The 285,953-nt window shown below is 46.6% G+C and overlaps 5 protein-coding genes, 2 long non-coding RNA genes, 1 other non-coding gene and 1 pseudogene across 16 annotated transcripts; 5 read left to right on the plus strand and 4 right to left on the minus strand.

Annotated features, from left to right (window-relative positions):
* Positions 1-3,620: 3,620 nt before the first annotated feature.
* Positions 3,621-48,482, minus strand: Tmem154 (transmembrane protein 154). Of its 3 annotated transcripts, none has more exons than XM_048424488.3 (9): positions 48,332-48,479; positions 44,808-44,940; positions 44,152-44,356; positions 27,522-27,773; positions 27,395-27,433; positions 19,285-19,312; positions 18,315-18,400; positions 16,625-16,682; positions 3,621-6,370 (listed from the first exon to the last, which is right to left on the minus strand). In XM_048424488.3, exons 3-9 carry the CDS (start codon positions 44,246-44,248, stop codon positions 6,355-6,357), a joined length of 576 nt encoding a protein of 191 aa, XP_048280445.3. In that variant the 5' UTR covers positions 44,249-44,356; positions 44,808-44,940; positions 48,332-48,479; the 3' UTR covers positions 3,621-6,354. The 3 variants fall into 3 exon arrangements, with proteins under 3 accessions (XP_048280445.3, XP_048280441.3, XP_048280443.3); XM_048424484.3 differs by lacking the exon at positions 3,621-6,370 and adding an exon at positions 6,509-7,202 and having other exon boundaries at positions 48,332-48,482; XM_048424486.3 differs by lacking the exons at positions 3,621-6,370; positions 44,152-44,356; positions 44,808-44,940; positions 48,332-48,479 and adding exons at positions 6,509-7,202; positions 42,854-44,118.
* Positions 48,483-66,327: 17,845 nt separating this feature from the next.
* Positions 66,328-68,955, plus strand: LOC146890113 (uncharacterized). Its single transcript, XR_014999389.2, has 3 exons — positions 66,328-67,532; positions 67,931-68,062; positions 68,474-68,955. It is a non-coding gene; the product is annotated as an uncharacterized LOC146890113 (long non-coding RNA).
* A 26,023-nt stretch (positions 68,956-94,978) lies between these two features.
* On the minus strand, positions 94,979-100,577 carry LOC125394106 (uncharacterized). The gene is made up of 4 exons (XR_015735746.1): positions 99,284-100,577; positions 98,974-99,070; positions 98,833-98,888; positions 94,979-98,031 (listed from the first exon to the last, which is right to left on the minus strand). It is a non-coding gene; the product is annotated as an uncharacterized LOC125394106 (transcript).
* Positions 100,578-100,916: 339 nt separating this feature from the next.
* On the minus strand, positions 100,917-105,443 carry Tigd4 (tigger transposable element derived 4). Its single transcript, XM_087899433.1, has one exon. It carries the CDS (start codon positions 104,105-104,107, stop codon positions 102,563-102,565), a length of 1,545 nt encoding a protein of 514 aa, XP_087755559.1. The 5' UTR covers positions 104,108-105,443; the 3' UTR covers positions 100,917-102,562.
* An 817-nt stretch (positions 105,444-106,260) lies between these two features.
* Positions 106,261-114,552, minus strand: LOC146890112 (uncharacterized). The gene is made up of 3 exons (XM_085682299.1): positions 114,391-114,552; positions 110,996-112,378; positions 106,261-109,810 (listed from the first exon to the last, which is right to left on the minus strand). Exons 1-2 carry the CDS (start codon positions 114,550-114,552, stop codon positions 111,602-111,604), a joined length of 939 nt encoding a protein of 312 aa, XP_085538425.1. The 3' UTR covers positions 106,261-109,810; positions 110,996-111,601.
* Arfip1 (ARF interacting protein 1) lies at positions 111,736-180,865 on the plus strand. Of its 3 annotated transcripts, none has more exons than XM_048424522.3 (9): positions 111,736-111,868; positions 125,646-125,747; positions 137,296-137,404; positions 144,471-144,566; positions 145,812-145,924; positions 151,103-151,324; positions 154,984-155,141; positions 160,074-160,248; positions 179,079-180,865. In XM_048424522.3, exons 2-9 carry the CDS (start codon positions 125,655-125,657, stop codon positions 179,232-179,234), a joined length of 1,122 nt encoding a protein of 373 aa, XP_048280479.2. In that variant the 5' UTR covers positions 111,736-111,868; positions 125,646-125,654; the 3' UTR covers positions 179,235-180,865. The 3 variants fall into 3 exon arrangements, with proteins under 3 accessions (XP_048280479.2, XP_048280478.2, XP_048280480.2); XM_048424521.3 differs by lacking the exon at positions 111,736-111,868 and adding an exon at positions 111,875-112,008; XM_048424523.3 differs by lacking the exons at positions 111,736-111,868; positions 144,471-144,566 and adding an exon at positions 111,875-112,008.
* A 143-nt stretch (positions 180,866-181,008) lies between these two features.
* Positions 181,009-182,415, plus strand: LOC125393874 (large ribosomal subunit protein eL39 pseudogene; annotated as a pseudogene).
* Positions 182,416-192,208: 9,793 nt separating this feature from the next.
* Positions 192,209-232,819, plus strand: Fhdc1 (FH2 domain containing 1). 3 transcript variants are annotated; one of them, XM_085682527.2, is made up of 13 exons: positions 192,209-192,627; positions 193,663-193,773; positions 200,479-201,116; positions 209,896-209,957; positions 210,768-210,870; positions 218,170-218,255; positions 218,355-218,455; positions 220,832-220,902; positions 220,995-221,102; positions 222,309-222,379; positions 224,399-224,516; positions 227,840-228,004; positions 230,352-232,819. In XM_085682527.2, exons 3-13 carry the CDS (start codon positions 200,616-200,618, stop codon positions 232,413-232,415), a joined length of 3,450 nt encoding a protein of 1,149 aa, XP_085538653.2. In that variant the 5' UTR covers positions 192,209-192,627; positions 193,663-193,773; positions 200,479-200,615; the 3' UTR covers positions 232,416-232,819. The 3 variants fall into 3 exon arrangements, with proteins under 3 accessions (XP_085538653.2, XP_085538652.2, XP_048280496.3); XM_085682526.2 differs by lacking the exons at positions 192,209-192,627; positions 193,663-193,773 and adding an exon at positions 194,892-195,002; XM_048424539.3 differs by lacking the exons at positions 192,209-192,627; positions 193,663-193,773 and adding an exon at positions 195,867-196,019.
* Positions 232,820-244,059: 11,240 nt separating this feature from the next.
* Positions 244,060-252,957, plus strand: LOC125394127 (uncharacterized). Of its 3 annotated transcripts, none has more exons than XR_014999387.2 (6): positions 244,060-244,422; positions 245,649-246,215; positions 247,052-247,206; positions 247,535-251,461; positions 251,825-252,046; positions 252,517-252,957. It is a non-coding gene; the product is annotated as an uncharacterized LOC125394127 (long non-coding RNA). The 3 variants fall into 3 exon arrangements; XR_007230108.3 differs by having other exon boundaries at positions 244,065-244,422; positions 247,535-247,658; positions 249,871-252,046; XR_014999386.2 differs by having other exon boundaries at positions 247,535-252,046.
* Positions 252,958-285,953: the final 32,996 nt, after the last annotated feature.

Raw genomic sequence — 285,953 nt, forward strand, 5'->3', positions numbered from 1 at the left:
TGTCTTCATCTCATCTACGCCTTATGAGTCTGTCAATTCAGTCACGCTCAGTTACGACATCAAGGTGTGGAAGGCGGAGTTGGGACAAAGCCATGAAGAAGAGTTAATCATTAAGAAAGAGAGAGGTTTGATCTCTAGTATTCTTTTCATTTTTACTAAAAATAATTTAAATTACATTTCCATACACAGAGTTCATTCTTTCATACAAAGATGTTCGGAAAGGAAGAATAAAGACAAGAATAATATTATCTTACAGAGATGTAGAAAACCGAGTTTGGGAGCTAGATGACTTTGGATAAAGCAGTTTCGGTTCTGAAAGAATGCTTGGGACTGGGATTGTCTCATTTATTAAAGAGGTGCGTGGATCAAAGCAGTGCGATCCTGAGGGTAATCGTTTCATTTACAGCGCAGGATCATATGAATTTTCCTTAGCAAGATGCACAATGAGCCCTTTACCTCTTGTAAGCAGCACATTTTGTAAACACGGTGTTAGCCCGTATGTTGATACCCATCAGCAGGCGTGGAAGCAAAACCATGACAAGCAACCCTCTCCTATTTCATAGTTCTTCATGTTTAAATTAATTTAGAAATCCTTTTCAACCTATCACTGCTGAGTGAGCAACTTAGCATACAAATCCATGTGCTCTTATTTACTTTAAATAAAAAAAACATTAAATGCCCCTGAAGGTGGCTGGAGAGATGGCTCAGGGCTTAAGAATGCTGGGTGCCTTTCAAGAGGACCCAGGCTTGATTCCCAGAACCAACATGGGAGCTTTCAACTCTGTCTGTGATTCTGGTGTCAGAGGACCTCATGCCCACTTCTGGTGTCTGTGGTCACCTCACTCTTGATGCACAGACAAACGTGTCGGCAAGACCCTCATACGCATAAAATCAAAATCAACTAAAAAATAAAGTTTTAAAAATGAATGTGAGAAGAGAATAATTCCTACACACACACACACACAGACACACACACACACGTGTATACCAGACACTGATAAAGCCTCAATCACGAAAAGTGTTACTATGCATTATTCTGACATGGAAGACAAGAGAAGACCTAATTTCAATTCATCTTAAAACTTTGATGAATTTAAGAATCAGTTCTAACCAGTAGTCATGGGGCAATTTTTCTGTCCTTGCTGTCATTTTCGGGCAGTGCTGGGATGGATCCTCTGGCTTTGCTCACGCCAGGATTTGTCACTGACCCTTGTCTCCAAGTGGGCAATCCTTTAAACAAAAGCCTTTCTTATTTACATGCGAATGTGTGTGTGTGTGTGTGTGTGTGTGTGTGTGTGTGCACGTGTGTGCAAGCTCCATGGTACACATGTGGAAGTCAGAGAACAACTTTCAGGACTCAATTCTGTACCTTGTCCCACATGTGGGTCCCAGGAACTGAACTCAGATTGTCAGAGCTGGTGTCAAGGGCCTTGACCCTCCTCCCAGCCACCCCACCGGCACTGGACAGATCTTATGTAAGGGGCCACAGCCTAGAATATGTGCATTGCTAGGACAGAGGCAGGTGAGGCTCTTCTCTAACTCACGGCCATCTGACCTAACTGACCTCCTAAAGAACCGGTCTAGCTGCTTGTAAAATAAAGGAGCTGAACACAGCCCTTTTTAGTGAACCTTAAGTCCGAGATGTACGAGGATATGCACTGATGGGTTAAATTACCACTGATGCACTGCATTGTTACTATTATTATTATTATTATTATTATTATTATTGAATGACTACAATCCCGGTGATTTCAAAAGCCGGCCTTTTAATCATGCACCCTTCAGGCTTCTGATACTGTTTTATAATTTCAGCGATTTCATCTGAGAATAACACAATGATTACTTTCCACTGAAATAGATGCTTATTTCGTGGTAGCTGCACGTCGCCCATTCTTCACATGCAAACCCAAAAAGGGAAACAGAAGAATGTGTGCTGGTGGCATTCATGTATCCACTTACAGAGAACTGAAGGGCGAGGAAAACATTGAGATGGATGGGCTTAGCAGGGCGAGCTTGCCTGCATCTGCTCACCAATCCAAGTTCAATCATAAAGAAGCAAACACACTCCACCTTCGGCTGTGTTCAACAGTTCTAAATCATCCTTCTGATCTCAGACAATATCAAGCACTTTGGTTTAGGTGTTTAATTTCTCAACATACTTCAGAGTTTAGAGCATGCACAGAGGTCATGGTTTTGTCCAGTTATATTGATTACTACCTCCCGAGAACGGCGTGTTGTTGAGAAAAGGTAACAGGATTAACAGCATCCTGAAATGAAACTCCAGGAACCTAGAAGCAGTACGTCTCAAGAGGAGGGAAGTCAGATTTCAGCATCAGACAATACAGAGCCATAGCAACGTCAAGGGGAACCTGAAAAGACCAATGGCTCGGGCAGCTGATTGTCTGGGTTTTGCACCTGCCGGCAGGTTACACTGATGCCGGTCCTCAGTAGGCTACGGGCGTTCCTCTGACCATTGTGGTTGTAGCAGAGTGTCTGTAAGGGGAGCTGCTCCTAGCTGCTTACTGTAGCTATTAAAAGAAAACCCCAGCATGCTCCCTGAGTGTCTTCAGAATGTGAAAAGTCATGTGTGCTAATTGAATTCAGTATAAAATGTCAATGTTTTCCCCACAACATGACTTCAGCATTGTCTTCCCAGTGGGAAATCGTGTCTTATCACCACAAGGCTTAGAGTTTGCACTTATTCTGACAGAAGACAAAACTAGCACCCACAATTTGTTTACTCAACATAAGGCCTTTTTCCAGAGATGGTGCCAATGGTTGTTTTTTATAACCCAATTGCAAGATCACACTGAAAGTTTTTTGTTTAACTTTCCCAGCTGTATTGGTATTATTCCCACTGCCAGAGCTCTGTAAGTCAACGAAAGTACATGCCACCCGTGGAGGCCAAGGTTGATCCGGACTATGTCCATGCACGTGGGTAGTAATGCCCGTCCTAGAGAGGAGTCCCGGCATTGAGAGCTGCAGATGGCCTGGTTAGGGTGGATCACTCAACGGCCACTTATTCTCAGCACCGTGAGCAGCTGTGGGTCTCTGCATTCAGGGCCAGCCACTGCTGAGAGAAGCCTCTCTGATTAAGGGAGTAACATTTGTTTTTGCAGATACTCCAGGTCAGACACCGCCCCCTTTTCCTGTAGAGGAAAGAATTCTTGGGGGAGAGGGGGCAGAAAAATTGTAAGAGCCAGAAGGCGGGGAGAGGGTTGTGAAATCCTATCTTTTTTGACTTGGCACAGCAGTACAGCCATGACCTCACAGTGCCTATGACTGCCTACACAAGACAGCCAATTAACAGTCAATCAGAGACTGAAGAACTATTGACTACCTAGGAATCCTTGGGGACAGTCATTGTTTTTAATTATATGCCCACTTAAGAACCCACTTGTTCCAAACCCTGGGTCCCACAGACAATCCTGGTTAAACTCAAGGTATCTCAAAACAAATAAAACAGCATGTGTGGGCAGGAGACTTGGGGAGAGTGATGGGGGGGGGAGGATTAGAGAGGGTGAAGGTCACAGTAATCAGATGCACTTCTTTATATAGGAACCTGTCAAAGAACAAATTCAATACACTTATTTTTTTTTAAAAAAAAAGAGTCACAAATGGAAATTTTTATGTATTTATTGAAACAAGTTTCCAAAGAAATTCTCCCAGGCAATGTTATCAACCTACTTTGCTTTTAAAATACACACACACACACACACACACACACACACACACACACACACACCAAAGCATGTGTCTTTAAAATGGTTCTTTGTTTTTGGTTTTTGGGGCTTTGTTTTTTTTTTTTTTTTTTTGAGTAAGATCTTACACAGTCCAAGCTGACCACAAACTCCCTCTACGGTGGAGAATGACCTTGAACTTGTAGTAATGATCTTCCTGCAGCCACACTGAGTTTATGCTAAGACCTGAACCCAGGGCTCTGTGTGGGTGAGGAAAACAACCCCCAACTGGGATATATTCCCTGCCCATCTTTATTTTAAAATCTGATTTGTTCTGATTGGCTATCCAGCTTGGACAAACTGATGAGACTTTTTTTTCTATTAATAATGTAAAAGATAAATATTTTGTTTTAAGAATTCTTGGAGGGCTGGAAAGAGTGGGTAAGGGCACTGGCTATCCTTCCCGAGGTCCTGAGTTCAAGTTCCAACAACCATGTAGTGGCCCACAATCATCCATAATGAGATCTGATGCCCTCTTCTGTCATGTGGGCACACAAGCAAATGGAACAGTTGTATACATAGGTAAATAAGTTTTTAAAAAAAGAATTCTTGGAATTGTCATATACATATGCTGTGCTCTGATTCTCTAATAATAAAAAGATTCAGGATCCTAGGGTTTACTTGACCACTTGACCCATGCTAACATCATGAGTCTTGCCAGAGCAAACTAGCTTTGTAGAAAATTCCTATGGCACTGTGCATCTAGAGAAGCCAGCACAGTTCTCAGATGTAAACCCAACGTCTTGCAGGTCAATTGGTTTCTTTGGGAGTTTGAGGTTCTTTAGCAGATTGGATGAGAATTTCATTATCATCTCACAAAACATTGCTTTATCCAGAGTAACAGTCCAAGACCTCGGACCCTTCTGAGGACTTCCGAAGTTTGATATTGAACAGACCAAAGGCTTGGGTAGTCAGCGAGGATCTTGGACAGCCCGAGAAAGAGGGAACCAGACTTTTCAGAGAAAGACGAGCAAATTTCAAGGAACGGTCATGAGCAGAAGACAATACGAGCAAAGATAACTCAGAAGGTAGCATTTGCTGGCTGAATGTCTGAGGATCAGAGCAGGTTACAAATTGATTGTGAATGTCCAAGGGCAGGGACAGAGCCATGTCAGAACGCTGAGGATGTGACAGACCAATCTGTTGAGGATGCACTGTTGAACACTGTCCTTTGTCAGAGCACAAGTCCCAGAGCTAAGTCCCAGGACAGCGGGAGAGCCAGGATCTGACGCAACCAGACTTGTCTTTCACTGTCTAGAGAGACCACCCTAGCCTGAAGTTCTGCCTATAAAATTATCTGCATAACTCAGAAGGCAAGAGCTCGATGAAGGGGCCTCAAGGAGGCAGAAGGCACTCTGTGGCGCATGAAGGTAGCCTTTCAAACACAGACTCCAAATTCAGCAGCAAAAAGTTCAGTTAGCTTCATCTCCCTTCGGTTTATATGTGGCTAGCAGAATAAAATTCTCATTCTTTGTTTCTTTCCTGGAATAAAATACCAAGCATCCCAGGAGAGCTAAGGACTCAATTTGCTAGATGGCCTTTCAAAGGTCAGAGCTAGAAAGCTAAGGATTTAAATCTGGTGGGCTTGATGGAGGAGAAGATATTAGTGGACCCTTCTGCATTTCGCGACAGTTTTTAGCACATGGATGTCCAGGAATCTCGAGCAGAACACCTTCTGTGACGGCCTGATAGCCACCTCCCGGAGTGCTGTGTTGAGGGCTGGGGACTCTTCGCAGCCCAACAGGAAGGGCCATAGGGTGCAGGAGAGACTGCAGAGCACGGCGAGCCGCAGCTGCCACAGGTACAGATCTATCTTGTTCACCCTTGAGAATCTCCACGATGATCTCAGCCTGCATGCATTCCATGCCGCGTGCCCGTACAGGACAGGCCCGTGGGATGAGACAAGATCAAAACAACAGCTTTGAGATGTTGCAAGGTGATCTTGGTGGAGAGGAAAAAGGTTGTTTCTCTCTTTAACGATGGCTATTTCTTCTCCACCATTTTCAAAGGTGACTGAGATGTGGCTGGGTGCAAGTCTACGAGCCACTCAGGGATCTCCCATGGGGGCTGTGCCCTTCCTTGCTTTATGTCCTTAGCAGGTGAGAAACAAGCCCAACAGCCCCCTGGGATGGTGTGGATATGAAACACTTGCTTTGTTTGGTGTCTTCGCTGTGACGTGGTATGACGTGAGGAAAGTCCCAGAAGACGAGAGTTGACCTGTCAGAGGACATTAATAACGAGACAGTGTCATCCAAAGCCGGGAGGTAGTGAGGTGACCCGGAAGAAGACCAGCTTCCTTATTCGAATCCTCAGGAGTGAAGCAGACCAGTGATGGCGACTTAAAGGTGATCAGAGTGAGTGAGGAGAGGACGCCCACTGACCAGAAGAGCTCCTTCTGCACCCTGAGTTCCTCTGATGGGCAGCCAGGCCTTTCCTAGGACTAGTCCATGGGATGTCATCGTCCGAAGAGGGGGTGGTGGAAGAAACAGTAAAACGGTCTTGTGTCTACGCTGATTTGAAACGAATGGAACTTGTCTCCTCTTCATCTTCCCGAGGCAGGCACAGCAGGTGCCCTCAGGGAGCGTGCTCTTGGAGAACACCAACACAGCTCAGATTAGGACTCACTGTCGCTGGAAGAGAGAGAAACACAGAACAGAACAATAGCACATCTCCAAGAAGCCAGGGAAAGGCGATCCCTCTATCGCAGAGGTGACTCAGGAGTCTAAACGATCAGAAAGCCAGCACTTTTCACCTTACAACTTCCCAAATAAGGGGCAGTTTGAATTTTATATTTGATTCTTAAAGGAGAAATTCTTGTGCACCAATAGACAAACCCTAGCTCTCCCAAATCCTTCCCCAGTGATGGGGGAACCAGATGGAGTTGGGGGTTCTCTCGTTTAATTAAATCTAATCCCATTCCCTATGAATAGATGCCAAATGTCTTTTCAAAAACAAACAAACAGACAAACAAATAAAACACACATGTGCTGTTTCCCTTCAGAGTTTGTGGTCCTGGCTTGTATTCAACACTGTGTCTTGTTCAAGCCCGCAGAGGGGCTGGTGCATGCTCTCTGCACCATGCAGAAATCCATCATAGGTCTCTTGGGGTGTGAATGGTTGTAAGCTATGAACCTGGTCATTGAACATAACCATGCTGTTGGCTAACTTATGCTTCTTTGGTTTGTTGGTTTCTAGTTTGGCTATCTTTGTCCAATATCTGACTTCACAGCTTTTCCCCAGTATGGCAGGAAGCCACTTGATTATCCTGGAGAGCAGGCAGAGCCCCACTTCTTGCTTCCTGCTTCTCCTCTGGGTTTGGTGTCCTCTCTACTACATTCCAGTGCATCTCTAGGTTGGCCAACTCTACTTCCAAGGAAAAGTATGAATGACCACAGTGGGCAGTTGTGCTTGCTCTCCTTGGCTGTCAGGTGTATGCAGTCTACTGCAGTCTTCCAACTCGGTCTACGGAGGTACAGCAAAACATTGTGTATTAGCTAGGGTTTACACCTGTAGTCACCAATTACAGCCTGGGAAACAGTGGGAACTGTCTCGGAAAAACAAACAAAACAACCACAATAGATGATAGATCAGTCAATAGATAGATGTGTCCTTGACAGGGGAGAGAGACACAGCTCTCTCTCTCTCTCTCTCTCTCTCTCTCTCTCTCTCTCTGTGTGTGTGTGTGTGTGTGTGTGTGTGTGTGTGTGTGTGTGTGTGTGTGTGTTAATTGTGGGAACAAGGGAAGCATGGGAGAAGGGGGCAGAACTGTATCCGATACACTGATGCAGGAGAATAAACAAAAGAATGATCTCTAGAACAAAACTTATTAAATGTGGACAATGAATGGAATTCCTCTCCTCTGGGGTATAACTCAGTGCCAGAACGCATGCGGACTCTCAAGTCTATAACTTGGCTTTGATCACCAACATCCCCTACACACTAAAGGAGTAATATTCTCCAAGAGTTAGGTACTAACAAACCTTTAATCACATCATTCTGAAAACCTCAAAGGAAGTGAGTGAAGGTTCCATTTCTTGGAAACAGGGTGGTAAGAAGACAGCATTGCTCAGGGAAGAAGGCCATCTCTGTGGATCAGAAGTCCCCAGACTATGTTCTCCTTTTTATGACCTTATCTAGCAAGACCCTCTTACCTGTAACACTGAGCTCTGCCCAATGGTTTTAACAGAAATGGTTTTCAAAATTATTGTAAAACCAGTCCATGTTCGTTTTTTTTAATTGGAAAACACAGGGTTGGGGATGTATCCAGACAGTGGTAGAATGCTTGGCTACCAGAGGCAAGTCCTAGGTTCTATCTCCAGCAATCCTAACTCCCAAAACAGAATAAAAACACCAGAACCTTCACTATAGCTGGTACTGCAGCGTGTATGCTCCCGAACATTTTTCTATTCTAAAGATATTTTATTCTTTGATCAAAAATAGGATCTTGATATGCACATTGTTTTGGGGTATGGCTCTTCCTAGCACACTTACAGCTCAATCCCAGCACCGCAACCCACAGAGTAAAATCTCCCCCATTTTTCCCATCTCCACCTTCCTTTTGAGTAGCTACACAGAGACCTATTAACCCATTAAATAAATTTTTAAAATGAGACTTAAGAATTCAGTACAATAGTAGGGTGTTTGCATATGCTGAAGCTTTAAATTCAATCCCCAGTACTAAAGAAAGAAATGAAGGAGGGAGGAGGGAAGAAGGAAAGACGACTAGAAAAAGATTCGTAAAACAACAATAATATCCATCTCTAACCAATATTTATAACTTCTTATAACATATATTATAACTAACTCTTTAGGCTACTTCTAATTTTTAACTTTTATGAACACTTCTAATTCCCTTTGTATATGTCTCTACAAGAGGAATTTTTAGGAAAAAAAGGAATTTTGGGTGCTTTCAGGCCCATTGTTAAAGGTTCCTTTTTTTTTTCTTTGAAGACAAGGTCCTCTGTGTAACAGCCCTGATTATCCTGGAACTCACTTTTATAGACCAGGCTGGCCTTGAACTCACAGGGATCCATCTACCTCTGCCTCCTGAGTGCTGGGATTAAAGGTGTGCGACACCACCAGCTGGCTAAATGGTCCTTCTTCTAAGTGAAAAAGCTATTATATTTACTTTACCTGTACTTTTGCTTAGCTTTTTGTTTTTGTTTACTTTTTATTACGAAGAAGAATATACTTTTTTCAAACATTGATTGGTAATTTCAATGTTGCTAACTTAATTATTGATAAACTTTGCTCATATAAACTAGGTCAATTATCTTTTTACTGGTTTAGGTAGGAAGAATAATTTGGTTCATTATCTATCCTTCAAATCATCTCCAGCTTTTTAATTTTTGTTCTAATTTCTTGTTTTGTCTTCTTGGAGGTGGGGTCTCATTTGTGGCTGCTGTTCAGTGGTTTCTTCTGAAAGGAAAACCTTCCGTCTTGGAGGAAAGTCGTTAAGGCCCACAATGTTAAGTGGGAGAGAAGACAGTAGGCTAAAGTGAGGTGAAACATCCCATCCTGCAGGGAAGTTTACAAAGGCTTCAGGAAGTTCCCAAAACTGACCAGATTCAGTGAGCCCCTCCCTCTCAAGCATGTGAAAGCAGAAAGGACACTGGAAGACACTCAGACCAGCTGCACCACAACCTGTAAAGCTGCCCACAGGCTGTGCCCTACCCTCCAGGTCCCCAGCTTTGTGAGCTGTCACCCATGCTGGGGTGGGCTTTGGTGATGCAGCTGTCTCTGAGTCATTCTGCTTCTGTAAATAACCCTAGGAAAACTCCTGGGACCACCAGTTTGGACTTCTGTGGTATCCTCGCTCTGGTCAGTCATCAGTTCCCTATCTGGAGCAGGTAGATGCTCGCTGTTCATCCCTCCTGAGTACAGTCACACACACCAGTAGCCCAGGCTGCTCCAGAACTCACTCTGTAGACCAGGTTAACCTGAAACCAGTGTGATTCTCCTGCCTCCGCCTCCTGGGTGTTAGGATTGCAGGCATGTACCACCATGCCACCATGCCAGGCGATTTATTTTGTTTTGCTTCTTTTTCAAACAGGGTCTTACTCTGCAGGCCAGATTATCCCTGAACTGACAGTGATCCTCCTGCTTCAGCTGCCTGAGTGCTGATTGCAGGTGTGAGCTATCACGTTCAGCTCTCCATTAATGACTCCCACCTGGTGCCAGGGGAAATCATGTTTAATCTCTAGAGAGTGCCCCATGAGTCTTCTGACATCCGACCCCAGCTCACATCCGGCCTAATCTGTGCATGGTCACTTTTCCAAACAAAATGTACATTGGGACTTACTTGCAAGAGATCTGGTTGAATTTGAAATGATAACTTCACATTATTGTTGAAAGGAAAAGCATCATCTCAGGACCCCCAAGGCCAAGTTCTCAGCACAAAGGAGATTTATTTGCCCCAGAGGGACAGAGGGCAGGGCTAAGAGACACAGACAGGAGATAGGGGAGGAGGGAGCAGGGGAAGGGAACAAGGGAAAGTGGGCAGAGATATTTGTCTGAGAGAACAAAGGACTCCCCTGGATAGAGAGGAGACAGATGTGGCACATGGGAAAATGGCAGTTTATAAAGGTAAAAACCTGTGTTAGGATGAGGTGTCTGATTTTAATTGGGCATGTTAATTCGGCAATCCAAAGGGGGCTCTTGGTTGGTGGGCTTCAATACTTTGATTTCTGGACCTTAGTAGTCAGCCTCGGGAGAAGGAAGTGGCCAAATATGAGAACAGACCCTGGGGTCTAGCTTTAGGAATGTAATCTAACAGTTTTTAGCAAGGTAGAGAGAATCAGAGAGATGGGCAAGGCCTGCCAGAGCTGTGCTTGCCAGACCTGGGCTGGTTAGGGTCCCTTCATTTGTCTTTGATTTCGCAGCGCACCACGATGGCTTTCCTTTGTTCAAACCTTTTACATCCCTTGGTAAAAAAGACTGAAGGTTTGGATCAGTGGTAAAGCTTGTGCTTCGCTTGTGAGAGTTTCTGAGTTCAATCCCCAGCATCAAATAATAAATGAATCAAATAAGTAAATAAATTTGTGTGTGTGTGTGGGGGGGGAACATGTGTGTATGCGTGTGTGTTCATGTTCATGGATGCTTAGGGCGTGTAAGCTGGAAGAGGGTATCTGGTGTCCGGCTCCGCCACTCCCTGCTTCACTCTCTTAAGACTGAGTCTTTCCAGGAGCGTGGAGCTAAGCTGTCGGCTAGCAGCCCCATCCCAAGTCTCCTGCTTCTGCCTCCACAGGTTAAAGGTTGAACCTCTGCCACCCACCATACCCTCCCCCCACACACTGTACCGTCCCCCACCCACCATACCCTCACCCACCCACTGTACCCTCTTCCATCCACCGTACCCTCCCCTACCCACTGTACCCTCCCCCACCCACCGTAACCTCCCCCACCCACTGTACCCTCGCTTACTCACTGTACCCTTCCCCACCCACTGTACCCTCCCCCACTCACCATACCCTCCCCCACCCACTGTACCCTCTCCCATTCCAGTACATAAATATTCCAACCTTAGATATGATTATTCTGTTCCTCTTGTTGTGGGTATTAGTGCTGGGTAGTTCCCATTTTTTGGTGGCTTTTACGATAGTTACAGTCTGGGATACACTACCAAGTGGATTCTCAGCATAGGAAGAACACTCAATCTGACTGGAGTTTGAATCAGGGCTCAGTTACGTCCTTGCTGTGTGACCATGGGCAAGTTAACCTTTCTTAGCTCTAATTCCCTTGTCTGCTCTCATCTGTGAAACACGCCTAATAATTACATAGCTTATAGGGCTGTTGTAAAGAATAAATGAGGGGCTGAGATGTAGCCCAGAGGTAAAGTGTGAGAGAGGCTCTGGCCTCAGTCCTGAGCACCACACACTTAAAGAAAAAAAAGTGAGAGAAAATGCAGGTAAACCCCATGCTACAGGCCTGGCATTTAGATCCATGCCTACTGCTAATGCTTATTCTGCAGACTGAGCACTGGCTCACTAGTTATCTGGAACATTGCCACAAAGTCTCAAAGGCTTTAAAATGTCTGTGGAAGCGCACTTTGAATTTCTAAGGAGGAGCATTTTGTTTAGCAGTAGCGTTTACTTAACTCCTCAAAAGCAAAGTACTCATGACCTCTGGAACATCATAGAGGGCTGACAGAGTCCCGGCATAGACACAAGCTGCTTCTGCTTTGATGAGACATCAGGCCGTTCCCAGAGAGCAGCTGCCCTCCTGGCGTTCTGTGTGGTGCGATGTCCACCAGTTCAGTGAGTTAGTCAGAAACTTCCTCCCCACAGCCCCACCACCCCACAGCCCCCACAGCCCTCCTCACCCCCACACCCCCACACTCCCACAGTCCCCCACATCCCCACAGTCTCCCACACCCCCACAGCCCCCCACAACTCCCCACACCCCCACAGCCCCCCACAACTCCCCACAGCCCCACAGCCCCCCACAACTTCCCACAGTCCCACAGCCCCTCACAGCCCCCACAGGCCCCCACAGCCCCACACTCCACACCCCCACAGTCCCCCACAACTCTCCACAGCCCCTCCAGCCCCTCACAGCCCCAGCACCGTGGCCCAGGGCATCCCCCACTGCAGGCTCAGTCTTTTATTTAGTTCCATGCTCGCTGCTGCCTCTGGTTGTTCGTCATCGCTGGGAAACGATCAAATAAGCCATGCGTGTTTTAACTCTAGCAAACCCTGGAGTTCCCTGTTAAAAATACCTTGGCGAGCTGCCACGGAGCCGCGGCAAACACAATAGCGGCTCCGCGCTCTGCCGTCCCTGCTTGCCGTCATGCGCACACGCGCAGTTTGAGCAACTTATTTCTGACAGCGACATTAACGAGCAATTTGTCTAGAAGTGTTGCGTAAACATGGGAAGAACACGGAACACCTTTCCACAGCACACACAGGAACAGAAGGACAGACTGTCAAACAGTCTTCAAGAAGGCACTTGACGGGCATGCTGCCAGCAGAATTGGGGCAGATTCAGCTCGAGTACCTCACTTCGGAGCCGCGACTCTGTTAGTCCAGACTGGACAGCCATCCTGTCCCCCTGCCCATCTATCGTGCAGCAGTCCTGAGCTATGGCCGCAGCTAATGCAGCTGTCTCTGAAGATGGCAATACGCCATCACTAAGCCCTTTGGAGGCCTGGACGCTCTGACTCAGTTTCAGGGAGTGCAGTGATCAGTTTGGCACGAAGTCATTTAACAATTAGATCGAGTTCCTTTCTCATCAATACAAAGTCCCTTCTTCCCGACAGAGGCCTGGCCTGGGTGGAGTTACTAGCAATGAGGCTAGCAATCAGCCCAAGACACAGAGATCGTGCCTGCTGTGGAGACATAATCTTGTGTACACACACACACACACACACACACGCACACGCACACATGCACACACACTCTTTCACTCCTGTCTTTAACATTGTCCTATCTGTCTGGAGGGCACAAACTATTATTTTGTATCCCTCGTGATACTAGATCTAGATTTGAGCTAAACAAGTTCAATGTATATATTGAGAGAGGGCTTCTCTGTGTAGCCTTGGCTGTCCTGGAACTTGCTCTGTAGACCAGGCTCGACTTGACCTCAAAGATCTCCCTGCCTCTGCCTCTCGAGTGTGTGTGCAACTACACCTGGCTAGTTCGCTCTTCATGTTTGTGCACTTGAAGGATGCTGTTACTGGTTTTTTAAGGGACTAGATGGGGTGAAAGGGAAGAAACTACCAAAGCAACATTGGAAGTGACCACAGACATCTCCTAACACCTTACTGTCTCTGCACTGTGGCACAAAATAAACTCCACCTATGGACAGAGATGCGGAGCAGACAATGGGCACTTGGTTACATGTGCACCTCCCTGTCTGTGTTCACGCCATCCCAGCAGACAGAAGCACTGTCTGCCTAGTGACTCAGGAGAAAGGAGCATGCTGTGAGTCTGGATAAGCCAGAACCAGGCAGACTCTGTCAGGGTTGGACCACTGTCTCGTGGCATTTGGGAGATGGGTGTTGTACGGGTGGGGCCAGACAATGGAGGAGTATGCCTTCCCTAGAGACCGGAACTGTAAGACCCACCAAATGGATCTGTTCTTATCATCGTGTGCTGACAGAACCCAACAATGTTGGCGAGGAAATTCTTTCCCCTCTGGGCTACCCCTGTCCCTCTTCTAGACTCTGAATACCACAGAAAAGACTTCTTTGTCTGGTGCAAGTCACATAACAGGGGATTATGGGGAAAAACCACTTTCCACTAAGGTGGGAAATTAAGAATAGAGATCCCCCAACTCCTTTGCTTTCTTTTCCTATCATTATTTTGTTTTTGTTTTGGCCATGACAACCTCGCTGCAAAGGTCTTGATGTGTTTTGCGTAGATCTGGTCCTTGCTAAAATCCTATTTGGGGGCTCCCATGTACACTGTAGCAGAACACTGGCCCGGCAGGTACAAGGTCCGGGGTTCCATTCCTAGACCAGAAACTAGACTCCATAGTTCAAGAAAAATGTCCACTCTCAGGTAAAAGGCTAAGAGATGGTTAATGGGGGATTTGATCAAAGTAAACTAGAGGGATATATAAAAATATAATGACATCTATTATTCTGTGACATTAATGTACCCTAAAAAATAGCAAATGTATACACTTAAAATGTCAATCTGTGTCAATACTTCTATCATCCCAATATTCAGAAAGCTGAAGAAGGAAGATTATGAGTCCAAGGCCAGCCTGGGCTACATAATAAGATCCCAACTCAAGACAGAGGCAGAGATGGGGGGGTTACAGGGCAAGAGAAATGAAGGGAGAAAAAATGGAGAGAAGGGGGGAGCATGAAAGGGGAGCAGGAAAGTATAGTCAGCGAGAACAGGGAAGTGAAAGTCAAGGGCTGGGAAGGGCTCTGTCAGAGCTGCCTTTCCCAGAAGCCCAGAGGACATCTGACAGACCCTGCAAACGGGTTCCAGAAGCCTTCTTTCATCAGGAGGATGGGCATTAAATCCACCCCTTATCTGCTGCCCCTCCCCTGCTTTCTGAAGCTTTAAGGTCACCTGATGGGGAGGGTGTCTCAGGGCTCAATGCCAACAGCTACTTGATGTATCAATTGTATCAGTGTATCAGTTGTATCAATTGTAACCAGTGTGTCCCCTGTGGGGAGGTGGTGGTGCTGAGCTGGGCTGTGCATGACTGACAGTTCCTGTAAACTCATTCCACTTTCAATATCATCTGCCGGTGGAAGTCACCAGAAGGGATGTGGTCAAGGGCTGAGATTGGCCTGCTAGAACTCCAGGACCGGCTTCCCAGACACGGAATGGGGGAAGCCCTGGCGGTGTCCTGCGAGTCAAAGCCAGACGGTTCCAGACCCATGGAGGACTTCAGATACTCACTTGAAAAATGATCGGTTCACATAGAACAACTCTCCAAACAGTTAAGGGCTGTTTTGTCCTACAGGCAGCTTATCTCAAGACCAACCTCTCTATGGTTTAAAAAGAAAACCAATCCTGTAAGAGGAGGTCTCTTCAGCGACGGCAGTGATCGCGAAGAGTGAGATCCAGGTGCATACAACTACTGACATTTCTCAACACTGAGGGGGCAACGATAATGTTAATAGTTCGAGGGTGATCGGTACTGACTTAGCGTCTCGTTAGGAGGGGAAGGTTAAGATACGTGGAAAAGATATTCCTCTGGGATGTCCCTTGTCGTACAACAGTGGCATTATTTTCCTTTCTTTGGCCCTCTTGTTACTATCTGGAATCTCATTTAAGTGAGAGAGAGAGTACTTCTGAACAAGAGATGAATTGCAACATATAAACACCCCAAGAGGTAACACGGACTTGATCTCTCAGAGTGGCCTTCGGGTTGAGGTTGGCCTGGATAGAACTGTGGAGAGGGATGCAGGCTGGTGAACTACTAGGCAGCACCCTGGGATTCTAGGGAATAGCTGCAGAGAGACAAAGACCCCAAAGGAAACCCTCCTAACATCTTTCCGTGCAGTACTGTGGCCTTGGGAACGGCCTGCTCACAGGTGACTGCATTCCGGAAGCATCTATGACAAGTACACTGATAACTCGTGTATTCACAGCCGTTCACCACTCTCTCAAGCTTCACTCTGTGCTCTGACCCAAGCGCTCTGTCCGTCACTGTGACTGCTAGGTTCTGCTGTCTGTCCGTCTTCCTGTCACCCAGCAGATAAAGTGGTGACCCCCCCCAAACCATAGCCATGCTCTGAAAAGCATGCCCCCTCCTTAATCCCTTCTAGCTTTCTCCACCTACTGAGCAAACAGCTCTCTAATTGCAAATCACCCAAACTCACTAATTTCCCTCCTCACAAAAATGGTATCATTTAAATGATACCATCCAGGGCTAATAAATTACACCTGGCCCCAAGGCACTAAAATCTTCTATCAAGCAGAGCCACCTAGTGGCAGAACTGAATACATTTTTAATTTTCATTGAATTTCTCTCTGAAAGTAATCCAGACTGGGTGGGTTAGGGTCCTTTGTTTGTTGGCTTGCTTTTTGAAATGTTCCTCCTAATCACGATTATTTAAAGCCACCTTCTTTGGGCCTGTTCTCTCCACCTGTTTCCTTACCAAACATCTATCCATCCAAGGCAATTAACCTCACAGTTCAATTTGCTATAAACAACAAATTTTAGGGCTAAAACGGAAACCGGCTCAATAGTGTCTCTTTGAAACATCAAGGACACATCAATACCAATTTATATCTAAGGACAAAGAGCTACTGGGACACTTTTGTAGTTTCCAAAACACGCTTCCTGACCGCACAGCCCTCCATGTAAACTGACAAATTAAATTGCCAGGCATAGGGAAGGTGAACAAAACACCATACTGTGGTTGTGGCCCACTTCCACCCTCCATGACCCCTGAGAGAAAGCAGATGTAGACATACCTTGGGCTGAGGTTTGGCTCCTTTTCTTCCTTCAAAGTAGGTAAACATTCATAGTCAGCTAAGTTGGCAGAAAAACAAGGCCATTGTTAGTCACCAGAACTGCCTTTTCTGTCCACAAAACTGACACCGTCGGGCTTGGACTACACCCTCTATGAGACCACTCGTGAAGAAACAGCCCCGCTAGAGAATTCTAGAGGTTCAAAGATTAATGATGCCGAGACTCTTGAAATGATAAGCGCCCCAGTCACACAGACACGAAGCCGGGATGTTCTGTGTCCCTGTTGAAAAGGGCATAATCCATCACGGCTTGCTTAGTTGGTCCCCTGAAGCCCACTGTGTTCTGAAAGTCAGAACATGCCTCTTGGAAGCCAGATACGGGAATAAGACTGCTGTGCCTCAGATCCTGAAGTGTCTGCAGAACGACTTTACGGCAGGAGCATCAGGAAGGTGGGGAGTGGCCACCTTCCCTCAGGGAGCTTCTTTCTTCTCTAACACTCACACGTACATGCACACACACACGCACACACACATGCACACACGCACACACACATGCACACACGCACACACACATGCAACACGCACGCACACAGTGGCGTGGTGTATCATATGCATACCCATGTATGCCCATGTGGAGGCCAGAGTTTGGCACTGGGTGCCCTCACTTATGGCTCTTCACCTTATTTTTTGAGGTAGGGTTTCTCACTGAATACACAATACCCTCTTCTGGGCATCATGCATGTGCATAAATGCTCCTACTTGCACATAGATGTTGACATACATACATACACATAAATAAGGTAGTAGCTAACTAGATAGACCTATTTTAAAACATACAAATGAGTGAACTGAAGAGATCATCCAGTGAGCAAAAATGTCTCCTTAGTGCACAAGCATCGAGTACTTGAGTTCAAATCCCCAGCACCCATGCCAAAACCTCGGTGTGGCTATACATACCCATAAGTGCACTCACAGTGTGTGTGTGTGCGTATTCATGCACATGTGTGTATGTGGGGGGAACACATGGGCAGAGACATCTTGCTGTCTGGACTGTCTAACCAAAAAGCAACAAGTTCCAGGTTCAGTGAAAAATTCTCAAAGGAATATGAATGGACTGTGTTAGAGGGCAGTTTCCTCTTCACACAAACCACACACACACACCACACGCACCACATACACACATACACACACACACACACCACAAGTACACCACACATATACCACACACACCACACATATACACACACATTCACACACACCACAACTACACCAAACATACACCACACACATACACACACATACACACACCACATACACCACACACACATACCACACATACACCACACACACACCACACATACACCACACACACACATGAACATCATACACACAAACATCACACACACATTCACACATGAACATCACACACACACGCACACACAGGCACAAACTCAGAAAGAAACAAATAACTGCGCCATCTCCCTTCGAAAAGTCCCATTTCCACTTGTACACAATTAGAAACAAGTGCTAACCACAGATGCAATGGTGATGATTAAGCTGGACACTTCAGGACCATTCAGACCTGTGCCCGATGGAGCGTGGCTTCAGAATTCCTGAGCTGCTGCCGAAGCCGAGGCAGCCTGCTAACCTTCCATCACCAGAGGGGCAAACAGACACTCCGGCCTCCACATACCATTTCTATTCATGCTGCTCATCCACCTGTCCAGCTCCTCCATCTCTATTTCCATCACGGAGGGTGTGTCCTCTTCAAAAATAGGGCTAGACGGAGGGCAGAAACGCACGTTTTAAAAAAGAACAAGCCCCGCCGACTGAATTTCATCGGGGGAAGAGTCTAGAACGTTGCCTAGATAGAAACAACCTGATTCCGTGTGTGATGCCCCAGTCCGGCCCCAGGTCTGTCCTCATCAAAGAAGCATCAGACTAACAGCAAGAAAGGCAAAATCTGCAAGAAACCCTCATCTGTCATTCAGGCCAAACCGGATGGCATAGAGGCCGGGGGTAACTCAAAGAGAAACTGCTCCCTGGAGACCAAAGCCACGGTTGCCAGGGTGCTCAGAGGCTGCCTAGGGACACTTCTCTTTTCTTGGAATTTTGATCAACGACCCAGATCAAGAGCGGTCGTCCGGCTACTTTTATCTGATCTCCTTCTAGGTCCAGGCTCTCTAACTAGGAGCAATGGAACTGCCGCTCTCAGAAGTGCCCTGGCCCCATGGCCCAGGTTTCGAGGGTATGAATAGGGGCAAAAGCTCTGGTCGGGACGGATGGAGCCAGGGAGGAAAGACTGCAGCTCTGAATGCATTGCAGGTGTTGTGCCTGCTCCAGGAAAGACGATGGGAGGGGCAGGAGAGGCGTCGCCCCATGCTTTTGGGGTTCACTCAGGACCAGAATATTTACTGCTATGAATCTGGCACTGGTAGCACCCAGACAAAAATTCCTTTCTGGCAAGTGACAACAGCCAAGACCACTGGGCAAGGTTTGGAGACTAAGACGCATCTCCCATGTGACTGTGGGTGCTGCCAGAGTGCAGGGGTACTGGCCCACAAGAGAAGCCACCCAGATGGTTAACGGCTCTGTCCTCTCTTCTCCCCGACTATTGTCCACACAGCAGGGGAACCGAGGACCGGTGGGGAGGACTCACTCACACTTTCAGGTTTTCGCCAATGGGCTCGTCTGAAAGAGAACACACATAGGAATCACGTCAGCGCTGACCATCTGCAGGGATTACAGCAACAACCCTGAGTCTCCTTTACGATGGAAGGAGATAGTGGCGAGTGAATTGTCTTTTTAAAAAACTTGCTTTTACTGTATTTATTCTGTGCATGGGGACCCATAGCATTTAAGCGAAGACAAGGGGACAGTCTGAGGTAGGAGGTTCTCTTCTTCTACCACGTGAGTTTCAGGGATCAAATCCAAAGCCTTTACCCACTGAGGCACCTTGAGGTCCGTGGGTCACATTTCTAAAGCAGCCGCCATTAGCCTCCAAGGCACACAGTGCAGATTGCTGTGGTGAAACCAGGTCCCAATCCCCCACAGAACCTGGGCTCTGCCTTCTTTAGAGATGAGTGCTCCCTGAGAGTGCTCACCTTCATTATTATTTTTGTATCCATGCGAAGAAGAAAAGCATGGTCAGGAAAGAAAGGAAGTGTTAAAAACAAACAAACAAACAAACAAGCAAAACCAGGGGTTGATTCCTGACCTGCCTTCAACAAAACAACGTTCCAGATCATTTCCTTACGACACATCATTCTAAACCTATGCCACATGGGCGACCCCATCAAGGGATGCCTTTAAAAGTCCCCTTCACCCTGCTCTTCGAACATCTAGATCCCTCCACCTCTCAGGCAGTCATCCCCACCTCTATTCAGGGAAGTCCATCTGTGCCACAGGTCCCTGGCTCTGCGTTTTGCTTGCTTCCTTCACAGTACTGGCCAGTTTCTCACCTGTTGGACCATCTGTTTGAGTCTGTTTCGTCTGTCCTTCCCACTAGAGGATAGTTCCCAAAGGGCCAGGAGAGCATCTTTCTGCCTTGTTCACCGTGACATGCCCCAGCCCCCATCCTGCTAACGCAGTATCCAGACAACACCTAGCAAATATCCACTGGGCAGATGAATAGGTTTCAATCTCAGTTGTCTATGATGGAGTTAAATTCACGTCTGATCTCTTGGACCTATCATTATTATAATAGCGGGACTTCCAGCCAGCTTGCCTCTGATGGCTGCTGATTGGGGTGAGAGTCAGGTGAAATTTGACAAAACAGCTCTAACGCGGATAAGGCTCCGGATGAGCAGGTGCAAGAACCATAGCCTGGCCCAAGCAAACTCTGTTTAGTTTGGCAGGGAGACCAACATCCCCCGGGAAGGGAATCAAGGATGACAAGTGGGCACACTGGGAGCAAGACAGATGCTCTGGAAAGCAAACCTTTGCCAAGGTCCCCGGAGAGGCAGATGCTCCTGACCCCTGGCATCAGAGGCCACCTGGTGTCTAGCCTGCTGAAGTACAGTTATCAGCAAGGAAACACAGCAGCGGGCACCTGGAACTGAGCTCAGGGCAGCTCAGGCTGCCACATCCTGCCTGTTGGCAAGCTTCAGGGGCACGGCTAGTCCAGGAGAGCTGGCACAGATGCAGGATTCATGCCGTCCCTGCTTGCCTTGAAGGCACTGTGGGTCCTGCCTTCCACCCCTGAATAGGGTCTGAAGCCTCTGCTTGCACCAGCATTATAAGCATGCAGCCCCCCACACACACACACACGTATTTCTGCAGTGCTTGGTGACTGAACCCTGTAGAGAACCCCCTGCCCCATCACCCTGCACTTCTGAACAATCCCACTTCCCCTGCATACGAACTTCCCTGCTAATTTCTCAGGGAGCAAATGACCCCAGCGCCCTTCTCTAATCTTCCCCTCATTTGGTCTCCCACAGGCTTGGAGGTGAGAATGAGCTGACCTGCATGCAGATGATGGGAAAGTTTTAAAAAATCCATTATCGAAGTGCTCCAGATACACCAAATGAGAGGCTCTGTAATCAGTATTTTAAAAGAGCAAAAAGCCTTCCATGGCCTCATCTTCCCTGCACCAGGGCCATTACCTCTGCCCCAGCCGCCATGGCAACAGAAACACACCTGAGAGAGAGTGCTGGAGCTGAGCATTAAACCGGGGGGTGTGGGGGGGACCAATTACTTGTCCTCAGCAATCTGATCCTGCCTGCTCCACTCCACAAGGCCTACATCTCTTTACTAACAGCCACCAATTCAACGCAGCTGCCCCCACTGGGTTCCATTCCATCCCTTTCTGTCCCGCCATGTCATAGCCTCCCCCACCTTACTCTTCTCCTTCACAACCATGTATCTTGATGAGACCCTCCCAGCACCTCTTATCTCTGGGCCCTGGGCAGTGAGATTGTTGGCGCAGTGGCCGAGGGAAGGAGCCACAGAGGGCTCTGGCCACCCGATTTCCTGACTGAGGCCGAGACTCACTGAGCAGAGCCAGGCATCAGGTAGCCACAGCCCGTTCTAAGTGAAGACTTCTTGCCCAAGCCGCACAGCGGTTCTTTGAGAGACACCCAGCGCATCAGTCCGATGCTGAGAAAGGCGTGCCCTGCCCTAATTCGGTGAGAGAGAATTTTTTTTCCGGGCTGTCTTTCCCTCAGAGATTCCATTTCGCAAGTAGAATTGGCCCGTGTTTCGAGGCGGAGAATGACTGTGGCCTGGGTAGCCCTGGGAATGACATCACCTGTCAGAACTACCCATAAGGCACACAGGGATAAAGAAGTTACTAAGGGTAGAAAGGGTAACACTGTGTACACTTATCAAAGCAGGCTGAGATTGTAGCTGCCCTTGGGTCCATTAAGTCACATCAGGAACACTGGGCCCCAGAAGTCACCTGACACACTAGGCTGAAGAAATGGTAGAAGTCGCTCATCTGAGCTACAAAGACTGGATGGCGGGCACCGTGATGGTAACAACCCGACCCAACTGTCAGCTGACCACCGTGTGTGTGTGTGTGTGTGTGTGTGTGAGAGAGAGAGAGAGAGAGAGAGAGAGAGAGAGAGAGAGAGGAGGAGAGAGAGAGGGAGAGAGAGAGAGAGAAAAGAGAGAAAGAGGAGAGAGAGAAAGAGAGAGAGGAGAGAGAGAGGAGAGAAGAGAGAGAGAGAAAGAGAGAGAGAGAGGAGAGAGAGGAAGAGAGAGAGAAGAGAGAGAGGAGAGAGAGAGAGAAGAGAGAGAGGAGAAAGAGAAAGAGAGAGGAGAGAGAGAATGAGAGAGAAGTGAGAGAGAGAAGAGAGAGAGGAGAGAGAAAGAGAGAGAAGAGAGAGAAAGAGAGAGAGGAGAGAGAGAGAAAGAGAGAGAGAAAGAGAGAGGAGAGAGAGAAAGAGAGAGAGAGAGAAAGAGAGAGAGGAGAGAGAAGAGAGAGAGAGGAGAGAGGAGAGAGAGAGAGGAGAGAGAGAAAGAGAGAGAAGAGAGAGAGGAGAGAGAGAGGAGAGAAGAGAGAGAGATAGGAGAGAGAGAGCGAGAGTGAGAGAGAGAGGAGAGAAGAGAGAGAGAGGAGAGAGAGAGGAGAGAAGAGAGAGAGAAGAGAGAGAGATAGGAGAGAGAGAGAGCGAGAGTGAGAGAGAGAGGAGAGAAAAGAGAGAGAAAGAGAGAGGAGAGAGAGAAAGAGAGAAGAGAGAGAGAAGAGAGAGAAGAGAAAGAGAGAGGAGAGAGAGAGAAAAGAGAGAGAATTGAGAGAGAGAAGAGAAAGAGAGAGAGGAGAGAGGGAGAGAGACAGATGGCGTTAATAGGCAGAGAACTCCAGATAGACCCTACTAGCATTGCTGTCCATCTATCCATCCTAGACCCTGCCCTACCCTTGACCCTTGCAGTCTCCCCTGCACTGTACTTGGGCAGCTTGGCTCTGGCCCTGCAGCCCGACTCTGTGGCAGTATCTCCTGCAGAGCTCCGGCCTGCATCTGTCATTTCAGCCAGCAGAAACCGGTGCAGACCAGCTGGGTTCCCAGCTGTGGTGTCTCAGTCCTCTTAGGAACACCTAGAGCTCTGCTAGCAACTATGGCCTCTCAGACCCCACCCCCCATAGCCATTCAGTGACCTGGAAGGATGGATGGATGGATAGGTAGACAGACAGACAGACAGACAGATAGATAGATTTACTGTATGACATATATGATTGAAAGTTAATATTATAGTAAGAGTTAGAATATAAAAACTGTGTCTGCTTTAATTGACTATCAAGAAAAGCAGGATCAATTGGAAAACTGTTGTCAAACAAACTACCCCCTTGTGAATTTATTATTATTCGGGAAATTCTGATGCTGGGAAAAGGATGCAAATGTTTAGCTACATCTGTGATACATAGGCATTCACGCCACTTTACAGTTATTAAATAGCAACTTCAGATGTAACACTGGAGGTCTAGGACAGAGGAGAGCAGGCTATCCCACTACACAGTGTGACACTGAAGGTCTAGGGTAGAGGAGAGCAGGCTATCCCACTACACAGTGTAACACTGGGGGTCTGGGGTAGAGGAAAACAGGCTATCCCACTACACAGTGGGATACTGAAGGTCTAGGGTAGAGGAAAACAGGCTATCCCACTATGCAGTTTCCCCCTTTTCTGGGTTTGAGACTGAGGAAGGTGATTTAGGGGCTGGGATGTACCTCAGTGGTGCAATGCACACCCAGTGCAATCAAGGCCCTGCATTTCTTCCAAGCGCACACCAATAGACTAATTTCCAGGCAACGGAGGGGCTATGTAAACCATGTGGATCAAGTCCTCCCTGGATGTGGAGGGAGGGTCCAGGCTCCATCACACAGGAAGGAAACGGTATGTACATTTCTACTTCCTGGGGTTATCCTGTGCATAGGTGTCCACCTGTTCCGCAAAGCAAGCCTGCCTGTCGGACTTAGAGCGATGGCTTTATTTTTCCTGAAAACCCATGTATTTAAATGGAATTTTGTTTATTTAAATATCCTGTGAACTGAAATTGTGCTAAGTGCAAATGAGTAGACTTCATGAGAGGCATTTAACCTGTCAGCCTTTAGTTTAAGAAAAGGGAATTTGTATTTATATAAAAGTAGTGGTTAGTATAGAAAAGAAATGAAAGGCCTCTATCGAAAGCTTTTCTGGGGCAGAGGAGACGGCTCAGTCAGTCAGGCACCTGTCTCACAGACACGAGAACTTGAGTTCAATCCCCAGGACCACGGCAAAGTTCTGGGAAAGGGGCCCACGCTTGCAATCCTGGCCCTGGAGAGATGAGGACGAGAAGATCCCGGGTGGGGGTGGTCTGCTGGCCGCCCAGTTAACCCTATAGCCACTGCAGGGCACCGTGTTTCTGAAGCAGACGCTCCAGCTTGCCCTCCGACCTCCACATACATGTGGTCATGCATGCACATGAAGCAGCACATACGTGGACATGCACCCGCGCATATCCGTATGCGTGTTGAAAAAGACTTTGAAAACTATTGCCTCAGAATTCTAAGTTTTCTATGTCGTGTTTTCTTAAAGCGGGGCATATTTAAACTAAGACAACGCGCCAATCTGTGGTGGGGATAATGTGTAAATCCAGCCTTTGTTGTTGAGATGAGTCTTGTTTTGTAGTCCAGGCTACCCTGAAACTCGGCCTCTTCCTGCCTCCATTCCTAAATGCTGGGATGGCAGGCTTGTCACGCCATGCAGGCTTGCAATTTTGCTTTTAACTGAAAGTGTGAAGCTTTCTTTAAAACGGATCTTGGCATTCATTCATTCAATCACACCTTCAACACGTATCAAGCAGCAAACATACTATAGACTGAAGATCACGTTAGGCAAACATATAATAATAGTAAGTGAAGGGGATGGAAGGACGACTCAGTGGTTAAGGGCAATTATCTCTCCTGTAGAAGATCAGGGTTCGACACCCACAAGATGGCTCACAACAGTCTGTAATTCCAACTCCGGGGGATTTGATGGCCTCTTTGCGCCTCTGAGACTCCAGTGTAAACCCACACAGGTGTAGATTGTGAGCATTTAATAATCTAGGCATGTTTAAAGACACAGCTTCATTTAATTTCACAGCTCTATGAGGGTGTCGAATTCACCGACGGGCACGACAGCTGAGTCGGAGGACTCCATTGAGCTAAGGCAAAGCAGTGTGTTTCATTGTCCCTCTCACCTCGATGAGAGGTCACGACATCTCACCGTGCCCAGCAAACAGGAGGGTAAAGACAAGTTCTTGGTCCTTTTGACCTTCAAGCAGAGTCTGATGTGGCCGGCCAAAACAAAACAGGAAACAACCTACGAGTGCCCTTAGGAGGCTCTCGTGAACCCTGTGAATGGTGAGTGTGAGCGTGGATGCAGAGACAGCAGGAGGGGGGCGGCGATGGACTCAGCCCAAGGAGGGATTGCTCAAACTTCATGAAACCTCAGAGCTGGGCGCTGAAGGAAGGGGTGGCAGTTTGCCAAGCGGACAAGAAGAAAGTCCAGACAGAAGGAGTTCTGTAGTCACCAGGCCTCTGGCCTCCCTGATGTCAGGTCAGGCTCTGGACCAGCAGAGGCTTGGACAGTGGCTGAATGTGGGATGCTCTGAGGATGCTGGGACCCAGACGGAGGGCGGGGCTGCTCCTCGCATGAGGACTCTAAAGGCTAAGCAAGAGCTTTCCGTGAGACGCCCTGGACTCCCCTGGGTACTGAGGTTTCACAGGGAACTCCTACTTCCTCTGAGGTTAGAAGAGGAGGAGAGGAGAGAGCCAGGTGCGGTGTTACATGCCTGTAGCCCAAAGCTACTTTAGAGACTGATGCAGGAGAACTACTTTGAGGAAGGTGCTCAAGTCTGGCCTGGGCAAAGGGGGCCGGGGGTTGGGCGTGGTCCAGGCAACAGTGGGGAGTGGTCTGGGCAGCTCCACTGGGCCTTGCTTTAACCACAGATTACGGAGGAGTTCCCTCGAGACCACTGTTGCTAGGTTACTCTAAAATATCAAGCGGTAGAGAATAGATTTCCTCTTCCTCTTCTATTTTACCAGTTCCTTCTATGAGAGAAGAGGTTAGCGCTTGCTCGCCAGCTCCATTTACCTCCTCTGTTGGCTGTGCATAGTTAAGACAGCACCTGCTCGGAGCTCAATGACTGTCCTGGAACTAGACAGAGAGCAAGGAAATCAAGGCGCCCTGTTGGCAGGCCTGGAGGACACAGAATGGATTTTCCATGGAAGCCTGACCACGCATCTCACTATCCCTGAAGTGAAGTTTGAAATGACTTTTAAAAGCTTCAATTTAAAAACTGAAGCCTGGGTCAGTCAGCTGGCTCAGCAGGTAAAGATGCCCCTGCCAAGCTTGAGAACCAGGTTTGATCTCTAAGACCCGCGTGGTGGAAGGAGAGAACTGAGAAGACAGAGAAGCTGTCCTCCGACTTTCACACATGCACCAGGGTGTGTGCATGTTTGCGCGCGCGCGCACACACACACACAAACACACAACACATACAAATATAATTTAAAACAAAACAAAACAAAACCTGGAGCCAGTCATAGTTTACTAGTTCGGGACCCAGAGCACCCTGAATTCTAGTTTCTGCTCATTCTTTACTATACTTTAAGAGCGCACCTGTGGCCAGGCAGTGGTGGCGCACACCTTTAAACCCAGCACTCGGGAGGCAGAGGCAGAGGCAGGGGGATCTCTGTGAGTTCAAGATCAACCCGGTCTACAAGAGCTAGCTCCAGGACAGGCTCCAAAAGCTACAGAGAAACCTTGTCTTGAAAAACAACAACGGCACACCTGTGACCGGGAGTTTCCTACCCCGGTTCCAGTCAGCCATCTTTAGTCAGTTAACAATTTCCATACGGACGGCAGCTTCAGTGGGAACAAGAGGAATGTTTCTCTCTGCCCTTCTCAAGGTCAAACTGAGGTGTGGGGTGGGACAAGTGATATCTATCATAGAAGCGTGGACCGAAGACCCCCCATCATGGGAGAGTGAAGAACTCTTCAAACCTTTATCCTTAACACCAATCTGACTCACACCTCGCCTGCCTGACCCCTTCCTCCCACAAAGTGAAATGTCACATTGCTCTAATGGGCAAGGTTCTCCAAGACCCTGGTCTCAAACATGCTCCAATAACAGCAGGATATTACAATTTCAATGTAGACTGAAAACTTTTTTTAAAACACACACACACACACACACACACACACACACACACACACACACAGAAGATGGCATTATTAACTTCTGAAAGCTTCAGTGGGATATAGCACTCATCAGTTATACTTTACCCCCGGCACCAAGCGGATACTCACATGTCTGGAAGACACTCTGAGATCCTTGGCTAGGAGGCTCTGCATAAAAGGAAAAAGCATGTTGTTTCTGGCAGCTCATTGAGGTGTAAAGTCATCATCCCAACACGGAAATGCAGGAGTTACCTACCTTGCTTGTGTCTCCTGCTTTTAAGGTAGACCACAAGAAGAACCACAGATAAAAGAATGACCAGCGCCGCCAGTGGGACCGCCACCATTAGCACGAACTCCTGCAGGCCTGGGGACTCATTGGTGTGTGTAGAATTCGTATCTGCAGTTAACACTTCTGTGCTCACCAGAGCCAAAGCGCTGGTTGTCTCTACATTCGTCGTTTCTTCTTCTGTGGTGCTGTATCCTGAGTGCTCTAACTCGTCCTCGGTGCCTGAACACAAACAAGATCAAGAATGCCATGGTCTGAGACAGGCCGACATGTCACGGTTCCCGTGAGTTTTAACTATATCCTAGATGTGTTCGGTGGTGAATGTGATCCACTGGTCTTGGCTTTCCCGTTCAGTGCGACATGGAGTATTGGTTAGACCTCAATGAAGCTCAAGCTGGGAGTGTACTGAACATGGAGTCAACGCTGGAGGTAACCCTTCCACAAACGCAGGCGGTTCAGCCTGAACCAGGTTCTTCGACAAAACTTACAGGGCATTAGAGGCTTTGTCACTTCATGAACTATTTCCCAAGCCATAGGGCATCAGGATATTGTCATACGGTTTCTGAGTAAATTCAAACATACGCTTATAGGACATGCCATAAAGAAAACATCTAGATGTAAATAAATGGGCCTGGAGGTATAACTTGGTGTAAGAAGGGTACATCCTTCCCAACGTAAGGCCTGGGTTCAGTTTCTAGCACCACAAAAGGATGGATGGATGGACAGATGAATGGATGGATGGACAGATTGATGGACGGACAGACGAACGGATGGATAGATGGATGGACGGACGGATGGATGGATGGATGGATGGATGGACAGACAGACAAAGAGTAGACAGCTAGAGATAGGAATGCATTCTGCAGTAATTTTTTTTAATAAAGGGCACTTATCCATCGAAAGGAATTCTTTGATGTTGAGATGACTTGGGTTTTGGTGCTGTGTTTTACATTTTGCCCAGCACCCAGTCTGCCCTTGAGAGGGTCTGACATATCCTCCTGAATTTTAAATAAGGACATGATGTATATCTCATTTGTGAAGTAAGACTCTCAAGGCAGTCTCCTGGAGAGTAAGAAAACCCACCGTGTATAGCTGTTTGGGGAAATGCATGGGTGGGGGTGTCACAGTTAGCATCGATTGTCAAGGTGACAGGATCTGGAATCATGCGGAAGGCAAACCCTGGATGGGTCTGTGAGTTTCTAGACGAGGTTCATCGAGGTGGGAACGCCCACCCTCACTGTGCTGGGGTCCAGGTGAGTAAAAAGGTGACTACCCCTCTCCGTTCTGACTGTGCACCCAACATCACAGGCTGCCTCCCTCTCCTGTCACGATGCCTCATCTGCCCTGATGGACTGAATCCTCGACCTGGGACCCCAGATAAACTCTCCTCTTCTGAAGTTATTTTTGTCAAAGCAACAAGAAGAATTTTTGCTGCTGTCGAGCTTTCCCTGCTTCAAGGCCTAAGAAAGATGACCCTGTCTGACCTTGCGTGCCATCTAAAGACCCTTCACAGAATGGGAAGGGACCTTACCTGGACCTAGTGTTGAAGATGTGGGTGGAGAGATATGGTTGTTATTATAGTTGTTATTTTTACTCTTTGCTCTTCAAGGGCACACCACTCAGCTCCCAAATAAAATTAAGGAGACTTATTCTTACTTAGGAATGCCCAGCCTTAGCCTGGCTTGTTTCTAGTCAGCTTTTCTTAAATTATCCCATCTACCTTTTCCCTCTGGGCTTTTACCTTCTCTATTTCTGTTTATTTTTTTCCTTCTTACTCTCTGTCTGGCTGTGTGGCTGGGTGGCTGGGTGGCTGGCCCCTGGCAATCTCATCTCTTTTTCTCCCCACTCCCTCTTTATCTTCTCCTTCTCTGCTGTTAATCCTCTCTTCCTCTCCCGCCTGGCTGTTGGCCATTCAGCTCTTTGTTAGACCAACCAGGTGTTTCAGGCAGGCAAAGTAACACAGCTTCGCAGAGTTAAACAAATGCAACCTAAAAGAATGTAGCACATCTTTGCATCATTAAACAAATATTCCACAGTGTAAACAAATGTAGCACATCTTAAATTAATATTCCATGACAGGGGGACTTTGTCCTGTCGTGGTGTGGGGCTCTCTCATACTCATCCTGGTCCAACAGAGGAGGACACATCAGTAAGTGAGAGTGTCTAAGGAGAAAGCTGTGATGCCCAGGGAGAGGCAAGTGGCTTAAGCTGCAGTCTGGCTAGGCCACGCCTCCACAGGATGACCAGTGGGCAGCGCAGAGCCATTCAATAGCTTGTCTTTCTTTGTAATTGCATGACAGGGACTTCCCTGATCCACATTACAAAAAAAAGAACGGTTTGCTTACAGTTATGAACTGCTTGTGGATCCCCTTCCAATTCCCGAATTGATCCCTAGTCTCCCATGTGAGGTATTAGGAGATGGGGCCCCACACTCAGCATGCATGTGCAAAGCGTGTGCTCTACACTGAGCTATGTTTTCCTTCCTCCTGCCTACCCCTCCTGTCACTATAGGCGCCATCACCTTTTTTCAGGCTATTTTTTCTGATTTATATATTCATTCATTCATTTATAGAAGGTCTTGCTAAGTAGCCCACACCTGCCTCCAATTCAGGATCCCCTTGCCTCAGCTTCCAGAGTATTGGGGTTGCAGGTGTGTGTCACTACACTCCCACTTCCTGGGAATTTATTAAGAGCCACGCCTTTCCCAGTGGTGGTGGTGCACACATTTAATCCCAGTGCTCAGGAGACAGAGATAGGCGGATCTCTGTGAGTTCGAGGCCAAGGGGAGTGGGGAGAGGGAGGGAGACAGAGACAGAGAGAGAGAGAGAGAGAGAGAGAGAGAGAGAGAGAGAGAGAGAGCCTTTCACCAGGATCATCCCATTTTATAGCCAAGGGACCTGGAAAGAGTTTTCTCCATTTTAGAACCTGCTCCCTGAAAGTACCCACAAAAGGCCTTCTCACCTGTCCTTCTCATAGCATCAAAGGCAGGCGTGAAATGTAAGTGCGATGTACAAACACTAAGTGCTTTCTGGGCCCTGGAGTACACACACACCAGGGTGGCACAGTTGAGACTGCCTTCGTCCCCTACCCATCTTCTTTCCTTGTTTGCTTTTAGCTGCCCCCCTCAGGGGTCCCCCTTGTCTGCTGTCACTTCCTCATTTATAGTCTAACGCTGGATATCGTTCAGGACGTGAGTGATGGGGATAAAGCTGGTGAAGCTGGGGGTGCGGTGAGTACTGAGTGGGTGTGGGGAGGAGGGGTGTCAGTAAGCACACGGCAGAAGAAATCCTGAAGGCAACGTGTGCCGTGCAGAAGGCCCTGTGGAGATCACCCGTGCCTGCCACCTGACTGCGGGTCTATCAAGAGCTTTCTGAGGTGACCTAGTCGCGGTCACCTCAAGTGGACCCCGTCACAAACCTCCCAGGGCCTTTCCATTTCATCCTTTCTCTGTCTTCGCTCACTGAAAGGGGGCAGGAGCCGTCACTTGACGAGAGAGTGAAGCTGCATTTCTTCATCTGACTGTTGAGCCCCAAATCGCCAGGCTCACTTATGAAGGTCCGTTGACTGTATCCATGCCAACAAACATCTGGGGCTCACAGCACAGACATCTGGCGAGAACCCTGGGGGAAATCTTCATGAGTGGGGGACGAAATGAGATGAGATCTAGAAGCTCCAGCAACTGAGCCGTATGTGTGCCTTGTGCCTTCGTCACCATGTTGAGGATGGCCACTGAGTGGAAATGACTTTGCTTCTTGATGGAGCAAGCCAGTTAACTTCTCGTTTTTGAAAGTGGAACAAATGTGTAATCGAGATCTAGGTTTTGCGGTTCTGCTGTGCTGTCTAGTTGGTACTGAGAGCTGGGGAATGAAGACCGTTTGGCTCTGTCGTGCTGGGGAGCTTGTGCATGTGAGCATATGCTCTACTGCTTTACTGAGTTACACCCCAATCCCCCTTGGTTTTGAAATGGGGGTGTATTTTATACCAACTGACAGAATACCACACTGCTGAGGTCCTGTGAAATAAAGCACTGATAAGAGAATGTTTCCTAACTCGGGATGGCATGAGATGCTGTCAGCCTGACCCCTGTTCTGGCCTTTGTTGACTGGGCAGAGGGTGTGGCCACATGATTTAGGTACTTAGAACACGGACAATGAAACGGAACAATGTACATCCAGCACCCCATGCTTTCTCCTGCTCTGGAGTAACTGACCATCTATGTGACTTGAGGACGCTCAAAGAAACTAAATGCAAGACTCCCACCCACGTCACCCTGACATCTGCATAGATCAAAGAGCAAAGAGGGAAAAGCCCAGTTTGTGTTACAAGTAGAAAAGGAAAAGGAACAGGAAACTGAGGGGGCAGAGCATGACGCCCTGGGTGCAACTTCAGCTGGAGAAGCTGTGTGTGTCTACAGTTCCAGCTCTTTGGAGGCAGAGGCAGGAGCATCACAAATTCAAGGTCATCCCTGGCTACGTGAGATTCTATTTCGAACAACAAACTTTAAAATCTAAGGGTACCTCTGGCAGTTCTGCCTCAGCTGTACATCCCTCCTGTGGTTGCCTGAAGTTCAGAGAATAGAACAGCTGCACTGGTCAGCCTTACAAACCAGGCAGTGGTGACTCACACCTGTAATCCCAGTAGCCACACTAGTTTGTCATAGAAACTTCAATCCCAGAACCAGAGAGAATTATAAAACAGAAGGCGACCACTCTCAGACATAGCCTCACTCTGAGATTCCTGGAGGCAGGATCGCCATTTTGACTTGAGGTAGAGGGAAGAGCCAGTGGCTGGCTGTTTTGCTCTCTGAAGTTCACAAAAGCTTTAGTTATTAAAATACAAATGAAATATCACTACATCTCCCCCCGCTGGGGCACTTAAAAGCCTGATGCTCTGATCTCACCCCTACCTGTGGTATCTATATCAGATGCTGGGGCGAAGGCTTTGGTGCTCAGGGGACTCCAGGGCACAGCCAAGGCTGAGACAGCCTCTAAGGTCTCTCACTTCTAACCCGCCCTTGGGCGACCTCAACTTGCTCTTGTTCCACTGTTTGTTCTGGAAACTTGACAAGAATCAAAACTCGGGTCCTGGGAGCCTAGTACCCAACCATGAGCAAAGGACAATGATTAAAGGTCTTCATTGAAGGCTGAGCCCCGGGAGACGCTGGCCAGGATATGTTAGGGGAGAAACATGGCAAGCACAGAGCACTGCCCTTGCTAATTAAGTCTGAGAGGCATGTGCTTGGCTTTAGAACCTGCACCTCCCAAAGAGGTCTGCAGACAGCATGGCATGGTGGCTCGAGCCTATAGTGGCTGTAGCTAGATGGGAAGGTTCATAAAGCATAGATTGCTGGGTACTTCTCACGGTGTTCCGATGTAGTGCTCCCAGCATTCCCATGTAGTGCTCCTAGCATTCCCATGCAGTGTTCCCAGCATTACCATGCAGTGTTCCCAGTGTTACCATGCAGTGTTTCCAGCATTACCATGTAGTGCTCCTACTGTTCGGACGTAGTGCTCCCAGCATTACCGTGCAATGTTCCCACTGTTCCAATGTAGTGCTCCCAGTGTTACCATGTAGCACTCTACCATGTAGTGCACCCTGTGTTACCATGTAGTAGGCTTCAGTTAGTTCCCAAGACAGCAATCTGAAATGCAGGTTGTGGCCTGAATAATTCCGTGCTGTGGTTTATAATGATCAGCTGTCCCCAACTGTCACTGTCCCTCAGCTTAACAGGTTATTTGATGCTATCTAGAGATGTAGCCTGGATAGCAGGGCGTGTGTTTCGGAGTCAACCCGAGGGCCTTGCTTCTGCAGCACACACACTCAACTGCCGAGTGACAGCCCTTGCCCCAACTGTAGTTCTTAAAATCTTCCTAGTTGCTCTGGTAAATATGCTTGCTGGGCTGAGACCTACTGAGCTAAATCATAAGCAAGTGGACAGAGTGTTAATTTTCCATTACTCCTGATGACAGACTTATTGACCATATACAGAAAGGAGCCTTAGGAACGAAGTGAACAGATATATACACCATTAAGCGGTTGAGGTTTTTCTAGCGGTCACTTTTAAAAAAAAATTAATTGTTCAGTATTTGTGCAACCTGATGGTAGGGTGGCCAGAAACAAAATTGGGCCAATGGCCATACCAGATGTCCTGGGTACCAGCCTGGTGGTAAAGGGGTGGACTGTGTGTGATACATAGAGGTTCTAGTGCCAAGCAGGACACCACCACTGGGCAGCTTTGCTCAGGGACCTCAGATGGTGCCCAATGCCCTGCCCTTTCCTAGTTCTCTACCCACAAAGCAGCGCCAGGTTATTATTATCCATGCCAGGTGGTGGTGATGTACACCTCTAATCCCAGCATTCAGGAGGCAGAGGCAGGAGGATCTCTGAGTTCGAGGCCAGGCTCATCTAGAGAGTGAGTTTTGGAACAGCCAGTGCTACCCAGAGAAGCCCCTATCTTAAAGGGGAAAAAACAATTATTATCACCTGGAATTATTCCCACCATGAATTTCTCTATGGTCTGCTCTTGGGTTGTTCGGTGCTCTCCTGGCCCCTGGGAGTCTGGTATAAACAGCTGTTTACAGACCGAATGACTGACAGAAATGTCAAATAGACCCATGGGGCTGGGACTGCTACTCCGCGGGAAAGCACACGGGAGGCACTGGGTTCCACGGCGGGCAGGTGGGTCTGGGGTGGCACTGTCAGTCACCCGTTTCCTGGCTACCAGGTTGGGTACCCTCCCATCTAAAGTTTTCCTCCTGGGACCATGTGGTGTGGCCCTCGTCACAGGATCAGAGCCCGAGGGTGGGTTCCTTTCCAAAGCTACTTGGACTGAGAAAAGAAAAGATGGGGCCACAAACCCTTAATGCAAAGCTGTAAGCCCCCTGTGATAAAAGACTGTTCATGGCTCTTGTGCCCCAGGGGTGACCATTCACATGTGAAGACCACACAGCTCCTCCCCAAATCTGCAATTTGGGCTACCTGGCCACTTTTTATACACTGAAATGCCATTCTAGCCTATAACACTTGCCAAGTCTTTAATAGATTAACATTACATAGAACAGAATAAGAAATTCTTACTTGGACACGGAGGCACATGTCTGCAACCCTAGCACTCAGGAAGCTGAGGCAGGAAAATCACAAGTTTGACCCCAATCGAGTCTGTGCACTAAGCTCTGGCTCTGCTGTCTGAGATCCGTGTAATTGGTTCTCTCGCATTTTTATTTTCTAAATCTGGCTATGTTAATCATAAATGAATAAACGAACAAACACAATTTTTTAGAAAGGGTAAGCTAACTTTTAAGTAAATCAGCCAGTGGTATCCTGGCACAAAAACAACCCATAGGCAAACCGCAGCAACCACTGGGATCTGGTTTCTGGAAATCACAACTGGGTGAGGAAGCAGGAAAAAGGAAGATGAGGCTAATTCACATAAAACAGAGACATTCCTGAACCAAGAGAAATCAATTGCATCTGATTCAAGGAAAAGAAACAGAGTCTCACTGGAGATGAAGCTTGGTAGGACACTTTCCCAGCGCGAAGGAAGGAAGCCCTGGATCTAGCCTCGGCACTGAGTAAACCAGGACACGCTGCGGCCTGCCTGTAAACCCAGCACTCAGAAGGCAGGGGCTGGAGAACTGAGAGCTCAAAGTCATCCTTGACTACAAAAGGAGCTGGAGACCAGCGTGGGGTACAAGAGAGCCTATCTCAAAAAGCCAATGAGACAAAAGACAGAGGCCAGCCCTGAAAGGCCCTTCTCTTCCTCAGCCTTCCGTCATTTCCCAGGCTCTCTGTCTGTGTGGTCCTCACCAACCGAGGCAGAGTCTCTCATTCTTTTTATGTTCCATACACCTTTTTTCAAGTTTTCAAAACCATTTTTACTAGATTGAAAGCAAATGTCCCTGGAACTTACACGCAGTGTGGTCCTCACCGGACTTCCCCCTAAAAGGTGGGTAACCACTGTCCTTTCTAAAAATGTTCAATGCAAATTTTATGGATCTGAAGCTGCTACCACTTTAAGAAGAAGGTGAGTACAGAGGCTTGTTCTCTCCAGTTCATGGTAGAGGAGGCAAGGACTGTTCCGAGTTGAAGATGCAGAAGGGAAACTCTCACACCTTAGAGGAGTTGAGACTGTTGTGTGGTATGTGCACACATGTTGTAAGCATGTGCATGCGCTCACCCACGCATAAGTGTTTGAAGGCCAGAGGTCAACACTGGGCATTTTTATCTACTATTTTCACCTCATCTTTTGAGACAGGATCTCCAACTGAACCTGGAGCTTGTCATTTTGGCTAGGCCGGCTCACCATCAAGTTCCTGGGGTTCACCTGTGTCCACCCTCACAACGCTGAGGTTACAGACTTAATGCCTCCATACCAGGCTTCTTATTGGCTGCTGGGTATCCAGCCCAGGTCTTCACACTCGCACAGCAAACCGTTCACCACTGAGCCCTGGCACTGGTCCTGGGACTGCTGTTTCAGTGTTAGCTATCTCATTGAGACAAGAGCTGGCTGGGTAGCCAAGGTTGGCCTCAAACCAACAATCCTCCTGCCTCAAAGTCCCAATTGTTGAGTTTATAGGGACGGGCCAGGATTTAGGCTAGTTAACATTTTGGAATGGAGTTATGAAACTGGATAAACTCAAAATGACATGGAGCCAAGTATTACTAGCATAGAAGCTGATTATAGCAAGTCTTGGCTGTAAGGTGAATTTCATGTCATTCTTTCACTCGGCCAGCCAGCACCACATTTACTGCTAGACCGGTGCCAAGCACTAAACTAAACCTTAGGTACTGGAGTAAATGAACCCAGGCCAGGCCCTGGCCTCCCAGGGAAAAAGACCAAGTCAAAACAATAACATCCAAACCTGGATTTATAATATCAATGACTAAAAACTGGACTGTGTTCATGTACAGAGACTCATGAGGATATGGACGGCAAAGAGATTTGTTCCATCTGGGGCTGCACTCAGGACATCTTCACAAATGATGGGGTCTCAGCAGCCCCTTGAACAAAGACAGCAGGAAAAGGTGTCAGAGTTGAGGACTGGGCACACAGGAAAGCCCAGTATTCTCACACTACTTGACACCTTTACGTGGTTGTGATGAGATGTGGGGAGGGCCAAGTGAGGAAAGAATTCAGGCCCCATTCACACTGATGTTTTATCAGACATCAGAGCATGGAGAGTCTAGCGCAGGAGAAACGCATGGAGGGGTGAGTGCAGGACAGTACTTTTGTGCTGCAAAACCATCGCACTGGATTTAGGTGAGACAGGGTGGAAACGAAGCTAGAAGCTAGTGGTAACGAGGCTGCTTAAGATGTGAACAGGGTGTCCAAGATAAGATGCAGGCCGGGTGCAAGCCACCAGGAAGCACAGAATGAGTTCTGTTCCAAACATGCTGAGCTAGCAGCACCCATGATGTACCCAAGGGGAATTGACATCAGGTTTACAGCTGGATGGAGGTGCCTGGGTAGAGGCTCCCAGACTACTTGGGAGCAACCTCAGAGCAGGATGGAAGTCACAGGTGAGATGACGGCCCAGGAATACGGATCAAGGAGAAAGAAAGGCAGAAGTGAGAAAGTGGAAAAGAAAGATCTGTAATCCCAAACTGAAAAGGATATCTACAAAAAAAAAAAAATAATAATGTCCTAAGACCCAAGGAATAGGGCTGATTTCGGTAATATAGCATTTAAAAGTATAAAGACCACTTGAGGCTCCATGGCCAGGGAAAAATACAGGGGTGGGGGAAGAGTGGATCCCAAATAGCCTATTGCTCAGATTGTGTTAGGTCCTGGATTATCATCTTTAAATGTTTCTTTTCCTTTCTTTTTAACTTTGTGTGTGTGTGTGTGTGTGTGTGTGTGTGTGTGTGTTTGTTGTGTTGTATTGTGTTTGCCTGGGTTCCCACACAGACCAGAAGATGACATTAGATCCCCTGGAGTTGGAGTCACAGGTAAATGTGAGTCACCTGATTTGAGGGCTGGGCTCCAAACTCCAGTCCTCTGCAAGAACAACAAGAGTTCTAGTGGAGTTTAGTGGCAGATGCCCTTCATCCCAGCAGTCAGGAGGCAGAGGCAGGTAGATCTCTGAGTTCAAGGCGAGCCTAATCTACAGAGGGAGTTCCGGGATAGCCAAGGCTACAGAGAGAAATCTGTCTCAAAAAAAAAAACCAAACAACCAAACAAACAAAGAGCTCATATCTTGACCCTCTCTCCAGCCCTATTGTTATAGGATGGCTTTAAAATGTCTCCCCAAATCCCATATATTGAAGGCTTGGTTGCCAGGTTGTAGCACCATTGCCTGATAATGGAATCCTTATTAGGACACTGGAGGCAGGGCCGGAAGGAGCTACTGGGTCCCAGTTTCCTCCCTGTTTCCCAGCTGCCCCACGGTGAGCAGTTTTCTCCACCACAGACCCCCCTGCCATCATGTACCTCCTCACCGAGGCTCACTGACCCTGGACTCAAACCATGACCTACAATAAACCTTTCTTCCTTAGACATTCATTTCTTCAGATATTTTACTTTGGCTTTGTTCATTTGTTTGTTTCTGTGTCTTTTTGTTTATTGGTCGGCTGGTTGGTTGGTACTGGGGTTCGAACCTAGGGCCTCACATATCCTAGACAACTCTGCCACAAAGCTATGTCCCTAACCTTGCTTGTATATTTATTACAGCAATAGAAAGCTCAGTAAGACAGACACGGTCATACTTGCTATAACTTCTATCCCTTACTCCCAAAGGTCAGCACTTTAGCTAGTGTGTATCCATACTTTCAAACACATTTATGACTCTATCTACACCGTGCATAGCATAGTTTTGAGCAGTTTAAAAACTTGAGATAAACACAACTATTCTTTGAATAATAATATTGAATTAAGGGTCTGTTGCCCAGGCTGGTCCCAGATTCCACAGTGCAAGCAATCCTCCTGCTTCAGTTCCCAAGCTTCTGGAACTGTTGACCGTGTGCATATTAATTTTTTAAATAATTTTTTGCATATTAATTTTTGAATCTTGTTTCTGACCAGCATTACTTTGAGACTGGTCCAGTTTGATACCCATAGCTCAGCTTCAACAAGATCACTCCTTGGCACTCATTCTAAAACTGCCATGTTCTATCCCCTTCTACTGTGGGTGGACATTAGGTTTCCTTTCTTCCCCTAGTTTTACAAAGGCCACAGTTAACATTGTGAGCCTGGTCTCTTGGCTGCACACTTCCGAGTGACCTGAAATAACCCCTTGGGATGGTAGGGTCAGAACATTTCCAAGCCAACCCTCTAGGATGGCTGTACCGAAAAGGTCCCCTCTTCAGCAGCCCGATCCACTTAAGAAAATGTTTCCGGGGGGTGACAACTGGAAATACTGGATGAAGTTAGAGAAGCAGCCTTTAAATGCATAAAGAAATCTCAAGAAAGCAAGGGTGTCATGTCTGGAGGGGCAGAGGTCACTGGTAATTCCAGCACTAAGAAAGTCGAGGTAGAAGGACTGTGGGTTTGAGCAAGTCTGAGCTACAGAGGTAGACCCTATTTCCAAAAACAAAACAAAACAACAATTACAAACAAACCCTGAACAAACAAGATTACGGTGGAAATGAAAACACAGAGTCTACCTGGTCAAGGAGATTGCCTCAGATAGATTTGGGGTCTGGGGACTTAAAAGAGCATGCAATGCTTTTAAGGAACAGCTATCCAGCAGCTGTGTCAAAAGTTAAAGCTAAGCCGGGCTGTGGTAAGCACCACTTTAATTCTAGCACTTGGGAGGTAGAGTCAGGTAGATCTCTGTGAGCTTGAGGCCAGCCTGGACTACAAGAGCTAGTTCCAGGACAGGCCCCAAAGCTACAGAGAAACCCTGTTTCGAAAACAAAAACAAAACAAAACAAACAGACAAACAAAAGTTAAAGCTATACCCACCAGGCCATGACCTAAAGGGTCATGTCAGGATGGATAATAATATTCAACACTCAGTGTCAGCTGGGACAGCCCCAACCCTGTGGAAGCCAGGCCTCTTCAGACCTTCAGTAAGGTTTAGTTGTCTTTACCTTTCTCTCTGGCTACCTCCCTGCCTCTATAGTTACTCCCTGTTATATAGTGGCCCCATTTTTGGTTCTGTTTTGACAGTTTACATCTCTCCAGAGGTGTTACACCCTCCTCGTGCAGCTCTCAGAGACTGAGTCCCACTGTCTGCCTGTCCCACGGCTGAGGTGAAGCCCAACGTCCAGTAATAGACTCCTCGAAGCGCAACACAGCCACGACTTCATTCCCAGTGTGTGGTAAAGAGGAGGCTGCTGCACTTTCCAGGAGTTAGGGGTTGGTAGAGAGAATCTGGAGTTCAGTTAACCAGGCAAGTCATTCCCTGCATGCCAGGCTCCACCCTCAGGGCACTCAACACTTTCCTCATGATTGGGAAGTCGAACATCCAGCAAGCAGCAAAATTCAGTCTATGTAAATGGTAGAAGGAAACCATCCAATGGATAACAGCAGACACAAGGTGAATAGAAGGGGCAAATAGCCAAGCTTAAGTAAAAGCCAAGGAATACATACATATGTCAGACTTTCTAGAAATGCAAATAATGATCACTAAAATCAAAAGCTCAGTGGGCGGGTTAAGCTGCAGATAGCCCTGCAAAGTTCCTGTTTCTCCACGTCGTGGGCTGTACTTGAGCGAGGGTGGTGCAAACAGTAACAGCCAGTTACAGGGCACGCTTTCTTCCCAGAACATGCATCCTGAAGGCCCTCCTTCTTCGTTTCCTGGAATCTGGACCTGCAGACACTTTTAAGCCCCATCCTCTGTTTGGTTTGGTTTGCTTTGCTGTTGTTTTGGTTGCTATTATTGTTGAGACTCTATGACCCAGTTAAGCACTGACCTTAGTCCTTCTGAGTTCCCACCCCACCCCCGTGCTGGGATCACAGGCATCAATATCAGTATGTGTCTTTTTCCCTCTATTCTCTTTCTTTCTTTCTTTCTTTCTTTCTTTCTTTCTTTCTTTCTTTCTTTCTTTCTTTCTTTCTTTGTCTTCTCCCTCTTCTCTCCTCTCTTTCCTCTCTTTTCCTTTGTTGTAGCTTTATATCCCTAAGGGTGTTGTGACCCTGGAGTCAGTTCTGAGCTGTGCACGGGCCATTCTTTCTCTCCTGGTTCCCAAACCCCAAAGCCTCTCACCTAGTGACTCTAGCATCCTGGTCTTTTTCTTGCTCTTAACTCACAAGCTAGTCTCCCGCGTCTCTGCTCACCCTGCCTCTACTCTAGCTCCTGCTTCCCCCCCCTTACAGCAGCCCACAGTAAACTCAGCTCTCAACATTGCTCTTCCTGTGGACAAGCAAACAAATCCAGTTCTGATACTAATATTCAGAGACCACAGAGATGGGTCTTCCTCTATACAGACCTCAATTCCAGCTTTCGGAAGATCCTGCACTGGCTGAGATGTGTTGTAGAGACTTCTTTTCTACTGTGATCATTGATTTGGACAAAATCCAAGGAAAGCTATCTTTCTTCTTCCCTCCTGTTCGTTTCTCAGGGGATAATTTCACTTGAGATGGTTCTCAATTCTGAACCAGGCTGTCCTTCAGAAGGCAGGCTGACCCACAGGGAATGAGGCCAGCCTCCTGCAACTGTACCATGTCATCTTGCTTGTTTGTTGCTGGAAAGGTTTTGTTTGGGAGTAGACCTCAGCAGATGCTTGCAATAAAGAGAGTGGTACTGTCCAGGAGATTGGATTTTTCTACTAAACATCCACAGACACTCTATTTTTTTAATGACTGAAGGTGTAAAATAAAACTAATCTAACTCATATTCTTAAGCACCACTGGCTCAAAAGGATATGCATAGATTACTTTAAAATCTAAGCTTTAATGTGGAATAGCCTTTCCCTGGACTGATGTCCTAGTACGCAGCCTTTATCATCTAGCTTTCTGCGAGTGGTATTTTTGCATCTGTTAGACACTGGGGACACAGGCAGGGTCCAAGCAGCACGCTTAGAGATGGTCTCTGCACAGTACTGCAACCACACTTTCAGCTCTGACTTCTGGCTTTCCTCTGTGTCACCTGCTCTCAGGGCTCTGTGGTTCCTGAAGATCAGCCTCATAGGCATTCCAGGGATGGCTTTGGTAATTCAGTAATTAGCAATTTAACAATTACTGAGTTCCTAGTGTATGCTAAGCTCTGACAGAGTTTAGGAAAATCAAAGACAAATAAAAGACAGTTTTTCCTGCAGTCCTCAAGGCTCCTTTTCGGCTTCCTCCCAGCTCTAAAGCACAGGGCACAAAACAAGTATGGACTTCCCGTCTCACTTTGAAAGTAACACACACACCCCTCCCGTCCTACTTCAGACCCCAGGGCACACCACCTAAAGAGTGTCCCACAAGGGAGGCTGGGAGGCTGGGAGAGGCGTACCCACCCACCTCTACAGAGCTGCATCTCTGTGACACCAATACCTGATGACACCATCCAATCTAAATAACAACAGCACATTTTCCTTCTGCTTTAGACACAGCCCTTCCCTAGAAGCAGGCGTTTTTTTTTTTCCACCCATCCCCAGAAACCATGGGCTGCACGTGTATTTATTTGCAAAGGGAAAGTCAACACAAGCAATTGAGAGAGCTTGTTGTAGCAACTGCCAAGAGATCCGGTCAACGGCTGCTCAGCCTGGAGAGTTGAGGTACAGCACTGTCTCTCCTGGTCATCACATCAGCCTTTAAAAGCAAATATTCGTGAGTAACAATGGGTGCGAAGGAAACATCCCCTATGGAACCAAGATCAAAGAAAACCAGATCAAAGAATTACCTGGTAACTCTGAACAACTCTCTGAATTACCTGGTAACTCTTCTGGTAACAAAGAACGGGCGCCTGGTAACTCCTTTCCCATTTACATCTTTTTCCCACATCCTCGCCAAGAGTAAAGTTCCATACCCGAGTTGCTCCCCTCCCTCCCACAAAGAGGTTTTTGGAACCAGAAGAGCTCTTAGCTATTAAAGCGAAATCATTACTTCTGTCTTTTAGCAGACTGGAACATTCTTTTCCACGAACTGCCAAAAAGTTTATGGTTTTCTTAATATGCCCTGTAAAGCTGATTAATTACAGGAATCATAAAAGGCAAAGATAGCCAGGGGTTTGGAAGAAGCGAGAGGGCGCGATGAACGCAAGATCCGCCCTCCAGTCTTGCCCTCCCAAACACACTTCTAATTTTCTTCGCTGTTAAGTTTCACCGAAAGGATTAAGCTTTCTGGGTGGGACCCTCCCGACCCTCCCCGAAAGAGTTCCGTAGCTGTTGGCACCCACAGGCTTCCTTATCCTCGTTCCCAGCTGGAGGTCGCTTACCCTGGTCGGAGTGACCGAGCGCCAGTCCTAGGGCCGAGACCAGGGCAATGCACAGCGCCGTCATGTCAGCTGGCTCGCCTGCGCTCAGGATGCTGCGGAGCCCCGGCCGCCCTCCGACGCGCACATTTCCTGTTTCCTGCTCCTTTGGGTCGGTGCTCACTTGAAGGAGAGGTGTTTGCCTGATTTTTAGGAAGTGATGTAACTCTGCAGGAGCCTGTCAGACTGGCAAGGGTTGCAACAGACGAGCTGCTCGCCCAGCACTGATTCAGTTAGCACCTCCCTAGCCTTCGGGAGTCTGGGCCTCCACCTTTCTGCCCCTGAGAACCGAGTCCGTTGCTCAGGTGTCATTCAGCATCGGGAGGGCGCCTGACCACAAAGGCATTCTTACTTGGCAAGTTTGCATATCTCTCTGGCGGATCTCTGGAACTGTCCAGAGCCTTGGATAGCGCTGACCTGAACTCAGTGCTGATGGCGTTGTCTGAAGTCAGCGCTGTCTGGTAATAGCCATCAGCCACATCGTGTACTATGCACCGGACTGAGCCTCGTGCGAAGTGAACTTTTACATGAAGTAAACTTAATTTTCCATTTAAACAACTTCACACACTTAGTTGCTGTTGGGATGGACAGCACGGGCTGTCCAGACAGCAGAAAACAGCCAGTCCGTTGCTCTGCAGCAAGCCAGGCTCATACCTCTGCCCCCACCCTTCAATGCCTGCTTCCCACACCGGTCCCATTTGGACCTACGGACAATACTGCGCCTGCTTCCCTGGGAGAAATATCTTTGCAAGGAAGACTCTGCACACGCTGTCCAGGGCCTGACCTTTCTTTAACATGACAATGCATTTTTCTACGGGGCTGTTAACCAGCAAAACAGGATTGGATAGGATTAGGATAAAGCTAGAAACCCTACCCAATGGAAACAGTGTAGAAGGAGGGAGGGTCTTTTGCATACTGGGGCGGCTTGGAGGCTTTGGAGCCCTTCCCTCCGGTGGATTAGCACCTACGCACACCACTGATTATGGCATTTGTTGTGATGCCTAGAGAAAGGGAAGCCAAGAGGCAAGCGTCAGATTCCTCTAAGGCCCAGTGTCATCCTCCTTCCCATCCTGTCCCAGGGGAGCTGCAGGGCAATTGGGGCTGGGGTTCCTCAGTCACTGACACAGCCCTGAACTTGCTCTTTGGCCCACAGTTTTCTGTGTCTACCTCAGTTCTCATTCACACGACAACCAATGTGTTCATGGACTTACAGCATGCATTTTGATGCCTTAAAGTGATGATTAAAGCCCCTCTTGACATACCACACTTTTGCACTTCGGAAACAACGCAAAGGAAAATAGATGTGTTCGAGATGAACCGGGTGAGCGGTTTGACAGCAGCAGAGAAGGAACCACTCATTGCAGCCTCACTGAGAGTCAGTAGGGCCCTGGCTCCAGACACTGCGGTGTAGGGTTTGGGTGGCAATTATTCCAGTGGAGTGAGCTTTTCTTCAGCTGTGACACACGCCTGCAAAAGAGAAGACCCGGAACTGGGTGTTCCGCGCTGTATTTTGCCGCTGCCGTCCTCTCAAACACAGCTTTGGCTCTTGCGCTGACGCACACATTGGACAAGGGCAAGGCTGCCTGTCCGATTCCTTCCAGCCTGGGGTGGACACACAGCTTAGCTCCCACGCACAGACTAGGCGTCATTTCTGGGTAGCGTGAGAGTTACTCTGTTAGAATGACGGGCCACCTGAAGCCAGACTGCAGAGAAACCCTCCACAGCATGTCGTTTTCAGCTTCTGACCTCTGTGCTCTCCAAGACCCTCAGTCTGAGGCAGTGGATCTCAAGGGGGAGAAATACCATCATTGATCGGAAAGTGGGAACACCCCCGAGATCCACCCACTGCAGCTAAAATCGCCAGGGACTGTGTGGCAGAAAGGGGCTATTTGCCTTTATTGGTTCTCATTTCACCAACCATTAATTTTGGAAAGCGACTGCCACGGTCTCAGATTAACTTCTGGTACACACTCAGCAGGAAGCCAGGGCCTCAGTCTTCACCCCAGGTGCTGATCTTTGTGACTGGCAGGTCCGCGGGTGCCTGAAGACGGCTGTGGAAGAACAAGAAGCCAAGGGTCATGGTGTCTAGGAGATTCCCGAGGCCTCACCAGGCTCAAGGGGTCCCAGAGGTGAGCCAACTTCTAGCTTTTGTTCTAAGGTTGCTGACTCCCTTCCCCAGAGAGTGACTTTTCCTGCCATCTGTTCAATCTACAGAAGAGAGTCCTTGCCCCTGCCATTGCTTTCTGTGTGTGTCCATGGACCACAAAGAATGAGGGAGCCCAAGGACTCTGTTGAGAAGCATAAAGCTATCGCTGTGAATGCCAGCCAGCTTTCTGTCCACAGTCCCCTTCTGCCCAAATTGTGTTCTTGCCAACATACCCAGGTATGTGCACACACACAAACACACACACACACACACACACACACATGTGCCATGTAGTGTTACACATACGCAACGCCACCTCACACACTCATGTGCAAACACAGTGGTACACACACCACACACAGGTGTACACATGCTTGTGCACACCCCCCCCCATGTCCTCATAAATGCACTCAAAGCTCCCCCTCCCCACACATTCCTACACACCATGGAATGGAGCAAACAAGAACAAACAGTAGCCAATTAATTCCAAGCTCGTTCTAGCATGGGAGCTGGCTACTATCTTTGGTAGAAACTTTTAGACAGGCCAGGGCTGGGAAAACTTCCCAGCATATCAAATAGAAGGCAGCATGCAGGCAGACTCTGTGGAAGGTTGTTGGCCAGAGAAACTACACCAAGTTCAGGCTGTTGTCTTCAGCAACTGGTGAACAGTCTGCCCTTGGCTTCTTCAGGATCAGACTGCGGGATAAAACTCAAGGTCTCTGTCAGATGGTGACCTTCCTGCAACTTTGCTTTGTAGCAGGCGGCCTTCTGATTTGACTGCTGGAGACAGGAGGGAGGTTTCCCGGGATGTCACAAGTCCAGAGTCTGAGTGCTTTTGCTTATGATCTGGTATTGCCATCTGCATGTTCGGCCTTCTATGATCACTCCGTGTCTACACTCACATACGTCTACAGTGTTCTCATGCTCCCAAACACCCACACCCACACCCACACAGGTGTACACATGCTTTGCTTTCCGGACCATTTTTCTGTCTCCAGAAAAGGGGCAGGCAGCTCCTTGGTACTTACTAATCAGGAGCAGGCCCTCAGACAAGGTTACTGATGGCAGCAGAGGCTGTAAATCCTCTCAAAGGCAGCTTGAAAGGAGAGGGGGAAACCAAGGAAGGCCCCAGAACCAAAGGCATGCCAGAGAGAGCAGGTGGGAGTAAAGACTGGAGCAAGAAGAGAAGAATAAACCCCAGCGTGTGCAGAAAGCTTCAGTGTGTGGTGAGTGGAGTAGCAGGTAGGAAATGAGACTGACTTGCTCCCTGCCTTTGGAGGGGCAGCACCTGACCCTGCATGGCCAGCTTCCTCCTGTCAAGTCTAGCTGCACTATGGAGTCTCTGTCTACTGCCAGCCCTTGTCCTGTGCTTTTTGCTGGTCATCTAGGGAGCTGATTCCTTGTGAGACAGATGTGGGGGACTAACCTCTCCCTGGGCTCTGGGCATGTGTTAGGTATTATTTATTTTAACAACCGTTCGAACTCCTGTTTCTTGCTGCCAACAAACACTGCTTCCAATGCTCATTTTCTATAAGGAAGCAAAGATGCAACGGAACAATTTGATACTCTAATTAGCAAGTACCGAACCCTTTCTTGCTGGCTAAGCCGCCCTGAGCGAAAAGACTATAGCTTTTATAGCCCGCTGGGCCATCCTTATGCTAGCACCAGTGATCTGAACATTTCACAGAGGACTAAGCCTCCTGGATCATTTCCACCTTGACCAGAGGGGGATCTCTTCCCCTGGCAGAGGGACTATTATGATTTGGAGGTGGGGGGGACAAGACCGTGTCCTATCCAAAACACAAGCCCCCGCAACTGTGATTGGTTCTAAGCCAACATCTGTGACTGGCTGAACAAATGGGTGTGATGAGTGTGAACACTCCCTCTCCCTCTCATCGTCTGTGACCACAACAGCAGGCTGCTTAGGCTCAGTCGGGGAGTCTGCAGCCAAGGCTTTCCTAGGCTGCCCCCCAGCACTGCAACATTGGGGTCTGGAGGGATCTTGCCGTCCCTGCTTTCCATGGTGTTAGAGAAGACAGGCAATGCACCTTTACAGCTAAACAAGCATCCACCAAAGATGCAGTGATTCTGGCTTGGTTCTGTAGGCACGATGGACCCTTTGTGTGTGCATGTGCACAGCTTGTTCCCATTGGACAGCTAAAGATCTTGAAGACACCACACGGGAATCCAGCACACTGTGCTGCGTGGTGCGTGACTGTTCTCCCACGGCTAGAAGTAGAGAGCTGACAGGAGAGAGAAGACCGCTTATAAAAGGATAAGGGGCTGTCAGGGGCCAGAGAAGAGAATGCACAGGCCCTGGTCTCCGAGACGATTCCAGGGAGATAGATGTCATATCTTCAGAATCGGAAGGATCTCCGGCCCAGGACTAAGAGTGGTAACTCTGCTGTCACCAAGGGCCAAGAGTTCCAATACCCAAGACCACAAAGGAACAAGGGAGGGCGCCACTCAATGTTGCTCCCACCTGCTTGCTGCTGCTGCTCATGGCTGCTCAACACTGAGAAGAAAGGAAGCTTGTGATAGTATTTCTTAACAGTGGGCTTTTCTAGAATGGACACCTACATTAGAGCTATTTTGAGTAACTTAGCAGGGTTCAGTCCTGGGCTACACCCTAGAAGTACTGAGTGACAGTCTCCGCGGCGGCAGTCCAGAACTAGGCATGTGCAATGATGTTGAGGGGGTTTTTAGACAGTAAAAATAAAGCTGAGAAACCTGCTCTAGAGTTTCATTATTAGTTCCTGGGGACAAAAAATAATGTGTTCCTTTTCTCAACAAGCAGGGACTAAACAGCACCGTTTTTTCCTTCTTTGCCTCCGCTGAAGGGGGCTTGGAACTAAAAGCAAAGCTTCCTTCGTGTGCCCGGGTTTCTTTACTGGATAAGCTTTCAAGACTTTCAGATAAGTGCTTCCCCAGCTCCTCTCCCCAATCTCTCCCCCAGCTCCCCTCCAGAAACCCCTCCACAATTCCCCTCCCCAAACCCCCAATTCTCCTTCCACAACCCCCTCCCCAACTCCCTTCTACAACCCCCTCCCCAACTCCTCTTCCAACCCCCAAGCTGGCCCCCAAGACATCCCCCCATGAGACCCATCAGAATACAGCAAGAAGCTCTATCTGATTGTACCTCTAACACCACCCCCAACAGTCTTAGTCATCCGTGACCTCCCACGCCTCTCAGAGGGAATTAAGCCTCCCTTCCACTTCAGTTTCCCTTTTGATTGCATCTTCCTGTCTTTCCCACAACTCCCATGTCTTAAAACGTTCTTGCAAGTGAGGCATACCTAGTATTGATGCAGAGGTCTATTCTAGACCATGCATGCTGATCTAGGATCTCAGTGTCGTCTTCTTCTCTTTTCAGTGCTAGTTTTGTGTGTAGTAGGAGGGATGGACCCCAGCACCGTGTGCACACTTGGTAAGAGTTCCCCCCAGTTCCTTTTTTCTGTTTCATTGCGCCGTCCACCTTTCAAATAGCACATGGTACCCCAGCCAGCTAAATCCTCAACACCAACAAAACCCAAAAATATAAACACACCAAGGTTTGGGGATACAGCAACGGTCAAAGAATGGAAGAAGCTGTTACAAGGAACAACTCAAATACCAGAGCACTTGTGTGGGCAGTGCCTCCAATAAACCACACTTCAGAGGATGTTGTACCCACAGAGAGAGGAGTGGAAAGCAATGAATGGGTAATGTTTCTTTTACCGAAATATTCCAGGGAGTGCGGCACAGCGGCAGAACATTCGCTTAGCGTGCAAAAGGTTCCATCTCCAGCACTGCAGAAGAAATGAAAGAATCTCTTTCTCCCTTAAAGAAATACAAGATGTATCTGCAACAAAATGATAAGAATGCATACATTCCAAGTTAAACTCACTCTTTGTTAACTCTTTGTGTCTGGGCTGGAGAGATGGCTCAGAGGTTAAGAGCACTGGTTACTCTTCCAGAGGTCCTGAGTTCAATTCGCAGCAATCACATGGTGGTGGCTCACAACCATCTGTAATGAGGTCTAATGCCCTCTTCTGGCCTGCAGGCAGGCAGACAGGTCACTGTATACATAATAAATAACTCTCTCTCTCTCTCTCTCTCTCTCTCTCTGTGTGTGTGTGTGTGTGTGTGTGTGTGTGTGTGTGTCTGTGTGTGTGTCTGTGTGAATGTGTGTGTGTCTGTGTGTTGTCTGTGTATCTGTCTGTGGGGGGAGAGTACACACTATAGCCCACCCATACAGGAGTTCAGAGGACACCTTGGAGTCATTCTCTTCTACCATACGGGTCTCAGGACCATATGGGTCTCAGGGATCTGATTCACACCGGCAGGCTTTGCAGCAAGCCCCTTCACAAGCTCAGCCATCTTAACGGCCCCAACCAGGTTCTTGAGCCTGCCCAGCATCACCAAGATCTATAGATAAAAGGGACACAGCGGCCCCCACACCGAAGTGAAAGAGCGAGAAAGGAGGAAGCAAAGCAGCCTTAGACGGTAAGCATGGTGGGTCAGAGACTCTCACAGTTGTGAAACTGAGGGAAGAGGAAGGAACCGAGAGCAGAAGGGGCCGTGAGGTGAGTCCTTTCCGGTCTGCCGAACAACAGGTGCAGAGCTTATCTGAAACTAAGAACAGAAGTTTTCAGCTTGGGCAGTGCGATCATTTCCATTAATAGCCACACAGGATGCCCAGCTCTGGTGGCAATCGTGAGCTTCAGCACCCAAAGGTCAACAACAACTCTCCCGAGTGGCAAGGAGGCATGGGCTTATATATCTCATGATATGTACTCTCTCTGTAAAAACTGGTGCCCCTTTCAGGGTACGAATTGGTGCTCCCTTTTCAAATGACCACTGTCTGTGCATACCCTCGTGGGGCCTTAACTCTTCCAGGCCCCGGCTTCTTCAGGTTGGGCCAGGCTGCTGAAGGCTTGCTCTCCTCACCGAACTGTGAGTGGAAGAGACAGTATGGCAGGTGTGGACAAAAGTCCGTGAGACTCCTCCCAACTGTGTACCCGTGACCTTGTACTTTCGGGAACTGCCAACTCGAGCCCCAGAATGTGATACTGACTTCAACGAGACCAGAAATCTGGAATCCAACTTGGGGCAGCCTGGCTCAGCTGACCGTGAGCCTGAAGATAGCTGCTGTTGATGAGGAACTACGAAGGCCTTTAGCTTATATTTTGTACGGACTTAGAGCAGCCACAGCCCTGGGAAAGAAGGTTGTTCAGCTCAACAATGTCACCTCCATCCCTCCTCCTTTGGGGGCCCCTCCTTAACTCAGAGCCAGCTGCTTCAAACCATGGACAGTTGCAGGAGACCCACGTTCCCAGAGGCAATGACTGGAGACGACGTTTGCACTGAGCTGGTGACCTTGGTCTCATACTCTGGTTGTGTAACCTAGACAACCTCCGCACCCACGTGCTTCAGGAAGTGGGACCTTGTCTGGATTAACTGGATCACTTCCTTCTCCTCAAGGCCCACAGCAGGGCCTGCAGTTAACCAGGACACAAAGAAAGAGCGAGACGGGAGGGGCTGGGTGCAGATCTGGGTTAGAGGTCTTGCCTAGCATGAACCGGGGTCTGGGTTTAGGCCCTCAGTGCCTCAACAAGAAATAATAAAGAAAAATTAAAGATTCTAAAACTGGCTTTTATTCACATGCCTCTCTCTCTCTCTTTCGTATGTGTGTGTGTGCGCGTACACTTGTGTGTGTGATCCTTTCTTTGTGTTTGCACACCTGAATTTATAAATGCACTGAAACCAAAGCTTCTCGCCATCCTCCTCCTGCCGGGAGTTTAATTCCTGAGCCCTTGTACGGGAGGCATTCAGCAGAATGAGCTCTACTGCACAGCCAGCCTATGTCTTGCTTTGTTTCCCCCCTGGGAGAAGAGCTGCTTGTTTCTACTGCATAAGCCCGTTAGTCTTCTCTCCTCAGGGTCCTTGACAGAACACCTCCTTGCCTCTTGCTGAAAATAAGCTGACAAAATAGGATGGAGGCTTCACGGCTTCGGGTTTTGTCTAGGAATATACCTGGAGGAGTTCGGTCTGCCGAGAGTGGAGGTCAGGCCCAGTACTTGCAGCTGCTAGGGGGCCAGGACCTGTTTTAGATGCTCAGGGAACACTAAGTGCTCTTCTTTGACCACCTGTGGGTTTAGCGTTCTGCCTGGGGGTGGAATAGAAGGAAAGCACTGTCTCTGCCTATCAGTGTTAGCGTAAAAAAGCAATGGGAAAAAAAATGCTTGCCAAAGCAAAGAAAACTGGCAAGATAGCACCCACCAGGATAGACAGTATCTCTGTGTAGGGAAATGGAACATTGGGTGGGAGGGGCAGAAGAAGAAAGAGAAGTAGGAAACAGTGTCCTCAGAACTCTTCTGTGCTATACAAAAATATAACAACAATACCAGGTAGTGTTTGTGTAAGTGTGTGCGAGTGTGTGTGTGTGTGTGTGTGTCTGTGTGTGTGTGGTGGTAGTGGTAGTGCTGTGTATGTGCAGGTATGTGTGTGTGTGTGTGTGTGTGTGTGTGTGTGTGCTGTGTATGTGCAAGTGTGTGTGTGAATGTGTGTGTGTGTGTGGTGCTGTGTGTGCAGGTGTGTGTGTGGTCTGTGTATGTGCAGGTGTGTGTGCATGTGTGTGGTGCTGTGTGTATATGCAAGTGTGTGAGGGGTGCTGTGTGTGTGTATGTGCAGGTGTGTGTGTGTGTGTGCTGTGTATGTGCAAGTGTGTGTGTGAATGTGTGTGTGTGTGGTGCTGTGTGTGCAGGTGTGTGTGTGGTCTGTGTATGTGCAGGTGTGTGTGCATGTGTGTGGTGCTGTGTGTATATGCAAGTGTGTGAGGGGTGCTGTGTGTGTGTATGTGCAGGTGTGTGTGTGTGTGTGCTGTGTATGTGCAAGTGTGTGTGTGAATGTGTGTGTGTGTGTGGTGCTGTGTGTGCAGGTTTGTGTGTGGTCTGTGTATGTGCAGGTGTGTGTGCATGTGTGTGGTGCTGTGTGTATATGCAAGTGTGTGAGGGGTGCTGTGTGTGTGTATGTACAGGTGTGTGTGTGTGTGTGTGTGTGTGGTCTGTGTATGTGTAGGAGTCTGTGCTATTGCTCCCACACAGAGGTCAGAGGACAACCCTGGATATTGGCCCCTGCCCTCCACCCAGTTTGCAGCTTCACACATCAGATTAGCTGACCCACTGACTTTCCGTGGTTCTTCTGTCTCTGCCGGCCTCCTGGGAGGGAGGCTCTGCGGTTACAGACACTTGTACTGCCTTGTGCTGCCTGGCTTCTTTAAAATGTCAGTCTGCAGACCTAAGCTCAGGTTCTCAGGCTTACAGGCAAGTGCTCCCCCAGTCCGAGGAGTCGCTGTTTAATTCAGTAGCAGGAAATGAAGTTTTGCTGCAGAAGATCCTGTAGAAAGAACCCAGAGAAGCTACTGTGCCTGTGTGTGGACAGCTACAAACACCTCATTATAAAGCATTGGCCAGTACAGGAAGCATGCTGACGTGGACAAAAACAAGCCTCATTTGTTGGTTGGCCAGAAAAGACCATGATTGGGGTAGTAGGGGTGAGCGGCTGTGTGCGCCAGAACGAAGTCAGTGAGTCTCAGGTAGGGCAGTTACCTCCAGAGGCGTCTGGCATATTTCTGGTTGCCAGAACTTAGTGATGTCACTGGCATTTAGTGGGAGGCATTCCACAACACCTAGTCCAGCCCCCTACAACAAAGGGTCATCCAGCTTGAATTGCCAATAGTGCCGAGGTGGAGAACCCTGTGGTGGCTGATTGGAATGGTGAGATGCATCTTTACATCCATTTGCTCCTTGCCACAAGTCATGCAGTGGGCGGGGCAGGCCGTGGGCAGAGCAGGCCGTGGGAGCTCCAGGACTAAGGGAGGGCGCAACAGCTGCAACCCAGATCTCGGGCCCCAGTTCCACCATCTGCTACCTCTCCTGAGGGACCCCAGCCCCTCAGTAACAGAACTATGCTGTGCTCCCCTCCTTGGGTTCTTTGTCTCCTTGATAAAAGGCTTTAGAAATGGATTCAGAAGAGGCTTGAGGACAATGTTATTAGCGTTGAAAGGAAAGCATCAGGGCAGGCAAGCTGTGGATTTTGGCAGCCACCAGGAGGAGCAGGGCGGAGAAGAGGAGTCAGGAAGGAGACACAGGGCAGCGTGTTTGCAGCGGTGATCTGTATGGAGAGTCATGGCAGCAGGCAGTTACATGGTAAAAGCAATGCCACGCGAGAGAAAGCCCAAAGTGACAGAGAGAACATCCATTACCCAAGAGAAAGAGGTAGAAAAGGGAAAGGGGGGAATATTAAGAGAGAGAGAGAGAGAGTAGACCTATCAAAGCTGCAAGGCCAATTGTCACTTAAGCAACTGCATTAATGGTGAAAGTTCTAGGGAAGGAAAAGGACGATGAGGGTATAATTATTCCTCCCACCCCTTTAGCATGGCTTTAATGAATCAGCCTTCGTGTGGGGTGATCTCTTGGCCGGGTGATTGATGGGAGCTGCTGTCACACCTCTGTGTGACTGTATATATATAATCTTCCAGGCAGAAACTAGGAGAGAAAGTACAAAGAACAAAGCTCTCTCCCAGCACTGCTGGGCTCTGGCACGGACAGAACCAAGGACGTTTTCAGCTTTCAGCCAAAGGAAGAGCGGTTTACTTTGGGGATCCTCGGCCCTGAACGTTCTAGCTGCCTCCCCCATCCCGTCCTCATCACAGCCGCTGTTTGAACTGCATGGTTGGGTGAAGATATACTGAACTCCAGGCCATGCACAGGGAAAGAGGCAGTGTAGGAGCAAAAGCAGAAAAGTCACAATCCAGGGCACAGTCGCTGGGAGAAACCGATGAAAAGTGAATGAAATATCAGTAATATTAGCATCCAGACACACCTGCCCCTGCCCCTTGGGACTGGACAGAGTATGTCACCCCTGCACCCACGGCAAGCAGTGTCCTGGCTCTGTATGCAGGCGTAAAGGTCCCTCTAAGTAACAAGTTCCACCCACTCCTGTTCTTTTTTCTGATGCTCTTCTGAAGAGGCAGGCTGGTCTTTGCCTCTATCTATCCATCCATCCATCCATCCATGCATCTATCTATCAATCATCTATCTATCTATCTATCTATCTATCTATTTATCTATGTATGTATCTATCATCTATCTATCTATCTGTCTTTGTCTATCTATGTATCTATCTGTTTGTCTGTCTGTCTATCTATATCTCTCTGTGTTCTATCTGTCTCTGTCTCTCTCTTCCTTTCCTTTCCCCATTCCCTTCCCAATAAAACTTCCCACATAAACTCTGTCTGCATGTCGTGTCTGTCTCTCACCCACCACAGTGCCCATCGGCCCGCCAAAGCCCCTCTCCCACTGTATCTTAACAAGTAAGATGGCGAATCTTTTCTCTGGTAGTGGCTGGGGTCACGTTTTGTCACACACCCACAGGAGGACTTTTGGGTAAACACAGATCTGAAAAGTGCCTGCGTTGCTTGGAAAGGGACAATCTCAGGTAGTTTGTGGAAAGACATGTAGGCACCAGGCTTGGAAAGGAATGCTGGGGCAAGCTGCTGGCCGTGGGACTTGATCGTGGGGCAAGAGTCTGGGGTGTCCGCTCCACGCACCACATTCTCCTTCAGGAAACACTCCCCATCCATGTGATAAGCTAGGCTGCTTTTAATAGCAGCGTCTGTGGTGCTGGAGGGTTTTCACTGAAGGCGGAGGGTTTTCACTGAAGGCGGAGTATTCTGCTACCATTTGGATGGCACAGCCGCCTGAGAAACTGGGAGCCGGTGAAAATAGCAGCTTGCACAGGCTGTTCTCTGGGTGCCTATTTAAGTGCTCAGTGAAGTCACAGCACAAATATTCGTGTGAGTAGCTGTCATTTGACACGGACCCAAATAGGTTTATTACTACAACTCCACTCTCAAACAGATCAAAATAGGCTGCAGTGTCTGCACGGGGGCCTCAGAGTCACGTTTGCCTGTGCTGGAACCCACACCATCACCCTAGAAGTCACGCGAAAGGAAAGCAACTAATGATTCACAGTGCCACACTGGCAACTAGTGAGAGGAACTACCCCTTCCCTGTTAGGAACTGAAAATTCATATATCCGTGTGTGTGTGTGTGTGTGTGTGTGTGTGTGTGTGTGTATGTGTGTGTGTGTGTGCACATGCGTCTATGACTACAGTCTACTGTACACAGGGTGACTACAGTCTACCGTACACAGGGTGACTATAGTCTACCGTACACAGGGTGACTATAGTCTGCTGTACACCTGAGTGACTAACAGTAAATAACAATTAGAGTCTTTAAAAGTGCTTTGCGAAAGCAGAAAGCTAGAAAAATCGCACGGAGTAAAAGCATCAGAATTAAAGATGCTTGAGAAAAATCTAGATAAAATAGAGACTAAGAAAACATTTTGGTGCTGAATAACATAATGAACAGAGGAAAAGGAAGACCCCACTGAAACATGAAATGCAGAAAAACAAGACAGATAATGAGATAGGCAGGGACCAAGCAGCAGATAAACTCTGGGCCATGAACCTTACCCCTTAAAAGCATGCCTTCAACAGCTCAACACCAGATTAGGCCACTAATTAGGATATTGGCAGACTGGGAGCCCAGCAGTACTAAACCAAACTAGAACTAGCAGTGTTCATGATGACCACACAAATGGTAAGCATAGGGGGACTCTTACCAAAACAAGCATACAAGCCAACCCTGCACAGGCCTCTGGCTTCAGTCACTCTGATCCCCTTTAAACACACTAATTTTGCAGGTTGCACAGGTAAGCAATGAGTTGTGAGTCTCCCAGTAGATCTGAGCTAATGGCTCCTTTGGCATAGCATTGCAGCTGCCAAGCTTAACCTCGGCAGAAATCTGAAGACCTTGCTTGCTGAAAATACTGATGTGGTAGGAGACTGCTCATTTGTTTCCAGCCGTGCACACCTAAACAATCACAAGGAGACTATATTAATTACAACACTCTTTGGTCTATTAACTCAGCGTTCTGTTAATCTATGTATCACCACGAGACTGAGGTCTGTCAGTAAGGCTCCAGCATTCTTCAGCAGCTACATGGTGTCTCCTTGACTCTACCTACTCTCTCTATATCTCTGTTTGGATTTCCTGCCTGTTTTTACTCTGTTAAACCATTGGCCCAGATTTAGTCATCAACCAATAAAAGCAGCATACATAATCCAGACTCTCTGTGTATATTCTATCTTTAGATGGCTTGTTTTCTTTACACTATTATTTTTAATATTTATTTTATTTTCTTTACCCCATTAATCTATGACTATCTGTCTTTTTTATAATTGTCTATAGTCTTTCTTCCCTCTCCCAAGCCTATGTACATATTTTTTGAACACACACTGTCTCATTTAGAGGTCTTTTATCTCAGACAATGTAAACCTATTGTTTATCTGAAATTCTTTTCTGACCAAGAGCATTTTTTAAATGGCTGCTCTGCCTTTGGTCTCCACCCAGTCCAACATGGCTCTGCCAGCCAGACTCCCCACCCCAGTTCCAGGGACGCAGAAGGTCTACGTTGCCATTAAGCAACTTGCAGCACTCTGGTCACAAACCCCATTCAAGTGCTCGGCCTCCTGAAAAAGTCAGAGCTGATTATTCTGCCAGCACGAACCAGGAAGCGGTCTCTCTAAGAAGCTGTGCAGTTTTTGCTGCTAATGCTCAGTCAGGAAGCCTTCTCTCAAAGGAGCTGCACCGCTGCTCACAGCCAGCAAACAGAGCCTATCTGAAAAAAAAAAATGTGGCTACCAAGAAACTGTGCTTGGCTCCTGTGTTTGTGGGTCTAGAAGCCCTCCTTTTTTCTTCTTAAGCTTTCTTAGGTCTTGTGTGGATCCATGCCCCGGATGGTGAGTGCCATTTTGTAGCTGGAGACTGTTCTTTCGTTTCCCGGCCGCCCAGGCCTGAAAAATCACACAGAACCTATATTAATTACAACACTGCTTGGCCTACTAGCTCAGGATTCTTATTAGCTAACTCTTACATCTGAAATTAACCCATTTCTAGTCATCTGTGTATTGCCACGAGACCGTGGCCTACAGGTAAGATTCCAGCATTCTTCTCAGGGAGCTATGTGGCTCCTCCTTGACCCTGCCTACTCTCTCTATGTCCCTGTTTGGTGCACTGACCCCTGGAGCATGCTCTACCCTGACCCTCTACTTCCTCAGTACTGAGCGCCTATAGTCCCCCAGCCTCACTGTAAGACCCAGATCAAACCATGAAGCCAGAACAGTTACACAAGATGATGGTACCTGTAACGCAGAAGTCGTTGAATAAACTTGATAGCCTGTTAAACACTCTCTACATACACACACACACACACACACACACACACACACACACACACACAAACACACACACTGCCAGGGTGTTGGTATACAAGAGAAAGAAATCTTCAAAAACCACACCCCATGATTAATGGGCAAGTATCAAATTTTAGGTCCCCTGGAAAATCAAAACTTGCTCTCTGCTTTGCTGAAACAAGCACACTGGTCATCTGTGTTCACTGTTAGCGCCACCCGGCTTGGGTTTAGCGGCTCCCTTGAAGGTTCCAATACAGAAGGTTCCCTGCTGGTCTGGAGGAGTTTGTGGCCTGGTCTCATTTTTACCACTTCCATGGTATGTCCTTCTTCTGTCTAGAATCAAGGGGATCAAAAAAAAGCTGAGATTGGTAGTTCTGAAAGAATGGTTGCTGGGATAGCGGCTGCTGCTGCCACCCGAGGAATGGCTAGAAATCTGGGAACCAGGGCAGCTGAACCAGCAACCTGGGGGTATGGCCAGTGATCTGCCTTGATGAATTCTCCCAGAGACTACAGTGTCACTGGGAATTTGAGAGTCTGAAAGTGAAAAATGAATATTTAAAAACATTACAAATCGTAAAATTTGAAGTTAATAGGCATAACAAGGTTCCGGGGAGGCTACTCCCAAGTCGGGAAAACTAGGTCTGATGTCAGGAGGCGTTCCTAGTGCCTCTCAGCTTCTCAGCTGCTCCACTAAAGCTGAAACCTTATGCTTGCTACACTTTAGAGCCGCAGACCCTGTCAACAAGAAAGAATCTCTGAGCTTGAGGAACTGGCATCATGAGGTGATCCCAACATATAGCTGTGATTTTGAACCATTGTTCTAGATGGAACCCCTGGACTGATAGGTGCAGCCACAGCCTTGACCCCCATAAGAGGGCAGAGCTTTGCTGGGGAAGTACAGTGGGGAAGGGTACTAGGCCATGACGTCATCCTTTCGGAATCCCTTCTGATCTCTGATGGACACTAGGGTTCTGTATACAGCCCTGAGTTCCAAAAGTGAGGTCCAAGTGCCAACAGGGACCGTGTCTGAAGGATCTGGAGGGAGTTCAGAGAGGAGAAACAGAGATGACTAAAGAAAGGGACAACGGGAGCTTTAGGGGATGCGAAAGGAATGGTTCAGCCTGGAAGGCTGAGAGATAGCCACAGCGCTCCTGCAGATGGTGCCTCTGTGTGCGCGTGCGCGTTGCTGATCTGCCCGTCTCCATTTCACTAAGGATGAAACAGGAGAACCAATAAATGTCGCCCCACCTGTGTAAGTCCTTTCCACTTTACTAGAAATCTTTACCCCTCAGATGCACCCACCCTGTGTACACTAAATACTGAGTGAGGTAGTGGTTGGGGTAAACTGAGAAAATGCCTGAAGCTTCTAGAGCAGCGAATCAGAGACGCTTCTTTTAACGCCCGGTAAGAACAGAACCACTCTTCTCTCACAGAAGGCTTTCTTTGTTTCCCACGTGGCTTTTAGGATTGTGTGATTAAAGGCCTGGCCAAATGGCTCATGAAGGAAAAGCTCTTGCCTCTGACCCCAATGACCTGAGGTAGCGCTCCAGACCCCACACGGTGGGAGGAGAGAAATGATTCATTCCTGTTGACTGTTTTCTAACCTGGCAAGTGAGCTGTGGCATGGACTCACCCACATAAACACACACACACACACACGGGCACGGACACGGACACACACACAGACACACACTCACAGACACACATACAGACCCACACACAGACACACATACTCACACACCACAAATAAACACACACAGAATTATATATTTTTGTGATATCAAAGTTAAAAACACACAAACACAAGATTTATATATTTTTGTTATGTCATAGTTAAACTATTTTAAACACTGATTTCCATTATACCTAAATTTTGTTGGGCTGCTTATTATTTACTAATGCAAGGAATAATAAGGATATTCTACATTACATAATTTCTTATCTGACTACCTTTCACTTTGGTGAAGGTGTTTGGTCTATGAAACAATCGTCGGAGGTCACAGGAAGACATCATCTTTCCATTTTCTCGATAAGAAAATGGAGCCCCAGAAAAGGAGAGCAACTTCGTTCTAGTCTACAGTAAGCTGCAGATTTGGAGCGTCCTCCAGGCTGAGTAATTCTTGTTCCAGACCCTTGGCCATACTAGCACACACTTCTTTAGCATGTACCAGAGTCTTGTTGCAACACAGATGACTGGATCCACCCCAGAGTCCTGACTCAGCAGGTCTTGGGTGGGGTCTGAGAATTTGCGTATGTAGTAAGTTACCAGAATAGTTGGCCCTGAGAGCCGCTGGCTCACGCTGTTCATTTTACACGAGTTTCTGGGCTCTACCCTCCTCGTTCAGTGGTTAGCTCTCTGTTCTCCAAGAGTTCCTTGAAGCAGGAAGGTAAAGGAGCCTCCCTCTGACATCCAAGGAGAAGTAAAGCTGGCTGCCTCCCCTGGGGCTCGCATTTCGTATGCTTGCTGAGAACCCCATTCAAGGACACCTAAGCACTGAGTGTTCCTAATGATTTCTTCGGGATCCTTGTGCTCTGCAGGGTAGCAGGGAATGGAATACACGGACTCGTAAATCTAAATGATTCATAACAACAGCATACACAGCATAACAAATGCTTCAAGAAATCAATGAGCAAAACTTCTCTGTTGCAGCAACACCTGAACACACTCAAAAATTAATAGCTGGAGTTTGGAGGCCACAGTAGAGTAGTAAATTGTCAGGAAAGCTGTACCTGGGCAAATCTGTAGGAAACCCTGGTACAGTGGAGGCCCCGAGCTGGGGGCTTGTAGGAGGAGCACTCTGCAGAGCCAAGTCAGGGTCTCTCTGGGATCAAGGCTCAGATCCACTCTCTAGTGAAAGATCAACCACACGGGTGCCCAGTCCCAGTGAACCTGCCCAGCCACACCCAATGTTCTTTGTCAAAGCCTGCACCCAGTTTAAGGGAGTGGTTTTTTTTCCCTGTATTCTCAACAATGGAAACACCTGTGACCTTTAAGGTTGTTGGGGTGGGAAAGGGGAGGAACACTTTTGTTGATGTGTGGGAAGGGTGGGGGAAGGGAATTTCTAAGGAGGCAGTGAGGAAAAAAAGAAATATTTGAAACCTGAAGACCTCCAAGCCAGCAGGTAACATTCCAAAAGTCTCTAGAACAGGACCAGGGACGTGAAAGCCATTCCCAGCTCAGGCAGGGCTCACCCTGGAAGTGCTCCACCCAGGAAAACAAAAAGGTCACTCCTTGTGGAGCCCACCGTGGTTGGCCTGAAGCTGATTAGTGGCTTAACAGCATCCATTTTCAAACAAACCCTCAGGAAAGTCATAGAAATAAAACCATTTGGGGTTCCCTCTCAGGGAGAGAGCCCATTCTGGGCTCTTCTAAGCCTTGATCTGTCTCAGTCAGAAAATCCTATGGAGTGGAATAAAAAAGAAAACCTGATTCCCAGTGCCTACCCTGCAGGTTCAGGGGCTCCAGGTGCACTGTGTCTGGGCTCCTGTTGTCAAGGCCTCGGTCGGTCCGCTTCACCTTGTGTGGTGGAAACAAACCTCTTCTGCACTCTGCCTCGAGCCTGTGGCTGAGCTGACCTCTCCAGTCTTGCTTACTCCTGAGACAAACTGTTTTGTTTATGAGACAGCCTTTCTCCCTGTAGCCCTGGCTGCCCTGGAACTCGATTTGTAGATCAGGCTGTCCTTGAACTCAGAGATCTGCCTGTCTCTGCCTCATTGGCGTTGGGATTAAAAGTATGTGCCACCATTGCCCGGTGTTTAAGGCAAACTTCAAGCATGTGTGTGCGTGTGTGTGTGTGTGTGTGTGTGTGTGTGTGTGTGTGCGTGCATGTGTGCCTAGCCTCCGCCTTGTCCCTATCCTGCTTTCCTATTAGGACTTAAATTCATATTTAGGTTCAAGTCTTTGGCAGCAGGCTAGGTGTTCCATACTATAATGTAAATATTTATTTATTTTTCTGTATATTCTGGTGTTTTGACATCTTAATTTTTTCTGGCCAGAGAGATATCCCCCCTAAAAAAGAGAGCAGTTGATTCTCAGAGATAGCAAGGACCTCTTGGTGGGAGGGTGCATATCCTTCAGAGACAAATAGACCAAAAGAAAAAGAGAAAGTCTAGCATGAGGGAAGAAGTGCAGTATTTTCTCTTTCTTGGCCACTCATTAGCCTCTCATTTTCCTCCCCCTTTACACCCCTCTTCCCATGCATTCTCCCTTCTACTTTTATGCCCCTGGTATATACATACATAAATGTATTCATACATAAGTCTAAATTCTGCATATGAGAGAAAAGATGTTTGTCTTGCTGAGACTGGCTTATTCCACTGAACACCATGATCTCCAGTTTTATTTGTTTTCCTGTAAGCGGCATAATTTGATTTTCTTATGACTGAATACAATGCCATCATGTGTCTATTCAGCCAGGCCTGGTGGCACACACTTTCATTCCTAGCATTTGGGAGGCACAAGCAGGTGGGTCTCTATGAGTTCGAGACTAGCCTACGCTGCAAGCTGAGTTCTAGAACAGCCAGAGCTATGTAGTGAGACTCTGCTTTAAAAAAGAAAGAAAGAAAGAAAGAAAGAAAGAAAGAAAGAAAGAAAGAAAGGAAGGAAGAAAGAAAGAAAGGAAAGTAAAAGAGCCATCAGGAGATTTCTTTGGGAAAACCACGCCTACAGTGAGTGTGATGTTGCATGCATTAACGATTCGCTCCATTTTCTTGTTGTGTGCTGTGTGTCACAGGACTGCTCCACGAAATGCTGATCAGCTCATCACTGGTGGAACTACAGTTCTGTGATGGGGGCAGCCTGCTCTTCAGCCAACCAGGGCTGTGTCCTGGGAAGACAGCAGCACTGCTTTCTGCCCGGGCTGTGAGGGCTCCTGTCACAGCCGGCAGGGGTCCGTGTGAGAGGAGCCTTCATCTTCACAGAGCCCCTCTACTCCTTCATCCCTCATTTCACCCCCTCCTCTGAGCGTCGTCTCCAGTGTCTTCTCAGATCACAGCCGCCCCTAGGAAGAGAGGGAACCAGAGGAGGCCTGTGAGGTGGAAGGCTTCTGAGGGAACTGTATGGCTTTGAGACAAGAGTCCCCGCAGAGCAGAGGACACCTGGTAGCTCTCTTTGTGGCGCTGGCTCTCGGAATCTGTTTTTAAGAGGCTTTAACCTTAATCTTTGGCATAGATACAAATCACTAGAGGATCTTGTAGAAGGAAGATTTCCGTTCTCTAGGCTTCGACGGGGATTCGAACCTGACCAAACCCAGACAGGTCCAGGAGGATTGGGGCTTTACTCAGCTTCAGGCCATGCTCTCTGCAGGGCCAGTCACAGCTGCTTAATTAATGATTACTTTTGAACAAACCTTTAATTGCTGCTTATAAAACTCAGCTGAGTGCAGGCTAACACAGGCTTTCCTCTCTCGGAGATGCCCTGTAGCTACTGCTAACACCCAGGGCCCCAGGGCACCCCAAAACACCCCTGAAGCTGGAAGATTCCTGCACACAAAATCACACTGCTTCTCTTGTTTTTCTACCTTGCATTTGGTCCCTGGAAAAGACGGCATGAGGCTGAGGTTCTGCAGGCACGTGTTTCAGATAGGCCTAGTGAGAAAGGGAAGCCAGGAGACTGGCAATTAGGAGGAATTCTTAGTTATCTTCCCAATTTTGATCACGTAGGAGCCCAAGAACTGAATGGTGAACATGAGATAAACTCTGGGTTTTTTGTTTGTTTGTTTGTTTGTTTGTTTTGGTTTTTTCGAGACAGGGTTTCTCTGTAGCTTTGGTGCCTGTCCTGGAGCTAGCTCTTGTAGACCAGGCTGGCCTCGAACTCACAAAGATCCGCCCGCCTCTGCCTCCCGAGTGCTGGGATTAAAGGCGTAAACTCTGGGTTTAAAATCTGAACCCAAGGAAGGTGGACCAAAGGCCTTGCAAGGCCCGCTGAGGCAGTTAAGTGTTAAATGCTCCAGGCTGACTCTTAAGGGAATCTTTCTCCACAAGGACCCGCTACCAGCGACCTTTCCAGGCAGGAAATGAGCTGATTATGGGACCCACGGAAATCAAGGATGCCCGGGCACAAGGCTTTGATAAGGTGATTCATTTATAATCATGCAAATGATTGTTTATCTCCTGTAATTTGCTAGGCACCCTGGATACAGCCCCTTCTCTCCAGGGAGAGCCAGAGGAGTGTGTGTGTGTGTGTGTGTGTGTGTGTGTGTGTTCATTCCTATCCTGGAGGAACAATCTGGATGTGTTAGGGACAGGGACGGCAGGAAGCCTGCAGCTCAAGGTGCTTAGGACACCGGAATGACAGATTTTTGGGAGCATGTCAGGGAGGACAATCGCAGTGCAAGCAAATGGGGAGGGGACACCCACTGTGCCTTTGGGGAAAGGAACTTGTTCATGCCTCTCTGGAGGAAGAGAACTGGAAAGAGGGAGGGCTAAGTGAAGGCCAGCCTCAGTCCTGACACTCCTTAAGCTATGTTCACTACAATCGTAGCCTGTTGGAGGCACAAATTGTTGCTTCAAGGCTGACTCAAGTGCTGGGAAGGAGGAGATGGAGGCGTGTCCAACCTTCTGACATTGCGAAACAGCTCTGTCGTCTACAAGTTCGTGCTCAGTAACCCATGAAACGAGTTACGAAAAAATCTGATAGAGAAAAAAAAAATCTCAAAACGTTTTGAGTCCTTTTTTTTTACTTTGTGTTGGGCCACATTCAGAGCTGTCCTCAACCACGTGAGACTCGATGTGGTCGTTCCTTGGCCACAGCTAGAAAACAACGGCTAGCTAGGTGTGGAAGCCTGAGAGCAGGAGTGTGCAGCAGGGATTGGGTGCCCGTGCTGGCAACCAAGGGAGAACTGTGACTGGGCTGCCGCTGAAACTTCCCGGGAGAGCGGCCGCTCCTAGCTGTGAATCTGGGATACGTTATAAACTGAGCCACTTGGATGACGTTGTCCCATAGGGGCTTGGGTCTGTAGCATTGGAAACAAGTGCTTCTTGCAGACAGACATGGAGGGACCCATAGGGTACCTCTGTATCTGTTACACAGACGAGCAAGCAGAAACAAGGGGCGGGGGCGCTCATACTTCATACTGTCCTTCCTGCCTGTTGGGGCCATGCAGGGGCAGGGCCGGGGGCAGGGTCGCTTTCTGCTGCGTTCTCGCGTTGCTGAAGGTCACCCCTTCCCTGTGTCAGTAGAGATGGCGGCCTGCTGGTAAAGGAAAGACCTCCTCCGGTTGCAGGCTGGAGCAACTGATCAGTAGGTTAAGCGTACTTACTGTTCTGGCAAAGATTCCAAGTTCGGTTCCCAGTACCCACATAAGCCTCCTGATTCAGAAGACATGACGCAGCCTCTTCTGGCCTTCAAGGGCATGCACACAGAGACAGACAGAGATGAGAGAGAGAGAGAGAGAGAGAGAGAGAGAGAGAGAGAGAGAGAGACTGAGAGAGCATACAGAGGGAGGTGGAGGAAGAAAGGAGGAAGTTTCCAGGGACGGATGGCAGGAGCGTGAGCTGCCCTGGAGATGGCTTTGACATCAGTGCCATGTGTTGTCAGATGTCAAGAAGGTGACAACAGGTAGAGGGACAGATTTGGTAACGGAGACCAAACAGATTTGGTAACTTACCCTGAAGTTTAGAGAAATTTATTTGAAACAATCCAGTCAAGAAGTGTCAGAGAAAGGGGAAAGGAACATGGCTATGAGGACAGGGTGGGGTCTATATGAGGATGGGTGGGGTCTATATGAGGATGGGGTGGGGTCTATTGGGGATGGATGGGGTCTGTATGGGTATGGGTGGGGTCTGTATGAGGATGGGTGTGGTCTGTATGAGGATGGGGTGGGGTCTATTGGGGATGGGTGGGGTCTATATGGGTATGGGTGGGGTCTATATGAGGATGGGTGGGGTCTGTATGAGGATGGGGTGGGGTCTATATGAGGATGGGGTGGGGTCTGTATGAGGATGGGGTGGGATCTATATGAGGATGGGGTGGGGTCTATATGAAGATGGGTGTGGTCTATATGAGGATGGGTGGGGTCTATATGAGAATGGGGTGGGGTCTATATGGGATAGGGTGGGGCCTACGATGACAGGGTGGGGTCTATATAAGAATGGGTGGGGTCTATATGGGGGCAGAGTGGGTGGCCTCAGTGAACCCTATCATCCTGCTCTTTTGACCAGCTTTTACTGGACATCTCTGTATTAGTCAAGATTTTCTAGAGTCATAGAACGTGTGGAATAAACTTCTCTCTCTACGTGTGTGTCTGTGTGTGTGTGTGTGTGTGTGTGTGTGTGTGTGTGCGCGCGCGCGCACGCATGCTGAGGGCTCCAGAAGAGGGTGTCTGGCCTTTTTCCTTAGAACTGGAGTCACAGGTTTTGTGAGTCACCTAATGTAGTACTAGGATCTGAATTTGAGTCCTCATGATTGAACAGCGAGCCCTCTTAACATCTGAGCCTTCTTTCAAGACACGATTTAGAGTGTTTTTAAAGAGCCTACTGGCATGGGGGTATTTAGGGGAAGCAGGAAGCAACGAAGTGGGCTGATGAGAGATTGATACAGAAAGGCTGGGGTACACACTTGCCTACCAAGCCCCGTGCTTCTTTCTCAGCAACAGGTAGGGGAACACGTGGAGGCAGTTAGAAGAATAGAAACAGCAGGAGAATGTCAAGGACCATGTGCCTGGAGGTACACACCTGTAATCCTAGCTCTGGGAGGCTGGTGAGAGAGCATCATGAGTCAGAAGCCAGCCCTTGGAGCGCTCCTGTGTGGGAAGTCGGTCAGTAGCCCTGGTCAGAACATCAGGCCCCGGAAGGGAGGACTTGGTGGCCAAACGACCAGCTTCTGTGCCATACTTTGGTTTGCAATGCACTCAGCCAAACCCAAGATCTCCAGAAACTGGTTTTTCTAGTCTAGAATACCAACCTTCCCCAGAGCAAAGAACACACACACACACACACACACACACACACACACACACGACACACTCTCTCTTTCTCTCTCTTTCTCTCTCTCTCTCTCTCTCTCTCTCTCACACACACACACACACACACACACACACACACACACACACGGCTGACACACATAGGGCTGACTGCTACCAGACCCCACTCTATGCCCACACTCTAGATAGAGGATTTGCTTGGAAATTTTTACTAGTTTTCCGTTTTCCTTCTCCTGTGTGACTCTATTTGGAAAACACCCCTGTAACCCACGCCTTTTACGAAAGAAAATGTAGTCTGGGTTGTTTGCACCCGAGAGCTTCGTCTGGCCTGAGCTTCGGGGCTGGGAGAGGAGGGGTTGAGATGAAGAGCCTGGGCAAGTGGGCACCTTCTCCCTGGCAAGGATAGACGAGGGAGTTCAGGCAGGTCAACCTTGACCTCCAGATTCTCCACAGTCCTCTCTCTCTCTCTCTCCACTCATTAACTCGTCATTCACTGATGTGTCCATCACATCTACAGCAGCAAGAGATGAAGACAGAAATCTGCAGGAGAGACTGAAACCACATCACGGTGACTCAGGCAGAGGCAACGCCTGGATGTGCTCTGCTTTCAGCCAAAGAGAGAGAGAAAGACCCGTTCCAGCAGCTTAGCTCACTGCCTGTCTTCTGCGGACCTCTTCAACCTCGGGCCTCTCCGCCCTCCAGCGCTCTCTCTCCCTCCATACCTCCCTCCTTCCCTCCCTCCTCCTCCTCCTCCTCCTCCTCCTCCTCCTCCTCCTCCTCCTCCTCCTCCTCTCTCTCTCTCTCTCTCTCTCTCTCTCTCTCTCTCTCTCTCTCTCTCTCTCTCTCCTAGAAGGAGCTAGAAGTCAAGTTGTTACGGGATTTGGTGAAGTGTCAAGTGTTCTGCCGTATTACTCTACGTCTCGTTCTTTCTTGGTATTTCAACGTGGCCGGCACCTTTCTAGAAGCCAACAAACTGGGTTCCCGGTTTCTGATCCCCACAGCGCTGGCTGCGGTAAGAGACTCAGGCAAGGATAACACAGCCACGCCCAGCTATTTACGTAAGCGCTGGGCTCCAAACTCAGTCCTGCCGATGCAGCAAGCGCTCTTACCCCCAACTCCACCCCAGGAATGTTGGTCACCTTAGGAAAAACGAGTTGAAGATGAGAAGACTCTGCGTGTCTCCCCATGATTCCACTGCCCTGCACAGGGCTGTCACAGGACCCGGGATTCCACCAGCTTCACCTGCTCCACCAGGCCACGGAGAGGGAGGGCAAGGTATGACATAAGGGTAAAACGGAGGGGACACATGAACAGAAGAGCAGGGTAAGTGTCCCCACCCTCACCCTGCCACCGTTGGGCAGAGAACCCTGCAGCAGGCCCACAACCAAGGTACAGGCATTTCAGAATAGATTCATATTTTTTTTAATTCCTAATTAAGAGCAAGATTATAGTTATGTTTGAAATCTGTGAGATATTAAAAACAAGAAGATATAGAAGTCTCTCCCCAAAACTCCACCATTCAGATCTGAATACTTAACCTCTGGTCCCTTGCCAGTCTTGTTAATTTGCCTGTATTTTATGTATTGACTGAACTGTCATTATTACAGCTCCTCTTCTGTAACTTCCTCTTTTATTTCATCTAATATATGACGCTTATTTCTCCGTGTTTTTAGAGCTTCTCGTACAAGACATTTTCTGGCCATGGCCTAGGCCCAGAAAGGATCATAACAGATGAATTCTTAAAAGATAGCAGGCAATTCTCACAAGCAGTTCGTTCCTCACGACAGCTTAGTGAGGGAGATGGTGTAAGTTATCTTCATTTTACAGAGGAGGAAACGAGGGGAGCACTGGGGACGACCCCCCCCCCTCCACCCCATCCCCCCCACCCCCCCACCCCGCTCTCAGGCGGGGCCTCGGGCTCAGAACTCCGCCCCTGAGAGCCCACGCTCTTAGCCCATTTTCCGGGATGCAATTCGCCTGCCCAACCAGTCACGGTCTACCGTGGAATATCTACCTTGACTCAACTTTACGTTATCACAAGCAACGCTAAGCTGGGGATCCTCCAGTACAAACTTGAAAGCATGTATTCGATGATTTGTTTGGGATGCCAGACTGAAGGTTTTTGGCACATAGTGACAAATTTCAGAAACCTATCAAATAATATTCAGTATATATAGAAGTAATACTTTTTAATGAGCTTTTTCCATTTGTGGTAGATTTGGAGTCAACAAGGAGACACTTCAGGTGGCTTAAACTAGGAGGGAAGACAAAGGTCCCTTCCACCAAGGAGAGCAGCTCTGCGCCACTACCGGGGCCTGGAGTCCTAGACCACAGCAAAGGGGAGAGGAAGCCGCGCACCAGCACCGTCTCTGTCTGCTTCCTGGCTGTAGATGCCATGTGACCAGCTTCCCCTGCCCCGTACCCGAGCTCTCCCTGCCATGCTTTTCCCATGATGCTTTTCCCACATTCTTACAAACTATGAGCCAAAAAGGAGCCTTCCTTCCTAAGCTGCTTTCGTCAGCTTTTCGCCTGAGAATGAGTAGGTGTATGAGAAGAGTAACTAGCATAATGTTATTGGGTGTAGTTTTCTCTGTGTCTATTTTATGGCCAAAACAGTCCCTGGGGATTCCATATGCATAGCCATGTTTACTATTTTAACATAATTATTTTTTTTAAAAAAAAACACTGGCTATTTTCATCTTTCTTTTTATGTTTGTTTGGTTGGTTGGCTGGTTGGTTGGTTGGCTTGGTTTGTTTTGGCTTGTTTTTTTCTAATCAGGGTTTCTCTGTGCAGTCCTGGCTGTCCTGGAACTCTTTCTGTAAACCAGGCTGGCCTCGAACTTAGAGATCTTCTTGCCTCTGCCTCCTGAGTGCTAGACTTAAAGGCATGCGCACTACACCCAGCTCTTTATTTTTTAATTAAGATTTTAGGTGGAAAGTGGTGGCAAGGACTTTCTCATGTGTGCGTGCGTGTGTGTGTGTGTGTGTGTGTGTGTGTGTGCGTGTGTGTGTGTGAAGTACATGTGACTGAGTACAATATGACGTGCATGTGGAAGTCAGAGGTCAAGCTATCAGAATCATTCGCTTTTTTCAGCACACGGGCCCCAGGGATCAAACTCAGGCTTTAGGCGTGGCAGCAAGCACCTAGCTCTGCCTCCTGTCCCTCTGACTCCTGCTGTTCTCTTTTCAACACCACCAGCTTACAAAGCCCCGCCCTACCCCACAGCGGGTCATACCCACTCCGATTTCTTTGACTTGTTTCAAGCAATGAGGTTAATGACGTCCTGATCAAGTGGGGAAAGACTGCAAAAAACTGAAGCCACTAAATCCCACAGTTTGATTGATTACCTCATTCAGTATTTACTTTAGAGGCAGTTTTTAAAAAATGCATTCTGGGGGTGGAGGGGAGATACAGTCCTTTGGTGGATCCCCTGGGGGAGCAGGTTACTGCAGCCCAGGGACTTTCATTTCCACATGCTTGAGGCACTCTTTCCCACCTCAGAGTCTGTCTGTTCCAGGCGGTCCCTGTAGAGGCACCGCGCATGGGAGCCACCTTCTCCATGGCCATTGAGGTCCTAAGGGAGTTATCTTTCAAGCCCTATGGGATTCTTGCAGGATGATGAGAAGTCACTGGCCGACAGCTGGCACAGCCACCCGGCTCAGGAGATCTCTCTCAGGGGAAGCTGGAACTGGAAATGGCTTCAGGGTGGATGAGTAAGCAGCAAAGTTGGAGTCTGTTAAGTAAAGAAAAGTCCACAACGTAAGAGACAGACTCAAGTACGGGTGTAAAAAGATGTGCTAGCGAGGTGTGTGGCCACACCTGTAACCCTAGAATCTGAGAGGCTGAGCTAAGGGGATTGCCTGAACTTGAGGTCAGCCTGGGCTATACAGCTAGTTGCAAAAACCTTTAAAGGGAGAAGGGAAGGAGGTGGGGGAAGAGATGCGCTTAAATATTCTAGCAATAACCAAACGTGACTCTTGTGGCCTTTATAAAAAATAAGGGGGGTATAACTCACAATCATCTCAAAGTTAAAAAATTAGGTAAGAAAATATAAATTGGTATAATGAAAAATAAAATGAGAAAATTTTTAGGAAAATGGAAGGAAATGGAAATTAAGAAAATGAGTCAGACACAGAAAGACAATTATTACTTTTAGAAGCTAGATTTAAACCTGTGTGGGTTTGTGTGTGTCTGTGTCTGAGTATGTGCCTCTGTGTATGCATGTATCTGTGTGTGTCTGTGTGTGTATCTGTATGTTTGTCTGTCTGTCTGTGTCTCTGCGTGTGTCTGTATCAGTGTGTATGTCTATCTGTGTGTCTGTGTGTGTCTCTATCTTTGTGTGTCTGTGTATCTCTGTGTGTGTGTCTGTGTCTGTGTGTGTGTCTGTATCTGTGTCTGTGTGTGTGTTTGTGCATGTATTTATGTGTGCTGTGTGTGTGTGTTCTATGATTGTTGAGAAAGAGATATTGAAAAAGAGGAGAAGGAAAACAAAGAGTAATCCATTACTGTTACCTGAGAGCAGAAGAGAAAACTGTTAGGGAAATAGAAGGGAAAAGAAGGATTAGGAGGGAACGAGATGACAGTGAAGGAGGAAATGGGGAGGATAAAGTACGCTGACATACATGTAGGGAGATGTTAGAGTACACTGACATACATGTAGGCAGATATTAGAGTACACTGACATACGTGTAGGCAGATATTAGAGTACACTGACATACGTGTAGGCAGATATTAGAGTACACTGACATACATGTAGGGAGATATTAGAGTACACTGACATACATGTAGGCAGATATTAGAGTATGCTGACATACATGTAGGGAGATGTTAGAGTACGCTGACATACATGTAGGGAGATATTAGAGTACACTGACATACATGTAGGGAGATGTTAGAGTACGCTGACATACATGTAGGGAGATATTAGAGTACACTGACATACATGTAGGGAGATATTAGAGTACACTGACATACATGTAGGGAGATATTAGAGTACACTGACATACATGTAGGGAGATATTAGAGTATGCTGACATACATGTAGGGAGATGTTAGAGTACGCTGACATACATGTAGGGAGATATTAGAGTACACTGACATACATGAATTAGGGTACACTGACATACATGTAGGGAGATATTAGAGTACACTGACATACATGAATTAGGGTACACTGACATACATGTAGGGAGATATTAGAGTACACTGACATACATGAATTAGGGTACACTGACATACATGTAGGGAGATATTAGGGTACACTGACATACATGTAGGGAGGTGTTAGAGTACACTGACATACATGTAGGGAGATGTTAGAGTACGCTGACATGCATGTAGGGGAGATATTAGAGTACACTGACATATATGAATTAGAATACACTGACATACATGTAGGCAGATATTAGGGTACACTGACATACATGTAGGGAGGTATTAGAGTACACTGACATGTAGGCAGATATTAGAGTACGCTGACATATATGAAGGGAGCCTATTAAAGAAATATTATTTTATATGCTAAATTTAAAAATTAATACAAATAAAAACTCAAACATTTAAGAAAAAAAGAAGCTTGCTTTCTTATTTCTCTTATCCTGAGGAACTTCCTTCTGTAAATGTGCTAAGGCGTTCAGGTTGACCGGTGAGGAAGTGTTGGTAAGGTTAAACTTAAGGTCGCAGGCTGTAAGACACACCACCTGGCCTTTGGCATAGCTCACTGACCGTTCCAATCTCCTAGTCTGAGCAGTCACTCAAATGGCAGTCCCTGCTCAGAAGGTTCTTGCAGCAGCTTCTCAGTTGTGTAGGAATTCCTGACGCTCAGCAGTGGGAATCCCAGGGCCTCAGGGCTCCTTTCCCTTCCCCATCTTTCCTGGCTTCTGTTTGGCCTCAGCTACTGGAGCAAGGGCCTAAGAAGGGGATCCAGGACTTTGTCATGCTCAGCAATGCTGTCCCACAGAGCTACATTCTCTTTAGACCTTGGTTTTGAGACAGGGTCTTGCTAAATTCTCCAGGCTGGCCTTGTAATTGAGGTCCTCCCACCTCTGCCTGTAGGGTTTGCAGTCTTCATTCGTTTAAAAAAACCAAGCATTTGTTTCATATGCATGTGTGTAAACCTGGCTGTTTTGTGTCTGCACTGCACATACACAGATGCCTTTGGAGGTCAGAAGAGGGCGTTGGATGCCTTGGAACTGGAATTACAGGCAGTTGTGCACCTCTGAAATAGACACTGGGAATAAACCTCAGGTCCTCATGTCCTCTTAACCACAAAGCCCTCTCTCCAGCCCTCAACAGCAACAAAGAATGAGAACCAAAATTATTAGCAAGGTCTTTCTAGATCAGTGGCCCTCAACCTTCCTAATGCTGCGACCCTTTAATACGGTTCCTCACGCTGTAGTGAGCCCTAGTCATAAAATTATTTTCCTTGCTGCTTCATGGCTGTAATTTTTTACTGTTATGAATCGTAATGTAAATGGCTGTGTTTTCTGACGGTCTTAGGCGACCCCCGTGAAAGGTTGTTTGCCCCCCTCCAAAGAGGCCAAGACCCACAGTTGAGAAACATTGTTCTAGAGTGTTCTAGGAGAATATCTCCTTTTGATCATGAAGGAGATGTGTTGAAATCTTAGAAAACAAGCATGTGCCAGTAAGAATTTTCTTCCTCTCGACCCCCGCTGAAGCCCACAGTTAGGAAGAGGCGAGCAGCTACTTTATCCGTTCCTCTGAGGAGGAAACCACCATGAACGTCAGCTTTGCAGTTTTCTGCCTGCTGCTCCCACACAGAGGGCTTCAGCGCAGAGTCAGGAATGAGCACAGGATCAGCTTTGAGCTCTCTAATCTTCCTAATCTTCATCATGAGGTGTCCTTATCAGTCATTAGCTAAGGAACTGCCTGTGGGGGCAGAGTCGCTAGGGGAAAAAGAGCGTCAGATTCATCTGACCTTGTGCTGACGGTTTTCCTTTTTTAAAATTCATTTTCCATTTAAGACACTTAGATTTGCAGAATTAGCGAGAAATGGCAGAGTTCTCATTCACGCGGCTCTTGTTTGTTTGTTTGTTTGTTTACTGTGCTGAGGGTGGAACCCAGGACTCCTGTACCCTAGGGAGTATTTACCCACTGAGCTACATTGCCAGGACTGTCTCCTGTTACTGATATCTTCCTTTAATGGGTTATTTTTATACTTAAAGAATAGTCCACTGGGCGGGTAGTGGCGCACACCCCTAATCCCAGCACTTAGGAGGCAAAGGCAAGTGGATCTCTGTGAGTTCAAGCCTGGTCTACAGAGCGAGTTTCAAGAGTTTCAGTATAGGCTCCAAAGCTACACAGAGAAACCCTGTCTTGAACTCCCCCTTCCCCCACTTAAAAAAAATCAGTAGTCACTGAGAATGGGTATTATTGAAATACACTGTATGTACACATAAAATTCTGAAAAAAATATTGCATATACACTTTTTTTTTTTGGTTTTTTGAGTCAGGGTTTCTCTGCAGCTTTGAAGCTTGTCCTGGAACTAGCTCTTGTAGACCAGGCTGGCCTCGAACTCACAAAGATCCGCCTGCTTCTGCCTCCCGAGTGCTGGGATTAAAGGCATGTGCCACCACCGCCCAGCTACTTTTAAAGCATATTTGGGGCAAACTGCTGGCTGCTTGTAACAGTTTGCTCTGAGATGGAAACCTTCCCATCTTGGAGTAGAGCTTGCTGAGACCTGAGATGATAAAGAGGAGGGAGAAGACCTGAATGATCTAAGCAGAGTAGGTAATCTCAGGAAGTCAACAACTCACTAGTCTCAGAAAAATCCCTGAAACTGACCAGATTCACCTAGCCCCTCCCTCAAGTATACATAAGTTGAAAGGACAGCCGAGAGACACTTTCAGACATGCAGAGCTGCAAGAAAGAAGCAGAGAGCAGCCAAGCAGCCTGGAAGCAACTCAGACCAACTGAGCTGCTTTCCGATCTACTGAGCTGTCTACAGGCTGTGCAAGGCTCGCCAGGACTCTACCTTTGGAGTGGGCTTTGGTGACGTAATTGTCTTCGAGTCATTTCTGCTCCTATAAGTAATCCCTCACCCATATTTCTGCAAGTAGCCCCAATAAAACTCATAGGTCGCCAAGCTGGACCAGGTGACAACCATACTTTGGTCTTTTCCGTAGATACTGTTCTCTCCGGAGTAGAGTCATGTAGCAATGGCTCAGCTCATCCTGCAAGGCTAGTGACCTGATCCTCAGAACCCATCTAACAGTGGAAGGAGAGAATCCACTTCTACAGGTTATATCCCCTCACCTCCACACATCTGCTGCAATACAAAAAAAGCAATTCAAAAGGCACTTTAGGTTATGATATAATTACATCATTTCCCCCTTTCATTTCCTCTCCCCAAACTTAAAAGAAGATTCATACATTATGATTAACTGAAGCTGGTACATGGGTCACGTTTTTCGGGTTTTATGTACCATACATTTTCTGTTTCAGGGTCTCGCCCAGGATGCATTTATTTGCTTTGTTTCCGGAGACTCCCGTGTGCTGTGACAGCTTCTCAGACAGTTCATATTTTTTGACGACCGTGACAGCCCTGGAGAGGCTCGTCCAGGCATTTTATACAATGTGCTTCCATTTCAGTTTGTCTGATATTTTCCCCCAAGGTCAGACAGAACCGGTGTGTTTTCTGGGATGTATCAAGGGCACATGCTGTCAATACAAGCTGTTGACCTTCTCCGTGACCGTGCAGCTCTGGATGCGCATCATCTCCCTCTTCGTCTCTGCTTTTCCACCGCATTCTGGAAGGAAACCGCTCTGTGGAGCCTGCTTTTGGGAAGTGGAGGTCCTTGTTCTTCCTTCTGATGGGCCACGCCAACGCTGGCTGTACAGAGTTACGCAATGAAGCTTTGTCTCCTCCTTTCTCATTTGTTCATAGCCCTGTTGACTGGGGCGTATTTATTGTGTCCCTTGGGTTATGATCCCATGCTGCTTTAACTGATGGTTTCATAAACTTCATTATGAAGGATTTTGAACTTATACAAAAATAGAAAAAGCTGTTTAATAAGCTCTCCTGTGCCAGCCCCGCAGCAAATTGGCTCTCCAAACCCTGTCATTGCGTCTGCAAATATTCCTGTATGTATCTAAAAGACACGAGCATTAAGAACATAACCATAACCAAATGACCAAAAATAACAGTTGAATCAGTGACAAGAACGATCACTCCCATCTCTTCTCAGAAGCCAGACCCTGGGGCTGATGCTCAGCACACAAATAAGGTAGACACACGCATGCAGACCACATATTGAAATAACTCTCATATCATCATATTGAGAGTTAACAACTGCTATACTGGGAAATGATGCAGGAGTCGGGGGCAGGGTTCTCTGGTGCGGGGGAAGTCACTCTATTAAGGGGAGTTATTGGGAATCTGGGGGGAGAATGTTTCACTGCTGAATCCATTAGAACAAGACTTTGACCACTGTGTATCAGCCTGGCATCTGGTGAAGGCAAAGTCTAAACGCAACTTGGAGTTCAAAACCAGACAAGCATCTCTTTTAAAGGCAACTTTATTTCCCTACCTGCTCATCAATCTAATACTTGCCCTGCACTGTGCCTATGTGTCTCCCCACTAGGATTCTGGTCCTACGGAGGAGAAGCCTTGTCTTTTCTTTCTCCACATCCCCCTCACCCCACCCCCTCCCTTCTTGTCAGAGGTAGGCAAGCCCTCTACCACTTTTGTGATTTCAGCCCCTTTTGTTCTTGCCGTTTGAATAGTCAATATACTGCAAGGAGAAACACAGGCATGGCAGGAACAGAGTTGCTGGCTCCCTCTTTCTGGTTTTGATTCTGAGACAGCTCAGAATATTTACAACTGCCACAGAGCCTCCTTCGCAGCATTGAATTTAGGCTTCTTCTGCCTCCGTCTCCTGAGTAGCTGGGATTTCCAGTCCCATTCCGTCACGCCCCATTGAGTGCTGCTTTCTTTTGTAGTTAGAACCACTGTGGCCCAGGGCTTGGAAGAACTCCGGCAGCAGTCAGAGCTTCGAGCGAGAGCCTGTGGCGGCAGGGTGGGTGGCAATGGAGAAGTAATCATTTAGCTCAACCGCCCTCTGGGATCTGTTTCTCTCTTTCTCTTGTACACTGATGGCTCAAAGGGAAAAAATGGAGCTGGGATGCCAGCCCCACAGATCGATAATCTTCACAGGAGGTGAGATGCTTCAAATAAGGTAGAGGGTGCTATGTATCACCCTCCGGTAAGTACCTGGGGAGATGCAAGGGAGTAGGCAGACGAGGAGGGAAACAGAGGGCTCACTTTTCTCCTTTTCAAATCACATGGCAAAAACGGTTTTGATGGGACCGGCCCCCTCCTTTGCTTTCCCCGTGGCCCCTCTTACAGATATGTATGAAGGTGGAGGTGGTGTTGGCACGGGCAAGATTTATTCTTAGCCAGCTGTTGTTTCTCAGCAGCAGCAGGGATTCAATAGAGCCAGAGTTAAAATGCCACGCAAACCCCTCACCAGTTGCCCCAGCGGGTGCCCCGACCGTCCGAGTTGGTCCCTAAAAGCTCAGGTCTAAGCTGCCTGCTGATTTTATTGTTATTAGTTTTCTATCTGGAATGGCGGGCCTACTTTAAAGGAAGATTTACACCGACCCGCATGGAATGTTGATTGGGTGGAACACACTGAAATCCAGGGCTATCCTTTTTTTTCATTATTTTTAGCAGACAGCCAATTCTGCTGCCAAGTAAAATGAAAAAGAGAAGCAAATGAGAGAGAAAACAGTTGGGTGGAAGGTCAGCTGGAATGATGCTCACAGACGGTAAACCCCAGAGCTGAGTGTGTGCCGGAGGGGCCAGGCATGCTTGCTAAACAGCGGGCTTCCTAAGCACCTCACCACACATGGTGCTGGCAGATCCTCTCCTCAAGCTGGGTTCCCAGTCTTGTGGAAATGTGTGTTTACTCATCCCCAAACACCCTGAGATTGTCAGGAAAATGACTTGCTGTGTCCCAGAAGCAGGATTTGTACACCAGACACTGGCCCGGATGCCAGGAGCAGACCCAGCAAATATCTGAGGAGCCAGACGCCTAAAAGCTTTAAGCTTTTTATATTATTCTCCAAAGCCAGGAAAACACAATAAAAACATGTCAACTCATTCCAAGGTTCCTCCTTTTGCTAGTAAGCTAAAATAATAAAAAAAAATAATAAAGGAAAAATTCCACCTGTTTAAGCAAAAGAACACAAGTACTTTGACCTTAGCAGAGGTTGTGTGTGTGTGTTTGTGTGTGTGTGTTTGTGTGTGTGTGTGTGTGTGTGTGTGTGTACCTATTTAGAGAGAGAGAGAGAGAGTCTCATGTAGTCTAGGCTGGTCTCAAACCCAGGTCAATGATGACCTTGAATCCCTGACCCTCTGCTCCCCTGCCCAAGTGCTGGGAATACAGTCTGCGCCACCATACCCTGCTTACAGAAGTAAAAATTCTGAAGTGATGTGGCTCCTGGCTTCAGATCAAAGCTAGACTCACTCCAGCGACAGAATTATGAAAGACGGCTGTGGCCCTCCAGGTCAGACATCGGTCTGGCCATGTGGCAAAGGCACAGAAGAGAACCTCGGCTATTGTCAGCAATTGGAAACCGAGGCAACAGCACAGAACTTAAGAAAACATAGAGTGCTTGCCGAGAGCTGGGGTTCAGTTCCCAGACCTCCGGGAGCTCCATCTCCTTCTAGTCTCCTTGCCTGCAGATGGTACGTGTAAACTCAAGCAGGCACTCCTGCATGCTCACACACGCATGCACATACACATACACACACACGCACGCACACACACACACACACACACCACACACCTCATGACATGTCTTCCTCAATTATGTGGCCATGCTATCTCTTCACCTCAATGGAAACCCTAACTAAGACAGAAGTATGAATGTATAAAGGCCGGAAGCTTGCAGAGGCAGTAGGGAGAGAGATGCCCCGCAGGGGAGGAGAGCCTCCCTGGAGAGAGTGTGGAGGGCGACAGGGAGCTGAGCAGGTGCAGGAGTGGGCAGGGCGTTCTTGGCAGCAGGGACACGGTGCTGTGAAAGGGTGGTATCCTGGGGTTTGAGTGTATAAAGGGAGTGGGGGGCTGAGGCGTGGGGACGTGAGTCACTCTGTCACACGAATGCTGTGGCTTCATCTGATAGCAGTGACGACGTACGGAAGGGCGGGCTGGGTCTACAGGAGCAAAATCTGACAGGAAGACGACGTTTTAGATTACTGAGATGGCCCAAGGATGAGAGGATGAGAACCCACAGTGAGGAAGCTGCCGTTGGGATGGACTCTGTGTGTGTGTGTGTGTGTGTGTGTGTGTGTGTGTGTGTGTGTGTGTACATGTTTGTGTGTGTGTGCATGCGGGTGCATGTGTTTGTGTGTGTGTGCGCATGTGTGTGCATGTGTGTGTGTCTGTGTGTGTGTGCATGTGGGTGCATGTGTTTGTGTGTGTGCGCATGTGTGTGCGTGTGTGTGTGTCTGTGTGTGTGTGTGTGCGTCCAGGAGTGACAGGAATTAGAGCAGTAAAAAAATAACCAGTTACATACTCAGATCGTTCCCTAGCTCAGTTGTTGTCAGAGAGGCTTCACCCAGCAGCTGATGGAAATAGATAAAATATTAGGCCGAGCTCAGGGAACCCATGGAAGAGCAGGAGGAAAGACTGTGGGAGTCAGAGTCCAAGAACACCGTGGTTCATAGGACTCACAGAGGCTGAACCAACAACCAGGGATCCTGCATGGGACTGACATAGGCTCTCTGCACAGATGTTACAGTTTCTTGTGGGGCTCCTAACAGAGACAGCAGGGGCTGTCTCGGACTTTGTTATCTGTTTTGGGGACCCTCTCCTGCTATTGGATCACCTCATCCAGCCTTAATAGGAGAGGGGGTGTTTGTCTTACTGCAGCTTGACATGCCATGGCTCCTTGACATCCATGGGAAGCCTGCCCTTTCCTGAAGAGAAAGGAGGAGGAGTGGGGGGGGAGGTTGTGGGGAAGGGACTAGGAGGAGAGGAGGGAGGGAGGGAGGGAAAATTTGGATCTGGCTAGGAAAAAAGCAAGTAAGCAATTAATCAATTAATAAAAATTACCAGCTAAAATTAATCAAAATATTATAATTTGAAGACAGGGTCAATCTCATTTGCTGATAGACCATATACAGTGCAAGAGAGAGAGAGAGAGAGAGAGAGAGAGAGAGAGAGAGAGAGAGAAGAGTAAGCGTGAAAGAAGCAGGGGAGGGAGAAGAAAGGAGGGAGGCACAGTCTGAAGCTTCAGGTGGGAGCCGAGTAGATGGAAGACGGGGTTCCTTTTAACTGAGATGGGAAGGAAGAAACAGAGGAGCAGGTTGCAGCTTAGGAGGGGGGGGGAATTCGACCGAGGACCTATTAGGGTGATGCATCCACTTGTCATTTGGTGTTTTGGCCTGGACTTGGCAGGGGAGGTCAGCAGTGGAGATAAAAATGCAGAAATGGCCAACATCTGGAGAGGGCTAAAGCCCCAAGCCCAAGCGAGTTCAACTAGGGCACAGGCGAACACAGAAAACAGGCTAAGCTTCTGTCTGGGTGATCCAACCTTCAGCAGTTGCAGGGTCAGCAAAGAGAAAAATGACAGGAGACAAGTCAGGAAGTCCTGGGGCCGGAGAGGCTGAGAGAAGGCGAATTTGACAGTGACTGAGATGCCCTGGAGGTCACAGCTGAGGGGGACAGAGACTCCTCCCCTTGGCGCTGTGGCGACCCCTGACTCCAAGTGGGGGTTCAAGAGGTGACGGGGGACGACTTGTTTTTCTGTCGTCACAAACTTCATTTTAAGAAGTTGGATGATGAGGGCTGGAGAGATGGCTCAGCGGTTAAGAGCATTGGTTACTGTTCCAGAGGTCCTGAGTTCAATTCCCAGCAACCACATTTACAACCGTCTGTAATGAGATCTGGTGCCCTCTTCTGGTGTGCATGAAAACAAGTCACTCGCATACAAAAAAATAAATAAATTAAAAAAAAAAAAGTTGGGGTGCATCAGGGAGCAGATAGAGAACCAGAGCAAGGAGAGGTTTTGCTAAGATGGGCGATGGGATGACTCAGGGAAAAGGTACTGCTGTATGGGCCTGATGATCTGATTTCAGATACGGAGGCAAAAGCTGGACACTGCAAACAATCCCAGCACCCCTGGGAGAAACAGCAGAATCTCCAGAAGCCTGCAAATCAGGTCGTCTAACTTAGGTATGGGTGAGGAGACTATCAGAAACAAGGTGGAGAGGTGAGGACCACTGTCCAAGGGCTGTCCTCAGACTTCCCCACCAACACTCCACAGATGCACACCACACACACACATCACACCCATCACACACACCACATATACAAACACCACACACAAACACCATACACATTCATACACACATATACATACATATACACCACATACACACACACACAGATACACCACATATACCATACACACACACACCACACACACCATACCACATACACACAGAGATATACCATACACATCACATACACACATGCCACACACACACATACACACCACATACACACATACCACCACACAAACCCACATACCACATACACACACATACCACACATACCATACCACATACACACAGATACACCATACACACACACACCACATGCACATGCCATGTACACACACAGACACACACACACACCATACACACAGACACACACACACACACAGGGGTAGTAGGGAAACAGAAAGGAGGAGGTTGATGGAAATGACCTTGTAGAGACAGAAACTGAAGGAAGAGAATTTCTTTGTGAAGCAGTGTGGTGAGCGAACGCTGGCTAGGTCTGCATCAATAGAAATGAGACAGAACAAGAATGCAAACGGATTGGAGCTCTACGCTGTGTGAGTTAAACATTAAATAGAGTTTACAGCTCAGCCACCCACTGACGCTGGTCACATGTGCAGTGCTCTGCAGCTCCTGAGGCTCTGGCTGGGTATCAAGCATTTGCTCACTCAGGAGGCTCCTCAAGACTGCCCAGGCTGTGACAGGGTCGCTAGAGCGGAGGCTGAGGCATCGAGAGGGCCATTTGTGCATCACCTGGAATTGACAAAACTCATGGACAGGCTAATAGTAGAGAGATGGGGGGGGGGGAATGGGTATTAAAATAATCAAAAAGTGCCGGCAGGTGGTGGCACACGCCTTTAATTCCAGCAGAGGCAGAGGCAGGTGAATCTCTGTGAGTTAGAGGCCAGCCTGGTTCCAGGGCAGCTGCACAGAGAAACCCTGTCTCAAAGAACAAAACAAAACAAACGAATATGACTTTGAAAAACTGCGTGGCTAAGAGATACAGGTGAGCAAGATGCGGGTGTGTGGTCTAATCCCCGAAGCCCTGTGAAGTGAGACCTCTCATCCAACTTTATGGCAGAAGATGGATTAAAAAATAATAGAAAGTAAACCCAACAGGGCTTGGTGAATGAAGGCCTCAAGGTTTCAGGTCATCCCCAGGAAGAAAGAGGAAGAGCAGAAGGGTCTGAGGTGTGAACGTGGAGGGGGGAGGAGTCTGAGTGAACCGGACTCAGGAACCCAGCAGTGGGCCTGGCGTGGGAGTTTGGACTCAGGCGTCCAGGCCAGAGCCAGCTTTTGAACTCTGGATCTTCTCAGGCAGAGGTCTCACCCACTCAGGGTGAACGGAATTGTTTTCTAGAGCTGAGATACAAGAAGAGATTAGAAGTGGACTTCAGCGTAGGTGCTTGATAAACCCCCAGCTGTTGTCCTCAGACTCCATGAGTAATGTCTGTGCTCTGAAGGACTTTCTCAAATTTATGGCTGGAAAAGCGGCCAGCTTTTGAAATACTGCTTTAACAGTGACCCCTAGTGTTAGGGAGAGGAAGCAGCACCTGAATCGTCGCAGAGCTGATGTTGCCAGCGGGCCTTAATGCACTCTTCAGCCGTCCTGCCTTTGGGAGGACAATTCCAGGTCACCTTCCTTCCAGGAAGATGTAATGGAGATGATCTCCGAGAAGGGCAGCCAGCATAAACACGGTGGGGGCGGGGAGATTGAAGAGAGGAAGACAAGGAGAAAGGACAGACTAGGAAGCTGACGAATAAAATACCAAAATAACAACAAAAGCATCTGAGTGACAGCTCTTCTTCCCTGTCTGCTGCCGTGATAAAACACTGTAATAAAAAGGCAACTTAGGAGAAAAAAGCATTTATTTCCGCTTACAGGTTACAGTTCATCCTTCAAGGGCTCTCAGGGCAAAAACTCTTGCAGGAATGAGATGCAAAAGCCACAGCACTTGCTGCTGACTGGCTCCCTCACAGGCTTCTTATCTAACTGTCTTATTCAGCCTAGGAACACTGGCCTTGGGAATGGTGCTGCCCACAGCAGGGCTGGGGCTTCGACACCAGTTAGTGACTGAGACAACTCCCAGCCCCAGGCACGTCCGCCACCTATCTGATCCAGGTGATTTCTCAGTTGTCTCCACAGCTGCCTCAGAGGGCTCCCAGCTGTGTTAAGTTGTCAATTAAAGCCAACTAGAACACACACCAATCTGAAAGCCTGAGAGGTTCCTTCAATATGAACAAATAGTTACCTTTCAAGCACTTGTATAGTACCAGGCCAACTTACTACCTCTTTATCCCAAAGGGAAGAACAACTATCATCTCTATTGCATTGATAAAGAGGCAATAAATTATCCAAGTTGACAACAGCTGAGGCAAAACACAGCAGGGACCCAGGCTTCGTGACGGCTAAGTCTGTGTTTCTAGTCTTAGTGCCGCAGTCTTTTAAAGATGGGTAAGCTGGGGCTGGGGAGATGGGTCAGCAGTTAAGAGCACTTGATCCCATGGCAGAGGGTTAGGATTCAGCTACAGAATCCACACTGAAGTTCACAACTGTCTGTATGTAGTTCCAGGTCCCAGGGATCCAATTCTCTTTTCTGGTTTCAGGCACTGCATGTAGTGCATATATATATATATATATATTCAGATAAACACTTTTTTTTAAAAAAAGCAAATACTAAATAAATACGGTAAGTCAGAATCTAGAATGTACCCAGCTCATTAAATTCGCAAAGGCTAAAAACTGGTTCAAGAGAAGCGGCAGTCCTGGCATCTGGGATGACTGCCCCTATGTGCTCATTCACATGTGGTCACTATTTAGTAAATCGATGGACCGTTCGGAGGAGGAGCCTCTGGGCTGCACTGCACATTTAAAAATGTTTACTGGAGGCTGGGGGTATGGTGCAATGGTAGATGCCAGAGACGACACAGCATGGGCCCCTCTGCCAGAACAAAAAGATAAACAAATAAATGGCATTCTCAGCAGACAGTGTCTTCACGGAGGGTTAAAAGAAAGTGTTTTTTTAAAAAAAATGACAAGAAATGAAGGCACAAGGTGTTTGATGACTCAGAATGTCAGAAGTTTTTAGAAGGCATTAACAGTAAAAATGTGATGATTCATTTTGCTTTTCTGGTTGTTTTTGGTTTTGTTTTTCTGGTTGTTTCAGAGCTTTCAGTATCTGAAGTAGTAAATATCTACAAAAAACAAAAACAACCCCCAAACCACAAAACAACTATGGCCTCCTCTCCAGGTACCCTCGAGCCCCACATTTTCATTAACGCCCCAAGCTTTGCCTTCACCTCTTTGGAACTAGCACCTGCTTACTTATTCTGAACACCGCCCCCCCCCCCTTTAGGCCGGTGGTTCTCAACCTTCCTAATGCTGCAACCTCTAATTAATACAGTTCCTTATGTGTGGTGACCCCAACCGTAAAATTATTTTTGTTGCTACTTCATAACTGTAATTTTTCTACTGTTAGGAATCACAATACAAATATCTAACATGCACATGGTCTTAGGCGACCCCTGTGAAAGGGTCATCTGATCCCCAAAGGGGTTGTGACCCACGGGCTGCAGGAGATGGCCCAACTGTGACTCTGCAGGAGGAAACTGTTACAGGTTAATTCATTTGCCCGGTGTCTGATGGTGAAGAGAAAGCTTAACCAAAGCCATTTTAAATGATTATGGAGTGGACAGTCATTATGAGACATTATAATGCAGCAAGGTAGACAGGACAAACGGAATTATTTCAGTGTTTGCCGGTGGCAGCTGGGTGTCTGGAGGCCAGGTCGCTGGGGCTGTTCACGCAGTGATGGGAGCTGGCAGACACTACTTGGCATTCATCTGCATTGTGTACCAGCTGTTCAAATGTCAAGCGTTTCTGTAGGAGCCAGCAGGTCCTACCTGCTGCACACCCCCTGTATCACCCTTAGCTGGGCTGCTCCAGAGGTCCTGCTCCAGCGATGTTTGCAGACTCCAGCAGGTTCCCCTTGGGAACTGTAGTGGAGGAGGAATGGGAGGAGTATCAGGGTGGAACAGGGCACCTGGGGAGAGAGAAGAGCTTATGACAGCAGGCTTCGTCCTTCCCTTCTGCATTGCTACCTGGAAGGCAATAGCTTGGGAAGGGCTAGAGGACAGGGTTTTTTGTCTGTTTTTACATTAGGTGGAGGATCTCCAGGTATCTGAGCAAATTGTTTAGTTTGACAATTCCATTTCTCCAAAGAGTGCACAGGGAGACAACTGAGTCATGAAAAGCAAAACGTGTGTGTGAACTTCCCAGGGAAGCCAAAGCGTGGTGACTTAAGACGGCAAACATTTTTGTTACTGGGTTCCAGAGACAACCAGACTAGAATCAAGGTGTCTACACAGTCACACACCCCACAGCCACAAGGGATCTCAGGGAGGGACCTTCCTGGCTTGGATTGACTGCCTCTGGTGGCTCCTGACCCTCCTTGGCTGTGGCGGCACCGCAGAAGTCTCTCCTCTAGGCTTGGTTTGTGGTTCTGGGTTATTCTGAGACAAGGTTCTCACCTTATGGTGTAGTCTGGCTTAAACTCAAGATCCTCCTGCCTCAGTTTCCCATGTTCTGGGCTTACAAGCATAGGCTATCACTCCTAGCCATCTCCTCTTTTATGAGGATACCAAGCACTGGATATACGGCCTGTTTTAAGTCTAGGATTCTTTTATGTTGACATCCTTAACTGATTTCCAATCAATTACATCTACAGAGACTCTATTTCCAAATAAGGTCATATTTGGAGGTATTATGTAGACATGAAATTTGGGGAAGTCTTCTTATTGAATGTGACCCATTGCATAGAATGGACAAAAGCGGTGTCTTAGTTACTGTTCTATTGGCAAGTCTTATAAAAGAAAGCGTTTCATTGAGGGCTTGCTCACAGTTCCAGAGGGTGAGTCTGTGAGTCTGTCAGCAGCATGGCAGGAGGCATGGTGGCAAGCATGGCCCCGGAACAGCAGTTGAGAGCTATATCCTGATCTTCAGACAGAGAGAGAGAGAGAGAGAGAGAGAGAGAGAGAGAGAGAGAGAGAGCGCAAAAGTACTGGGCCTGGCATGGACTTTTGAAACCTCAAAGTCCATCCCCAGGGATACACTTCACTTCCTCCAACAAGGCCACACCCCCACCAACAAGGCCACACCCACTCCCACAAGGCCACACCTCCTAATTCTTTCCAAAAATCCACTCCCTGGTGACTAAGCATTCAAATATATGAGCTTATGGGAGCCATTCTCATACAACCAGCCCAGCAAGAGATTATGCAATTATAACCCGTTATCGATTGACTTTGTATGAGATAAACAATGAATGGCAACGGCCCAAAGCAATGGAGGTGGGGAGTGTGAGCGCCATGGAATATCAGGTGCCCTGCATCATGCTCAGAAAAGCAAACGTGATCTTTAGATCCCAAGGGACTCTGGCTCCCGGGTGCTGGGACAGACTGAGAAATCTTCCTCCATAAACACCGTGTGCTCGGTACTATAAGCCCCGGAGCCTTTAACTTCCCCTCACCAGCTTCACCGGGCCACAGAGCAGCAAGGATGGCATCAGAGCCGCGGGGGATTCACCAAGGTTTCTGCCCAGAATGTGATCTATAAAGGAAGTGCTACCACGCTCCTGTGTGTGTTCACCTTTATAAGGACCAAAGGCAGGGCCGCCCACTACCACTGCTCCACCCCCAGCCTCTCCTTTTGGTTCTGTTAACTAACCTATAAGAAACTGAATTTAGAAACAGATGATAAATAAATGTAAGAATAAATTAATTTGTTTTGTGTTGAATATATAGCCACAAGCTGAAACATGTCCATCAAACTACCAATGATATACAATTCAATACGCTTTAAAAAAAATTATATAGTAATTTCTACACACAAACATTGTACATATTTATAAAAATATACTTCACTGTATTTGTTACCAAATTATCAATTGCACCCACTCTCTTCTCTTCTTCCTCTCTCTTCTTCCTTCTTTCCAGTACATCTGTATCCATTTATTATATATCTATGTATAATATGGATAATATTCATCTATATAGAAAATAGATATAAATACAGATATATGATATATATAGAGAGATAGATGTGGGTTCACTAATTTGCCCAGGCTGGTCTCAACTCAAGACCCTCAAACCTCAGCCTTTTGAATAGTTGAAATTAGAAGCATGTCCCATGGCACCTGACCCTTTTAATTTTTTGCACACCAAGTATTTTCTTATGTAATAAAAATAATAGTAGATATAGCAAAATAATAGTAAGAATAGATTCCCACCTAGCAAATTATGAAGGCAACTTTCAGTTGCTTTCTTAAAAAGTTTAATATATATAGTTACAACTATATATTTAGTTATGTAAATACACACACACACACACATACATGGAGAGAGAGGGGTGTCTCACTATGTAGTCCTGGCTAGCTTAGAACTCACTGCATAAACCAGGCTGGCCTCTTAGTCAGAGGTCATTTTGCCTCCTCCTCCGGAATGCTGGTATTACCACTCCTGGCCTGTGTATGTTTTGAATTTCCGTGACTTATTGTGTATTGCTGTGGGGTGCAGAAGGACTACAGAAATGAACTACTGCTATTTTACCACCTGCCACTTAAAAATCAAACTTGAAAAATAGATTGTTTAAAATGTGATCATATCACTTCGCTTTAAAAAGGCAAAGTTTGCACTTTAGAGAAAGCACACTGTAGATTTCCTTTACCCAGGCAATTCCTACAGAGCATTGATACGATGCCTTTTGACTTCTAAATCCAGCATTTCCAGAATGCACAGACACACTTTAAATCATGTTTCTACTCTTTCTCCTTTTGTCTGAAGAAGCTGTCGGTAAGCAAGACAGTCTCAGAAGTCTCTCCTACACATCCCGCCCATCCGCCACTCTGCATCTCCCTCAGGCTCCGGAGACCAGGCTGGTGGTAGGGCCACAACTGGACACAGTGCCCAGACTGGACAGGGCTGTTCTGCCCAGCGTTGGCTCATTCATTTCTCTCTCTGAACCAGATTATCATTTGACAAAGTCTGGTCACTGGATGTCACTGCTGTCCCTTCCAGATGGCAAAAGCAGATGCCCCCGCCCCTTTCCCTTCTCACTCAGGTGATCCAGGACCTGTTCTGCCATGTTTTTATTATGTTTACATTAAAAAAATTATTTTGTGTGGTGAGCATTTTTTGATGCATGCATATTTTTTGATGCGTGCATGCCGTGTGTGAGTGTGTGAGGGTGTGTGTGTGTGTGTGTGTGTGTGTGTGTCAGAGGATAACTCGCAGGAGTCAGCTTTCCTCTTCCACCACATGGGACTCAGAAATTGGGTTCAGATTATTAGACCTAGCAGCAAATGCCTTTACGCACTAAGTCATCTCACCAACCCACCTCTTTGATATTGTGGCTTTACTATAGAGCTCAGGCTGCTCCAGGACCTTCCTGCCTCCTGCAGGAACTGTAGGCACACACCATCCTTGGTGTTTCTTTGTGCAATGGCTTCTGTGTTTTTTGCCCCCTGTATGTTTAAAGGGGAAAGACAAAAGTTTCAGGCGCCTTTAATAGAGATTATATTGTTAACTGATTATAACTGGGGAAAGTTCTTAAGCCTGCTAGACATTCTGCAGAAACCAACATCTTTAGGATTTATTTTTGCATTTTAAATGTTCACATTACAACCAGAAGCCTTATTGCTGATATCCAGAGCAGGAATGCACATATCACCACTGACTTACTCTCTACACAACTCGCAGGAGAAACTTAACCACATGCCTCATGCGTATGAACGCAGGAATATGCACATCTGGGTGACTCCAAAGGAAACCTCTGTCTGCACTGGGCAGACACCTAGCCAACACTGTCCAAATGCATCAGCCCTTCTTCCCAGGGAAGGAACTGCTGAGGGCACCAGGGTAGCAAGAATCTTGAGAAGATGAAGAAAATGCTGTTTCTTCTTGGTCCTCCTTCTGCTTCTGAAACTCATATGGAAGTGGCCTTTGTATCCTCTGGCCCCCTCAATCTTGTCAGAGCCTTATATCTCACAGTGTAAGCCAGATATAGGGATCCTTCTGGACTGGGCTGGCTACTAAATTAACTTATGCTAAGCGGCTGTCTGCCCATGACTGTCAATTTTATCTTCCTTGTCTGTGTCCCCTTTCCTTTCCCAGATGTCCCATTTCATTGCTGGTGACAGTCCATTTCATTCTCAATGCCATTTTGTCTCCTTGCAATGTCTGAAAATTTTTTCAATGAACAGGATGCTCCCTAACCTTTCTGAGACCGACAAGGATATTTGTGTGCCCGGAGCAAGTTCAATAATACAACCCAGCTGGGCTTCCCATCCAGACTCTTCCAAGCTATACTTCAGAGGCTCGATTACAAAGAGAGATCATCAATCTGTCACACCAACACTCAAATCCCCAAACTGAATTCCAGCTTATTACAGACACATACGGTCAAGGACAGTCAGATACATGAAGGCCCTTGAGGGATGTGGGCAAAGACATCTAGGACTCAGGCACCGACAGTTTTCTGACCGTTCGTGGGTGACTTTGAGTGCTTGCCTGCTCCCAAGGTCAGCTCAGGAACACACATTCAGAATGGCAGAGCAGAGTTCTCTGCTAACAACAAGAGATACACAGTCTTAGCTGAATAAGCTCTGAAGCACTCTACACATGTACTAGAGTTACACGCTCTCCCTGCCTCTTTAGCTCAGGTGCAACATCAATTTTTCCCAACAAGTATTGATTGAAGTCTGACTAGGCACCAGCGTGTCAACTGCCAAAGAAGTCAGGCTGAAAACGTTAAGGGTGGCCTTGTTTCTTCCAGCTAATGGCTGGTTGAAGATCTAGAACAATCAATCAAAATAGATCCAAAGGGTTGTGGATATAGCTCAATGGTAGAGCTCTTGCCTAGTACGTGTGGGGCTATGGGTTCAATTCCCAGCACTGAAAATTAAGAGTGGAAGATGGGAGGATAAGAGTACCGTGGAGCCACACGGAGGAACCCTGTATGTGATGCGAGGCTTCAGGTCACCAAGTAAGCCAACACCACACTGAGACCAGATGGGTGAGGACCCAAATTCCACTCCTGGGCTAAACCTTTGCCAAGTTATAGTATCAACCCCCATCCCATCCTAAGCTGTGGTGATGTATTCATATTTCACACTCTTCCAAACCTGAGACAGGGTTTCTAGCTCTCTGTCTTCACTCCCACAGCTCAGGCTTGTCTGTGTCACCTCCAGTAAACACAGATCAACGATTCCAGAAAGGAAACGCCAAACTCTTTGGCGGACTGACAATTTGTTACCATCATACAATGATAATGATGAACATTGTTGCCATTTCTAAAGCTCTGGCCTGCGATTCATTTGATTCCTGCAGCTTATGAAGTTTTCTTGTTCTCTTAGCAGATAACAGATACAGAAATGGAAACACACAGAAGTTATCAAATTTACCTTATCACCCAAGTCACAAGTGGCCAATAAAGACTCAGTCTGAGACCTATGAAGGACATTTGTAAAATGTTTTAAAAGGTATCTGACACATAGTAGTTAATATACGGGTATTGATTTAAAAAGTAATTAAAAGTGTTAATGAAACAGACTGTCCATATAAAAAAAACCAAGAGTCTTTCCTTCCACCACAATGGCTCCGCTTATGTCCTGTGAAGCAGCAGAGATCTTTGGCTTCAGGGATGCTCACCTCAGAGAAAGTAGAGCTCAAGGTCCATCTGGCTTCCTGCCTCCCACCCCATCCAGAGTGTCTCTCCAAATAGCTCCCACGCTGCAAGAGTCCGGGTGCAGGGGAGCAACCCCTTCAGTGACATAGTGCACTTAGATTCCACAATACCATCTAGAAATGATGGTGATGTGATGTGGGAGGTCCTTCTGTATATGCTTTTATTGGTTGATGACTAAAACTGTTTCAGCCAATGGCTTAGCAGAGTAAAGCCAAGCAGGAAATTTGAACAGAGATATATACAGAGAGTAGGCAGGTGGCATCGAGGAGATGCCATGTAGCTGCTGAAGGAGAAAGATGCCAGAACATTATCGTTAAGCCACAGCCTTGTGGTGATATATGGATTAATAGAAATGGGTTAATTTAAAGTGTACGAGCTGGTTAGGAATATGCCTGGGCCATTGGCCAATCTGTGTTGTAATTAATGTAGTTTCTGTGTGATTATTTGGGTCTGGGCAACTGGGAAATGAGAGTGTGGTCTCTGTTTACAGTGAAGCTGATGGGAAAGGCTAACAACAGGGCAGGTGAGGTTGATCAGAAGAAAAAGGTGCCCTGCACTATGCCCAGTGACCTATGTCTTAGATTTCTATGGCTGTGAAAACACCACAAGCAAAGCAGCTTGGGGAGGAAAGGGTTTACTTGACTTACATTGAAGAAAACCAGGAAAGAGCTCAGGCAGGAACCTGGAGGCAGGAATGGAAGCAGAGACCATGGCGGAGTGCTGCTTACAGGTTTGCCTTCTGAGGCTTGCTCAACCCAGGACTACCTGCCCAAGGTTGGTATCACTCACCACAAGTTTGGTCCCTGATATATCAGTCATTAACAAAATGTCAGACTTGTCTAAAGGCCAATCAGATGGAGACATTCTCTCAATTGAGGTTCCCTCTTCCCAGCTATGTCTAGGTTTGTATCAAGTCGAAAAAAAAAAAAGCCAACCAGCTAGTTAGGAATACGCCAGAGTCATTGGCCTAAAAGTGTTGTAATTAATAAAGTTTCTGTGTGATTATTTGGGTCTGGGTGCCCAGAAAACAAACAAACAGTCTCTGTCAACAAATCCAGGCTTCAACTTCACAGCTTCATGTAGTAGCCTCTCTGGTCCTCATGTAGGGACACCCCTGCCATATGCCTAGCTTCAGTGTCTTTCCTTAGTTATAGAGAAAGGTTCCATAAAGCCTTTCTTGTATGTTTGACTCTAAAGTCAGAACAACATGGCTGAAATTGTGAAGTTCTGCTGCATGCTGGGGCAGAACATGGCCCCCTCATTCAAATACATTTTCACAAGCTTTCTGGTTTTGATGGTTTCCTTCACTGCTGAAAGTTGGCTGTCCTGGAATAACCAACTGTACCTGTAGACCAGGCTGACCTTGAACTCAGAGATCCACCTGATTCTGCATCCTGAGTGCTGAGACTTGTTTAGGAAGCCAGCTGTTTCTGTCATTTCTTACGTTTCTTCAGAAGTTGTTTGCTTTCATTTCCTGCTTACGCCATTAATATTATTTCCTTTTTGGGTCTCTGAGGGAGTTGAAGACTAGATAGTTATATTTATAGTTTCCTTGTTTACCAAATTCAGAAAGCAAATTATGATAGAAAATAAGTTAGGTACAAGACTTGCGACTCATCAAAATAAGATAAATAATAAAATATTTTCTCTAAATTTGTCAAATGCAAATGGACTAGAAATTGTTGATGTATTTATTACTTGTATATATTGCATATAATTTTTGTACTTATTGTATATGGTTTTTCTAATATTCACTATAACATTCTTTTTTATTTTAGACAAAAAAGGGGAAATATAGTGGTATATTATTTGTGTTTTAAAAATAAAGCTTGCCTGAAGATCAGAGAGTAAAGCAGCCTAGTCAGTCATACAGGCCAGAGGTTGCTGGCTCACACCTTTAATTCCAGGACTCGGGAGACAGAGGCAGAGGGATCTCTGTGGGTCCAAAGCTACCCTGGGCTACACAAGATAGATCCAGAAACAGATGCAGGGGGTAGTGATTCACACCTTTATTCCCAGTATTTGGGAGTCACACACTTTTAATCCCAGCACTAGGGAGGTGAAGCTAGGAGAAATATGGCTGGGCAGAGAGAGGAATTTAAAGAGGAAAAGATAGGAACTCAGTGGAGTATGGAATCTGAGGATTCGTGGAGACAGGATATCAAACTTTTCCATCCGAAGATTTGGAAGAGATAAAAGGTCTCTCTAGTGGTTGGCTGCTTTGCTTCTCTGATCTTTAGGTTGAGCCCCAGTATGTGTCTCTGGGTTCTTATTAATCATGCAACAGGTATGCCCTCCATTTCTGGATGGTAGTTCATTGCAGATGTACTCAAATTGACAACCAAGAATAGTCCTCACAGTTGTCCTCCTCCGAATCCATACATGCATGTGTGCGTACACACACATGTGCATACACACACGTGATACATTTTTTTTTTAAAATTGTGACACCTTCCTAATTTCCAAATGTACTGAATGGTTATATTAAGTATATCCCAAGCAGAAATAGCGTTATATTCTCCAAGCAGGAAGATCTGAAATTTTAACTTCATAAGATTAATATCTGAACCCCAATCTTTAGCTGGTGATCTGTGTGAACCTCAGGGTTGTGTGTGTGTGTGTATGTGTGTGTGTGATCTGTGTGGTCCTCAGGGTTGTGTGTGTGTGTGTATGTGTGTGTGTGATTTGTGTGGTACTCAGGGTTGTGTGTGGGGGGGTTATGTGTGTGTGATCTGTGTGATCCTCAGGTGTGTGTGTGTGTGTGTGTGTGTGTGTGTGTGTGTGTGGTATGCATGTATGCTGAAACTGTCCACCTTGTATTTTGAAGCTGTGTGTCTCATTGGGACCTAGGGTCACTGGTTAGGCTAGGATCTGCTTTTCCAGTGAGTGCTGGATGTGGAATGTAGGTCCTTGACTTTACCTGGAAAGCCCTTCCTCTGAGCCATCTCTCCAGTGAACCTCTTCTCATCTGCAATACCAGTGCCGATGAAGCCCTTTCCAGGATTGAGAAGAAGAACTATCTTGTTTACTGCTCGATCCTCAATGCCTACGTCGGCATCCAGCACACGGTAGGCGTTCACTGGCCAATTGTGACCTGTATGAATGAAATATAGCTATGGAAGTGGCTGTGATGCTTAGATATACGTCAAGTTGCCAGAGCGCAGACTCTCCTGGGAAGTCATAGTGAAGAATTATTTAGATCAGATTGGCCTGTGGCATGTTCATGTGTTCATGGCGGGCTGCCTTGCATGTAAGCCAGGTTCAAAGATCCACCTTGAATGTTGGCAGCATCTTTTCCTGGGTTGGGCCCCAGAAGTTTGTAAGAGTGGAGAACATTAGTTGAGCATATGCAGCAACCAGCAAGGGCGCATTTACAATCTCTGCTCCTGACTGTGAGGCGCTGGGACCAGTTGCTTGAGTTACTTCCCATCAGTGATGGGCCTGGAGTCGTAAACCAGATCGTCTTTTCTTTCCTTGGTTGCTATGAGACTAGGCCACAGATAAAGCCTTCTCCTGCTCATGACGGTGCTTCATTTGTTTCCTGGGATGAGAGATCTGCTAAGTGGATTCAAGAACGTTTTTGGAGGAGGAGCCGGCATTAACTCCTTAGTTAATCCTCAGATCCGTGCTTTACCAACCTAAGCAAGGCCCTAACCTTCCCCTGGGAAGTTTACTGAACCCATTTTGGTCATTTGTACTATGTGCATTTGTACTATGGAAATAACGACAGCGCGGCTCTCAGAGCCTTAGAGAACGAGACTGGTTGGTGCAGATATCGGTCTTAGAAAAAGACAGTGTCGAGAAACACTCATGCTGTCAAAGCCCCACCAGCCCACACATTATGAACGCAGTGCCCTTCTGAGTTCCATAAGCGAATGACCTCAGATCAGCTTGTGCAGGAGAAACCCCTTCTATGCAATCTGTGTTTAGGATGAACCTCCTTCATTCCCTTTGCATGGGCAGAGGAAAGAAAGAAAGGCACCCGGAGGAGGGAGGGTAGAGCGAGGATGGCTTTGAATACAACTCTAAAGTTGGGCTTAGTGGTACATTTGGGAGCCTGAGGCAGGGGTATCACCTCTTGTTCAAAGGCAGCCTGGGGTATATAATGAGTTCAAGGCCAAACTGGACTACATAGTGAGATTCCATAGCTGGAGAAGAGAAGAGAGAAGAGGAGAGGAAAGGAGAGGAGAGGAGAGGAGAGGAGAGGAGAGGAGAGGAGAGGAGAGGAGAGGAGGGGGGAGGGGAGGGGAGGGGAGCGGAGAAGAGAGGAGAGGAGAGGAGAGGGAAGGAGAGGGGAGGGGAGGAGGGGATGGGAGGAGAGGAGAGAAGAGGGAAAGGGGGAGGGGGAGGAAAAGAGAGGGAAGGGAAGGGGAGGGGAGGGGAGGGCAGGGGAGGGGAGAGGAGGGCAGGGGAGGGGAGAGGAGAGGAGAGGAGAGGAGAGGAGAGGAGAGGAGAGGAGAGGAGAGGAGAGGAGAGGAAAAGAAAGGAAAAGGGTCTGTCTGATTCTGGCTAGAACATGTACTAGTTTTTCTACCTGAAAAATCAAGACAGCACCTGTCTTAATTAATCACTATATATTATATATAATATATATATTATATGTTAATATATTCATCAGATAAACATGTACAACAATATGCATTACTTATAAATTTAAGAAACACCGCACACACTTTGTAAAAAGCTAGTGTTATGATTAGGATGTTGCATGCCTTAATTTACATAAAATGTTAAAGCTCACTGCCAGGCACCCTGCAAGCACCAACACAGGTACTTCCTTATCGTGAACACACGTGCATCCCACTGGTCCTGCTCCGCAGGAGAAGCCTGACTAACACCCCTGGAAGCTCCTTTATGCTTATGGTTAAGTTAATACTAAAATCACGGTGAGACTGAATTACCGGGAAGCAAAGCTGAGTGAGGGAATCTGCCTGCCTCGGTCTCTTTCCCACAGAGGTTGTTGCTTTGAAGGAAGCTTGCTGCTGCTCAGACAAGGAGCAAGATGCGACATGAGCCATCTTGCCTTCCAGCGACTCCTTAAAATGCTTGATATAAATTTCCAGCGCTCCAAAACAACTCTCTTGACCTCGGTGCTTTTTTGGACTCTGTTATTTCCAACTTAATCCTTTCATCCCACCCCACCCTGGATATATTTATAAGGCCTGAACTCAAGCCTGGCTTTCCTTTCTCGTCTGTCTGTGTATCTTAGTGACGGTCACATGCTCACTTGGAATGGGTGTCCTTCCCCACCTCCCTTTATCAGTACTTCATGAAATCAAGGGTAGAGTGTAAGCAATTTGTCTACAATACACACAAGCCCAAGGTGAAGCCAGGAACTTCCTTCCTATGATCTACACTTGGACATTTTAAAGGGAACATATGCTCCGCTTGTTCTGTATGACACAGAAAATATAAAACGGAACCCTGCAGAAATCCTTACGAAGCACCTTGACCGTCCCTGCCCGCATGGGGCCTTTGCCTGGCTTTAGTGTCCTGCACCCCTCTTGGCCCGGCCTGACCCTTTACCGGAAGCTTTCCCACCGTGGGAGCTCACAGTAAAGTCTACTTACTACACACAAATGGACTCTGCCTGCCACACGGCCTCCAAACCACTTAAGAAGTGCGGTTTTTATCATCTGGAGGGTTTACCCTGCATTCCCAATTAGACGGTAAAACAAGATGGACACATGTCTGTCTTCTCTGTAAACTGTGACGGTGCACACCAGCAGAGGTGGCCCCCAAAAAGGTCTGTGCATGAATGGCAACCGTCTCTATCCTGGAGTGGCTACTAATACTGACGCTGTGGTTGAATTGTGTTCTCTCTCAAGCACAGAAGGCATGCTCTTCCTTGAAGGGACGTGGTCCATACCTGGGACTTGCCAGTTGTATTGTTTTATCTCCGAGGCTTCTCTGAAAGACAGCACCAGGGAGTGATGTGTGAGCAAGTCCTTATTATGGAGATTTAGCCTGGTGCTAAACCCCAGACTCTCTCTGTTCAGCTTCCAGGGAGCACCAAGCCTCAGACAGTTCTTTTAATTGCATCTGGCAAAAGGAGTCCTCATAAAAATATACTAGCAAGCTATTAAAAATAACATCAAAATAGCAGGCAAAGGAGAAAGGAAAAAGGAGTGCCCCGAAGAAGGCTTAGCTCAAATACCAGTATGGAAAAGGAAGTCTATTCCGTTTTCTCCAAGCTTCTGTTAGTAACACTGGGGCCTTTAAAGACCGAGAGGTGGGAGGCGGAATGGCGGCTCAGGCCTGGCAGCTACGTTTATGTTTTCATACGTTTGAACGTTCTGAGCAATTTTTACAAGTTTGTGAATCGCCAGAATATGAGTATTTTTCTCTTCCCTTTATTATTTTTCTGTTTATTTATGTATCTATTTATTGTGCTGGGGATGGAACTCGGTGCTCTGTGGACATTAGGCAAGCATTCTTACCCCTACCCAGATGAGGTAATGTCTTAATGGTGACTCCTTGGGCCTGGGCTGGAACTCTGTTCTGTCATGTTTGCCTAACACACCTGGGGTCTGTATTCAATCCGCAGCACTGAGAGGAAAAAAAATAATTGAGTCTTCTCTGAATTTACCTTTCTATACATCTTTCTTTGGGGGAAAACCCGAAGCTTTCCCTGTATTCTCCACAGCGTAAGACAGGACTTCCCACCTGCTCATCGAGTTTAGCAGGTGAGATTAGAACACCCCTATTCCAAGTGTGTCTCCAGGTCTCCAGTTTTGAAGCTTTTTTTTTCTTATTTCATAGCAGAACAAAGCAAAAAAAAAAAAATCCCTCAGCCTTTTAATGGTCTCAAAGTTAACCCTCTCAAAAAATTAAAGGCATTTCCAAAATAAATGCAGACAACATCTAAAAGCTAACCTTATCTAATGACTCCAGGGCCCGTAGAACTTGACAAGGTTTCCAGAATCGCTCTTGAGAGCTTGAGGCATCTGCAGTCCTCACAGGAGAGGGGCTGCCAAGTTGTGGGAAAGCGTTAGCTCTTTACTTTGCCTCATTAAGGACACACCATTTCCCTCAGGTCCTACAAAACCCACCAGAAGCATTTAACTGGTTCTTGTGCTGAGAGACAGTCCTCTGCACAGTTAATTAAGAGCAGTACCTTTTCCAGGCTCAGAGAGTTTTGCACATTGCTCAGGAAGGTTCCTACAGAAAATAAAAATTAAAATATCAATCTGATATCAAACTATGGCCAGCACGTGGAATAAAGTTGTTGAAGAAGTTAGGCATCTTGTTAGTTAAACGAGATAAGGTTAGAGCAGAGTTATAGACCACCAATAGTTATTTCTAAGAAGCTGATTTGATGTGTCATCAAAATGGTCCTTCAGCCACGATCAGTAAATAATGACTGTCACTAGGATACTATTTATGTATCTGTTTATCACTGCCAAGGGAAGTCCTCCTGGGGATGCTGTGAGGGACCAGCATCAATCCAAGACGAAGACCAGGCATGCACAGCCGCTCACCCCAGGGGTGCTGAGTCATGACAGCACCCACTCAGTCCCCGCAGTCTCTGGGCCTTCACACAGCATCTCTTTCAGTGACTGTCACTGCACTCTTTGGTCATGTATGAATATTTGTGTAAACTCCTCAGGTGCTCCCTCAGGGTGAAAGGCCTAGCAAGGACTGATGCTCTGTCAGCTCTCCTGGAGAATGCAGAGAGGCTTATCCGTTTCGCTTGCAATGCCTTCCTCCGGCTACTTCCTCCTACAATAGGAAGGAAGAATTCTGTATGTCAGGAGGTGTTGCTAAATTTCTTTTCCTGAGGGAAACAACAATGTCTGTCCCTCTTTCTAAGGTCCCAGTGACAAAACAAGGCATGAATCTGTCAAAATTCAGTCTGGAGAACCAATGACTCAATCGAGCTTCCTCACAAGCATAGGCAAAGGGTTGTTTGCAGGAGTGTGGGGACCCTCAATCCCAATAAAAGGCCACAGCTGCAAAGCTGCCTAGACGGAGCTACTCCTAGCCTTCCCTGGCCACATACGGTGAAGGCGGTTTTGCAGAGTATGTGGTAGGAGCAGCTGGATACTCAGGTGAGGGTCAGTTCCTTAAGAGAGTGAAAGGCAAGAAGAAGCCGAGCTAGGACGATTCTTTCGCGAGGGACCTCCTCGGGACAGCAGTGGTGTGGCTCAGAGGCTATGCCGTTTTCCTCAGAGGCCCCTGTGCCTCTAACATTTTGCCTCTGTCCTGAGGCCCACGATTCTGCTTGTGGTCAAAACTTTCAAACACACAGATGGAAAACTTTTCTTCCTTTCCTTCCTCAGCTGATGGCGGGCGTCCTCCCTCTGAGCCTGACCTGCAGTGATCTCTCCCTTGCCCACTAAACTCCAGTTTCTCCCGTGGGTCCAAATCTCAGGTTTTGGCATGAGACACCCGGCTGACTCACTCCTTCCCTAATCTCAGGACTGGGTTAAAGGCACACATATTTATTTTGTAGACACAGATGCCAGGCTCAGTGTGTCCCCTGTCATTACGGAATACTGCCTGCTTCCTTCACTAACTTACCAATGTCAAGACAGAGCGATTTTTTTTTTCTGTTTCCATCATCAAACCTGCAGTGCCTAGCAACAAGAACAAGATAAACCCTTTATAATTATCGGGCACTTCCCCTTTATTACAATCGTTAGTCATCAGGTTTGAACTTACATTATTGTGAGATTCCTTACCCCCGCAACTGAGAGGAGGGGAAATCAATCTGTTCTTCTAAAGGGTTAATGTGATTTCTCCAACAGAATAATTGGATCTGGAAAACAGTGGTCAAATCTGGAATAATAATAAACCACCACCACAACAACAACAAAAAACAAAAACAACCCAATTGGATTGGAAGCTAAAACGCACAGCTCAAGTTCAGACAGAGGTTATAGAAGGTTCCTCACCGGTGTGGTGGGTCTGACTTGCATGACCGTGCACACGGTTCAGGAATGAAGAATCACGCTTTTAAAACTCGTTTTACCTGCTCACAAGGCCTCTCCTTCCATCAGTAGGAGTCAAGCTTAATCTTTGCGCTTATGCAATCGTCTTTTGGTTCAGGCCAGACTTTCTTCTGACAGCCTTTCGGATACTGTAGGATTCACACTTCTCCCAGTATTACCTCTAGGGGCTGTAGGATTTACAGAAACAGATGGGGCTCATCAACACGGTAGACATAGATGCACGGTGTTGGGCAAACAACACCCCATTAAGCACCCTGGGACCCGGAAGGTGGACTTCCAGATCCTCTTTGGGGAAGGGTTTCCGTTTGCTCCCACGGCAGCTCACAAACAGTAGTTCCCTCACCGTGCTGAGTCATCGCTTCTGCAATGAGGAACGTAGGTGTGGTCTCAGTCAACAGCCTCCCACAGTGACAGTGCATTCACCGAGGAGTTTCAGGGCTTACAAGAGGAAGTCAGGGCAAAGTAGATGTCCTGTCCTCCCCTTTTCTTCAGTTTAGGAGGACTGTCTGGACCTCCTCATTTGGTTCTTACATCTCACAAACAAGATCACACCAGGAGCCTGCCATGCACTCGGTATTCTCTGGGGATTTTACAACTGTCCCAACTTTCAAAAAGCTGCTGAGAGTTGACAACTAAGAACAAAATAAGTAAGCATGGGATGAAATGGTGATGTGGAATTTCCCTCTGTATGCTGTGAATGTTTTATTACCATTGGTTAATAAAGAAGCTGCTTTGGACCTATGTCAGGGCAGAATAAAGCCAGGCAGGAAATCCAAACAGAGATATAGAGAGAAAGTAGGCAGAGGGAAGGAGATGCCATGTAGCTGCCAAAGGAGACAGACGCCAGATCCTGACCAGTAAGCCATAGCCTCGTGCCAATACATAGATGAACAGAAATGGGTTCAAGATATAAGAGCTAACTAGAAAGGTGCCTAAACTATTGGCTGAACAGTGTTGTAAATAATATAGTTTCTGTGTGATTATTTGGGTCTGAGCAGTCTCCACCTACAAAGTGGGGACCCAATCCTTTGGTTCTTTCCAACACCTCACAGAAGCATTGTCTAGCCAAGGAGGTGACCGTCTGAACTTCACTCAGGTGTAGGCATGAAGATGACCATGCCGTTATGCAGCATTACCTAGCATGTTCTTCACCAACCCATCGCCCTGCCACGCCCCCTGCTTTATTTGGAAGGGACTCCAGGCTCTTCTTTTATCCACTGGTCACAGCCTCCGGTTGACTTGCCTGCTCTGTGCTGTTTTCTTCAGGGAGCCCTCTGTGCAGCAGAGGCCGGAGCCCAGTTCTCCACTGCCTGTGAAACGGAAAGCAGATGTCTACTCCCCAACTCTGCCTCGTCTCGGGGAGCTGGAGCCCTGCTGGTTCAGTGGAGGGGTTCCTCTCCCCACCCCCTGTTTTGTTCCTTTTTTCTTTTATTGTTTTTATTGTGCTATGCATTTTTCTCTGCTCCCTTCCCTTCCTTCCCTCTCCCCTGCCCCCCATGCTCCCAAATTTACTCAGGAGATCTTGTCTTTTTCTACTTCCCACATAGATTAGATCCAGTCTCTTTGTCATCTAGGTTCTCTGGGGTTGTGGGTTGCAGGCTGGTTTTTCTTCGCTTTATGTCTAAAAGCCACTTATGAGTGAGTACAGATGATATTTGTCTTTCTGGGTCTGGGTTCCTCTTAACCTGGGAAGTGTTTGCCTGGACTACTTTACTTTGATTTCCCTTCTCTCCTGCTTCCCCTTCCAGCAAATCTGCCTCCTATGGCGAAAAGGTTTGCAATAAGGAGCCAGGCAGGAAACATAAAACCCATAGATGCTGATTACACACCCTCCTGTTTTAACCTGAACTAAACCTTCCACTAAGTAGTTCAGGAACAACACACAGTGAAGAATGTCCTAAATGCAATATGAGATTTATTCTTGGTTGCTAAGAAATAAAAAACACTGTTGAAACAGCAAGAGTTTATAAAGCAAGAACAATTAAGACAAAACATTTATTTTTAAACCAGACTAACTATAATTAATTTTCTCTTGAGAGACAAATGTGCTCTCAAGAACACCTTTAGGTTCATGATTAAGTCAAATTAAAATTACATATCAAATCACAAAATGCTTTTTAATTTAAACAGTCCATGTTTAATAATAAAAGAAACCTCTAAAATATTAAAACATTTTAAGACTCAACTATTACTAAATCCTCAGAGCAGAGTAAATCAGCAATAGAAAATAAAATGCTTTGTTAAATTATTTTCTTCTAACTGGATAATTTCTAATTATATAATTGGCAGATTAATAGTTTACAACAAATCATTATGCTTTGTATTTTTATGAAATACTTTACAAGGGGAGCTAAATTAGGGATAATAAGTTAAATAAATATGCTACTTAAAACTGAACTGTAGAAAAACTGACATAGTGTTAAAATCTCACTCAGTGACTATTTTTAGATGTTGGTTAGGTAATTTACTATTATTTAATATAAATGTAATATTTAGATAAAACTTTCTCTAATAGTTTTATTAAAAATTTTAGAGAAGAAAAAATTGGAGGAAGACAACTAAATATCACAATGTGCTGAAAATAAAATTTAGCAAAATTAGATTAAAAGCTGAGCTGTTGTAATTTAAAAAAACAGGAACCCTAATTTTCTTTTTGATAACTCTATATGCATCTTCAGTTGGCTCGAGAGTTAACCGTATTCAAATATAAACATGAGTTTCAGCGGTGTTTCCATCCTGTGTCTTCCCACTGAACACGCACACACGTATCACCAGAAGGACCTGTATCTCCTGGTCACAGATGACAGGAAGCCCTGCAGAGTACTGGCTTTTCATCTGACTTAACTTGACAAGTAACTTGAAAGCAGCAGAGATATATTGTGCATTGTCTTGGTGCACAGGCAGGTTAGAATAAAAACAAGTTATTTTTGTTTCTTAGACTATATGGATAAAGTAAAATATTCTAGAACATGATCTGAACTTAAAAACAAAGAAAATAGAAACCAGCAATTTCATGCGTGTGAGTCAGCCGGCTGAGGAGTTCTTTCACACAGACCTGTGTCCCTTTGAAGTACAAAGCCTCTGAGCAGTTTTCCTCTCCCCAAACCTGCTAAGCGCTCGCAGTTTTACTTAGTCATTATTTACCAGGGAGCCTTGCTATTCAGATCAAAGGCTGTTGCAACTAAGAAAGGATTATTAGGTTTTCTCTTTCCTTATTTAATTGATACTTTCCTTTTACATTCCTTATGTAATAAGATACAGCAGGAAAAGTTCCTACTCCGCAGATGTATAATACACGACTATTTAGGTGACAAAGCACTAATAAAGTTTTCAAGGTCTGCTAAAGAATTGTGAAGTTCATCGTTCATATCGTGACTTCTAAGGAACTTTTTAAGGGTGCCTATAGCTTCGATTGCGTCATTTTTGGATGGTAAGGGCGGGTCTGCTTCTAGAGCTCCGCTGTCCTCCTCCTCTTCATCAGAAGCATAAAAACCAGTTTCACCTTGTTTACTTTCATTGGTACACTCTGCATCATCATTTGTGGTGGCTTCACAGGTCTCCAGATCCTCGTCCAGGGCAGCATACTCCTCTATGGACAAACCTTCAGGAAGCTCCACCCCTGCTCCCAGAGCAGGGGCGGCCAGGTCAAGAGCAGCAGCGTCACTCTCTGCCTTTGGCAAGTCTGTTTCCAGCGTTGGAGACCTGAATCCTGCTTCTTCATAGCTTTTCAGAATGGTCTCTGGGGTTACAGCTCTCCAACACAGATGCAATGTATCAACCGCGTCTAGTAGAGAAAATGTAAATTCTTTGCTACTTTCAACAGAACTTAAAAATTTCTTGATAAGACAGTGCCGATATTTGATTTTCAGGCTTTTAATAACACCTTGTTTCATAGCGACAAGCCCGGAAGATAGGCATGATGGGAAGATTGCTAACTCAATGGACTTTAGGTTTTTCACCTCTGGATGTGCTGGGCAAGAATCAACAAAAATCACCACTCTTCGTTGCTGGGCTTGAAATTTCTCATCAAGCTGATGCATCCACTGTTCGAATATGGCTGCAGTCATCCATGCCGTTCTGTTCGCTTCATAATACACAGGCAGGGACTTTATGCCTTTGAAACAACGCGGAGTTCGGTTTTTCCCAATAATGAGCAAAGGAAGCTTCTCTGAGCCGTCCATGTTTGTTCCGACTGCAAGCGTTATCCTGTCTTTGCACAGCTTTCCGACTGAGCAAGTCTCTCCTTTATATGCAAATGTGTTTGTAGGTAGCATTCGATAAAGCAGTCCGGTCTCTTTAATACTGAAAACATTCTTAGGATGATAATCATTTAAGTAATAAGGCAGCACATTTTGGTACCAGACAACGGCAGGGTCTGTAGATATACCGGAGGCTTCTACAGACTGTGCTCTGAAAACTAAGCCGTACCTGGACTTGAAACGATCCAACCAACCATTGCTGCACTTAAAGTCATTATGTCCCAGCTTCTGAGCAAAATCGTTAGCTTTTAGGCGTAACATCGGCCCGTTAACGGGAACATTGAGACACTGGGCAATCCGATACCACCTCATCAGTGCCTCTTCCAGATCCGTATAAAATGCCGTTCTCAGTCTTTTTCTCTTCGGATCAAATCTCAGAGACTCAAAGGCTTCCAGAACTTTGTCTTTGTTTTTCATAATGGAAGACAAAGAATTTTTCTTTATTCCGTATTCAGCTGCAATCTCGGCCTTTTTCTTGCCACTCTCCACTGCATTTATGATGTCAATCTTTTCCTCGATGGACAGACTCTTCTTTTTCTTCCCAGCCACTGGCTGAGTCACGGCATCCACAGGGGCCTCGGCCATCTCAGCCCCCTCTCTGAGCTCCTGGTACAAGTTTCTGCAACCAGTTTTGGTTTTCAGAGCAATGTGGACCAAGGCTTTCTATCTATCATTTCCTGTATTAAAGCTGGTAAGTATCAGTAGTCTAACTCTTTAGGAAACTGACAACTAGAGGTATCTTGCAAAGTCTGAAGCAAAGTCTATATGCGATTAAGAGGCGCCTCCTTCCTAGGGTCTTGTGCGGCTCAATTTATAGTTCTTCGGAGTTCCAGAAGTCAAGCTAAAATAAGAATCTCATTATGTCAAACCTGCCCGGTCCTGCTAATGTATTTTTGGAGCTGCAATCCTTTAAGACGCTCCATTTTATCCATGCATGCTTCAACCTTTTAGTAGCTCTCCACAGAGAACAGAGGGCCTCAGAGAGAAGAAACAGATTTTCCAAAGTGTCCGTACAAAACATCACCTGTTAAGTTCATGTTTCTTCAAAGTTACAGGGGAAAGTGGCATGCTTCTACTTCTTTCTTGAAAATGACAGGAGGAAAGGTAGCATTTTAGCCGTCTGCCAACGGAACATCAATAGAATACAACACCCTGAACGACAGTGAAACGGACGGGAAGAAGTTTCTGAAAAGGCAGCAACCAAAGCTTTCAGGTGAACGCTGACCTCCTCAACGTCCTCCATTAGAAGGTCTCCAGCTCTGCTTTGTGGGTTTGGAGCCTCCCTGTGCTTTTCGGCTTTGAAAATGTGTGCTTGCCAAAATTAAAGAACTAAAAATGATCCTGGATAGTTCATCGGGCGACTATTTTCTACATGAGGTCACAGACTATAACCTCTGGCTCTTCTAAAAGCAAAACCAGACGGTCGTCATGAGCTCAATTTTTAATAGCACATGGGAGACAGACTTCTTCATAGGAGTCTGCTTGATTGAAATACTCAAATCAGGTGGTTGATAATTCCATTAAAAATTCTAAACTCCATTCTCACTCAGTATTACTTGAGAATATGCATCATAATAAATACATTATTAGGAGAATATAATGTAGAAAATGATCTCAACTAAATAGGAAGTAGGGTGACCATGGTTCTTACCCTCTCAGGGCCTCTACTGTCTGTGTGTGGAAAAGTGACTTGCCATAGTACAAAGACATGGGCTTTGGTGCAAGGTGAGGAATGACTGCCATTTAGTACTTAGTGGTTCTGAGTCACCTAACGTAAAAACTTCAGTTCTTTATCTGTAAAGGGGGAGAAACTGCAGAACTGGCTTAATAGAGTTGCTGCACACTCAGCAAAACCCAGTGAGAGCACAAGAGGCATTAGTGTAACACACACACACGCATGCACGCACACACACACATGCACACACACATACACACACGCACATACGCACACACGCGCGCACACACACACATACACACATGCACATACGCACACACGCACACACGCGTGCACACACACGCATGCACACACACACACACACACACACACACACACACACACTATCAGGTTTCTGTAGAAGAATAGACCATCATGAATGCTGTGAACTCCCGTAGCATCACTGCATGACTTCCAGGGAAAGCTCGGCTTTCTAAGTAGACAGGACTTGACCATGTGACTTAGTTCCCTCAATCCCTAGCACATTGTTCATTTATGTGGGGAATACTTGCATATTTTCTTAAAAATTTGTAGACTATCTTTTATGTAAATATTTTGTTCTTATTAGTTTGATATTAGCGTTTAGAAAACATCTCCCTCCCTCCCATCTTATTTTGTCAAAAAATAAGCAAGGGCTGCAGAAATGATAAGTTGAATTTTTTCTTTGTTCATCCTAACTGACACAATTAAAAAATAGATTGAAAATCTCTAATCTCCAAATTGTAATTTCTTATTTTTTTTTTTGAGATAGGGTTTCTCTGTGTAGCCTTGACTGTCCTGGAACTCACTCTATAGACCAGGCTGCTCACAGACTCACAGAGATCTGCCTGCCTCTGCCTCCTGAGTGCTGGGTTAAAGGAGTGTACCACCACCACCAGGCTAATATCTTCAAATCTTAAATCCAGTGGATTTATGGATTAAGGATGTTCAATATTCCAAATAAAAGGCTCACAATCTGAATTACTTGTGTGAAGCACTTTAGATAATGAACACTAAGCCCGTACACACAGTCATAGAGACAATGTCATCTTGATCAATATCTTTATTTAGGAAGATATACAACTTGCCTTTTGCATCAACAGTATCATTTCCTTCAACAACAAAAGTCAAATTTCCATAGTAATATACAACAAATTCCTAAAACAATCAAATATGTGATGTGAACTAGACGAACTAGACCTTTCCCCTAGAAAGGTATAAACATCAGAACATCAGTACTGCCCAGTTAATAAGGGATGCTGTCCAGCCTTCCATAGTACTGCCCAGTTAATAAGGGATGCTGTCCAGTCTTCCACAGACTATTGGTGGCGCTGGCTGTTCAAGGAGTCATGGCAGTAACTAATATTTACTGAAAATGCTTATGCTTTCAATAAGCTCAGTGTTCATATCCGCCTTGAACACGTTAAGCCGAACAATGCTGTCCAACGAGTTAGAAATATTTTCTCAACAGTTGGCCTAAGAAATAGGCCTTTCCCTAAAGAATCCTATGAGAGATAAATAATATTAGTCTTCTTTTATATTCTTGGTTTTGCCGATGAGAAGTGCAGCATCTGGTGTTTTCCGAGAACTGTGCATAGGTTGTTAGGAGGTACATCAATCGGTGCAAAGCGTATGGAGGGCAAATTAGCAACCCAAAAGGAAAAACTTTAAAATGTCTAAAATTTCTTAATCTAGAAAGTCTGTATCTATAATTCTGTCTGGAATTGGAGTTACAGGTAGTTGTGAGCCACGTGGGTGCTGGGAGCTGAACCTTTACAAGTCACCAGAGCAGTAAGCTCTCCAAACCAACGGGCTCTTCGCAGTCCAGCAACCATTCGTTATCTCATAGTCTGTGGGTCAGACGTCCAGGGAACTCAACCGGGTCTTTAGGGTCTCACAGAGCAGACGCCAGGATGCCAATCTCTTATCAAGAGGCTCTGAGAAGGAACAACCAAGTCTCACTGAGGTTGTTCGCGGCTTAACTCCTTGCTGTGAAAGACTGAAGCCCTGGCACTTGGTGGCATTTGGTGGCTGCGCCAGGGATCATTCTCCACACTCAGAGCCGTCTGCCATGTCCTTGTCACAACAGAGAATCTCCCTCCTGTCCAGGCTCTTGTACACTCTGACTTTGACTTCCTCTTCTCACTGCTTTTAAAGGGTTTGTGTGGTCACGTTGTTAGGTCACCCAGATTAGCTCCCTTTTTAGTAACTCAAAGCCAACTAATTAGCTACCTTAACCACACCTGTAAAAATCCCACTGCAGGTAATGATTATGGGAGTGTTATCCCGTCATGTTTATAGGAAGGGAATAATGCAAGGTGGAAGTCATTGGTGGTCAGCCTAGATTCTCCATGGTACATAATATTCTTTGGGCTATATATTATATCAGAACTGGAAAAATCTAAAGATACAACAAAAAGGTTAATTAAATAAATTAAGAACATCTATATATTGAAATACTACTATACCATTGAACCATTGAATGATCTTTTTTTTTTTTTTTTTGGCTAACCCCAAACTCCAGTTTCGGCCTCCTCTATAGTTGAGATTACTGGTATATGTTGGGCCAAAAATATTTCAGGGCCTGTACCTCGAGGCCTGTAGGACAGAGAAAAGCCTCTCATTGGCTGGAGGTGTCCTTACATCACAGGGTGGTGCTTAACCTTTATAAGCAGACACTCACAGCAATAAACTGAGTTTCTGCTTTGGCTTGACTCCCTGTCATGTCTGACTGGGGCTGTGGAAAGGGCAGGTAGCACACTCACCTTTCCCTGGGGAGTGAGGAGGCTAAGGAAGCCTAGCAGGCATAAACCATCACCCTGGCTGGAAGGATCATAACTAATGACATGAAGACAATTCTATGACATAAGTTAAGCAACAGAATATGAATCTACATGCCTGAAAATACTGAAAATTACATCAGTCCGGCCATTCATAGATTCTTAATATCAACTGTCAAATAAATGAAGGGAAATACGAATGAAAAGACATCCGGCAGAAATGCTGAGTGTTCCTGCTAGTAAGTGAATAGAAGGTTCAGCCTCCCCACCCACATTTCCTCCCTTCTTTTTTTAAATTCTAACATTCTCTCTGTACCAGACTGTGAGAGAGAACTGAGCACAGGGAGACATGACACTGGTGTCTTCCCATTCAGAAAATCTGGGGAGCCGTAAATGACTCTGGTCTTAACAGCAGTTCACAGCTCTCTGCAGAGGCCCAGCCACTGCCCACAGAGAAAGAGCCCCGCTTTTGTCTTTCACTACCAGACAGCAACAAAGCCCACTTACACCTGCTCATGTCACAGGTCTATATAGTAGCAGTTGCTGGTCTCCTGGAAGTTTCCTGGTATGCAACACGTTACATACATATGTCTACAACCCAAGTAGTGTGAACTCCCTGATGGTTACAAAAGAATAAATATGACCAAAGTTCAGTCTGCCAAAAAGGACAAGGGAGCCAATGAGATGGCTCAGCAGCAAAAGTACTTGCAGTACCAGTCCAATAACATAATTTAAGTTGGTTCTTTTGGGGGGAGTGGGATGGGGGGCTAAGGAAACAGATACAAAGAGTCAGTCGTGTAAGGCTGGCCAACAGGGGTTCGAATTAAGGGCTGTGGTAAAGAGGTGGCAAAAACGAACTCCTACAGGGTGGACAAATAAGTTTCTAAGGGAAGCAAGAGCTGAGTTCAGTGCCAAGGATGAATAGGAAAGGCGTGAAGACATTTCTGCAGAGAAGATGAGACAGTGAAAACAGACATGTGCTGCCACCGCCCCGCATAGACGAGCACTCCTACTCCAGATATATGGATTTGTGATTTGGTTGGAGGGACTCCCTAACAGAAAGCAAGACTGGGGCCAAACCTGGCAAGCCTTGCACAGCAGGGTAGGGAGATCAAATGTATTCAGAACGTCACCGAGGCCAACCAGAGACTTAGAGCGTGAAAGTAACAATCATACAAGAAGGTTTCCGTCATCAATAACAACAAATGATATCATGAAATCATACACGAATAGATAACACCACTAGACTCATCTGGTGTACTTTATGCATGACTGAGGGAAGTGGAAGACATACCTATGAGAAAGCTTCTGGAAAGTCTAACACCTTCACACTCCAGCCTGTCCATCTGGGAGCTTCTCAGTGTGCCCTGTCACCCAGCACCCTCTATTAAGGAACTTCTCTCCTGAAGGCGACACTGTGTGATCCACGGAGAGAAGGCTGCTGGTGCAGAGTGCTGGAATTCCTGACCTATTATGGGAATTCTCAGACAAGATCTGGATGTAGCAATTTCTTCTCTTGAGAGAATAGCATGGATAAGCGTTATGCAACATTCAAGATCTAAATCTGATAGACACTTATTTAATGCAAAATGGAACAAAAGCATCAGCCACTCATCTCTTCTCTTCTTCCTGATTACACAATGAAAGACGGGCAGCCTACCGAAGTACTCCACAAGCCCAGGGAATAGAGAGCATCTCACTTTGCAAAGGCGAATAAATCACCTCCATGTTGGGATCAGCGATCCGTTTGTGACAGCAAACTTTTTCATCTTATCTCTCTGATCAGTAGAAAGGGATGAGGGGAATCTGTTCTTCCTAAGAAGAAAGGGCAGACAGAAGTCTTTGAGGCAAAAAGGGGAAAAATTGGAAAAAAAGGAGTGAAAGAAAACAGGAAGAAAAAGGGAGGGAGAGGAAAATAAAGTCTCCACTTCCGTAGACATAGATTTAAAAGCTTTTTAGTTGGTATAAAAGAATTGATCTCAGTAACACAAAAAGAAAGGGGAAAAGGGAGTGAATAAATTTCCCTAGATCCACAGGACACAAACTTCTGCTTTCTTTGGCCCAAATGATGTACAGAAGGTTCTTGTTTGTTTGTTTTGCTTTGGGTTCTTGCAATTTTCCATCATTAACTGAGGCAGATTCCAGGGTTTTCTTAGGGTGGGTTCACGTTTCTATTTCCTTTGGGGTAGTAGAAATCATGGAACGATTAATTAATCGCATCCTATTCCTGCTCATGACAATATTATGGATAAGGACTAATCATGCAGAGTACCGGCACCTCACTGCATTGATGGTTATGTAGAATAACAAACTAACAGTATCGTTATCAAGGAGAAATGAGCATTAGTTCCAAGTCCGTCAGAATCAACATAAGAATTATCAGTAGTTCCCAAAGATACTATACCACTAAAGTAGACATAACCAATACAAATGCCAAGTATCCCCAAACTCATAGACACCCTCAGAGGCCCTTAGTACTATTAAGTTCTATTAAGTACTAACTGTCCACACCATTCACAAATGGGCATTCGGAGACAGGATTTTCAAATCACTCTTCAGAAGCTCTGGAGATAGATAACATTTGTACTTAACTGAAAGTCCTATTGAGTTCCTATGCAATGAGATCAGGAGTTAGCTAGATTGGGGGCCCTTTCTAAAAACGGAGAAGACTAAAGGGTTCCAACTCAGGAGGATGGCTTTGAGTAGGAAAATTCACAATACATTGCAGAATAGCTACGGTTTAAGTAATTTGGTATCTAAAAATTCTCACTATGTTTGGGAATGTCAGCATTATTTTTGTAAGGGTAGATATGCTAGAAATCTAAGACAACACCTTAATTAGGTTAGAAGAGTATGCAGTGTATTGTGTAAATGTTTACAGTGTCATTTTTAACAAGCCTGGGGAAGACACCGTAAGGAGAGAGAGAGAGAGAGAGAGAGAGAGAGAGAGAGAGAGAGAGAGAGAGAGAGAGGCTGAAACTCCTTGGAAACGAGAGTCACCTTCTTTCCTGTTGGTCCTGGGGAGGGAGGACTCTTGCAGCTATCCCCCAAAGACAGGTAGGAGACGACCAAGAAGTGCTCTGGGAGAAGGGACGGTTGAGCGGTTTCTGTGGACAGGACGGAGGCGATCTACTTAAGAGGTGGTGCGGATAAGAGGAAAGCAGAACTCGGTGGCCGGTAAAAGAGAAGCAGCAAAGCAAAGAACTAGGGGCCGACTGTCAGAGAGCGAGCCGGACGGGGAGAGCACAGAAACAAAGCTGTCATCGTGCGCTCACGGATGCGGGTCTTTCTGCAGGGACCGTCAGGAATGCGGTGGTCGCGGGGGAAAGCGAAGGGTCAGGCTTCCGCGCTGTCCTGGGCTGGATACTCATCTCCGCTCCATCTCTACCTCCTCCGCTCCGGTGTCTGGCAAAGCTTATGCTCTTCGGTAGCGGCGTGGCGGTGAGATACGTCCACCTTCACCCTCCGGGCACCGGGTGTGAGTGTGGGAAGAGGCTAGGGCACTCCTGATGGAAGCGCTGCGTCTCCTGCACTCGAACCAGGCGCTGCACTCCACGCCGCCGTCCGGTTACCCCGGCAACGGCCCGTGCGGATTCCCGGATGTAGTCACCCGGGCCGCAGCCCGGGGCGGAGCTGGGAGGACCCAGCCCCTGGGGAGACGCGCGCGCACCATCGAGACGTGGCGGTGCCCGGCTCGGCTTCTGGAGAGAGCGAGAGGAGAGAGGCGATCCTCGGCCCAAGACCCCGCACTTCCGGTCCTCTCACTTCCGGCTCCGAGGCTGCGGTGCAGGCGCCGGAGGCCGGAGTGAGAGGTCGCGGGTGCAAGAGTCCTCGGCAGGCGGTCGCCGAGAGCCTTTGACAGCTGCAGCCGAGGTGCGTGGGGGAAGGGACGGAGGACAAGCTCCGGGTCGTGCTTCCGCTCACGTCTGCTCCGGGCCGACCGGATTCCCGAGGGCTGCAACCGGGAGTGCCCGCGACCGAGCGCTGCCGGCTTCCCGGCTGCTGACAGACAGGTGAGGGCGGAGCCGCGGCGGGAAGGATGGGGTTGAGGTGGCGTCGCCTCCGGTTGCACGCTGCACACTCGCTCTGGGGCATTCCCACCCCCTGGGAGCCGTCAGGTCCGCCCCTGGGTCCCCCCTGTCCCGCTGACTGTGTCCTGGGGTGAAGGGGGCAGCACCGGCCCCTGGGGCGGCACCCGCTCCGCTCTGCAGGCTGTGGGTGGGAAGAGGTGGCAGAGTGGACTCTGTCCGAGTGGGCCGCCTTGCTGTCCCCCACTTCCTCTCTCCCGCTGCGGGAGGAAGGGAGGTAGCCACAGCCCCTCGGAGAGGTCGCCTGACCCTGGTGCAGACAGGCGTCCTGCCTGAAATGTCCCAAGCCCGAGTGCTGGCCAGGGCGCCCAAGGAATGCCGAAGTTTGGAGAAGGAAATTGTGGCCCTGCCTTCTGCTGCGTTCCTCATTGCCAAGTTACTACTCTTTACGTGACTCGGAAAGGAAGCTTTTTTTTTTTTTAAGTGTTTAGATTCTAGACTTTCTTCCTTTTTATTGCTTCCTTGGCTTTGTTCTTATCTTCCTCATGATCCCTCGGATCTGAAGAAGTTTGTACTTTACACTTCCTGCAGATCCTTTAAGCCACCCTCTCAGGATTTTGTTCGTCATTCCTTTATTTTTTCCTGAACTATACTTACTTGGTTCTTATCTGATCAGAAAAAAAATTAGGAATGAAAGAATTTCAGGGCATTTTATCAACACGTTGCTTTCACAATTGCGAGGGTGTGTTCACATTTGCCATTTAATTAACTTCGTTGACAAAGGAAGGTGCACCAGAGTGATGACGTTGGTTAGTTCTCTGGAGGCTGCAGGAATTGGCCATTTCGTTGTTGCTCTTTTACAGCAAGTACTACGACTATTGCACTTTCCTTCTGGCTGTTCTCCTTTCATTTGCTTTTACCTTTCGTTTTTCTTGTTCAGCAAGATCAATTCTGTCTCCTAACTACAAAGTCTAACACTTAGTGTGTAGGAAAACAGCGTATTTCCATTTGTATTTTCTGAATGAAAGGCTCTGCCTGAATGAAAGGCTCTGAGCTATTTTATTTCCATTTTGATAAAATGTTACTTTTCTTGCATGATCCTTGCCTTCATCCTGGATTGGGGCCTCCAGGTACCAGTGATTGTCTATCCCCACCCCAAGAATTATGTTCAAAGTTTGTGTGTGTGTGTGTGTGTGTGTGTGTGTGTGTGTTCTGGGCAATTGCATTCTTTTATCAAATTCTTAAAAGACATTTATATCCCGCAAAATTTAAAAGCACTGGTTTAGTGTCTCGTTAAAGCTAATGGAACCAGTTATTCGTGGAACTGTTTTCCCAAATTGCAAACGGCTTTTAGGGGGGCGGGCGGGGGAAGTAGAGTAGAGTGCAGAGATTATGGTGCTGAACTGAAATCTCACTATGTCAAAACTGCCGTGTTTCTAAATTCCTTCCCGGACCTATAGAAGGAAGCAGGTTGGTTCCTGATTTGTGGTTTTGAGGTTTCTTTTTGGGGATAACTGGCTGTGCCCATTGCTTTGCTAATACAGAGCATTTATAAACTGATGTGTCCACCACTCTTTAATGCATCCTAAGTGTCACCAGCCCTCTGGGTGCAACTCAGAATACAGCATCGAAATGATAGCTGTCCTTTGCTTCCGACGCCTGTTTTAGCTGGAGATGTCTGTCTTGGGCATGGGCCTCCTGTAGGAAGGGCGGATAAGATGTATTCCATTTGGCTGTGGCAACGTTCCACACTCCTTTCTCTTCATTCTTTGTCATACATGTAAATTATTATTTCTTGTAAATGAGGATCTCTCCAAGCTTAATGTAAGTCTTGGGGTGCATATTTCCTTACTGATTTGATTGTGAAGAGTTTGGAAGTTGAAGTTGTGAAGTTTTGAAGCTCACTTCCTACAACGCTACCTGCACAGCTCGTCATGAATGGTCTAAAGGAAGCAATTTCTTCACTTCAAACAAAGCCCTGATTTTCCCTCAGTGTAGTGTCCTCACTTGGAGCAATCAATGCTAAGCTAGTTGCTTGTCGTTAAGATAAGGGTAGGTTTAAAAGATACATCCTGACTAGCACCACAATGGGAGGCACATTTATTTGCTTACGATGTACGTGATGCCTGGTGCTGTCAGGATCATCTCATCCTTTTAGCAACCTTATACGGTCATACCCCCCCACCATTTATAGATCAGCGGTTCTTAGTCTGTGGGTCACGACCCCTTCACAGGGGTCACCTAAGGCCATTGGAAAACACAGATGTTTGCATTAACATTCATAACAGCAACATTACAATTATGAGGCAGAAATGAGTGTAATTTTTGCACGAGAACTGTGAAAAGGTCGCAGCTCCTGATTGTCACCGTGACTGCGCTGTTGCGGCTCCTGATTGTCACCGTGACTGCGCCGTTGCAGCTCCTGATTGTCACCGTGACTGCGCCGTTGCAGCTCCTGATTGTCACTGTGACTGCGCCGTTGCAGCTCCTGATTGTCACTGTGACTGCGCCGTTGCTGCTGTCCTTCATGACGGTCTCACCTTGTCAGATTTGTTCACTGCGGACTTGCTCTTTCGACGCCCTTCCCTTTGAACAGGGCCTTTTACAGGAGAGCTTTCTGTGCCGCAAAGACACAGTGGGGAGAGGGGGTCTTCATCTAAACTTTGGAAATAGTTTGTAAAGGGGATATTTCTCTTCTATTTACTGCTTCATTTAATCATTTATATCAAATTTATTTATATTGTTATTTAAAATTATATGTGTGTGTATGGGCATGTTCACATGAGTGCAGCACAGGTGCCCATGGACTTGAGTGACCGCAGAGCTGGAGTTACAGGTGGTTGTAAGCGCCCTGTCATAGGTGTTGGGGACCAGTGTCCAGTCCTGTGTGAGAGCAGTACACCCTCAACAGCTGAGCGCTTTCTCCAGACCCTGTGTTTACTTGACAAATGGGTGCACGGTTTGCATTTTTGGTCATAATTCAGCAGTGCTTTTTCTTTTTTGGCTTTCAAGACAGGGTTTCTCACTGTAGCACTGACTGTCTTGGAACTCACTCTGTAGCCCAGGCTGGTCTCGAACTCAGAGATCGACCTCCCTCTCTGCCTCCTGGGTGCTGGGTGTGCACCATCACTGCCCAGCAAGTACCAGCAGTGCTTTTTATGACTGTAGTTATGGTGTAGTTATCCCAGCCGTTTTCATTGAGTTCTTGAAATACTCTTGTGATTATGAAGATTGTGTCGTCCCCCCACCCCAGTATTTTTTGTGGTTGTTCATTTGGTTTTAATTTTTGTTCTATAAGATGCTCCCGGCTCATCTAGCATATTACCTTTTTTGGTCCTAGAACTGTACAGTCTCCTGGGAGCCTTCCTTCTTTTTACTAGAAGTGCTATTAGAAACCAGTATCCGGGCTGTGTGTGAGCATCATTGCTTCTGGCCTCTCAGGAGATAGAGCAAGGGAATGTGTGTGTGTGTGTACTAACTTTTATACACACAAGAATGTATGGAAACATTTATATGTGATGCTCTGTATCTGTCTATATTAGGCTCTGCTTACCATGAACAGTTTCCTACTGAAAAAACTTTACCTGTGCATTTTGAGATTATTTATTTGACACGGTTCAGAGGAACTTAGTAACTTTCCATTTATCGGTTACTAGGGGAGAAAAGTACCAAGTACCAAGTAAGTCGTTGAATCTTGTAATCTTGAAATAAGTCACAGCAAATAGCAGACCCTGAGTATTGCTGGTTCTTGGTTGGTTTCACTGCCAATGTGCTGGCTGGCTGTGCAGAAAGAGGTCCCATTAAGCAACAATGTAGCATTGATTTATGGCTAGTTTCCTTTTCAGAGAGTAATGTAGATTTGAGAACCCTTTCACTTTAGGTTGTTTCTGTCACACATGGAGAAAAGAAAAAGGCTTTTTCAAATAGTTGATTTTTATTACCTGTTTTAAAGATTAGTTATGGTGATAGGGCTGACTACACTATCTGTAAGGTTAACTTATCAGCTGTTTCTCTTTATGACATATAATTCAAAATTAACTAACTGGTAAAAGCCTTCTACTTCTGAAGTTTTAGATTGATGCATTTATCTTAATAAGCAACCTGAACTGAATTTATTGGTGTCTGAAAGGACTTGTGGATATTGCCCTTATCTATCAAGATAAACAGCTATCAAAACGGTTACCAACTAGTTGTTAATGTAAAGACATAAGTATTGTTTATTCTTATTTGGTTATTCAGTTTATGAAAAGGAATATAATATACTTTGAACATGTATGGGAAATCATTTTCAATTCAAGATAATTTTTATTGAGCTATGAGGAAAGGGTTTTTTCTTTGTTTTAGGAAAACTGTCATAGATATCAATTATTTTAAATTGTTTTGACAGGGAAGCTTCTATGTTTTCTGTATTACTTTTGTCTCTCAACACCTCTAAATATATAGAGTTTATTAATGGAGCTGCTTCATTTCTTAAGTTATAAATTAGTCAGTTCCTCAGGAAGATTAACACTGAATTGTAATATCAAAACAAGCCTACTGTTCTCTTCACATTTATCTGAATGAGAAAAAATTCTCAAAGAAACAGAGCCATATCCTTATCCTAGTTACTAGTCTCAGGATGGCAAGCGTTAAACACTGCTAAGAAATCAGGCAAGGTCAGATCAAAGCAAGCCCAAGTCTTAGTGCTTTCTGCCCTTAGTGTTCTGTGTTACCCCCATACCTCCTTGACCCCGTGCGAAGTGCCCTGCAAACTGTTTATTAAAGTATTCCTACAAAGAAGGACTCCTAAGACATTTCTTTGACGACTTGCATTTTTAATTTTTTTAAAAAAGTTTTTTTTTTTTCTGCATTAAGATCACACTTTAGCCCAGACTGACTTTGAATTCCTTGGGCGACTGAGGATGATTTGGAGGGATCCTCTTGCCTCCACCTCTCTAGTGCTGGGATTAGAGGAATTACACCATGCCTGGTAGAAGTATCACTATCATTTAAAAAATCTGTGAGTTTCTTTCTTTTTTTAAAATTTATTTATTATGTATACATTGTTCAGCATCCACATATGCCTGCAGGCCAGAAGAGGGCACCAGATCTCATTACAGATGGTTGTGAGCCACCATGTGGTCCCTGGGAATCAAACTCAGGACCTCTGGAAGAGCAGTCAGTGCTCTTAACCTCTGAGCCATCTCTCCAGCCCCCTGTGAGTTTCTTTAGACTTGTGTGTATCATTCAAGTGGATTTTGCTTTAGATTCCATAATATACTTACTTTACTAGAAGAAAACTCTAGATTTTATTCAGTATGATAAGCCATGTATGTCCTGTTTATAGCTACCTTGCTGTATCTGTGCCTTCAGCTCCGCCATACTATTTGAGCCCTCCTGTGCTATATGGCGTTCTAGTTTGAAAACTCAAATTGAAATGTCTGTTCAACAGCTACCATCTCACAGATCTTTAATATTAAACCCTAGACTCGGGGGCGTCCTAGAGACTGTGACTCGGGGCATCCTAGAGACTGACTCAGGGGCGTCCTAGAGACTGTGACTCAGGGGCGTCCTAGAGACTGTGACTCGGGGCGTCCTAGAGACTGTGACTCGGGGCATCCTAGAGACTGTAACTTGGGGGCGTCTTAGAGACTGTGACTCGGGGCGTCCTAGAGACTGTAACTTGGGGGCGTCTTAGAGACTGTGACTCGGGGCGTCCTAGAGACTGTGACTCGGTGGCATCCTAGAGACTGTAACTTGGGGGCGTCTTAGAGACTGTGACTCGGGGCGTCCTAGAGACTGTGACTCTGGGCGTCCTAGAGAATGTGACTCGGTGGATCCTAGAGACTGGCTGCTGGTTTCTTCATGTTATCCACGGAGTCTTCTGTTTCTCGTTTGAATCGGGCAGATCCAGTACCTACTGCTCTATTTTCCCTGGGTTTCAACAAGGCCGATTGTTTTTACGACTTGTAGGACACAGAATTCCCCTCGCTAAATTCCTCCCGCCTTAAATTTTTATATGGCTTCCCTCTGAATATGTTACTTTCTTCAGTTTATAGAAATCAAGTGATTTTTGTAGTAGAAGCTAGGGAATCTCACACAGCTGTAACTGACTTATAAACTTCATTGACACTGCATGCTTTTTCATAAATGCTAATTAGTAATTGATTTTGTAAGGGTTTGTTCCTTACACTCATTAGCTAATGAATACCTCTGACTGGTTATGGAAGATGAGCCCGAGAAATAATAAAACATTTTGCCTTACAGCTTAACTGACCTATGAGGGCATGAACATTAGTGGTAATCTTAGAATGGTAATTTATCATTCTGTTTTAAAGACAGTGTTAAAAATAGCTGAATTTGCATAAAAATCAGAAAAGGTGTATCTTTTTTGGGAGAGTGAGTAGACATTTGCTTCATGGCCTGGCTAGTTCAAAGTACAGAGTCTACCACTCGAGCTACGCCACTAGCAGAAAATGTATGTCTTAACTTTCACTAGCCTGGGTGCTGAGGCTTGAATTGATTATTCTGTATGCTTGCATTACAGGTGTGTGCCATAAACACACACACACACATATACACACACACACACACACACCCTGGTTAGTTAGAGTTTTCATTAAAATTATTTTTCAAGGGTACGTGAACATTGTTATAGTCCTAAGAGTCAGAGTTAGTTTTCAAACGTGTAACTAAAGTGTCAGTACTTCTTCATCCTGCTGGCTCACAGTTCCTCAGTTCCCCTCTTTCCCTTTTCTGTTCTGTTCCTCACCTGTCCCTGTAGATAAACTGTCTCCTTTGTTTCAGAGTTCTGCTGCTTGTGTGTTCTGTATTCCCCTTCATTTTTAGATAAAAGTAGAAAACTGTAGCTTGTCAGACTTTGTTTTCTGCAGTGGTCAGTTACATAGTTTCAGATCTGTATAACCTGTGGCCTGTGTTCCAGATGCTGCCTTGGATGGCTATAGATGTGGCTAACAGGAGACTCTAAACTAGAAAATCATGTTTTGTTTTGTTCTTTTTCCTTTTTAAACTCAGCTACAGGGTCTTGAGTTTCACCCTTGTGAATGGTAACAGCGCAGTGGACTTGCCTGGTTTAGATGTGTATCGTTTAATCGCGTTTGTGTGTATAGACTTAGGTAGTTTCCAGTGTGTTATGGTCGCAGAACTCTGTTGTGCTGCAGTGTGTGTGCGTTATTCTACCAGTGGTTGTCATCATTCTGTCCAAGAAGAGGGGATGTCTGCATGTGCCCAGTTGGTCTTTCATCCTTTTCTCATATAGGTTTCATACATTGCTTTTTGTTTATATATATAATATATGTGTGTGTGTGTGTGCGTGTATTTATATATGTGATTTTCCCCTTGTCATTTGGTCCACTGATGAGTGTTCTGTATGCAGGCTATTGAGTTGAATGTTTTGTATTCTTCTACTTCAATGAATTCTTTTATTTTTGAATTAATTTTATCATTGATTCTTTGTTGTCCCCCGATGGTCCTGTTGTTTGCAAATAAAAATAAAGTTTTCTATTATTACTCTGATCTCTCTCTCTCTCTCTCTCTCTCTCTCTCTCTCTCTCTCTCTGTTTCTGTTTGTTTTTGTTTTTTCGAGACAGGGTTTCTCTGTAGCTTTGGTGCCTGTCCTGAAACTAGCTCTTGTAGATCAGGCTGGTCTCGAACTCACAGAGATCTGCCTGCCTCTGCCTTCGAGTGCTGGGATTAACGGTGTGTGCCACCACCACCCGGCTACTGTGATTTCTCTTAACTGGTCGATTTGGCCAATGTTTCTAGTACAATGTTGAATAATAATGAAGATGTTGGAAATTTTTGCCTTATTCCCAATCTTAGTGCAAATGCCTGTTTTTTCTTTATTAAATAAGATAGATATTAAATAAGATATAGAACACACATCTTATGCCGAGAGACAATCAATTATAATTCTATTTCTTTGAGTAATTTTGAATGGGTGTTTCAGTTTATCAGATATATTTCATCTCAGTGTATATGGAAAATCAATACATTTACCCTGATAAATTTATTAATAGATTTTTTTCTAATTGAATTAATCCTGTGTTCTTGAGCTGAATCCCACTCGGTCATTTTGTATTGTTTTCTTAATGTGGTATTAGATTCTGTTTGTAAACAATAAAGCTGTTCTCTCTGGAGTATTTTGAGAATACAAACTCATTTCTTGAACTGTAGTGCCTAGCATGATGCATTGTAATTCTCTGTGTGTCTCCCTGATTAGATTGAGAAAGCTTGTGGCATCTTTCCCTTTGTGCTTAGCCAAGCTCTTCAAATAGTGACAGTCCCCATGTACTACTGGGTAGATTAGAAGTAGGAATAGCCTCGAAGTAAGCTTTTATCAGATGAAATCTGAGAATTGTGTCTTGCAGTGAGCAGTCACATCAGTTACCAGGATTAACAGTTACTTCTCCGGTGTCTGTGCGAGAGGTCTGAGTTCTGGCTGGCAGTTTTGCTTTGGGAGGTCACAGGTCATCAACATCTTGGCTTTAGACATCTTTGATCAGTTTTTATCTGCCAGATCAAGTTGACCATTCCCTTCCCCCCCACACCCCCGCCAGAAAAAAAAAAACAGGGTTTCCCTGTGTGTAGCTTTATCTGTCCTGGAACTCTCTCTGTAGACCAGGTTGGCTGAGATCCACTTGTCTCTGCCTCCCTAATGCCGGGATTAAAGGTGTGCGCCACCACTGCCCGACATGGTTGACAGTCTTTTGTGGTGTTTCGTGTGTGTGTGTGTGTGTGTGTGTGTGTGTGTGTGTGTATTATATATTTGGTTTGATAAGGTTGTTTTCACTCTATATAACTGCCTTTTCTGATTTATTTAGAAGCATTTACCTGTGTGAGCAATAGCTAGCTCATAACTCATAACTGCAGATGGTTTTGTAAAACAAATTCTGATCACAGATAAGTTAATTATGCTATGAAATATTGATAAGAATGTCGGCGGGGTCACCACTCTTTGAGCTAGGTGTTTTAATGTGCACCTAGCACATCTCACTGTCAGGTCTGTCTGTGCCGTGATGCTGCGGCTGTCACTCCAGCTCAGCCAGCCGCAGAAGTCCAGTCTAGAGTTGAGGCGACTGGGGCTTGTGTTTGTAAGGTCCGCTCATCGTAATAAGGTCTCAGACTGCCCATAATGACTGAGTTGTCTAACGGTATATACCATTGAGTAGTATACTCTTGTACACAGTGACAAGATAAAATGAAGCCTTTCTTTGTAATAAGGAGTAAGTTATACTTGCTTTGTTGACCTAAAGTTTTAGAGGATAATTTAAAAAAAATAAAATTGCTTTATTGAACTGAACTCATAAATAAAAACATCACATAATTAGGTTAAGGTATCTGCTCTAACAAACACTTGCCTAGTAGTAAGTTCTAGTAAGTAAAGCTTATTTATCATATCAAAATAAAAGCGAAAGCGGTACGGGGTTTTATGTAGTATGTACAATATGAAATACAGCAGTGTTCAGAGTTTCTATCAGAATACTCTGGTCTTCTCTGTCGCTCCCGGGAGTCTCGCTTCCTGAGGGAGCATCTGAACCCCGAAAGAAAGCTCTTAAACTGCTGCGTTCCAACTTGAGACTCAGTGAACTGCAGAGAGAGATACCGGGTCTTACTCGTGGTTTTGTGGTTTTGTGTTTTTGACGGTTCTATAATGATTATGATGAGACACTGTGAGGTCCACTATTGTAGTTCATTAAGCTAGAGAGAAAGATTAATTAGGAAGAAAAGGGAAGAAAAAAAAGAGGATTCATTAAATGGGTTCATTTAAGCACAAGTGGGACAACCCTTGTCCCACACAGATCTTTAGAGTAACTCAGTTCCATAATTAAAGCAGTTGCTATTTTTTCCTGTTGTTTTAATTGAATAAACTTAAACTTTCAGATGGGAGACAGTGACCGACACAACATGGTGCCCGTTGACGTCAAATTCAGTGTCCCCGTAACAATCTGCCACTTGTAAAGACTCATTCTTCAGCTAAGCCCAGATAGCCCAAGTCTGTGTGATAAATATTCTCACCCCACCCCTTTCAACAGTGAGGATTAAATGCACCCCTGATGTGTGCTGGGCGGCCGCTGTACTGTATACCTCTCAGCCGCATTCCCAGACCGCTGCGTGACGTGTTGTCACAAAAGATTTTGACTTTTTGTTTGTTGGTTGATTTAATTTTCTTTTGTTTTTCAAGACAGGATTTCTCTGTGTAGCCCCTGCTGCCTTGGAGCTCCCTCTTTAGATAAAGCTGGCCTTGAACTCAGAGATTCACCAGCTTCTGCGCCTTGAGTGCTAGGATTAAAGATGTGACCCCCCCCCCCCCCCGCGATAATCTAAACATCAGTGGTGATCAATTTTATTTAGGAAGTATGATATATTTGTATAAGATTTAAGATTCTCCTTTCTGAGCTATCTCACCAGCCCTTATAACCACCCTGTCTGAGGGAAGCGAGGGTCACGGGAAGAGCTGTCTGTGAGGTATGGGAAGGGCTGGGCCTGTTGTGCCCCGAGTACTGTAGCAGGTCCTCCTTCAGTTTCACTTGGCATGTTGACTTGCCCCATACTTTGGAGCCGTACTGAATTGATGTGTGTGATGCATGTATTCATCATTTTAATAAGTTGTATTGTACTAATAGTGGAGGAAATCTCAGAAAGCATTTAAATTATGAGCTTATTAGAATTGCTTTGTCTTTGTACAGGCAAACAAAAATCTGAATAATTTCATTTGACACAAAAGGCATTTGTGCTTTTGGTATTGAAACAAAATATGGCCTGTCTTGAGATGTATAATTAGTGCACTCAGCACTGTGACCCTCATATCTGAAGTCAGAGCTAGAGCAATTGGACTGGAATATTTGGCTTTCTCTCTTCACTCTCTGCCTGTTTTAGTCACTTCTTCTTTTAATCTAGAATTGACTGAAATCGAAAATTTAATCCTACAAAACCGGTAGGAAATATAACTACAGGAAAGCAGAAAAAAATATGTACTTGGGTACTTTCTATTGCATTTCCAGAGAACGTCATAAAAATATGGTACATTTAAGAAGCATCTGGGAAAACTTTCAGCTTATTATTAAACCTTTACTTTTGCTTGCTCATTGGCAAATTGGGTTAAAATTAAACTCAATTAAATTGTTAAATAAATTAAACTACTGTTAAACAGTGATAATGCCTTATATAATTGGAAAGACTGTAGATCTTTTCTATAAAGATTCTAGTTTTTTCTAAGCATTTTTTAGAAATTAAGTTTTCCTGTGCATAAGCTTGGCTAATATGTTTCTTTTGCCTTATTAAGGTACTCTTTCAGCCTTTGGATGAACTTTGTTAATTACACTTCTTGTCCCTATGACAGTCTACCATAAGTGCCCAATTGTCAAATGAAAAGTCATTTGTTACGTCACAATCTGTTATCCCAACACTTGGGAGAGGAAGACAAGATAATCAGAAGTCATCCTCAATTAAGTACAGAGTTAGAAGCCAGCCTAGTGAGATCTTATCTCAGAGAAACAAACAGGAAGGAAAGTAACAACAATAAATAATAATAATAGCTTCTAGATCTTCATTAGTTTCAGCATCTCAGACTAGATTGGATTTTTCTTGGGAATATATTCCATTCTCTTGGTTTATGTTTTGGCTTGTGTTCTGGACTTTGGGAATTGTTGTTTGAATAAGAAGCGGTGCTGGTTGGAAAGGTTAGGAGGATTAGGAGGCATGGTTTTGTTGAAGGAAGTGTGTCACTGAGGGTGGGCACTGCCAGGCCCTGTAACACAGATTCTAATTGGTTTTAACAAATAAAAACCCAGAGTCAGATATTAGGGGGTGAAAACCAAGAGGTCAGAGAAGCAGAGCAGCCAGATCCTGGGAGACCTTTTACTTCTACCAGTGTGATGTAGTGTGTGTGTGTGTGTGTGTGTGTGTGTGTGTGGTGTGCACGTGCTGCCCACATACCTGTGTACAAATATATCCATGGAGATGGAGAGGAGACAGGCAGATGGACTTTCATTTCTCTTTCCGTGTAAAACATCCTTTATTGGCCAGGTGACCCCGAGGCCCTGCTGGGCCATAGTCATACCAGCCAGGTTTGCAGTAGTTTTTTTTAAATCTCTTTAAAAATACAAAACAAAACAAAAAACAATTCTCCCAGAGAATGTTCAGTAAAATTTTTTTCCAGTGTTATCAAACTCGGAGTCTTGCTAATGAATTTCTTAATTGCATTTTTGATTCAAGTCTGTAGATTAAACATACATGTATACACGCTTTTATAATTAGTTGTTCATTGTGGTTTTGGTAACCGCAGTGTGCGTGTGACAGCTAGGTTCAGGTATCAGCGTTAAAACACATGTACAGGGGGCTGGAGAGACGGCTCAGAGGTTAAGAGCACTGGCTGCTCTTCCAGAGGTCCTGAGTTCAATTCCCAGCAACCACATGGTGGCTCAAACTATTTGTAATGAGATCTGGTGCCCTCTCCTTGACTGTAGGCATAAAAGCAGACAAATACTGTATACGTAATAAATACATAAATATTTTTTAAAAAAACCCACATGTACCTCGGGAGAACTGAGTCCGTCTCTGACAATGCTTCTGCAGTGCCGTTATTTTGGTGACTGTCATTGTTAAACCGAGGCACATGTAACTTCTACAGACATGGTGACTAAGATGAAGAAGGAAAGGTTGCTGATCCTCTACGGCGGGTCAGACAAACTTTCTTTACTTTGAAGGTTTTAAAACTTTAGAGTTGGAGAAAATAATTTGAAGATTCTTTATATGAGAGTCTCACATTAACTTGACAGAGAAACTAAAGGCACCACTGAAGCTCAGTTGTGTTAACAGAAACATTCTGTTATTGTTTAATCTGAAAAGGTGCACTTTATATGGTTATAAAATTCAGGAGTATGTTTTTAACTGTCATTTTGCTTATAGAATGAAAAGTTATAGAATAAAGCTTCAATTCTGGTGCACATATTAAAGTTTTTTGTTATATTAAAAAAACTTTTCAAGGCCAAGTGTGATGGTGTAGGCCTTTAATCCCAGCACTCAGGAGGCAGAGGCAGGTGGATCTCTGTAAGTTCGAGACCAGCCTGGTCTACAGAGCGAGTTTCAGGACAGACAGGACTGTTATACAGAGAAATCCTGTCTTGAAAACAAACAAACAAACCTTTTCCTGTAGACAGAAGCTCGCTTTAAAGCCCATTACATTGGACAGGCAGACCCTGTGTGTAAGTTACACACCAAGCCTGACTTCCTGCCGTGTTTCTTCCATTGTGAATGGCAGTCTCTCATAATCCTAAGGGTCAAGCCTGGCTCTCTGCCGTGGTTCTTCCATTGTGAGTGGTCGTCATAATCCTAAGGGGTAGGATGATGCTCCCTGGTACTTGTCATGTGTAATTTTTCTAAATCAGGGAATTTATATTGAGTGCAGTGAAAGCAGCCAGGTGCATTTTTTTTTATTGTATTGTCATTGTGTTGAATATTTATACACATATAAAACATTCAAAACTTATATACATAATATATCAAGTTATAAAAATATTAGACTGGTAGGTAATAAATGTATGTGAATACAGTCTTAAAACATACCTTTTATAGTTTGATATTAGTATGACTTACTTTAATTTTTTTTTAAAAAAATTTAGGAATCTGACATGGCTCAAGAGTCTCCCAAAAATTCTGCCGCAGAGATTCCAGTAACTAGTAATGGAGAAGTGGATGACTCCCATGACCATGGCTACCACAGGGTAAGAACACTTTACTTTTTGTTAACACAAAGAATCAAGACAAGGTTTTGCCAATCACCCGAGTTTGTTATAAGGAATACTGGGTAGTCTGTGACATTGATTTGCCAAGGCTAAACTCCAGGGCCGTAAGCTTTGCTATTTAGCTTAGTAATAGGCAACATAAAAACAAAATTATTAACTAAACTTTTATGTCATTAACCAGCATGACAGTATATCTTACAATTTTGGCATATAATTTTATATAACTTTTTTACTTTTTGTAAGAAAAATGCTAGAGTAGTATTTTATCTTTTTAAATATTTATAAATATTAATATATCCTCTTAAAATTTAGCATCATCTAATGCTTTTTTTTAAAAAAAATACATAATTCTTAAGTAACTGTTCCTGATTTTGCTGTTGTTTTAGTTAGGGTAATTGAAGGAAGACTCATATTCTGAGCATACAGTGAAATCTTTTACCTCCAAGATAAACGTGAACAGTAAGGAATCTCGAGTTACTGTCATCATCTGCTATATTTTACCTTAAAAGTATCTATTAGTTCAAATACTCATTGTAACAAAATTTCAATAATTTTTCTAAATTTTGATAATTATTTTAGCATATTTATTAAGTAACACACAAGGTACTGTAAATACAGTAGTGAAAAAATACTACCAGAGAATTGACATCCTAGAAGACTCCCTGAAGGTGAACCCATCACAGAACTTGGGAGCAGATGTAGGAGGATTGCTGCAGGTTCTAAACTAACATCCTCATAGTAAGTATAGGCTAGCCAGGGCTGCAGAGTAAGGTTCGGCCTCAACACAAGCAAACAACAGAACTATCTAACGAAAGCTGAAGACCTATATACAATGAAAGTATACTATATACGAAGTATGTTACCTCAGCGGTGGAGTTATGTGCTCAACAGCCACGAGTCCTTGAGTTCCATCCTCAGTGCAAAAAGTAAAATTAAAATTTGAATTTTTTGGTGCATGTTTTTAATCCCAGCACTCAGGAGGCAGAGGCAGGCAGATCTCTGTGAGTTCAAGGCCAGCCTGGTCTACAGAGTGAGTTTCAGGACAGCCAGGGCAACACAGAGAAACCTGTCTTGGGGGAACAATTGAAGTTAGGTTCAGTGTTGGAAAAGTCCCTGTCTTCAGCCTATTCTTTTAAATTCCTTCTCATTAGAATGTGGCTTATACACGAGAATGAAGCCCCAGTGTGAAGTGTACGGTGCTGTGAACCACCACTGAGCAGAGATCCACGTTTATGGTTATTCCCTTGCTCACTTTTGTTCCTTGTTAGGGTTTGCTGAAGACAACGGTATATAGGCTGAGTATTTCCAGGGACTCGGACCACGCCCTCATTCAGTGACTGTTGCTAGGCAGTAAGCCTTCTCCTTTCCAGGGTGACCACCACTAATGTAAATCTGTGTAGATTGTTCTAGTTAGTTAGTTAGTTTGTTTGCATGGGTTTTCTTATGTAACCTAGGCTGTCCTCAAACTTGTGACCCCCCGCCTTAGTACCCCAAATACAAGACATACAAGCATGCCAAATGTCCGTTTTTATTATCGGTTTGGGTTTTGTGAACTTACTTTCACAAACATCTGTGAGACTCATTTATATTGTTGCTTATAGCAGTATTTTGTTCTTTTCATTGTCATATATTTTTTGTGTGTACTCTGATTTTGGCTGGCGTAAAGCTAGGGTGTGTCTAGTCCTTGTCTGTATTGAATCCAACTGCCTTTCCCGTGGCTTACAGACCATTGTTGTTGTACATGGTGGACTGTCTGAAGAATAAGTGAAGTGCACAGATGTTTGACAAGCTGTTGAGCCAGTTGGCGGTTTCACTGGCCATGATGAGATTCTGGTGTCAGGGTCTGAGCTCGCTCTTGGCATTTGATGAGTAATTCCACGTTAGCCGCTCTCACAGAGCTGGAGTGATAACCTGTCATGCATTTCTCCGATTGATGATGTTGAGCAGTTGGACATGCCATTAGGATATTGTCTTTTGTGAAGTGACGTTTCTAGTTAGTTGGGTGTGAACCTTTTTCTAAGTGATTAGTAGAAAATTTTTCCTGGGTCTAAGTTCCTTGTTTGGATATACATATTACAGAAGTCGCTTCCTTCCGCCTCAGGCTCTTGTATTCCATAAATGGTATCTTTTATTTTTTTAAAGTGTTATATATTTTACAAGACAGTGGCTTTCATTGGATTATTTTATATGTAAATATAATGTATTTTGGTCATATTCACCCTAGTGGTATCTTAATGAACAAGGCTACTGAATATAGGCCGGGTTGGCCTCAAACTTGTGGTCATCCTGTTCAGTTTTAACGGGTGTACACCACCCCCTGCCAGAAGCTGGTAATTTTAATAAGTATAATTTATCAGTCTTTCCTTTAGTGTCCAATTTAAGCAATCTAGTATCATGGTCAAACTTTCTTTTCTAAGCTGTATTTTGCTTCTCATGCTTAGGTGTGTGGTTTTCCTTGATTAATGTTAACTTTGAGTGTGAAGTGAAATTGAAGTCATGGTTTGTGTCTTGTACCATAAGTTCCAGTCTTAATAATAAAAACCCAGCGTCAGATATTAGGGGGTGAAAGCTGAAAGATCAGAGAAGTAGAGCAACAGCCGCTAGAGTTTTTACTTCTACAAAATCTCCAGCCCAAAAAGAGGCCATGCTCCTGGCTCCTCCCGCCTTATATTCCTCTCTCCACCCAGCCATATCACTTCCTGTCTGTCTGTACCGACCTCCAGATGTCTATGGTTAACTAGTGGCTGGCTCCACCCTCTGATCTTCAGGCAAGCTCTGTTTGTGAGAGTACAACAAGATACCGCCTCAGTTTCCCTCCTGCTGAATTAATGTTATACAATTACTCTAGCACTATTTGCTAAAATTAGACTTTTTTCTTTCTATGGAAAATGAAGCTGGTTTGGAAGTTTACGCCTTTAATCTTAGCAGTTGGAAGGTTGAGCTAGGATGATTGCTACAGAAAGACAGCCCGGGCTGTAGAGTCAGACTGTCTGAAACAAAACACAAAGTGAGTGGCATCTCTCTTGTTCTCATTTAAACCTCCAGACACAGAAAAAGAGCAGGAGGGTGGGTAGAGAGAGTGAGCAGGTGCTGGGCAGGGTGGCAGGTGTAGAGTTTGAGGATTCCGAAGACATACGCGTAGCATGGTTAGTAGTGGCTTGTATGCTTGAAATTTGCTAGAGTTAGGGCATTTTAGGACGCGCACATGCGCACACTCATGCAGCTAAGGAAGGTGGTAGATATGGTACTGTGTTATTTAGTTATTTCACAGTGCTTATGGAGCAAAACATGCACACTACAGTTTATCATACACAGTTTTATAAACGATGTATTTATAAATCTGATTTTATGGGTACTTTATGCTTTTAAATATATACTAAATATATTTTAAATATATGCTAAATAAAGTATTATAAAATTTTAAATAGTTAGGGTACTCTTTCACGATGGGCTCTTGTTATTAATATTTATCTAGGTCATTTATGTGGCTCTGGCTTTGAACTCTTGCTTTATTTCTTGATCTGTCCTGGAAACAGCACTGTACTCTCTCACTGTAATACAGACGACAGGTAAAACTACCTGCCCCAGCCTGGGTGTCGGCAGCTCCACTCCAGGGTCCCTCCGCTCCAGGGTCCCTCCGCTCCAGGGTCCCTCCTCAGGGTTGCTTTGCACAATCAACCCTTTAATGGCTCTTATGAGTCTTGCCTTTGAGTAGTGCTGAGGAAGCACTTTGCTTGTGCAGCCAAAGCAAGTAACTTGATGATTTGAAAGTTACTCTTTGTTAATATCAAATTCTCCTTTTGGGTATTGCCCTATGATGTTATTTCACTTCATTTTAGAAGGCAGAGAAAGGAAGAAGATGTTTGTCTTGGAGACCTTTCCATATTGGGTGTGAACTTTTACTAGTGGTGATGCCCCTGGAGAAGCAATAATATATACTTAAATCAGTGCATCCTACCTTGTTCCATAAAGAAACTCGGCACCATAATGCCTATTTCTGTTTGTACCTGCTCTTAGTGAAGATGCATGTGTCATGTGTGGTGATTTGACTGTAATTGGCCCTCATAATCTCATAGGAAGATCATTATTAGGAGGTATGGCTTTGTTGGAATGGGTATGGCCTTGTTGAAGGAAGTGTGTCACTGTATGAATGGGCTATGAGATTTCCCAGTGTCTCAGCTGACTTCCTGTTGCCGGCAAGATGTAGACTTTCAGCTCTTCCTCCCTCCTGCACCACACACTGCCATGCTCCCCACCATGATGATAATGGTACCTCTGAAGCTGTAAGCGAGTCCCCTCAACTAAATGTTTTCCTTGTAAGAGTTGCCGTGGACATGGTGTCTCTTCACAGCAATTGAAACCCTGAGGCGATGGGTCTCTTACATATTTGATGTCCTTTCATTAAAGTTAACCTTAGTTATGTGCCTTTCCCCAAGAGCAGAAACAATATTTCAAAAGCATCTTTTGACTGTTTCCAGTGTATCTATACGCAAAATCTATTAGGCATATATTAACCTAAGTATTATGTCACTTTCTCATTTAATTTTCCTTGTTAGTGAACAGGAAATTGTGTTTAACCTCAAATCTTTTCTTTTAATAAAGATAAAATTCTACAAAGAAAGTAAATGTCAACTGTATTGACTGGTGTTAGACTATATATGTTTATGTTTATAAGATAGTAAAACAATCTCGTGTGTCTGGATTCCTAAAAAGAGATTTCAGAGATACATGTGTACTTTTTCCTTCGAGTCTGTTAATTTAGAACCTCATCGTGCCTTTACATAACAAAGGCTCACCTGACCAAGTGATAACTTACTGAGCTGCAATGATTTGTTTGGCCAGCAGGTGTCACTGTGGCACAAGCAATGAAATTGTCAACGCTCAACTATAGATCATCAGCATTGGTGTTTGTGATTTTCTTCTGACAAGGACCTTGGCCTGCTCTGAGAGTCCACCCTCCACATCCGCATTTCCGTGGAGATGATTGCAGAAGAGCCCACGCTGGAGATCCCTGTACCAGCGCTGTAGTCTGGCTCGTAGATAGGGGTGACAGTCACCGTGGAAGCCGAGGTGCCTCCTCTGCTCCTCAGTAACGATGCTCATTTTTTCTTCTAAGTAAAATAACTTTTGTTCTTTGAAGTTTAATCTTCACAGAAGTGGGGTTACTCTTTGGCTTTTGAACTGTATATTATTTACAACGGTGCTGTTAAAAATTACTAAACAGCAGCTGTGTGAAGTGGAATAAACCTACTGATCTCAGCTTAAGGGGTGGAGGCCGGAGAGTCAGGTTGTTCTCTGCTACACAGTCAGTTCAAGGCCAGCCCGGACAACGTGAGCCTCTGTCTCAAAAGCAACAGGAAACAACAAAATAGAAAGCAAAGATATGATCCATGTCATTATCGTGTTTGTTAATGACTAGACATTGGCTCATTGTACGTTGAATTGAAAAGAAGCAAACGTAGTTACACGCAGTTGAAGCTTCTTACCAGTTCCGCTGTAATTGTCAGACGAGGGAAACAGAACGTGTCCAAAACAAAAGCACAAGTTCCATCTCTAAACTCTTTAGAGAGTTACATACATACTCTCAGCTACCAGAATTTCCATTTAAATTTAGGGAATTACAGTATAGGGTCTTCAGAACTTAGATTACAGAATACTAGCTCAGTGGAACTTCTTAGAGATCTTGGCTCTCACTACTCCGTTGTACAACAGGTGGAGGATCCTGAATGCCCAGATGGGATTGCTAGCATCACATAGCTATTCCAGAAGCCTGTGTGAGTTGACTGTAATTGCAGTGAGGGGCAAGAATCCTTATTCAAACAATACGAGGTGTGTAATGGAGGTGTGCAGTAGGTGTTTTGTGAATGAATGCTTACTTTTGTTGGAGCTGGCCTAGAAGTTAGGCTTCTAGACCTGCGTGTGGCGGGAAGTATGTGCTTCAGATCGACTGCATCTTGTGCCCTAGTTGTGCTGCGGAGGCTGCTGTTTGCCTTTGTGGATATGAAGTCCTTGATGATTTTTTTTAAAGTAACATGTTGAAACAAATGATAGACTTGGTCAAATAAAGCATGCTGATATGTGGTTGGAGGAAATATTGCCCGAGAAATTGCTTATCACTGAGAGATAAGCTGAAAGATAAGCCAGAGACATGGAGAAGGGCAAGGAGTATCCCGCTCGGAAGCACCAGCCGAGAGTCAGAAGGAGTATGAGGACCATAGGAGCGGCAGTTCACATGGCATAAAAGGTAGAGGGAGCCGCAACAAAGTAAAAACTGGTTACTTCAACCAGACTTCCATTTTAGAAAGTTGTGTCTGAACTGAATAGGGTGGTACTAAAAATACATATGAACTTTATTTGAAGTTTTTTAAAGTGTCATATTTGCTCATGAAAACATTTTAAGTGTATTAAATACTTCAGTATTGAACTATAGTTTCAGTGGAGTTGGAACTTAAGCCATTTTAAGGTTTGAATTGAATGCCAACAACATAAAAAAAGTGTGAAGTGGGGATTTAGTGTTGGTTATGACTGAATTAGACTTTGTAAGATATAGAGTAAATGCAGTAGCATATATTCAACAATTTACTAAGCTATGCAATACCTTACATTCGAGCACAAAAAAACCTGGCAAGTTATGTGAGGATGATACTTTAGAAAATTCTGTGCACTGTGAGGCTATATTGTCTTACTTTAGGAAGTTTAACACCCCCCAAATAGACAAGTTAACACACACAGACTTTGAGTATTACTCACGAGTTATCCACTCCTCTCCTCCATCCTGGATTGTTCTGTACCGTCACGCTGCTGGTTTCCTTTTCGGGACTTTACACCACTCCAGTTCCGATGTTGTGCTTTTTTCTGTAATGACAGGAGCTTTGCTTCCTGAAGGATTGCTGCTTGTTGAGCCAAGGAACCTTGGCCACCATGAAGTACTAACATTGCCAGGCTGGAGGCCATCAGTAGTACGGTAGACGGTGTTTCCATCACTTAGAAGTGTATATAATCGGAGACAGCTATCGTGTCTGCTTAGTCCTTCACTCACACCCACACTCTACGTGCTATCGCTCCGTAAGAATTCACACATTGTTCTTTTATAAGAAAATGATTCACGAGGCTAATCTTTCAGGTCAGGTCAGCTGTGTGCCCGTCTACAATCTGTAGACCACTCCTCTTAATTACTTCATTTAAGAGGAAAGCATTTGTTTTGGCTCACAGTTTGAGGGTACCGTCTGTCAGCACGGAGAAATCATGCAGCAGAGACTTGAGGCAGCTGCCTGCATTGCACTTACGGCCAGGAAGCTGGAAGCAATGGACGCTGGTGGTCAGCTCATTAACCCTTTTTGTTCACTATAGACCCCAGCCACAGAATGATGCCACCAGCCTTACCTGTGAGTCTTCACACCTCAGTGAGCAAATCTAGGAACCCCCTGGAAGACATGCCCAGAGGTTTATTTCTGTGGTAACTCTAAATCCTATCAAGGTGATAGTTGAGATTAAACACCAGTGACATTTGAATATGTTCAGTTTTTAAGTCCTCATATTCTTCCTAAGGAGAGCTTATCTTCATTGGAAGATGTGTGTCTAAAAAGTCGTTATGACTTATGCAAGGTGACAGCCGGTGACAGCCATGAAAAAAATAGGGAAACTTGTGGAAACACCGTGGATAAAGCAGGGTGGCTTGTGTAAAATTAAATGGGGATGTCAAAACAGAAATTATAATAAATAAAAAAGCGAGTTCTGAGTCTTTAAATTTTAGTCCTATATTGTATGGGTAAGGGAAAATATAAAGAAAGGATTTCTGAAACACGTAGGGGGTATAGCTCAGAGGCAGAAGATTTGTGTATCACAGATGCAGGACCCTGGTTTCTGTCCCCAGTGCTAGGAGAGGAGGATAGGGGGGAGAGGAAAGGCACTTACATCCTTTGTCACTGCCTGACCCCACATGTGCCTCAGAAATGATTTTAACTGCAAATCTGGGGCATAGGGAACCAGATGGAAGACCCATACTTTTCTCTTGCTACACAAGGTGTTTGTTGCTTTCTCTTTGGAAGAGGACATCAGTTTTTGTACATCGAACCGCTGTATTTGCTATACAGCGGGTACGACAAGGGTCAGGGGCTTGAGTCCCTTAGACTTGTGCAGAGTGGTACTCTTAGGAATATGTAGGCTTCTGGCTTGTGAGGATCTTCAGAAGTCCTGAGTGACTGCAAGACCACTTCATCTTTCCAGTTCTGTTTGGAAACATCTGCTTACAACAGCATCCCTGTCACTCTGAATTCATGATCTCCTTACTGGCCTCTTCCTCTTCTTTTGTTCGCTCTCATACATTTCTTGTTTTTAGTATGAAGCAAACTCTACCTTTGAAGACCGACTGTTGTATATTTTTGTATTAATGGGCAGTTTCTGCTACATATATTACCATCTTATGTTTTAGATGCATACTTTCATTTATTATCTTGTCTTTGAGATGTGTTCTTGCCACTCAGCTCCTGGACTCAAGTGTGCCCTGTTTCTGACTCCCAGGTAGCTGGGTTTCACAAGCATGTGCACCACACCCATCTAGAGGGTCACATTATAGGACTTCAAGGTCAGACTTAGCAGTTCTTTGTAGGTGTCTTATGTAGAGTCGGTGAATATTAGAAGTTAATTGTATGGTAGTTTTAAAGTATAGGCATGCCTTAATATAATTAAGATGGCATTGTTGAGTGTGTTACCTAATGATGGGTCAAGGATGAGTGCTTATAATTCCATGTTTGTGGAGATGGTAAGGAGATGCACTAATGACTTTGGAGTCTTCTCCTGTCTTTGTCATTCCTAAAGTAATAATCACTCATCCTAAATCATATGAAAATTTACATAATCTTCTATTGATCCCACTTCAAACATTCAACAGAGTTCTGTTTATAAATTAATACGAGAGGGTGTTGTCCTACGCACTCTTTGTGTGTTGTCTGCGAGGTAAGCATTGTTAACCCTCAGTTATCTCCATTTTATAATAAAGAAACTCAACAAGTTAGAGAAGCTGTCTGGGACCACGTGGTCATTAAGTGACTGAGCCAGGTTTCGCTCAGGATGATCTGAGCGGACCTCAGAACAAATGTTGCAGCCATTGCATCCAATTGATTATTGCTCTTGTTTTTTAAAGTAATGAATCCACTTGGAATCAGAACTAACTCTTTACTAACAACCAAAGTGCTAAACAGTTGTGTTTTCCTTCTGAGGTCCCACCTGTGTTCTCAGTCTGGAGAACATCTTATAATGCAGAGATCACCTCGGCCCTCCCTCACTATAGCATTCTTTACAGAGAAGTTGATGTCTTTGTTTTAGTCACTATTGGTAACAAATAACTTAAGACACACCTTGTTGTAATGCCAGTGAAGACACTAGTGTGGTGAAATGCCTAGGCTGAGGACTGTGGGATTAAGAAGCTGTTCCCAGGCTTGCTCCATCCACTTAATGTACTGAGATAAATCACTCAGTAACTGGTCTAGCTAGAAAGTTACGAGATTTAAGGTTGAATAAATAGAACAGGGTTTTTCAAAACTAAGCAGAGATCCTAAAAGTAAAGCAGATAATCACTACAGTAAGGGAAGAGTTTAGGTTTATATACAGCTACAGATGCCATAAAACCAGTAGGAAGTCTATTAAGGCATATTTAGTTTTCTGTTCTTAGGGAGTTAGGATCTGGGGAAAATCTTAAAGATGACTTTTAGCCGGGTGGTAGTGGCAAACTCAACACTCAGGAGGCAGAGGCCAGCCTGGTCTACAAAGCGAGTTCCAGGACAGCCGGGGCTGTTACACAGAGAAGCCCTGTCTCAAAACAAAAACAAAACAACAACAAAAAGAATTTTAATATTTCAATTATTAAAATGGCTTAGCAGAGTATAAAAGGATAGTCATAAGCAGTATTAAAGCAGGGATATCCCCAGGTGGGACTAGCTTCAATCCTTGTGTGTTTAGTTACAAGCCATGTATGCTAAGTCAGATGTAGTGACACAGGTATCGTCCCAGCACTCCAGAGGTGAAGTAGAAGGGTTGCAGGTTCAAGGCCAGCATGAGGTAGAATAACAAAGTCCTGTCTCTATAATAAAAGTAATTTTAGATCTTGTATTTCTTTAGATGCTTAGGGTTACACTGAGGACACTAGTAGTACAGCCATTCATCAGGTTTATCCAGAGAAAGGCACGGGCTCATGGTTAGTCTCCAGAGAAGACCTTCCATAGAAGTCCACCCTCGGGAAATGTTTTCATTCTCAAAATAGGTTTGGAGCAATTGCTTTTCCCCAGAAGTGTCAGGATGGTAAACTTAGTCTTATTTGTTACATTTTTTCCACTTTGTGTTTGTTGCCAGGTTCCTCACTGATAACAAAGGAAAAGATTGAAGGAAATGAGCTGAGGGTTGCCAGTGTCTGGAGCAAGAAAAAGTTAGTGGATACATTTAAGGGCTAAGGGAACCTCAGAGTTTAGAAAGTTCTTCAACAAGCATTCAAAATGCTGTCTTCAAATCCTGTTACTGTGACAGATGTCACTTAACCTGTGCTAAATGTTTTTATTCCAGCAGCAGTGTAGAGTTGCTGGGAATCAGCTGTGTTGGCACTGACTTACCTTGCTCCTGTCTGTCTTGCGTTGTGCCCATGCCGGTTGTATATACCAGACACAGTTATTCTACTTATTATGACACTGAATATGTAGCAGAATTTCATCACACGTTTTACTTTTAATTAATCTTGAATTTCATCTTTTGGGGGAGGGGATTCTACTTCTCAAACTTTAGTTTATGATTGGTCTTGACCTTAGCTTCTAACTTCTTTTGAGGCGAGGAAGGTTGAAAATAGAGTTTCTCTGTGTAACAACCTTGGCTGTCCTGGAACTCACTCTGTAGACCAGCCTGGCCTCAAACTCACAGAAATCCGCCTGTCTCTGCCTCCCGAGGGCTGGGATTAATGGTGTGTGCCACCACCGCCCCACAACTTGTAAGTCTTAACCTGTCCTTACCTGTGTCCCAAATTGATATTCTCAAAGCAGTTCTTTCACCAAATCAAGCACATCTGCTGTTTAACCCACTTTTTAGTTCAGTTGGGATTAAACTTCCTATTTTGTCTGGCCTTTTCCTAATTCCTGCTTCCCCATCCCTCAGTGGAGACTTTAACTGCTTTGGCCCTGGAAGCTTCCTGGCTGCCCTCCCTGCTTTGACAGTAACGTGATAATGACTGCCCAGAGTTTCCTGCCTCCTCTGCAAGGGTCTTTGTTAGACTGAGATGCATCTTGCCTTACCCTCATTCCCCTCTTCAACCTTCCGTGTCCTGTTACCTTAACCTGATCAGTGTAAAGGTATGTTGTGTTTGGCATACATTGTACCACCTAATAGCAAATCTTGCTGTTTTTGATCACAGAATGCCTTGTCAATTTAAGGATAATCTGTAGGAAGAGAAACATATCATAAAATGTAGTTACAGACACAACGCTGAAATGCTGTGTGGTGTGAGCTCTTTCACCAAGCTCTTTTTCTCTTTTATTCAAATGTTACTAAGGATTTGAAGCGTTCATTACCATCTGGACTTGGACTCTCAGAAACTCAGATTACATCTCATGGCTTTGACAGCACCAACGAGGGGACTAAGGAAGCTGGAGTGTCCCAAGGTAAGAACCGCATATTGTAGAGATGGCTGAAATGCAGGAGGGGAGGCTCAGAAAGTGCCAGTTCTGTTAAAGAAGACAAGAGTTCTTTAATTATGTAGAAGAGTTGGGCGGTGGTGGCGCACACCTTTATTCCCAGCACTTGGGAGGCAGAGGCAGGTGGATCTCTGTGAGTTTTGAGTCTAGCCTGGCCTACAAAGTGAGTTCCAGGACAGCCAGGGCTGTTACACAAAGAAACCCTGTCTCAAAAAGTAAACAAACAAAAAATTCTGTGATGAAAAGTGATTATAAACATAATCATCTTTCTTTTCAATTTAAATAACTTAAGAATCATTTCCCTGGTCTTTATATGAGTATTCCAGGATACAGCCTATGGCTCACACACTAGACACAGCCTACCAGTCACGCACACCCCCCTTCAGCTTACTCCTTAAGGAATACTTTTAATAATAATTTTAAAATATTGTTAAATCAAACTGTAAAATTATTTCAAGAGATTACCTTAGATACTTTTAGCTTGTAATCACAGAAATTGTAACTGTATTGATTTATTTAAATACAGATTATAGATTTCAAAAGAAATGGGGAAATGGAGCTTCAGTTTTCCCGTGTGTGCCATACAGGAGCTCTCTGAGATCACCTTGATGTTCAGTCTCAGCCAGCACTCACACCATGGCTTACTACAGGGACGGCTTACTACAGGGACGGCTACCAGTGCTCAGTAGGGCAGCAGCTTCAAGGTCTGCTATGCCAATGCCAGGCACTGTTAACTCTTTCATTGCGAGATGTGGCAACAGAGTCCAAGTGTGGCTGCTAGGGGAAGCTCATTAAGCGCTTAGTATACAGGGCTTTTGTTAGGGCTCCACACACAGGCTTCCTGTGAGCACCCTCAGTATTCTAGACTTAACAGAAATCTGTACACTCAACCTTAACCACACTGTTTGTAGGAACAACTTCGGCCCTGGGCCCAAGCCTTCTGGAAGGAGTTTTTTAAAGTCATCTTCTCAACATCTGGACAAAGGCCAGTCTTGTAAACAGCCTTTTTAAGGACAGACAATTAGACCTGCCCTGAGCTGACTCTTTCCTGCACACAGTCTGAGAAGTATGTGTGTGTTCACATGAATATGCAGATATGTCTCTAATGCAAAGGGAAAATCTTTTGTTCATGACCTTGTCTTTAACTTTTTCATTGGTTTTTAGTGTAATACTTCCATTAATTCTTTGGCATATCATACATGAATATAATACGTTTTGATCATCTTCTCCCTTTACTCTTTATCCTCACTTGTCCCAGCTTCCCCTCTATATAAACCAACAGATGAGCTAAAGCTCTTAGTCCAGAATGTGCTGCCCATATACACGTGGGTATGGGACCGTCCACCGCTGCACCATTACCTGCCAGGGGCTAGAGCTCGTGAGCCCCTCCCCTTTGTGCTTTTTAGGTCTTGTGTAGGCAACCGCTGTCAGAGTTCCTTAGTGCCCCATCCTGTCACATCCGGAAGATTCTGTTTTACCCTGGTCCCCACTCCACTCTTGCAGTGATGTTCCCTGAGAATTTTTTTTTTTTTAATGAGTGGATGAAAACCACGAAACCTTTGGATCTAGAGCTGCAATTAAGTAGCTATAGTTAATGTTTGGTGTAAAGTGTATAATTTTTTTTAATGTGTTGTGATTTGATACAGTAGGTCTCCTTGTCTTGGCAAATTTATTGTATCATTGGCCAGCTCTTTATTCAAGGGCAGTTTAGATTTTGAATATATTTGGTCATGAATATATGGGTCTTGGAAAGAGACCTTTAGGTTGACCCAGCGTTGTCAGCTGGGAGTGAGCAATCGGCTTAGTGGTGCTGTTTTCCTTTCCTCCTGACCTTGTTAGAAAGGGAAGTTGCACAAAGGAAGCAATGCTTCTTTTTATTTCCCTTAGTTTTTGGTTTTTCAAGACCAGACGGGATTTCTCTATGTAACCTTGGCTGTCCTGTCGTTCTGTTGGCCAGGGTTGCCTCAAGCTCACAGAGATCCTCCTGCCTCTGCCTCCTGAGCTATGTCAGTATTTTAACAGTATATATCTGTAAAACTCTTGAAAACAAAAATCAAGACATGTTCATTAAAAAATAGTTTGGGGCCAATGAAATGTCTCAGCAGATAAAGACACTTGCCACCAAGTCTTACACCCTAAATACTGTTTTTGAGACCCACATCATAGAACGAGAGAACTAACACCTGCAAAGTGTCCTCTGATCCCCCCACAATGTGTGTGTGTGTGTGTGTTTAAAATAAAAAATATAGCTTTAAGGCTAGGAAGATGGTTTGGTTGGTAAAGTGCTCAATGTATAAGGTGGAGACCTCAGTTTGATCTCTAGAAACGGTGCTAAAATGCCAGGCATGCTCCTGAGCCAGGAGGTACAGCCACCTTGTCAGTTCAGTGAGAACCCTATCTCAAAACACAGAGTGAACAAGATCTAAGAAGGAACAACATCCAGTGTTCACTGCTCTTGTGTGTGCTCAGGCACACGCACGCACACAGGTGTACACACACACACACACGACAGACAGATGCAATCTCTGGTTAATTCTCCATCGCATTCTCATGCACGGTTTTCTGTCTTTGAAAGGATTGACTAAATGCCTGAAATTATGTTTGCTTATTGACTTACTTTACATAATTTGACACCAAGTTTTGATCAATCGATACTTATTAATTTTTGTGATACTGGGAGTTGATCTCAGGACCCTGTACATATGAGTCAAGTGCTCTACATTAGGATACATCCCAGCCCCAATTTCAAATTTTAATGTCAACATAGTGTTCTGAGCTACATGTGTCAGATCGGTCGAGGAGAGACACTTCAGGGTGTTTCATGGGTCAGCACCAGCAGCAGGTGGGTCGGTAGCTCTGCAGAAGCCTTTCTTTACCCAGTCAGTTTCTGCGCACTAAACCACCACCTGAGCAGTTCTCGGCCACATGAGACCTCCTGGTTTGCCAGGTTTGCCTGGAGACCAAGCTGTGCAAAGGCTCTGTGAGTCCTTCAGGAAGAGCAACTCAGATAACAGCCCCTGGCTGTTTGCAGACGGCTACTGTAGCCGCCCTCACTCCGGACTCTGTCTCTGTCAGATACCATGGCTCTGTTCAGTCTCATCACAAAAACAATGTGTTGTGTAGATATTTTCATTATTTTTAATGAAATTCTTTGTCTGACATTTGATTTCATGCTTTCCCCTGTAAGTAACAGGGTGTAGAGTAATTGGACTGAAATGGCCACTGTAATCTGCAATACATGAATGTTAAAATGCCACCTAGTTTCACTTCTTGTAAAGATGCTCTAATACTCAAATTGGAATGAAAGTTTGTTTTGTGCTAATGGGAGTAGTTAATCTCTTAGAACTGAGTTTATAAAGCTTGTTTTAACCCGCAGTGCATTCATTATTGATCCGTGTTCATGAGAGAGTTCTGTGTTCTTACACTGACTAGCTCAGCACTTACTGGAAAGCACTGTTGTCTTCAGGGCCCTTGTTTTAAGACGTGTATAGGAATGAGCACTGGGATGAATGACATGAGTCTCATGGGAAGCGTTAGAGGTATTAGGTCATTGTTAGCTCTCTGGACACAAGGCTGACTAGTTATTACATGATAATTAATAATATACTTTTCTACTTGTTCCTAAAGTTTAAAAATTATACCTCAGTTTAGCTTAAAAACAACAACAAATATTTAAACCTGGTCAACAACAAAAATGTAGCAGGACCGGTAACAACATAGTCAAAAGTAAATCTAAGTTCCTGACAAGGACGAATGCTTGATCCCCAAGTTTTTTTTTGTTTGTTTGTTTGTTTAAATTAGAGTTGTAATCATTGCATCTGCCAGGATTTCTGTTGAGAGAAAATTGGCTAATTCCACCAAACTTAGTCAGTTAGCAAGGTCTTTTAAGTTTTGTTGTAGAATATCATTTTAAGGGGTATTGCTTTTGTTTATGCTCTGGAACATTTGTTTAATGATGCAAAGATGTGTTTGATTAAGAAAATTTCACCTACAGTTGGGAGGCTGTGTCAGCAATTACCTGACCGGAAGTTGTGGGGAGGAGCCGGGGGCGAAGGGTTTATTATGAAGGGTGAGGGAAAAGCAGGAGGATTCCCGGGAGATGGGAGGAGGAGAGCTGAAGTGAGCTGCAGCTACTCAGCCTCTCTGGGGAGCAGGGTTCCACCTCCGCCTTTGAATCCTGAGCTCTCCCGAGGGACAGAGATCTAGATAAGTTCCCTTTGTAGCCTTGAAAGAGTCTGTGTCCGAGGGAACAGGCTTTCCTCAGGCTGCAGCCCCTGCAGGGCTGCTGGTAGCTGCGGAGTTAAAAAGCCGCAGCTTAAAAGGCAGCAACTATTAAAGAAAGCAACCAAGTTTTATGTTCTGTTTTTCTTTTGGGAGAGAAGGTCTTACAGGTCAGGTGTAGTTCAGGGTGGCCCAAAATGACAGTCCTGCATCAGGCCCCTCCCTGGGTCCTAGGAATAGAGGTTTGTACCTCCATGTCCAGCTTTACGATGTTGGATTCTTAAGAGTATTTTATGGGTATTAGTGAGCACCTTTGATATCTGAGTTTAGTTGGAAGGGCTAATTTAAACAACAAATCTAAAGGCTTGCAGTTCTGAAAATGTGGAAAATGGAAGGGACCTCTGAAGGCGAGGCAGACAACTGGAGTCCCACACCGTTTGCCATTTAGTGTGGAAGCTATATCACTTGCTACACACGTTATACACATGTCAAGTGCTGTGACGTCGTCTCTCTGAGAGATTAATGAACTGTAATAATAGAGCAACAGAGCTGTGTTCTTGGGTCAGCAGACACGGAACTCTGGTCGTTGGTTCCTTGTGTTTACTGCTTCCTTATGATGGGAACCCTGTGCCTTAGACAATAGAGATGGTCTTTGTATAGCGTGGCTTTTGGACTGGATAGCCTGTTGAAATGTCTTTCATGTGGATTGAGTATTTAATTTGATAGTGGAGATCCTGTGGTGTGTGTGGATTGTGAACTTCCCCATATGAAGCTGTTTAACCTCCTGAACCTCATTCTTTGTAAACTTTATTGTGAGTGTTCAGACTAATTGATGTCTATCAGCCAGTCTAGGGTTTTTTGGGGGTTTTTTTGTTTGGTTGGTTTTTGTTTTTTGTTTTGGTTTTGGTTTTTCAAGACAGGATTTCTCTGTAGCTTTGGAGCCTGTCTTGGAACTAGCTCTGGTAGACCAGGCTGGCCTCAAACTCACAGAGATCCGCCTGCCTCTGCCTCCCGAGTGCTGGGATTAAAAGCGTGTGCCACCGCGGCTCAGCTCAGCCAGTCTAGTTTCGAGTTCTGTAATTCAGTAGCTTCAAAGAGACATATATCTCTACTTTAAATGATAGTGGTAGTCTATTTAGGTCTGTCATATACTAGAATTCAAGGTAAGCAGATTTTCATACTAGTACAATTGAAGGCTGTCTTGTTTATGTGTATATGGGATATGTACATTTCTTGCTAATTATATGTAAAGTAGATATTGAGTCATTCCTGTCATGAATGAATTTGATTTAAATTTTTTCCAGAAAACCTGGGAAGATTTTAATTGAAATAATATTTTATTATAGTCTTTGAAATAGGCTAGAGCTGGAGAGAAGGCTCAGTGGGTAAGAGCACTTGCTTTGCAAATGTGAAGATCTGAATTTGAATCTCTAGCACCTATGGAAAAGCCAGGCTTGTATTCTTATGCTTGTATCGCCAGTGCCGGGGAGATGATCCCTCGGGCATGCGGGCGGAAAGCTTGGCTCCAGGTTCAGAGAGAGAGTAAGGCTGGGTGAAGATATAAAGCTAGGAGTGGTGGAGCAGGACCCCTGCACGCGTGCTCTTCCAGCTGCCCTGTGTGCATGTATGCAGATTTGCCGCTGTGATCTCACAGATACACATGTACAAATTAGTAGAGAAAAATCAAATGTTTTTAGCTAAACATTGAAAGAATTTCTCGTGTTTAATGGTTACTCTCTTTAACTTGATTTAATATGTTGCCTTAGCAACAGTGGTGAGTAGCATTCCTTTATGTAAAGTTGCACTTGTTTTGTATGTATATGTGTGTGGGTGCGCACGCTACAGTGTGTGCACTGGAAGTCAGAGGACAGTTTTTGAGAATCCGCTTTCTACTTCTGCATGGATTCCAGGACCAAACTCACGCTGCCAGGCACAAGAGCACGTACCATGACCTGCTGATAGAGAATGCTTTTTACTTTTCAGAAGACTGCAGAGGACTCAGAGATTTAAGTAAATTGTCAGAGTGTTCCTGTCACTGTGTGAGAGACAGAGCCAGAATTAGAATTTGAAGCTTGGTTGTATTTTACTTAAAACTTCCTTCCCTCTTGTTCTCAGACTCGACTGTTTGAAAGTCTCCCAGCTGGTCTTGAGAGCACTGTGCACCTGGAGAGCCCCAGATGTGTTCTTAAAGTGCCAGGAATGCTTCTCATGCTCTCCCAGCCCGGAACTTGTCAGTTCCTAGACTCCCCGTGTGTCTGTGGCTGTGCAGCTCCTGGTGCCTGGCCACAGGCCTCAGGGTGGCTGACTGCGCCTGCGTCCCCAGCACAGGTAGCAGCAGTCTGCCCTGTATCCTGCTTGGTTTATGACTGGGAGAATCTGGCGACAGTTCCTAAGAAGGCGGTAATTCTAGTGAAGTATTAAATTCTGCTTCAGTATTCCTTTCTGTACCTAAGCCTTTTCTTCCTAGGAAAGATGGGAAGTTATGAGATATGAACTTAAACCATAATTCATTCAACTCCAGCGTTTGAAAATACCAGACTCCGGGGAAGCTTGTTCAGATATGGTCTTACCAGTTCTTTTACATAGTGCGGTGGTCTGTTTGGTTTTGACAGGCTAGTGACAGGTTTAGATAGAACCCAGCCCCTAGCATCGTCTTACTATAGTCTTTTCCCACAGGAGAGAAGGCATATTAATTGTAATCTTAACTGCAGTGTTCGACCATGTTAAAGGAATTGTCAGTAGATCTCTGTGCAAAATGTCTCACATGTGGAGGAGGAAGTGGATTTTACAGTTTAATGTCTGCCCTTTCCAGGTTCCTCAGCGCCTCCTTTGCCGTCCGTTCTGTCTCCCAGCAGGGTTGCAGCTGGTCAACTGGCTCAACAAGGAGGTGACCTAACTGTTTCTGCAGGTATTCACTGATCAGATCTCAGGGCCTCTGCTGCTGAAGCCAGCCTAACTCAGTTCATAATTGCTTGCTCTGTGTTTCTAGGCGTGCGCTCTTCTGGCTGTTACAACTGTTGCTGCTGCTTTCTCTAACGATAAAGGAAATCGTTTTTCTAGCTGCTGCCTGTCCTTTCAAAACAATTAGTTTGCATCTCAGACCTAAAATTTAATGATTTTTAAAGGTTAAAAACAAAGTAAAATGTAATTTGTTTTAATTCATTCTCTCTTTTATTTGGTTGGTATGGGTCCACTTACTTTATTCTAACCTCTTGACTTTGCAGCTCTGCCCTCTGCCAGCAGGAAGGGAGCTTTGACAGTCATGTTGCTATTGAGAATGGGTCACATGGGAAGGTTGTGTATTCTTGTCAACCTCAGCATACAGATAGTTTATAGATTGCAACAAAATACTGAAAATAGCCTGGATTTACTAGTACTTGCCTGTAATCTCAGCATTGGGAAGGTTGAGGCTGAAGAGTTCAGGGCTAACTTGAGTCATATAAGGGGACACATTCAAAATCAAAACATGAAAACCACACATTTTTTTTATTTTTGCATTGCTCTGATTCTTAGGTCTATGATAAAGCTATACTAAAAGCAATTTGGCTATTGGAAGAAGTGGGAGAAGAAAATTTATACTCACCGTGTGTGTGTGTGTGCACATATATGTGCATGTGTAGCCCAAAAGTCAGCTGTGATTGTCTTACACCATCACCCTTCAGTGTCTTTTGCTAAGCCTGGAGCTCATCACATCAGCTAGGCTGGCTGAGCCCCTCACCACCATATGTGTTAAGGTTAATAACCTGCACCACCACACACACCCAGCCGTGGTGCTAGGGATCTGAATGTCCGCCCGGCGCTGGTATAGGGATCTGAGCGTGCGCCAGGCGCTGGTATAGAGGCCCTCTATAGAGTAAGCATCCCCTCAGACCAGCCAGACATTCGCTGTTTTTGTTTTTTTAAGGTAAGTTTGGAGCAGAATTTGTTTCCTGAAGTTAGACAAACCACATGTTTGTTTAATGGACAGAAACATTTGTAAGTGATTAGGAAATCATCCCACGTGGTTCTGGAGGCTCTCCTCCTTCATGCAGTAGGAACCTTCGCTGTGGTCTGTGATTACGTAGTTCAGGTGAATGGCATCAGGTTTCATTTTTTTCTCTCATGCCCTGAGTTTATCTGGATTTTGCTTTTGTCTTTTGTTATGATCATGCAGGTGGCCAGAGAACACACACAAAAGGTGGAGCAGTTATTCTAGCAGATGAAATTAAAAATCCTGCAATGGAAAAATTAGAACTTGTTAGAAAATGGAGTCTCAACACATACAAGGTTTGTAATTTTTAAATATTTCTACCCTAACTGTCTCCAAGACTTTTTATTTATATGTTATTTCCATATCATATTTATCATTCTTATACAAACATGAAAAATAATACCATCAAAAATGGACATGCAATTTGGAAATAAACAATAATGGTTCCATTATTTGTCTTTATATATAATTTAAAATTTAGTATACAAAAGATTAAAAAAGACTTACTAAAACACTTAACTCTGACAAATAATACACATATGTACAATAAACAAACATGCAGGCATGCCTGTAATTCTAGCACTTAGGGGGCCAAAACCCGAGGAGGATTGTTCTGCCTTCCAGGCCAGTCAGGGCTGCATCTGGAGATTGTCTCAACACACACACACACACACACACACAAGTCTCAGAATACCTTTAACTGTAGAGCTACTGTAGATGTACTCATTCATTCTCCTTTTCTGGTAATTCATTGACTTGTTAAGAGACAGAGTCTCCCCTTTCTGGGACCAAGGGATCCTTTGAGTCCTCCTGGACTATAGGCTCATGCCCTGAGTGTGGCCTCTTCTTGCTATTGTATAGCACACTAGTTCTTCAAAGTGGGAAACTCTGTGATCTTGTAGTAATAATTCGTAACTGTACAGGCAGCACCAGATTATAAATTTAGCATACCTGTTCCCTTAATAATCTCAGTAAAACAGGCTGGTGTTTACATCTACAGCACATTGATACATTACAAACCATCCAAGCCACAAATCCACTTAGTAGTTTTGAATCTTAATAGGGATCAGGTGCTACAGGCATGGACTACTTAAACTGAAAAGCCCAACAGCTCAGGCTGCAGCATGAGCCCCAGCGCTGCTTTGAGTTGGCGGTAAGTCTGTGGTTGGCAGTCAGAATTGTCTACATTTTTACATACAGCAGTTTTTGCTTCCGTGTCTTCTCAAGACTAAAGCAGAGTGAAATTATTCTTTCAATTAATAGATTTAAAATACAACCTGAAACCCTCTATAAAAATACAGCCTTTCTTGCTATATGGGTGGTTGAACTTGTGTGTGCTGTAACAAGTTGTCCAATTTTGTTTAGATTTATTTATTTCTGTGTATGAGTGTTTTGCCTGCATGTAAATATGTGCACTGTGTGTGCCGTGTGCCTGTCAGGAGAGGGCACAAGATCTGCTGAGATTGGAGGTGTGGGTGTTGGGAACTGAACCTGGGTCCTCTGCAAGAGCAGTAAGTGTTCTTAACTACCAAACCCTCTCTCCAGTCCCCAACGTTTTCTTAGCAAGATAACAGTGCTTTGAAATCTGCTACATGAATCTTTCCTAAAGCTGTTTGGTTCACGTCATCACACGGCCTGAGAAATCCTGGTGGTGCTCTGTGAAAAGGATTCCACATTCACCGTCCTTCTCACGCAGGGTGTTCCGTGTGAGTCCTCGGCCTGTGTTCGCAGGGTAGGGATGTATGATTCTCGCCTTTGTGTTCTCACGGCACAACCACTGGTTAAGTGGGAATCCTCGTCCCTTCCCCGTGTTGATCCTGCATACCTAATCAGTCATTGAGTCCTATGGATTCTCCCTTGGTTTCTTCTCCTCTGTCCCATCTCTCCAGCCCTGGTTCATATCTTAATGTGCGCTCACTGTGGTTACGGTCACCAGCCAGTCCTCTTGTGGTGTGGCCATTGCCAGTCCTCTTGTGGTGTGGCCATGGTGACTTTAAACCTTGTCAGCAGATCCCCTTGTCTTCAGAACGGCATGACCCTCGGCCACCTCACCTGCTTTATCTACGGATCCCATCCATACCAAATTTCCCAGGAATCCCCTGACGTAATCCTGTAGCTGCATGAGGGTGATTCGCCAGCTGCTTGGAATTCCCGTCCTTTCGCTTGTGTGATTTTCATACCACACTGAGCTCTGTTCTTGAAAAACTCTATTATAGACTAGGAAAAGAAACAAAAGCAGACTAATAGAAAGAAAGAAAGAAAGAAAACAGGGTATTAACCTATTTTAAAGATATTAACCTTTATTTATTAGCCTAATATTCAACTATTTCTTCACATGAAAGTAAGGAAATTAATTTGAGAAGATGGATTCAAGATCTAAACTGGAAGTTCCTTCTGGCGTGTGTTTGTCTTAGTCTCTCTGTCCATCCTGCCTGCCTTCCCATCTCTTTGAGGCAGGTGTTGCTGTTTGTCCTGTTTGAAATCTTTTTTGTTTGTTTCTTTGAGCCCTCATCCCCATAAGCAGTCTCAGTTTCAAGCTTTCATAGTTGATATCTTTCCTAAATATGAAATGTTACAAGGAGCCTCTTGTTTGTTCTGGCTGCTTAGCCCCAAAATACTCACACAGAAACTATATTATTTAAATCACTGCTTGGCCCATTAGCTCTAGCTTCTTATTGGCCAACTCTTACATATTAATTTAACCCATTTCTATTAATCTGTGCAGCACCACAAGGTCGTGGCCGACTAGCAAAGTTTCAGCATGTCTATCTCTGGCGGAGGCTCCATGGCTTCTCACTGACTCTGCCCTTCTTTCTCCCAGCATTCAGCCTAGCTTTCCCTGCCTAAGGTCTAAAGCAGTTTCTTTATTTCTTAATGGTAATCACAGCACACAGAGAGGAATCCCACATCAATGAAATACTTTTTTAAAGTCGTTCTTTAAGTTCTGAAGCAGTTTCCATTAGCATTCTCCTTATCAAATCTTGCCTCTTGGCAGATTTCCATGTCTGGGTTGCAGTGGAAGGCAGTGTGCTTTGACTGGCAAACAGTGGGAGTCTCTACCAGGGGAACTCCGGGAGTGAGGGCCATCTTGTCTTGTCTCGTCACAGGCTCAGATAGCACATGTGACCAGTGTTTTCTCCTTAACGTCAGTGTCTCCGGTTAAACTTTTGTCCTCTGGAATAGTTTTATTTATTTAGAGGGGCTGTGTGTGTGTGTGTGTGTGTGTGTGCACTCATGCCATAGTGCACCTGTGGAGGTCAGAGGACAACCTGCTGGAGGTGGTTCTCTTATTCCACCATGAGTGTCCTAGGGATCAGACTCAGATTGTCAGGCATGGCAGTAAGTACCTTTTCTTGCTGTTAATTAATCCTGTTGCCTCATCCTTTGTCATGGCTCCAGGGATTTGACCTGATTAAGAGAATAAAGAAAAATCAAACTTAAAAACACACAGAAAAGCTGGGATGGAGTGGACTGGGCTCTCTGATGACGGACTTCAGTACCCCAGGAGCTTAGCATGTTTGTTATATAGAATTAGGCAGGGAGACTTGGTTAATGCATGCAGATAAACAAGAATCGAGGACACTGGTGTAGCTGACTTAGCACAGTAGGAACGGTCTTTGTAGGGGAACAGTTTTCAGACTGTGAACATCCTGGGTGGGAAGTCTCTGGTGGACATTCTCTGCACACACTCAGATCCACACACACAGACTGGAGGAAGGGTCTGCACACACTCAGATCCACACACACAGACCGGAGGAAAGGTCTGCACACACTCAGATCCACCACACACAGACCGGACGAAGGGTCTGCACACTCTCAGATCCACACACACAGACTGGAGGAAGGGTCTGCACACTCTCAGATCCACACACACAGACCGGAGGAAGGGTCTGCACACTCTCAGATCCACACACACAGACCGGAGGAAGGGTCTGCACACACTCAGATACACACACACAGACTGGAGGAAGGGTCTGCACACTCTCAGATACACACACACAGACTGGCGGAAGGGTCTGCACACTCTCAGATACACACACACAGACTGGAGGAAGGGTCTGCACACACTCTGATACACACACACAGACTGGAGGAAGGGTGTATCATCCTCTAAGCCTCCCTCCTGGGGAAAGGCTTTGCCATTTTCTCTGGGGTCCTTGATGCAGCTGTGCCCTTGCTCACTCAGGTCTTCCTCCACGCACCTCTTCCTGGAACTTTGGAAAATGCAAATAAACATCATATTTAAAGGTTATATGATTTACTACCACCTTTTGTTGCTGCTGCTGCTGCTGTCTGGGATGTTTTATTTGCTCTTTTGTGTGTGTGTGTTTTTTTAAAGATAGAGTCACAGGTATCTGAACTCCTGATCTGCCAGCTTTCCTGTGTGCTACCACATCTATCTGTCTGTCTATCTGTCTGTCTGTCTGTCTGTCTATGTATGTATGTATGTATGTATGTATCTATCTATCTATCTATCTATTTGAGTTTTTGAAACAAGAGTTCCTGTGCATCTCTGGAACCTGTCCTGGAACTTGCTCTGTAGTCCAGGCTGACCTTGAACTCACAGAGATCCACCTGCCTCTGCTGAATGCTGGAATTAAAGGTGTGCACCACCACCTCTCAGTGGTATTTTTTATTTTTAATGATGAAAAATACATTGATACCTTACATTATTATTCTTTGAATGATGGAATACAGTTTTTATTTTCTTAAAAAACTATTACTAGAAAACTTAGTTTCTTTTTTTTCTTGATTTTTTTTTTTTGTTTTTGATTTTGATTTTTCAAGATAGGGTTTTTTGAAGCTTTGAGGCCTGTCCTGGAACTCACTCTGTAGACCAGGCTGGCCTCACAGAAATCCGCCTGCCTCTGCCTCCCCAGTCCTGGGATTAAAGGCATGCGCCGCCACCACCCAGCAGAAAGCTTACTTTCTTATTCTCTGAAATTAGGTACCTTCTTAAAAAGTGTATGTTTCCAAGGCAGAATAGAATAACAGTTTTATACTATGCTGACCTTGGGGAATTTCTGCTTTCTTATCTTCTTCCTGTCCCCCCCCCCCATCTCTTTCCTTTCGTTCTCCCTTCCCAAACACACAGATTACTTAAGGTGAGATAGAAAAGTAACCAGTAGGAGAGGGCCATCTTGGCGGTCCTGTTTTCTCTCCATTTACAGTTGTGCTGTTCTACAGAACTGTCAGTATCCCTGTGGCTTTATACTGTATCCAACAGCAGTAAACCTGAAGATGGTTATGTGGATAATCACTTGGCTAATTAGACTGGCTAGGAGTGTGTCAGAACTTCCTTAGCTTAGTAGTAGTTTTTAGGCAGGCCTGTAAATATCTTCCTAGGTTCTGGGAAGGGGAGCAGTGTTCCGCCTGCTAACAGCGCACTCACGGTACAGAGCTGGTCCATGAATTGCTGCAGTTCTTTGCTCCTCTCTTTCTCTCCCTAAACAAAGCGCATCTTCTCATTTTAGTGTACCCGGCAGATCATATCTGAGAAACTAGGCCGTGGCTCGAGGACAGTGGACCTTGAACTGGAAGCTCAGATCGATATATTAAGAGATAATAAGAAAAAGTATGAAAACATTCTGAAGCTGGCTCAGACGCTGGCCACACAGCTCTTCCAGATGGTGCACACCCAAAAGCAGCTTGGAGATGCATTCGCTGACCTGAGTTTGAAGTCTCTAGAACTCCACGTAAGATTATTTAAAATAACTCTTAGGGATTGTGGGTGTAAGGGGGCTAATAGAAGTATCCTGAGAGGTAATTTTTCCATTTGTGATTTGCTAAACTCTTAACAAAATTGGCGTTGTTGTGTTTGTTAGGGCTGGACATTGAATGTGAGCTATATCTCCACACCCCAATGTAAATGGGACTTCGAGGCTTTCTTTTACCGTGTCATACAGTCTTTAAGAAGACCCAGGTGACCTCAGTGTAAGGATCAATTTATACCTGGAATAGGTGCCGGCTGGAGGTTCTTGGTGAGCGAGAAGGAAAAAGATTGACAACCTGCCCAAGCCTACAAAGAACCATAACTATGAATATTCTTTGGTGATATCTTAGGGATTCTATTGCTGTGAAGAGACACCATGACCACAGCAACTCTTACAAAGGAAAACATTTGATTGGAGTGGCTCATTCCCAGTTCAGGGGTTCAGTCCAGTGTCATCCTGGAGGGACATGGTGGCGTGTAGGCAGACATGGTGCTGGAGAAGGAGCTGAGAGTCAGTCCTACATCTTGCAGGCAACAGGAAGTGCACTGACTGTCACACTGAGTGAAGCTCGAGCAAAAGACCTCAAAGCCCGCCCGCCAGTGACACACTTCCTCCTTAATGCCACTCCCTAAGGGACCATTTTCTTTCCAACCACCACAGGTGGGATAAAGAGTAAGTTAGTCATTTACTGTGAAAACCTCTTGGCAGGCTCAAAATATGTTGAACACGTGTTTGAGTAGACTTGTGGTATATGCTTACTAAAATTATTAAGATAAATTAGATTTAGGACTGGGGTGCAACTCAGATAAAAGTGTATGTTTATCATTTCCAAGGCAGACATTTAGAATGACGGTCTTATTTTTAGCATTTATTTCCATAAATATTGAGCAGAACATTTTTTGTTTATTTGTTTTAAGACAAAATCTTTAGCCCCGGCTATCTTAGGTTCCTCCACAACCAAGGATGACTTTGAACTTCTGATTCAAAAGCAGACTTGCCTCTGCTTCCTGAATGCTGGGGTTTACATGTGTGTACTACTGTGCTCTGTCTTCATGCTGCTGGAGCTCAAACGCAGGGGTGGAGCATGCTAGGCAGTCACTCTACTGCTGCATCCCAAGCCGCGTGAAACATTCCTGAGAATTTCTCTTACTATCTCATGACTCTTTTGATGTCTGGCTGTTTGTCTTGCCTAGAATAAAAACCCTCCGCAGCCAGACATCGAACATATAGAAGTAGAACATTTAAAGTAGAAAATCACTTGGTCCTGGAACGTGAATAGGAGTTTTGGTACAGATAATGATATATTACAGTAATAAGAAATACAGAAATACAGTTTTAGATGATCCATTGGACAACAGTTTGCTTTAGGTTGTATGCATGTGGATTTATTTCCAGGGTATCTATTCTGTAGGTTGTATGCATGTGGATTTATTTCCAGGGTATCTATTCTGTTGCTTTAGGTTGTATGCATGTGGATTTATTTCCAGGGTATCTGTTCTGTTGCTTTAGGTTGTATGCATGTGGATTTATTTCCAGGGTATCTATTCTGTTGCTTTAGGTTGTATGCATGTGGATTTATCTCCAGGGTATCTGTTCTGTTGCGTTAGTCTCTCTGTTCTTTTTTTCTCCTTTTCTTTTTGCCTCTTGGATTTTGAGACTGTAGTCTCAAATGACATCACTTTCCCCTTCCTTCCTTCCCTCCAAATTGCCCCATAGACCCTTTCTTGACAGCTTTCAAATTCATGGCCTCGGTTTTCATTAATTGTTGGTGGTGGTGGTGGTGGTGTGTGTGTGTGTTCGTGTTCCTAAATCCAGAACTACAACCTGCTCTGTCTGTCTAATGTTGTTGCATGTTTGTTTTGGGGGCAGACGGTTTGGCTTTGGATACCTTACGGGGTGCTTTCCCCTGGGGAAGGCTGCTCCTCCTTCTCTTGGTACTCCTCAGTTGCCTGTAGTTCTTTGTGTGTGCTTGGCTGACCACATCCTCTCCATGCCCTCTCCACGCCCATGTCCCCTGTCCACGCCCACATCACCATGCCTATTGGTGTTGTCCCATGCTCTGTTAAACCGTAAGAAGGGCTCCTTTTTTTTTTATTAGCTATTATGTTTATATAAATGTAGTTTGGGGTTTTATTTGTTTTTCTGAGACAAGGTTTCTCTTTAGAGCCCTGGCTCTCCTAGGTGTAGCCCTGTAAACCAGGCTGGACTCAGATTCCTAGAGAGCTGACTTCCTCTGCCTCCCAAGAACTGGGATTGAAGGTGTGCACCATCATGCCTGGCTGTCAAGATAGTTTTTATTGTATAGTATTCTTCCTCCTCTTTGCTGATTTTTTTTAATTCATTTTGGCTTTTATCTTTTAATGAATGCCAGAGAAAATAAATACACTTAATTATAGTATTTTAACTCCTTCTAGAAGTTAAAGTGTTGTATCCTTTACTGTTTTACATGCAGTAACGTTTATTTGTGCTTCATACATGATTTAGTTCGTAGAAAATATCGGAAGCATCCCGCTGCCCTGCCTGTCATTGCAGAGGTGCCCTCGTGACAGTAGCATGACATATTGCCATCCCCATTGGTTGATACCTTTTGGGTTTTTTTTTTGAGACAGCGAGGGTCTTGCCCTATAATATCTCCAATTGACTTGAACTTGAAATCCTTCTATTGTTTCAGACACTTGAGTTTTGTTAGCATGTGTGCAATATTCTTTTACATGTGCCTACATCTGCAGTCCACCAGACTGAATCTGGAATAAAGTACATGAGCCTCTCTTAAATGGAAAATGTTTTTAAGCATAGTGTAATTTTACTCTCCTAATACTCAGTGAATTATTAAATAATTTATCAACTGGAAATGTAATTATAACTGTAGACCTACATTCAATTTTCATCTCCTAGTTAACTTTATATTCCTTTTTTTATAGCCAGAATTAAAGTGTTTTATAACAGAATAGAGAATTCAAGTGAAACAGGATTACTTTATTTGGTCAGATATCTTGAGTAATCCATGTGGACTGGGAAGCTCAGACTGCTGCACGTGAAGAGCGCTGTCTGGAGTGCGGGCTGAGCTGACGTAGAGTTGACTAGGGTGAGCTGAGGATGGTGTTGAGTGAATCTCCCTCAGCTGTGCCCAGATAGGACCCGCGCTTGAAAGACGGGCACCTGGCTCCCAAGTTTACAAAGAAATGTGTCTTGTCTGTACTTATACTTTGAGGAAATTCAATCAAAACACACAAAAGAATGCAATCTATTTTATGTCTGAAAGTTTTAACCAGTTGTTACCTAATTTGGTCCTGAAAGTTCTAACTTCTCTGATTAATAAGCTGCTGCGTTTTCCTGAACAGCTGTGCTTATAACGTAACAGAAACAAAAATGTTCTTTATAGTGCAAAATAATTTAGCTTTTAAAATTATTTAGATTTAGCTGTGTGTCTGGGTTAATGATAATTTTTGTTTACCAATCTTTTAGTAATTATGTAGCTAGCTATAATTTAGATTCTTATAAATTTAAGGATTAGCAGACTAAGTAAAGCTTCTGTTAATAGATCCTGGGTCAGACATTTTCCCATTGGTAATATGTGTGCGATTTCAAAATCACATCCACTGACTTCTCGGTGGATGGTTAAGATGTCGTCTTTGTTTTAGGAAGAATTTGGCTATAATGCAGACACCCAGAAGCTGCTGGCTAAAAATGGAGAGACTCTTCTTGGGGCCATTAATTTTTTCATTGCTAGTGTGAACACGTTGGTGAATAAAACCATTGAAGATACACTTCTGACCATAAAGCAGTATGAGAATGCCAGGTGGGTATCGACTTCCTCTATGTGGTCCGTGTGCAGGTGATTTGTGTTTAGTTAATGGTTTTGGTTGCAAACAAAAGAAACGTACTGTCCAATATGGGAAGATAGAGGGTGTGCTGTGGAAGAAAGGTGGCTGGTGCCTCAGGGGTCAAAGAGCTGGGTGCATAAGCCTCGTGTTGTTCAGTCCTGAGGTCGGGTAATAGATGAACTTGTAATGTTCTCCGACTTCCAGAAAAGAATGTACTAGAAGGTTAGAGGTTGGTCCTCAGAAATAAATATCTAATTAGCATACGGGTCCAGTGTCCACGGCGCTCAGTGCTGCCACTGCCCCAGAAGCAGCTTTGCCCTGGGAATGCCCACTTGGGCCTTAGTCACGACCTAACCTGATCTGCTGGGAGATGAGGAGACGGAGGAGCTCTCAGTCTTCGCTTCCTGTGTCCTGCCGGGTCGCACCCTGGGATCTGCCTGATGTCTGCAACTGTGCTGTTGGTGCAGCGTTCATGGTGTTAATTCCTGATGTCCATTGATCCAGGGTCAAACTCTGCCGAATGCTTTCACGTTTGGCCTTAGACATAAATATTTCCCTTTACTTTATTTACAATACAGATTTTTCCAAATATCCCTGTCATGATTGTGCTATTAGTAATAAATACTTTTAAATATCTAAAAAATTCTTTGAAGAGTACCACACTCATACTTTAATTCCACATCTAGATATCTCCCCCTGTGTCTTGATGCTAACTTATCGTCAGCCCGGTTTTCTGGTGGTGTTCTCCGAGCACTTGGCATGCTGACTTTCTCTTATGTTTAATAGCATGGTTGAAGATGGTGCTGAGTTTTACCTTGTAGGAGTAGAACTTGACCTTTTGACCTCTTGCCCTGCCTTAATGGCAGTGCTTTGAGATCTCCCAGAGCACCTCACCGTTCTCTAGTTGGGTGCTCATCCTTAAGAATATATTGTCTATGCTTCACACAGGTCAAAACCCAAAATATGTGGAAAATTTAAGTTTTGAGCATAAAATTTAATTTATTAACATGATAAAATCAGATGGTGAGAAAAAGGAATTGGAAGCAATCTGCCTGTCAAATATTCTTCACTAGCACTGAAACTGACATTGAAAGGGTATCAGTAAGATATCTTGTGATGGAACTCCCTCCAGCACGTGCGGTTGATTTTTCATTTTGCATATGAATAAAAGCTTCATTTATAAACTTCTGTGTTAGTCTTTCTAAATTACCTCTCGTAATCATTCACGGTGCATACTCGTCTGTCTTTAATCGCTTTAAGCTGATTTTCAGTCTTTTCAGGTTTTCTAGTACTTATGAAAATAAGGTTTCTTGTTTGAACTTCCTGCCTCCCGAGTGCTGGGGTGTAGGCAGGTGCCGCGGTGCTCAGCTCAGAAACGCTCACATTTGATTTATAGGAGCAGAGGAAGTCCACAGGGCTTCAATGCTTGCTCGCCTGCAGTTTCAAATGCCCAGTCAGCTTTCTCTTCGTCTAAAATTTGGGTCTGAATATGTAGGTCTGAGATCATGTCTTGCCGAGCACTCTCAAGGCTATTGATTCAAACCCTAGCACAACAAAACAATAATAATGTAATTTTTAATAGCATAAAAATGTTCGTGCCTCATAATGAAGAACAGTTTTTACGTATTATAATGAGACCCTTAAAAGACCATGTGATATCAGATCGCGGTATATACAGTATATTGATTTATTTGGAACCTTTGGATAGTTACTTAAGGGAAATCTTCAGACAACTTCATTCATGTGCTTGTCAACCCAATGAAGATCGTCTCATAATCATCCTTTTTAATTAGTTGGGGGTTTGATTTCTGTTTGTTAGCTGAGAACTTGGTAGTTGTAACACTGAGACATTGACTTCTAAGGAATAATATTAAAGAGACCAAACTACAAAGTTTTAAGTAGCAGAGTTTCTTCTTTGTCAAAACCAGAATTTACTGAACTTTAGGGCAAGGGCCACTCATTTGACCAGCATTAGAGTGATAATTAAGGCCCTTGCTGGGTGGTCTGTTAACCCCCCAGCTGTCATTGCGCACGGTGCTTCCAGCCCTCTGGTTACCGCCCATTCAGCTTCTCTCCGCCTGCACCAGGAAGGCTTCTCAGTATGGACACCTGTTCTCCACGGAGTAACAGGCCCAGGCTGGCAATTCTGGAAGGCTGGGTGCCCTTCGAGAAACGTTATCAGGGAGTTTTGCTTTAATTCCACCTACAAAATGAGTGTCAAAGTTAAAGAGTGCAAGGTCAATATTGTAACTTTGCTTATATTTCCGTTAATCATAACTTTTAGAAAGTGCGGCCGAGGTTTGAAGGGTGATGTCACATCCTACTAGTTTAAGTTTGCCTCTGTCTACTGTTTTGTATGTGTGCTTGCTTCTAGCTCCTCTTTTCTAATACTAAGCTTTCTAAAGGTTTTAATTATTTCCCAACATCATACAATACACATGTGTATGCAATTTTGTGTTAATTGTTGTTCCCAGTTATAGATATAAATGGGAACACAAAAAATGCAAACGCGATGGTGGCCACGCCTTTAATTTTATCCCAGCACTCGGGAGGCAGAGGCAGGCGAATCTCTGTGAGTTTGAGGCTAGCCTGGTCTACAAGAGCTAGTTCTAATGAAGACATGATAACAAATTAAAGGTGGTTTGGATTTAAGTAACTTGTCCCCAAGTTTGGCTTTTGATGTCTGTCTTCATCTCCATCGTCTTTATTCTAGCTCTGAGACTCTTGGCTTACTGTCCACAGTCGTGGGACCGACCCATCTTCTTATCTGCTCCAGTCCCTACTCCCTTCCTACCCTCAGAGTCCGTTTCCTACCCTGAATGATGGAATGGGTCAAACCACAGTTCTGAGTGTTTTATGACTTGTTTCTGCCGGCTTATATCTGAACTGTTTGTCAGGGACCACGGGGCTGCCTCCTGTCTTGACTGAAATTTGTCCCTTATTGTGTACTAATATTTGATTCTAATACACGCAATTAATTCACAAATATCTCCCTATTTGTGAATATGCCCACACTATTCTCTTTTTGGGACGTTCTGCCAATTTCATCAACCTAGTAAGCTTTTGCATCCTTTAAATTCTGACTATGCTGTTTTTGTTCTCAGAAGTGTTTCTCTATCTCGTTAACCCCCTTGCTGTAATAACGATCTGCATTGTTCCGCTTCTGTTGTAGTTGGGTACCAGCTTCTTGGATAAAGTCATCAGCTCACCTGAAACACAGAAGGGCTGACCTGATAACCATTGCATGGGTCAGTGTATTAGTGAACAAGCAAATGATCCTCGCTGGCCCAGAAAGATCTCGTTTGTTAAATTTCGTACAAGTTAAAAATAGACTGGGCTTAAACCCTGGGCATAATGCATATGCCTTTAATCCCAGCACCTGGGAGACAGAGACAGACAGACACCTGACTTCCAGGCCAGCCTGGTTTATGGGAATGAATTTCAGGATAAGCAGTGCTAGCCAGAGAAATCCTGTCTAGAGAAAAATTAGAAACAAAGCAAAAACAAACAAACAAACTGGGCTTGGGCTGGGTATGGTAGCACATGCCTTTAATCCTAACATCTAGGAGGCAGAGCCTGGGAAGGTTTAATCTTCTCCCATCAACACCCAAAGCTGATATTCTGTTTAAACTACCCCTTGTACACTTTCTTCCTGTACATATAATTATCTAGTACATCATACATGTATGTATATCGTACATTAATGTATTTTCCCCAAGAGTTCAAGGCCAACCCGGACTACATAGTAAGTTCCAAGATAGCCAGAGCTATACAGTGAGAATCTGTCTCAAAACCCAAAAATAAATAAGTATTCTTCATTCTTGGACTGGAAGATGTGAATCACCCTGTTGATTCTGTTTTGTTTTTGTTTTTGTTTTGTTTTGTTTTAAAACTAAATTAGAAGTCACTTGCTTCTTTTCCGTTGAGTACTGAGTACTGCAGGTAGCTGAGCCGGTCCCTGTCCCCATACAGTGCTGCACTTCCCAGGGCTGACAGAGGTGCTGGCAGCTTCTGAGGCCATGGCGTGAGGCTGATGGGGTAAAGCCCCTCACAGAAGCCAGGCTGGAGTGCTCTGTCTGCAGCCACAGTGACAAACATCGTCTAGCGTCGCACTTTCACGTGTGCCCGCTAAACCCTGGAAGGTGGCCTGTGTGGATTAGAGTGAGGTGCTGAGACATACACAGTGGCTTTCCAGGACTCCGTGTCCAGCCCCGGCTGTAAAGTAGCTCGTTAGCACTCGTCTGCATGCATTACGTGTTGCAGCAGTAGTATTTTCTGCATGCAGGGTAAAATAAATTAATATTATTATTTACATATCGCTATTAGAACGTTTTAAAGTGCATGTACGACATGCCTCAATAACCCTCAGTGTAACTCCTCTTACTATCCTGCTAGGGCCGTCTGAACTTGGCTGGTCTCACCCACTTGGTCTCATCAGTATTAACCAGTTTGTAGTAAAGATTGATAACTGCTTTTGAACTTGGTTTGGCATCTGTTGGGGTAACTTTTTTAATTTAAGTGGTTGCTAAATGTTGAAAATTTTGTCGGTTGGGGGTGCAATAGTCGATGAGATTAAGAAGCAGCTCCTCACCTATCCGTGTGCTCCTTGTGAGTACATGCTTTGTGTACTCACACATGTATCATGCATGTATTTTACAGTGCTGGAGAATGAAGCCAGGGTCTCACACGTTCTAAAGAAGCACTCTAGTACTGAGGTCCCCAGCCCCTTTTGAACGTTAATAGCTCTTTATTTTTAGAGAAGTAATGATTTCGAATACATGAAGTATGTGTGTGCAGCTTCCATGTTTACGTATTACTGTTCATATAAGGCCGAGCGCTGTTTTCCAGCCCGTCTCCAGACTGTCTCTGTGTTTTCTGGCGTGCATCATAGCTTTTCTTCTTTTCAGGATCGAGTATGATGCGTATCGCACTGATTTGGAAGAACTGAATCTTGGACCACGTGATGCAAGCACTCTACCAAAAATTGAGCAGTCACAGCATCTGTTCCAAATACACAAGGAAAAATACGATAAAATGCGTAGTGATGTTTCTGTCAAATTGAAATTTCTTGAAGAAAATAAGGTAAATTTATTTTTTGCTTTCTGGAAGCTTTCTGTGGATATTTAAAAAATCACTTAAAACAAAAAATCAATAGAAAGTATTTGTTTCTAATAACTTTTCATGACAGTTGCTTGAAGGACTTTTGTTTAAATCAGTTTGAGTTTATAGGTACATGAAACATAGACTTAGCCTTTCTCTTCTGAAAATCATCAACCATACCGTCTTGTACTTTCATAAATAACAACTGGGAGTCAGAAATGCTTGTGTTCAGCTCTGATCTTGAGTCGGTGTTGGTAGCAAGTACTTTAAGTCGTTAGTAAGTCGTTAAATAATGGAGCTTTTACCAGGCTTAGTGGCCCATGCCTCTAAGCCTAGCATTAGGAGACAGAGGCTGGTTTTGTTGTGTGCTTGTTTTCTTTGGGTGCTCGGGATCGAATCCAAGTGCTGAGCGTGATGGGTGCATGGTCTGCCTAGCTGTGTCCTCAGCCCTTGAGTTTCCTGTGTGTCAAGGATCAGTTCGTGTGTCTGACATGTCTTCTGAGTTTTATGTGGAAGACCACCCTGAACGTGAGAGTCAGTTACAAGTGCAGTGCAGTAGGTGTGCTCAGCCCTGTGAGTGTGAGTCTCGCATGCAACAGCTCCTTTCCGTGTGCTGTTTGCAGCCTCTGAAGCCTTGACGAAGGTCCTGCAGCGGCACTTGCTTCCGGGTGCCCTCGTAAAATTAGTGTGACGGCAGTGTGTTACTGTAGTGTGTACTGGAGATAGCTGCTTTCTAAAATGAGGAGGCTGCTGTGACTCACAGTTGCCGAGGTTTCAGTAATAAGGTGGTGCATCCCAGCAGGAGCTACAGTGCAGCAAACCAAACTGCTCCTCTGTGGCAGCCAGAGTGACCCTCCTTCCTTACGAGACCCACACACACACACTGTGTTCCTTCCTTCGCTGTGGTGGGTTTGGCTTTGTTCTGCTTTGTTGTTGTTTTGAGACAGGGGCTCACTGTGTAGCCCTGGCTGTCCTGGAACTTGCTATATCGACCAGGCTGGCTTGGAACTCATGAGATCAGCCTGCCTAGTGCATATGCCACTGTGCCCAGCTGTTGGCTTTATTTTTGAGACAGAGTTTTGGTATATAGAAAAAAGCTGGCCTTGTACTCACAGTCGGCTCTGTGCCTGAATTTTCAGCTAAGCAGGACTGTGCCCCGGCCTGTGCCGCATGCCTGGCTTTAGGCCCCACTTAAAGATTCCACCGCCTTCAGTAGTGCCGTAGGCTGGCAGCCAGTCTTTTAACACACCGTCCTTTGGGGACATAGGATTCAAATTGTCGCAATTATTTTTCTTTACTTCTCCCAGAAAACTAATATTTATATTCTCCCTCATGACACCAAAGGGCTATATTAAATTACTTTTTTCTTGTTTCCTTTAATGTTTCCTTAGAAACTCATAGTGACCATAAAACCCTGAGATAATATATTTCTTAGGGATCTACCAGGTCTAGAAATGTCATTCCATCTTTGAAGAAACTGGATGAAAATGCTCACCTGGAAACAACACAGCAGCAGGAAAAAAGGCCTAAGTAGATTTTTAGACAGACGGCCCAGCATGATCACACGGCATTTGTTAGCTTAGGCCCGTAAGAGTATGTTCATCTCCAGCTCAGATGTGTGAATCAGTTACATTGTTCAATATTTTGATGGATATTATTACATCAGTAGTACATATTTGGGACATTATCATTGTATTTAATACTTAAAAAGAGGCATGCTCTACAGTGACATGTATGTTGACGCCTTCACAGCCAGCCAGCTCATCTCTAACTTTTAAATGCCAGTCAGATGGATCTTATCAATGCCTTTATCTTGTGAGCACTGAAAACATCTGCGTGGTGGGAGTGCCTGGAAGTTAGTTAAGCTTAGAGGGAAAGTGTGGGTGTGGGTGGTGGTGCAGGCCTTCATCTGGGCCTGGGGAAGCAGAGCAGAAGGACCTGCTATGCAGTTGCAGCCAACGCTGTGTAGAGACCATGTCTCGAAGATGAATTCATTAATTTGAAAACTAAAGTCAGTATTTCCCATCTTGTAAGGAGTCTTTTATGGCCAAGTGGAGCCCTGGGTGGCTGGAGCCCAGCTGTCACAGAGGGCGGTTCTGCAGCAGCATAGTGGGGACTGGGACCAGGTAGGGTAAAGCGTGCAGGGGATCTTCTGTTTAAACCAATGTCCAGCTTGAAGCAAGGATGGAATATTGAAGGGGAGATGATAGGAAGTTGGCCATGTTCAGAGTTTAGAACAGAGCCAGGCTTCCATGGGCGTTACTGGAGAATAATGTCATTGTGTCTGTTCTTTTTTACTGTAAAATATAATAGAAAATTACCCCTGTTCTCGTGGGTTTTGTGTTTTGAGATTATGTCTTTGTCTTCAGAGGCTGCTAGAACAAGTACCGTAGATAAATAGTTTGTGTCTCAGGTCTCTAGAGCCTTAGCTCTGAGGTGGAGGTATCAGCAGACTCGTCGTCTGGTGTGGCCCTGCCTTTGGCTCACAGGTGGCTTTCTTGCTGCACCCTTACCCAGTAGGAAGGGAAAGGGGTCTCAGGCCTCTTTCAGAAGGGAACTAATCCTTTTATGGGGACTTGAGACCAAACACCATCAGAGGCAACTCTGTCCTGCCATGTTCTTGGGGTGAGGATTTCAAAATGAATTTAAGGTGGCACAGCATTCAGGCCATAGCAGCATGGTTGTCATCAGCTAGATTTTAGAGTGAACTGTAGTCAGTGAGGTCTAAAACAAAGTTTATATAGAAACTGATCTTTTATCTTTTACTTAGTGGTTCAAAACTATGAGATACTGTCAAACTGTTAATTTAAGCATTATCTATAATTTAAGACTTAGATCTATGAGAACTTTTGGGGTTGTGTGATTGGACAACTTTCACCCTTTTTATTTTAATAGTGAGAAAGCAAAAGGAGGCCTAGGAATTGTCTTCCATACAGTTTGCCTCCTTGTCAGCTTCCATTTCAGTTTTGTTCTTCTGTTAAACTGTTGTGGGGTTTTCTGTCCTACCTGGTTCCCGCCATCACTTTTTTCAGCAAGACAGTCACAGCTTGCTTCTTCTGTGGTGGGCTCACAACTGCAGAGGAATGGGATTCCTTCTTCCCAGAATTCTCCTGTTCTCATAGACCCTACCTCTACTTTCTGTCTGGTTGTCCTGCCTATACTTCCTGCCTGGCTACTGGCCAATCAGCGTTTATTTAAAATATAAGTGACAGAATACAGAATTGTCCCACAGCACTTCCTCTTCCTTTAAAAAAAAAAAAACAAGAACTCTGAATCTAATATCCTCTGTTTAGTTTTTCTCCTCACCATTAGCCATAACTACTTGTTACCCACACTCTAAACAAAGGAAAATATCCATAGTCCATTTTTTGGGAATGTGGGCATAGTTTTCCAGGCTACTTCCTGCTGGTTGGGGGTGCTGATAATCTTATGGGGACCTAAAGAAAATTTAGAATTATGATCAAGTCCTGACTAGAGTATCCTGTGAGGCTTGATCATCTCAGGCAGCAGTCTTGAATCTGTTCTGGATGTAGAACTCAGACATCTGGGCCATCTGCTCCTATTGGATTGGCCACTACATCGAGGTCAGTCTGTACCATACTTAGTTAGAGGCTAGTCTGAGCTATAACGTGAGACCATATCACCAACAAACAAAATGAATATCAGCTGGAGTGAGCCCAGACAGCTAGTGCAGTTGTCAGAGATAAAGGAAGCACGCACCTGGGGTTTTATCAGGTGTGGGAAGCAGGGGAACTGAAGAAGGGAGACTGCGTGGGTGTGGGGTTACCAGGAAAGAGAGAGGGGCAGCATAAGTGTCTATAATTCTGTTATCTTTGAAGATGTACTGCTCAAGGAATATAATCTACAACTAGGTTAGAAAATGAATCAAAGTTTAAAAATTAAGTAAAAATACAAGCTGGTTTGTTTATCCTAAAGAATTGTCTTCTTATAAATGAAATCTAGGTGAGCGCGTCAGTTGCACTGTTGGGATCTACGGGGAGAGGGAGGTGCTGGTGTGCTGAGCTCAGAGGTCTCAGCGCTCCGGCCCTAAGGAAACACAGTCCTTTGTCACCTTTAACTCTGTTCGCGTGAGGTTTTTTTTTATTTATTTATTAAAAATTTCCACCTCCTCCCCGCCTCCCTTTTTGCTCCCCCTCCCCACCTCCCCCTCCCTCTCTAGTCCTAAGAGCAGTCAGGGTTCCCTGCCCTGTGGGAAGTCCAAGGTCCTTCCCCCTCCATCCAGGTCTATAAAAGTGAGCATCCAAACAAACCAGGCTCCCACAAAGTCAGTAGAATCAAAACCCAGTGCCATTGTCCTTGACTTCTCAGTCAGCCTTCATTGCCAGCCACATTCAGAGAGTCCAGTTTGATCACATGCTCCGTCACTCCCAGTCCAGCTGGCCTTCTCGGTTATGTTGAAGTTTTTTTACTTTTGGCCGGTGGGAAACAAACTGGACCCTGGTTTCTCTTCTGTGCCCCTTCATATACCTTCTCTTCCCTGTTGCCACACTTCTGTGTGTGTGCATGCCGTAATACCGAGTACAAAAGAGCGTATCTGAACTTGTTATTCCCCCCTAGTAAGAACCTGCGTTCCACTTTAATGTGCGTTTTCTACCTTCCAACCCCGTGACATAAAACGTACACAATCCATGTTAGTCTCTGTGGTGCCCTTGTTGGCTAACAGCACTGGGTTCACGGCGGTCGGAACCCATTAGCCAGAGTTCTGGAATGTTTCACCTTTCATCAGCGCGTCTCTCTTCAGACCTTCAGTTGATGGAGTTGGAGGCATTTTGTGGCCTAAAGCAGCTTCTCTACCCATCATTTGTCCTTTCAAAGCTCAGAACAAATACAGGCCTCCTAAGTAAGACAGAGAGCAGCGGCATTGAGTGTGTGCGTCCGTCCTAAGTAAGACAGAGAGCAGCAGCATTGAGTGTGTGCGTCCGTCCTAAGTAAGACAGAGAGCAGCGGCATTGAGTGTGTGCGTCCGTCCTAAGTAAGACAGAGAGCAGCAGCATTGAGTGTGTGCGTCCGTCCTAAGTAAGACAGAGAGCAGCGGCATTGAGTGTGGAAGTCCACCACCGGTCCTGGAGGTGAGTCACCAGGAGGGAAGTGGGTGCAGCCTGACTGGTTCTCTGGCTGTGTCTGTCTCTCCGGGCCTACTGGTGACGTAGAATGAGGATGTGAGGAGCGTGGTGTAAGGGTAATTTGAGGCTAGTTGTGTAGCCAGTGGTGGGGAGCTTGTCTGTTGTGCTCGAGGGCCTGGGTGCTGGAGCCCGCCCGGCACTAGGAAGGAGAAGGTAAAGAGTAATCACACTTGAGTGACAGGTGCTCTAGGGCTGTGGTGGACATACTGAGGTGGAGATATATGTTCAGAATAATCCGGTAAAACAGTTTGGGGGATAAATCTAAACAGTTAGGATTTTATTTGTTTTTACAAAAAGTAAAATTGCTCTTACTCTAAGACAATGATAATTAGCTCTAACCACCAAATGATGGTTTGTTAGCTTCAATAGCTTATATTTTAATAACTTAAAAGATGGCGGAGGATCAGAGGAAGATAGACTGGACTTTGGGTCTATCTTGGAGTAACATTGTGAGTTAGTTTTAAAGTGTGGACTTTTCTTCTAAAAAATCAGTTCTTCTGAGCCAGAGGTTGGTGTGACAGCAGTTGTTTGGATCAGTGGTTCGCAGTAAACAGGAACATGTTTGTGCGTGCTTTCTCTGTTCCTTCCTCTGCCACTGAACGCTCTCCCTAGTCCTGTAGTTTTTCTTTTCTGTGTGTGTGTGTGTGTGTGTGTGTGTTGAAACTGAGTTTCTCTGTGTACCCCTGGCTGTTCTGGAACTAGCTCTGGGCTGGCCTCGAACTCAGAGACCCATCTGCTTATATCTCCCGAGTGAGTGCTGGGAGGAATTCCTTTTCTAGTACTAAAATATCATTTCTTTTCCAATGCATTACCACCTTACTTCATGTATGGATTATGAATTTAATTTTTCAGAGAAAAATTCAGAGGGCCAAGTAAAATGGTTGGGCAGAAGAAGGAGTGCACGGAAACTGGAAATATCTGATGTGAATGCGCAGTATGTGGCAGCAGCTGCGGCTGTGTGCCTGTGACAGGGCACAATCTTGGCAGTAGCAGGAAGTGCAGCACTTGTGACATTTAGGATGTGGAAAAGTTAGAGAACCAAACATCCCTTGTACCACACATACCTCCAAGGGCAATGCCACTTTGTGGTTTAACTAGTTTGATTTTTTTTCCCTACAGTACTTGGATCCAAACCCAGGGTCTTGCTGCAGAGCCACAGTCTCTGCTTTCAGCGCAGACCTCTGGATTTAAAATGATGGTTACGCCAGAGTTTAAGGAATGTGTTTACCATGACCCAGTATGTACTAGCAACAAATGAAGCCTCAGACTTTGTTCTTGACAATGACCTTGACCTTTTGATTCTCCTACCTTCACCTCTGAGTGTCTGCTATTAGGCACGTGCCACTAGCCCGTTTTGTGTGGTGCTGGAGAGTGAGCCCAGGGCTCTGCGTCTTGGAAAAGCACTCTACAAGTACATTCTTGGAATGTTTTTCCTATTGTCAAAAACAAAAGAGCTAGACAGGGAAAGAAAGGAAGGAAAGAGAACTTTTGTGTGTGTTTTAAGGTGTGATTCGCTGTACAATTTTTCTACAACTGGACTGTGAGTACTTGGTATAGTCACTCACATAGGTCAAATGAGACTAAGAAATGGAGATGAAGAATCTTGCTTTTTTCTAATAAAAATGAATGAGTTAGATTCCTGAGTACACAAGACAGCTAGTGTGTGATGACGAGCCCAGGAGGAGCTGCCAGTGCTGTTCCATGGCGATACACCTTCATTTGGCTTCGGCAAAGTCCCCTTCTCCATAGCACATTTCATCATGTACTTTGTCATTTTGTGTTGCTGTTATTCTTTGCTTTTCACTGAAAAACATCAAGTAAATGCTGTCCAGGTAGTGTTACAGATGCTGATGTCACCCAGGAAACGAGAAGTGAGGATGAATCCTCCCCCAGGCCTTATAATCTAGTGTTAGAAGACGACTCCGTCTATAAGTGTGATATAAATACGTGTGCACATACATATATCCGTTTGTATGTGTCTGTATCTGTGTGTGTATATGTATATGCCTTTTTTACATACCCTAATGATTTCTGGTTTTTCATTTAAAAATCTCATTTTTTTTAACAGCTGAGTAGAATTCCATTGAATATAGGTACCATGTTTTCTTTATCTAGTTGTCTGTGGATGGGCACGAGGCACTTCTGTCTGTAGCCGTGGCAAAGGGTGGAGCATTGGACGTGGGGACACAGATACCTCTGCAGTAAGGGTTAGTGCCCCAGAGCCTCCCGAGATTCTGTGCTCCCTCCAGGAAGAAAGTTTTCATTCTGGAGGGTGGAGCTGAGCAACACTCATCCCACCCCTTTCTGGGGTCTCACATTCCTGTGGCCCTTCTTCCACAAGATTTCCTGAGCTGTTTGGTTCTTCTTTGAGTTTCCGTAATAACGGAATCCCTCACAAAAGCTGACAGCAGCAGTAATTTATAGACATAAACATGAATGTTTACAAGAGGTGATGGAATCCTCATGCCTTGAAACCAGGACTGTTGATGGAAGGAGGAAGGGGCGTGGCCTGTCGCAGCATTATTTGTGACACCAAATGGTAAACATCACCAGGCTGGACCTGGTGGCACACACCTTTAATCCCAGTACTCAGGAGGCAGAGCAGGCAGGTCTTTGTGAGTTCGAGACCAGCCTGGTCTACAGAATGAGTTCCAGGACAGCCAGGAGTATTGCACAGAGAAGCCCTATCTTGAAAGAAAACAAAACAAACGAACAAAAGAGAGAAAGAGAGAGAGGGAGGAAGGGAGGGAGGGAAGGAGACCGATCACCAGTAAAGGTCTAGCTAAATAAACTATTTCATTCAAATATTAGAGTATTTTATAACTATAAGAAACAAAGAAGGATTCTATTTATGGAAAGACCCAGAACACTCTTGAGCTCAGTATAAATAGCTTTGTACTTGGTACCTTCAGAGTCTTCCTGTGTAGCTCACACTGGCCTCATGTTCATGATCATTATGCTTCTCAATTATAAGTGTATAACATTGTACCAGGCTGGTACCATAACTTATGTAAGGATCAAAGAAAGAATACATAATCATGTTTTATTTGTTTGCATAGAGGAAAATGGAAATGTTAATAAAATCAGTTACTTAGGGGAAATATAGCTGTAAACAGGAGTGAAAGCGATGATATTAAAGTGGGAAGGGGGGGCTGGAGAGATGGCTCAGAGGTTAAGAGCATTGCCTGCTCTTTCAAAGGTCCTGAGTTCCCAGCAACCACATGGTGGCTCACAACCATCTATAACGGGATCTGGTGCCCTCTTCTGGCCTGCAGGCATACACACAGACAGAACATTGCATACATACATACATATATAAATAAATATTTAAAAAAAATAAAATAAAGTGGGAAGGGGCGGGCATTGAGACAGGCTTCCTCTTTGTAGCCCTGATTGTCCTGGAATTCACTCTGTCGACCAGGCTGGCCTCAAATTCAGAGATCCACCTACTTCTGCCTCCCAAGTGCTGGGATTAAAGGTCTATGCCACCACGTCCAGCCATATTAAATTTTTAATGCCTATAAATGTTCTACCTAAGCCAGAAATATCTATAATCTCAGTCGCTCAAGAGGCCAGAGTAGGAGGATCCTGAGTTCTAGAGCAGCATGGACAATGTTGTGAGATGAGGAGATGCCACCTACAAAGCCACAGAAACAAAACCAGTCTTCAGCAGGTGAGGATGCCACCAAACCTAAGGACCTCGGCTCCGTCCTAGAGACCCGCACGGCGGAAGGGGAATTTACTGCAGGTTGTCCTTGGACGTGTGTGCCAGTGCATCTGTGTGCACACACAATCAGTGTTTAAAATAAATGTGCTTCTAAGGAGAAGGGAAGAATAAGCACAGTTAGAAGATCTTTAACTAAGTCTCAAATAGAGTTCTGTTTTCCAGTAGCCCGAGCCTGTGATTCCCTGCTTTGCTGTAGAACCTGATCAGTTCTTCGCTCATAGTAAATGAGCTGATGTAAGCACATGAGTGACCGCAGTCATTCTTAAAAATGTAGGAATCACGTGTTTCCTGCCCGTGGTTAAATACCTTCCACATTGTTCCCTGTTAGCGGTTAAATGCTTTCCACGTTGCTGTTTCTTCTTCTAAACCCAAGTGGTGGGGGATGGGATCGGTGTTTGTGGTTGTGGCATTGCCTCCTTTTCCCTTCAGAAACGAGACAAAGATCAACTATACACCATTAGCAAGATGAGCTGTTGAATTGTGCGTTGATTCTGAAGTTAGAATTATCCAGGTCTCACCTCCCCAACATTTAGAGCGCTTGGTGGCAGATGAGTAGGGATGACAGCAGGCTGTGTCTCAGACAGGCGCACCGGGCACACCGGGCACACTGGCTCAGTTTGTCAGCTGTGCTCAGGTTTCCAATAAAGTGATGTTTCCCAAGGACACTTTTTGTCTGATTGTTTTGGGACTTGGGAATTTGGGGTTTGGGTTTTTTGAGACAGTGTCTCAGGTAGCACAGACTGGCCAGCCTTGAACTCCTGCCTCTACCCTGACATGCTAGTAATGCGTAGACATGTATGTCTCCTAATCCTTCTTGGTTAGAAGTGACCGACTTTTAAGTGGGGTAGGGTTTGGAACTTCTTGTTTTTGTTGGGTATATTCGAGAAAGAGAAACAATTCGGGCCTCCCATTTCCAAAAGAATTCACTTACAAAAGTGTATGCTTCTTACCAGGGCGCTGCACCATGCCTGCTCTCTAAGTGGCTGGTGTCTGCGAGCGCCTCGGCTCCACGTTTCACAGCTGCTGCTAGCCTTGAACATCTCCCAAGTGGGCTTTCCAGGTTTTGTGATTTGTGTTGTAGTTAAGTGGTCAGTGTGGGAGCTGAATGGATCTGCAGTGAGCCAGAGTGTCTCGGTGCCGTGGTGGGGCTGGTGGCGGGGTGGGGGGCCGTGACACTGCTGTCTCTCGGGTTGGTTTCTCTGATGAAGATTTCAGAGTGGAGTCTCATCAGCTTTCCTCCTTATAAGTTTTCCCGGGTCTTGCTGTGACTTGGCATGTTGACATCTCATGCTGACAGTGCGTTCCTGTGGTGATTCATGTGCTTGTCATGTGTGACCGAAAAGGCACTTGGTAATGAGGGTGATTTTTAAATAATTCTTAACTTAAAAAACTTTCTGATTTTCTGTCCAATTAAACTTAAAATCCTGGGGCTGGAGAGATGGTTCAGTGGTTAAAGGGCACTGGCTGTGCTTCCAGAGGTCCTGAGTTCACTTCCCAGCAACCTCATGGTGGCTCACAACCACCTGTAATGAGGTCTGATGCCCCCCTCTGTCATGCAGGCCCACATGCAGACAAAGCCCACAAAATCCTGATTTTTTTTTCCTCTTTTTGTGAAACTGAACTGTGAGCCCTGTGCCCTAAATGTGCTATGAAAGTACTCTACCAATGAATTTTGCCCCCAGCCTTTCTTCCTTAATAAGCTAAGAATATTACTGCTTGCAGTTTCTTTTTTAAAGAATTTAAATTTTGTAACTGGAGAGATGGCTCTGGGATTAAAAGCAATAGCTTGTCTTCTAGAGGACTTGGGTTCAATTCCCAGCACCCACATGGCAGCTCACCGCTGTCTGTGACTCCCACCCTCGCAGAGGCATATATGCAGGCAAAACACCAATGTGCATAAAATACAAATAAATTATTTTAAAAAATAAAAATTAATTGTATTTTTAAATGTATAAATTTCATTAAAATATTTAAGTAAATGAGATCAGAATTTTGTAATATGTTTAAGACTTCAGATCCATAATTTTACCTAAAAGTTAGTTTTCCACGATATTCTATTCAGGAAAACTGTTTTGTGAATATAATGGTGAATATTTCACTTGGCTCTACATTGGCCTAGAGTCCAAGGCTTTCCGCTCCCTGGATAACTTTCTGTCTGCACTTGACCCTGTTTTGTCACTAGTTCAGTGAACTCAACTTCCCTTAGCACCTGCCTGCACCCCCAGCTCACAGCTTCTCCTGAAGGGACAGAACTCACTCTGAGCATGAGGTCAGGAATGGAGTAAGGAGGAGAGGGATCTTCGCTGTGTTTCCTGGCTCGTTTGTGGGCCTTTCTGCTGCAGTCTCTCGGGACCTCTGTGTATTCCCGTGCTCTCAAGCCTGTGTTGTTGACTCCTCTGGCAGGTTGCTGCGAACTCTCCCAGACTTCCAGCTTCCTTTCTGCAGAGCTTGCCCGTCCCTCCCGCCATGGCCACAGCCGTTCTTCTGTGGAAGCACCTACTGTAGTCACTGCTGCTGGTTCTCTTGCCCTCCCAGAAGCCCTCCGTGGATGAAGCTGTAGTCTGTGGACGCGGGTCTGGGAGCAGTCTGTACCAAAGGACACTGGCTAGCAAGGATTTGTGTATTATGTTTCTATGTATGTAATCTGCAACTTTGATGTTTCAGAGTGTTCACCACTCTAGAGGCAGTGGAGCCTGGGAGAGTGAAGCCGATAAACCAGGTGAACTGAAGTCTCGTTCAATCGCAGACTATTTAGAGCATCTGACAATTTATACTCTGAGGGTTAAGAGTCGTAAAGGCAAGCCACAGTTGGTGGATAAGCCACATGGCAGAAACATGTTCCTTAAGCACGGCACATAAACAGTTGTGATGCAGCTTCATCTGACGGGAACCCATTCCTAGCGCTACACCTCGCAGCAGCACAGCAGCGGAATCCAGGAGCAACCCTGCGTCTTTGAAGAAATGAGATCACAGACTCTTGTCTTGGTTTTGGAGTTTTCTTACAAGCACTCACTCAGAAATCTCCTCACGCATTCCATTCTTGGTCTGTGTTAGGGCAAGAGAGGTTTAGTGACTGGCCTGAAGTCTCAGAGCTAAACTAGAATTCAGACCTTTTAGTGGGTTCAGAGCCTGCTTTTAGTTAAGTACAATGTTACAGAGCTGCTCAGGTACAGCTCCTAAAAGAAAAGTGAGAGACAGAATCTGTGTGATCATACGTAACCAGAGAGCAGTGGGGGGGGGGGGGGAATCTGTGTGATCACACCTAACCAGAGCAGTGGGGGGGGACAGAATCTGTGTGATCACACCTAAACAGAGCAGTGGGGGGGGGCAGAATCTGTGTGATCACACCTAAACAGAGCAGTGGGGGGGGATCTGTGTGATCACACCTAAACAGAGCAGTGGGGGGGACAGAATCTGTGTGATCACACCTAAACAGAACAGTGGGGGGGAGACAGAATCTGTGTGATCACACCTAAACAGAGCAGTGGGGGGGGGATCTGTGTGATCACACCTAAACAGAACAGTGGGGGGGGGGACAGAATCTGTGTGATCACACCTAAGCAGAGAGCAGTGTGAGGGGACAGAATCTGTGTGATCACACCTAAACAGAGAGCAGTGGGGGACAGAATCTGTGTGATCACACCTAAACAGAGCAGTGGGGGGGGGGACAGAATCTGTGTGATCACACCTAAACAGAGCAGTGGGGGGGGGGGACAGAATCTGTGTGATCACACCTAAACAGAGCAGTGGAGGGGGACAGAATCTGTGTGATCACACCTAAACAGAGCAGTGGGGGGGGGGGACAGAATCTGTGTGATCACACCTAAACAGAGAGCAGTCAGTGGGAGGGCCAGAATCTGTGTGATCACACCTAACCAGAGAGCAGTTGGAAGGGAGGGACTGAGGGAGGGCACTCACAGTGCAAGTCAGGGTATAAGAGGCTGTAGACATTCTCACCTGAAGAGAGGAAAGCTCTGTTCTGCCCTGCGCAGGCCCAAAACAGCTTTATTCATCCACCAATAAAAGCAGCACATGTACAGGAGGCCCTCCCACACCAGATTTTGAAATAGTGAGGTGTGGAGAAAGAAGTTAATTCTTGGTGTCCTAGTAGTTGGGACCTCTTTCAGGATGGCCTGCTGCACCCTCTCTGTGTGTTCAGCTCAGGACGTGGGTATACTTAATGTAGTCCTATTCCCTAGACTCATTGGGAGAGCCAGCAATTACCTTGAAGTGCCTCACAATATGACTGTATTTATTAAGATTAATAACTTATCTTAACTGGGTGATACCTATTGTTAGACTAATTCTCTGAATGAGAAGGGGTGTGTAGGGCTGGAGGCATAAATCATAGCTGAACACAGCCTTGCTGTCTGCAGGGCAGTGCCCACCTGCAGGACTTCAGTAACCTCCTGCTTCGTAGGCGGAGGAAGGTGTCCACTTGGCTTCATCTCTGAGCATGCTCCTTGAGAAAGCCGCTTCGGCTCTGCCTCAGGAGTCGCTGTTGGTGGTTGTTTTGTCTTTGGACAACTGAAGCATTGTGTGGTGTGTGTAGGCCACTGGGCAGCCGGTGCTGTGCCGGCTCTGTGTAGATCGGATCTGGTTTGTTCCCTGGTGGATCTTCACGAAAGGTCTTTGTAATCGAGCACACAGTGATTTAGTGTGTTTCATTTTAAATTGCTTTCTTTCTGATGTTGCGTTTTAAAAGTTTGTCAGATTTGTCAGCTCACTTTTGCCTGTAGTAGTTATCCTCTCTGTTCTTGTTCTAAGACTCTACTTTTGCTGTCTTATTTATCGTTTTAACCACTAAACTTTTCTAAACATAGTAGTTCGGGAAATTTTTTCTCTGTTTTATATATACAGAAAAACTTCTGGACGCTTACTGTTGGGGTAGTAGTAGTTTAGGGCCCGAGTGGCTTGCTTCATGCACAGGCTGTGGGATCCATCCCTAGCAGTACGCACACACACAGAGACACACATACAAATGTACACACATGCACAGATACATACACATGCACATGCAGGTACAATATTGTATTATCCTTATAGTTTTAGAAACTTATCCTTTATGCTAGATCCTTGCCCCAGTTTCACTGCTCCTCTAGCGTGTTCTGCCTCCAGTGTTTGTTTCAAAATCTTGCTTATAGGTTTTCTGAAATACTTATTGTCGTGTGGGTGCTAGCTGGCTGCACTAGGTGAAAGAGCCTGCAGCCGTCCAGGAGTGTGGGATTTCCAAGTTCCACACACTCCAGTCTGTCTTCAGGAGGTCTAGCCTTAGGCATTTCTTTACTTTATAAGCTGAGATGTTTTTGTTTTGTTTTTCTTTCTTTTTCTTTTCTTTGAAAGATTCTTCAAGGGGCTGGTGACATGGCCCAGTGGTAGAGGACTTGCCTCAAAACCCGTAAGACCCTGGTTCAATCCCCAGTGTTAATCCCCCCCACAAGAAACAGGTTAAGTAAAGAAATACAAAATTTATTTAATAAATTTAATTAATTCAGGGCTGGAGAGATGGCTCAGAGGTTAAGAACATTGCCTGCTCTTCCAAAGGTCCTGAGTTCAATTCCCAGCAACCACATGGTGGCTCACAGCCATCTGTAATGGGGTCTGGTGCCCTCTTCTGGCCTGCGGGTATACACACAGACAGAATATTGTATACATAATAAATAAATATTTTTTAAAAAATTTAATTAATTCAATATTTTATAAAATAATACTTCTGTGTAGTATTGTAATTTGTTGTATGCAATCATTACAAGGCCAGCATTGATGTGAGATTTCCCTCAGTATGCTGTGATTACCATTGATTAATAAAGAAAACTGCTTTGGACCTATAGCAGGGCAGAACTTAGTTAGGCATGGAAAGCTAGGCTGGGAGAAAGAAGGGCGGAGTCAGAGAAACCATGGTGCCCTGCTGGAGACAGACACCAAAACTTTAGCTGGTAAACCACAGCCATGTGGTGATACACAGATTAAAGAAATGGGTTAAATTAATATGTAAGAGTTAGCCAATAAGAAGCTAGAGCTAATAGGCCAAGCAGTTATTTAATTAATACGGTTTCTGTGGGATTATTTTGGTTGTGGGCAGCGGGAACCAACAAGCAGCCTCTCCTCCTACTCAGCATCCCATGTGCACACCATCTCTTAGTATCTGCTTGAACCAGAGTGTTTTGGGTATCAGATTCTCTTATATTTTAGAATATTACACAGACACACACACATGCACACAGAGATAAATGAGTCGCTGTGGTGAAAGAGCCCAGCTCTAAACATAGAATTTACTTCAGTTTCATATATGCCTTTATACATGTAGCCCGGAGGTGATTTCATTTACCGCTTTTCAGTGGTCCTGCATTTGAATCATGCATGAGGTTCCGCGTGGGACTTTCCACTGGTGTCATAATAAGCACTTAAAACATGGATTTTGCAGTATTTGAGATTTCCTTTTTTCAAATTGAGATGTTCAGCCTGCAATAAAGTTTTTAAAAGTTATTTTAAAATTGTTGAGCGACTGCTTTTCTAATACTACTTAATTGCTATTTTTACTTGATAATGGGTTTTCTTTATGTGTGCGGGGTGGGGGAGGGGAGTGCTGAGCATGCGTACATGCATGCAGAGGTCTAAGGAAGACCTCAGGTACCCTGCTGTGTGCTCTCTACCTTATTCCTTTAAGACAAGGTCTCTCTCCCCCTACAGGATTGGGTTACAGGTGCTAAGGTTTTGAACACTTATCTTCATGTTTGCCCAGCAAGTACTCCTCCCGCTGAGCGATCTTCACAGCCCAGCATCTCTTTATTTAATAACCAAAGTCCTCTGTAAGGTACCAGTCCCTGCAGTGCTGAGTCCATCATATGAACGAATGCGCACCATAGTGCGGATAGCTAACGAAGCAAAACAGCAAGCCATCCTGGTTCTAAATCAGTAAATGTGTTGAGCTTTGACTTTGATTCACTAATTTTTGAGTGGATAAATGAGTTAATGTTTTTATTTAAATTTATGTCTGGATTTTAGAACACTATTTCCAGAACTAAACATGTGTCTAATTATAATACTCTGTGTTGGCAGGAAAAGCTGACCTGGCTTGGCATACGCAGAAATTAAAACTGTGCTAGAGAGGAACAGTGTGTGGTGCTTTATTTACGTTTGGGAGGTGTTTGCAGCTTCAAAGCTTTGCACTGTTGTGGGCTGTCTCAGCAGGGAGGCTGAGACTCCTTTTTGAGGCTGCTTTTGCGGCTGTGGATATCACATTGCTTTGTTGTGAAAACACAAGGAGACCCTAAGTGCACCTTCCTGTGGCTGCACGGATTCAGTTTCACTGTGGGACAGAAGGTGTTTTAGGCACAACAGATGCCCCAGTCAGAGCTTGTGAGCTGCCATCTCTTCTCCAGCATCGGCCTGTGTCCCGTGTGTCGCCTCCCCCAAGGCTAGGGAAAGAAGCTGACTTACAGGACACTTGTGGCTTTGTTGGAAGTCTGTAGGTGTGGCTCCCTTTCCCTGGTACCGTGGGTGCCGCTCTCTGCAGGTTCAGCACATGAATTAAATTCCATGTTCTTCCTCTCTTCTCTTTCTCTGAAAAGTATTAGGAGTTAAATTTTAAGTCAAGAAATACTTGTGGTCCAAACAACAGTGGAGTGCTCAGTTAAAGAAACTGAACTTTCACAGTCAAATTACATCCGCCCGTTATTGCTATGTAACTCAATTCAAAATAGAAACGCAAAAGCATAGGCCAAGCAGTGCTTTCCACAGCACAGCAAGGTGGAGAGTTACTCTGAGCCCTGGTCACTGGTGAGACAGCCCTAGGAAGAGGGGGCTGCACTGTGTAAAGTGTGTGGGTGGAGTCCAGCAGCCTGCATTTCTCCCTTCCAGTTTCTTCATAGAACACAGGGTTTCCACAACTCATGCATGTTGTGTGTAATCGTTTCTTTCTGTTGAATATTACTCCTTTTTATGGGAATACCCCAATTCATCTCATTAAGGTTGGTTGATTGAGTTGTTTTTACTTTGCAGCCATCACAAGTGAAACAACCCCTGACTTTAATTCTAGCCCAGCCTGGCCCTGAGCGCCCGCGTGCACCTAGGTTTTTATTCCCTCATGTAAATACCTAGGAGCGGATTAGCTGGATTACAGGTTGATCGTGTGTTTAACTGTTGAGAAGTTGATAAACGTCTCTGCTTCACAGACGTAGAGTGGAGAAGTTTTGTCACCTTGCACCAGTGGTGGGGTCACAGTGTGGGACTAATGTAGATTTTCCTAGTAACAGGATATAGGGCATTTTTCATGAGCTTATGTAGCCTCTTGTATTCCTTGGTAAAATATCTATTCAATCTTTTGCCTATTGAATGTGGGGTTGTTAAATCTCACTGAATTCTTTCTATGTTCTGTAATTAAGCTCTTTACGTGTTTACCTTTCGTCTTCATAAAAGGGATAGGTGTGTCTGTGTGTGTGTGTGTGTCTGTGTGTGTGTGTGTCTGTGTGTGTCTGTGTATGTGTGGGGTGTCTATGTGTGTGTGTGTGTGTGTGTGTGTGTGTGTGTGTGTATGTGTGGGGTGTCTGTGTGTGTGTGTCTGTGTCTGTGCATGTGTGTGTGGGGTGGGTGTGTGTGTGTGTATGTGTGTGCGCACACGTCTTTGTGTGTGTGTATGTTCCTGGGCATCAGATCCAGACACCACACGTGCTAGAAGCTGTCAGCCATGGTGGTGGTAGAGTGGGCTGAGAGCGGACCAGGTTAGTCAGGACAGATAGCAGATACCGCTGTCATATCACATTGGAAATTTTGCATTATCTTTCTGCACTCAGTATCATAGTTTAGGTATTTTTACATCATTAAAATTATTGGATTCAGTTTGGGTGGATATTGCACTGGATGTGTAAATCAGAATGAATTATATAAACAAAACCTCAGGAAACAACATAATTCATAGATCCTTATGACAACTAAGGTATTTCATCCAGAAAGATTGATAGGTGTAGTGTTCCTTGGTTAAATGTACTCATGGAGTCTGGGGAGCCTTAGTGGCTAGGAGCATGTGCTGCTCCTCCAGAAGACTGGAGTTGGGGTAACCCCAGTACCAGGGGATCTGGAGTCCTCCTGTGTCCCACCCAACCCTGGGGTATCCATGTGGCACTTGCATGTTAAAAATAAATCTGAAAACAGTTTGGATGTGTTCTTGGTGTCACTACCACGAGTAAGTAGTTGGACGTATATGGAGAGTTATACGAAGTTTAAATAAACTGACTTTCTGGGAAGCATTTGCTACTATTTGATTTCTTAAAAAACTATAGCATTTTAAAATATTCAGCCTACCCAGATTTATATAAAACTTAGTCTTTTGTTTTGTATTGTTTCTGTTGTTTGAGACAGAGTTTCTCTGTGTAGCAGCTCTAAACTGTCCTGGGACTTGCTCTGTAGACTAGGCAGGCATTGAACTCACAATGATCCCCCTGCCTCTGCCTCCTGACGACTGGGATAGAGGTCTGCACCACCACCACCACCCAAACTTAGTCTTAATGTTGCCCATACCTGGAGTTGGTATTGTACTATAGTATGGTCATTGTTTACAGTGTTTCCCCTTCTGTATCTCACATAGGTTTAAATATGCTGAGCCCCAGAGGGAATATGATGGTGTTTTTAGTTAATAGTCTCAATAATGTTGTTTGGAAATTATTAATGGGGCTCAGTATTAGCTTCTTGGTAGAGCACTCCGCTAACCAAGTGCAGGTCCCAGGAGTCTATCCTCAGCAATGCAAAAACAAAATTCCCTAAGCTGACCTGCCCCTTTAAGTAACAAAAAAAAGTCACCAAGAGCTTGGTGACCTCATATACTTGGTGTTTGTGGATGTTTCCGTTATTAGAATAGCTTCTTAGGTGACTTTTGAATGGTAAGTCTCACTGCGTGGTCTGCTGCCGTGTTCTAATGCTTGGCTGTCGCCCCACCCTGTCCACAGGTGAAGGTGTTGCGGAATCAGCTGGTCCTTTTCCACAGTGCTGTCGCTGCCTACTTTGCGGGGAATCAGAAGCAGCTCGAACTGACCCTTAAGCAGTTCCACGTCAAGTTGAAAACCCCTGGAGTGGACGCCCCGTCCTGGCTTGAAGAGCAGTAAACTCACCCGGAAAGGAGCGAGCAGGGTGTTGTTAAACAACTAATAAACCTAGTCAGAATTAAGTAGTGTTGGGGACGCGGTGAGGGAACACCATTGCAGTGACTCTTGCACAGATAGCTTTTATTTTTCCCTTTTCATACCCTAACAATTGAGCTGTTAAATCTGAACAGAAGGTAGGTGATTTTTATGTAAACATGATTACATAATTTCTATAATTCTAAACACAATAATTTTCCTTTTTGAGAAATCCTTTTTGTATTGTAAAGGTTGGTGGCTATTTCTATAATTTGAAATATTTAATATAGATTTGCACTGATAAGATAAAAATTCAAGGCTTTTGGTCCTAGAAACAAGGACCAGCTATAATTTTTCAAAGGAAGTTTACATGATTTGTATCAATGTCAGATATTTTATATATGAATATATCCAACATCTTTAAGAAGTTCATGTTTGTGTATTAAAGAAAGAAAGCTATTTTGCAGAGTAAGTTATATGGCGTCCTGCAGTGTCCGCAGAAGGGACCGCTCGAATGAAAGATTGATTGGCTCATAGGTTGTGATAGATACCTTTTAAAAATTAATCTGTACCACTGTAACTTTGGTTAGATATTTTTAAAGACCTGGAATCACACTGTCATAATTTCTATGACGTGTTTTAACTTATGAATTTGACAGTTATGTCAGTAATTTTGATTTATAATGAAACCTGCTTAAGGGAGGTGGATTTTTTTATTTTGTTTTCTATATGTGGACATAGGAATGGAAACTCTTAGTGGTTTCTAGAGTAGTGATTTGTAAATTAGAAAGCTAGTTTGGGGGTAAATTCCGTTTTGATAGGAGAGAATTTCCAGACCATGTTCCTTGACTTCCATGTGTGACTACCAGTTAAGCCTTAAATCACAGATACGTGCCTTCTCAGACGCAGTAATCTTGTCCGGCCATTGTGCAGAAACCGTGGAGAAACCCTCCAGAGAGCATGTGATTGTCTGTTCTCCAAAGACAAGCACAGTAGGTGCTGGGGTTCTTGGTCCTCATGGAACCACACTTGAGGTGTGGTTGGTGAAACCGACTTTGGAATCTTTGGTTGGGTTTCTCTTCACTCCTTCTTCAGAATGGGACTAGTGGGGAGTTTTTCCCGCCTGGGTAGTGCAGAGGCCGTAGGAAGGGAGGCCAGCACTGTCAGTCCTACGTACGCAGTCGGCCTGTCCACTGTGGGGGTTTCCTCAGTGAGGTAATCTTGTTTAAATGTAAAGTTCCTTTGATTTTGTCATACATATAAATGAGTATTTGGAGAGCTATCACTTTATCTGTTCATTTCTATTGTGTTGAAATGAAGTACTTAAAATGACTGTTATATGTGAGCTTTGTAGCCTGTACAATGTGTTATACGTGTCCAGATGCCTTTTCGCTGGCTTTTTTATTAATGTCTGTTTGGAGTGCTTAATACAGTATAATGTGATTGTAAGTCATGAACCTATTTTAAATCATTCCCTCCTGTATATTTGTACTCTGAAAGAGCCTTATTTTATTCTTCAAGCAGAGTAGCTACTTGTGATGGTTATTCACACTCCCCAGAGCGTGCCTCTGGTGTGAATTTTGTATTCTTATTAAAGTTTCTGCTGCATTATCTTATTACCCTGATCTCATAAATTTTAAATAGAAGTAACTATTTGGAGCTTCAGAGAATATACCTTTTCTTTCCTGATCTTCAAAGAGAAATGGTGCTTCTTTTACCTAATTTGTCGTGGTCTATAAATCCTTCTTCTCAGTCTGCATGTCTCTGGAGCTGAACATGTCCAGTCTCACCACAGTTTCAACAACTGTAGCAAAATTAGACTGATGGATTAATGATTTTTTTTTCAGGAAAGCTAAAAATAACAGTGATTTCTGAGTAGTGGGCACGTGTGCAAAAGAAGTAAGTGTAGCCTAGGACCTGTTTCTAGAAGAGAACACAGGCCCTCGGAATGCATACACACTTTAAAGATGGTTCTGTTTGGCTGGTTCACTTTCCAGAGTGAATGTGCCCACTTCCGCCCCTGGGAGCACATGTGGGAACTGAGCACATGTGGAATCGAGCACACGTGGAACCAAGCATGTTTTCTAAGCAGCATGTAGAAAGCGAAGTGATCTGGAATCAGCGGGAGTCACTTTGCGGGTGTTACAGTTGGAAAGGGAGCTGCTGTCTAGAAAACAGATTGAGGAGTTTCGGTGCATGGTTCCTCGGGACAGTGAGGGATGGCTTTTCTCACATTCAAATGGAAATATTCAAGGAAAACATGCACTGAAGGAAATGGTTTGCCAAACTCTGCTGCAAGCTAGCTAGCCAACGAGCTTCTGCTCTATTCTTTTGTCTCCGCTTCCCGTCTCAGGCTGAGTGCCAAGGTTGCCGGTGCACGTTGTCCTGGGCCTGTGCAGCCGGTGCTTCGCCACTGTGCCACCTTCCAGCCCCTGTTCTCTTAAACAGAATCTAAGACGGACCTCAAACCTGCAGAAGCAATGTGGCTAAGATCTGTGAGGTTCCGTTCCCCCCTCATGGGAAAACCATATTGTGCAGCTGTCTGTCCTTCCTCCCTCCCTCTCTTCGTTCCTTCCTTTTGTAACAAAACTAACATTTATTCATGGCAAGAATTCCATCCAATTTCTTACTGAAGCCTCTTCGCCTTTCCTCCGTCATCGTGCGCTGTCTGCCCCCCTCACCTTCTCGCCATGTCTTCTCACAAGGCTTTAAGAATCAAGCAATTCTTGGCCAAGAAACAAAAGCAAAATCGTCCTATTCCTCAGTGGATTCGGATGAAAACTGGCAACAAAATAAGGTACAACTCCAAGAGAAGACACTGGAGAAAAACGAAGCTGGGTCTGTAAGGAGTCAACAATGGCGAGACAGTCTACGCTGAATCGTGGTCCTGGATGAGTGATAAGATGGAGTTCAACATTTTCAACATGATCATGTTTAAGTTGGGAGTGGGTTCTCCAGTAATAAAATGTAGAGCCTTTCAAAAAAAAAAATTCTTACTGAAAATCTGCAGATGAATTTATAATAATGTCAGATTTAGAGCTTTATTTTTACATTGTACATAATAAAAGATGTGTGTCTTTAGCAGTGCTGTTCTGCATCAGCGCAAGTCGGTGTATACGGTGCAGTACTGTCAAGAAAAAGAAATAAAGGCCACACTGAGAGCAAATGAAGAAGTAAAACATTATCTGCTCCAGACGCACCATTGTCTGCCTAGGGAATCCCACAGAAAGCCCCAGACCCTCCTGAGCCAGATAAGGAGCTCTGCTGTCCTGCAGGGTACCGTGTTCTCCATCTCATACGTTCATTTCACATTAGTTCAGAAGTTGCCCAAGGCATTCCTAACCACTGTTAGAATGTTATGGGAGAGGTTATTAAACAGAAAACGCCAACAACTTTCACTAAATTCTCTGTTCTCACTTGAAGGTTTCCTGCTCCGCAGGTTTTCTTGAACAAATTGTTCTTCGTGATGAACTGTCAGGTGGTCCTCCCAGATGTCCCAGAAGCCAAGGCGGCTCGTCGGGGTTACGTGCAATCAGGAAGAGTTCTGTTACCCTGCCGATAGCCTGGATATGGAAAGAGGCGGCTGGCCACGCAGGGAGAGGAAATTAGGCCCAGTCCGAGAGTCCTAACACCATTGCTGTCAGAGCCGGGAAGTGGGGTGACAGATGGGACGCTGTCCACAGAAACTACAAGCACCTCAAATTTCTAGTTGGCCCCAAACATGCTTTTCAGGAAACAGTCTTCTGTTAAAGACTTGAGCTTAAACTCATTCAAACGACCTTTCTACAGCTGTGGTTCAGCCAGGAATTATTGAGTCACAAGAAAGGTCTAAAAAGAGTTAGATACCATTTAGGGGTCTGCGAAGATGCTGTCAGTAAAGCACTCTGTGCACGCATGAGGTCCCGGGTTCAAATCCTCAGCTCCCACATACAAGCCTGGCATGTAGCCGTGTGTCTGTAACATCAGTGCTGGGGGAATGGAGACAGGGAGGTCACAGGAGCTTGCTGGTCTAGGTGACTTAGTGAGTTCCAGGTTCAGGAAAAGAACCTCTCAAAGGCTTATGTGGGGATTTACCAAGGAAGACGTCAGACATCCATGTCTACCACACTCACACACACACACACACACACACACACACAGAGTTCAGAACTAATTTGCTGCTTTTAAGGCTGACTTTCTGTGGCAGACTTACAGCTCCACTTCTGTCATGGTGTGCACACGTGCTTTTATAAATCATGTCAGAGTGAAATGTGGGCCTAGACAGTGTAGACAGAAACAGACATGTAAGCCCTGTCATGTTCTCTTGGAGCTCTGGTGTCTGAAGTGGCCACCGAAGGAACTAAAGGCTCACTGTGGGGGCAAAAACCAAAAAAAGAAAAAGCCAAACAAAAGCCTCTTCACTTGTTTCGTGTAGGGTCAGCATGCAGTGAGATAGGGAAAGGGGCAAATGGTCCGGTTGGGCTTCCTAAAAAAAGATCTGAAATAGTGAAGTTTTTGGAATAAGGAATAAAATAAGAGAAATTATATATGCTACTCACTTAAATTTTCTTGTGCATTGACTTATTTTTGTGCATGAACGCATCTGCACCCCAGCATGCGTAGAAGGCAGCGGACAGCTTGCAGGAGCCAGTTCCACCTTCCATCATGTGGTTCCCAGGGATCCAACTCAAGCCACTAGGCTTGGCAGCAAATGCTCTCACCTGCCGAGCCCTCTAGACGGCTCACTTCTCCACATTCATCCTCCCTCTAATGACTTCTGACTCTACGTTAGGAAGCTCCCTATGAAAAAAGTACCTAGAGCTTGGGACGGGTAATTATTACTTTCCTGGAGCAATATGTACTTACTACGGCTAGACACTGACCTCCTGAGGATGGCGTGCATACACGCAGTTTTGTTTACCTTGTGGTTGGTTTGCAGTCCACAGTTTGAAAAAGACAAACAGCTGAATAAAATGGGAGAAGAGCTGAAGACGTCAAGTGTGTTTGGAGCTGGGAGAGGTTTCGCATTGGGTTTTTAGCTCTGCCGCTGTAGGGGATAATGCTTTAGGAGATGTGTGCCCACCAGGTTTTCTTTGAAAGGACTAGCTGTAGCACGCAGGGGCATAACCATATGTGGGAGAAAGGGGGGGAAAGGTTCCTTTTTTTTTTTTTTTTAAATCTTGGTGTTTTGAGACAGAGTCTCGCTAGGTATCCCTGCCTGGCCTTGAACTCAGGAGATCACCTACACCTGCCTTCTGAGTGCTGGATTGAATGATATGCACACCCATGTGTGGCAGGAAAAAGTTTCTTAAATGTGGCAAAATGCTACTGGAGAGACAGGTAGGATATATATGTACTTTAACAGTACCAGTTAACTTTTCTTAAAATTTTCATCATCATAATTCATTTTTAAATGTCGGTTTGATTTAGAAATGCAGTAGGATTCTTCCAAGTCTTCCTTCTCCCACTGTGGTGGCAATGAGCTTTATTTATTTTTTAATATAGTCCATGAGACTCCTTGCTTCATGCATAAAGATTCTAAAATCCGCACCGCCCACTGCAGCCTGTGAAGAGTGGATCCGACAGCAGCATCACCCAAAGGCACAGAATTCCCTACGCAAGGTATTTCCCCCTCGTTTCTCCTCAGCTCAGCTCTAACCAGCTATTTGAAAGTTCGGGGGAATTAGGCTCAAAACAAAACTAACTTTATTTTAGCTTAATTAGGATGATTCCTTCTGTCTCAGTTTTGTGTTCTTTGCTCGAGAGCAAGCACGTAGTATAGTACTTTTCTACACTAACGTTCTAGTTACTTAAAATTTAGCTATGATAATTTGCTTAAAACTTACTTTCCAACTAAAAGGGTATTTTTTTAAGGTAGCCAGATTTTATCTAATTCACACTAATAAACTAATAAAACAGCCTAACTCTATAAAAATAATCCTACATGTGTGCATTCTCATGGTATCCTCTTCCTCCACCCCATCCACACGCGCACACACACACACACACGCACACACCGGCTAAGCCTGGGAACATGCTCCAGATCCAAATGTCCTAGCTGGCTCCTACTTGTAAGTAGAGCCACAGAAGCCCAGGCAGTGTTTGAGCACAGAGGTCTAACCATGGCAATGGTTACCATAGAACCCGTGCCTGTCACGGGCGCAGTAAGTGGCTGAGCTTAAACAGTCAGGAGTATTTGCTGACCTTCATCCCCTGACCCCACTAACACCCTGATGAGGACTCGAAGATTCCTGAATTGGATGCCAGCCAGCTCTCCTGGGAGGACAGACTCTCATTCATTGTTTAGGTTTCCTGTGCAGGGGGTCTTAAAAAATAAAAATAAAAAACAGTCCAAGGGTCTGGTAGTATAACTTGGTGACGTTGCGTGACTCCAGAACAGGCTCACCACCACCATCACCTAAATGCCTTACCCCCCAAAAGATCAGCTCTCTTCAGGACGTTTAGTTAACACTCTGCTAAGCCAGCTGTAAGATGAGAGAAATGAGTTAGAAATTGCACATGAACACCTAATAATATGACCAAAGAAAGCAAGCCCTGGCGCACTGAGATGCTGCCTGCCCTCACAAGGGGAGGCAGAGGGCAGCATTAGCGCCTCGCAGCGGGCTCTGGTCCTAACTTGCCCCTTTGTCCTCTTAAAACAAAACCACAGTGACATAATAGGAGGCTTTTGTGCTGCGTTGGGGTTTTCAAGACTTCAGAGTCACTAGTAGTGCCCACGAGCAGAGCAGTGAAAGCAGGTCTTTTTGTCCCCTCAACACAAGCCGTTTTAGTCCAGGCCACTTCAGACTTCCTTACTGCTGACCTCCTCGGCGACCCTGGGTTATCCCAGGAAGAACTCTGCCCAGTTGGGTCTTTGAGCTCATTTTTTTACTGTGACTTTCTGCTCAGTGGTAGTGAATTGGGTTCACCCGACTAAGGAAGCATTGATGATGATTAATTTGCTGACATTTCATTACTACAATATTTTCCTCCTAGGTTGTCCTCTTTGCAGTCTCCCACGGGGTTTGTGGAAGCAGTTTAGCACCGAGCTGTGAAGAGCCAGACAGCTGTCTTCCCAAGGGCACACTTGGTCTCCCTTCAATTGAAGTCGGGGGTCCTCTCCTCTCTTGGGTATAACTTTAAAACGGCAGATGGTCCACGTGAAATGCCCTGGTCCTTGGTCCTCTCTGCTATGGTTTTCTTGAATTCCACCTGGGGAAAAAAAAAATGTCTCCATTGCTCTCCTCACGTTCTGTGAGAGAGGAGGGGGGCGGGGGGAGAGAGACAGCACCAGTGTTGTTTCTCGGTCCACCGTGGGCTGCCGGCTTTGGGTCGAGCACCAGCATGTCTTCTGAAGCGTTAACCAGCCTGTGCAAGCCTACATTCATTCAGAACACCATAAAATATTATGATGCCTGCCTGTTGCCTTCATGTTTTTATATCCTGCTTCAAAGAGCCTGCATCTATCAGATGGTTGCCTCCGTGCTGTCGAGGCCCGTGGAAGACAGGAACTGGTGTGAGCATTTGTAGCTTTCCCCGTGGCTTGCCGTGTCAAAACACAGCATCCTCGGTAAAAAGGATTCTTATTCCTGGGCCTCTGGCCTTGAGCAGCTGAAGGCCCTCTGTGTCGTTGGGTGGTCACAGGGAGCAGAAAGAGAAAGATCAGTGTGGAGAACATACTGTTTGTGATCAAATAATAGGGAGGCAGTTAGCTAACCAGATAAGAAGTCTCTGTACTTGTGGATGCTGGGGGGGGGGGGTATTTTGCTATTAGCAGTGTGATCTGTGCACACAGTCCCATCCATGCTGTCCCACTAAACCTTACATCAGTCAATCTTGGAGCACAGTATTCTCTTTGTCGGCTTTCAGGCTTAACACCTCCCCCCCCCCCACAGTCAATCCAATAGATAATGCTTGCAGGGTTGCTCTCTTTTTATCCAGTGTAGTTGTCACCAGCAGATTCCGGCTAGGGAGCTCTCAGGAACAAAGCAGACAGGCACTTCTTCCCAGTGTTTCCAGGTTCTTATCATCAGAGAAGGAACGCAGAAGCAAGACCAGGCAAAAATATTGGTCCATTTATTACAGAGTGTAGGTACACACAAGAGGGAGAGTGGGCTTCTGGGAGAGTCACCCTCTTCCTGGGAATTTAGATAGCTCACTTCAGGGTCAAACTTTAATGGAAGGTTTCTGGCTGTTTTATGGTAGGGTAATCCAGGACTGCCCTGTCTAGCCTTTAGCTGGAGTTTCGCGTTGCGTAGTGTCGGATACATGATAGCACACAACAAGGTATGGAAGTATCATTAGAATAGTGCATAGAGCAGTTAGCGGTTGTCTTGAGCCATGTTGGACCCACTGGCTTGGAACAGTCTTGTGCCTGCTATGTGAGTGGTCACATAATGGTCGGTCGTAGCAGCTGTCTAGAACAGTGACCTGCGGCCATCAGGCAGACTGTATCTTCTCCCTCTGCCCGCCCAGCTTCCTTCGCACTAGGGTCTAGTTGGCAGGTGGAGTGGCGGAATCAGCTGGTCCTTGTAGGTTCCGAGGGAGCTGACGTGAAGAGACTGAGCTGTTTGTGAACTGACCTTCGCTTTCGTCTAGAGGCCAGCCCGAGTGCTGCCATCCTTTAGAAGGAACAGAAACTGACCGGTAGCCACCCAGTTGTTGAAGTATAAATGCAGACACACAGAGATCACCCAGGAAGACCATAGACTCTACAAATGGCTTTCTAGACCTTGAAAACAGTTCTGAAAGATGAGTCCTTTATCACAGCACAATGCAGCAGAATGCAATGCTTTCATGACAGCAGACACATCCAAAAACACCTAGTATTTTTAAATAAAGTCCCTGTTGTTCTCAACAGCTTTGGCTGAAACTGTGTGACTTTTGTTAAAAGTCTAGAATCTAGACTCTAGATGCTAATAAAAACTGTGAGGTGAATCAGAATCCCCTCAGCTCCAACCTCCCTCGATGCCCAATCCCTGCTCCAGCTGTCTGACTTGTCCTGATGCATATGGCAAAGTCCATGAGCCATCGGGCAGTTCTGTAGACCCTGGACTGTGAGCGTGGAGACCCCAGGCCCCCGTTCCCCATGAGCTCCTTTAGGGTAGGTTGAGTTATGCCCAGTAAGCAAACAACGCCTCAGAAACTGATGTTCTTGCAGACGGAAGCCATGGAGCTTAGACAAGAACAAAAGATTAAGTGGGAAACAGCACATCCTCGAGGTGGAGAATGTGGGGTAGAGATGCAGATGTGTGGGCGCCGACCCTTGTCCTCTGCTGTCTTTAGACTCTTCAAAGCTGTACGTGTTTGGGATCCCCAATTTTGGCTAAATAAGAATTCACAGTAGTTTGCGGTTTTCCCGGGAAGAGAAGTTGCTCTGTGTGCTGTCTGTGTGTGCGCGCGCGAATGTGTGTGTGTTGCCATTTCAGCATAAATATAAAACTAATTCCATATTATAGTGTCGAATGTCTCTTATAGGTTTGCTTTCCCTGGATCCACGGCCCTCCGTCTCTTATTAGAAAGACACCCAGAGTAATGGTATCCATCAGTCACCCTACAGGAAGCATGGACTGAAGTGTGCTGGGGGACTAGGGTTTAGAAACTCTGCAGCATTTCAAGAAGATAATAAATGTGACGTTATGACTCTCCTCCGTAGCCTAGGCCTGAGAAAGCATCAGTGGAGTCTGTTGTACAAATGCCTTTTACTCTCTTATCTCGTATACAGTTTGATCGCCACCTCACAGAAATTATGCGCAAAATGGTACATGGAAGAGATTTGGGGATGTGAGGATATGTTTTCCATCACTCTGAGATACTGATTGTCAAGTATTTAGGACTCCCTTTCTTCAGAAGAAAGCCAGTAAGTCAGAAACTAGTTTTAACACCAACAAGCCCAGCTCCCTTTCAGCCTGAGCTTGACCTGGCCCCCGGAACTGTGTAAATATGAGCTAATTACAATGCTGAACGTTTCGTAGGATTTCTCTTTGTTCCCAATGTCAGGCTAAACTTGACCAATAGCATCAGCGACGAACACCCTCTTTACTTGTTCAAGAAAATGGTTACCATTATTTCCCTAAGTCCATTTGAGAAGCGTTAGGATTCTGGTTAGTGCCTAGGCTGCATGGAGCCTTGGGGTCCATTCCAAACACTGCCAAAAGCAAGCTAAAACAAAAGACAGATTATTATGGGCTGGCCTTATTTGTTGTCGTAGCCTAAGTATGATTATTAAACCTGCTTATTAAAAACAGAGACTGAGGGGTTGGGGATTTAGCTCAGTGGTAGAGCGCTTGCCTAGCAAGCGCAAGGCCCTGGGTTCGGTCCTCAGCTTCAGAAAAAAAAAAAAAAAGACAAAAACAGAGACTGACTACAAAAGCATTGTCTCCCAAACCGTTTCACCAAACAAAGTATACCCTTGATTCCCAGGGGCACAAAGAGACTTAAAAAAAAAAAAGTTACTAAATCAATAAGTGATCCTTTCTTCTACCTTAATCTCGCCTACAAAATGTTCACATAGAATTTCCACAGGGACACACACACACACACACACATGTTCTGTTCCTGATCCCTTGGTTTGTTTGGAAACTGCTTATACTCTGAGAGTTACAGCTTCAAATTACTCTATTTGTTCTTCTAACTTCTTGAAAGGGTAAACAGTTTGAAAAGTTAAAACCAGTAGCAAAATAAACCTGCAGGCAAACACTCTAACTTCTTTCTTATCCAGGCCCACTTGCTTGTTTGGGGAGGTGGATAAGAAAAGTGCTGTGCTGTGCTGTGCTGTGTTATACTGTGCTGTGCTGTGCTGTGTTATACTGTGCTGTGCTGTGTTATACTGTGCTGTGCTGTGTTATACTGTGCTGTACTGTGCTGTGTTGTGCTGTGCTGTGCTGTGCTGTGTTATACTGTGCTGTGCTGTGCTGTGTTATACTGTGCTGTGCTGTGTTATACTGTACTGTGCTGTGCTGTGCTGTGCTGTGTTATACTGTGCTGTGCTGTGCTGTGCTGTGTTATACTGTGCTGTGCTGTGCTGTGCTGTGCTGTGTTATACTGTGCTGTGCTGTGCTGTGCTGTGCTGCACCGTGATGTGCTGTGCTGCCATGGCGCATTCTGACTCCATGTTTTCTGCTCCAGGCTGGAACGCTGTCACAGCCAGCAGGTTCTAAACACTGTTCTGGGGGTAAACTAAAACAATAGGAATGGGCAAAGGCTTTCTGAGCACATCCAACCAGTAACAATACTATCACTTTCTCCTTTTTTCTCTTCCTCTGTCCTCATTGTCTCGAACTCTTGCACACTCCTGAGGGGAGAAAATGGGCTCCGTAGGCAGGTAGGGACAAGGGTCCTCAGATATCTGTTACCTCAGTCCTGTGTTGGGTAAGAGTCGTTTTTAATCTCTTGACCCTTATCTCAAACAAAGCACCACTTACTGACAGGAACCTGCACAATAACAAGGGAGACGTTGATATTGCCATGGATATGAACACGAGAAAGCTCTCTCTGTGTAGCACATTGACAAATCGTTACTTAGCGTCTGACACACCAGAATTCTGCCCTCTTAATGACCACAGCCCAGCCAACGTTTCCTAAATTTAAAGACGACTTACTATTTAAAGTCTGTAACCTGCGGAAATAAGATGGCATTTGGTAGTTCTGAAAAGTGTTAGAGCAGGTGGAGCATGGCTCAGTGGCTAGAGACACTTGGCGCCAAGCCTGTGACTCGGTGTCCAATCCCTAGGACCCATGCAGTAGAAGGAGAAAAGCACTGACGTCGTCCTCTTGACCATCAGAGGCACACCGAGGCCTGTGCACCTCCACACCTACAAAATAAACACGAGGAATAACAATGGGGGACCTCACAAGTTGTTTGGATGATTATCAGAATATGGCATTTGCATTTTGCCTTTAAGGTGTTCAAATCAAGTTTGCATTCAGACTGCAGTCACAGTCTGCAGGCTCTATTTGTTGTGAGATTTCCACCCTCCGAGGAAACAGTGTGTCTGTCTTCGAGTCTCTCGCTTATCTGCCAGTCTAACTACAGAACTGGTCATTTGTTCCTTTGGGCGGTTTCGGCTCCTAGGAGGCAGAGCTACTACAATCTGTAATCTGAACAAGTGACCCCATCAGGTGTATCTTTTAAGAAAAATAAGATGAAAAGGTTGAGCTAATGCCAGGTGGCGGCGGCACATGCCTTTAATTCTAGCACTCGGGAGGCAGAGGCAGGCGTTTGTGAGTTCGAGGCCAACCTGGTCTACAGAACTACTTTCAGGACAGTCAGGGCTATTACATAGAGAAACCCTGTCTTGAAAAACCAAGAGAGAGAGAGAGAGAGAGAGAGAGAGAGAGAGGAATAAAAAAAGAGAAGGTTGAGCTAAGCAAACCTCAGTCTGTTTCATAAAAATGGGAGAAGCCATGTGGGAGGAGCAGGGAAAAAGGGGACTTAAGATCAGTTTGTCACTTCAGATGTGTGCCTGAGGGCACCAACTTCAGTGTATCCAAGGACCTGTGGAGTCAGCACACGGGCTAAAACGACTCCTTTAGCAAATAATTCTGCTTTTTAATGATGAGATATGCTTTAGAATATGTGCCGAAATTGAGTCACGCTGATTTGAACATTTTGTTCAGTCAGTGATTCCTAATGACAGATTAAATACAGTCTATTTCTTATGAAGAAAAACAAAACAAAACAAAACAGAAGCTGAGAGCAACTCAGACGTCAAAGCCAGAAGGGAGAAAATGCATTCAGTGACAGGAATGTAACTTTAGAACTTTCTGGAAGGACCACTTTGGAAGAGGGCACAGGAAGCTGCACAGAGAGCAAGAAATATCCCAGAGGGCGTTCTGCTGGCTCTGGAGGCTGCCCTAGCCACGCCAAGTAACTAACATACTCTGAGTACCTTGCTTGGGAATAGGCTGGCTGCAGGACCTTCCATTCAATGCAGCAGCAGCAGCCACCTCTCAGCCACAAACCTGGTGACTTCGGGCACTCTGCTTCAGGAGCCTTCTGAGCTTTCCCTGCAGGCTGCCTGGTGCATTTTCCTAGCATAGATGGAACAAAGCCATTTGCTGGTCACAGCAAGCCTAGGGCATGCATGCATGTGTGTGGCGGACAGTATATGAACGTGTTGCCTCCCTCGCCTGGAGAGCTGTGCCCCTTCCAGCTCTGTCAGACCTTCTACTGTGCAGAAGAACCGCAAGTGGAAATAAACAAGACCTGTCTATGCCGGGGCCTCACACCAAGCTGCTTCCAGGAAAGGGAAGTCCGAATGGCAGGAGATGCAGGGTGCCACTGCCTTGTCAGACTGAAGGTCACATCTGCGTTCACATGACTCTACAGGAGGTTAGAGACACATATGGGAAGCTGTGAGGTGGACCTGCACACACAGCAACCCGCAACAGTTTCTGGGTGAGTGAGTGGATTTGGTGAGAAGACGGGGAAGAATTCTAAGCTTCGGGACATAGGTGTTCGGTTATACTTCTCTAGGGTGGAAAACAAAACAGAAGGCTGGTGGGAGATGTAGGGTAAGACCTGGGGTGCCCCACACATGGTAGGCAGCAGATGCACAGACAGATCGTCTTACTCAGAGTTAGCATGGTGCCCATGGGCCTAAGGCAAACAATTAAGGCTGGGGTTTTAACCTCCACAGCCTGCTGTCAGGAAAGGGAATGAGAGGAGAGTGTTGCTTTAAGGGGAAGGTGAGCTGACTTCCAGGCATTGAATCAGGACTGACACCACCACCAGTCGGATGTGGATTTAAGTCCCTGGCACAACTGAAGACAATTGGCTCTCATTTTCCTGGGCCCTTCCCAAGGATGGGAACCTAAGGCCATGGTTATTCATATTTTATTGCTTTTCTTTCCAAAATACATCCAGATTAAAGTCAGAAACGATTCCCATGGGATTATAAAGGACAATGGGAGATCAAGGGTTGTAAGAGCCTTGTGACTGTACTCAGAGGAGAAGGGTCAGCAGGGAAGGCTAGAGAGGCCCGTGGGCCAGAGTGGAGCTGGAGATCAAAGGCCAAGGAAGGAGGAAGGGCCACTGGGCTTGACGCCTCTGAAGTGGCTTTTTTCTTCTTTTTGGAGATCTCACCATGTTGCACCAGTTGATTTCAAATTGTAGGCTCAAAATATCCCCTTGCCTCAGCTTCTGCAGTAATGAGTCCACAGGCAGCAGAAACGGACTGGTCTTACAGCCATGCTCGCTCACTGTAGTGAAGGAAGGCTGCCTAAAGAAGGGGAAAGGGGGCTGGCCTGGTGACCCACACAGATTGCTGTGAGTTGGAGGACAGCCAGGGTTACATAGATTCTGTCTCAGAAATAATAATAATAATAAATGGTAAAATTAGAAAAAAAGGGAAAGAACTCTGTCTTGCAGCTCACACTTAACACTTGTTACTCTTTGACCTGGGTAGCAATCAATATTCATTTGGATTGACAGGAGCTCCCAGCCCGAGAGCGGCATTGATATTTTCAGTGTTTGTGAGTGGACGTGTTGAATCGGGAACTAAACTATATTAATAGCCAAAGAACTCATCAAGAAGGCTAAAACGTAAGTAGGCACAGTTTGGGGGTCTAAATAGCGGAACGATTGGAACTAGTACTTTCTCTTTTCCTATACGAGGCTCACAGTAGGAGGCGAGGAATTATGTCACGGAGTCCAGGAGCTGGGGACCTGGTGGAATTCGCTGGAAGTCGGCAGGCCTTAGAGCTTGGGAAAGCGCTGTTCGGTTATCTGGGCGCACCCAGAAAAGGGCAGGATGACTTCATTCCCCACAGAGGGCGCCTCCCGCCCCGGCAGCTGAGGTGCCAGCAGCCGGTTTGTCCAGGATAAGTTTTCTTTGACTACTCAACTTCTCTCTGCCTGGCGTAGTCGCAAGTCACTTTGGAAAAAAAAAAATGCGATTAGACTGACTTCCCTGTTTCCTTCAACGAGTGGGCGGGCTCTTCCCAGTTCCCAGACAGAGCTCCTTCATTCAGCCAGGTCTGTCATACTTTTTAAAAAAAAAAAAAAAAATCTGGAAAGTTTGTTACCATCATTGAGAAAAAAGAAAATAAAGGAAAGGGAAAGGAAGAGGAGACTTAGGGAGGGAAGCTGAGGAGAAAAAAACAATTTGGCGTGCGGCACAGAGGACCTGGCCTCCAGAATGCTCTGGACCGCCAGGAAGCTCCCCTAGCGCTTGCCCATTGCTCCGGGGAGAAACTATTATGGAGCGGAGCGAGCTGGCGCGCGGAGGTGTGTGAGTGTGTGTGAAGGTGCATGCGTGTATTCATGCGGGGTGTTCATGCGTGTGCGCAGGGGAGGATTTCCAGGAGAGTGCCGCAGAGGTTCCTTTGTGGAAAGCGGTGACCTGCTCGGTAGCGAACGTGGCGCCTCCCCCTCGCTCCCCGGTTCCACTAGGACAGCAGGGCTCATCTTCGCCCTGCAGCAATCTCCATCTGCCTCTGTGGTTGTCCGTCCAGCCCCGCGCGCCCGGGTCTTTAGGTGCCAGGAGCTGCGTGCTGGGCGGCGGCTTTCGAGTCTCGGGAGCCCGGAGCTGGCTAGGGCGAGCACTGTGTCAGATGGTAGGGGGAGCGAGGGAGGCAGCCGAGCAGGAAAGGGCGTGCTGCCCTTTGCGGCCGGCTCGCGGAGCAGCCGGGTAGGCAGCATTGTTACCTGCAGCGGCCCCGCCCCTCCGCGCCGCCCTGCCCCCTCGCGGTCCCTGGCCTGCAGTCCTGCGGAGAGTCGGCGGCGCCGGGACAGCGGGCGGAGGCTGCGCGGGCGCCGGGAGCGCGGGCGCGGTGAGTGCGGGACTGGAGCCGGAGCCCGGGCCGCGAGGCTGGGTTAGGGGATGCCGGGCAGAACAGTAGCACGGGAGAGGATGCGGGGAAGCGGGAGCTCTGCACCCCACTCCGGGGACCTGGTCCGTGAGCTCAAGGCCCTGTGCCCCCAGGCGCACACGCGCCGGGCTGACCCCGAGCTCTGTGCGTCGCTGCCCGAGGGTGGGACCTCTGGGGTTCGGCTAGCGCGGGTCGCGCAGGTCGCAGGAGCCCCTCTCAGCGAGGACTCGCCCCTGCCACCGTGGTGTGGGGCTCCCCACGCCTGCACACCTCCCTGAGAGTTCACGTCCGAAGTGGAGCCGGCGCTTGTGGAAGCTTGGGGAAGAAGCGGCGGGTTGGTTGTCACCCCCGGTCCCTGCGCGTGCCACGGGACTCCGCCACCAGCCCGAGTCCCCTTTTTGCGTTTATGTCGCGGGCTCTTCCCTTCTCTCTTGGTGTAGAGCCGCAGTGCGGCCGTGAGTCCGTTTCCTCGGAGCCCGCGCCGGGGACCACACGGTGTCGCCGCAGCGGTAGTCCAAGCGGCTGGTGGCCACGGGTCCTAGAACCATGGACTCCACAGAGAAGTGGGAGCCCGAAGTCGGCGGGGACCCCGGGACAGGTCGAGCCACCCCGGGTCGAGTCAGATCGGCACAAGAAAAGCCCCTAGGGGTTGCGCAGCTGACGCGGATATTCCAGTGGCCTCTAAGCGATCCGGGACTGGGGCGTCCCGGGCCCTCCGGGAGACATAGGGTCGAACCCTTTTCGGGAGGGCTGTTCCCACTGTCGCGGAGCCTGCGCGGCGCGTGTGGGCGTCTCTCCGCCTTGACGCGCGCCTTCCCACCCCAGATAAGGCGGCCTCTGGGCTAGCGCGACCCGGGACCGCCCACTCTGAGCCCGCCTGCTGTCCCGGGATCCTAGGCTGAGCGGCTGCTGGACGCTGGTGGTCTTCGGGGACACGGGCTAAGCGCAGTGGGAGCCGGCGGAACAGGGGGCCTTTTGGTGAGTGGATCCGTCAGAGCGCGGTACTAGGGACCAAAGGAAGTGGTGGGCAAAGACTTGGGAGATAATTGTTTTCATTCTGACTGGAATGAAAGAAAGTGTCCTGGTTGCTTCCTCCCCTCTCTGGTCGGAGACTTTCATAAAGACCTGAAGCGAGTGTTTAAAGAAATTCTGCCTTGATTTGGGCCCTCCGCAGACACTCTATCTGGTCCATCTTTCTGGAGCTTCTGTTTCTCCAGGAGCATCCTTGGGCACTCCCGTGCCTATTCTTCCTAGTTTGGGACTGGGAGAGAAGAAACCGAAAAAGTACATTCAGAAACAGGCACCTCCCGCAGCTGTGAATGTTTGTTTATACGATGTGACAGATTAAACCTGCCGTCATGGGTTCTCGCTGCCGCTGAAGTGTCAAGCCAGGCTGTGTTGCTCGGAAACTCAGTCTATGTCTTAACCAAGAAAAGGCTTGAAAAGACAGGTCGGGGTGGAGGCATTTTCCTTAAGGAGTGAGAGGAAAGAAGGGAATAGTATTTTAGAAAGTCAGGAACGTTCCCCAGCCCTGTTTCCTCTCTTCCCAATTAAGAATACTGTGTAGTTCAGTCTTTTCCCGTCCTCAATTCATCAGGTGCACGACCTGCCCTTCCAACCCAGGCCTCATCTGTGACATGCGGGGTTGCAGGAGGAAAGCCATCTGGCTCTCTGTCACTTTTTATTATTGTTGAACAGAGCGGTGCAGACCCTCCTTTGAGAAAGCCCTGGGTAGCAGTTAAGCAGGAACCAGACGACTCTTCTAGGAACTCTTAGGAACATTCTTGTTCAAATCCTGTGTGCTGGCTGATCATGCGCTCGGGTGAAACCCGAAATGCTGAAATCCAAGTTAAAAGATGCTCGACTGAGCAGCATCCTCTCCGGGGGAGGGGGGGACCGCAACCCCACCTCTGAGGGACCATAGTTGTCACTCAGAGGACTGGAAGATGGGTTCTGGCTTCAGAGAGCCTGTTTGTGACAGCCCTGTATTTAACAGCCTCCTTCCTCCCTGCTGCTGAGGTCCCCCTGTTGGGGAGATGTTAAAGACAAGCCTGCCTCTGTTTGTCTTAGGGAGATTGATGGGATACTTGATGATTCCCAGACAGAATGGGGCTGATCCCATTGTCCCTGCTGCCCACTGCCAACTGTGAGAAGCAGGCAACGGGGTGTCATCTGTCAGGGTGTCTGCACCACCTGCATTTCTCCCAGTGTCCTTGAGAGTGTGCAGTGTCATCTCGACTGTGGACAGTGCAATAGAATATTTTTTGTGCCTCCTCTATTTTAACACCACACGTGACTGGAAGGAGTTAGAGTGGTATCTGTGCCCTCCTTTTCCTGTCACCGCTTTAACATTGGAAATCCTGCCCAGTGGGAGCAGGGATACAGAACTGAAGTAGCGGGAATAAAAGCATTTGCATGTAGCTAATCATTGCCAGTGAGCTGACTCACTGGACACTGTTGGAGAGCTAAGATCTTTGAATGTAGTGGGGGGGGGGGTTGCCAGATAAAGGGACCAGGGACAGTATGATACATTTCCCTTTGTTATCTTCTCTCAGGGTGGGAAGTAGTTACAGAATTGTATCAACGCACAGTTCCTGTGTGTCACTTTGTAACTATTGCAAGTTTTTATCTGGTACTTGGTGGTGCCCAGGACAGTACTCAAAAGTCTTAGTCCTTTAGAGGGTAGATGTCAGAAGATTAATGATGTCACATCACCTTTGAGTATCCAACCTCTTCATTTAGTGTTTCTACATATGCACTGAGGGCTTTAACCCCATACCTTTAAGTCTATTTAGCTGATACAGAATGAAGTATTACTTCCCAGATCAGACAGTGTACTAATTACCCCCTCCATAACCCCCACCCACCCAGTGCTGGGGTGCTGGGGATCCAATTCAGGGCCTTGGGGCAGGGGACTTGCCCGGCGTGCAGCTTCTGTGTTCGGTCTCCAGCACTTGGGCGGGGGTGGCATGAGATGATGTATGAACGCATTGATATATATGGAACCAGAAGTGAACTGGAGAGTTAGCAGCTTCTCCAAGGGTCATTTCGTGCACAGACAGTGTATGAAATATGTAAGAATGAACTGCCAGAAGTACCTGCACAGTCTTGAAGAAAGAGGAGTTCAAATGTGACTATAAACTGTAATTGACAGTGAGTCACGAGCGCTTTCGGGGTGCCAACTATGAAGACAGCCTAGTTATGCCCCTAATGGTAATTATGAAAACCCCTTCTAAAAGCCAGTTCCTTTGCTAGTGAACCAGAAGTCAGCTTAGGTACATACTTACGTTCCTTAGATAGTACCCAGTGGTGACAGCTGAATATACTGTTACCACTGAACTGTACACAGGATATCATAAAATGATTTTTTACAGTATCAAATTAACACTTGGGAATGTAATTTTCTATTCAATACTTATATTGTCAGGGCCTGAACTTGTGCTTAGCGGTAGAACACATCCTTAGCGTGTGGGTTGAATGCCCAGCTCTAAAGTAAATAAGAAAGGATTATAAGCCAGCAGCTGATGGAGGACCGCCTGGGAGGCATGAAAAAGGGCCTGGACTCCTTCCCCAGCATTACAAATAAAATAAACAAACTACAGACAGTTGAATGTTTCATAAATGTGTTTTATGAAATACATAAATGTATCTCTCCTGTAACAGAGATGAACAACTTATCATGTAGCCGCTGAATATTAAAAGGGGGGAAATCTCACTATTTACAACCATTGTTAGCAAAGTGAAGCTGTTCCATATGTTTCTAGCAGCCAGGACTTAGGCATTTCATCCATAAACCCAAGACGTGTTTGTTTGTTTGTTTGTTTCAGATTTATTATTTTAGCTATATGTATATGTGTGTATAAGTGTATGTATGTGTATTAGTGCATGTATGTGTATTACTGCATGTATATGCATGTATGTGCATGCGTATGTGCACTTGCGTGCAGGGGTCTCTACATGACATGGGTGCTGGGTGGTGTTCACTCTTAACCACTGAGCCGTCTATCCAGAGCCCTCCCCAGACATGTAACAAATGTGTTGTCTGTGAAGATAAAGAGAAACAGTGCATATAAACAATTATTAGAAATAGTTAACTACATTCCTGAGTTGGCGCATTTTTCTTACACAAGCCGGGGGAAAAGGTATTCTCCTATTTCACAGATCAAAAATGCTGAAACATAGGTGAGGTCATCACCCGCCTCTGCTCAGACTGCAGCTCGGGGAAGTTGCGGAGCTGGGCTCTGAGCAGAAAATGTTTCTAGACTCCACTCCTGCTCCCCAGGAAGTCTTGCCTATTATATGTGGTCGTATGTATAGTGTTTCATAATGTCTGAATTAGCGATATCAGACAGTTTCCTTCTGTGTAACCCAGCGCTGTGGGATCCACGTGTGTCTGCAAGTCGAGGCTCTAACCCTGCTGACCTAAGTGGACAATTATAGCCGGGGACGTCATGTAAAAGTGCCTTCCTCACATCTTCAGTCCTTCTTCTCCTCATGAGAAATGTAGTTATTTTGACCCTGTTTTGAATTGGGTTAGTAACAACTGTATAAAGCCAAAAACCGAACATCTGTAGGTCCATGCAAATCCAGGTCTCCAAGACAAGTGAGTTGTGTGAATAAGAACTAGATGCGTGGTGAACTTGATTGGGGCAGTGTGTCCGTGTGCATCGCCTCTCTGTAGTAATAGTGTCACAGTCACGCAAAAGGCGACTCTGTAGAGTCCCATTTAGGGTCTCTGAAGAGTGACTTCTCTAGACTCTAAGGTGACAGAGTTTGAAGGGGCGATGGGAGTCACTGAATGTGCTGTAATTTTACAGAGGAGAAAATGGAAGTTTAGTGAGGTGATGTAATACACGCCTGGCACCCTTGTCTTTAGTCGGGGATCCGCATCACCCTGTGGAGCAGGAACAGGGTGACCCTGGCTCCAGGGAAACAAACTGGGTCATTATTGTCTTTAAGTGCCCCACCTGCTCCCTTCAACATGGAAGATGCCTTTTGACCCAGTGGTTGGAGAAAGCGTGTCCAGACTGGAAAGAGGCAGGGTCACTAAGTAAGCACCTAACGCTTCAGCAATTTGGGCAGTTTCCCCAAGGGCTGGGATAGATCATCCAAGAGAGGAAGGCACCTCTTAGTAAACAAGTCGTTTATTCATAAAGGGAACACTCCTGATTGTATAGCAGGCACTGTTACGTGCATGCCTCATTGATTAATGGGAGATTTCCAAATTGGTTTTATTGCTGATTCCTTGGCAGTTTTTCCCAGTAGCAAACAAAATGTGGTTTGGACTTAGAAAAATACGTGTTCATTCCAGTGTGCTTTGAGATATGCTCTTGACCCGAAGACCTATCCGTGTGGGCCACCTGGTCCCTGAAAAGGAAAAAAAACTAGCGAGAAAGCCTTTGCCAGCACTGACTTTGAATTTGCTCCGTCTTTGCAGGTCTGGAAGCTGACATGAGGCACAGTTGCCCTCTCTTTTGGCAGCAGACTCGTGGGCCCAGGAGTACAACCCGAGTTTGATGTTTGTGTCTGCTTCTCCAAGGTCAAGGAATTAGCTCCTTAGAAGGCAACAGTACTATGCATGTTATGAATTGTGTCTCCCTGGCCAACGATAAAGAAAATGGGACTCTTGCCACGGCAGCTGCATTCATGACTGGGCAGACATCACCCTCTGCATCTCTTCCACCTCCTCCTCCACCGCCTCCACCTCCACCTTGCCCACATTCAGGGGAGGGCTTCCCCCCCTCCCCACCTCCTCCTCTTCCACCCCCACTTCCTGGGGGACCTCTCATCCCCCCTCCTCCTCCTCCCGGACTACCCCCGGTTGCTCACGTGAATGGCTACAGCTCCCTGGGTAAGAAGAAACGGATGCGAAGCTTTTTCTGGAAAACCATTCCAGAGGAGCAAGTGCGTGGCAAGACCAACATCTGGACCTTAGCAGCCAAACAGCAGCACCACTACCAGATCGACAAGAAGACCATCGAGGAGCTTTTTGGGCAACAAGAAGACACCTCCAAGGCTTCTCTCCCCAGGAGAGGAGGATCCTTGAATTCATCCTTCAGGGATGCCCGGGAAGAGGTGAGAGAATGCACGAGAGATGATGGGAGGATGGGAGCGGGCAGGGGCCTTGCTGCTCTGTGTTGGAGTTGTGTGTTTCAGATAATTTGGGAGATTTCCCTGAGAGCATGCGAGCAAGCGAAATGCACTGGAAACTGCAGGAGGGGCTCCCACGAGGAATTGGAGCTGAGTAACAAAGTATAGGGAGTGCGTGTGTATGTGTGTGTGTGTGTGTGTGGGATCCTCCCAGGCATCCCCATGGACTATGACCTCATACAGAGAACACGTGTGTTGGGCTGCTGGGCTCTGGCCTCGCAGCACCACCCTGTTGCTAGCAAACTCAGTGCAGTTTTCTCAGGGAGAGATGTTCAGCTGGAACCTAGAGTTTGGGGTCTCCCCTGGGATGGAAGTCTGAGCTGCTGGAGCTCAGCTCTCTGGGATGAACTGGGGTCATGGGGGATCAAATGCCTTGTGATAAGTGCGGCACGCCTACTAGACTGCCTTGGGAGTCCTTCTTTCCCATGTCTTTGAGAGATGGCCTCCCTGCTTCAGATATCTGCGTTCAGTTATGGCCTTTGTGGAGACGGATTTCTAAAGAACCAAAGCTTCAAGCTATTTTGAGACTTTTTTTTTTTTTTAATGAAGCATGTTTCCAGTTAACAGTAAATGTGTTACTGTGAAGGGGGGAAACAGCCGTTAAGTTACCAAACACATATACAACTCAGTATAGTCCCTTGCTTTAAATGTGTTGTAAAGGAGCAGAGAAAATAGGTCATCCATGGAGCTGCCTAGATAAGAAAGTGGGAGGGGCCTGGGGCGAATCATCGCTCCCTGCGCTATTGAGTTCTTGAGCCAACATTACTGACCTCTTTCCCTTCCTGGCTTAGGAACCACGTTAACTCCCACCACCAGGTCCTGAGTGTCTTTTAAGCTGGTTGTATGATTCCTCTGAAATTGCTGAGAGCATTCTTATCGAATACAGGGAGCCCAGGGACCAGGGTTGTTGTGTCTCATAAACTGTGAAATGCATTGGAAAAGTGGGTCATCAGAGGCCGTGGTGTCGCCAGTACCAATCACAAGCTTTTCTGTCTGTCCTTCCATTGGTCAGCTGCCCTTTCAGTAGCAGAAGGGACTCAGAGGTCATTTCCTTAGTGCCCTGGCCTTGGCCCCACTCCAGCAGAGGTTCCTGATTGCACAGCCAGTCACGTCTCACCCTTGTCTCCCAGTTCTCCCCCACTGAGGTGACTGGACAGGCGTGTGAGTGGACTTGGGGCATCAGAGAAGTACCTGGAGCAGAAGGGGTTCAACTTGGTGTGCCCCTAGGGAGGCAGCCCTCAGCTGTGAGGGGGAATGGAGCGGGCAAGCAGTGCAAATCGTAAGAGCCACGACACAAATGAAACTGTCCACTTCCAAGCCAGAGGCAAAGGTCAGGAGCCGATGTCCGTCTGTCCACCTTCTTCCGTCACCTCAGCCTCAACCACAGACATTGGTGTTTTTTCCTTAACTTCCTTTTCGCAGGAGTTATTTTTAAATTGCGGGCATTTGCCTATTTATTTGCATTGAGGAGCGCTGGCATGCCATGGCGCGTGGGTGGAGATCAGACTTCTCCGTTGGCCCTTGCCTTTCATCTTCTTTGAGACAGGGGCTCTCTTGTTCGCCATAGCTCAATACCAGGACAGCTGGCCCACGAGCTTTCAGAGATTGTCTCGTCTCTGCTTCCCACCTTCACACAGGAGTGCTGGGATTGGAAACCTGTGCTACTGAGGAACGGGTGTGTGTGTGTGCGTGTGTGTGTGTGTGTGTGTGCACGTGCGTGTGTGTGTGTGCACGTGCGTGTGTGTGTGTGCGTGTGCGTGTGCGTGTGTGTGTGTGTGCACGTGCGTGTGTGTGTGTGCGTGTGTGTGTGTGTGCACGTGCGTGTGTGTGTGCGTGTGTGTGTGTGTGCACGTGCGTGTGTGTGTGTGCGTGTGTGTGTGTGTGTGCACGTGCGTGTGTGTGTGTGTGTGTGTGTTCTGAGGAACTCATGCAAATGATGGACACAAGGAGGTCATCAGGCTCATTTGCCAAACACTTTACCCACTCAGCTATCTCTCTAACTCTAAAGATCATTTTTGTTTTTGTAAAAGCTTTATTCACTGGATTTTTATGTGTATGAGGGTCTCGCTTGCTTGTGCGTCCGTGTACCATGTGTATGCAGTGCCCTTGGAAGAAGGCATTGAAATTAACTGGAGTTAACAGATGGTCGTGAGCTACTGTGTGCGCTCACAAAACCCGGGTCCTCTATATAAGCAGCAGGTGCCCTTAACCCCTGAGCTGTCTCTCAACCCGATTTTGTTGTTAGTGTTTAGATGCCGAGAACGGGATCCAGAGCATTGCGTATGTGAGGCAGTTATTCTAATAGTGAGCCGAACCCTCAGCCCTAAAAGTATAAATGTCATTGTAAATTACATATGCAATTCACTACCTGACCTATTAGTTGAATGGATATCAAGGGCATCCATAATGTGGTGAAGACCCCACCATTCATTTCCCAAACCCGCCCACCCTCCAAACCTGAGCTGCATACCCGTTTAACAAGGGCTTCCCATCCCCCCAACCCTGGTCCCTGGCAGCTCCATTTTTCTTCCTGTCTCTGTGAATTTTATTAATCCAGGTACCCCACATTTTGTAGCATTTTGTCTTTTCATGGCCGATTGATTGCCCTTAACCTGGTGTCCTCAAGGTTCACCTAAGCTGAGGCATGTGTGTGTCAGCATCAAGTCCACCCGATATTCCGTCGTATGCCTGTACCACATTCGGTTATAAATCCCTCCATCCTTGGAGAGCTGTGTTGCTTCCACTGTTTGTGAATGTGGCCACTGTGAGTGCGGGGTGCAGAGATGGTGCTTTAAACACTCCTGGGTCTGATCGTAAGAGACAGCATATTAAAAAGCTATCATAGCCGAGCGCTGGGAGATGATCCAGCCCTTCAGCCATTGCCACCGAAGAGACCACTGGAGGTTATTTTCAATATCTTACATTACCGTCAGCATGACTGAAAATGAGCTGGTGTGTGCCATTTCCTTTTCTGACGGGTACATCTCCTATAGAAGCTATAGTTCAGTCGGGCTACTCTCTGACAAAGATCAGCCATAAATCTTCCAGCTCACTCTGCCGTGAGTGGAGTCCAGGGTCAAAAGCAATAGTCCTTACCCTCTGTCCAGGTGCCTTTGGAGAACATGCTGAGTGGTGTGTTCCTCGGAGGCCTGCTTCCAAGCCCAGACACGGGACACTAGCGCATTATAACAGGCCATAATTCTGGAGGTTCAGACGTGCGGAGGAGCAGGTTGGGTCCCTTGTCATATAATAACCTCACATAGAAATGGCCTGGTAGTATATGATTGGCTTTCATTTTAAAGGGCTCATAGTACATTACTAGAAAGTTCCATTGTGCTCCAGAGGAAGAAGAATTCGCTGGAGGGTAGGGAAGATGTTGGTCTGGGAATGGCAGGCATAGAAGGAGCAACACTTAACATAGTAAACTGGGGGCAGGAGGTTGTGAAATGCTACCATCCTTCTATGCTTGTTACTAAAAATTAACTTGGGAGATCACAGATGGGATGGTGTCATGGTAATTAAGCTGTAATAAAGCAATTGGAGATACACTGATATATACGGGTCTCCTAATAAAAGGTTCAGCTCAGACTTCACTTCACAGTTCACTGATGCCATCCCTGAGAAGGAACCAAGTTTCTGTCCGTCCATTGCTGATGTCCTGAGTTCTCAGCACTGGGGTTAGTTGAGTCTCTGTCTCTCAACGCTGGGGTTAGTCTGGTTTTTATCTCCCTTTACAATTTGAGCAGTTCTTTTAAAAAAAAAAAACAACTTTATTTTTGATGTTTATTTATTTACTCATGTGTTTGCTTGTCTGGACATGCACCACATACATGCAGGAGCACTCAGAGGTCAGGAGAGGGCATCAGATCCCTGGAACTGGAGTTATAGGCGGTTGGGAGCTGCCATGTGGGTGCTGGGAACTGAACCTGGGTCCTCTGCTAGAGCAGTAAGTGCTCTTAAGTACAGAGCCATCTCGCTAACCACCTAGAGTGACACTTAGGGATAACACTAAGGTTTATCAATTCGGTGAACTCTAGAGAAAACAAACAGAATGACCCAGCACGTGAAGGAACCGCTGCTGTGCAGGAAGGACAGGTCAGAACTGGGGCTCACCAGCTGCCCGTGGCGGTGTGACAGAGAGTGAATGCTGACACGCTGACACAGTATAGGTGAAGTGGAGGAGGGAAGGGAGGAGTCAGGAGCAGGGAGGGAGGCTGCCAGGATGATGGCTCTGTCCAGATCCGTGAGCAATGCTGCTTCATCCTCCCACGCCCTCGTTTGAGAACCAGTTGTGCTCCTGGAGTCGTGACTGCATCCCGAGCGTGTTCTGCGGTTCTGGGAACCTCAGACCTGTAGAATGAAATAGAGCAAATAGATTGAAATAATACATAGGCCATGCAATCTATTTGCTTTTCAGGTGTTGAGTCAGGTAGAAATGGCCTCGGTTTTAGGTGACCGGCATCTGTAAGGCTACCCCCTTTCGTATGATGAAATGAAATCGGTTTAAAAGATTGAGACTTGGCTTGATGGTAAAGATCTTACTTAGCAATCCTAAGGCCAGGGTTTACCACCAGGAAACCAAAAACCCAAACCACAAAACCTAAACACACCACCAAGGGAACACACCACCAGGGGAACACACCACCAAGGGAACACACCACCAGGGAAACACACCACCAGGGGAACACACCACCAAGGGAACACACACCAAGAAAACACACCACGAGGGGAACACACCACGAGGGGAACATACCACCAAGGGAACACACACCAAGAAAACACACCACTAGGGAAACACGCCACCAGGGGAACACGCCACCAGGGGAACACGCCACCAGGGGAACATGCCACCAGGGGAACACGCCAAGTGACTGAAAGTTTTATTCTTCCACCTTGAAAACTTGCTAACTGACATAAGCCCACCACCCATGGGAATTCTCATTCTGCCTAGAAGAGGAACCTGAAGGGCTACAGAGATAGGTCAGTCAGTAAAGTGCTTGCCTCCTGAGCACAAGGATCTGAGTTCAATCCCTGGGACCCCCGTGAAAATGCTGAGTGTGGAGGTTCATGCCTGCAATCCTCACACGTGGGCTATGGAGGCAGCTGGGTCCCTGGGGCTCACCGACAACTGTCAGTCTAGCCTGATTGGTGAGCTCTAGGCCCATGACAGGCCCTGTCTCAAAGGAGGCGAACCGTGTTCCTAAGGCTGACTCAGGCGGTTGTTTTCTGGCCTACACATACCAATGTACACACACACACGCACACATACACACACACACAAAGTAGAAAAAGAAGATGCAAAAACTCATGACAATAGAAAGTACCAGCCAGGGTCATTGACTAGGGCAAGGTGTGGGAACAGGCAGCTACTGTTTAATGGGTTCAGGGCTTTGGCCTTGTAAGATGTGAACTCTCTGAAGCTGGGTGGTATCATAGCTACCACGTGGATACATGCTGGGTGGTATCATAGCTACCACATGGATACACGCAGGGTGGTATCATAGCTACCACGTGGATACATGCAGTGCTACTGAGTTGTACACCCAGAAATGGTCATGATGCTAACTATTATACACAGTTTCCTCCAACTTAAACAGTTTCTCCTTCCTGTAAAGGGTCAGGAGGTGGGGCTTTGTGATGACTGATGCTTAGGAAAAGTGTGGGACCTGTGGGCTGGGGGTTCAGCATCGTGGCAGGGTCCTTGTCTTGCAGGGCCCGCCAGGCTTTGGGTTCTATGCCTGTCTGAGAGAGGGGAACTGGGGGAGGGGAGCTGGTGTGTCACATCCAGATGGAAGGGAGAGGTGACAGTGCCTTCATGGCTGACTTGGCACATCCCCAGCTTCAGCAGCCTGTCCCCTCTGACCTAACTTATACAGCCGGCTGGGATCCCTTTCAAGTGCCACTGTGTGTGGCTTCAGCCCAGTCCTCAAGGGCTCTGCAGCTGTAACACTAGCTTTGTGGCAGTCAGCTTTTGGGACGTGAGATAAGCTCCTTACATGGGCCGTGATAACCCTCTTTGAAGGGCTTTAACAAACACCTTTATAACTGTTCTAAGGATCCCCTTTGATAAGGCAGCGGAATCAGGCACTGGGTGAAGCCCAGGGTGCCTGAGAGCAGGCACTGCCCTGAAGTGTTATCGCTTGTCTCTTGTTCCTTGTTTGGGTGAAATGCTGGCCTTTGTTTTCTCTGTAAGCTGATCAGTTGTGGCCAGCTCAGGCTTTTCCTTAGAGACTGGCTGACTGCGACCAATTTCAGAAACTGCTTGGACTGTGGGGGCATCTCCTACAGGCTCTAGCTGCCCTTGACTTGAGCGTATTAGCTTCCTCTCTGGGATGGCTTAGGCTCCTGGAAGCTCATCTGCCTGGTGAGAACATGATGTCACCAGGCATCCCACACTAACAACTCTGAGGGTGCCCATAGACTTGGCCAGACTGTGATTGGCTGCTTTTTACAGACCTGTCCTCATTTCTGGAGGGACCTCCCCACCTTGGCGTGCGAGGAGGGGGCTACATTTATTGAGACCCACCAGTGCTAAACTCACAGGAGCCAGAAGGGAGAGGAATCAGAAGCAGGCTAACATTCTGTCCCAGCACTGCTTTGGGAAAGCCACAAATGACATCTCTGAGGTGGTTTCCTTATCTGTCAAACAGGGATAATAAGAGTAATTTCTCCCCTTGCCTTCCCAGCAGCGTGGCTATGGACCGACGCCAAGTATCCAGAGCCCCGGAGGGTGGAAGGGCGAACAGGATGAGGGTGGAGCTGGAAGTGCAGGGGGAGGAAGGATGCTGCAGTCCGGGGTTAAACACAGCAAGAGGTGGCAATTTAGTGAGAGAGTTAGACAACAGGTTTGTTTCCATTCTAGGTAGAGGCGAACACAACAGCCTAGGTGTGCATGTCCGTACTTGTGGCCTTTTAATTTACAAGTTTTAATGAGTGGTTTTCTGTCTTAATAAATTGAGACTCCTCATTCCAGTAGATGCTTTCCTCCCTAGAGTGTTAGGTTTCTCGGACTTTATGCCCCTTTCCTTCTCCTCCCTCACATTGAACTTGAACCGCAGTCCCGGGTAGGAGTCCAATAAGGAGGGCGCCCTCTCAGCTTGGAAGCTTGTTTTATGGCTGGCAGGTGATTGTGTTAACATCAGATAAACCGTAGGTTAGTAAATAATGAGATTGTTCAAGATTAGTCTTCAAAAGGAGGCAACCATACTTGGTAAAATTTTAACCTGATGGCCAGGAAGTGACATTAACGGTCTTGCTTGTTGCTTACAAACTGGAAGGGACCCCAAGATGCAGAAATTGATCTGAAACCTGATTCTCCTTTGTTCACAATGAATCTCCGTTTGTCTCTATTTCTTTTAGCCCCACCCCCTTTACCAAAAAACCAATGGGAAAGATGGCGGTAGTTCTAGGCTGTCTTCCATCCTCCTCTCTGGATATTCACTTCCCAGCAGGCCTCCAGAAGCTGTAACCCATAGTTTAATAAGATCTTCTTTTGAATCAAAAATTATTCCTTTATTTTGCCATTTCAACTCTCATACAATTTCTACTATGCTAATATGTCTACTTTGGCCTTTGAGTATGGACTATATGTCAAAGAAAAGTTTTAATTAAAAATATTATCTATTTGAATATATATATTAGTATAATAAACATATGTCTTATCTATTGTTCTGGGGTTGGAACCCAGGGTCTTGTATGTGCTGGATAATTACTCTACCACTGAGCCACTCAGTCCAGAAAGGAATTTGTTTGTTTATGGTGCTGTGGGAGCAGAATTGAGATTGACTGTCACGTAGCCCAGGCGTGTCTCCAACCACTACAAGGCTTAGGTTAGCCTTGAACTCCTCCTCTTACCTCTCCCTGTTTTCCGAGTGCTGCGACCTCAGGCATGTGCCACCACACGCAGTGGTATGTGTCATTCTTACTGCTAAGGAAATAAATACAACATTCTGGTAAAAAGTGTGGAGAGACGATAAAGAATATCCATAAAGCTATATAAGAACATGTGCTAATTACCCGATTTACATATCGGAAATTGTTCCCTGTACATTAGTATTATACTTTAACAGGTTTGTAATGAGTCTTTCTCTGTCCCGCCAGCCAACTCCCAAATAATGACACGGAGACTTCTTATTAATTATGAAAGCTTGGCCTGTAGCTTAGGTTTGTTCCTAACCAGCCCTTATAACTTAAATTAACGCGTATTTTTATTTAACTATGTTCTACCACATGACTTTTACCTCTATCTCCTGTGTGGGCTACTCATTCTGTACCTGGCCAGCTTCTCCTCCGTGCTTTGATCACTTCCTCCTCCTTCCTCTTTCTTCCTGGAAGTCCCACCTATCCCTCCTGCCTAGTTATTGAGTGGTCAGCTCTTTATTAAAGCAATCACAGCACTATATTGTCAATATCTAACAGCAGTATCTCACAGTGTTCAAATATCCCACAGCACGGGTTTTTAACTCTCCTGTTTCTCCCAGCTGTTTTTATTTTATTTTTATTTAGTTATTCTGGTGTTTTGAGACAAGGTCTCTCTACAGGGCCTTGGCTGTTCTAAACTCACTGTATAAACCAGGCTAGCCTGGAACTCAGAAATCCGTCCGCCCCGCCTCCAGGTGCTGGGATTAAAGGCGTGCACCACCACGCCTCAACTCAGCTGTTTTTATTTATCCTTAAAAGGTTTTCTGTATCTGTTTCTTTCCAGGTTAACGTCTTGGATGCAAAGCGAAGTATGAACATTGGGATATTTCTTAAGCAGTTTAAGAAGTAAGACTTTTGCACATGTCTGGACTGTTAGCCATATCCACGCCATGGGAGTGTGACTGAGCTGAAGTTCAGACGGGAATCTGAGCGAGGGGCATTCCAAACTCCTCCAGGTCCTTCCTAGATGGGAGGCTCCATGGGTCTGCAAGCGTCTGCCTTTGCTGTGATCTCACAATCTTGAAGGGAGGGAGAAATGCCCTGTGATGTCCATGTAGGACCTGTATGTCAAGAAAGTGTGTGTGTTTAAAATTCTTTGGCAATTTCATATACAGGTATACAGAATGCAGGGCATTTCATGCCCATTGCCCTTTCTCATCACCCTCCCCCACCCCCGAAACTCTTCTCCCCAACAAGTCCTCTTCGACTTTGATCTTTTATTTTTAACCTACTGCGTTTATGATTGTTTACATGAACGAGGGCAGCCTATCGGTGGCTATACCACTGAGGAAACCGACTCCCACCCCAGTACCCATTAATTGTTCATAGTGCCTCAGTGAGAGGTGGGACTTCACGAACCCCTCGCCAGGCAAAGTTTACATCCATCTTCATCTTCCCCCAAAGATCCCATGGTGGGTGCTGCTGTCAGCCTTCCCCGGTTTTCTGGGGATATTTCTGGAGGAAGAAACCTTAGAGTGGTTTCCAGTAGTGGCGGGGGGCCTCTGGATCAGGAAGAAGCATGAGAGAGAGAGAGAGAGAGAGAGAGAGAGAGAGAGAGAGAGAGAGAGAGAGAGGAGAGAGCGCTTGCTTCAATTTCTACAGGCTCGTGTCCCTGCTGGCACACCAGCAAATGCGGTTCTTTATCTTTCTTCCAAGGTCTCCTCAGTCCATCGTAGAAGACATCCACCAAGGGAAGAGTGAGCATTACGGGTCAGAGACGCTTCGAGAAATCCTTAAGCTTCTGCCAGAGTCGGAGGAGGTAAGGAACTTGGCCCCTGGACTTCTGGGTCTTTAGAGTGATGAGCAAAGCTTCCTGTTCCTCTGAGTGTGAGCGGCCCCTGTACTCAGAGTCCTGTCCTTCCAGGACCAGAGGAGACACACAGAAAAGCAGAAGGTGGCCAGTCCCTAGAACGAGCCAGGCTATGGACTCAGTCTATTCAGACGGCGCTGTCCCATAGAACGAGCCAGGCTATGGACTCAGTCTATTCAGACGGCGCTGTCCCATAGAACGAGCCAGGCTATGGACTCAGTCTATTCAGACGGCGCTGTCCCATAGAACGAGCCAGGCTATGGACTCAGTCTATTCAGACGGCGCTGTCCCATAGAACGAGCCAGGCTATGGACTCAGTCTATTCAGACGGCGCTGTCCCATAGAATGAGCCAGGCTATGGACTCAGTCTATTCAGACGGCGCTGTCCCATAGCTGAGAAACTTGGGCAAGGTTCTGAACACCTGTGAACTTTAGAGTCCTCACCTATAAATGAGGACAATGACCATTACCTCATCGGTTCCCAGGATGACTAAGCCCTGTGGATGCAGCTAGCATGTTACTTGGCACACGAGAGCTCAATAAAGCTCTGGTTTCTTTTCCACCGTCTTAACATTTGACCTTTGCCTAGCGTGAAGCCAGGTTATGATACCTACGCCTTGTCTTTTTTAAAAAAGGGAAAGAAAAGCTGTTTTGGATAAGGATACTGTAAATACAGATGAGTATCCGTGTGTCTGTGTAACGCACTAGAAGGGGAAGATGCTGTGGTGACAGGAAGTTCTCTGTGATAGGAAGGGATGAATTCTGTTTGGATCAGGTTAGTTGGTTACTGGGGAGTTAGGAGATTCATGAGAGAAAAGAGAATCGCTATTTAAAGCTTTAAAAAATGTACTTATTGTTACTGTCTGTGTCGGGGGTGAGTGAACAGCGTGGCACTCCTCCGGTGGAGGTCAGCGGGCAGCGCCATTGGTTCTTTCTCCTTCCTGTGCGTCTCAAGGACCAGATTCAGCTCACACAGGACTTAGAGGCAAGAGCCATTGCTCGTGAAGCCAAAGTGCTGGCCCTAGGCCCTAGGCTAGCAGTTTTATAAAACCATCAACATTGGGAGGATACCAACCTTTAGTTCTGAAGAAAGTCTCAGTAAGAAATTACACAAATCCATATGCTTGTGAACGCTGATTTAAAGCAGCATGTAATTTTATCAAAGGTTTTATTTCTGTGAATAAAAGGAAAAGGAGACATTTTGTGAGTAACAGATAAGGCTGGGACGAAGTGTGGCTCAAGTGTATGAGGCGCTAGCCTAATCCCTTCCCCTGCAAGAAAACAAATTAAGAGGATAAAGTTTTTTTTTATATAAATTGTCTTCCAAAAGTACTGTCCCCTCCCCCATTCCAGACATCATTTATAAAAGGTGACTTCAATACCATTAATAACAGGAGGAAGGGAGGGAGGGAGAGAGAAAGAGAGTTGTGTTGTTTGTTTATGTTGGCGGGTTCTAAATTTATAGTGGGATTAGCGGGTAACTGGAGGCTCTTGTTTAATTCATGTGTGTCTGATGGTGGGATGCACTCTCTCTGCCCCAGCTTTTGTTTACAAATGAAGTGTAATTTCAGATGAATTAATGACTTTTATTAACGTACTCTATGGGTCTTAAGGACCGACGGTCTTTCCTCTTTCTTCCTGAGCAAAGGATGGGGGTTTAAGTGCCTTTGCTAGGAGGAGCAGGGCCTATTTCGCTTCAGTTTTAAAAGGATTATTTGCTTTCAGCCAGGGATGCAGCTCAAATGCTTCCCAAGTGTGTAGTCCTGGATTTGCATTCCAGCACCGAAGGGGCGGGGAAAGACTGATTTGCTTTTGAAACTGTATTCCTGCATGGCCTCTTTCCTCACCCACCTTAAGATTCTCTGAGTGCTCACTAACTGACCGCATCGGTTTTTTGAAAGGGAATATCAAATTGGACAGTGCATGCAGAAGCGCTCAGAAGGCTCCTCATGGTAAATGAGAGCCAGGCGTGAGACCTGAGGGAGGCTGCTAGCTTCGTGCCGTGATGAGCTGGGAGCCTGAGAGCTGTTGTCTTAATATCTGCATTTTTCGTGTCCAGTTTTTTGAAAGAGTGAATAGCTGTCCAAGTGCCTTGGTTTAAAGGGTCTTTTTGTTGTTGGGTTTTGTGAGGTGTCACTGGACCAGGATTGTCCAGGGCCAAGCGAGCGAAAAGCATCTGAGAGACATCCAGGTCACCCAGGTCCTCTGCCCCAGTTAGTGAGCTAATTGCCAAGAAGTCTGGAGTAGACTCCTGAGGCGTCTTTGGACCTCTGACACAGGCCAGAGCACACAGCCTCCTGTGCAGGGTCATCCTCAGTCTAACTGTGTGGCGACAATCCCGACACATTTCTCGTTTACATTACTGCGTCTTGGCTGCGTCGCCACACCCTGCACACTCGACTTCAGCAGAAACACCCTGCCAGGTCATCTCTCCTGGAACTGCCGGGCGTCTGCGGGCCAAAGGGGCTGCAGAGGAAGCGGACGCTGCATCGAGAATGTTCTGTGGTCTGTGGTATTGCCTAGACTCGTGAGGACCCTGGAGCGTCTTGGTCTCTGGGGAGGACGAGGTCAGGGAGGAAGCTGGGCTAGTGAGAGAGGTTTTGTTGGCAGAAATGCACTAATCAATGTTTGTGCGTACATAGCGACCGCTAGCCCAGGATATAATGCAGTAGTCATTTTTAGCACAGGAAAGAACTTAACGTTTACTTTTACAGGGCTCAGTCCAGGAATGAACAAAGAGAAAGCTCATCCATCACAGAGATGATTATTCTGTAGCCTTTCCTTATTTCCTCTTTACAGGAACAGTACGAGATAGTCCTCATTTGCAAATTGCATTGGCTCTCGCGGGTTACACAGTGTCTCGGGATGCCTGGGTGATACAAGAGAGGTGGACTTGAACCCTAATTTTCTTTGGCACTGAGCAGTTGTTACCGTCTATTACCTTTCTTGAAGGAAGGAAGGGCAAAGGTTGTTAAAACGGTGTGCCTCACACCACGTGGTCTGACAGGCTTTTCAGCACCTCTGCTATCACCGCCACCGGTGTGAGCCGGTGTCCTCCCGAGTCATCCCATAACCTTATCAGCACGCTGAAAACCATGAGCGGAAACTGCTGTTTTCTCCCCCGTCCCTGCCTTCTCAGCTGACAGGCCAACCGTAGCCAAGGTTAATTTGTCATCAGGAATTTTCTCTGCCCTTCATTTTATCTTTGATCTGGCGTTCGTCTCTCTTCCAGTGTGTGGTTTTACCCTTGCAGAGGAAGAGGCGGGCCCCCGAATAAAAGTTCTGGGTGTGCTTTTGTCTGCCAGTGGCTCCCATGCCAGGGGTGAGGATGAGGAGGGGCCAGAGCTGCCTCCCAGCCTGGCTGGCCCGGCTCCTGCTGTGGGCTGATTCTCTGGTGGTCAGTCCTGGTGCCACACCGTGCTGAAGGAAGATCCCAGCACTTTCTGAAGGCTGGAGTGGCCCTAGTGTGCCCTCTCCTTAGCTTCTTCATTCCTCGGCCCCTGGCTCCTCTAGAGGCGGCATGTTTGTGGGAGTCCTGCCTTTCCTAGGCTGTGGAGTGGAATGGGACAGGACGAGGAGGCCACCCTTTCTTTGGCCTTGTGAATCCCCGGAGTATGTTCTGGCTCTTCCGACAGAAACCGGGCACAGCAGGGGTCATAATGAGAGGCCCTTGGCTCAGCCAGCAAAATTATGCCTAGGAGTGTTGGAGGCGTGATTTCTGATAATGACGATGAGACTACATAATAATTAGAGTTTGCTCACCTCGCCTCTTCCTTTCCCTGCCACTGGGGAGGCACGGCAATCCCTCATAGTGAATACAAAGCTTGCTGGGAACTAGAACAAAGAACTATATACATGGCCTTTACATTTCTGTCTTCCATCTCCAGTCCCTTAAGATCTATAAACATTTTTGGCCTTCTGCGTAAGTAAAGGAGATTAATCCGTGCTCAGCCACTGGTTAGCATATGTCTAATGGAAGTGCTTAGTTTACTGGGAATGAGCCCGTCTTCTGCTTCCGACTAAAATCCGTGCCGTTGTTTTCCTAAGCTTTGCACGTAGTGAGCATGGGGTCTTTTAAAAGGCTCGGCTTCGCTCTGCCCCTGCCCATATATAGTGAACTGTTCAACTTGGCTCCAGGAGGAATCAGAATGCAGCCTAGGGCTGTCTCAGCTCACAAGCGAGGCACTAATTGGAGTTGAGCTAAACCGGAAGTGTCCTAAGCATTTTTTTTTTTTAAAAAAAAATAAAGGTAAATTCACTTTATGGCTCTCAGCAAGTGGGTCAAATGTAGTTTTTTACAAGGTTATTTTCTGCCCTAACCAATACACAGACACACACACACACACACACACAAAACCAACAATCTGGTTGTAGCTGCGCATTCTCCTCATAGTAGAGTATTTGCTTAGCATGCGTGAGGTCCGGGTTCATCCCAGCACTACAGAAGTGCAGCTGAAGCAGAGAAGCATCTTTGAGAGACACCTAACTCTAAAGAGTGAATCTGTGCTGTTAGAGTTTAGATTTTCACATAATTGATATAAATATGTCAACTAGTAGAGTTTTTAAAAAATATTAAACCTTTACTTTTTAATTATAAGTTTCTATTATTTTTTTCCATTGTTTATCGTTCTTTTTGGTTTTTTGTCTGAGTTTTCTAGGCAGGGTCTTGCTAGGCAGCCTAGTCTGGCCTGGAACTCATCCTCGGCCTCCTGGGTTGCTAGGTACCACCAGGACAGGCTCCAGCTGGCGCTGCTTCAGGGGGCTTGAACTCATGTTGCCAGACGCGATGGGGAGGGTGGGAGAGGAGGCTCCCATGGTCAGGAGTGCGGCTCCGCGGCAGATGTTGTATTTAGCATTTTAAGACCCTGAGTGGAATACCCAGGAAAGACATTCCTTTCCATGAAGGAAGATGTACAACTGGTCAGTACTGCCCGTCACCAGTTGCAAGCGTGGGCTGTGTCTGTCTCTAACCAGCCTAAGGGGAAGACTCTTAGAAGTGATTTTGCTCTTAGCTTGGTCCAGTTTTCCGTGTGGAGAAAGTAGAACATTTCTGTCTGATGCAGTTTGAGCTTGGTCTCACCTCCGCCTCTGCTTGCTAGCTGTCTGTCCATCTACCCATGTCAGAGCTTTAAAAGCCTTCACCCAGCTTGGTTTTTTTTTTTTTTTTTTTTTTTTTTTTTTTTTTTTTTTTTTTTTTTTTTTTTTTTTAATAGCAGCAGTCTGCGCAGTGTAGATAAATCGAAATAGCTAGAATGAAGAGCAAGTGAAAAGGAAAGTGACTGGTAACCGTGAGGGGAGGCGTAGACATCTTTCTTCTTGATTTGTGGAAATGGGATCTTCATACTGTATAGACTATTTACCTGTCTTTCCGTAGGACAGATCATTTTTAGGTATTTTTCTTTTGGCTAAGGGTGTTACTTGTGTGTACTGATGGGGTCTGTGTGATGTGCACAGCAGCGTGTGCTGATCAAATCCAGCGTCCCTTTGCCCATGCTTTCCCTTCCCATGGACAGCCTTGCTCATCACTGTTCTACAGCCAAGACATTTCTTAGCTTCTGCCTAGGTCAGAGAATCTGCAGTACTTATCTGTCAGCAGCTGGCATAGTCCGTTTACTGTAATGCCGTGTGGTTCCAGCCGTTTCGTTATACAAGACAGGCTTTCACTCTTTTCTATACCTGAATGATACACCGTTGACTATAATTCCATATTTTCTTTATCTGCTTGCCTGTTGATCAGCATCCAGGTCAGTTCTATACCTTAGCTGCATCACAATCAGATATCTTAATATCCATCGCTCAGCGGAAGCTTTTTCCACGTTTCCTGCTGGAGAGCCGACCTGTACTCACTTCAGTAGCGTAGTCCAGGCTGAGGTAGCTCAGTGGTGGAGCATATGCTTCTCACACCCAGACCCTGGCTTCTACCCCAACGTTGGGGGTGGGAGGGGGAAACAGTAGCCAGGTGATATAACATATGTCTGTAATCCTAGAGTTCAGAAGGCTGAGGCAAGAGGAGCAAGACTTGGAGATCAGGTTAAAGAGCAAAACCCTATACAAAAAGAACAAGGAAAAACTATGGTTATTGTCACTTAGATTCACAACCTGCTGTCTCATTCTGAAAGAAATTAGTAAAGAAAAGAATGAGTTTACTTAGTTTAGCCATTGAAAGAGAAAATATAAGAGGGTTTTTCTGTCCCACCAGCCAGTTCCCAAATAACCACACAGAGACTTATTATTAATTATAAATGTTTGTTCACTAGCTCAGGCTTGTTACTAGCTAACTCTTGCATTTTAAATTAGTCCATATTTCTTATCTATGCTCTGCCACATGGCTTGGTACATTTTTCCAGCACTGCAAGTTCATCTCCTCCTCTCTGTGCCTCCTAAAAATTCTTTTTTAAAAAAAAATGTGTTTATTTATTATATATACACTTTCCAGGAGACAATACCAGATCTCATTACAGATGGTTGTGAGCCACCATGTGTTTGCTGGGAATTGAACTTAGGACCACTGGCAGAGCAATCAGTGCTCTTAACCTCTGACCTATTTCTCCAGTCCCCTCCTCGAAATTCTTTTACTCTGCCTATCTTCTTCCCAGCATTCTCTCTGCCCCCAAAATCCTGCCTAGCTATTGGCCAATCAGTTCTTTAGTAACAGTGAGAACAATATATATTTAAAGTATACAAAAAGATTATTCCACAGCAAGGAAAAACCTAATTTGTTTCCCCACTGGTGCCCAAGGCTCTCTTAGACTTTATAGAAAGCCAGGAGGCCAAGGCCAGAAAATGTGGATATGACTGGGGATTTTACCTGCCCTTTCCCCAGAGAAGGCGGCCTGAGCCTCAGGTCTGTTCTTGCAGGTTATGTCCATTCTCCTGGTGTGGAGGTCGCTAGTGTGCCTTTAGAATTTAGAAAATCCCTCCACCTCTTCATCCGGTTCTCTCTCAGCTTGAGTCCCGGCCACATCGTTTACCCCTCCAGCCGTAGAGCTAGACCTGAGACTCAGTGCTGGAGTGCTTGGCTGGTGTGCTCAGGGCTCTGGGCTCATCCCCAGATATGAAGATGGACAACCAAGCAAGCAAAGAAAAAATAATACTAGGTGTGGATTCTTTTTTCCTTAGGTCTACATTTTATTAATACGAATTTAGCACTGAAACATTTTTTTTTAGGATGATCCTAAAATGAAATTTAGTCTTAAATTTTGATCAATTATTTTCTTTTCTCTTCTCCCCTTTTCTCTTGTCTTTTAGGTTAAGAAGTTAAAGACATTTAACGGCGATGTGTCCAAGCTTTCTCTGGCAGATTCCTTTCTGTACGGCTTGATTCAGGTGCCAAAGTAAGGCTGCATCTCTGGCCACTGTCTCTGTGGAGCGGGGTCATTACTGACGCCTGCTACAGCTTTACTTAATCTTGTTATTTTCTTATCACTTTTTAGCTATTCACTTCGGATCGAAGCCATGGTGCTAAAAAAGGAATTCTTGCCTTCTTGCTCCTCTCTGTACCAAGACATAACAGTCCTAAGGACCGCTACACAAGGTAACTGGCAGTGTTTCCATGTGTAGCTGCTTTCATCAGTTTGGGGAGCTGTTGATCTTTTATAAAAAAAAATTCAGATGAAATTGGAAATGGATGATCCCATCTTTGGATCACCTGAAAAGGGAAAAAGGTATAAGGAGGGATATGGTTGAAGTAATGAACATCAATTTGCATATTATCTTTCCATGGAAGAAAGTTTCTTTCATCTCAGGGTGCAGAGCAAACCTTACAAGTAGCAGCCTGTCTTGCTTCTCAATGTGGTTAGCTTTCCGTGTTCCGTGTTCTCTCTCTCTCTCTCTCTCTCTCTCTCTCTTTCTCTCTCTCTCTCTCTGTGTGTGTGTGTGTGTGAGAGAGAGAGAGAGAGAGAGAGATGTCCGTGGTGTGGAGTATAGTGTGTGTTGTGCATATGATATACAGTATGTTTGCATTATGTGTGGTGCTATGGCATTTATGGTATTTAGTATGTATGGTGTGTGCACTATATATTGTGTGGGGAGTTTGGTACATAGTATGAGGGGTGTGATGCTGGTGAGTGTGGGACAGTATGTAATGTAACATGTGCACATGTGTGATACATGTAAGCACAGTCCCTGTGTCCTGGACCGTCTACACCTTCCTTTCTCTGCCAACTGGGACTGCTCTTCCCAAAGCCGGCAGACCTTTCTAGGCTGTGGCATTGTGCCTTTTCCTGCCACAGTGCCCAAGGTTTCTGTTCTGTGGCTTCTCCTACCTACCACCCTTCTACACTCCAGCACGTGAAGATCTGTCACAGCTGAGATGGGTCAGCTGATCCTTTTACGTCTTAAAACAGCTGAGCTTTTCCTGCCCAGCCTCCGAGGGGCTGGGGCCTTTGTCTCTGGCTTTGTGTGTCTTGAGAGGGTAGGCTGGTGGCTACTTCTGCTGGCACTCACCGCCCTGGCACAGGCAGGTCCACCCACCTTTCCATCCTCAGCTCTCCAGCTTGGTTCCCTCCCAGTTACTTCTCTGCTGGTTTTTCTGGAACTGTCTATTCCTGTTTGGTGCTCCTGCTCAGAAGCTCTTGCCTGTGGTAAGAGAAAGCCCTCCCTCCAGTCCACCACATTTTCTTCATGTTGGAGCAGCACTAAGAATAAAAAAAGGAATTCTTCTTCTTCCAACGTAAAGGCCTCTTTCAGTTCTTCCCATTCCGAGGCTGTTTGCTGCAGCAACCGTGGAAGGACTGAACTTCCTGTTCAAACAGCGTTGGGAGCACTTGTTTTCGTATTGAGCAATATAAATTTGTGGGCATGGAGGAAACGTTCCTTATCTGCATGACCTTCCCAAACTGGCCTTCTTAGATAACAAAATACAGGCACTGCTCCAAATGTAATGTTTTGAAAGTAATACCAGACTTAGTGGAGAATAGTGACCTACAAATATCATAGGTGACATTTTATTACCTGCGCTGTCATTTTAAAAACTACGCTGTTTGGTTTAGCTTCCCAAATGTATACTTTTAATTGGGCTCCTTTATAGACATGCATAACAGATTTTGTGTTAATAAAGAATTAGTTTACTAGTAGGATACCTTGCTCAGCCTTGTTGTGGGCGGAGGTGGGGGAGGCTTGGTCCTGCCTCAACTAGATAGGCCAGTCTTAGTTGACTCCCCATGGGAGCCCTTACCCTCTCTGAGGAGTGGATGGGGCAGAGAGGGAGGGAGGGAAGGGAGGGAGAACTGTGGTTAGTATGTAAAATGAATTTTTAAAAAGAGAAATACACACACACACACACACACACACACACATATGCTAAAAGAAGAGACTAAAAGAAAGAATTAGTTTACCAATCTCTTACCCTAAGTTCCCTTTTATAGCCTTCAGCCAATCCAGAATGAAATGTGTTTTGAATAAAATGGAAAGATGTTTTGGGTACCAGGGGCTTGAGGGTTAGTGGTTTGCAAGTTATTTACATGACATCCCAGCTTGTTTATTTTCTATCTTTTCCTAACTCATTGGCTAAGCAAAATGTTGCTGGCTCTTGGTTTTCATGTTTCATCAAGACATTCTTAAATGGCAGTGAGCAGAAGGAGGAAAAAAAAAAAACTAAAGAATTAACTGCTGACAGGGAGGAGGTCAGTCTCCATGGCCCAGTGTTTCCTCGGGCTGCTCTGCTTCCTGGGACTTGAAAATTGTCAGTGAATGACTTTGTGGTGTTCAACTGCCCTACATGTTTGGTCCCCCAGCTACACACTAGGACATAGGTCATACTATATGTCTATGTCACAGGCATGACTACAGCAAAGAGTGTGTTTGGTTTGGGGTCAGAGTTTGCTTTAGGCATGCCTGAACTTGCATGTGGTAGCTGCCTTCTATGCATGGGACGGCTTTCTAAGGCGCAGTGGTGTGTTCCTTTCGACAGAGCTGATGTCATGTGAGGAGCTACATTCGATACTACACCTGGTGCTCCAGGCCGGGAATATCATGAACGCCGTAAGTAGAACTCAAAACAAGACGTGTGCCTGCCCCTTGGTTGTCTGTCTGAAGGTTCAACACATGTCTTCCTCTTGCCTTGTCTTCTTTAGGGAGGGTATGCTGGCAATGCTGTAGGATTTAAACTGTCTTCTTTACTCAAATTGGCGGACACAAAAGCAAACAAGCCTGGGATGAATCTTCTGCATTTTGTCGCTCAGGTGAGTGGAGAGAGGGAGGCTGCCCATGAACACCCAGTGGAGACAGTGTGGTTTTCCCAGGCAAGACCGGGTTTCTCCATTAGGAAAAGGACAAGGCGTATACAAAGAAGCTTTGTGGATTCCCCAGTTCGAGCTACTGGAGGGGACTGGACAAGGGAGGCAGTGAGGCTGGTTTCAGAACGTAGGAAAGGATTCAAATGTCAGAGGTCACGGGAAGCAGGCAGAAGTGTGTGCACGGTAACAGCATGACCAGGATTTTTGTTTTAAGAAAATAAGACACGGCGAAGGCTAGGTTGGAGAAAAACAAGAACAAGGTCTGAGGAGACATCCTGGCCGTAGCTGTCTAGTGCAAGCTGGGAGGGATAACCATTACAGGGTAGAGAGGAGAAGGCTAGGTGTGGAAACCTTGATGAAAGATGAATCAGATTTGTGACCACTCTCTCGGGAACTGTGCCTTAGAGTGCTGTCTGCTACTGTAAGATCTGGAATCTGACGCTACCCGTCGCTTCATTTCTCTGGAGTCTGGGGATGGAGGCCAGGGTCTTAGCATGCTGGGCAAGCAGTCTTCCCAGCCTAGCCTCTAGTCTTCAGTACTTGACTGAAAAGTCAGTATCCAAAGCACTGAAGTGAGAGACTGTTTAGTTACCCAGCCTGAAACACAGTCAGCTCTTCTGACAGCTGTAGGCCTTGGCTCTAGGTGCCTTGGGCCCTGCTCCTGTAGGAAGGAATCCTCTAACTGGTTCCTTCCCACTCACCCCTCCCGAGTCAGCCTCCAAACAGCTGAAGAATCCAGATACCTCCTGGGCTTCTATGCCTCTCATTAAAGTTGGTTTGCAAACTGGTTTAACAGTCAGAGGCATCCCATACCTCCAACAGGAGCACGTTCACCAAGATGCCTGCCATTTAGGCAGGGTATATTGGGTTCTCTGGGGAACAATGGGCGCTAAGCTGCTGCCTCATTCCATTGAGTTTCAATGCACTTGAGTTGAATTTCATGTGGGGATCGTTTGTCTTGGGAAGGTTAAAGGTATCTGAACAGTGGAGGGCAGTTCTGGTAAATCTTAGGAAGAATGTCAAAGTCCATGTCTCGGGGAACTGCCCTGAATGTAGCAAGCTGAAAGCTTAAGAGTTGTTTCCAAGGCTCCCTGCAGCTCTAAGGGAATGAGGCTTCCCTCCCAGGAAGAGTGAAGTCTGTCTTTGTTCCAGGAAGCCCAGAAGCAAGATGCCATCCTTCTACACTTTTCCGAGAAGCTGCAGCACGTGCAGGAGACGTCGAGGTGAGCACAGGGACAAAGGGCGGCTTGGCTTCCTCGCCCGCCTTCCCATGAAAATGGCGGCGTGCTGTCAGATTCCAGGCTGGACTCTGCAATGTTTTCTCTTGTTGAGATCTTTTCTCTTGTTCTTCCTCTTCGTGTGCTTGCTGCAAGTGTGTGTGCACCTTTGAAATGTGGGGCCTTTGAAATAGTAATGGTTATTTTTAGACTAAAAGAAACCATTTTAGTCTATTCTGAAGAGCACCATTCTGTATAGGGAAAATGGGGATCTGAACTTCAAATCCCTCCCACGCCCAAGAGGTTGAGCGGGCACAACTTATGACCTTGGGAGTTGGTTTGGATCAAACTTGTAGGACCATACATCACTATTTCCCTGTGGGCTCGAACATGGTACATTTATTTTCTATTACATTCAAAGAGTTTGGAACCACACCAAGGCCCGTGAAAAAACTTGATTCTAAATCAGTCACTCAGCTTTACAGAAAAAGTATCTACCAAGCATGAAACCCTAATTACATTACTCTAATTTGCTTCTAAATCTAAGATAGATGCATGCTTCAGTGCAACAATGATCTGTGTGTGTGTGTGTGTGTGTGTGTGTGTGTGTGTGTGTATTATCAACTCCTTTCTGTTATTAAACACTGCAGTTAATCGTTCCTCAAAAAAGAGAGTTTTGGTTTTTCACATCTTCTGCCGTCTAGGCCTTAAATACTGCTAGCCTAGCTGGTTTCTGGTCACCAGCAGAGAAGTACTTTATGCAGAGTTGGGAAGACATGCCCACAGTTGCCTCTGATGCCCACAATGCCACTGCTTGTATCAACCAAAATAATATTACATACTTTTTAAAAATGAGCTCTTACTATGTTGCCCGGGTTGGCCTGGAATCCTTGGACTGAAATGATCCTCCTGCCTCAGTTTATTGAGTATCTGGAATTACAGGCGAATGACACCGTGGCTGACTATGTAATGTCCTTATTATTTGAGTGACTATAGCCAGCCATAACAGCACGAACCGTCTACACATAAGGAAACAAACAGCTCATAGTCCTGTCATTAGATGGGATCTAACTGTTATTGACATCCAGCCACAGATAATAGGTCTTCCAGACAGGAGGATTACCAGTGCAAAGATTAAATGCTTCATAATTTGTATTTACTGATCCCCAGATGATGCTCTAAGAAAAAACAGATATAAGATACAAACTTTTTTTTAATTCCTAAAAGAAATTAGTATTCAGCTGTTTTTACTATATTAATACAATAGAAATATTACATATATATGAAGGAAATGAGTGTTATGTTTTGAGTTAGCATTTTTGACATCATTGTCGTGGAGGAACCTCTCCCAGGCAGGTTTGTTTATCTGCAGTGGAGGGAGAATGACAAGCAGAAGTGAAGTAGAAGTGATCCTTGGGTTAAGACTCATGTGCTACCAAAGACCGGCAGGAGTACAAAACTTTTTTGCACAACAACAACAACAAAAACCCTAAAATTCATGATAGCAACACAAATGCATTCAAATGTACAAAATTCCCCTGGACTTTGAGTTTCACCTGTACCCCTTCCTGGTGACAAAACCGTCTTGTTGATCTTATTAAAATTTTATTAAAATAGCCAGAACAAACACACAGCAGTCAGCCCAGCTGCTCGTTTGCACCACGGTTGGCCATGTTTTAGTTCTCCGAGGTGGGATCTGGCTCCCTGTGAGTGAGAACATCCCACCACAAGGAAAGCAGCTGCTCTGAGTCTCACTGGGGTTTAGTTTCCATGCTTGCTGCCCAGTGGTGCTGAGACCACCTGTCTGGAAAGCTCCCTCCATCCCGTGGGCTGGGTTCGCTGGCAGCCTGCACTCCTTAAGTCTTGTGTGCTGATTCACCCACTTGTGGGTGGCGATTCACTCAGGACCTAAATCCAGGATTGGGTAGATGTGATCCCAGCCGCTCCCCTGTCTTAGGCCTGGCCAAAGATGGGTCTTTTTTGGCACAGCCCCACGCCGCGCGGTCTCTCCCCTCCTGTCTTCAGGTTGTCTCTGGATGTCACTGAGACGGAGCTACAATCGCTCTTTGTCAGGACAAAGTCGCTTCAGGAAAACATCCAGAGGGACCAGGAGCTGGCTCGGCAGATGGAAGACTTCCTCCAGGTCAGTCCCTCGCACCATCCGGCAGGCCGGCCTGTGTGATTGGTGGGGGCGGGGGCAGCAAGAGCTCCATCACGCTTTCCCCCTAAGTGAACACAAGGATCTTTCTGTCCTCTCGTGGCGGGGATAGCAATGACCATCTCAGAATCTGCTTCTAGGAAGGGCTTCTGCCAGCACGGCGACAGGCCAGGCCTCTCACCGTGGGGCTCTGCTCAGCAGCTGGAGGTTTGGCTCTGTGGCCAGCATGTTTTTGGATAACTGGAGAGAGGTCCACAGAACATTGACACTGGAGGGTTCGGGCTGACGCTCCTTCGAGTGTTTCTGTAGAGGAGAGAGACCCATTGTACCTGTTGTGATTTCCACTGACGGCAGCAGGGCGCACACGGCTTCGGTGCCCATCAGCACCCAAACACATCAGCCCACAGGGTGTGTCAGGAGCCACTCCAAATAACATCAACAAAAACCAGTAGAGTGGATCTGTTTGGGACAGCTCAGGGTGACTCACTAATCACATAGTCTGACGTACTTCTTTTATCTGCCTCATTTAAAAAACAAAGTGATACCTCCGTCCTGGTCCTGTTGCATCTAGCCTTTGGTGAGACCCTTGAGCCATACATGGCAGAGCTGCCATGGCAGAAGGCAAGGAGAGGGTGTGAGGCTATCCAAGTCTCCATTCCAAGGCCTTGTGCCTGCTACTCAGGTGCTGGGCCCGGAGTGGCATGCAGCAGCAAGGCAGGGGCTGCCGCCATCTCTGAATACAGAACAGTGATAAGCATGATCAGGGACATAAAACGGAGCAGGAATCCTGGAATAAGAACCATCACACAGTGAAATTTAGATTCTGTTTTTTTTTTCCTTCAGCCCTGTTCTTATTTTAAATATTAAGATCTTATGCTAAACATTTTCGTCCTGGAGGTGCCAGGAATTGAACCTACGGCTTTGTACAATCTAAGCACACACCCTCAACTGAGTTACCCCTCCAGATGTATTATTAAAGTCTTTTATATAAAGACCCAGCTGCCTGCTCCTTACCACTGGGCTGCTATTCAGAGGCAACCTTGTTTTAGCTCTTTAAACCTTTTTTTTTTTTTTTTTTTTTTTTGGTAGTGTTTGTTTTAACAGTGCGGAAACTAGAATCTTGTTCCTGCTGGACCAGGACGGGACCTTTAAGTGACATCTCCAACCTCAGCATCATTTATAACCCATATAGACAGAAGGTGCCACAAAGATGGGCATTTTCTGGGTAGTGTGATGAGGCTTCTGGGAGGGGGCTTGACTCAGACCCCAGACACTAATCTAAAGACCTTGCATCTTTTGCATTGAGCAGCCTGGAGCTGTTTAAGTCTTATGGCTTTTCTCATTTGTTTGGCAATTGGGTTTGTTTGTTTGTGTGTGTGCATAAGTGCAGGAATCGGAACCCAGGGCCTCACACATGCTAGGTAAGCCCTTCCAGCTCTCATGCAAGGCTTTTGAGCAGAAAGATGCATAAACACACCTTTTTTGCAACTTTATGTCATCATTTTGACCCTACGGGCCTTGGGCTTCGACCCACAGCTGGCCAGCGAATCAGTGCTGAAAGCGCAGGTTCACCCCAGGGCTGCCGGGCTGTGGTCTTCTTGGCTGGCACAGCTCGTTCTGGCTTTGTGCAGAGTGCTGTGGAATTTATGACGTCACACTCCGCGGTGGCTCTGTTCAGGCTGACGTTCAGAATGTTTGGTTGTCCCAGGTGCCAAGGGCAGCTTGGGTCCTGTTAGGCTTTTCCATCCTGGTATCCATCCATTCCCGTGGTGTCTGCAGAGCGGTCATAGGAAGTGCAGTCTGATCAGGAGACCCGCTCTTCCACAGTGAGGGAGCTGTTCATGACAGACTAAGAATTAGCTTTCTGTGAATGCCCTCTTCTCCAGTGAAGAAAACATATCGGGAAGACTCTCACCCCCTTGGGCCACTGACTCAGATGGTTACTGTCTCTGGTATTCACTCTGCTAAAGAGTTGTCCCCCACCACCCCTAGAATGTATCTGGGTTAAGCAAAGGCTTACTAAGGGGAAAGTGGTCAGACCAGTGGGAGGTGCCACATCTGACAGGAATTTCCATTTCTGCTCTGTGGCTGGCTGAGTGCGCACAGACAGCAGCTCCCCTCCTCCAAAGCAGGGAACCTGTTTCTTTCCCACACCTTAGGCCCAGCCCCTCACTCCACAAGAACTTGTTTGTGGTTAGACTTCCTTAAAATACAAACGTAAGAGTCCTTTGGTGAAATAACATGCTTCCTACATTCCTTCTTCATCCAAGGCTAGTAAACAAGGCAACGCTAACAGACCTCCGCACGGAAACTCAAATATCCAGTCCCCTTTCTCTTGCCACTTTGTTACCTCATTATGGCACAGACTCAAATATCCAGTCCCCTTTCTCTTGCCACTTTGTTACCTCATTATGGCGCAGACGCTGTCGCTAACCTGTATCAGGTTACTGTGCCTGTGACCCTTGGACATCACAAGCCCTTTTCTGGATGGATCGGAAACATGCTGGGGACGTGCGACCTTCTATCATCACCGGCACTGACTTGCTGGCCAGCTTCAACACGACTTGTCGATCTGTGGTGGCCTTAGAAACTGACACATCCCAGAGGAGCCAGGGAAAGCCGAACAGAAAAGCAGGGATTGAAGTGGGACCTGACGATCAGAATCGGGGAGTTCCGATACACCCCAAACCTACTGCGCAAGGGGCACAACTGTCTCTGGTACCATCCCAGGGCTCCATCCTGGTCAGTGGGGACAGTGGCCCCATAGAGTTTATTTGCAATGAAGTATAGATCTCCTCTCAGCCAGATAGCACAGGCTGCTTGTCAGGACAAGCTAACTTCTGAGACCTTGGCCCAAAGAAGAGTCTGTTTTAAGAGGAGGAAAAACAAATACAGCAGAATTTCTTAATGACGGCAGGCTGTTTTCCTTGTAGTGCTCTTAAAGGTGAGCTTTGGTCAGTGACGTTCTATGGGTTAAGGCTCCCATATTTACTTAAAGATGGGGATCTTGCTATGTAACCCAGTGGGCTTTGAACTCCTAATCTCCCAGTCCCCGTCTCCCAGATGCTGGGGTTATAGGTGTGTATGAGCACTCCTGGCTTCTTCCGTTCCTTTTGTGGCTTCTGGGCCTCAGGCAGGAGGTCACCTTGTTCTCGAGGTCTGCTTTGGGCAGACTCATTTTCCTTTTGGCCCTGAGTGGCCTTCGCAGCCTCCCCTTTGCGGAGACCTGAAATCGAACCTCCCCCGACAGTGCGTCCACCCCAGCTGACCCTGTTTCCCGCATGGGTCCCTGTTTGTTTTTCCTCCAGTTTGCTGTGGAAAAGTTGTCGGAGCTGGAACTCTGGAACCGGGAGCTGCAGGGCGAGGCGCACACCCTCATCGATTTTTTCTGTGAAGACAAAGAAACAATGAAACTGGATGAATGCTTCCAGATCTTCAGAGACTTCTGTACCAGGTTCAACAAAGCCGTGAAGGTATGGCTGCGGGCACCGCCCTGCTTCCGGGGTCCTTGGGGTTCACACTTTTCTGCTTACTGACCCAGTCCTCTGCCCGTGGCAGAAAGATGGTCATCGGTTCTTTGGTTTCAGGACCATCTGGCGAGGTGTCATGGCAGGTTCTTGGCAGGGATGAGGGGGAGGTGGCTCTGCTGTAGCATCAGGAGTCTGTCACGGTGGCCTTTGCTAATCGTACAGCATACAGAATACCCTAGAAGCATGTTGCTAGCTCGTGTTGGTGAGTCTCGGAAGTTTCCTGCACACCTGACTGTTATTCTCAGCCCCGCCCCAGGAGGAAGTGTCAGCCTCTAGGGAGGCTTGAGTCACCTAGAAGGGAGGCCTTCCTCTTGTCTATTTCCAGTACCCCATACTATTTTGGCGTCGGCACCACGGGGTCCATGCTGCCCTTAGTGAGCAAGACCTTGAAGGTCTCCCAGATTGAGGGGGCCTGTTGCCATAACCATTCAGACACCAGTCTCTTAGCTGAATCCAAAAACCAGAAAACTTCCCAGGTTGGATGATAAGTTGATTAAAAAAATAAAAGTACCTCAAGATCCATTATCTTAGGTGACACTGAGGGACCAGTGAGGCTGCCCCTAGTTCATCTGCCGACCATGTTTTATTTACTTACCTGTCTATTCATTTGCTTATGGTATAGGATTCAACCCGAGGCTCGCACTACTGCTGTTTGAATGCAGACTTATCCATGGATGGATTTACTGGAGGAACTGTTCACATTTCTTCCAAGTTCAGAATTCCTTCGGGTTCCTTATCCACTCCCTTCTCCATCTAGCTGAGACAAGGGAGCTTTGCCTGCAGCCACGTTAACATGCTGCTTTCCAAGCAGTGAGCTCAGCTGTGGGAGGCCATGGGGCTTGGCTGAAGCCAAGCCGGCTGCCTCTGAGGCTCTCCCTCTCCATCTGGATACTGCAAGCCTGTGAGAGGACACTGTGGGATGCTCTCAGCCCAGTTGTCTTGAGAGTTAGGGACTGGGCCATCCCCACTATGTGAAGGCTTAAAATGAGAAGAGCGGGAAGCTTGGGGACCCTAGGGAAGCTGTGGCCAGAGCTGCAGAAGGAGCCAAGACTCCCCAGGCAGCGCTCCACAGGAACTTGGAAAGGAAAACCCACTGGAAGAGGAAACATATTGTCAAATAAAAACCGCTCACAATAACAGAGTTGAGGTGTCCACGTAACTGCATGATTGCGTGGGCCTCAGGACCCAAAAGAAACTCATGAATTGTAACACAAATACAGCCGTCTCTGCAATATCCCACGCCTGCAGATTCAGCCAACCACAAATTGAAAAGTAGTATTTAAAAATTCTATCTGTGCTAAACGTCTCGGGACTATTTTTTTTTTTTGTCATGCCTTAGACAATACTTACGTAACTCTCATACCGGGTTAGCTATAAGTAATTTAGAGTTGATTAGGCATATATGAGGATATGCATAAGCTATGGGCAAATTCTGTTCCATTTTGCATAAGGAACTTGAACATCCTCACATTTGTATCCAAGGGGGAACCAGGAATAAACCCCCTGGATATATTCAGGGCAGCAGCCCGTGAGGCCACACAGAGGTGAAGGACACTTTGGTGTCTCTGGGTTCTGTGTCATTGTGGAAGAGCCATTGCTTTCCAACAGGATAAATGGTGAAGGATTTGTAAAGCACACCCGTTTATCTTGTCTGAGTGTGGGTATGGGCACAAGGGACAGAACCATCGCTTCTGCGTCAGGCTGTGGCTGGCAGAGCCACCAGGGCATTTTTGATGTCTGTACATTTATTTTGGTCCAGGGAGCACCCCAGGAACATGATGAAAGGCATCTCTCGATGTCTTTGGCATATGTTTCTATACCCAAATCAATGGTAAACAGAATGTCCTGCTGATGGGTCTGTGTGCATTGACTTATAGAGGAGTATGGATAGAGCCACACAACTGGGTTGTGCAATTGTGTGTGCACCCTTTTAGCATCCGTGGTATTTACCTCTCTACAATTGCCTAGGTGGCTTTGCTGGAATTGAGACCGTGTGCATATATGGATCATAGCCCGTACTAGAAGCTAGACATTGGGCCGAGGGATCTAATGAGAACCGTAGACAGATTGTTGGAGCCAAGCCTACCATGCCCCTTTGTCAGATCCTTAAATTGCTTTGGGAAGTGTTTCTGCCATGTATACACACACACGTGCAGAAGAAGGCAGAGTCTGTGTGGGGCGGGACCCAGGGTTGTCGTGAAAGCACCTCTCATTAAATCTCCAAGTGAGTCGGCCTTGTGTCCCACACAGGCTCTCTGTGTCTCATGCTGGCTTCTCTTCACTCCACTAGGACAACCATGACCGGGAGGAACAGGAGCGGAAACAGTTACAGAGGCTGAAGGAGCTGGAACAGAAGCGACACTCCTGGACCACTGGGGAGCTCGGGGGCTTTGGCAGGAGCAGCAGTGAGAACGACGTGGAGATGCTAGCTAAGAAGGGCACGGAAGAGCTGCCGTCCTTTCTGAAGCCCAGGCCCAGCAGCCCCTCCTACCGGCCCCCCAACACTCGCCGCTCTCGTCTCTCCCTGGGCATCTCAGCTGACCGTGAGCTTTTGACTTTCTTGGAGAGTGCCACTGGCAGTCCGGAGGACCCCAACAAATTCAACAGCTTACCCCGGAGCAGTCCCAGACAGGCCCGACCCACCATCGCCTGGATGGAGCCCGGTGAACAGCAGAACCACGACCCTAACATTGCACATGAACCTCAGGCCTCAAAGAAGCAGGAGAAAACCCCATGCTCGGCTTGGCAAAGTCAGCTCCCAACGCCCCGACTGGAGGAGCCTGCAGCCCCTTTCCCACCGACTGGACGGGGCAGGACGAGTATCCTCCGGAAAAGGAACAGTGAACCCGTGGGCTTGGGTCCCATAAAAACCCCTCCTCTCTTACCATTGGATCTGGGCATTCGGGAGCATGAATTGGTCACGGGGCTGGCGCAGTTTGACCTCCAGAGTCCCAGGGGCCTGGAGGAAGCATCCCAACTGACTCTAAAGGACTTTTGTCCCACAGAGCTGCTGTCTCCAGGGGATCAGAGATCACAGTCCCTTGAAGCTGGTGGTGACGGTCTCACACCCAAGGACACAGGTCCCCAGGAGGGTCTCAGCCCAGCTGGGGAGGATGGCGGGGCTGTCTCCGATGATCCCAGCAGTGAGGCTCTTGTGTCTGTGGTTGTCACTGACACTGAAGGTAAAAATCCAGAGCCTCTACTATGTGTCTCGGATACCACAGACTGCTCACTGACTCTGGACTGCTCAGAGGGAGCCGACTTCAGACCAGCAGGAGAGCAGGGGGAAGAGAGAGAAGGGGCTGCCTCAGTGTCCTCTGGGGCCGGAGAGGCAGGCAGCAGCCAGACCTTCTCCAACCCTGCTTCCAGTCCCCCTGGGGAGGTACCTGCTCCCGACTCCGGTAAGAGTGAGCCCAGCTGCCAGGGTGGTCTTCCAAAGGACAGACCCAACAAAGGAAAGGATGCCACGGTACTAAAGAGAAATTCCCTCAAAGAGCCATCCCCGGGGGCCTCAAAGCCAATCAGCGCCCGGCGCAGCCAAGGAGCGGCACCCAAGCCCGTGAGAACCTTGAACTCCTCTGAGAATGAGCACATGCGCAAAGTGGTGCCCATCTCCAAGTCCAGCAGGGGAGCAGGGCCCTGGAAGCGTCCGGAGCCAACGTCCAGGGCCTCCCCTCGGGAGACACCCAACAGCGCAGACACTCTGCTATCACGAAGGAGCTCAGTACGGGGGACCTCTGACACTTCACCCAGGAGGCCCCACGTGAGTGGGCCTGGGGCAGAGGAGCCCAGGTTGCCCCGCTCGAGTGGCAGCATGAGTGGGCGGCCAGGGAAGGAGGCTTTGGGACAGTCCAGGGCCTCATTCAGGAAGCCCAGCGCCAAGCCCCTCAGAAACATCCCCAGACAGAAACCCGAAGAAAACAAGGTCAACAGCCCCAACTCGCAAGACTCTGAAAGCCTCAAGGAAGAGCCCAAAGCGCCTCAGGCTCCAGGTGTCTCTAGAGCCCTTCCTCCCATCCCAAGCTTTGCTCGAAATACCGTGGCCTCCTCATCCCGGTGCATGCGAACAGATGCTCCACCCGCGTCCAGAGCCCCCGGCATCACCAGGACAGTTTCCCAGCGGCAGCTTAGGGTCAAAGGTGGCCCCGAGGATTCTGCCTCCAAGGACAGCAGCACTTTGAAGAGGGCCAGCAGTGCTAGGACCTCCAAGAAGTGTCCTGAATCTTCTGGGGGTTCAAGTGCCAATGCAGAAACCCCACTGAAGGGCAGAGGGACTGGGGAAAGATCCTCTCTCAGACTGAAGGACTCAGGGAGGGCCACCCTAGGGAGGATCCTCCGTCCCCTGCAGAAGTGATGGGGCCTGTCTACATCTCTGCCTTCTGGAATTTTACCTGCCAGGACTGGCTGCTGGGGTGAGGACACGAGAGGCCAGTCTTTAATGTCTTGTTACACACCAAGCGACTCACAGGTCACGTCACGAAAGGTACATGGAGATCTGTAGCCTGCTGTGCAGACTTCTACGAAATCGAGGCTGAGAGTATTCTATTCTGCAGAGTGCTTTCCCAGACCCCAGCAACTCCTTTCGTTCATACTCAGGACCCTAACCCTAACTCCTACCCCGAGACAAAGATCCGGTGATAGTCTGGACATGTAAGATGACAATTCTTATGTAACAAGTAAAAAAAAGTTTCTGGCCAGTTTTTATATATCAAAGACTTATTTTTTAATATTATAAAAATAAAATGATGTTTTAGTTGGTTCCTTTTTCAGAGTGAAATGCCTCCCTGGGTAGGGGTTATTATCCCTACTATGAAGATGTTTGTACCTTCTTACTCCCATCCCCCAGCTTCTGGGTTCCATCTGTGCATGTGTGCATGCACACACAGACACACCCATCCCTAGCCCGCAGTGGCCTCTCACAAGCTCTTGGGTGTTTGTAGAATTGGGTCTGTCTTCTCAGGGGACTTTATGGCTTGTTTGGGTTCTCCTCAAATGACTCTAGGTGAGGATTTTATGTGAGTAGGATGTCAGACTAGTGTGGGTAGAATTCTGAGGCTACCATGAGTTCAGGGGACCCCCCAGGGTGCAAGACTCATTGGGAAGCCCAGGACTGTAGTCTGCCCTGAAGAGGAGGTCAGCCATATAAGGTGCAGGGTTTTCCACAGTCTGTGTCATGTTTCAGTGGGAAGACAGAAGGATCTGCTCAGTTGAGTGTGTCTTTCCGGTTCACCTTCCCATTTGTGCAGTTGAGTGATGGTCACTCTCTTCTGTCACTCTAGGTGGAGAAAGAAATGACCCTTTCTGTGGGCCAGGCTTCCTTCTCTCCTGAAACCTCAGTTTCTTCTCCCTCCCCCTATTATTTTATTTTGCTTTTTCAGTCTGGGTCTCACCGTGTAGTCTAGGCTAGCCTCTATATAGTCTAGGAAATCCTCCTGCCTGAGCCTCCTAAGTGCTGGGTCAGTGGGTTCAAAACACCATACCCAGCTCCCGCGATAGCTTCCTGGTGGCAGCTTCTCTTCCATGGTACAGTGCTTTTTAAGTTCTAAGAAAAGCCAAACTGAGGTTGGTTTATTCATTTGAAGCAGACTTCCGCCCCCAAGAAAACCTGATTTCAGAAATTTTAACATCAGGAAGATGTGAACCGGAGATCTGGCATCCTGTAAGCATGAACTCGGCTACTGCCCAACATTCCTTTCATTACAATTTTGTCTTTAATCTAAATTTTTATTTTATGTGTATTTTATGTGCATCGGTGTTTACCTGCATGCATGTCTGTGTGAGGATATCAGATCCCCTAGAACTGGAGTCACAGACAGATGTGAGCCGCCATGTGGGTGCTGGGAATTGAAGCCAGGTCCTCTGGAAGAGCAACCAGTGCTCTTAACTGCTAACCCATCTCCTCAGCCTCAGCACCCCCCCCACACACACACTTTTTTAAGTTTTATTTTTACACTACATCTTTATTAAACCTGAGAAGTAGAAAGCACACTTGAAACTCGTGATTATTTTAAAGCCCCGTCCCCTACTCTTAGAGAAACCTCTCTTTGGATCAGACACTAGTGGGTGGGGACTGGCTATGTGGGCGGTGACTGCGGATGGGGCTATGATCTCCCTTTGGTGAGTCCTTGCTGTTCCTCTTTTGACTGGAAACTGAGTTGCAGCACCTGAGCTGAGGTAGTGACCAGTGGCAGAAGCAAGGTCCCAGTCCCCATCTCTTGTGGAAGGAAGGAAGGAAGGAAGGAAGGAAGGAAGGAAGGAAGGAAGGAAGGAAGGAAGGAAGGAAGGAAGAAAGGAAGGAAGGAAAACAGCCCTGAGGAGGTTTTGTCTGGGCTGCCAGAATAAGCCTGAAAAAGAGATTCTCAACCTGTGGGTCGCTACCCCACAGGGTTATATATCAGATAGTTACATTACAATTAATAACAGTAACAAAATTACAGTTAAAAAGTAGCACTGAAGATAATTTTATGGTTGGGATCACCACCACAGGAGGAACTGTACTAAAGGGTCACAGCCTTGGGAAGGTTGAGAACCACTGCACTAGAATCAGGTAGATGAAATTGTCTCAAACTTAAGACCTGCAGATGGGTGGGAATTGGATGTATGAAGTCATGTGCTTCTGGATCTATGGACGGTGAATGAGGAGGGCCCATTGGAGGTTCCCCAGGGCCCAAGCCTTGCTGCACCCCAACACCGTGTTGCAAGCATCTCCTCTTCTTAAGTGTCTTCCCCCCGCCTGCCCCCCCCCGGTCCACAGGAGTGAGACATGGCCACCATGCTGGTCTCCAGTGACCTACCATCTCAGTGGTCCTGGACCTGTGTCTGCCCCGGAGCAGCTTCTAGGATCCTGAGCAGAGATGGGGGCCCAAGGGCAGCTCCAGAGAAGCCTGCCAGAATGGTTCAGACCGCAATGGCTGGGTGCCTGGAGACAGGGTGGTGTCCTCAACTCTGTGCACATCTTTTCTGCACAGCATGTTTGGAAGAACAATCTAAGCAGCAGGAAAATGTGAATATGTTTCTATACGTGTTTGCTGAGGAGGAACTCAATGTATTTAGAGGTCCACTTCTATGTGTTTTACGGAACAGGGAGTTTAATAAAGTGGTTTATAGGAGCTGTGTTTGAGCTCAACTGCCTTTGTAGATGTGTCTAAGCTATCCTGCCAGGAGGGTGTTTAATTTCTGTCCCAGAAGAGGTGAGATGCAGAAAGAAGGGGGCTGGGATATGGCAGTCTTGGCCTCTGAAGGTTCAGGAGTCAGAATAAGGCTCAATGGTGTGTCACATATTGGCTCCATACCACGTACACATAGCTGAAGCCTTGGGGGTAGGCTTTGCTGCAGGCCTAGGGGGATCCAGGCACAGGCTTAGCCCACAAGCCATCCCTGAACCGCTTGTGGCTTTCATTCTGGGCAGAGCCAAGCTTTGTGTGCTCTCCATGGGGCTGGCAAGTCCGGATCTGTCCCCTTGTGTCCTCTTTGAATTGGGACACCCATTGGGAAATCAGGCTCCTTTCTGGGTCTGGCTCAGGAATGAGGGGAGGGAGTGAAAGAGGGAGGTGTTGAATTTGAAATGCGCTGTGGGTGCATATTTGGAAAAGAAAGGAACATTGTGGGTAGGCGGCACCTCATACCTCAGGTTTACCTCACACTCCAGTCTTCTTAGCTGCTCTGCCGGAGAGCAGGCTGGAGGAATGTCCCCGGCTATCAGCATCTGATTCTGCACATTCGCGTGTTCAGGTGAGAGGCCTGGGACACTTCCGTGGTCGGCGCCTTTCCGCAGAGCACAAATTCTTGAACATCTCCTTCCAAGTGTGCAGTGTCTTTCCCCATGCCTGGCCCTCCGGCAAGGGTTCCAATTTGTAAATTTAGAAAGCTTGCCATGAAACTTCATTCTTAGCTTTTCATTATACTTTTAATTATGGTCAATTCCTGTTTAAAGAAAATAAGGTTTTTGGTTGTTTTTTTGTTTTGTTTCTGGTAGGTATCCACAGATATAAATATCAAACATAAAATTTGAGTAATGGGCATTGCATCATTTGGCAAATGCTTCTTACAGTGATTTGGGGCTGTGAGTGTAGTGGTCTAGAGTCACCATACTTACTGTCCACAAGGGAAGGATGTGTAGCTCAGACTGACTACAAGGTATGACTGAGCACCTAACCCCGAGCTACCGGGCTTGGTCAACCCCGTGTGTCTTCCGGTTGGCATATGCCACGCCTCACTAGCCCACCTAAGTGAGGACAAGAGTTAGCCAACAGTGGTGTTTTTTTGTCTTCCAGTCCAGAGTTCTGTTTGGTGGGAAAATTGACTGCACCCAAAGAGCATCATGGTCTTCACAGCCCGTTTGTTCGTGCCCAGACCCATGCCACTACCTACCGTCGAGGAATCTGGCATCGTGGCCACCAGCCTGTGGGGTGAAGGTGCTAGACCTCTCAATGAGGAAATCTGCTTGAAGCCCCCATTGCTGGATTCTTGTGGGGATTCCCGGAATCTAATCCTAAAACTTTGCCCCTGACTCAGGCACCTCTGAGGGCCAGATCACACAGACAGTATCTAACTGCGAACAGAGGGTATTCTCCAAGTTTATTTGGGTTTGGTTTGGGGAGTTAGGGATGCACTTTCCCTCATTAACCATGTCTCATCCCAGAAATAGTTTTTCAGATTCAGTATGATCTGAATGCTTCTGTCCCCACTAAAGCCGAGGTGACGTATTAGGAGCTGGGGTCTCGGGAAGTGCTTTGTGTGAGGGTGGCGCTTATGTCAACAGGGTTAGTGTACTTATTTTTGTGGTTGTGTTTGAGACAGGGTTTCTCTGTGTAGCAGCTCTGGCTGTCCTGGAACTAGCTCTTGTAGACCGGGCTGACCTCAAACTCACAGAGATCCACCTACCTCTGCCTCCCGAGTGCTGGGATTAAAGGCGTGCGCCACCACCACCTGGCTCAGTTAGTCTACTTATACCGAAGTTTTTTTACCTTGTGAAGACCCAGTGCCCTGGTGAGCAAGCACCATTGTGCACCAGTTCTTGATCTTGGCCTTTGCGGCCTCTAGAACCATGAGAAGTAAATTTCTGTTCCTTATGTTTTTTGGCATGTGCTATTTTGTTATAGCATCCTGCATGAACTATGATACCATCTCTAGGAGGGCTGTGGCTAGGACACCACCATAAAAGAGAACCCCACTTAGAGCAGCATTTTCTGGGGCAAAGTACAGTATTTCATGGGTGTCAGGAGTGTTCCCTGTTTCCTAATAGCAAGTAGAGGCTAAGACACTATGGCCTGAGGGAACAAGTAACCAGTGAGCTAACTTCCCCTACTCAAAATCAGCCCCTCCGGGCAAAGGCAAGGGCAGACAGAAGTGCAGCTGTCTTCCAGGCCAGCCCTAGGAAACACGCACCACGGACCATTTCTCCGTCCGTGACTTCCTCTTGTCTGAGTTTGACACACTGGTCCCCCGATAAGGAGATTGCCGCCTGTTTTCCATTTTCCAGGAAAAAAAAAAAAACACTAGATTTAGCTGTGTGCTCCCTGAACACCCTCAAGAAGGTAACAAGCATGATGGGAAAATAGCCAGTGCTGTCCCCTGGTCGCTAGGCAAGTAGGTGGCCTTGGTGACAGACAGGCTATTCCGTGCAGACAGTGAGCTCTCCTTGGAGCCTTTCAAACCAACGGCATCCAGACACCCAGCAGTTGTGTGGAAGCCTCCTTGAATAACAGACATTAGGGGTCAGTGATTCCTGGTCCACGCCAGATCGGCTGAGTCAGGATCTTCCAGAAAAGCTCCCTGGTTTTGACTTTTAAGCAACTTCCTAGTGGCTCCCTACTCATCCTCCCACTGAGGCAGGCAGAAGGCTTACCGGCTCTCCGCTTTGGTCTGAATGATCTGGGGGCCTCACCTCCAAGATGAGGAGGTGAGCGAATCAGCTGGCCCCTCAGAAAACCTGGCTGGACACTGCCGGTGCCTCACTGCCCAAGCAAACTGTGTGCACGCCTTTGAATCTGGAGTTTTCAGTCAAGCAGGGTTAGAGCTTCCACAAGGACAATTCCAGGGAGTCCAGGAAGGGATGCTTCGCTCCAGCTGTCAGTAGTGCCTTTAGAAAGATCGGAGCTTTCTGCATGGGAAGCGGCACTGCTCACACACGCTGAACCTTGGCCAAGCATCGCCTGGGTGCCCACAGTAAGACTGTCAGCAGGGCTGCTCTCTATTGCCTGGCTTCCCATGTGCTGAAGCATCCCGAGCCCTTGTGAGGACCCCTCCAACTGGATTCTATGGGCGTTTGGCTCGTGGCTGGGGTTTCTTCCCTCTTGGGGCATCCCTGAGGTTGCTGACCTCACTTCACAGGACGAGGGTGGGCACAGCTCTCCCGGGTGCTGACTTTGCATCCTGGGCAGGCTTCGTAGGTTCTCTGCAGCCAGTCAGTGCATGAGAAGATGGAGGTGGAGGTGGCCCTCAGCCCTAAACGGAAGCATAGACCCGCCTCGTCCCAAATCTGTCACAGGTGGTATCTCACCTGGCATCACCCCTCCCCCCTCCGCTGTAAGTGGCATCCTTCTGGTCTGAGAACTGCTCACAGGCAGACAGTCTTCCCACATTCGGGGACAGCGATCAATCGTATGAGGGAAGCCCTAGAGACACACGCTTGAGCGCTTTGGAGGAAAATGTTGTGGCTGCTTTGGAAACTGCTCCAGCAAGAACAGTACCTCTATTCAGCTGTGGCTCACCGGTCAGCAGCTGATTCATCTCCGGGGAGGAGAGGAAGGCAGTGGGCTGCCTGCAGGGCAGGCTTCTTCACTCCGCTGAGAGATGGACAGCTGAACCGCCTTCCCACCCCCACAGGACCTCCCACTCCAGAGTTCGAGATCGGCTGGAATACAATAGAAGTTGGAGTTGCTAGGCAGGCAGCTGGCTATCAGGCCTGATTGCTCATAGTACTTTCCCAAGCCCCTGCTTTTCTCACATCGAACTCTGGCTACAGCTTGCTCCCCCAAAGTGTACGGCTATGCAGACACTCATCAACACTTGCCCTGTCCCAGCCACTGAGTGGGAAATTCCACTTGTTCACAGAGGAATTCTGTGAGCCACGTGACCACCAAAGCACTACTTTGGGCCACCTTCATGCAGCCATAGTACCAGAGTAAGGCCAGCCAGTCTGTCTGGGCACTGTCTTCCACCTGGGGACCCAGCTTCCGAGGAGGACACTCATGAGGTTGGGTGGGACGGAGAATGACAGACGGTCAAGTCCTGGCCATTCTGCCTAAGGATAGACAGCTGAGGCCACGGAGATCATTTAAACTGAAGAACTAGAAGAGCCAGGTGGTAGAATCATCCCATTGCGTGTCATTCGAAGATGAGAACTCTTCAAGCTGACGCCAAAGCTACATGCCCCCTCCCTAGGTGAGAGACCTCTGTGTCCCTTCTGTTGGATTGTCCCAGCCCTGTGAAGGGACAGTCCTTGACTCAATAACTGACTTGATCTAGAAGTACCTGTGCAAGGGACACATCCGGGGAAGGACAGCTGCGTTGTTACATGTGTTGAGAAGACACTGCCATTATTTGGTTCCTGTCAGCGTGGTCATTTAGCAGCTGTACGACCTTGGCCAACCGTGTTGAGTTTCTCTGCTTGGGAACCACGGATGCCCATCCTCAGGGCAGCTCCGCAGCGCACGGCTCTCTTGCAGCAGGATTGTTTGTCTTTAGTACCCAGTCAGAACACTGATATGATATCTCCATGGAGGCAGCACCCCCACCGGGGGATGAGGGAAGCAGGCTGGCTTCAGCTATGGCGGCAGGATGGAAGAGTTTTGCAAGACCTCCATGTGGCAGGCAGAGAGGCCAGCAGGTTCCAGAACTGCCCCATGACTGATCCTTGATGCTATCCCTATCTGGCTGAGACCTTGGGTAGGTCACTGACCTGAAACGGGGTTTTCATTTCGCTTCCTCCTCCAGTGGAGAATTCAAGGCAGAGTATCACGACAACTGACAGAACATAATAGCCAGGTTGTGTTGCGTTTATTGGATCTATAAAATGCTTCTGCCTCTAAAGCCCATGATCTCATCCGAGAGGCCAAAGTCTTCAGGAGATTTTCTTCTATCCTGCTCTCCCGAAGTCCCACTCTCCCGGGCAATGTTTGCCCAACCTCTATAAGGAGCAAGGTGCCCCCTACATAGCAGTGAGCACCGTGTTGGTGCCAGGAAAGTCCAAAAGAACAAAGTGTGACCAGAGCTCACTCTCAAAGTCAGCAAGTTCACTAGGATGGTGAGGAGGGCAAAGACCTCATCTCTGAGGCCTGCCAGTCATCCCAGGGTCACCGGCTTTCTCGTGGCTCTGCTGTAGTGTATCTTCTGCCTACAGCAAACCTGTGTGCCCTGCTGCAAGGGAGAGAGTGCGAGAGAGAGAGAGAGAGAGAGAGAGAGAGAGAGAGAGACTCTTCAGGGCCACTGGCAAAGAGAAGGCCCTAGGAAACTTGGTTAGGACTCATGAGATGCCCCATTCATTTTATACTGCTTAGGGCTGGGCCAGGTGCCTGTCTTCTTAAAATGGGTTTTCTCATTGTTCAATGAAGGTAGGGTTCAGGGACCACCGAGTTCCTTCCCCCTTGGGCGCTAATGGACCACTCCTGTAAGACTGTTAGAGATATTGTGCCCGCCTTCTCCACTTCCCGGTTTATGCTACCCTGAGGACTTTCGCTAGAAGGTACAAAGATCCCCCACCCCACCTCCCACCCATACCAGTCTTCGTGCTGACCTTCTCTGGGGAGAATGGGGGCATTGGAGCCATACGGACCCAGTCAAATCCATCCCAACGTGGCCGTTTACTACGTGGGTTACCTAAGGGTCTCCCGTGCCTACCTTTTGAGGCAGTTAATAAAATTGCAACCATTCTGGAACCCAAGAAGCTGCTGAGCACATGGTGAGTTGGCTCTGACAAAAGCCTGTCCTGTGACCACTTCCTGAGTGCTCGGCGCCTGGCCGTGGCTCAGCGCTCTGACGAGGACACCCTTAAGGAAAGCTGTGGGAGTTAAATAGCTTAGGCCACTCTTTTCCACAAATGAGAAACACTCCTAAGACCAAAAGGACTCTGGCTTGTCATCTACTTCCAGGGAATTTCCAGCACCGAAAGTCTAGGAACAACGTGCCCGCAACAAACCAGTTTCTCGTGTGTGCGTGGCTACCTACACAGAATGGGTTTCCAGTGACCCATCTTTAAAGTTCAGAGGCCACACCATAGAGGCTTTTCCTCCAGAGGCCCCAGTGTGCGGAGGAAGTCTATGTCTCAAGCCTGTGCCATGTTTGTCCCATCCATGCAGACTCCCTCTCCCAGTACGGCCAGGATACTCAGCAAAGCCTTCAGCCCCTGACTAGTGCCTGAGTCCCAGTGGTCCAGGGTGAGCTGGGAACCAGCCTGGGTTGCCATGTGGATTCCTGCCAACTCATTGTGGGGCTTCGTGCCTACACCGGCCACTTATTTCCCTGCAAGCCTCAGCAGTTCCCAGGGTGGTAATATGGCTGGTCCCTTGTCTATTTCCCATCAAGGGCAGTGGGGACAAGGGAGCTCATTTCAAGGGGGCTTTGATCTTGAGTGTTATGTGAATATTAGAACTGAGCTGTGTTCTTCCCAAGAGCCAACTGGGAATGATACTTTGCCGTAGATCTAACTTGAAGACAGACACATGTAGGAGGAAGATTGCTGGCTTGTTTCTGTTTCATTCTGCTGGAGGCTAAACTGACCTTCTCCAGAGGGCCCCCCACCCTAGACAACTGCATCCCTGGCTGGCCATATCCCTTTTACCCATGTCAGCAAAGGACTTCGAAAGGATGCACGCTCAAGCTGGTGCCAGCTGCATTCCCAAATTCAGCCGGCGACAACTGAGTCGGTCGGTGCAGGCTTTCCTGGCTGCCGACTTCTCTGACCCCGATATTGATACAATAAGTCAAGACTGAGGTGGTGGCCGTGGAGATGGCTCATTGGACAGAGTGCTTGATGTGCCAGTGTGAGGATCTGAGTTTGTATCCCCAACATCCATGAGATAATGCAGGCCAGTCCTCTCCGTGCTGGGCGGACAGAGACAGGTAGATCTCTGAGCAGACTGGCCAGTCGGTGTAGCCAGTTGGCGAGCTGAGATTCTGTGAGAGACCCTGCCCCCCATAGTCAGATGGATGGGACAGAGGAAGGCTTCGGATGCTGACTTCTGTACTTCGTATGCATACACACACACACACACACACACACACACACACACACACACACACAAATTGTTCCCATCTGAGGTGTTCAAAACATGGCTTCCTTTTGGAGGGTAGTCTGGAGAAAGGGACAGGTGTGAAGGAACTTCTGTGGTCTGGGGATGTTTCGTGCTGTTTCCATGGGAATATACAGGTTCTGAAACCTCGCTCTTTCGATATGTGCTATCTCCCCCATGTATCCACACTGTGATTTAACAACAACAAGAATAATATAATATATAATATAATCACAATAACAAGTGATTCATGGGGGATTTGGGCGGCACTATGGATAGAAATCATCTTGAAAGTGGCTTCTCTGAGGACGTATTGTTCCACCTCAAAGTGACAATCATAAACCTTGACCAGGGCCCACGCTGATACCTATGTGATTCCTCTGCCAGAAGCTTTATGGACCTGCGTCCCAGCAAGCTGCTGACATCAGCACAGTGTGCCCACACAGGGCAAGGGGTCTGGATCTGCTGCAGTTAGAGCCAGTGAATACCCAACAGGCTGTGGGAAAGCCGGTCCCTTCAATCCCTTCTTGTGTCTCGGTGCCACGGTGACGTCATATCCTCTAACCAGGATCCCTCCCACTGGAGTCTGGGTTTTGCTCTCACCTGTCCAGAGAAGGTGACCTCACCTGAGCTCTGAGGCCGTTGTCCTGGAAAGAGAAAAACACTACACATCGCTGATAGAGCAGGACAGAGCCTCCCCACTCCTTAGGAGACCTTCCCTTTGGACTGCACAAGAGCACAAGGCATTGCTTCAGATGGGGCGCCCGTGTGTTAAGACAAACACAGCCAAGCCCTTCAAACAAACACAAGGGAACGCTGGCTTGGGCAGTTGGAAGACGGAGCCTGACAGAGCCTGGGGCAGGAAGGAGCACCAGAGGGCTAGAGAAAGCCCCTTGTCCTCTCCTTGTTCTGAAGTCATTTGACTGGAGCTGCTTCAAGATGCTGAGCCCTCATGCGGGGAGTTGAGTGAGGTCATCCCCAAGACCTCTGAAAAGAGAGTAGCATTCCCACGCCCTGAGAAGCTCGGGTGTTTCAGGTTGACTGTCGGAGTTGTGTGCCCTTGTTTTGTGTGGTGCCATGACAGCAGGGGAAGGAGCTGACTGTGGTGTACAATTAGGACCAGGTTGTGCAAAGCCCTTTCAAGCGAGTAGTGCCGCATTTTTGCCCTCTACCCCTCATCTCCACTCCCATCCTCACCGAGCAGGTATCAATTATAATGTACCTGGTACCTGTTCTTAGATACGTGTGTGCTCACAGAGTGTGCTTGCATCTCTGTGGCTCCATAGAGATAAGAGCCTTGAAAATAATGTAACGACACAGTTTGGGGTGTTCTTTAGTTTACGTAGATGAGTCAGGCATGGTAACACATTCCTATAATTCCAGCACTCGAGAGGCAGAGGCAGGAGGATCACAAGTTCAAGGGCAGCCTAGACAACCTAGAGAGTCTGTGTACAAAAAGGAACCCCAGGAAATTTGCATATAACGGCACCAGCGCTGCAGACCCCACTCTGCCCCTTCCTTCTGCGTGTCTATAATCTTTCTACTTGCTGTGTGTACATCTGCCTGTTAACTCTTCCTGACACAGAGTCCCTTTGTATGTGACTGTCCCATTGTTCTTCCCCCTTCCTCCAACAACTAGGCATCTGTGTTTCTTCTAGGCACACACCACGGGGCCACAACGAACATTGCATACTCTTCTCCCCGTACCTGCAAAGGGAGATCCTCATTGAGTAGAGATACAGTCATTGTCACCAAGTACTGCCAGGTGCCCTGGGGTCTAGGGGCGGCTGAAGCAGCTGCACAGTTGGGGTGGCACAGGCAGGCAAAGAAAGGGCTTGCTGAACAAGGGCCATTGTTTGGCTCTTGTACAGGGAGCGTGTTTTCATTGGTTGGCCCTTAGTTTAAGAGCCACAGTCACCCTTAGGCTATGTAATGGTTGATAAACAGCGGTGATTCGAGAGACTATTCCATGGCCTGCCTCCCCTCCTGGACTGCAAACCTTCTAGGGTCGGCCCTGTGCTTTCCCCACCAACAGTGCAGCAGCTGGATGAGGGAGTACTCTTGAACTAGGAGGAACAGAACACAAGCTACACAGCCAGCAGGACCTAGCACAGGGCCAGGAACGCTAAGGTGAGGAGCTGAGGGGCATCCCCGGAGGCTGGCATCTCTAGCTTTATCCCAGGTCTGTCTCTTCCTGCAGGTACAACTCGGAAAAGTCCTGACCTAGATCCGACTTTCTCTTCCCCCATCTCTACATTCTCAGGCGCTGAGCATCAGTGCCAGGTGGGGCTTGTGTTGACGCAGACTTCAGGGGCTTTGCAGGAATCCCTGGGCTGCCAGGGAGGGACAAAGCTGCATAGAGCAAAAAGGGGTCTTAAGATGAAAGACAGCCAGGTGGTGATGGCACAGGCCTTTAATCCCAGGAGGCAGAGGCAGGCGGATCTCTGAGTTTGAGGACAGCCAGGGTTGCACAGAGAAACTCTGGAGAGAGAGAGAGAGAGAGAGAGAGAGAGAGAGAGAGAGAGAGAGAGAGAGAGGTGTATTTGTTATGTGAGGGTTGAACCTGTCAATAAGGAATAAAGTGAAGAAGGTAATGGGCGAAGGAGCTCTGAGCAGCGCTGCCCTCGGATGTTTCTGGAACATGAAGTTTGAAGCCAGGACACAAGGCAGTAAGCAGAGAGGTGGAGGTGGGGCTGCACACAGAAGTGGCTGCGTGGGGGTTAGAAGGAATGGAAGGGTCAGAAGATTCACTGGATGGGCACAGAGGGGAGGCAGCAAGCTGGCACATTTTTAGGGGGGTTCTGAAACCCTGATGAGCAAAGGGCTGGGGTTCTGCCTCGGTGGAGGGATGGGAAGTGATTGATGGTCTAGCCTGAGACTTCTGAGGTGAGTGCACAGGGAGGCTCCAGGGGTTGAGTTCATATTTGAGTTGGGGGTGTGGAGAGGGACCAGGGCCTGGACCCCAGAGTCAACACCTCACACACACTCAAGGATGGGTACAGAAATGCGTACCCCAGGGTTTCCTGAGGTGACTGGCTAGGGACTGCCCAGAAACAGCTCTGTGAGCCAGAGAGGAGCCTTTCTGACAGAGTGGGGGTCTCCAGTCCCTGGAAGAAGATGTCTGCGGGCAATACTGTCCAGAAAGAGACGGTCCCTGGACAGGTGTCCAGACTCCCTGAGATTTTGCAGGACATATCTTCACCTCATCTAGACCCGGAGAAGGCCTGCTGGCTTCCCCTATACCCTCAGGACAGAGGCCCTCTCAGACCCTAGATGCAGCCTCAGGCAAGGGCAGTTCTCTGAAAGCTTGTCTACAAAGAGCAGACCAACAGGCCCCTCTGTAACTCTGCCCGCAGGTCCAGGTGAAGCACTTTCTTCTCATGAAGCTGAAACTGTCCATTCAGCCCAGAAGAAAGGACTAGAAATGAGAGGGCCCATCTGGACACCCATGCAAAGGCAGCCCCAGCAATTATCCTCCTGTTGGCTTCCACCTTCCCTCAGCTGAAGAGAAATCTTTCTTCTCCACCCATTCACCAAACTGGCCTTTCAGGCTCTGTGGCTCACTCTGGAGAGAGTGGTGGAGGCTGTGGTGCCTGCAGGTCTCTGTTCCTCCCCTCTTCCCTCAGCTTGGTTTGTTTGTTCCATTTGAATCTCTCCTCTTTCCTCCGCCCAGCAGGTTTGTGGTCAGGTGACCGAGTTGCAAACCCCTGCAGCCTCTGCTCTCTGCATCCCCTCGGTCCTCCCCACCCCCACAGCATCCCGGAGCAGAATCCCCCAAAAAGACCCTGATATCTGTGCCTCTGATACCCTACCTGACCAGGAAACACAGACTCCAGCCAGTTTCCTGACAGAACTCCCTCTGCTCGGGGCTGGTGCCAAAAGGTTCAGCTGGTCGTGCTCGACCCCAGCACCAGATAAACCAGGTGTGGTGATGCATTCCTAGGATCCCACAACTCAGGGGGTGGGGGAAGGGAGATCAGAAGTCCAAAGTCATTCTTAGCTACACCAAAATTCAAAAGCAGCCTGGGCTACACGAATTGGTCAAAAGGGAGGAAAAAGAAAGAGAGGGAGGGAGGGAGAGAAAAGGAAGGGAGGCAGGGAGACTTGGAGGGAGGGTTCCAAAAGTTAGTCTCTACTATTCCTTCAGCACTGTGAGACTCATCCTTCTGCAGCCTCGTCTGGCACCCGGGGGCTTTCCTGAAGGAGAAAGGGCTTTCCTGAGTAGTGTACCAGACACCTGTGGGAACAGAAATGGGGACAGCCCAGCTTAGTTACTGGGATACAAAAGCCCGGAAGCTCCTTGTAGAGATGTCAAGAGCGTTGAGAGCTTACTGTTAAATACAACTCTGACAACTTCAGTTGGTTTCTTTAAAAAGCAGCTTACCGTCTGGTCCTCTGAGGCCTCATTTTTCTCCTCCCCCTCCTTCCTCTCTTTCCTCTCCTCTCACTTTCCTGAGAGGGAGAGAGGTCCTCAAGAAGGAAGTCTCAGAGGAATGCAAATCAGAGCAAAAATGCCCCAGGGAAACTGGGAAGCCTCCTAAACTTAAGGGAGCTGCCTTCTCATGCTTAGAGCCCCGTGTGCTGCCAGGGGAAAGGCCCGGCCATTTAGATGCTAAACGGCCTGTGTCACTAAGGGTGCGGGCCTGGGAAAATAGGTTATTAAAAAGGAGGTTGTTGGTTTGGAGGAGCAATTTGTGTCCATGGAACCAGAAAGCTATTTGGTCCCTTGGCTGACAAAACCTTTGACCTCATTCCTTAGGGGTCCAATATCTGAAGCTCCATTCGGCCTCTGTATCACTGCATTCGGGCCATTTTACTATGAGTAAGCCAGACATTTGAACGCCCAGGTCTACTAGCTACAGCCCAATCAGAATAGGAAGAAAGAAGGAAGAATTGGAGAAGCCAGAAAAGGAGGTGAGACAGCAAAACCATTTTGAATTTTCAAGGAGACATGTATGTGTGTGTGTGTGTGTATATATATATACATATATACACACACACACACACACACACACACACACATACACACATACATATACATTGCACAGAATCATGTCATTTCCCCTAAAGAAACACAGTTCCAAATAATCACGGTAACCCTGAGGTTACCAGCAAATGCTCGCTTGTGTGAGCGTCTCCTTGGCTCTGGGCACAAAGCCACAGATCACACATGTAGACCATTTTGCTGAGTGGCACAGTGTTCACCCATCTGTCTCAGCCACTGTCTTTGGTTTCTCAACAGGGCCTCATGGATGGTCAGGCAGAACCTGAAGCCCTGCCGGGCTCTCCAGCAAATGGGTAACTCAGCAATTCTTCCTGCCTGGAGGTGGGTGAAGTAACCTCCCTGTGTGCCAAAGGCAGGAGAGGTGAGTAACAGCCACCCTCTTGTTTGTCTACTTGGTGACTACCTGATCCATTGCAGTAAGAGTCCAGAGGGTTGACTATTGAAAGGGCACGGATGGAGCTCACCGGCCAACCAACAGCGACCTTTACTGAGGTCCTCCTGTGTGTCAGGCACTATTCTGGCATGAGGATGTGATGGGGACGGGAGAGACACAGCCTGCAGTCCTCGTGCCATGCTAGTGGGTGTGGGGGTGAGGAAAGAGAGTGAACCTGCAGCCACACATGTGCTTTGAGACTGAAATGAGCTCAGCTAAGGAGCCCTTAAAAGGGTGACCCAAGCAGGACTCTGGTCTAGTCAAGAACTAGTCACATGACAAGATATAAACCGTCTCTTTGCCTGGATATCCCTTTCTTTGCCTGCACAATGAGGGTGTTGGGCCAGGTCACCGTGAGCCTCCTTCTATAGAGAGAGCGTGGAAGGACTTCAAACACTGTGTTCTGTGGTTGTTTCTGCCCAGAGTATCTTCCCCGTGGTTGCAATCTCTATTAAGAAGAGTCTTTGATAAAAATCCTTTATCCATTGATGGGGGGAGCTGTAGAGATAGAGGACAATAGAAGAGGAGCCCAGGCTCCAAACCAACACCTTGCTTGCCCTGCCCACCCCCTACCCCTTCACCCCACCCGCACCCCACCCCTGCCTCACTAGAAGTGAGTGAGAGGCAGAATTGATAATAGGGCAGTGAGTGAAACACAGGGTGGGACAGAGCCCAGAGAACTGGGGGGAAGGTGACAGATGGCCCAGCCCGGCAGAGAGGGTGACAGAGTTTTTAGGACCCCGGGGAACCGAAGTCCCTCACGCTGAAGAGGTTCTCAAGCCACTGTCACATCCTGACTCCACCAAAGCAATGCCCTTGGCATGGCTCCACCACAATCCGGGGAGCAGATCTGGTTTGCTGAGCACTCTCAGGGACAGCCCAAAAGGGGACCGGAGTTCAGCCACACCAAGAAAATCTTGCTCAGCCAAAAGGATCCGTTTAGGTCTTGGGACTCAGAGAAGGGAGGAAGGAGTGGAGAGTCTCCACCTTCCACCTGTAACGTGCAGTGACTCACACGGTTTCTTTCCCTTCTCACAATCCAGAGGGTCACACGCTGCTCAGGAAGAGAGCCCCACACCCAGGGGTCTGGCATTTTGAGCTCTGTAGACTTCCATTCAGGTTAGGGTCCCCTTCCTGAACCCCACAGCAGTGATGTGGGGCTCCTTCCAGGTAAGGGAGTGATAGTGCCCCGTGGCCTGCTTTCACTTCAGGGGGAAGAATGAAGTCACCCAGGGAACTTTGGCTCTTATCTGATTCATGTTCATTCATAACAGCGGGCTGAGGAACAGTGTGAGTAATTCAGCAGTGATCAAACACTAGCCAATCAAACAAGCTCACGGATCACGCTCTGGAGACGCCAGGGTTTCGTCTGTGGGGCCTGTGATTCTGTAAGGAGTTGGGCTGTGAGCCACAGTGGAACCCTGAGGGAGTCGCCCACTTCGGGGTTTTGATAAAGATTAGCTAATACTAAGGTCAATAATAAGCCATACTATGACGTGTGGTAGCCATGTGAGAGTCACTGCAGCCAGCCTGAGGAACTTAACAGCAAGTGAAAGAGACCACAGCATGGATAGCTTGGGACGACCCTGGGCAGGCACTCGGTCCCCTGGCTGAGGGGTCTCAGGAGGCCAGGGAAGGTTAAGAGTTGGCAGCAGCCTGGGGGCAGTCTGGAAGACAAGTGTAATGCCTGCTTCTTCTCCTTCAGAGAGCATGAAGACTCTTTTGGAATTATGGGAAGGCACTAGAGACTTCTCAGATTTACAGTGATAAGAGCTAAGCATTATTAAACAAACCCCTTCCTCCATTTATAGAGAAGACCAGAATGGGTCATATTGTAGCTAACAGAGATTGTTGGGGAATTTCAGCCTAAGGTTCTAGACCTGGTGATGCCTGGTTGCTGGTGACAGCTGTGTTCCAAGCACCCCTAAAAGTGTCTCCATCAGTCATGCATTGATGTTCATAAAGAAAGTAAGAAAAGCAAATGCCTTTAGCTGAGTGGGCATGACTTTTACTCTGACTTGGCTTTTCAGTGGGCCCTTGCTCAGCACCCCAGCTACCACTGAGCTCCGCCCCCACCAAACGTAGCCCTCAGGACCATCTCTCTCTTATTTTTAATTTCTTGCTTGTTTGTTTTCTTCAGGAAGTTCTTGCTATGTAGCTCTGGATGACCTCAAACTCAGGATCCTCCTGCCTCAACTGAAGAGTTGTTGGGATAACGAGATTGTGCCACCCTCATGCACAGCCTGACTCTTGCTTTTGAAGGCTCAACATAACTTTCTACCGGCTTTGGGGATTGGGGCATTTTCAAGAGCGACCATTTCAAGCTTGACTCCCATGGAAAGTCAAGTTGTACCACATCCCATTTCTGAGTATATTAGCAATCACTGTCTCTGGGATAGTCCACCGCCAGCATGGTCCATCCTCAGTGGGAGGGAGGTATGTGACATGACCATTGGAACCCCGAGGGAGCTGCAGAATGCGTCTGGGAGATTTGTAGTTCTAGAACTACATGTGGTCCTTGTCTTTAATGTCTGCCTCACTTCTCACCCACCGCAACATCCTCCAGTTGCGTCCATTTTGCTGTAAATACCTGGGTTCCATTCTTCTTTAAGGTTGACTAATACTGGGATCTGTCCGTACCACTTCTCCTTCTGATCATGGACACCTAGGAGGATTGCAGCTAACCTGTGAGCCCTTTGAGCCATGAGATCCCTTACTTGATTAAGCTTATTCCATGTTCATTGTTTATCGACTTAAACTCTTGAAGCTTATGGACCGCGTCATCTGCCTGCATCATACCCTGGGCTAATGAATTCTTTCTTTACAATTTTAAATGTAACAGTCCGTAGTCAGCCTTCTTCTAGACCCAAGGCTGCCCCTCTTGTCTGCCTGGCTGATTCTCATCCAAATGCATCTAAATGTCACCCGTCTGGTCTCCTTCAATGTGACTCTTTGTGTCAATAAGATGTCAAAGCAGCCCCCTATTGTGGCGTTTGAGTGAGCCTCTGGTTATTAGACGCTCATGTCAGATTCAGTGATTTGTTGAGAACCAGCTGGGCATCGAGTTTTAATAAAACCCCTTCTATTCTCCGGGTTCCCTGAGTTAATCAGAAGGGAGCGTTCCAACAGGGCTATTCTTTCTCAGGAAGGCCTGGGCCGCTCCTCCAGAGTGCGGGAGGCACAAGAGGGAAGCGTTTGTGTTGGTGAATGTTCACCTAGCTCCATTCACTAGTATGTCCCATTTGCACCAGAACTAGGCATCACATTCCTGCCTCAGACACAGGACACATTCCTGCCTTTCCAGAGCTGCAGTTCCCGAGCATACTGAGGCAGAGGGCCCAGGGCTTCCGAGTGTCAACTGAGACATATTTCTTTTGCTCAGTCTAGAAGGTACACTCTGGGATATGGTGTCTTCTGCTAAGACCTGGGTGGAGCTGAAGATGAAGGAAGTGCTGAGTCATTGTTTTGCCTCTGGGCAGGGTCCTGGGCTACCTTTCAGTCATCTGAGATGACCCTCCCCCCACCAGTCAGGGGCTGATGATCGAGATGGACATCTCCACCTACCAATCAGGGACCAATAATGTCTAGCTGGACAGCTCTATCTGCCAGTCAGGGGCTGATAATGTCTAGATGGACATCTCTACCTGCCAGTCATAGGTTGATGATGTCTAGATGACACCCCAGGGAATGATAGAGTCTCCAGTGACACCTGACTTTAGAAAGATCCAAAGGTAAGCTCTAGACTTGAAATATGGTGTGTACAGTGTGTGTGTGTGTGTGTGTGTGTGTGTGGTGTTTGTGTGTGTATATATATGGTGTATGTGTGGTGTGTAGTGTGTGGTGTGTGTATGGTGTATGTGGGGTGTTTGTGTGTGTCTGTGTGTGTATGTGTATGATGTGTGTGTGTGTGTGGTGTGTGTGCGGTGTGTGTGTAAATCTTACCTATTAAGAGCCAGTACAATCAAGCTCAGACCCAACCTTCCAGACAGATTCTATACTGTATACCTAATATAAACAGCCCACAACTGCTCAGAGATCTGGAGAATGTGATATTTAAATATTTAATTATTAAAAAAACTTTTCATAACGAAAAGAGACAGGTTGGCTCCTAGCAGCAGCACTCTGTTTCCTCCAAGAAGACAGAAGACAAACGGGCGCAGAACAACGTCCATCTGCAGTCTCAGAGAAACGTCCATCTGCAGTTCGCTTTGACTGCCAAGCACTGACCATTTGGCAAAACTGCCTTTCACCTATACTGAAGACCTCCAGACATGGACAGAATCACTGGATTCGACAGCCTAGCTGCTCTGGTCAAGGTAGGCCTGTCTTCCTACAGATTTCTTAGCCCACAGGGTCTTCTGGAGCCAGACAGGTCCTGCACTAAACACCAAAGGTCACGTACAACCTTCAGTGACCATGGAGGACCCAAAAGAGTAGCTCTGGGTGCCAACCAAGTAAGTTCTCTGTCATTTTTTAATCAGTAACTCAAGTAAAATCTTATCCTTCTCAAAGATCTCTGACAGTTTGATAGCTGAGAGGTTTTGCCAGGTTACCTCACCAAGTAAAAAATACTTTTCATTATACAAAAATATATCACAGTCATTATACAATGTATATGTCTAAAACTTTTGTTTTTACAAACCCAAGGAGTTCTTGTGAGTTCTAGGAAGTCAAATTAAAGAACCCACCTTAAACAGGTCAGATACATCCCCCTCAATTCCCTGGTCCTAAAATTTTTTTTTCCTTAATTTAATTTTGTCCTCTGTTCTGCCAATACCTTAACCAGGTACAAGGGACACCAAACATTTCCATGCCACAGACACCTGTTGGGAGCAGAGACCAGCTATGCCAGGATGTGACCAGCACCCAGCCTTCTCTCGGGTTCCCCCCCACCAAAGACAATGCCCACAAATCAGCGGAAACAGTCTTGAGAATTCGCCGCCCCAATTTCTTCAAATTGTGGTGTCTAATCTCCTGCTTTTTATTATAAGGAAGATGTGGGAATGTTATTCCTTTGGTCTCTGGTCCCTTTACGGGGGCAAGCCACGCCCACTCCTGGCGACCCCTGACCTCTCCCCGCCATCTTGGAACACACATTCTTACTGCTCTCTTCTGGGGGCTGCGCGCATCTCCCCATCTCTCTCTCTTTCTTTCTCTCCCTCTCCCTTTCTCTCTCTGCCCCCTCCCTTTCTCCTCCATAACCCCCTGAATAAATATTTCAATCTCACTCTACATGTCCATGTCTCTGTCTCCTGCCCGCCTCCCATGTGTCTGCCTGCTGCCGCACTGGCTGCTCCCAGAGCCCACTGCCTGCCGTCTCTCCCGGGACTCAGGAACCGCCTGGGGATCTTGGGCAGGTTGCTTGGGAACCGGCGGCCAGCATTTTTTTAAAGAATATTAGTGGGGACGAGGGATTTCTAAGGTTCAGGACCCCTGGTTGGCTGACATTTGTCTGAGGGTGTCCTGGTGAATGTGTGTTGGCAGGTGATCCTATCTACAGTGGTTGGAAAGTTAGGAATTTCCTGGATGGTCTGTTCTTGGGTACTGCTTGGGTAATCTAAGTTTGTGGTTCTTACCGCAACCAGGTATTGCTTCAGAGTAAACTACTGAGACTCAGGCCTCCATTAAACTTACCGATGACTGAGTGCTGCTCTGGCAGGTGATAATGGTTGGAAGTTAAGGACGTCCTTTGGGTGGTCGGCTCCTAATAAGCTTATCGCATTGGCTGAGTACCCTCGTCCAGATGCCGCTAGTTGAGCTCACACCGGAAGAAGGCAGCCCCTTTATGCAATGAGCATCCTTGCGAAAAGAGAAATTTAGACAAAGACTTCCACACATGCGAAGAAGGGGCAGCGCTCGGCAGGGCATCTACAAGTCAAGAGTTGCCCACAGTCACCAGCAACCACCAGAAACTGGGGGTGGCCGCTACTCCCTCCAAGCCTGCCTACAGGGAACCAGCCCTGCAGGCCCCTCCACTTCAGCTTCAGCCTCCAGAACAGGGAAGCAATCCAGACACTCTGCTCTTTTGTTTTGGAATCTGCATTTGACTAGGTTGCCCAGTTTGTCTTGCAATTCCTGGGTTCAAGCAATCCTCCTGCCTCGGCTTCCTGAGGAGCAGAGGCCACAGTTCATACGGCTACACCTAGGTTTATGTTTGCATACGTGATGAGGACAGAGACCAGGGCCTCACGAATGCGCAGGAAACACTCCGCCACTGAGTTATATCCTCAGTCCTGGCGTCTATCTAAACAGAGTCCATGGTACTGACTAACTGCAGTCATAGCAGACAGCCTTACTAAACCCCTTTCTTGACCTCAAACTTCTCAGAACCTGTGTGCCATGGATTAAATGGGCGGAGGATGCACTGTAAATTGGCTGCTGGTATGGGTTTCCATGAAGCGCTTAAGAAAGCACTCTCTGGCTTCCTTGAATGTGCATCGTAAGTACGTATGTATGTACGTACGTCTTAGAAAGAGGAGGTGCTGTTCCCAAGCTGCAGCCTGGGCTGGGCGTGTGGTTTTGTGGTCCAGTGTTTGCTCAGTCTGTGAGGTAATAGGTGCCATCTGTAGGGCAGCTGAACTGTACTTAAGCCGTCTCACGAACGTATTCCTAAGAATATTTTAAGTGCTAAAACTATCTTGGGCAAAACGGCTCTTCGGACTAGCCCTAAATTCCTATACAGTGTGACTCTGAGAGAGAAAGGGCAACTGCCTGACCACTTAACCGTTATCTCTCCGCCTCTGTAAACATCCTCTGTAAACACTTGCTTTCTGTATACTTCACAATGGTGTATTTTTGCCCTTAAAAGCTGAAACCTACTGGAGGCCGAGGCCGCGCTGGTGGTAAATAAGACTGTTTGACTTATTGGGACCTCTTGGGAGTTTTTCTCTTCAGGTAGTCCACAAACAAATCCCTCCACCAAGAAAATGAGATCACAACCAGAGATTTGCATCATGGGTCCTGGCTACATTTAACTGCCTCAGCTGCCACAGCTGCATTGCCAGGGCGGGTGGCCTCTGTAGAGCCTGGCCCAGTGCCCCCTGCCTCATGGGCGCCTTTCGTCCTCCTGCGTGTCCAGGTATGGCACCAGAGCCAGGGTTCAGGTGCGCTGAGGGCTTTTGTCAGTGCCTCCATGGAGTGCTGGATGTATGCCTTAGGGATCCTGAGCAAGGTCCTTGCCAGTCTAGCTTGATGTGCAGCGTGAGCCAGATTCCTTTCTACCCTGTCTCGGACCAGCCTGAGATGGGGAATCCTGAAAAGTTAATTCACACAGGCCAGTCCTCGTCACAGTCCCTTTGTGCACTGGCAACCTGACTCTCAGTTCCTGACTGTACTTAGCTTTCCCACGCAAGGCTAAGTCAGTAACTACCAGGATAGGACTGAGCAGCATCGTGGAAAATGGCGGCTGTGCTCCTGGAATACAGAATTCTCTGCCAGGTGGGAATGCCACTTCCTTAAGGATCCATCTAGCAGGTAGGAGGGAGGAAGAAGACAGCCGGGTAGATACAGGCTGAGGGTTACTGACTGCCATGGTGCATACAGCCTGCCTCTCAATCGTGGGTGCACCTGGACCCTGGGCATCCTCACTAAAGTCACGTAACTGATTGTCAGCAACTCCCTAGGGGCAACAGTGATGACCACACCAGCCCTGTCCCCTTTTCCAGTTGACTAAGTCGGTGGTTCTGTTATTCCTTTTGATCTCTGGCCCCTTTAAGGCCACTCCCACTCCCAGTGACTTCTGACCTCTTGTTGCCATCTTGGTCTTTTTCTGTTCTCGCTCTTGGCGTGTGCACATGTGTCTCTGTCTCTCTCTTTCTCTCTGTCTCTGTCTTTCTGTCTCTCTCTCTCTCTCTCCCCTTCAAGTAATAAATGTTCAGCTTTATGTTCAGCTTTATGTCTATTTACTATGTCTTGTAAGCCTTTTATCCGCTGCCTGCTTACCCACCCGCTTGGATGACTCTCCCGGCCACATGGCAGCACCAGCCTGTCCAGGATGAGCCACCACGGCTCTGCCGCTCGCTGCGGGGAATCTGCACCTCTATGGCTCGTGGCTGCTCTGCGAGCCCACTGCCCGGGGATCTTGGGCAGGCTGCTGGGGGTTGGGGGGGGCTCACCAGCATTTTTTAAGGAATATTAGGTTCTCAGCCTTCCGAATCTCATGTGGTGGTGACCCTCATCCATAAAATTATTCCCATGCTACTTTATAACTGTAATTTGTCTACTGTTATAAATCATAATGGAAATATCATAAAAATGATGTGCAGGTTTTCTGATAGGTGACGCCCACAAAAGGGTCATGTGACCTCCAAAGGGGTTGTAACTCGCAGGTTGACAACTGCTGATGGGCACTTTGTTTTATTAACTGAAAATTTCAGTAATCAGAAAACTGATTCACACCTATATCCCTACAGTTATCTTACTTCAGGTACTAGCCAGGAAACATGAAGGCGCGTGTCTTCAAGATTTCTCTGAAAATGTCCGTGCTAGCTCTATCCACAATACCGCCAAACTGAGCAATACACCAAAACCTCCATCAACAGAAAACTGGGCAAACCAACTAGATATAGTCACACAATGGAACAATATTGTTTAAAACTAAGAAACTGGCTACTAACGTATAAAACAGTATGGGTAAGACTCTCAGACCGGTGAGCATAGGCACACATGGGATCCTACAGTCTGATTCTATTTATATGGAGTTCAAAAATGGAGGAGACCCCTTGACAGTGGGAGCTTCCTCCCAGATCCTGGATTAGGCACAAACGACACCCAAATACATGTTTTCCATGGAGAGATCTCTTATTAACTGGGAAAGAGAAGTTAAGGTGACTTTTTAAAGTGTAATTATTTTTTATCTTTTTATTTATTTATATTTATTTATTTATTTTGAGACAGGGTTTCTCTGTAGCTTTGGAGCCTGTCCTGGAACTAGCTCTTGTAGACCAGGCTGGCCTTGAACTCGCAGACATCTACCTGTCTCTGCCGCCCGAGTGCTGGGATTAAAGGCGTGCGCCACAACGTAAGTTTTAAGAGGAGGAAAAGGGGAGGTCTGTGTTAGAATGAGCTAGGATGAGGTGGCAAGGGAGCAGGGGACAAGGGAAAGAGGTATTTGTCCCAGTGGGACAAAGGGCTGGATAAGGAGGAAACAGACGTGACAGGACAGTTTATGAAGATGAGGTGTTTAAATTTAATTGGATATGTTCATTAGGTGAAACAAAGGCGACTTTTGATTGCTGGACTTTGGTTGTCAGCCTCAGGTGGAGGAAGTGGCCAAATAAGGGAATAAATCTTGCTGACTCACTTTAAGAATGTAATCTAATGGTTTTAGCAACGGAGGGAATGGGAGAGAAGAGAAGGCCCGGCAGGGCCACAAGTTAGATGGACTTGTGTCCCTTCAAAGAGCAGACGAAGTAGGCTGGTGTGCTAACACTGGGGTTGGGGTTGCCGCAGCCAGCGCAGCTTGGATAGCCAAGACTGGCGGGCGGGGAGGTGCACGGAGGCTTCTTTTCAGGTGGAAGAACAGCAGCCTTTACTTTGCCCAGCAACCTTTTATACCTCTACTCCTTCTGTGAAGACCCACTGGCCAGAAAGAACACAAACATCCTTGTCAATTACAGAACACAAGGAAGTTCCGCTGTTAGTCGGGGGAGTGAGGGCAGCTGGATCACAACAGGGGTGGCCTCAGATACAAGCGTGATAGACAAGCACCAAAAAGAACCTCACAGTGTTGTACGGAGAGAGCTTGTTGGTTCCCGGCCGCCCGGCTAGCTTAGACCCAAAATAACCACACAGAAACTGTATTAATTGACTCACTGCTTGGCCCATTAGCTCTAGGTTCTTATTGGCTAACTCATATTAATTTAACCCATTTCTCTTAATCTGTCTATCGCCACGTGGCTGTGGCTTACTGGCTTAAGTTTCGGCATGTCTGACCCTGGCGTCTCTCTGACTCTGCCTTCTTCTAACCATGCTATAGGCCAAGCCAGTTTTCTTTATTGAATAATCAATGAAAGCAACACATAGACAAAAGGACCTCCCACCCCATCACAGGGCTGTGGAATTCTAAGGTCGATGCCCACTCCCCCCAACAACAATTTGGCCTCAGGTGAGCATAGTGTCTGTAGGGATGTATGTGGGGACACATGTGCTTTAGATCATGGCTCATCCGTCTTAGAAGGTAAGGGATGAGCTCTGTGCTGTGAAAGCTGGCCCCAGGCCACTAACCTTCCAGCCTCAGTTTCTCTATTTGTACAGGGTGGGCTGTATTATAGAACTTTCCTTACTAAAAGCTGGGCAAAATGTTCAGTAAGATCGGCTATGGTGCCCGAGTCTGGGAGCAGTCTGCTTCAGCTCCTATCTCCATCCTGCCTCAAGAGTATCTGAGTCGTTTGGAGGTGGGAGGGGAACATTGGAAGCACATCCCAGGGGCCAGACGCCCATGCCATCAGATTCCTGCCCACCCTCCTGGAACCCCATTTGTTTACACCCTCCCTTTCTCCTCTAGTGAGGGACCCAACAATTTCTCAATTGCTTCAGAAATAGCCAAATGAGCAACCCAGGTCGGGTTGTGGTACAGTGACAGAGAAATTGGATCGCATGTGGGGGGCCTTGGCTTCTGGCTCCAGTCCCCAAATAAAGAAAAAGAGCAAATAACAGACATGGGATTCTTCCAGAAACATTTACCTGCCTCATCCCATCTAGTCCTCAAAAACAGACCTGAATAGCTGAAGGGCAAGCATCTCTGACTTTTTACCCAGCTTCAGAACCTCTAAGCACTAGTCCTTGACTGCACCTCCCACCCACAAGGCTGACTGCAGCCCTAGGAGTGGCTCACCGGAGTTCCTGAGAACGGTTGAGTTGCTCAGACAGTAGTCTGAGGAAAGGGGAGCATTTGCATGTAAACAAACAGCAAGTGAGTCTCACCAGGCACCTGAGGTGACCTGTCCTGGGTAGATTTGAATTACAGGAGGAGGGGCCACTGGCCTCTCCAGTTTCCCTTGGCCCAGCATGGTGATCTGGGTTTGGATGTGCTTGGTGGCCCCGGGCCATGTTCCCTGTGGGTAAGGAATCACTTTCCTCGTTCTGTTGTGTCCACAGCCGATCTTCATGGTGGCCAGCTCGTTCTAGGACACGTGTTATTCAGCATGGTGTTGTCTAGAGAAATGGACTAGACCTGTCTAGACAATGTGGAGAAACCTTCATCAACAGTCAAGCTAGCTAGTTGACTCTTTCCTTGTAGACTGGGATGTAGCTCAGGGGTAAAGTGCTGCCCAGGAGACACAAAGCCAAGGGTTCCAGCCCCAGCGCTGAGGAAGAAAAGAATTCCAGGGGCCAGAAACCCTTAAAAGCTTTCTTCCTGCAGCCTGCATAGAATTCAGTTTGTTTTCTTCATTATTCATCTGGGGGCAGAAGGGTGACAGTCAGGATTTGGTGCTGATTCATCCAGAAGACAGATTGCGTCGAAGGACCAAAAGCATCTATGCCAGGAATCCATTCCTACTGCTCTGGTATCTTCTGTTTAGCTGGTCTACCTGCGGCCTTGATCCAGACTATCCTTGTTTGAGTTCTTTAAATAAGTGTCACCAGACACAGCCTGTAAACACAGCCAGTAACTGTTAGTGACTAGTGACTTCTAGTGTCACCAGACACAGCCTGTAAACACAGCTGGTTAACTGTTAGTAACTAGTGACTTCTAGTAGTCTGTGTACCATCATCTGGTTCTTGTTGCTCTGTAATTTCAGCACCCAGAGGAATTGGACATCAAAATTTGCACTTCTGATTTTCACATGTGAAAAACAATATTATTTTGATGTGTGTGTGTGTGTGCGCGCGCGCGTGTGTGTGTGGGTGGGGTGGGTGGGTGTATATTTATTTATGTGTTTGTTTGTAGAAGCCAGAGGTCATCAGGTGTCTTTCTCAATTATTCTCCACCCTTCTCTCTCTCTCTCTCTCTCTCTCACACACACACACATCTCTCTGTCTGTCTGTCTGTCTGTCTGTCTGTCTGTCTGTCTACTGAACCTCGAACTCACTGGCTGGCCTGTGAGACCCAGGGATCTTAGTATCTGGCTCTGGATTACAGGCGTTTCACATGGGTGCTAGAGATCCTTGGCCCTTATTCTTTTTTTCAACCATTAAAAGTTGTTAAAATATCCTTAGCCGCTAGGGCATTGACAAGCAAGTGGCAGGCAGGCTTTGACTCCCTGGGCTGTGATGTCCCAATCCTTGGGCAAAATGTTCAGGCCTCCTTCTGTTCCTCCACTACAGAGTCTGTGGAAAACAGGAGCCAATGTGAGGCAGATATGGGTTGCTTTAGTTCTAACTCACACCTCCAAGGCTGAGCATGTCAAAAACGGTCAAAACCCAAACTCTGGAGGCTGCAGGTGCATTCACAGCCTGCCCTGTGAACTGCCCCACTTTGGAATCAGGCTTGGGCTCCCATGCCAAGACCAAACCCAGTCACAGGCCGTCACCCGTTAATTATCCTGTCCGGGTTCTCTCTGTACTTAGGAAAGGGCCCCGTGGAGAACCACCACTTAGGCTCCTTAACCTTCATCATGTTATTTAACACAGCAAAACATGGGCCGGGACTGCGTGTCTGTCAAGCTTGCTCCACACCGTGTGTGACCTTGAGTCAATTTCCTGTTGTCTCCTTCCACATCGAGGTGGTCAGGACCTGCTGCGACCATGTAGGGAAAGCGTGTAGAGCCATCACAATGTTTGCATACCCCCACTCTTGTTCCTCCCTTGGATCCGTGCCCACATTTGTAAAGCATCAGGGGATTTGCAAAGCCCGAGCAGACTCAGGGCTGACACTAGTGTCTTTGGGTCGTCTGAAGATGAGAGATGTTTCAGTTACTTATTGCTACATAACAAAACACCTTCAATCTTCGTGGCCTGAACCAGCAACCAGGATTCATTGGCTCAACACCGCAAGGGGAGCAGGGCGCATGCGCAGGGCTCATCTCTGCCCCACATAGCCTTCTTTGGGCTGTTTCCACGGGAGTTGGAGGAGCTGGTTGGCTTCATTCACATGCCTGGCACCACAGTGGAGGTGGATGGAATAGCTGAGGGTTGGAGCCTTCTTTCTTCCTGCCCCCACCCCTTAGAAGAATCAGATTTATTTACAAGGCTGCTGACTTTCATGAGGACAAACTGGTATCTCGGAGCTCAGGCTTATAATCATGAGACCTCCACCACAGGCTGCCAAAGAGACGGTTGGAGGGGACCAAAGAGTCTCTGTTTCTCCATGGAAGAGGGCAGCCAAGAAGGAGAGGAACTGTAGACATCCTTCATAGACGTCAGCTAAGGATGGAGACAGGAAACTCAGAGCCGGTCCTTGAGCTTGGCTCCTTCACCGCTCCCTGGTGCAGGATTACAAAACAGCTTAGGAGGATGAGAAACAAACAAGCACCCAAAAACAAAGTGCTGTCTCTACTGAGTTTGGACAATTCTTTTAGTCAGAACTGTAGTGTTAACTTGTCAAAGCCTTTTTCATACCTTAAAACACCAAAATAGTGTTAATGAAAGAGCTGCCAATCACTTAAACCACCAACACTCAAAACTTTGGCATATTATTGTCTTTATAATTCCATTTTTGCAACTGTCACTTCGTAGTAATAAGGGTTATACATGAGGAAAATATGTTGTGTTATCAATAAATAAACTTCCATGGCAGAAGGAATGGGAAGACCTAGAGTTCACTCCTAGGTGACCGGCTCAGTGTAGCATTTGCTGGTTATTAAGTTCTGCCTGTTCCCCAGGTCCCCGCAGGGCTTTCACAATGAACCACTTCTAGTAGCTGTGTGACGTTCCGTCGTGGTCGTGTTGATTTCCCACAGTCTTGTCCCTCGTCCTCCTCCTGGCCACCTAGGTGGGAGGCATCCGTTCCTTGTGTTTCAACACTAACCATCCTTCCTGCTTATCTCTCTTTCTGTAATGGGCGAACGCGATGTCGCCATGTTGATCATCCTCATTTATTAAAGCGCATTCTCCGAGTGCTGAACATTCTGCTGGGAGCGCAGAATGGGGCCTAAGGGAAGCTGGGCCCCTGAGACACCTGCTGAGGCCTGGACAGGCTACTCTGGGACAGAGGCAGAGGCAATGACTCGTACTCAGGGAGCCAGGGCTGTAACTGTCCAAACTCAATAGAGACAGCAGTTTGGTTTTGGTTGTTTCTCATCCTCCTAAGCTGTCTTGTAATACCGTCCCAGGTAGCTGAGGAGCCAGACTCAAGGACAGGCTCTGAGCTATCCCATCCTCATCCTTAGCTGGCTCCGGTGAAGGATATGTACAGTTGCTCCTGTTCTTGGCTGCCCTCTTTCACTGAGAAATGAAGACTCTGTGGTCCCCTCCAACTGGTCCTGGAGGGATGGATTAGGGCACGGAACGCTTATCCTTGGGGCTTCTCTCTGTTATTCTCAAGCTCTCGTCCCAGGATGTCTCCACATGCTTGTTGCCATTTGTTTATTTGTATTTATTTATTTACATACTTGTTTGGTTTTTGATGGCACTGGGATTGAACCACGGCTTCATGTATGTTAAGTAACTATTCTACCACTGAACTCCATCACTTCCTTTCTTCATTTTTTAACTTTTTGTTTTGAAACATGGGTTGGCCAAGCTACCCAGGCTGGCCTTGAACTCACTCTAACTTGAGTGTCTCCTGTCTCAGGCTCCTGAGTAGCTGGGGATTGTAGACTAGGCTTGTACCAACATGCCTTGTGGTATAACTCAAAGGCAACAATGTACATGTTTATCTTGTGTGGAAGCCCCCTGGGTTCTGTCCCCACCACGGACATAAACGTCTTGTCATAGTGTTTTGTTTTGTTTTGTTTTCTTCTGAGTCATAAGACACATCCCCAGGTATGAATTACTGGGTCATACGACATAATTATCTTTTTGGCTTTTGCTCTAAATTGCAAAGTGATTTTCAAAAGTTTCTACAGCCCTGTACCTCTGTGGGAGGTCAGTGCCTCACACCCTTCCCCTCCGGCTGCCATCTGACAGTGGACTGTTTTATCTGCTTCTTTTGGTCTCCAGGTCACCGAGAAAACAGGAAGTGTCTTGTCCATCTTTAACATCTCGCTATCCTAGCCTGAAAACAAACAAAACAAACATTAATCTAGCTCATGGCTGAGTTTCCTGCAAGAATTACCTCTGAGACGTGGGTTCAGATTTCCCTCTTCCCGAACGTCAGCTCCCACTCTCATCAAGTCCCAAACTGCATCAGCAAAGCCCTGTTTCTCCAAATAATGTAACATTGCCAAGTTCTGAATGAGGGCTTGATGATATCTTTAGACAATCACTAGTAAGCCTTGGCCTCGGTTTACCAGTCCTTAAAATGGGAACAATCAGATCTTCCCTTGCAGAATCTGTGTTAAAACCGAGACTGCTTTTAAAGAGTGTAGCAGAACTGTAATAAACAGCGGCTGGTTTTGTTCCTTGTAACATGCTCAGCCACTGTGTTTCCTACAGTGAGAAGGCTCTGCACACTCCTCGGTCGATAAGTTGGGCTCTGGTTATTTTTCTCATACATTTGAATGATTTCTGCACATACTTTAGTTTTATTATTTTTATTACACGATGTAGCTTTAGATGTTTTTAAAAGATTAATTTTATTTTATAGGAGTGCTTTGTTTCCGTGCATGTATGTACACAACGCGTGTGCAGTGCACACAGCGGTAAGAAGAGGGTGTCAGAGTCCCTGGAACTGCAGTGACAAACAGCTGTGAGCCACCATGTGTGTGCTGGGCAGAGAACCTGAGTCCTCTGCCAGTAGTAAGTGTTCTTAGCCCCAGAACCATTGCCTTAGTCCCAACTTTAAATATTTAGGTCTATCGTGTTTTATAAGAGAAGTTTCACAAAAAGTTTTATGTCTAAAACTGTAGGGTTTTTTTTTCTTTGAGATTTACTTAAACTAAAGCAATATTACAGTCAGAGACTTCCAAAGCAACCTTGCATTTTATTCTAATCTTTGACACTCCGGAATGTCTTCCCGTTGGCTGGTGTTTCAGCAGCCATTTTGATACCTTTTCCACTTTCTGGTTTTTTTGTTTTGTTTTGTTTTGTTGTTTTGTTTTTTTTTACAATTATAATTTAAAAATTAACTATTGTGCTTCAGAGAATAGTTCAGTGGCAGAGATTTTGCCCAACACTCACAAGATCCTGGACTCTCTCCTTAGCGCTGCCCATACCACAGATGCATTCTAGTGTAAGAGACGCCTCTAACTCAGTGAGTTTGCCCCTGGGCTGCCGCTGTTGCATGGGTTTGCTGGAACACAGACTAGCTGATCTAAACAATAGAAAGCTATTCTCTGGTGGCTGGGGAGGGCAGAAATCTGAAGACTCTGGCAAGGCCCTCGTTCATGGCCTCTTCCAACTTGTGGTGGCTCCAGGTGTCCTTGGCTTATGGCTCTATCATGCTAATCTCTGCAGGTGGTCATGTTACCTCCTCTATTTCTCTCAAAGGTCCCTTTGCTTCTTTTACAGGAGCACTTGTGGTGACATTTAGGGGCTGTTCGAGTAATCCAGGTTAACCCCATCTGCGTATCCTTAAGGTCATTCAATCGTGGACAGAGACACTGACGATAAGGCCCAGATCCCCTTGGGCAGCGCGTTCGGATCCACTGTGGGCCTTTGGAAGCAGCTCAGCTCTTCCCCTTCAGCACAGAGAACAATGTGCATCCGGATGATGTGCACACAAGAGCCAACACACGGAGAGCATGGAGACAGCCGGCTCCGTGGGCTGAGGCATCGTCTGAGCTATGACTTAGACCCTTGGACCCCCGAAGGGAGGCTTCCTGTCCACACAGTCAGCACAAGGCTATGCTCCACAGTCACCGTAAGTCTTCGGCTTGCCGTGTCGTGGTAGAAATGACTAGTTAATCGCACTTCTCTGTCTCCCTAGCGGAGGCCAGGAGATGCTCCACAGGTGTGTAGAGGAGAAGTCACTGGACAGGGTTTCCAGGAAAAGCCCCTCAAATACGCATAGATAAGTGATCAGCCTGGACAGCCTCTCAGGCCTTTCTCTCTCCCCTGCATGAAAGGCACGTGTTGGTGGGTGTTGGCTGTCAGCGCCTCATCTAGTTTGCAGCTCCCTCTTTATCAATTGTTCTTTGCTCGGACAACATTCTTCAGAGCGACCTTCTCTGGTTGACGTCATAGCTGAAGCTGCCTCCTGGATCTTATCACACCTCTGCGGGTTGCCTGGCTTAAGCCTGGGCCCTCACTGTGCCTCTGACAATAGACGTCGTCTTCTTTCTCCCAGTCTTGCTTGGGTGCTGTCTAAAATTCTTGAGGGGAGAGAGAGTGAGACCCAGGCTGCCTTGCTGATTTCAGTGTTGCTAGGGGCATCCTTGGTCTGGGTTTGGGTCGGTAAGCATTCAAGGGTGAGCTTGTGGGGACTCAGGATGGGAACCTGGGAGGAGGCGGTGCTGTGATAAATGTTCTTCAGTGGAAATCCAGGAAGCCCCAGTGCAAATCCTCTCCTGTATCCTTTTTTCCTCAGAGGGCAGGAGGTCCTACTGGCACCCACGCCTGGGCAGAGTGAGCTCCGGTGGACTGATCCCCAGAGCTGCACACCTGCCTTCCTGTGCAGCGTGACCTCAGGCTCCTGAAACTCGGTGTGTGTATGTGTGTGTGTGTGTGTGTGTGTGTGTGTGTGTGTGTGTGGTGGTCAGGGCTGAACTTGGCCCCATGCTGGGCAGCTGTGGGTGGTAGGAGCAGCTGAGCCCTGCTTCCCCAGCGCCCACCATTCCTCCCTGATAGCTGATAGCCCTTATGTTTTGTTCTCCCTTTGTCTCCCCGACCGGCCAGCCTGGGTCTCCTTCCACAGAGCCTTCTAGCTGGCTCTGGTCACGTGAGTGCTTTTCCTTTGTGCTACCCTACCTCTGGTGTGTTTGTTTGTCCCCTGTTTGCTCAGCTCCTACTGAGAGGTCCCTTTGTGCTGGCCACCGTGCTAATCACTGAGTCACAGAAAAGACACCGGCTTTCTGTAGGTCACACAGTCACCCATTAACTACTGGACAGATGTTCCCAGGGCTTTAGTGATTGCCAAGTGTCGTAATGATGGTTACGAGGTGAGATGACACACGCAAAGCCACTTTCAGCCGCCACCTTGGGAGGAATCACTGCACACCGGCAAGGTCACAGCGGTAGGGCAAAGGTTCGCACTGGGTGTGCTTCGCTAACCTTTCGTGGGTTAACCTGTCTGTGGCCGGCTGCTCAGCACATCTCTCTGGCCCCAGGGCTGAGGGAATGAAAGCTGCGGGGGCCCAGAAACTGTTTCCTGCCAGGAAAGTGAGACTGGGCTCTGAGAGACTTGGAGACAGAGGGCTGGGCCTTCGAACTACAGTGACGCTAGCCGAAGAGTCCCAGTTTGGGGTGGCCATCTGAGGAGCCAGGAACACCCCTCTCTTGCCGCCGGTGGGTAGGTCAGCACAGCGCTTGCCGTGATCTGCAAACTCGCACCCACCCTTAACACAGATCAACCAGGGGCGGCACGCCAGGCCCACAAACAGATGTGCAGTCGCAATCAGATCCCCGCTTGACATCGGCTCCTACCCCACAATTCAAACAGCCACAAAGCTGCTCTCGTCGGAATCTCTTCCAGAGACGGGGCCTGCCAGATATGGCCGTGTGCAGTTTGTCCCCGGAATCCCACAAGGCTCACAAGCACAGTAGTGTGTGCACGGGTGACTCACGAGCGAGATGAGGATCCTTGGCATGTGGGGGTGTACCGAGTCAGCGCGGACGACCCGCGTTGGGTGGCAGAGCGAGCGTGTCTGTCCTTGGAACACAGTTCTCTTGAGATCGGCCTGACATCTCTGGCATTCACTTAAACAAAGCCTTTGGAGCAGCCTGGCCAGCTTGAGGTCGACCTGAATGCATGCTTGCTAGTTTTGTGATGATATATTTGTTTTAAATCCCTGCTCAGCTCACAGTGCCCCCCCCCCCCAAGGCTTTGCTCTGCCCCTACTGCGTGTACGGCTGTGTGCTGAGGGAATGCAATTTACTCTGGAGGTTAGCATAACAGCAGAGGGTACAGCTCTGGGGGGCTGGGGGGAGACCACACACAACGATGCAGTCCAGCGCAGGTCACCTGCTGTTTCAGCCGCGGGGGAGCCCCTGCACCTCAGCTCCGCGATGTGGGGAGCTGAATTGAAGGTTCTAAGCTAAGGCTCAGGATGCCCCTGTGTGTGGCTTTTGTAGGCAATCTGCATTTTTCTTAGCGGTTAACGTTGATTTTCAACTTGACAGGGTCTGGATCACCTAGGAGACAAGGCCATGAGTTAGGTCTGTCCTAGATCTGGTTAGCGGAGGTGGGAGCACCCATTCCAAGGGCTGGAGTTCCAGGCTGAATAAGCACCAGCCCCATCTATCTCTGCCTCCTACTGCAGATGTAATGTGACCAGCTGCCTCACATTCTGGCCGCCAGCCAGGACCAGCTACCGGCTACCGTGGCGGATGTGGTCGTTTGAACAAGAATGCCTGCTCCCCCGCCCTCCCTGCTCCCGCAGGCCTATAGGGAGTGGCACTATTAGGAGGTGTGGCCTCATCGGAGAAAGTATGTCACTGGAGGTGGGCTTTAAGGTTTCAGATGCTCAAGCCAGGTCTAGTATCACTTTCTTTTCCCGCTGTCTGCCAATCCAGAGACAGAACTCCAGCACCGTGTCTGCCTGTGTGCCATCATGCTTCTGCCGTGATGACAGTGGACTTAACCTCAAAGTTGTGAGCGTGCCCCAACTAAATGATTTCTTTTATAAGAGTTTCTGTGGTCATGGTGTCTGCACAGCAACAGAACGTTGGCCGAGACGATGGACTCAACTCAAAACCAGCCTTGAGTTGCTCCCATCAGGCGCCTTGTTGCAGCGATATGGAAAGTGACTCGTACAATCCCATTTTAGTAGGGTGGGAACTCTTGGCCGTCGAGGACCAGAACGACTGAGGCCCAAGCCTCACTCCCATTCATTTATCTATCTGCATAATGTTCTAGGTAGGTCAGTGAAAGGCCTTTATGTCCAGCAAGGCGATGCTTTGCATTGATGGTGTAAAAGTTTCAACAACAAAATTGAAAAAGCAGTATGTGTGTGTGTGTGTGTGTGTGTGTGTGTGTGTGTGTGTGTGTAGTGAGTGTGTGTGCACATGTGCACACAGAGGAAGCACCTTTATCACCTACTGACCTGATTCTGCAGACAGGCTCTGTCCTTCAATTTAGCATAAACATAAGCCTCCAGCCTGCGGGGGCATTACGCTCTGGTCCGTAATAGTGATGAATTTTGGGAACGGTGCTTTGTTCCCATAGCATCACGCACGCTCCTGTCTCTTGAGTGGGTGGTATCGAAGGCTCAGTCAGTATGGTGCAGAAACCAGTCCTTCTTGTGGGCCTCTTTCAAGGCCCTGCAATCAGTGTTTGCCGTGTCATGGTTCTTTCTTCTAAACAGTTCTTCCTGCGTAGAGGAAGCTAGGTCTCCACACCTAGGCCTGTGCTTTCCCCCAGCATTCCCTCCGAGTGTCACCCAGTTCCCTATCAGCCTTGGCAGGGCCGGGGCAGCTTTGGCAGGTGGCTTCCATCTGCTTCTGGGGTTGCTTGGTGCTCCTGATCACTTGTGAAGCCCCACAGCACCAAGAGGCCAGCATTCTTTAGTCCCTGGAGGGACAGAAGCTAAGCAAGGGACCCTCTTGGGGTCTTTCCCTGCTCAACACCTCCCAGACAACCACAGAGTCTCTTCAGAGCCTCGGTAAGTAGAAGCTAAAGTGCCCAGTGTGCAGCCTTGGTGCGTGTGGAGGTTCTGGCTCCCCACTGCCTGCTCTGTTCCGGACTGCCCTGCTCTGTGGCTTTCCTCCCCCACCCAGCCTGTCTTCATTCTGATCAGCAGAGATGCCAAATGCCTGCTTGCCTCCTCCCCACGCGTGCAGGCACGCCCCGTCTTCACTTCCTTCTCACTGGGTCCTCCTGTCTCCAGGACAACGCTCATAAGCAAAATACTGCTGCAGATGCTTGAATGCTGTTCATCTGTGAGGTACCAGAGAACCCTGGGTGAATAGTACACAGGGCCCTGGGGACAATCACTCTAGGAGGGAGAAGACTAGCCTACATTGTATGGGAATGAATACTAGCCACATTGTATGGGAATAATCCGGAAGGGCTGGTGATTGCAAGCCCAGGTGAGCTGGCTTCTCCAGAGGGGCAATTAATTCCTATTTGGATGGTGAATGGGAAAGTTTTATGAAGCAGGTGGCATTAAAACAATTTAATAGTTAGGACTGGCTGCTCCACCCTCCAGGAAGAACAGATATGGAGTGCCCTGCATATATGGCAAAGCTGTGGGAAGCTCCAGGGACCTGGCAAGGAGGTTCGGATGGCAGGCATGGTCGGAAGGCCCGGGACAGCTGCTCTCTCCCACTCAGGAGCAGAGGATTTCCGTGTTTTATGGGCATCGCTGCCCAGCCGTTGGCCGGAGGTGGTGTGAGAGCTGGGCACATCTCAGTGTGCCACACACCTTCCCTCTGGAAATATGTTTCCTTCCTTTCTAGAAGGGCCCGGAGCAGCTTGGCTTCACTCTTCTGACTGTCGCAATGAACACCTGCCTGGCTGAAAGAGGACATTGTTTCCCACCTGGTCCGCCCACACCTGGGTGGGTGGAGTAGTGGGTCTCACATCAGGGAACTCTGCCACCCAGCCTGTGCCTCATGCTGGGAGCACTGAGCTCCTTGCCCTGTGAAGGAAGACAAGGGGCCCCCCTGGACTCCAGAAACTGGGGTGACGGGCTAATGAAGCCCTGGGCGTGGCTCTGACAAAGCAAACAACTCCCTGGGCATTGCCAACTCAGGCACAATTGCTTAAAGAGGCAATTATCTTAAAGAAACTCTTCTCAGAGTTTGTCCAGCCCTTGGGGGACAGAATGTCCATGGTAGGGAAAAATGTGGACGGTTTCAGCTTGTTTATTTTTCTTGAGGCCCTGGAGCCACCCACAAGGTTAGTTATGGAAAACAATGTCCTTCTAGCTAGAGCCCACAAGACAAGGGACTCAAGCAAGAGTCCTGGGCAGGGAAGGGAGAGGCCCAGGCCTGTCAGTGGGATGAGGGACAGGAAGCCAGCAGTTTTCCACACTCACTGCACTGGGATGGGTTGCTGGGGCAAGGCCTGGCTTTAGAAAGAAGGTGGAGAGATAGCCCAGTTGGGCAGAGCACTGAGGTTAGATTCCAAGTTCAGCCAAGTGTCTAACCTCACACCTTCATGCAGCATAAACTTTCAGAAGAAAGGAAGAATGTGTGTGTATGTGTGTGTGTGTGAGTGTGTGTATGAGAGTGTGTGTGCATCGTGTGTGTGTATGAGTGTGTATGTGTGTGGGTGCGTGCATGTATGTGTGTGTATGAGAGTGTGTGCATCGTGTGTGTGCAAGTGCGTGCATGTGTGTGTATGAGAGTGTGTGTGCATCGTGTGTGTGTGTGTGTGTATGTGTGTGTGCAAGTGTGGTGAGCGGGGAGACACAGAGACTGCAAGGTGGTTAAGAAAGAAGTTAGATCCGTGGGCACCTGGGAATTCCTGGTCACTCCAGGCCACCTTGCAGTTCAAACATGATTCCTGCGGTCCCAGCCCTGCCATGGAACCAGTATCTTTTTGCTGGGGTGGGCAAGGAGCTAGGAAATTGGGGAATTGGAAGAGGTGAACACTCAAAGAAACAGCTTCAAACTTTCAAACACTGACGTTTTATCAAACAATCCCTAAACTGCCTGCTCCCACACCCCCCTAGTTAAAGATGAACCAGAAGGCCACCGAGCTAAAGACCGCAGTAAACATAATTAGCTACTGGTCCAAAGCTAACAAGAGCTAAAAAGCAAGCGTGAGACAATTCAGTTAGCTATTGCCTATATCACAGACACCCATCTGTGGCCCAAGGAGACGGAGTGTGGTTTTTATACCCAAGGCTCACGTCATCCTGGGTAAAACACAACCTTCAGGTCTTCTCCAGTGAAAAGCTCAATGGAGCACATTCATGGCCCCGATCCCCAGTCCCCTTTCTCCCTCTTGCAAGGCGAACTACTTTTTCCTTTGCCAACTGTTTTACTTAGAAGTTCCCTTAACCTTTCTTCTGGTCTCTGGTGGTCCATGAGTGAGAGATAGCGCTTAAAATGTCTCATGCCCCTATGCGATACACCTGGATCTTCCAGAAGGCAGAGACGGGGATGCTCGGGGCCCAGGGAACAGCATTGGATGCTCGGGGCCCAGGGAACAGCATTGGATGCTCGGGGCCCAGGGAACAGCATTGGATGCTCGGGGCCCAGGGAACAGCATTTACAGAGCTATTTGCTTATTTTGGCAGCCTGTACACCTGTGTCCCTGTAGGCCCGAGGGGGTCAGCCCCGGCTGTGAGAGTACCCCTCCTGCTGGTCACATGTAGCTGTAAATGGAGATCAGCTGTTGTCATGTACACGCGATGCTGGGTAAACATTTGTGGAACATGCTAAAGCAAATTGTCTCCCTCTCTGCCTCCAAGGTGTTCTGGGACAGTGGGAGATCTGCTGAGGAGGAGAGCTCCCCAAACAGCTGTGGAAGCACAGAAAATTTCCTTTTTCAACCACTTATAATTGGAGAAACTTTTTTGTTTCAAATGCGTAGTTTAACATTAGAGGAGGATTCTCAGACAAGTGGCAAGGTCACAGAGAAATAGTTAAAGCACCTTCTTTGAAAACTTAGAAAAAGACCAAAATATGCCACCCACCAGAAGAACGAGGATACTAAAGAGCAAAAATTATGAAAGTGAAAACAGAAACACCTGTGTTCAAATAAAGACAATTCAACAATGAAGTCTTTGAAAAGGTCCCGCGGTTGATAGACAGCTAGCAAGATGAACACGGAGGACGTGGAGAGGCCAATATCAAGAAAGAAATGAGGACCAGAGCCACAGATTCTCCAGGCTGCAGAGGTCAGCAAGAGAGGGGAAATGGGGGCTGGAGAGATGGCTCAGTTGTTAAGAGCATTGCCTGCTCTTCCAAATGTCCTGAGTTCAATTCCCAGCAACCACATGGTGGCTCACAACCATCTGAAATGATATCTGATGCCCTCTTCTGGCCTGTAGGCAGACACACAGACAGAATGTTGTATACATAATAAATAAATATTTTAAAAAGAGAGAAGTGTAGAGGGAAGGGGCGCAGGCTGGTGGTGTGGCCATGTTCAAGTACTTAGTGTGCCCCAGCGTGCCCTCCCCCCACTCTGTTCAGTGCTGCGCTGGAATTTCTAGGCAGTGACCGACAAAGGGGAGAAAACAGTAGACAGACTTCGCAGGCAGAGGCACAACACAACCATAGCACAGAGGCACAGCACAACAGCTGCAGATGGCAAGGCTGTCTACAGAGAAATTCCCAAGGAGCCTATCCAAAACCTGGAGCTCATCCGGAAAGATGGCAGAACGCAGCCCGTAGAACCGGTTGGTCGTCCCTAATCTGAAAATCCAAAACCAAAAGTGTTTGAGTACTGATAGGAAGCCACAAGTAGGAAATTCTACGCCACAGGACACTGCTCTGTGCACAAAGTACTGAAAATACTGTGTAGGTTCACACGCAGCACAGACGGATCTCAGGTTCTGATGTTTCCCTGTCCTCAGAACGTATTACGAAACACCTACAAATCCTCCAAAATCAGGAGCGGGGGGGGGGGGGGGGGGGGTCCAAACTACAACATGCTTCAGGGTTTTAGGATTTAAGATGTAAACTAGGGGATATCTAATATACATTTCTAAGTGCTGTTCACAAGCACGTGACCACCAAAACTAAAGACACACTGCCCTTTAGATAGCTCAGGTTTAGGTTGGGCTTAAAACTTAAAAACGGGTAGGATTTATATATTGAGAACTTCAGTGTATGCAAGGAAAAAAAGATAAAGATCTGAGTAAATAGAGAGATACACTGTGGTCAAGGATTGGATGACCAAAAATAACAAAGGGGGAAACTCTCTGTAAATTTATTCACCAATGAGCACAATGGCTGTTGCGGCGATCTCTTTCTAGGCATGCATAGCTGTGGTTGTCTTGGAATGAGATCAGTTGGGATTGCTACCCCCATGTATATGTATACACGCACATATATGTGTATGTATATACACACACGTAGTTACTAATTGCAGGGACACTCTTCTTCAGTTGCCTAACTGCTCAAAGACGCCCATGCTGTTATAAGTAACCCCTCACCCAGTCAAACCAAGGGGAAACCTGGATCAAACTTATTGTTTCCTTAAGTTAGACTTGGGAGACATTCTCTTTGGTTTGTCAGTGCCCTCTCTGTTGGAGTGAAGAGAAACAGACACCCCAGGAAAAGCCAAGCAACTCAGTTCACTGTTCCAACAGGTGCTCTTGTATACATAAGCAAGATGATTTTTCAGTTTTGGGTAAGAAGCAGAGCAGGTAAAACATCTTTGTAAAAGAAGAATAAGATGGTAAGATGTAGGTTTCTGATCTCTAGATTTACTATACAGAAATGTTAAGCCGCATGCTCGCTATTGGTGGAGGAATAAACACACAGCTCAATGGGGCATAGACATTTTACCAAAGATCAAAAGGTGTTCACTATCGTTAGCCACCAGGGAAATGCAAGCCAAGTGCACAATGAGCTGTTACTACGAGTATCCCAACACGGACAAGAGGACACCTCCTAACAAGTGTGGGAGGGGGTGCAGGGCAGAACTGGTTCGTGCGCACATTGCTGGTGGAAACCTAAAATGGTAACCAGCTTGGGGAGACGGCTCAGTGGTTAGAGTGTTCTCTGCACAAACATAAGGACCTCAGGCTAGATCCCCAGCACCCACATAAGAAGCTAGGTATAGCCACACAGATCTGGGACGCCAGTACTGGGGCCAGGGAGAGGCTCAGGTGGAAGGATCACTGTGGCTTGCTGGCCACTCAGTCCAGCTGAAAAGAAAGAATGGCAAGTACCAGGCACAGTGAGAGACCTTGCCTCTATGAGGCAGAATGACAAACAAGGACACCGAATGTTCTTTTCTGACCTCTCTGCACGCATGAGCGTGAGCACATGGAACCACCGTCTCACTCACACAATTAAGACATAAATGGCATGACCCTTCTGAAAAACAGTTTCTTGAAACATGCAAGTCATCTTTGATATCACATACCTGTGCTCAGGAAGCTGAGGCAGGAGGATAGTGAGTTTGAGGGCCAGCCTGGGCTAAAAAATGAGACCCTGCCCCACAACAAAAGCAAATCTTAAACAACGTATGTGGCCCAGGACTGTACCCCTGGATGTACTCCGGAGAAATGAAGGTTTGCATTCTTACCAGTGTATGTAAGGCAGTGTGGAGCGCCTCTGTGTAGCCTGGTCATGGTGGCTGTGCAGGAGGTGGTTCTGGAGCCTACTCTGACCCAGCTGAGTGTGCTGCTCTGTTGAGTACCAATCTGGTGAGTCCCATCAGCCACATCCCTCTTCTGTGGTCATTCTGCTCTTGCTGGGGAAAGCGTGTGTGGTCTGCTACCCGGAGACACACTGAGATGTCTGACCAATAACAATGTCCTCTCCAGAGAGTTTGCTGAGGGCATTGACCCCTAGTGCGGTGGGGATGGGTCATGAGTCTGGGAAATCAATGTCCTTGTTAGAGGAGACACAGGGTACATCCCCCCTGTCTCCCCCTCTTTCTCTCCCTCCAGCTCACCCCTTCTCCTTCTCGCCTTCCTTCCACCTCTCCCCCTCCCTTCTTCCTTGCTCCCCCTCCTTCCACCCACCCTTCTGTTTCCTCCGTTTTTGGCTACTATGTGAGAACCAGGAAGAACATGACATCTGCAAGCCCAGAGGAGAGTCCTCACTGGAAACTGTCCCTACTGGCAATTTGATCTTGAACTTCTGACCTCTAGAATATCATCATCATCATCACCAACATAATTATCATCATCACCTCCATTGCTGAAGTCACCACTTTATGATATTATTCATTGGTAGCGTAAGGCAAGGCAGTTTTTTTGTTCTGAGAGTGGGAGACATGCTACTGTAGCAAACACCTACCAAGGGGCAGCACTTTGGGGCCTGGATGCTGGGTCGTCACTGGGAGAGTCTTGAAGGACGTAGTAGGAACAGAGTCAATGAAAGCCACCCTGATACGGTCTCAGCTGGAAACAGGGAACACATTTTGGGGTGTGGAGAGAAGACATCCTGTGTATCAAAACATCAATAGATTCAGCCGAGCTGGACTCTTGGGTTTCGTAGAAAGGGGAGCTCACGGGTGGTAAAACCCTGCATATTCAGAGTAGAGTGCTGGAGGTGTGGCTCGGCTCACTCAGTAAAATATGTAAGGAGCAGCGAATAAAAGAGGAGAGAAAGAAGCAGAGCCTGAAGCCTGCTTGTGTAGGAAGCCTACAGGGCTTGTCTAAGCAGAAATGCTGCTTGAGATGAATGGAACAGAGACATGGACGGAATGAAGGAAGGGCATTAGATATCTTGGGTTTGTCAGGATACGATGATTTAGTGATAAACACGTACTATCCTCCAAACACCATTATTCTCCAAAGAGAAAGAATGGTGATCCTGAGAACACTAGAGATCAAACACATTGTTGTCCACAGACCTGAGTGCTCGCCCTACACATTGGTTTCTGTAGACTGGGGTCCCCACCCGCTCACCCTGGTCCCACTGAGCAGAAGTCTCCCCCACACAGACTGGCTTCCATAGACAAGTCTTCCTTGCACATTGGCTTCCACAGAGCAGAAGTCTCTACCAGAGCCTTGGCCATGACTCAGCAACCTGACAGAGTCATGGGATTCCTGCCCTAGTCTGTGGGTCAATGCTCCCGGCAGATCCCGAGTTTGAAGACACAAAACTCTGTGTGTGTGTGTGTGTGACTGACTAGAACTCATGGTCATCCTGTCTCTGGTCCTGAGTGTTGGGATTACAGGTGTCTACCACCATGCCCGACTCCCAGTCTTTAAATATACAAACTGTCTTTCTGGTTTTGGACTTGATTAGAAATGGTCACCTCTTCCCTCCTTCTAGTTTTTCCCCTTTGAAATGAGAAATATGAGGAATGTCTGCCCTATGGCCATCCCAGCAAACATGACTTTTCTGCTTCAAAAGCTTGCAACCAGAAAGGAATTTTACCTGGGGATGAATTATACCTTGAGCCTCATCCATATCTGATGATACTTTACTTACATAAGACATTGAACTTCAAGCTTTAGAGTCAAGACTGGAATGAGGTAACTCTCTGGACCGTTGGGGTGGGATGAATGTGTTTTGCCTGCAAGGATAGAATCAAGGAGGAGCAAGCATGGGGTGCTATGGAATGAATCGTGGGTGTCCCACCCCCAATTCAGTTGTTAAAATGAAGGCCTTTGGAGGTGATCTGGTTTAGGTGAAGACAGAAGCTCTGTGGCATTGCTAGTCTATAACAAGGGATACAAGTGAGTTGTTCTGTAGTTAGTGTTTTGTTGTTGTTGTTGTTGTTTTATTTTGTTTTGTTTTTCTTCTCTCTTTGGGACCCTGCCACCCAGCTCCCAAAAAAGTACACAGAGACTTATTCTTACTTATGAAACCCGGCCTTAGTTTGGCTTGTTTCTAGCCCGTTTTTCTATCTTAAATTATCCCATTTCTCTTTAACTACGTTTTTGCAGCTGGGCATTTTACCTTTCTTTATTCTATATATCTTTCCTTCCTAGTCTATGGCTGGCTGGCTGGCTTGCTGGCCCTAGAATCCTCTTCTCCTCCTTTTCTTGATCTTCCCTCTTCTCTAGATTTCTCCTCCTATTTATTCTCTCTGCCCACCAGGCCGGCTTGTTTCTCTCTCTTGCCCAGGCCTTGGCTGTTCAGCTCTTTATTAAACCAATCAGGTGTTTTAGGCAGGCAAAGTAACACAGCTTCACAGAGTTAAACAAGTGAAACATAAAAGAATGAAACTCATCTTTGCATCCTTTAACAAATGTTCCACCGCATAAATGAATGTCACACATCTTAAACTAATATTCCATAATATTGCTCTCTTTCCATTCTTACCACATGAGACACAGAAACAAGATGACAGTCCACAGCTAGGAGGAGGGTCCCCTCTACAAGTCACTCTGAGCCAGGCAGAAGGGGCACATGCCTTTAATTTCAACACTCAAGAGGGAGGCAAAGGCAGGCAGATCTCTGATCTACAGAGTAAGTTCCAGGATAGCCAGGGCTACACAATGAAACCCTGTCTCAAAAAAACCTGAGGGGAGAAAGTCACTCTGTTGACACCACAAATGATCTAGGACTTCCAGCCTCGCTAAAAGTGAGACAATAAATTTTGGTTGTACGGAAGGAAGGAAGGGAGGGAGGGAAGGAGGGAGGAAAGAAAAGAACACAAAAATGGGTATGGTGACTTAACTTTTATTAGCCAAAACGTGGTGACAACCCACATGTCCCTCAACGAGTGGATATGTAAACAAACTGACCTATCCGTAGTATGGGGTACTATAGAGCGGTGGACAAATTGCTGACATATGTAAGACCCTGGGTGGATCTGCAGACAGTTCACTGAGGGAGAAAGGCCCGCTCCAGGAGGTTTCCTACAGTATGGTTTTATTCATGCTAACATCCTAGAGGGGATAAAATTATAGAGCCAGGGAACTGGAGAACGGGGCGAGGAAGGAGAGCAAAGAGCTGTGTGGCAGGAACGGTGTTGGGAAGGGTCCACGTTCTGCTCATGGTGCCTCACGATAGCTTTGTGTGCTGGCTCCACAGTGGCTGAGGAAGCTGAGTAAATGGAGCCTCTTGGGCTGTTTCTCACAGCTGCCTAGGACGCTGCAACACTCACCTGCTTCTTGTTGAAGGCAGTGAGGAGCAGGCTTGCGTTTACTTGACATCTATTGATATTTAGTTTATCAAAAGCTAAAAGACAAAAGTGTTTACTTAACTCATTGGACAGGAACATACCACATTGGCATGTCTAACACGAATAGCGTGCACATAATATTAACTTCCCAGACAAGGGAAAGAAGCGAGAAATTCAACAGTGTTTTCCGTCTTTCAGATCTAACGCCTGGCTTTCTTGAGGTGAGTAGAATTCTCCTGCTAGCTCCCGTATTCTATCTTTTGCAATACATAGTGTTTGTTGAAGTTTGTGGAGATAAGAAACCAACCTCACGTGGATATGTAGTTTGGAAAATAGAAGAATATTTGTTAGCCATTTTAGATACAGATTTTGTGTGTGTGTGTGTGTGTGTGTGTGTGTGGGTGTGGGTGGGTGGGTGTGTACACAAACCCTTTAAAGTGGCAACTTTGTTGAAGGGACAGTTCTCTTCCAAGATGAGTCCCAACCTGCAATCTGAAATTAAATGACACTTGCATGTATGTTATAGCAAAATTCCTTTGTCTATTGAGGTTCAGTCTTGTGGGACCCCTGAAGTAGTGTGGGACTACCCAGGGTTCCTGGGTTGTTCGCTTAGATCCATCCCTCTAGAGTTCTTAGTTGAGGACCCCCAGTCGCAGGAACAATGCACTGATCCTTTCCAAACATATCCTGAGCCTGGCGAAGGAAATGGTTGTCAGTGGAGGCATGGCCCTCTAGGGGGCGTTCTAACAAGCGTTGGCTCTCTGATGCCTCCCCCGGGGGCCCACACCAGCCTATGCTGAAGTGTTTCTCTCCGAAGAGGTGAGGCCTGCCTCTCCAGCACGCAGGCCCACGAGGGCTGTGAGAAGGAACGTTATTCTCTCCCGTTGGTGAATGGTTGAAATGGTTGCAAGGAGAATCAGAAGCAGGACTGGATGCCAGAAATCCCAACGCGCTTCCCCATCCACATCCCCAACAGAGCAATGAACAGCCGCTTCAGCTCCCCACATTCAGCTTTTCTCTCACCGCGTCACAAAGGCTCCCTGAGAAGCCAAACCCGTGGACTAGAGCTCCCTTCCCCTTCCACAGTGAATAGTATCCCAGGAGAGCTCACTGCCACAAATTATCATCACAGGCGATACTTGAGCTGGGGGAAAACAAGACCAGACACCCGTCCAAGTAGGGAGCCTACGGCTGGTTTCGCAATCCGTTTGCTTTGCGGCAGTTAATGGTCAGCTGCGCAAATCAGGAAGACAGGGCAGGGAAGATGGCTGGGCCCTTTGTTCTTTTTCCTGCTGTATCCAGACCATGATTCCCTGTGTAGCCCAAGCTGCTTTAAACTCATGATCCTCCTGCCTTAACCCCCAGAGTAGTGGGATTACCCCAACACATACACGCACGCACCATTTCCTGGTGTTGAGGGAGGCAGGGTAGGTTATATATTGTTCTCAAACATTCTCAGTAAATCTGAGCTAGAATTTGTACAAAACTCCAATGGAGATCATAGTCGGTGTTCATTTATAATTATAGCCAGTAGGTGTGACTTTGTTTTCTTGAGCTCGGCCTGGGAGAGGCCCGGTACGGTGGGCTCACCTGTGAGCCCCTCGGAGGTACTGACCGGGCCACTGTGGTCCCTGTGGTGTCCCCACAGCTGTCCCGCAGGATTTCTGTGTGTTGTGTAACATTCGGTTAGTGAACATTGCTTTGTAGTTAGAGAAGAACGTGACATTCCAGGCTGTCCTAGAATTCTCTGGAATGTGTCTGTGATTCTGTAAAGGGAAAATTCAGCTGTGTACAATGCTGGTTTTTTTTCCTGGATCTTCTACATGACTTAGTTTCATTTGTCAAAACTAAGGCTCCCGGAGAGAAACGGATTCTATAAAACCCCTTCTCTCTCTCCTTGGGGTCTGACTTCAGTCCTGCCTTAGCTTCTTTTCTCTTTGTTGCCACTTGACCTAAAGGGAGGAAGAGCTCACAGTTTGAGGGGATCCAGTTCGCCATGGTAGGGAAGGCATGGCGGGGGGTGGGGGGGGGGTGGGGGGTGCGTCTGGTCACATGGTCTCTTGTGTCAGGAAGGAAACAGGAGAATGCTGGTACTCAGCTTTACCTTTTCCTTCCTGTTCAGCCTGGGAGCCCAACCAGGGGATGGCGCTGTCCACGTTTAAGGCAGGTCATCTCTGTTAGTAAACCTTTCTGAAAAACCCACTTACAGAGCCATTCAGGGGTGGGTCTCCTAGCTGACTCTAACAGCCATCAAGATGGTCATGAAGACTGACCACTACAAAACACCAGGCGGCTGAGGTGAGCTGCAAAGCAAAGATGATCTGAAAGAGCCAGTTCATACACCCAGAAATTGTTCTCTGTATTGAGTCAGACCAGACGCCAAACGTTCTGGTCCCTTGAGACATCTTAGAAATTGCCACATGCACTGTGGCTCTATCCACAGGGAACTCTGGGCATGTGATTGCTGCCTTACTCGTTTTCTCTCCGCTCTCATTGGTTTGGGGCGTGTAGGCGTGCTTTAGGAAGATCTTAGTTAAATTACATACATCTAAACACAGCACCAGCAACAATAAAGACGCCCGCATAACAAAACATTTCCAAGCCCCAGCTGGTGGTCTCCTTAACAGCGGCAATTATACAGTGCTTGGGTTTGCTATAATGAGGTTTGATTTGTGTTTGGGAATCGCTGAGCAATATGTGAAGAGAGGATTTTACTACTCCCATGGTTTATGGCTGTTACCAGGAGGGATGTAAATCTCAGCAAGCAGATTTCAGCTCAGGTTAATTTCATTCATTCCTTTTTTCCCCCCACTCAGAATTACAACCACTATAAAATATATACTGTGCTAGGTAGGCTACAAAAATGATTTATTTACCTGTGGTTCTGTAGGAAATGGTGCTTTAGCACAAACTTCTGTATTCCTTATTAAATGGCAAGCATGGCTTTCTGGTCCCCAGATATCACATCATTGAACCTACTAAAAACCCCATACTGTGGTATTGACTGGTCACTGCCAAGGGTTTGCAGCCTTTAAAGACACTTGGAAAGATAAAGATAGCCCGGGGCAGTGGTACACACTTGGGAGACAGAGAGGCACAAGAGTTACAGGCCAGCCTGGGCTGAGCGGTGATAGAGCCCATCCTTAACAAGCAATGTTAAGGTCAGGGAGATTGGCCAGGAGGTCAGTGGCATTTGTTGTCAAGTCTGATGACCTGAGTTTGATCCCCAGAACCCAGATTGCAGAAGAGAGCCGGCGTTTATAAGTTGTCCTCTGAAAGTCGCGCGTGTGCCATGGTACATAACACACACATACACACCACACACACACATACACCACACACACACCGCACACACACATACACACCACACACACACATACACCACACACACACCACACACACACATGCGCCACATACACACCACACACACACCACATACACACATACCCACCACACACACACCACACACATACACACACACACACACCACACACACACACACCACACACACACATACACCACATACACACCACACACACATCACATACACACATACCCACCACACACACACCGCACACACACACACACCACACACACAAATATACCACACACACACCACACACATACACCACACATACATACACCACACACACCACACACAAATACACCACACACACACCACACACATATACACACACATACATCACACACACCACACATACACACCACACACAAATACACTACACACACACCACACACATACACACACATATACCACACACACACACGCACACACATATACCACACACACACATACATACACACACACACCACACACACCATACACACTCACACACACATGCTAAATAAATAACACAGAACAGGGTGGGAAAAGTGGAATAGATCCAAGAGAATTATGAGAATATAGAAATATGATTTGACTTCCTGGATTCCTGACTTCTCAGGATTCAGGTTGTGAAACAAGTCATTATTCCTTTATCTGCATGGTTTGAAAACAGTCTCAAGAATTCTAACTGATATCATATCATCCATGTATACAGCTGGGTTCAGCGTATTTCTAAATAGTAGAACATTACATTAAGCTCTAAGAAATATTTATTTTCTTCTGAAGATGGGGACTGACTGCCTGGTCTCTGCTGTATCTGTTGTTAGAATGTGTGTGGAGCTGTGAAGTTTCCTCTTGGAGAAATAAAAGCCCGTGTCATTGGCTGGCCATAAAACAGACCGGGGTAGCTGGTATGGGAGAATTGTCCATATTCTGTCAATCATATTTTAATAAAACGCTGATTGGCCAGGCAGGCAGTATAGGCAGGAAAGCAAAACAGGAAATAGGGGTGGAGCAAAGAGACTGGGAGTATTCTGGGACACAGGAAGCTCTCACTCCATTCCTGCGCAGACCACCGAAGAGGCAACATGTAAGCTGACAGCTAAAAAAGGTACTGAGCCAGTGTGGCTAACATAGATCAGAATAATGGGTTAATATAAGCTATAAGAGTTAACAAGAGGGGCTGGAGAGTTGGCTCAGCGGTTAAGAGCACTAACTGCTCTTCCAGAGGTCCTGAGTTCAATTCCCAGCAACCACATGGTGGCTCACAGCCATCTGTAATGAGATCTGGTGCCCTCTTCTGGCCAGCAAGGAAACAGACAGAACACTGTATACATAATAAATAAATAAATCTTTTAAAAAAAGAGTTAACAAGAAGCCTGAGCTAATGGGCCAATCAGCTTTATAACTTATAGAGATCTCTGTGTGGTTGATTTTCTTTGGGATATGCCGGCTGTGGGGTACTGGGTGGGACAGATACCCCAACAAGCCAGCCTCTTCATGCTACAGGTAGCAGGGTGTACATTTCAGCCAAAGCTTGCAATGTGGTTCACAATCTGAATTCATACCCTAGATGTGTTTCTCTGATTTGACAGTATATGGAACACTTGAAACAATGCTGAAAGGTGGGGGAACACCACATTAAAACAAGGCGAATCACTGGGTACAGCGGTGTATGCCTTTATCAGCACTTGGGAAACAGAGGCTGGATCTCTCTGAATTTAAAGCCAACCTGATCTACAAAGTAAGTTCTGGCTAGGCAGATCCTGCCAAAAGTAAAAGCAACAACAAAACTAACAGATAACAAACACCACAAAACAAACAAACAAAAATCATGGTAGACTCTTGTGAAAACTGAAACTTCTGGCTTCGCTTAGGAAAATAGTATCTGGGTAGTGACTGCCAGGGTTATGGCTTTCACCAAGATCTGTTGATCTATGGAACAACTGCTCTTCTGAGTGTACTGGCGTGATGATGAATGGATCAGGGACTGGTTGTTAAGGAGGCTGGTTGTCAAGGAGGCTGGTAGTCAAGAAGGCTGGCTGTCAGGGAGGCTGGTTGTTAAGGAGGCTGGTTGTCAAGGAAGCTGGTTGTCAGGGAGGCTGGCTGTCAAGGAGACTGGTTGTCAGGGAGGCTGGTTGTCAGGGAGGCTGGTTGTCAAGGAGACTGGTTGTCAGGGAGGCTGGTAGTCAGGAAGAGTACTTGAATAAAAAAGTGGATAGTTTAAGAGAAGGGTGTGTGAAAAAATGGGTGTGGAGGTGTATGTGTGTGAGTATGCGAGTGTGTGAGAATGTGCATGCGCGTGCGTGCGTGTGTGTGTGTGTGCGTGTGTGTGTGCACGTGTACGTGGTTCTATGAGGCAGCAGTGTAAATTTTGAGTCAAAGAGAAGTAGAGATTTGCGTGGAGGAGTCAAAATGGGTCAAACCTTGCACTTAAGGGCAAGGCTCATGAGTTCATTGTGTAAGTGGTACGCATGTTCTTGGGTTTCAAGTGGGTAGGTCACATGACCAAATTTCTACTCCAGCCTGCTCGTTCTGGTAGCTGGTGGAGGAAGGCCTGCAGGCTGGCTGTCTAGCTGACGATCTGTTCCGGTTATCTGAGGGAGTCACAGTACACACGGAAAGAAAAGACAACAAGTTTGGGAGGGACAAAGGACAAGAGATGGAAGGAGATGAGGATTCTACCCACGGTTCTAGGCCCTGTTGGCAGCAGGGCCACTGACGGTGGGAGGTCCCAGAGAGTGTTTGCTGTCAGGTCTGCTGACTTCCGGTGTCTGGTCGGACTGCCAAGTACAATTCAGCATGCAGTGAGGTAGAGGAATCAGTCACCAGGGCTCAGAGGCAAAGCTTTGGCCACGACTGGCATGCTAGTGGCTGTCAAACCTATGAGGATGGTTCGTCCCCCAAAGAGAAGGTCAGCTAGGAGGGAGAAGAGCCCAGCACAGAACCCAGAGATCATGGCTACAGCTGCAATGGCCCTCCGGCTGCCACCACACTGAAGCTGTCACTCAGACCACAGATTGCCCCCTACTTCCTGCGCAAGGGCGCTCCCTCCTTCCTCACATCACCCTTCCTTCCCTGGGTCCTTTCTTTCTTTACAGCTTTGTCCTATTTCATACTTTGTATTGCTCTAAAATGCACCACATATAGAATACGGCTACATGGTGCATACGTACCATTTAAAACAAGAATAGGACCTACACACTGCAGCCAGTGTATAGAATGTTCCCGATTGTATGCTCGACTCATATCTGGGTGGCTTCTCTCCTCCCTCCTCCCACAGGTAATATGAATTATTCTCCATCTTGCTTTGTGTCTGACTTTTCTAGAGTCTTTGTGCTAACGGCATGAAGCTGTGTTCTCTTCCATCTTTTGCAGCTGAGGTCTTTTCAGAGTTACGCTATGATGTTCATTTGGCTGTCCATACAGTCCAGATTACTTTTAATTGCTCTTTAGTCCTCTGGGTGCCACTGTGTCTCATGTTGATAGATACTTGGCATGTCTAGGCTCTGGTAACAGTGGCCAGTGTCTTCAGGAGCCCTCCTGCCCATGGATTAGGTACCTGCTGGTAAATTACTGTAGCTGAGATGCTGGTGTCCCAGGTGGCTGGAAAACTTATAACTCTCCTGAAGTCATATTTATGTGACATAAAAACAATGTTGTTGTTGTTTTAGAGACATCAGTGTTCAGGGTTTGGCAAGATGGCTCAGCGGGCAAAGGTACTTATCACAAGACCCGAGAGAGCTAACTTCAGTTCCCAGAACCCGCATAAAGGTGGGCGGGGGACAATTGGTCTCACAAAATTGCTCGCACATGGACCATGGCACTCTTGATTTCCCACTAAGAAAGAAAGAAAGAGAGAGAAACAGAGACAGAGAGAGGGGAGAGAGAGACAGAGAGAGAGAGAGAAAGGAAGAAAGAGTCTATTAAAATCTGTTTTTTAAATAAGTGTTAAACAGAAAAATGTCACCCATTGTTCTAATTCCCTACAATAAAAAAAACGTTCATTTCAGCAGCCTCCGTTTGTGTTTTTTCTTTGTCATTCTTCAGTGTTTCCTCCTTTATTTAATTTTCCATGTTTTCTTTCACAGATTTATTCTAGCGGCCAAAGTGCTCTTCTTTATATTTTTTTTTAGGATGTTCTCTTTTTCTGCTCCTGTCCATTTTCCAATTGTTAATCTCTGCTACATTGCTGAGGGATGGCCACCCAAATTCCACGCCCATAAATTCCCCATCGATGTGGGGGTCAGTGTGAAAAAGTCTGCCATCAGCTGGGTGGGAGGGCACGGCGCTGGAGGCCTCTGGAAAATCCCTTGAATTTCTTTGCAATCTGGATTTTTTTTTTTTCTTTTTAATAGTGTCAACTGTGTGATCGGCCTTTGGGGACCAGCGGATACTGAGTCTGTTGACCTCTCTGTCTGTTTCCTGAGGGGAGGCAGATTGCACCTGGACGAACTCAGTGTTTCCCTGGGGCTATTAATGGAAGCCAAAGAATAATTTTTAGATAGAAACCCAAGCACAGGAAGGCATCCCTGACCAAGTCTGCTTGCCACTCCCTGTAGAACCAGGTGCTGTGGCTAATACAGAACTCCCGAGACCTGGCCACAAAGGAAAAAATCTTCACAAAAAAAAGGGTCCAGGAGGGACAACATGGACGCGCTGAGTGCAGATGCACAGACAGCATAGACCCTCTGAGTACCCATGCGCAGACGCCATAGACCCGCTGAGTGCAGATGAACAGACAGCATAGACCCTCTGAGTGCAGATGCGCAGACGGCATAGACTCGTTGAGTACACATGCGCAGACGGCATAGACCCTCTGAGTGCAGATGCGCAGACGGCATAGACCCGCTGAGTACCCATGCGCAGACGGCATAGACCCTCTGAGTGCAGATGCACAGACGGCATAGACCTTCTGAGGGCCTCTGAAGCTAGCCGTACTTGGATTTGGGCCTGGTGCCTCTGGGCTAAATGTCATTTCTCCCTGTGGCCTCTACAATTGGTTTCTGAGGGCCTCTGGAGGTAGATGAATGGGAAGGTGCCCTGGGCAGTAACTCCTTCAGTTTCTTTGGCAGGCTCC

Source organism: Myodes glareolus, chromosome 20, assembly GCF_982192425.1.
Source record: "Myodes glareolus chromosome 20, mMyoGla1.1, whole genome shotgun sequence".
Taxonomy (NCBI): domain Eukaryota; kingdom Metazoa; phylum Chordata; class Mammalia; order Rodentia; family Cricetidae; genus Myodes; species Myodes glareolus.

What these genes read in the sequence shown, in the direction of transcription:
- LOC146890112 (XM_085682299.1), bottom strand. Translation starts at nt 114,552, where the DNA reads ATGAAGGACAGCAGCAACGGCGCAGTCACAGTGACAATCAGGAGCTGC. An exon ending in GCCGCAACAGCGCAGTCACG is followed by an intron (nt 112,379 to 114,390) that starts GTGACAATCAGG and finishes CGCCCTGGCCAG; the next exon opens with CACTCGGGCTTGGGACATTT.
- Tigd4 (XM_087899433.1), bottom strand. Translation starts at nt 104,107, where the DNA reads ATGGCCGAGGCCCCTGTGGATGCCGTGACTCAGCCAGTGGCTGGGAAG.
- Tmem154 (XM_048424484.3), bottom strand. Translation starts at nt 44,248, where the DNA reads ATGAGTGGTTCCTTCTCTGCTGCTGTCAAACCGCTCACCCGGTTCATC. An exon ending in TCAGAGTGTCTTCCAGACAT is followed by an intron (nt 19,313 to 27,394) that starts GTGAGTATCCGC and finishes GTTCTCTTTCAG; the next exon opens with ACGAGCCCATTGGCGAAAAC. An exon ending in ATTGGCGAAAACCTGAAAGT is followed by an intron (nt 18,401 to 19,284) that starts GTGAGTGAGTCC and finishes CCCTCCGTCTAG; the next exon opens with CCCTATTTTTGAAGAGGACA.
- Arfip1 (XM_048424522.3), top strand. Translation starts at nt 125,655, where the DNA reads ATGGCTCAAGAGTCTCCCAAAAATTCTGCCGCAGAGATTCCAGTAACT. An exon ending in ATGACCATGGCTACCACAGG is followed by an intron (nt 125,748 to 137,295) that starts GTAAGAACACTT and finishes AATGTTACTAAG; the next exon opens with GATTTGAAGCGTTCATTACC. An exon ending in TGAAGTCTCTAGAACTCCAC is followed by an intron (nt 151,325 to 154,983) that starts GTAAGATTATTT and finishes TCTTTGTTTTAG; the next exon opens with GAAGAATTTGGCTATAATGC.
- Fhdc1 (XM_085682527.2), top strand. Translation starts at nt 200,616, where the DNA reads ATGCATGTTATGAATTGTGTCTCCCTGGCCAACGATAAAGAAAATGGG. An exon ending in TTCTGCATTTTGTCGCTCAG is followed by an intron (nt 221,103 to 222,308) that starts GTGAGTGGAGAG and finishes TCTTTGTTCCAG; the next exon opens with GAAGCCCAGAAGCAAGATGC. An exon ending in AGATGGAAGACTTCCTCCAG is followed by an intron (nt 224,517 to 227,839) that starts GTCAGTCCCTCG and finishes TTTTTCCTCCAG; the next exon opens with TTTGCTGTGGAAAAGTTGTC.